This window comes from Heteronotia binoei, chromosome 19, assembly GCF_032191835.1.
Source record: "Heteronotia binoei isolate CCM8104 ecotype False Entrance Well chromosome 19, APGP_CSIRO_Hbin_v1, whole genome shotgun sequence".
Classification (NCBI taxonomy): domain Eukaryota; kingdom Metazoa; phylum Chordata; class Lepidosauria; order Squamata; family Gekkonidae; genus Heteronotia; species Heteronotia binoei.
Window position 1 is genome coordinate 34234037 of NC_083241.1, and position 260423 is coordinate 34494459.

The window sequence follows — 260423 nt, forward strand, 5'->3', positions numbered from 1 at the left end:
TCCGTGTGCAAATAATATTCATCCTAAGCCTCTCTGAGTGTTGGCTTGTTTCTGGCGAGCGCGAGTCCCTCTTAAAGAGAGAATGAAGGAGGACCTCCTTTGGACAGAAATGCTTCCTTTTTAGAACCGTGACGATGGAACGGAAGAGAGAAACCCCTGTTTAGAGGGGGGGGTGATGCAGGTGATAATTCAGGTGATGTAGGATAATTCAGCCCATCCCTTCTGAGCGCAGGTTCTACAAGATAGGGGAAGTCTCAGAGCGGCTCACAATCTCCTTTACCTTCCTCCCCCCACAACAGACGCCCTGTGAGGTGTGTGGGGCTGAGAGGACTCTCACAGCAGCTGCCCTTTCAAGGACAACCTCTGCCAGAGCTATGGCTGACCCAAGGCCATTCTAGCAGGTGCAAGTGGAGGAATGGGGAATCAAACCCGGTTCTCCCAGATAAGAGTCCGCACACTTAACCACTACACCAAACTGGCTCTCCAGAGGGGCTGCCCTGGGCAGCCGCTTATCTCTGTCCCTTAAAGAGAGGATTGGATAAAAATATAGAGAAGTCTTATCAGTGGCTATTAGCCACAGTGTATGTATATGTGTGTATGTATGTATATATATATATACACACACAGATATATTGGCCACTGTGTGACACAGAGTGTTGGACTGGAGGGGCCATTGGCCTAATCCAACATGGCTTCTCTTATGTTCTTATGTGACACAGAGTGTTGGACTGGAGGGGCCATTGGCCTGATCCAACATGGCTTCTCTTATGTTCTTATGTGACATAGAGTGTTGGACTGGATGGGCCATTGGCCTGATCCAACATGGCTTCTCTTATGTTCTTATGTGACACAGAGTGTTGGACTGGAGGGGCCATTGGCCTGATCCAACATGGCTTCTCTTATGTGTTTCACCTGTGAATTGTAATAAACTGCCATGTGGACCCTAGTTTCTGACAACAGCAACTATAATAATACAATAAGATGATATTGGATTAATATCCCATCATATACTCTCAATCTCAAAGTCTTAGAGTGGTCATAAGAACATAAGAGAAGCCATGTTAGATCAGGCCAATGGCCCATCCAGTCCAACACTTTGTGTCACACAGTGGCTAAAAAAAATTATATATATATATATACACACACATTATTATAAATTATATATATAGACACACACATATACACACTGTGGCTAATAGCCACTGATGGACCTCTGCTCCATATTTTTATCTAACCCTCTCTTGAAGGTGGCTATGCTTGTTGCTGCCACCACCTCCTGTGGCAGTGAATCTCCTTTCACAATCTCCTTTCCCTTCCTCCCCCACAACAGACACCCTGTGAGGTGGGTGGGGCTGAGAGAGCTCCCCCAGAAGCTGCCCTTTCAAAGACAACTCCTGCGAGAGCCAGGGCTTTTTTTGTAGCAGGAACTCCTTTGCATATTAGGCCACACACCCCTGATGTAGCCAATCCTCCAAGCGCTTGCAGTACGCCCTGCAGTAAGAGCCCTGTAAGCTCTTGGAGGATTGGCTACTTCAGAGGGATGTGGCCCAATATGCAAAGGAGTTCCTGCTACAAAAAGAGCCCTGGAGAGCTATGGCTAACCCAAGGCCGTTCCAGCGGCTGCAAGTGGAGAAGTTGGAAATCAAACCCAGTTCTCCTAGATAAGAGTTCCTACACTTAACCTCTACACCACACAGCAGAGCAGGAGGGAAAAAGGAAGGAGCAAGATCTGCTAGATAAGCCAACTCTTCATGCCAAATGAGCTTGATGATATTGGATTTATATCCCGCCCTCCGCTCCAAAGAGTCTCAGAGCGGCTCACAATCTCCTTTACCTTCCTCCCCCACAACAGACACCCTGTGAGGTAGATGAAGATATTGGATTTATATCCCGCCCTCCACTCCAAAGAGTCTCAGAGCAGCTCACAATCTCCTTTAGCTTCCTCCCCCACAACAGACACCCTGTGAGGTAGATGAAGATATTGGATTTATATCCCGCCCTCCACTCCGAAGAGTCTCAGAGCGGCTCACAATCTCCTTTCCCTTCCTCCCCCACAACAGACACCCTGTGAGGTAGATGAAGATATTGGATTTATATCCCGCCCTCCACTCCAAAGAGTCTCAGAGCAGCTCACAATCTCCTTTAGCTTCCTCCCCCACAACAGACACCCTGTGAGGTAGATGAAGATATTGGATTTATATCCCGCCCTCCACTCCAAAGAGTCTCAGAGCGGCTCACAATCTCCTTTCCCTTCCTCCCCCACAACAGACACCCTGTACATAGGTGAGGCTGCGAGGGCTCTCACAGAAGCTGCCCTTTCAAGGACAACTCCTGCGAGAGCTCTGGCTGACCCAAGGCCATTCCAGCAGCTGCAAGTGGAGGAGTGGAGAACCTGGTTCTCCCAGATAAGAGTCTGCACACTTAACCACTACACCAAACTGGCTCTCTTTCAGCAAGGAAGGTCAGGGGACCAGATGTCCTAAGGCAGGGGTGGCCAGTGGTAGATTTCCAATTTATTTTTTTGTCCCATGTTTTTGCCTACAACTCCCGTCAGCCCCAGCCAGCATGGCCAATGGCTGGGGCTGATGGGCGTTGTAGGCAAAAAACATCTGGAGAGCTACTGTTGGCCACCCCTGCCCCTAAGGCTTGACAGACCACAGGGGAAACCTCCCTGGGCTTCGTGGGGGTGGGCAGATGTCCAAAAGGGTCAAGAGAAGCCATCCTTTTATGGGGCAGAGATGTTACTTGTTCTGGCAATGTTGATCTGGATGTAGCTCAGGGAGGAGGACTTGGCCCTTACCTAGAAAGGGTCTTTCTAGCTAGACTCCCGCCCTGAATTCAGACCTCTGTTATCGAAAGGGTGTTTCTCAGGGGTCATTTCGTGGGAAAAGAGGTGCTGGAGCTATTTAGCACAACTCATTTGCACATGCCACACCCCCCCCCCCTGACATCACCGGAAGGTGGACTAAGCCATATCAGTTCTACCTTAAAATGCCTCTTGAATGATAATTGTCCTAAGACAACCTTACTCCCATCATACTTTTTAAATGACTTTCTCCTATGTGGCCACAGTGGCATGATGAAGATTTCCATCTGTCTGCTTGGTTCCTCCCCCCTCCCCATTTTTTGTGTGTGTGGGGGAATATTAGAAAGTTTGTCAACTCTTAAAAGTTCAGCAAAATTCTCACGGGGGATTTAAACAATGGAGCCCTGAAGCAGGTATTTTGGGGGCGGGTGGGTAAGAAAGAAAGAGCTCAATAAAATTTAGAGGTTCTGGAGCACTGCTCCTGTTGCTCTCCTGTCCAAAATGTGGCCTGGCATTTCTACTGGGGTCCAGCGACATGGCCAGGAGCTGAGGATGTTGTGTGTGGTTCTCCCTTCTCTGTTTTATCTGTTTTATTGGTACTCGGGTCTCCCTTAGACCGATAATTTATCACACTGGCAGTTACTCAGCATCACACTGATTCTCTGCCAATGCGCAGGGAAGTGATTTTAGGCCACTGGGAAGATCACCGTTGCTTTTCCAGATTGCAAGAATGCTGAGTTTGTCCTATGGGCTCAGTTCATCTGTCCCTCCAGCTTAGCTTTACAATGGGAGGAAAAGAGGTTAGAGGCTGCCGGACGGAGCGCGGGCAGGGAGTTTTGCGGCAGGACGGGATTATGTTAGGAACAGATGCAGCACCCTCGTGGCGCCAGGGTTTAATTCATTTTTTTTAAAATTACGTTTTCATTTGCAACGGAGGGGTAGCGAAGGCTGGGAGTCTGCAAACGTCTCTCCGGAGAGCGTGTTTTTATGGATGCCGGTTATTGTTTTAATCCTTCCATCTTCCCTCGAGATAAGCTCTTTGGCCCGGAAAAGTCAAATGAGGTGGCGGCGGGATTCCGGCAGCCCTTGGGCCCAGAGTCACGGAGCGGGCTTTCTCCCGCGCCCTCTGACTTAATAATTCTCCCGAATTTAACGGGGCTTGGTTGCCAAGTGGCTCTGCGCCCATGACACCTCGCGCCGGGGCCAGATCGCCTCAGGGTTATCTTTGTGCCTTCCCCCGTTCTGAACGAGGACCGGAATCAGGCATCTGCGTTCTTTTTTAAAATAACGATTGCCATGACCTGGTTTAAAATCGTTATTTTCCCACTGGCTGGGAACCTGACGTTGGAGCTCATGAAACATGAAGCCGCCTCATCTCGAATCAAATAATAGGTCCATCACAGTCAGTATTGTTTACTCAGATGGGCAGCGACTCTCTTAAGGTCTCAGGCGGAGATCTTACACTTCACCTTGTACCTGATCATTTTAACAAAAGATGTCAGGGATTGAACCCGGCGCCTTCTGCATGCCGAGCAGATGATCTCCAATTGAGTCACAGCCTCATCTCCCACCCTTCGCTCTGAATCTTGGAGTCTCAGAGCGGCTCACAATTTCCTTTACCTTCTTCATCCCCCCACATCAGACACCCTGTGAGGTGGGTGGGGCTGGAGAAGGCTCTCACAGCAGCTGCCCTTTCAAGGACAACCTCTGCCAGAGCTCTGGCTGACCCAAGGCCATTCCAGCAGGTGCAAGTGGAGGAGTGGGGAATCAAACCCGGTTCTCCCGGGTAAGAGTCCGCGCACTTAACCGCTACACCAGACTGAGACGTGGCTCCTCCCCTAATCCATGGGTTGTCGATGCAGACCAACATGGCTGCCCACCTGAATTTCCTTCTCAGGGGAACTGTGTGGGTAAAACCGAGTAGAGAAGGGATCTCATTCCACAGATGAGCTCCCAAGAGGAAGGATCGGATTAAAAAGTTGATTCCATGAATAGACAAACCCTGACTCTTTCTAAGCAAGACAGGTATTCTCCTCACCATATAGTGGGGATCACGCTTGTATGTAAGTGTGGTGTTTAAATGCAGAAGCTGAAATTTTTGCAGCAGGAAGGTGAGGGGAGTCGTCCATGCAAACCCAGTGTGTGATTAACACTTTGACTCTAGACTCTTCAGAACAGGGGTCCCCAACTTTTTGAGCCTCTGGGAACCTTTGGAAGGCTGACACAGCGTGGTGAGCATGACTTCAAAATGGCCGCCTCTGGGGGTGGAGCCAACCTCAGGAAGTGAAACCAACCTTAAAATGGCTGCCCCTGGAGGTGGAGCCTCAGAATGACAAGAAACGAGGTTCTGCAAAAACATAATAGTATTAACCCTTCAACGTTTCAGGAGGAATCTCTGACTAACAGGGTGCCTTTTAAAACCAACATGATGGAAAATATTTTCTGTCCATAAAGCTTATCAGCCACACAGTGAAGTCTACGTTAGAGATTAAGCTGTGACTCAATGGGAGATCCTCTCCTTGGCATGCAGAAGGTCCCAGGTTCAATCCCCAGCATCTCCAGTTAAAAGGGCCAGGCAGGAGGTGATGGGAAAGACCTCAACCTGAGACCATGGAGAACTGCTGCCAGTCTTGGTAGATCGTACTGACCTTGATGGACCTACGGTCTGATTCAGTAGAAGGCAGCTTCACATGAATAAAGGGGGTTTTTTGGTAGCAGGAACTCCTTTGCATATTAGGCCACACCTCCCTGATGTAGCCAATCCTCCAAGAGCTTACGGGGCTCTTAGTAAAGGGCCTACTGTAAGCTCCAGGGGGATTGGCTACATAGGGGGTGTGGCCTAATCAGGGCTTTTTTTGTAGCAGGAACTCCTATGCATATTAGGCCACGCACCCGTGATGTAGCCAGTTCTCCTGGAGCTTACAGTAAGCCCTGTAAGAAGAGCCCTGTAAGCTCTTGGAGGATTGGCTACACCAGGGGTGTGTGGCCTAATATGCAAAGGAGCCCCTGCTAGAATTCTATCTCTGGACCCTGTACTAAGAGCCCTGGAAGCTCTTGGAGGGTTGGCTCCATCAGGGGTGTGTGGCCTAATATGCAAAGGAGCCCCTGCTAGAATTCTATCTCTGGACCCTGTACTAAGAGCCCTGTAAGCTCTTGGAGGGTTGGCTCCATCAGGGGTGTGTGGCCTAATATGCAAAGGAGCCCCTGCTAGAATTCTATCTCTGGACCCTGTACTAAGAGCCCTGGAAGCTCTTGGAGGGTTGGCTCCATCAGGGGTGTGTGGCCTAATATGCAAAGGAGCCCCTGCTAGAATTCTATCTCTGGACCCTGTACTAAGAGCCCTGGAAGCTCTTGGAGGGTTGGCTCCATCAGGGGGTGTGGCCTAATATGCAAAGGAGCCCCTGCTAGAATTCTATCTCTGGACCCTGTACTAAGAACCCTGTAAGCTCTTGGAGGGTTGGCTCCATCAGGGGTGTGTGGCCTAATATGCAAAGGAGCCCCTGCTAGAATTCTATCTCTGGACCCTGTACTAAGAGCCTTGTAAGCTCTTGGAGGGTTGGCTCCATCAGGGGTGTGTGGCCTAATATGCAAAGAAGTTCCTGCTACCAAAAAAGGCCCTGCTACATGCATGTGTTCACATACTACGGTGGCATCAGGTACTGAACCAATTTTTAAAAATCTGCACAGCCAGTCAGAAGCCCTGCCGGGCAAAAACCCACCGGCTTGGTCCACTTTCTAAAAGCGCTTGGGGGGCCCTGGTTTAGAATGTCCGATTTGGGCTTTGTAAGGCAAATAATTATCATTTTGTTTTTTATGCAAGCCAAAAATGACTTTGAAAATTTGTCTTCTCTGTTCCAGCCTGTACTTTACAGTGACCCTGCATGCCTGGCTTCTCTCCTCTGGATTCAGTGCCTTGTCCGGCGAGCCACAGACAATCCTCCCACCCCGACACCGATCCGCAGCCGAGGCTGATGGGCATTTGTATGAAACTGCAGTTAATTTGTATACACACCGGGTGCCCTTACTGCACGCCCCGGGGTTGTAAAAACTTGTGTTTGCTTTTACGCGGGGAGAGCGTTATTTATTGATATACCCATCTGTTGTAAAAATTATTTTTTTTGTTGTGCGTTGTTGAACAAAAAACACGAAGCACTTGAGCTTAAATGCAAACCTTGCGTGAGACTGTGATTTAATTTAGCAGACTACAGCTAGTCCGGTTGTCTGAATAGCAGAGAATTTTTACCTTGGCACGCTTTGGTGCGCTACCTTCGGCCTTTTGGAGATACCCTTCTTTCCTTCTCTCTCCGTGCCTTTGCCCATATTATACAGGGAAAGTAGAGTCTATAGAACATGTTCCGCACTGCCCATTCTACAATGACATCTAACGTCAGTATATCACTCCAGTTCTCTTAACTATAGAAGAAGAAGACTGCAGATTTATACCAGCCCTTCTCTCTGAATCAGAGCGGCTTACAATCTCCTATATCTTCTCCCTCCACAACAGATACCCTGTGTGGTGGGTGGGGCTGAGAGGGCTCTCACAGCAGCTACCCTTTCAAGGACAACTCCTGCGATAGCTATGGCTGACCCAAGGCCATTCCAGCAACTGCAAGTGGAGGAGTGGGGAATCAAACTCGGTTCTCCCAGATAAGAGTCTGCACACTTCACCACTACACCATATCGGGAAGATCTGAACAACCTTATGAATGGAGGGTGAGTCCAGTGGCACCTTTAAGACCAACAAAGGTTTATTCAAGGGGCAAGCTGTTGTGTGCATGCACACTTCTTCAGATAAGATGAAATGGGAAATACCAGTCCTTACATAGAGGCAGGAACTCCTTTGCATATTAGGCCTCACACCCCTGATGTAGCCAAAACTCCTGGAGCTTACAGTAGGCCCCTTACTAAGAGCTCTGTAAGCTCTTGGAGGATTGGCTACATCAGGGGTGTGTGGCCCAATATACAAAGAAGTTCCTGCTACAATAAAGCCCTGCATATAGCCAGGGGTGGAATTCTAGCAGGAGCTCCTTTGCATATTAGGCCACACCCTCCTCGTAGCCAATCATCCAAGAGCTTACAAAAAAAGAGCCCTGTAAGCTCCAAGAGGATTGGCTACATCAGGGGTGTGTGGCCTAATATGCAAAGGAGCTTTTTTAGAATTCCACTCCTGACATTAGCATACAGCATAATAAAGATGTCTAAGGGACTCAAGAACCAAACAGGAATAACAAGCCTCGTTTATATGATTATCATTTTGTTTGTGTTTAATTCCCAGGGAGGAGGAACATAGTGAAGGAAATAAACATGTCCAGGGCTTTTTTTTTTTGGCAGGAAAAGCCCAGAAGAACTCATTTGCATATTAAGCCACACCCCTAACGCCACCATTGTTTCATGCAGGGCTTTTTTGTAGAAAAAGCCCTGCATGAAACAATGGTGGTTTTTCTACAAAAAAAGCCCACCAGGAACTCATTTGCATATCAGCCCACACCCTCTGATGCCAACCCAGCCAGAACTGTGTTCCAGTGTGTTCTTGCTAAAAAAAAAGCTCCGAATATAGCAAAATTGGAGCTTGATGGGGAAATGTATCCTTAATTGTGGAATGCTCACTCTCAGTTGATTATTCTCAGCATTCCTCTATTAAGGATACATCTGGATAGAGAAGCAGTTGACCTAATAATACCCTATGCCAGCAGGGCTCTTATGTTCTTAACTGTGCTTAAAACAAGCCACAGTTTCACGTCACGTCCCAACTGGACAAACTTAGATCGGCTGTTCCTCTCCGACATAACTCAGTGGGGAGTTTAATTGTGCAAAAACGGTGAAAACAACAGTCAAATAACACCCTTTTTGTCGGGACTAAACAAAACAGCAAGCTTTGGAGTCGCACAGGATTGTTCATCAGGTTGCCCATTTAGTGCAAAGAGTTCTGTGTTGCACGGAAGCTGTTTCAGAAAAATTGCTTGACAGTGGATGGGCCCAGTTGACTGCATTTGTTAGGATGCTCTCACATCCACAGGATTCCAGGGGCCCAGTGCTGAGGCCGAAAGGGGCAGAACGAGAATTTTCACAGCCGAATCTGCACTATGAGCATCTTCAAAACTCTCTTCCACGTTGGACTGAAGAGTGTGTGTGATGAATGTTCTAGTAGACAAGCTCCTGAAGAGAGAAGGAAGAGCAGGCCACGCTCACCAATCCCTCCCTCAAAGGCCAGAAGCAGTCGTCAGCACAGAGTGTTGGACTGGATGGGCCACTGGCCTGATCCAATATGGCTTCTCTTATGTTCTTATGTGACACAGAGTGTTGGACTGGAGGGGCCATTGGCCTGATCCAACATGGCTTCTCTTATGTTCTTATGTGACACAGAGTGTTGGACTGGATGGGACACTGGCCTGATCCAACATGGCTTCTCTTATGTTCTTATGTGACTCAGAGTGTTGGACTGGAGGGGCCATTGGCCTGATCCAACATGGCTTCTCTTATGTTCTTATGTGACAGAGCGTTGGACTGGAGGGGCCATTGGCCTGATCCAACATGGCGTCTCTTATGTTCTTATGTGACACAGAGCGTTGAACTGGATGGGCCATTGGCCTGATCCAACATGGCGTCTCTTATGTTCTTATGTGACACAGAGCGTTGGACTGGAGGGGCCATTGGCCTGATCCAACATGGCTTCTCTGATGTTCTTATGTGACACAGAGTGTTGGACTGGAGGGGCTATTGGCCTGATCCAACATGGCTTCTCTGATGTTCTTATGTGACACAGAGCGTTGAACTGGATGGGCCATTGGCCTGATCCAACATGGCTTCTCTGATGTTCTTATGTAGCACAGAGTGTTGGACTGGATGGGCCATTGGCTTGATTCAACATGGCTTCTCCGATGTTCTTATGTGACACAGAGTGTTGGACTGGATGGGCCATTGGCCTGATCCAACATGGCTTCTCTGATGTTCTTATGTGACACACAGCGTTGGACTGGAGGGGCCATTGGCCTGATCCAACATGGCTTCTCTGATGTTCTTATGTGGCACAGAGCGTTGGACTGGAGGGGCCATTGGCCTGATCCAACATGGCTTCTCTGATGTTCTTATGTGACACAGAGCGTTGGACTGGAGGGGCCATTGGCCTGATCCAACATGGCTTCTCTGATGTTCTTATGTGACACAGAGCGTTGGACTGGAGGGGCCATTGGCCTGATCCAACATGGCTTCTCTGATGTTCTTATGTGACACAGAGCGTTGGACTGGAGGGGCCATTGGCCTGATCCAACATGGCTTCTCTGATGTTCTTATGTGACACAGAGCATTGGACTGGAGGGGCCATTGGCCTGATCCAACATGGCTTCTCTGATGTTCTTATGTGGCACAGAGTGTTGGACTGGAGGGGCCATTGGCCTGATTCAACATGGCTTCTCCGATGTTCTTATGTGACACAGAGTGTTGGACTGGAGGGGCCATTGGCCTGATCCAACATGGCTTCTCTGATGTTCTTTTGTGACACAGAGCGTTGGACTGGAGGGGCCATTGGCCTGATCCAACATGGCTTCTCTTATGTTCTTATGTGACACAGAGCGTTGGACTGGAGGGGCCATTGGCCTGATTCAACATGGCTTCTCTGATGTTCTTATGTGACACAGAGTGTTGAACTGGATGGGCCATTGGCCTGATCCAACATGGCTTCTCTGATGTTCTTATGTGGCACAGAGTGTTGGACTGGAGGGGCCATTGGCCTGATTCAACATGGCTTCTCCGATGTTCTTATGTGACACAGAGTGTTGGACTGGAGGGGCCATTGGCCTGATCCAACATGGCTTCTCTTATGTTCTTATGTGACTCACAGTGTTGGACTGGATGGGCCATTGGCCTGATCCAACATGGCTTCTCTGATGTTCTTATGTGACACAGAGCGTTGGACTGGAGGGGCCATTGGCCTGATCCAACATGGCTTCTCTGATGTTCTTATGGATGGGCCATTGGCCTGATCCAACATGGCTTCTCTGATGTTCTTATGTGGCACAGAGTGTTGGACTGGAGGGGCCATTGGCCTGATTCAACATGGCTTCTCCGATGTTCTTATGTGACACAGAGTGTTGGACTGGAGGGGCCATTGGCCTGATCCAACATGGCTTCTCTTATGTTCTTATGTGACTCACAGTGTTGGACTGGATGGGCCATTGGCCTGATCCAACATGGCTTCTCTGATGTTCTTATGTGACACAGAGCGTTGGACTGGAGGGGCCATTGGCCTGATCCAACATGGCTTCTCTGATGTTCTTATGGATGGGCCATTGGCCTGATCCAACATGGCTTCTCTGATGTTCTTATGTGGCACAGAGTGTTGGACTGGAGGGGCCATTGGCCTGATTCAACATGGCTTCTCTGATGTTCTTATGGGACACAGAGTGTTGGACTGGATGGGCCATTGGCCTGATCCAACATGGCTTCTCTGATGTTCTTATGTGACACAGAGTGTTGAACTGGATGGGCCACTGGCCTGATCCAGCATGGCTTCTTTTATGTTCTTATGTGACACAGAGTGTTGGACTGGACGGGCTATTGGCCTGATCCAACATGGCTTCTCTTATGTTCTTATGTTCACTGAAAACACATTTTCCCTCTCTTTAGCGCTCCTCTCTGTTTCGGATATTGTAACTGGAGTGCGGAGATATGCTCCCAGCTGGCCAGCCCTGCTCCGCGGAGGACGCTGCAGGCCCAAACTGGTTGAGCAATTGGCCGTGCGCTCTGGGCTGCGCCGTGCACATCTGGGCCGTGCCCCCATGGCCCACGACGCGTGGTTGGGAAGAGGTTGCCGGAGCCATCTGCTTCGTCTCTGCCCTGGCTGCTTGCAGGATGTTATTAATAGCTCTCCAGCCCCCCTTCCCCACCCCTTAATCCTTGCCAAGATCCTGCACATCTCCAAGCCTGCAGTTGAGCTGGAGAGGTTTTTAAACTTGCGCTCTTGCACGAGATTGGGGCAGCGTTTTTCTTCCAAGTGGCGGGCTTACTGAATCTTTCCGCTTTCCAAGGCTTTTCCCAAGCCCTGCTGCGCACAAAACCTTTGCTGCAGAGCTCTCGTTCTTAAATGAAGTCGCAGTATCCAAGCTTTTTCATAGGGCTGGAATTCCTGGAGATCTGGGGGTGGAAACTGGGTTTAGTGTATCAGCAGCAGGAACACCTTTGCCTATTAGGCCACACCCACCCCGATGAAAGCCAATCTTCCTGGAGCTTACAGTAGGCCCTGTACGAAGAGCCCTGTAAGCTCTTGGAGGATTGGATACATAAGAGGGGTGTGGCCTACCAGGGAATCCTGAGGACCTTGACCTTCTGGTTCATAGTTGAAAAGCCAAGAGCGACACCATGTTTTCTCTGGCCGAAGAGACAGACTCGAATCCTGTAGCACCTTAGAAACCAGCAAGATTTTCAGGGTGTGAGTTTTCGAGAGTCGAAGCTCACTTCGTCTTATACAGATCTTTGACTCTTGAAAGATCATACCCAAAGTCTCGTTGGTCTCTAAGAACTGGATTCAAATCTAGCTCTTCCGCTGCAGACCGACACAGCTCTGAAACCGGTAGTTTTGCTAGGACTGGTAAAAAGGCTTGCTTAGACTTCGGGATCAGTTGTTTATTACCAACTGTTCTCTTTCTCTTTCCCCCCGTTCTTCCTCCAGTAAGCTTACGGAAGCCCTTTTCTTGCTTCGTACTCGGGGCTTTTTTTGTGGCAGGAACTCCTTTGCATATTAGGCCACAGCCCCTGATGTAGCCAATCCTCCAAGAGCTTCCAGGGTTCTTCTTACAGGGCCTACTGTAAACTCCAGGAGGATTGGCTACATCAGGGGGTGTGGCCTAAAATGCATAACATAAGAACATAAGAGAAGCCATGTCGGATCAGGCCAATGGGCCATCCAGTGCAACACTCTGTGTCACACAGTGGTCAAAACCCATGGGCCATCAGAAGGTCTATCAGTGGGGCCAGAATTCCAGAAACCCTCCCACTGTTGCCCCCCAAGCACCAAGAAGACAGAGCATCCCTGCCCCAGATATAAGAACATAAGAGAAAGCCATGTTGGATCAGGCCAATGGCCCATCCAGTCCAACACTCTGGGTCACACAGTGGCAACAGAAAACAAAAACCCTAGTTCCATCAGGAGGTCCACATGTGGGGCTAGAAGCCCTTCCACTTTGCCCTCCTGCTACAAAAAAAAGCCCTGCGGAGGCTCGGCCATGTACTCTCACCAAGAAAACTCCCCTCTTTTCTGGGACTGTGGCACTGATTGTTTCCCCCCCCCCCCTTCCTCCCTTTCCTTTCTCAGGCTCTTCTCTTCCTCCTCCCCCAGCAGCTCCTTCCGTCTGGATCGGTATGGCTGGAGGATGAGATTTCTCAAAGGGCACTGTGAAAATACAAAAAAAAGCACAATCCAGGTTAAACCAGCCGCTCGGCTAGCATTTAAAATTCTTCTCCCGTTCCGCTGCTTTCCTTTGATGCGTCTGCTAGAAACCCCAAGAGATTGGAAGTGAGTCAGGAATGTAGGGCTGTTGTTGTTGTTTTTGGGAGGGGGGAATACTCAAGGGGATGACCGTGCACCTGGGCTTTATCACATGTTGGATCCAATTTAGGCCAATGGAAATAGAACGCGCTCTGAGCAAGACCATTCTAGAGTCTCTGCGTGGGCCTGGGGCACATGGCTTGTGTTATGTGCTCAGAGAGGCGCATTTGCCGGTTAGAAATGGTGCAGTGCATTTCAGGACAATTTAAGGAGGAAATGGGAATTCCCAGCGGCTTTGCATCATTAGTCCGTACTTCCAGAACCCTTGGGGCTAGATTACTGTAACGTGCTTTACTTAGGGCTTGCCCTTGAAGATAGTCCAGAAAGTATATCTTGGGCTGCACAACATTTTGATTCCATAGTGGAATGTTCTTGCTTTAGACTAGCTCAGGGGTGGCCATACTTGGTTAACATAAGAGCCACACAGAATAAAGGTCAGATGTTTGAGAGAAGGAAGGAAGGAAGGAAGGAAGGAAGGAAGGAAGGAAGGAAGGAAGGAAGGAAGGAAGGAAGGAAGGAAGGAAGGAAGGAAGGAAGGAAGGAAGGAAGGAAGGAAGGAAGACTAAATAGAGGGAGGTGGAGGTGGAAAGAAAACAATTTTAACTTTATTATTAGGGTTTGTAGAATCTTTCGGGATCAAGTGCCGTGTTCTACTGGAGAAAGTTTTCCTTCCAGACGTTTCGTTCTCAGCTGCGGAGAACATCCTCAGTGGCATTGCAGCCGGAGCAGGCGCTCTGACCTTCTTCGCTGCTGTGCATTGAGTGGCTGCAACGCCACTGAGGATGTTCTCCGCAGCTGAGAACGAAACGTCTGGAAGGAAAACTTTCTCCAGTAGAACACGGCACTTGATCCCGAAAGATTCTACAAACCCTAATGATGTTACCAGCCGTGAAAACCTGAAATCTTTGATAATTTTAACTTTATAAATGCATTCTCCAAGGCACCAGCTGCCTTTGCTTAGAGAAGTGATTTAAAGAGACAAATGTCTTCTCCAACAGGACAGCAAAGGCTTTGAGAGCGACATAATATATGTGAAAGAGCCACAGTTTGGCCTTCTCTGGACTAGCTAGACATCCTGGGAGGCAAGCAGATGGCCAATCCTTTGTTCCAAAAGAACCCAACAACTGTTTTTAAGGAAATGGATCCTCCTTTGATCTACTGTGGATTCAGGTCAACCCCACCTACACGTGCTGTTTTTAAAACACACCTCGAAATGCGTTTTAATTAGCACTGTCCTCGGTGATGCTACCACCATCCCAACCGATTTGCGATACTTCCGTTCCCAACGGAGAGTTTTCCCGCTGGAGGTTTCCAGGGAGAAAAGACTGGAAAATGGTCGGAAGGGGAAGGGGTTTAAAGATAGCGGGCCACGGCAGGTGCTTCAGGATGAATGTACCTGGTGACACAGGTATCCCAAGCCACCCGAGTAAATCTACAGTCTTGAAAGGTTCTGAATATCCCGTTTCTGCACGGTCAAAACTGGAAGCCTTTCCCACACACATGTACGAGAGTCAGAAGAGGTTAACGGCAATCGCATCCTTTCAACCACATGTGCAGTGTTCATCTAGGATCTGATTGTTGCATCGTTCTGGGGCCAAGCCTGGTCTTGGGGTGGGTGCAAACAGCTTGTTGGAATCTGTCTTCCAGCAGGTCCTGCTTCTTCACATGTGTCCTGGAGATCTCCCTGAATTGCAAGTGCTCTCCAGACAACAGAGATCAGTTCCCCTGGAGAAAATGGCTGCTTTGGAGGGTGCACACCATGGAGTGATACTCTGCTGAGGTAACCTCCCCTCCCCAAGCTTTACCCCTCAAATCTCTATGTGTTTCCTGAGCTAGAGCTGGCAATCTGATGCTGGAGCGTATGGCACACGGACTTGCTTTGGCTTGTCTGGCCATGAGGAGACTGCTTCTTGGTTGGAGGGAAGCTGGAGAAGACATCCGCTGCAACCAGATCTTGTGGCAAGTGGCCCTCTGGGCTCTCTGGGGACAGTTGTCCTCTTTCAGCTTAGCCCACCTTGCAGGGCTGTTGGGAAGATAAAACAAAACAAAACAGGAAGGGAGAAAGATAAGTGGCTCAGAATACAATCAGGGTGAAAACCTATAAAAATAATCACACCTGTTTTTTTCCCCCATGGCTAGGTCGGTGCTGTCTGCCTTAAAGAGCTGTTAAATGGCCCGAGTTCGAAAGGCAAAGTCAATTCCCATCCACGCAAGAGGCTGTGAGAAACTGGCTGCTGTTCAATTTATCTCCAGCTGCCCTTAAATGCACAAGAGCTGTGCCAAGTAAAAAAAATGGCAATCCCCGGAATACAGGAGAAGGACCCACACAGCTTCTGAAAGTTAATACTAAAAAGGTAGACTCTGTGCAAGCACCAGTCGTTTCCGACTCTGGGGTGAGATTGCTTTCATGACGTTTTCACGGCAGACTTTTTACGGGGTGGTTTGCCATTGCCTTCCCCAGTCATCTACACTTTCCCCCCAGCAAGCTGGGTACTCATTTTACCAACTTCGGAAGAATGGAAGACTGAGTCAACCTCGAGCCAGCTACGTGGACCCAGCTTCCACCGAGATTGAACTCAGGTCATGAGCGGGGAGCTCAGACGCAGTACTGCAGTTTTACCACTCTGCACCATGGGGCTCTTATAAAATGTAATACTAAACACTGCTTAATGCGTATTCTATATTTTATTTATTTATATCCGATATACCTCGCCTTTCTTGCCAATGTGGCTTACATCATTCTGCTCCACTTGCGCTTCACAGCAACATTGTGAGATAAGTTTGGCTGAGAGCGTGCGATTGGCTCGAGGTCACCCAGTGACCTCTCATGGCATGAGTGGGAGGATTCGAACCTGGATCTCCCGGGTCCTATTCCAACACTCTAGCCCAGGGGTGACCAAATAGAAGAGCCATAAGACACGAACATCAGATCCTTGAGAGCCACAAGACAGGAAAGAAGGAAGAGATGGAAAGAAAACAAGTTTAAATGCACTCTCTACGCTTCCAGCTTAAAGAGAGAAATGCCTTCTCCAAGCCAGCTGACAGGGTGGTGGGGGCCTGAGGAGGCCAAATATGTGCGAAAAAGCCATGTGTGGCTTCAGAGCCACAGTCTGCCCCCCCCCCTGCTCTTGCCCCTACACCATAATGGCTCTCATTTTTTCATTTCTACCAAGAAACGTAACTTTTTAATTTCTACCAAGAAAAGAACTCAAAGTTGAACTTGTGGATCTCCTGACAAAAATCTGTAATCTTTCATTGAAATCTGCCTCCGTTCCTGAGGACTGGAAGGTAGCAAATGTCACCCCCATCTTTAAAAAGGGTTCCAGAGGAGAAATTACAGGCCAGTCAGTCTGACTTCAATACCGGGAAAGTTGGTAGAAACCATTATCAAGGACAGAATGAGTAGGCACATTGATGAACACGAGTGATTGAGGAAGATTCAGCATGGGTTCTGTAAAGGAAGATCTTGCCTCACTAACTGCCTCACAAAAAAGAGCCTTGTAAACTCTTGAAGGATTGGCTGCATCAGAGGTGTGTGGCCTAATATGCAAAGGAGCTCCTTCTAGAATTCTATCCCTGGACCCTGTACTAAGAGCCCTGTAAGCTCTTGGAGGATTGGCTCCATCAGGGGTGTGTGGCCTAATATGCAAAGGAGCCCCTGCTAGAATTCTATCCCTGGACCCTGTACTAAGAGCCCTGTAAACTCTTGAAGGATTGGCTGCATCAGAGGTGTGTGGCCTAATATGCAAAGGAGCTCCTTCTAGAATTCCACCCCAGGTCATTCCATTCCCAAAGTCAGGCAGAAGAAAGGAGGCTTCAGTGTCCAGTTGGTGGACAGTTTCCTCTGCTCCGCTGGTCCACGTTTGGCTGGAACACAATGCTCTGTTTTGTATTGTGAAAAAGATAACAGGATTATTCCTCTGCTGCTCATGCACCGTTCCATACAATGCCTAATCCCTTGGGGTTGTTTTTCTGCAGACGTTATGTAACCGTTTGATCTGAGGATAATAAAACAGATGAAGAGTGATGGAGACTATTTCACAGGCTGTCCTTGGTGATGTGTTTTTCTTGAGGAGGTGGGGTTGAAGAGATCGGCTCTTTCGTTCCCCCATTAACGGTTCCCCCAAGAAGCTGATAGAAAGAAAATGGATTCCCTTGAAATGTGTTGGAGGAGAGTTTTATGGATACCATGGACTGCCGAAAAGATAAATAAGCAAGTTCTGGGTCAAATTGAGCTCAAACTCTCCCGAGAAGCTAAAATGACTAAATTAAAGTTGCCATACTTTTGTCATGTTATGAGAAGACAAGAGTCACTGGGAAGGACAAAAATGCTAGGAAAAGGGAAAGGCTGTGGGAAAAGAGGAAGACTCAATGGGAGATGTAGCCAATCCTCCAAGAGCTTACAGGGCTCTTCTTACAGGGCCAGCTGTAAACTCTTGAGGATTGGCTACATCAGGGGTGTGTAGCCTGATATGCAAAAGAGTTCCTGCTACAAAACAAGCCCTGCATACATCAGTGACAACTTTTCTAATGTTGCAGCCTCCTGTTGGGAGCTGGACATACTGGAGTAACAGATGACAGAGACTGGTTCCCCCAGGAGGAGAAGAAGGAGAAAGAGAAGGAGAAGAAGAAGATGACGACATTGGATTTATATTCCACTCTCCACCCTGAATCTCAGAGCGGCTCACAATCTCCTTTATCTTCCTCCTCCACAACAGACACCCTGTGAGGTGGGTGGGGCTGAGAGGGCTCTTACAGCAGCAGCAGCCCTTTCAAGGACAACCTCTGCCAGGGCTATGGCTAACCCAAGGCCATTCCAGCAGGTGCAAGTGGAGGAGTGGGGAATCAAACCCGGTTCTCCCAGATAAGAGTCGGCGCACTTAACCACGACACCAGACTGGAGAACCTGGATGCTTTGGAGGAGGGACTCTCCGGCCTTGTCCCCCACTGAGGTCCTTTTCCTCCTGAGGCTCCCCTCCCCCAAATCTCCAGGAGTTTCCCAACCTGGATCCCACAACCCTATCCCCCTAGCTCCTGCAAGGTGGGGTGGGGTGGCAACCTTAGCTGCCTATTTGTCAGGGCTTTCGAGGGGGGCTGAATGCCAGACATCTTTTAAGAGGAAGGCAGGAATAGATCCGGGGCTCACTGTTTCATTTTTGGCTTTAGGTGGGGATGTTTCTGTTATTGTAAGCCCCCTTGAATCACAACAGAAGGCAGTTATTAACATTGCAATTAATCAATCAGTAAGTGAGCAGATGACAATCAACCAGGTTCTGTTCCACACTCTGATTCTCAGCCCGATGTCGGTGACCAGGGTTGCCCTCTGTGCGCACAAAGGAGCAGCGCGAGAGCTGGGTCAGAAGAATGAACCTGAACGCTCTGCGCTGCGGAGTGACAGACAAAAGAGCCTTTGCCTTGCGGGCATTGTGTCTCCTCACTGTTACACAAGCAGCCCCACACGATGGCTCCAATGGCCGCTGCACACTCCCTCTTTGCTTAGACGCCGTTGCGCTTTTGGTTGCACACGGGGAGTCCGAGAAGTCTGTCGTGGCAAAGTGAAGATCGCAGCACCGCCCAAGGACAAACCGTATTTTGTCAACCTTTTGCGAGCTTCTTCTGATAGATCGGAGACGAGGATCCCACTTTGGGGACGTGAACGCTTCTCTGTGCCCTTCTCCTGGGCTCTGGCAGCTTGAAAATTCCCCACCCCTGCTGAGAGGTTACAAAGCCAGCTCCTGTCCAAAGACATTGCAGTCAGTGTGCATTGGGGCTTGAATGTTTCTTTCCTTTTTTTTAAAAAAGCCCTTGCAAAATGTCACTGCGCATACCGAAGCGGATGATGTGTCACTCGCAATGGCAGTGTGTGCACGGAAAGCCATGTGTTGTGGACTCAGCCCAGGCGGATTGCATCCAGGCTTCCTCTTTACCACGGCCTGGGACAGCTGCCAGTCAAGATCAGACCTCCTTTAAAAGAAATAACTGCACGAACTGACTAGTTCATACAGAGCCATGGTATGATTCTCATGGGCTCTAAGCACTTTTGCCTTCATGGGCCCAGGGCTTTTTTTGTAGCAGGGGCTCCTTTGCATATTAGGCCACATACCCCTGATGGAGCCAATCCTCCAAGAGCTTCCAGGGCTCTTAGTACAGGGTCCAGAGATAGAATTCTAGCAGGGGCTCCTTTACATATTAGGCCACACACCCCTGATGGAGCCAACCCTCCAAGAGCTTACAGGGCTCTTAGTACAGGGTCCAGGGATAGAATTCTAGCAGGGGCTCCTTTGCATATTAGGCCACACACCCCTGATGGAGCCAACCCTCCAAGAGCTTACAGGGCTCTTAGTACAGGGTCCAGGGATAGAATTCTAGCAGGGGCTCCTTTGCATATTAGGCCACACACCCCTGATGGAGCCAACCCTCCAAGAGCTTACAGGGTTCTTAGTACGGGGTCCAGGGATAGAATTCTAGCAGGGGCTCCTTTGCATATTAGGCCACACACCCCTGATGGAGCCAACCCTCCAAGAGCTTACAGGGCTCTTAGTACAGGGTCCAGGGATAGAATTCTAGCAGGGGCTCCTTTGCATATTAGGCCACACACCCCTGATGGAGCCAACCCTCCAAGAGCTTACAGGGCTCTTAGTACAGGGCCCAGAGATAGAATTCTAGCAGGACCTCCTTTGCATATTAGGCCACACACCCCTGATGGAGCCAGTCCTCCAAGAGCTTACAAGTCTCTTTTTTGCAAGCTCTTGGAGAATTGCCTCCATCAGGGGTGTGTGGCCTAATATGCAAAGGAGGTCCTGCTAGAATTCCATCCCTGAATAAAACAATAAACCTTGAGAAAATGCCCCTGGATACCCTTGCGTTGGAGAGCTCCGGCTACCGTGTTTCACCTGCCTGCCCGTTCTCATCTCCATCCACTCTGTCCTTTTCTCTTTATCTCCTGTCTTCTTTGCCCCCTTTCTCCAGCGAGTCACTCGGTGACATTAACGGATGCTAAATTTAGAGCCCCAAACTCGGAAAGCCCCTTTTCAGCCCTTAGCCGTTTGAACATTTCACCGCAAAGATGTCAAGGGGTTGACTCCGCTACAGCGGGCTTTGGAAAGAAGGACGGCTCATTTAACAACAGCTGCAGCAAGACCGGCATCTCTGAAGCTGACCTCGTTAATTCAAATAACGTGGAAGGTTTTTTGCAGTGTACGGGAACAGGGGAGCTGTAGAGAAAGGCGCCTCTCTGGACCAATGGCCAGCAATGGTTCTCTCCGCAATGTAGTGCACCCTCCTAAAGAGGAAGGGTCTAGGACAGGGATGGCTAAACTTGCTTAAGAACCACACAGAATAAATGTCAGATGTTTGAGAGCTGCAAGACAGGAAGGAAGGAAGGAAGGAAGGAAGGAAGGAAGGAAGGAAGGAAGGAAGGAAGGAAGGAAGGAAGGAAATAGAGGTGAGAAGGAAGGAAGGAAGGAAGGAAGGAAGGAAGGAAGGAAGGAAGGAAGGAAGGAAGGAAGGAAGGAAATAGAGGTGAGAAGGAAGGAAGGAAATAGAGGTGAGAAGGAAGGAAGGAAGGAAAATAGAGGTGAGAAGGAAGGAAGGAAGGAAGGAAGGAAGGAAGGAAGGAAATAGAGGTGAGAAGGAAGGAAGGAAATAGAGGTGAGAAGGAAGGAAGGAAGGAAGGAAGGAAGGAAGGAAGGAAGGAAGGAAGGAAGGAAATAGAGGTGAGAGAGAGGTGGAAAGAAAGCAACTTTAACTTTGAATGCATTTTCTAAGCTGCCAGCCAACTTGGCTTGGGGAAGTGATTTAAGAGATTTAAAGAGATAAATTACTTCTCCAAACTGGCTGATGGGGTAGGGGGTGGCTTTGGGAGCCACACAATACGTGTGAAAGAGCCACATGTGGCTCCTGAGCCACAGTTTGGCCACCCCTGGTCTAAAATCCCCCAGTGGACATGAACATAGGAAATTGTCTTATATTGAATCAGACCGTTGGTCCATCAACATCTGTATTGTCTACTTAGACCAGTGGCAACTCTTTGGGAACTCAGGGTGAGGTCTTTCACGTCACCTAGTGCCCTGATCCTTTGACTGGAGATGCTGGGGGTTGAGCTTGAAATCTTCTGCATGCCAAGCAGATGCTCTTCCACTGAGCCAGGGTCTCAGGTCAAGGTCCATCCCATCATCTACTATCTAGTCCTTTTTAACTGGAGATTGAGCCTGGGACCTTCTGCATGCCACATTAACTGCCACAGGAGGTGGCGGTGGCTACAAGCATAGTCAGCTTCAAGAGGGGATTGGGTAAACATATGGAGCAAAGGTCCATCAGTACCTATTAGCCACAGTGTATTGTTGGAACTCTCTGTCTGGGGCAGTGATGCTCTGTATTCTTGGTGCTGATGGGGGGCACAGTGGGAGGGCTTCTAGTGTTCTGGCCCCACTGATGGACCTCCTGATGGCACCTGGTTTCTTTGGCCACTGTGTGACACAGAGTGTTGGACTGGATGGGCCACTGGCCTGATCCAACATGGTTTCTCTTATGTTCTTATATTCTTATGCCAAGCAGATGCTCTTCCACTGAGCCGTCCCAAGTCAAGGTCCTTTCCATCATCTACTGCTTGGTTCTTTTAACTGGAGATGCTCGGTATCAGGGCTTTTTTGTAGCAGGAACTCCTTTGCATATTAGGCCACACACCTTTGATGGAGCCAACCCTCCAAGAGCTTACAGGGCTCTTAGTACAGGGTCCAGAGATAGAATTCTAGCAGGGGCTCCTTTGCATATTAGGCCACACACCCCTCATGGAGCCAACCCTCCAAGAGCTTACAGGGCTCTTAGTACAGGGTCCAGAGATAGAATTCTAGCAGGGGCTCCTTTGCATATTAGGCCACACACCCCTGATGGAGCCAACCCTCCAAGAGCTTACAGGGCTCTTAGTACAGGGGCTACTGTAAGCTCTTGGAGGATTGGCTGCATCAGAGGTGTGTGACCTAATATGCAAAGGAGTTCCTGCTACAAAAAAAGCCCTGCTCGGGATTGAACCTGGGACCTTCTGCATACCAAACAAATGGTCTTCCACTGAGCCACGGTCACAGATCAATGTCCCTCCCATCACCCACTGCTTGGTCTTTTTAACTGGAGATGCTGGGGTTTGAACCTGGGACCTTCTGCATGCCAAACAGATGATCTTCCACTCAGCTGGAGTTTCAGGTTAAGATCTTTCCAGGTTTTTTTTCTTTTGTAGGAAAAGCCCAACAGGAACTCATTTACATATTAGGCCACACCCTGACACCAAATCAGCCGCAACTGCATTCCTGTGCGTTCCTGCTCCACGTCCATGCTTCTTGTAGTGGTGAAGTGTGCGGACTCTTATCTGGGAGAACCGGGTTTGATTCCCCACGCCTCCACTTGTAGCTGCTGTAATGGCCTTGGGTCAGCCATAGCTCTGGCAGAGGTTGTCCTTGAAAGGGCAGCTGCTGTGAAAGCCTTCTCAGCCCCACCCACCTCACAGGGTGTCTGTTGTGGGGGGAGAAGATATAGGAGATTGTAAGCTGCTCTGAGACTCTGATTCAGAGAGAAGGAAAGGAAAGGTCCCCGTTTCCGACTCTGGAGTGACGTTGCTTTCACAACGTTTTCACGGCAGACTTTTTATGGGGTGGTTTGCCATTGCCTTCCCCAGTCCTCTACACTTTCCCCCCAGCTGGGTACTCATTTGACCGACCTTGGAAGGATGGAAGGCTGAGTCAACCTGGAGCTGGCTACCTGTAAACCCAGCTTCCACTGGGGATCAAACTCAGGTCGTGAGCAGAGCTTATGACTGTAGTACTGCAGCTTTAACACTCTGCGCCACGGGGCTCTTTTCATCAGAGAGAAGGGTGGGGTATAAATCTGCAGTGTCTTCTTCTTCCTCCCCCTCCTCCCTTCAGGGTCTCCACTGTCTTTCAAAGAACCACCTCTCTCCCAATGCTATGGGCGAATATTTGTGTGTTTCATCCGGCCAGAGCGAGAGAGCTCATATTAGACTATATACGTGCTCATATATGGCACATTATAGTTCCAGACAGAATAACATGTGCTGTTTTGGTGCGTTCCCCCCCCCCCCTTCCTTCTCACGACTGGAGGTCAGATTGGCTCCTAAAATAAACCAGGGAACATCACATGGTTTCTCTGGAGCTGAGGTCTGGGAGCTAGTCGTTAACAAGAAGAGGGAGAGAAAACGAAGAAAGAGAAGGGATTGTTGGAAAAGACATCACTTAGAAATGAATAGATACTTGAACAATGAGAAAACGTTTTCCCCATTTAGGGAATGCGTGACCACCGAGCTGCTGAAAAGCCAAAGGGAGGCCGCGCTTTCTGAGTGGTTGATGGCAGGAGTGCTGTCTTACTCTAGAGTATCCCTATGTGAAACAGCCATTCGTGGAACTCGCGGTTGCCAAACTGGCTCCCGTTCCACAGTTTCTCAAGAATGGCTACTGATGAGCCCAGAATCGGTATTGTCCGCCATTAGCGGCTCTGTTCTCTGTGAATAAAACATCTGGAGTTGAGGGAGCTGTTGGAATAAAAACAAGGGACATAAACAAGAGGAATGAAAAGAACTTTACAAAAAATCGATGCCCCTGCCAGAATTCACCACCGCATCTTCCTTTCCTTCCATCAAGGGCATTTTTATCCCATCCTTTCCTAAGGAGGTCATGATACTGTATAAGCCTCTCTCTCTTTGCCATGTTATCCTCACAACACCCCTGTAAAGTTGATTAGGCAGAGAGAGAGAGAACAACTACACCAGGGGTGGCCAAACTGTGGCTCAGGAGCCACATGTGACTCTTGCACACACATTGTGTGGCTCTTGAAGCTCCCACTGCCCCATTGGCTAGTTTGGAGAAGGCATCCGTCTTTTTAAATCACTTGTCCAAGCCAGGCCAGCCAGCGACATGAAGAATGCATTTAAAGTTGCTTTCTTTCCACCTCTCTCCTTCCATCTATCTTCCTTCCTGTCTTGCGGCTCTCGAACATCTAACGCTCGTGTCTTGCAGCTCTCAAACATCTGACATTTATTCTATATGGCTCTTACATTAAGCAAGTTTGGCTGCCCCTGAACTACAGTAAGACCCTTGACAAGCTCAGTGGCCAAATGGAGGATTTGAATCTGGGTCGCCCAAGTCCTGTAACCACTACACCACACAGGTTCCCTTTGCACACGTAGGATAAGCTTTGCAGCTTTTGAATGGGATGTCCTTCCAACAAGACGGGAGTGCTGCGAGTAAGTGGAAGACCTGACCAGAAATTGGATAAGCACATGGAGCAGAGGTTCATCAGTGGCTATTAGCCACAGCGTATTGTTGGAACTCTCTGTCTGGGGTGGTGATGCTCTGTATTCTTGGTGCTTGGGGGGGCAACAGTGGGAGGGCTTCTGGAGTGATACTCGGTATTCTTGGTGCTTGGGGGGCAACAGTGGGAGGGCTTCTGGAGTGATACTCTGTATTCTTGGTGCTTGGGGGGCAACAGTGGGAGGGCTTCTGGAGTGATACTCTGTATTCTTGGTGCTTGGGGGGCAACAGTGGGAGGGCTTCTGGAGTGATACTCTGTATTCTTGGTGCTTGGGGGGCAACAGTGGAAGGGCTTCTGGAGTGATGCTCTGTATTCTTGGTGCTTGGGGGGAAACAGTGGAAGGGCTTCTGGAGTGATGCTCTGTATTCTTGGTGCTTGGGGGGCAACAGTGGAAGGGCTTCTGGAGTGATGCTCTGTATTCTTGGTGCTTGGGAGGGGCAACAGTGGGAGGGCTTCTGGAGTGATACTCTGTATTCTTGGTGCTTGGGGGGCAACAGTGGAAGGGCTTCTGGATTTCTGGCTCTGCTGGTGAATCTCCTGATGGCTCCTGGGTTTGGGCCACTGTGTGACAGATTGTTGGAATGGATGGGCCGTTGGCCTGATCCAACATGACTTCTCTTATGTTCTTAAATGTATGGTGTCACCAGTTCTGGATGTAGTTGAGTTTCCCTTGAAGGAGCACGTCTGGGATCTTCTTCTTCTTCTCCCCCCTCCTCCTCCTCCCTTTGCCATGAACTTGGTAGCCCCTTGGACTATAGGGGGCACACCTTATAGAAAGCAGAGCCAAAACCCATGTGAGCTTTGCAGGAGAGACCTGTGTACACGGATGCTGAGTTCCTTTCATCTTCTCCTCAGAGATCTTTCCTGCAAAGTCCAGGTGGAGTTTCAAAGCTGTCATGACGTTGTCCTAATAGACGCCTCTTGGAGAATCTTTCCCCCAGATCCTTCCCATGAAGGGAAATGTCATGTCAGAAGCGGCCCCTGCGTCCGATGCAGGTCTGTTCCGAGAGGGATTTTTCCTCTGATGTTTGTAGAATGATTCATGTTAAGAAGTGAGGTCGCGACTATTTTTAGTACAGAATGTTCTCTGGTTCCCCAAGGGCCATGTTGAATCGCTCACAGTAAAACAGAAAGAGCTGCTCAACAGAAAGTCACAGAGCTGGTCTCTCTTTTGGGGGCAGGGGGATGGGAAATGGCTGTCGTGGATGGGGCGGGAGTACATGGCTTCCCTTTTTTTTTTTATGATCCGTTGATCCAGCAACAGCAGACGTAGATCCCATGGATTCCTATTGCGATAGATTGATAGTTCACATGGGAACCCATGAAGCTGCCTCATGCTGAATCAGACCCCCATCAAAGACAGAATTGTCTGCTCAGATGGGGAGCGGCTCTCTGGGGTTTCAGGCAGAGGTCTTTCCTCACTGCTTGGTCCTTTTAGCTGGAGATGCCGGGGTTTGAACCTGGGACCTCAGGCCTCTAGCCAGGAAATTTTGGGTGGAAGGGCCCGGGAGCTGAAAAATTTGTTTTGGGGGGGGGGCGCAGGTGGGTGGGCTCTCACTCTCCCACTTTCTGTCCCTCTGCCACTGTCTGTCCCCCTCTCTCTTATGCTGCTGTTCTGCCGCTCCCTCATTCTGTCCCCCTGTCTTTTGGGCTAATGAACAAAGCAGGAGTCAAGTGGCACCTTTAAGACCAACCAATTTTTATTTAGAACATAAGCTTTCATGTGCTCTTAAGCACACTTCGTCAGACGAGGAATCCGGCACAGTGAGCGAATGTTCTCTCTCTCTCTTGCTCTGCCACTGTCTCCCTGTATTTCGGGCTGCCATCTCTCTCTCTCTGTCCCCCTGTCTCTCTCTCTCTTCCTCTGTCCCCGTCTTTCATGCTGGCTCTCTCTCTCTCTCTTGAGGAGCCCCACCCCCGCTGGTCCCGTTTGCACTGAGGGTTCCTCCCTCCTGACTTTTCCAGCCCCTGCTCCACCTGTGGGGTGAGGGAAGCCCTTCAAAAACACAGAACGCAAATTGCTAAGAGTCCAAGGTGCTTTCTCACTCCAGCTTCTCTGCGGGTCACCTAATGACCAGAGGCCTGTGTCTGCTCAAGTGTGACTAACACTTCCTCGCCAAATCTCTCCCTGGGCCATTTGGAGCCTCGCACACGTCCATGCTCCTCGTAGATAGATCCAAATGGGCAGCCGTGTTGGTCTGAAGCAGCTGAACAAAGCAGGAGCCAAGTGGCGCCTTTAAGACCAACCCATTTTTATTTAGAAGGTAAGCTTTCGCGTGCTCTTAAGCACACTCCATCAGACGAGGAATCCAGCACAGTGAGCAAAGCTATACATAGCTGAGCAGAGCCCTACAAAGCTGGTAGGCAGTGGCTCAGAATGCAACATGGTACATTCTGCATTCTACATTCCATGTTGCATTCTGGGCCACTGCCAACCAGCTATGTACGGCTCCGCTCAGCTATGTATGGCTTTGCTCACGGTGCCGGATTCCTCGTCTGATGAAGTGCGCTTAAGAGTACGCGAAAGCTTACGTTCTGAATAAAAATTGGTTGGTCTTAAGGGTGCCACTTGACTCCTGCTTTGTCCACACTCCTTGTTTCCCCTTTCACGCGCAGCCTTTTTGTTGCTTACCTCTCCAGCAAATGAGATAGGTGGCTGGCGGACTACTCAGCCCGGGAATATAAACAGCTCTGCTTCGGGGGAGAGCCGGTCCACAAGTCAGTCCAGGGCAAATCTGCAGAGGACACAGAGTCCACACCCACCCCTCCGCTGGGCTTTTCCACGGCGTGGGAAAGGCCAGCGGGCAGATGGCCCTGTTTGCACTGAGGGCTCCTCGAGAGGAGGCCTTGATGCAAACTCCCTCTCCTCCCCCCACCTCGGGCTCTCCTGCAGCGCTATCCCCGGGCTTTCCAACAGAAGGGCCCTGCAGGGGGGGAAAGGGGGTTTTAATAGAGGGGCCATGCCCCCCTGCCCCCCCCCTGGCTATGAGCCCCTGGGACCTTCTGCATGCCAACCAGAGGGTCTGCCACTGAGACAGAGTCTCAGGTCAAGGTCTTTCCCATCACCTCATGCTAGATTCTTTTTAACTGGAGATGTTGGGGATTGAACCTGGGACCTTCTGCATACCAAGCAGATGCGCTACCACTGAGCCAGGGTTTCAGGTCAAGGTCTGTCCCATCACCTCCTGCTAGATTCTTTTTAATTGGAGATGCCAGGGATTGAACCTGGGACTTTCTGCATGCCAAGCAGATGCGCTACCACTGAACCAGGGTTTCAGGTCAAGGTCTGTCCCATCACCTCCTGCTAGATTCTTTTTAAGTGGAGATGCCAGGGACTGAACCTGGGACCTTCTGCATGCCAAGCAGATGCTCTATCACTGAGCCAGAGTCTCAGGTCAAGGTCTGTCCCATCACCTCCTGCTAGATTCTTTTTAACTGAAGATGCTGGGGATTGAACCTGGGACCTTCTGCATGCCAAGCAGATGCTCTACCATTGAGCCATAGCCTCCCCCTAGAAAGCACTGTCTGCTAAGACTGGTAGTGGCTCTCCAGGGTCTCAGGTAGGGGGTCTTTCTAATCACCTGCTGCCTGGTCCTTCTAACTGGAGATGCCAGGGATTGAACCTGGGACCTTCTGCATGCCAAGCAGGTACTCTGCCGCTGACCCACAGCCTCTCCCCAGTAAGCATTGTCTGCTAAGACTGGTAGTGGCTCTCCAGGGGTCTCAGGTAGAGGGTCTTTCTAATCACCTGCTGCCTGGTCCTTCTAACTGGAGATGCCGGGGATTGAACCTGGGACCTTCTGCAAGTCAAGCCAAAACTCTACCACTGAGCCGACCCCTTCCTCAACATATGGTGCCATGAACAATTAGGCATCTGGGGACCCTATTTGCATCCAACTGTCAAGCACACATGAAGCTGCCTACTCCTGAATGGTCCCTCGGTCCCTCAAGGTCAGTATTGTCTACTCAGACTGGCAGCAGCTCTCCAGGGTCTCAGACTGAGGTTTTTCCCAGCACCTCCTACTTGATCCTTTCAACGGGAGATACTGGGGATCAGGGCTGGTGCTAGGGGATCTGCCGCTTGAGGCAGACCCCTGTGCCACACACATCTCCTCCCCCTGCAAGCTCCCTTCATGGAGGTCGCGGCACAATGACATCACTGGAAGCGATGACATCATGCAGGGTGGCAAGTGGGGGATGAGACAGCGACGGGCGGTGCACACGAGTGCTGCCTCTTTCCCCCTGCACTAAGCTCGTGGAAGGCTTCCAGGTGAGGTAGTGTCCTAGGCCACCGCCTATCCCGCTGACTTCCATGCACCGGCCCTGCCTGCTGGGGATTGAATCTGGGAACCTCTTCATGGGAAGCAGATGATCCACTACTGAGCTGCCCCCCTCTTCCCAATTACTAGATGGATTAGTATACCAGGAGAAGCTCCCTTTCTGCTGAGTCACAGAAACCAACCTTTGACCTTCCCACATCAGTAACTTGATCCTCATGGCGGATGGGCCCCTTTGGTGTGACTCAACATGAGCCTTTTTAAAGGTTACATGAACAGTCCTTTCCTTTCTGATGTCACTTATTCTTCTACCTCTGACGCGTTGTTCAAATAATGAAGACCACAAATGTGGGTCTTTCAACTCATGGGGAAACTTTGAACCTCTACATTCAGAGGCACCAAGCCTCTGAACGCGAAAGCCAGAAGGCAACATCAGGGGAAGGCCTCGGTCTCTCTACTCTGTTGTAGGCAGTCCAGAAGAATAGGTTGGCCTCTGTGTGAGACAGGATGCTGGACTAGATAGACCACAGGTCTGATCCAGCAGGGCTCTTCTGATGTTCTTACGAAGGCCTTGGCCTCTATGCCCTGTTGTTGGCCCTCCAGAGGAACTGGTTGGCCACTGTGTGAGACAGGAGGCTGGACTAGAGGGACCCCTAGTCTGATCCAGCAGGGCTCTTCGGATGTTCTTACGAAGGCCTTGGCCTCTATGCCCTGTTGTTGGCCCTCCAGAGGAACTGGTTGACCACTGTGTGAGACAGGAGGCTGGACTAGAGGGACCCCTGGTCTGATCCAGCAGGGCTCTTCGGATGTTCTTACGAAGGCCTTGGCCTCTATGCTCTGTTGTTGGCCCTCCAGAGGAACTGGTTGACCACTGTGTGAGACAGGATGCTGGACTAGATGGACCACTGCTCTTATCCAACAGGGCTCTTCTTTTGTTCTCAAAGAGGAAAGAGGATGGGGAGACCTCCACATTAAGTGGCAGTCTAGGTAATTGCCAGTCGTGCAAAATAACAGAGAGGTTTTGGCCTCTGCAACCACACCCACTTCTGCAAAAAACAGAACATTCAAAAAGACAGTTGAGTCCAGCAAGGTTCTTCAAACAATTTCTATCTGAAAAGAATGTTCTTTTTGAGGAGAACATTGTTGAAAGAGAGGCAAGGCTTTGACCTGCTGGGATGGTTTTTTTTAAGAAAAAGAAAGAATGTCTTTCTTTCGCTTTATATATGTGTGTGTGTGTGTGTGTGTAAGCATATTCTAAAATTTCCCAAAACTGTTCCGAGCGTGGGGTGTGTGTGTCTTGGTTGTCATGGATACCGTCCAATCAGTGCCCACATCAAAAACATTCACGCACAAGCAGTTCTGGGGAAACTTTGAGAGGTTCATACTTTGGGCTTTTTCCCGACATCACTATCAGCACCGATAAACCCATTTGGACCTTTGCGGTGCACAAGGATAGATTGGTATTTGAAAACTTTTGCGTACCAACGGATCCTGGAAGAAAGACAGGGGACACGTAGAGGGGGGGGGAAAGGGCAGTGCCGTTGAACAGTGTTCTTTTTTAGAACAGAGAGGCAGGGCAAAGGAATGCATAGAGAACTCTTGGTATTTATTCCTCCGATCGCAAGAGAACCATGAACGAGAGGGGTGTCTTAGAAGGTACAGCAACACTGCATGGTCACAGCACAACACACAAACTGACGGCCACATTCGTTACACATGGGTGGATGTACCCTTTCTCCCATTGTCAGAAACAACGACAGGTCCCACAGTGTCACGTGACCCAAGGGATCCCAGCGACCGACACTCACGTGGGGCTGATGCGCCTCCCCCTGACCCGTTTGGCTTCTGTTCCTGTCCTGCTACACGGCCTAGAGAGGGATGGCCAGGTGATGCCGTTGCTTCCAGTTCTCCTCGTCTGCAAAATGGGGAAAGCACGGTGACCTTTTCCTTTGGAACGCAGGAAGTGAAAAGATAGGGTTGCCGTTTTCTCCCTATTGCTCCATAAGTGTTGGGGGGAGGGGAAGGGAGTGAATCTCCCCCATTGCCCCTTTGACATCTTGGAAGACCACAAGAGATACGCTTGTCTTATGGACTGATGATATGTTTCAATGCAGAGGGGCAAATGGCTTCTTTTCCAAGGAACGGACTGATGGAGGGAGAACGAGCTACGGTCTGGGAGGTCCCTGGTTCGAATCATACCTTTGCCGCAATCTAGGCCTCCCTTGCAAGACCGTTGTACAGATTATTAAAAAGCACAAGAAGCACTTTGGGGTATTCAAAGGTGCATCTTGGCGGTGGCGAAAAACGCCGTCCAGCCGCAGAGGACTTACGGCAACCCCGTAGGGGTTTCAAGGCAAAAGAGGAGCAGAGGTGGTTGGCCATTACCTGCCTCTGCGTAGCAACCCTGGACTTCCTTGGTGGTCTCCCATCCAAGTATTGTCCAGGGTCAACCCTGGTTAGCTTCTGAGATCTGACAGGATTGGGTTTTATCTTAAGGATGGTTAAATGACCTTCCGTTCTGCCAGAGGAAGCCAGACAATTCATTCCGCCCGTACACAACCACGTCCTTAATCTAAGGATACCCCATGCCTCTGTCTTATTTGTAGGATCGGGTGGGGAAGACAATATCCTGTCTCTAACCTGAGATGGCCAAACACACCCCAAGTTCACACACAGGGAAGGGGACAAGAAAGACACCTTTCTATTCGGAGGCGAGAAAAGAGGCCGACATCTCTAGGAGGGAAGGAAGACTAACTCAGCGGGAGCCGGTTGGATCATTCCCATAAACCATCGCCACCCTCGTAGTCCACCCCCCCCAGTTGGCTGATGGCTCACACCCCACCCCACAATGCAACAGGTTTACGTTGGGGGGGGGGGAAGGAGTTGATCCCATGGACGAGGTCACATCAGGACACACTTCTCCGCCGATTGCTTCAGGTCATCGAACGTGGCTTGGGCCTTATCCTTCAGGGAATCTAGGTCCAGCGTTTGGATGTTGGTGAGCTGTCCGATAACAGAGTCCCTTTCTTCCTCTTCTTCGTTATCCTGCTCGATCATCTTGGCCAGCTCTTTGGGGAGTTCCACGTCGCCCCCCACCTGTTGGATCTGGTTGTCATCGGTCTCGTTCTAAAAGGAGGAGCGTCAGTGTGAGGACAAAAGAGAAGCAGGAGACAAAAGAGAAGCAGGAGTCAAGCCTTTGAGGGAGTCGAGAATGAAATTACGCTATTCATTTAGCACTGCTATCTCGTCGTTATTCGCACTGTTGTTCCCGACAGGGGCCAGTGGGTTATGTAACGTCGTAATACATGGTATGTAAAGTGCTGATTAGTTTCTGAGGTTAATGCTGTAACTGATTTTATTATGATTTTAGTTGTTTTAATCGTTTTATTATCATATATTTGATGTACTCTGCTCTGAGCCCCCATGGGGGAATGGGCGAAATAATAATAATAATATCATAGATTTGGAAGGGACCTCCAGGGTCATCTAGTCACAATGCAGGAAACTCACAATGCACAATGCAGGAAACTCACAAACACCTCCCCCAAAATTCACAAGATCTTCATTGCTGTCAGACGGCTATCTAGCCTCTGTTTCAAAACCTCCAAGGAAGGAGAGCCCACCACCTCCCGAGGAAGCCTGTTCCACTGAGGAATCGCTCTAACGGTCAGGAAGTTCTTCCTAATGTTGAGCCAGAAACTCTTCTGATTTAATTTCAACCCATTGGTTCTAGTCCTACTTTCCGGGGCCACAGAAAACAATTCCACACCTTCCTCTATATCAGGGGTGGCCAACGGTAGCTCTCCAGATGTTTTTTGCCTACAACTCCCATCAGCCCCAGCCAGCATGGCCAATGGCTGGGGGTGATGGGAGTTGAAGGCAAAAAACATCTGGAGAGCTACCGTTGGCCACCCCTGCTCTATATGACAGCCCTTCAAGTACTTGAAGATGGTGATCGTATCACCTCAGCTGCCTCCTCTCCAGGCTAAACATCCCCAGCTCCTTCATCCTTTCTTCATAGGATTTGGTCCTATAGTCATCATCATCATCAATTGTAATAGTAATAATAATAATAATAATTGGGGGGGAAGCAAGTGCTGTCCAAAACAGTTGCCAGCCTCCAGGAAGGGCCTGGAAATCTCCAAGAATTACAACGGATCTCCAGATTACAATGATCAGTTTCCCCGGAGGAAACAGGCGCTTCAAGGGATGGAATCTATGGCATTGTTGTAATCCATGGAGGCCCCTCCCCTCCCCAAATGCTGTTCTCTCCATCGTCCACCCCAGGAATCCATCTCTAGGAATTTCCCAGCCTGGAGTTGGTAACCCTACTGTCAAGAAAGGGCAGTAACTTTTCCACGGCTGTGATCACACACTGAATAATGCACTTTCAATCCACCTTCAGTGCACTTTCTCACTGGATTTTGCCAGTTCACAAAGTAAAATCCAGTTGTAAAGTGCATTGGAAGTGGATTGAAAGTGCATTCTTTAGTGTGTGTGATCACAGCCCACAATTGGTTAGAGACCCATTGAACAACAACAACAAAAAAAATCAGCTCAAACCCTGCAGGAATCTCCTAGTTTGTTTGGCTTGGTTTTTATCATTTAAATTGGGTTTCCAGTTCCCTACTTAGGGTGTTCCTATTTTAATTCATCTGTACACGGTCTTTCTCCCCCAATAAGAGCCAAAAAGTGGCGTACGTCATTATCAATTTTGCCTTCTCGACAACCCTGTGAAGTAGATTAAGCTGAGACCCGTATGACTGGCCCAAGTTCACCCAGCAAGTTTCCATGGCCGAGGAGCTGGATGTTCGAAGGAACTGGTTGGCTACTTTGTGAGACAGGATGCTGGACTAGATGGACCACTGGTCTGATCCAGCAGGGCTCTTCTGATGCTCTTATGAAGGCCTCGGCCTCTGTGCCCTGTTGTTGGCCCTCCAGAGGAACTGGTTGGCCACTGTGGGAGACAGGAGGCTGGACTAGATGGACCCCTGGTCTGATCCAGCAGGGCTCTTCTGATGCTCTTATGAAGGCCTCAGCCTCTGTGCCATGTTGTTGACCCTCCAGAGGAACTGGTTGCCTCTGTGCAAGACAGGATGCTGGACTAGGTGGCCCACTGCTCTGATCCAGCAGGGTTCTTGTGATGGTCTTATTATGTCCTCAGCCTCTCTGCCCTGTTGCTGACCCTGCAGAGGAGTTGGTTGGCCACTGTGTGAGACAGGATGCTGGACTAGATGGACCACTTGTCTAATCCAGCAGGGTTCTTTTTATGTTCATGTCCTTAAATAAATACATTTCCTTTAAAACTCCCAGCAGGTTAGTACCTAAATTCCTTGGCCCAGAGGAACCTGAACTGTGAATACATGAAGCTGTTTTGTAGTCAATCAGTCCCTTTGGTCCAACAAGGTCTGTATTGTCTACTCAGACTGGCAGCAGCTCTCCTGGGTCTTAGGCAGAGGTCTTTCCCATCACCTTCTGCTTGATTCTTTCAAACGGAGATGATGGGGATCGAACCTGGGACCCCTCTGCATGCCAAACACTGGCTCTCCCATGAAGCCACTGTGATTAGCTGCCAGCATTCTGCTCTGCACCCATTTATTCCCAAGAGCACACATCAAGAGAGCCAGTGTGGTGTAGCGGTGTACTGGTTAAGTGTGCAGACTCTTATCTGGGAGAACCGTGTTTGATTCCCCACTCCTCCATGTGCACGTGCTGGAATGGCCTTGGGTTAGCCATGGCTTTTGCAAGGGTTGTCCTTAAAAGGGCAGCTTCTAGGAGAGCTCTCTCAGCCTCACCCACCTCACAGGGTGTCAGTTGTGGGGGAGGAAGATATAGGAGATTGTAAACCGCTCTCTGATTCAGAGAGAAGGCCGGGGTATAAATCTGCAGTCTTCTTTTTCTTCAAGCAGGGTAAGTTTAGTCTAAATTTGCCAGTTCTGTTGTGGCTAGTTTCTGTGTCCACATGTGCTTTTGTATCAGCAGTCTAGTTTGATTTGGATCTTCATTTGTGATTTGCAACATTTGGATTTTTAATTTTGGGAATCGCATCAACGTCTACAAGTGCCAGAACAATGTGGAAGGGCTATAAATATTCCCTAAATAAATGCTTACCCCCACAAATGACAGATGGTAGCACTGTCTTTAAGAGAAATCTCCCCTTCTGTCGAGCAAAGCGGGGGTTTGCCTCTGCTAAGTAGGGGACCTCTGCTCTGGATGCTGATATTATCTTATTTCAAAGAAGAAAGGGACACTTCCCCCACCCCCTTACAGGGATTATAGTTTATTCGTAGGCAAATGCATTCTGATCTCATCCTCACTTGATCAATCTGTTAACGTTCATGTGACTAATCAGCTTTAAAAGCCCTGCTGGGAGAAAGGCTTATTCTAGAGAGGAAAAATCTACATTTGGTACAGTGCTTAGACCTCTTGTATTTCTTTAGCAGGGCTTTTTTTTGCATATTAAGCCACACCCTTCTTATGTAGCTAATCCTCCAAGAGCTTACAGGGCTCTTAGTACAGGGTCCAGGGATAGAATTCTAGCAGGGGCTCCTTTGCATATTAGGCCACACACCCCTGATGGAGCCAACCCTCCAAGAGCTTACAGGGCTCTTAGTATAGGGTCCAGAGATAGAATTCTAGCAGGGGCTTCTTTGCATATTAGGCCACACACCCCTGATGGAGCCAACCTTCCAAGAGCTTACAGGGCTCTTAGTACAGGGTCCAGGGATAGAATTCTAACAGGGGCTCCTTTGCATATTAGACCAAAAACCCCCGATGGAGCCAATCCTCCAAGAGTTTAATAAGGCTCTTTTTTGTAAGCTCTTGGAGGATTGGCTACATCAGGGGTGTGTGCCCTAATATGCAAAGGAGTTCCTGCTACACAAATAGCCCTGCTCTTTTGTTCACTCCTAGGGAACTCTCCCTGACTTGGATGGCCCAAGAAGAAGAGATGAGATTGGATTTAACCCCCACCCTTCACTACCTGAAAGTGCCTCAGGGCATCTTACAATCTCCCTTCCCTTCCCCTCCCCACAACAGACACCCTGTGAGGTAGGTGGAGCTGAGAGAGCTCCCCCAGAACTGCTCTTGAGCAGAACAGCTTTGCGAGAACTCATAGCTGACCCAAGGTCACATCAGCTGCATGTGAAGGAGTGGGGAATCAAACCCCGTTCTACCAGAGCCTGATTGCATCAGATCTCAGAAGCTAAACAGGGTCAGGTTCGTACTTGGATGGGAGTCCACCAAGGAAATCCAGGGTTGCTACGTAGAGGCAGGCAAACAGAAGCCACCTTGGTTCGTCTCTTGCCCTGACTTGGATGGCCCAGGCTAGCCTGATCTTGTTGGATGGCAGGAGCAAAGGAGGGTCAACCCTGCTTCGTACTTGGATAGGAGACCACCAAGGAAATCCAAGGTTACTACACAGAAGTAGGCAGTGGGAAACCTGCCTCTGAACATCTCTTCCTTTGGGTCAACCATAAGTTGGCTGTGACTTGACAGAACCATCCACCACCACGAAGGGGATGAGGAGAGGCAAGAGCCTCAGCCAATAGAAGGAAGAGAGGCTTGGCTCAGTAGCTCTGCTGTGTGATTGAGAGAGTCTGGAAAAACAAGCTCTGCCTCCCCACCCCCCTTCCTCCCAAAGGGAGAAACCTCAACCAATGAAGAAATTAGATACTTCGCTCAGTAGCTCCTGTGCAATTGAGCAAGTCACAAGCCGTTATGCAGAGGGAAGCAAGAGAGAGGGAGAAGGAAGCAGATGACAGCCAGTTGCATGGGGGCCTGATAGGAGCCCTCTAGGGGCCTGATTTGGCCCCCAGGCTGCATTTTTGACACCCCTGCTCTAATAGCTACACCGTGATGGATCTTGCTTGCTCCGTTTAGCAAAATACAGATGGACATATGTGGTATTCTCAGCCTCGAAGCCAAGTATGTGGAACGTGCTTCGCGGGACTGGAATCCAAAGCACATTTGTCAAAAGATGGCAAAGGAAGAAGGCAGTTGTGGTGGGAGTTGTGTTGTGTTGGGTGGCTCAGGGGCAAAGCATCTGCTTGGCATGCAGAAGGTCCCAGGTTCAATCCCCGGCATCTGCAGTTAAAAGGACCAGGCAGTAGGAGATGGGAAAGACCTCTGCCTGAGACCCTGGAGAGCTGCTGCCAGTCTGAGTAGACAAGACTGACCTTGATGAACCAAGGGTCTGATTTTTTTTTTGTATTAAAGGTTTTATTAGTTTTCCAGAAACATAGGGGAAAGGGTCTGATTCGGTAGAAGGCAGCTTCGTGGGTTCATGTAAAAAGATGCAGAAAGCAGTGGGACTTCGCTATGCTCCAGAACGTAAGCTGTATTGAAAAAGGAGGTTATGGTTTAGGGCTTTTTTTTGTAGTGAGAGCTCCTTTGCATATTAGGCCACATCCCCTGATGGAGCCAACCCTCCAAGAGCTTACAGGGCTCTTAGTACAGGGTCCAGGGATAGAATTCTAGCAGGGGCTCCTTTGCATATTAGGCCACACACCCCTGATGGAGCCAACCCTCCAGGAGCTTACAGGGCTCTTAGTACGGGGTCCAGAGATAGAATTCTAGCAGGGGCTCCTTTGCATATTAGGCCACACACCCCTGATGGAGCCAACCCTCCAGGAGCTTCCAGGGCTCTTAGTACAGGGTCCAGAGATAGAATTCTAGCAGGGGCTCCTTTGCATATTAGGCCACACACCCCTGATGGAGCCAATCCTCCTGGAGCTTACAGGGCTCTCAGTACAGGGTCCAGAGATAGAATTCTAGCAGGGGCTCCTTTGCATATTAGGCCACACACCCCTGATGGAGCCAATCCTCCAGGAGTTTACAGGGTTCTTAGCACAGGTCCTACTGTAAGCTCCTGGGGGATTGGCTACATCAGGGGGTGTGGCCTAATATGCAAAGCTACAAAAAAGCCCCGTCTTTATCTGTTGTATTGCATTGTTGTTTTTAGTTGCACTATACCATGGGTGTCAAAATCATTTGTTATGAGGGCTGGATCTGACATAAATGAGACCTTGTCAGACTGGGCTGGGCCGGGCCATTTGTGTGCCTATTTAAGACTAGGTAGCAGAGATATAAACTTTTTAAAGGACACAGACAAACACTATTAACGATTTTTTTTAAAACCTTAAAAATAAAACATGCTTAAAACGTTAGCACTCGTTGGTCTTAAGGGTGCTTTCTTTGTATCTCTCCCACAGGATCCAGGGAACTAGGAAGCTCTGGCTCTTTCCCTCCCTCCCCAGGGGACCAGGGAGGGAGGGAAATGGAGCCAATGGAAAAATTTTCTCAGCCAATGGAGAAAATGGAGGTATCCCTCTGTAGCTCCTGTCCTGTGCAATGGAGCAAGCCTTGCAAAGCAAGCTGTGATGCATAAATAAGTAAGAGAGAGGGAATCATCGAGTTGGAAGGGACCTCTAGGGCCATCTAGTCAGATGGCCATCTAGCGTCTATTTAAAAACCTCCAAGGAAGGAGAGCCCACCACCTCCCGAGGAAGCCTGTTCCACTGAGGAATCGCTCTAACGGTCAGGAAGTTCTTCCTAATGTTGAACTCTTTTGATTTAATTTCAACCCATTGGTTCTGGTCCTACCTCCCGGGGCCACAGAAAACAATTCTACACCATCCTCTATATGACAGCCTTTCAAGTATTTGAAGATGGTGATCATATCACCTCTCAGCTGCCTCCTCTCCAGGCTAAACATCCCCAGCTCCCTCAACCTTTCTTCGCAGGCCTTGGTCTCCAGACCCCTCACCATCTTTGTCGCCTTCCTCTGGACCTGTTCCAGCTTGTCTATATCCTTCTTAAAATGTGGTGCCCAAAACGGAACACAATACTCCAGAAGGGAGAAGGAAGCAGATGAGAGCCAGTTGCTCGGGGGCCTGATAGGAGCCCTCCGGGGGTCTGATTCAGCCCCATGGCCCTTGACACCCTTGCATTATACTGTCTTTAGTGAGGTTTTTTAAACTGCGATCCACCTTGAGTCCCTATGAAAGAGCAGATTTCAAATGAAGGAAGCATAAGCAGGGACATTCATTCTGAAGATCTTTAACAGAGCTCTTTCCGCACCTGTGCAAACACAAGTTCTATGGGAATTACGTAAATCTGTCTAATTGGCTTAGAGAAGAAGAACTGCAGATTTATACCTCGCCATTCTCCCTGAATCAGAGACTCAGAGTGGCTTACAATCTCCTATATCTTCTCCCCCCACAACAGACACCCTGTGTGGTAGGTGGGGCTGAGGGAGCTCTGACAGAAGCTGCCCTTTCAAGGACAGTTCTGCTAGAACTATGGCTGACCCAAGGCCATTCCAGCCGCTGCAAGCGGAGGAGTGGGGAATCAAACCTGGTTCTCCCAAATAAGAGTCCACATACTTAAACACTACACCAAATACCACACCAAACTACACCAAACAGGAAAGGAAAGGGGGGAAATACCCTTGGATTATCTCTTAATCAGTTTTGTATGTTTGTACCTTCCCTCTTTCATGGCGCTAAGTCTGGCATCCATGACTCTCTGTTCCCTGTGTTATCCCTTCGCAATAGGCCTAACGTCAGCCTGCTGAGTTTCAAGGCTGAGTGGGAATTCGCACCCATGATCCTTCTTTCTTAGTGCTCCCCTCTGAGAGAGCTACACGATGCTCTCTGAAAGCGGATGAGCAAAGGGGGCGTTTGCAAAATTGTTATGACCACTAGTGTGCGAGAGACAACATTGGATGCAAACTCCTCAGCAATTTGTGTGGTGACTTTGCAATGCTTCTGCAGCCTCTTGGGTCCTGTGACTTGAAAACTTCCTGCTGACAGTTGCAATAGTCCACTGTTTTAAACTTCCTGTGTTCTATGTGGCTTTTAATCCTGAGTCTCAGATGCTTGGGAGGAAGACGAACTTGTGAAGGTTTTCAAAGAAATAAGATGATGATGAAAAAGAAACTCGGTGGCATCTTAAACTAATGCGATTCTGAACTTTTGTGAAATGTTCCATATTGCTATGCTGGGAAGCTAATCCCTTGTCTTCAGCCAAGATTTCAGTTTTGCGAACAGCATGACAGATCTTGACTAGAACTTCTCTCTCTCTCTCTCTCTCCCCTTCCCTCCTTCCCCCTCTCCCTCTCCCCCTCCTTCCTCCTCTCCCTCTCTCCCCCTCCTCCCTCCTTCCCCCTTTCCCCCTCCTTCCTCCTCTCCCTCTCTCCCCCTCCTTCCCCCTCTCCCTCTCTTCCCCTCCTTCCTCCTCTCCCTCTCTCCCCCTCCTTCCCCCTCTCCCTCTCCCCCTCCTTCCTCCTCTCCCTCTCTTCCCCTTCTCCCCCTTCCCCCTCTCTCCCCCTCCTTTCTCCTCTCCCTCTCTCCCCTCCTTCCCCCTCTCCCCCTCCTTCTTCCTCTCCCTCTCTCCCCCTCCTCCCTCCTTCCCCCTCTCCTTCCTCCTTTCCCCTCTCCCTCCTTCCTCCTCCCTCTCCTCCTTTCCCCCTCTCCCCCTCCCTCTCTTTCTCTCTCTTTCTCTCTCTCTCTCTCGTTTGCATGTCTGCTTTCTCAGCATCGCCAAATGCCACATGTCTAAAGGCCGATATTTCATTTTTGCTCTGATTCTCTCCTCGCACGTTGTCAGAGATGTCAACACAACTAAGGTTGAAATGCTATGAAAGCTACACCCCCCCCCCCACCCCGTTGCTGTTTCACGTTGATAAAACATTTAAGACGTGCATACCTAGATCACAATTTCACCATATGGTGCAGTTATACTTCTTTATATAGGGAGATCTAGGGTAACAAATGGCATCTATTAACTTTTAGAGCTGTGATATCTTGGAATGAGGCACAACTGCAGAGAATAAGGTATAAGAATATAAGGAGAGCCCTGCTGGATCAGACCAGCAGTCCATCTAGTCCAGCCTCTTGTCTCGTACAGGGGGCAGCCAGTTCCTCTGGAGGGCCAACAACAGGGCACAGAGGCTGAGGCTTTACCCTGGTTTGCCTCTTGGCTCTGGGATTCAGAGGCTGACTGCCTTTGAACATGGAGGCCCTCTTCAGTCTCCACGGCTAGCAGCCACTGATAGACCTATGTTCCATGAATCTTGTCTATTCCTGTGGCCATCGCCGTATTTTTTGGCAGCACATTCCATTCCTGGATGGTTCGATCCCTATACTGCAGGAGGCTGGATTAATGAACTAAAACCAGTTGGATTTGGGAACACCCAGGTTACGTTCATCCAGGGGTGGAATTCTAGCAGGAGCTCCTTTGCATATTAGGCCACACACCCCTGATGGAGCCAACCCTCCAAGAGCTTACAGGGCTCTTAGTACAGGGTCCAGGGATAGAATTCTAGCAGGGGCTCCTTTGCATATTAGGCCACACACCCCTGATGGAGCCAACCCTCCAAGAGCTTACAGGGCTCTTAGTACAGGGTCCAGGGATAGAATTCTAGCAGGGGCTCCTTTGCATATTAGGCCACACACCCCTGATGGAGCCAACCCTCCAAGAGCTTACAGGGCTCTCAGTACAGGGTCCAGGGATAGAATTCTAGCAGGGGCTCCTTTGCATATTAGGCCACACACCCCTGATGGAGCCAACCCTCCAAGAGCTTACAGGGCTCTTAGTACAGGGTCCAGGGATAGAATTCTAGCAGGGGCTCCTTTGCATATTAGGCCACACACCCCTGATGGAGCCAACCCTCCAAGAGCTTACAGGGCTCTTAGGACAGGGTCCAGGGATAGAATTCTAGCAGGGGCTCCTTTGCATATTAGGCCACACACCCCTGATGGAGCCAACCCTCCAAGAGCTTACAGGGCTCTTAGTACAGGGTCCAGGGATAGAATTCTAGCAGGGGCTCCTTTGCATATTAGGCCACACGCCCCTGATGGAGCCAACCCTCCAGGAGCTTACAGGGCTCTTAGTACAGGGTCCAGGGATAGAATTCTAGCAGGGGCTCCTTTGCATATTAGGCCACACACCCCTGATGTAGCCAGTCCTCCAAGAGCTTACAGGGCTCTTAGTACAGGGTCCAGAGATAGAATTCTAGCAGGGGCTCCTTTGCATATTAGGCCACACACCCTGATGGAGCCAATCCTCCAAGAGCTTACAGGGCTCTTAGTACAGGGTCCAGGAATAGAATTCTAGCAGGGGCTCCTTTGCATATTAGGCCACACACCCCTGATGTAGCCAGTCCTCCAGGAGCTTACAGGGCTCTTAGTACAGGGTCCAGAGATAGAATTCTAGCAGGGGCTCCTTTGCATATTAGGCCACACACCCTGATGGAGCCAATCCTCCAAGAGCTTACAAAAGAGAGCCTTGTAAGTTCCTGGAGGATTGGCTACATCAGGGGGTATGGCCTAATATGCAGAGGAGCTCCTGCTAGAATCCCACCCCCACTTTCATCAATTCAGTTCCTTAAGGAGAGAGCTGGTCTTCAGAAGCTGGCCCAGACTAGGATGCAAAAGCCCTTCGCTAGATGGACCCTTCATGTTTCAGGGGCAGCGTATGTTTGAATATCCATTGCTTTTGCACAAAGGCTTTGCCACTGTGGTCTAGGGGACGTTGAATCCATTATGCACATAATTCTCAGGTGTTCCTGGTATAAAGAGGCTTGTGCGAACTATACAGAGCCTATATTAAGGGCAAATTCTGGGCTGCTGGAATCAGAACGTCATGCTTTCGGATGAAATCTCATGCTTTCGGATGAAAACCAGCTCATTTCCGAAGCTGTTGCCCGAGCTCTGGGCTGCCTGCTATAGCATCCGAAAGACTCATTTTACCGCTTCTCAGTTTAAAGATGTTCTGCCTTAACTTGTGTCTCGATGCCGCTTTTTATATTGAACGTATTAAGACGATTGTCTTTCCTAACGCCTATTATCGTATAGGTTTTATCTTCCGCGTTGAAGGTTTTAAACTCTTGTTTTTTCTTGGTCTGTGACTGACTGACTGACTCCATTGTTGAGAAGGGCAACAGGAGGGAGGGAGGGAGAGAAGGAGATCTTTATCTGCCCTGACCTGGGCCATCCCTGCCTGCTTCTGCCTGCCTCTGCAGAGCAACCCTGGGCTTCCTTGGTGGTCTCCCATCCAAGGACTAACCAGAACTGACCCTGCTTAGCTTCCAAAAGCTGAGGAGATCAGGCTAGCCTGGGCCATCCAGGTCAGAGCAGATGAACAGAAGTGGTTCCCCATTGCCTGCCTCTGCATAGCAACCCTGGCCAACGTGGTCTCCCATCCAAGCACTAACCATGGCCAACCCCTGCTTAGCTTCCAAAAGCTGAGGAGATCAGGCTAGCCTGGGCCATCCAGGTCAAGGCAAGAGACATACAGAGGTGGTCTGCCATTGCCTGCCTCTGCATAGCAACCCTGGGCTTCCTTGGTGGTCTCCCATCCAAGGACTAACCTGGGCCGACCCTGCTTAGCTTCCCAGATCTGATGAGATCAGGCTAGCCTGGGCCATCTGCGTCAGGGCAGAAGAAGAGAGGTGGGTTGCCATTGCCTGCCTCTGCGTACTGACCCTGCACTTCCTTCGTGGTCTTCCTCTCGAATACCAACCGCAGCTGACTCTGCTCAGCTTCCAAGATTTGATGAGATTGGGCTGGCCTGGGTCATTCCGGTGAGGGCAAGTGGTGGAAAGTGGCACCAGGTTGCAGCTGACATATGGCAAGCCCACAGGGTTTTCAAGGCAAGAGAGGAACAGGGGTGGTTTGCAGGCCCAGCGCTAGGGGTTCTGCCGCTACCGGCAGACCCCTGCACCATGTTTCCCTCCCCAAGCCCTTTTTGTATTTTTTTCAGTGCGCGCTATGCGCACGTGGCACGATGACATCACTAGTGACATCATCGTGCAGGGTGACAGATGGCGCACGAGAGTGCTACCGCGCCGCCACGGTCCCCCTGCACCGCCTGGCCCCTTTCAAGCAGAAAGTGGCCGCCGCGTTCTTTGGAGGCTTCCAAAGAAGCCTTCGAATAGCGAGGTGGCCACTTTCAGCTCGCAAGTGGCCGGGTTGCACTAAAACACTGCGCTCTTCGGAGGCTTCTAAGGAAGCCTCCAAAGAGCACGGCGGCCAAGCAGTGCCTTCCAGCTGGAGAAGGGGCAAGCGGAGTAAGGGGGCACCTGGTGTCGCCCCCAGGTGGGGTGGCACCCTAGGCAGCCACCTACTCCCACACGCCCGCCCTGGTGGTTTGCCATTGCCTCTGCATAGCAACCCTGGACTTCCTTGGTGGTCTCCCATCCAAGTACTAACAAGGGCTGACCCTGCTTAAGCTTCTGGGGTCTGATGAGATCAGGGCAGCCTGGGCCATCCGGGTCAGGGTAAGAGATGGACAGAGGTGGTTTGCCTTTGCCTGCCTCTGCAGAGCAACCCTGGACTTCCTCCGCAGTCCCCCTTCCAAGTAGTAACCTGGACTGACCCTGCTTAGCTTCAGAAATCTGATGAGAGGACCCTCGCCTGGGCCATGTAAGACTAATCCTGGCATCCAGCAAGGCTCTTTCCTCTCATTCTCTCAAGGAAGACCCACAAACCTACCTTGGGCAGCCGGTATTTGTCTCGGAAGTGGCTCCGCAGCGTCGCCCTCTCGGCTTTGCGTTGTGCAAACTGGGCGTCTCGCTCCATTCTGCAGAGAACACGGCCGGGGTGGGGGGGGGAGGAAAAATGATGATTTATTAGCGAGGCAGAGAAGGGCTGGCCCCGGGGAGGTTGGCTACGGGGGCAGAGGAAGCCGGATGGGTTCTGATGTAGGTCATCTATCTCCGCTCCACCTCCCCATGCATCACAGGGGCCGATCAGGGTGGATTCCCCAAGGAGATCATTCTTCACAGGAACGCACGAAACTGCCTTCTACTGAATCAGGTCCTTGGCCCATCCAAGTCAGTGCTGTCTCTTCAGACCGGCAGTGGCGTATGGTTAAGGGCACAGGCTCCAATCTGGGAGAACTGGGTTGGATCCCCCACTCCTCCACTTGCGCCTGCTGGGTGACCTTGGGTCAGTCACAGTTCTTGAAAGAGCCGTTCTCTCAAGAGCAGTTCTCAAAAGAGCTCTCTCAGACCCACCTACCTCACCGGGTGTCTGTTGTGGGGAGGGGAAGGGAAGGCGATTGCAAGCCAGGATCCGGACTTATCCGGGCCGTTGTTTGCAGCACCGCAGGGAGGGGTGAAGAGGGAGGGAAGCAGCCCTTTATTTAAGTGTTTTAAGGTTGCATTCCGATAGGTTTCATATGTTCCTTCTCGTCACAACTTGGCGGTATCAGCATGGGGCTGGATCCATTCTCAGGAAAGCAGCCTGCGTGCTCATTTCCTGAGTGTGGGGATCCCAATAAGGGATCTTGGCATGAGGGGCAGCTGAGGTGTCCCACCCGGGGGCATGTCCGGGGATCACCCTCACACTCCGGAGGCAGGGGAGACCACCTCTGGGCTTCCGCCCTAGTGGGATCCAAAACCTGCCACCCCAAGGCTACCAGCGGATTATCGACTGGCAGGAAGTGCAATCGATGGACAGGATCCTTACCCCGTGCTGTGCCAAGGCTTCTTACAGCCGCAACAAATAAAAGTTGTGGCCAATTTTATTCCACTTTTCTGAAAATGTGTTATTTCAACTCAGTTGTGTATATTAAATTAGAACGTATAGTCACAGAGGACTCGGTTCAGGGTGCCCTTTGGCGCTGGAGCTGCAAGCCATTCGGAGACTCCGAGCGAAGGGCGGGGTATAAATCCAATCTCCTCCTCCCCCTCCTCCTCCTCCGGGTCTCAGGCAGAGGTCTTTCTGTTGGGGTTTAGATATACGATTAGCAGAGTAACGTGGAGAGAACCATGAATAACAGCCAGGCACACGGCTTAGCTTAAGAATAAAAGTAGTTTACTTTACTAATGAGGAAAAGGTTGACTGGGATGTCTAGAAAACAAAGACGGACTCAATATCCTATCTAGCTTCTAGACTACATCTTGACTCTCTGGAGTCCTAACTTCAACTGCATGGAGATCTAAGGGCTTAACACAAAGGGCAATAAAACTGACCAAATGGTTTCCCTCAGGCCACCACCCAAATGTATGGATTAGCCTATTAGGGCTCTCCCTCAATGGTCACTATGCATATTGACACCTAGCCTTGGCGGGAAGTGCGTGCAAACATTCTCATTGGCTCTACCTGCTCACTGGCTAAACATCAGCATGCATATACAAACACTTAATTAACTCATGACAACAGGAAGTGAAACTGCATCAGAAACCCAACACTTTCCCGTCGCCTCCTCCTGATCCTTTAAACCAGAGATGCCGGGGATTGAACCTGGGACCTTCTGCGTGCCAAGCAGATGCTCTACCACTGAGCCACAGTCCCTCTCGGATCATTCGCTTGCAAAAATGGCCAGCTTCTGCCCTGAACGGGAACTATAAAGACAGTGCCATCCTAAACAGAGTTATGGCCTTCAAAGCCATTGACTTCAAATGGATTTAGGAAGGTGTAACTCCATTTAGGACTGCCCTGCTCCGGACATTGCCCTGCATGCAGTACGTGAATGATCCCTCCTTGTGCGCAATCCTTGCTGTTACCTTCTGCAGCCACACTCTATAGAGACCTTCATTCTCCACTATCTGACGTATGAGATGATATTCCTTCTGCCTGCTCTGTGAAATCCAGAACAAACCCCGCCCGGCTATTCCAAAACCACACAGGCTAATGTGCTCTGGAATGCCCACTTCTCTCACTAGAGGTGAAGAAAAGCACTACTCTTCGACCGTATTTAAACAAAAGCAACGGGGTGTTATAAGTAACTATTTCGCACGAAGATGGAGCAACATGGGTTGCCATGTTATCTATCTGTAGGCAAAGATAACCAGGAAAAACTGTATATATAACAAGATGACGGAAAAAAAGCACAATGCTCACGATTGATGCAAGCTATAGGATGAATATATTGAAAAGAAAAGAGTTAAAGAATGATGGCACTATAAACTGCGTAAACACTGCAAAAGGAACAAGTCCCGTCTCTATATAAGACAAAGTACAATGCAGACTCAACAAGGAAGCACCTGCTTAAGTGCAAACAAGAGATTAGTCCGTTCCAAGGGAACTCCCGTTCCTTGTATCGTGCTGATGTTGAGCAAGAAAATTTATTGGTCCCAGTTCTTTCTTGCTTCTAGGACTCATTTTCCAAAACATTCAAACGCTGAGCGGTAATTGACGCCAGCCTTCTCGCATGACTCAAAGTGTTTGAATGCTTCGGAAAATGAGTCCTAGGAGCACAAATGCCTGAGGAAGCACTCTGCGAAACGGAACAGTACGGCTAGCGTTCCGTCGCATAACAGCATTTTGTGTACGGGGGCCAACAAAGAATTGGGACCAATAAATTTTCTTGCTCAACATCAGCACGATAAAAGGAGCGAGAGTTCCCTTGGAACGGACTAATCTCTTGTATGCACTTTAGCAGGTGTTTCCTTGTTGAGCCTGCATTGTACTTTGTCTTATATAGAGACGGGACTTGTTCCTTTTGCAGTGTTTAAGCAATTTATAGGGACATCATTCTTTAATTCTTTTCTTTTCAATATATTCATCATGTAGCTTGTGCCAATAGTGAGCACGACGTTAATGATCTGTAGCAGTAGAAAAGAGTGAGTGTCCAGTTGTACCTTAAAGGCAAACAAAATTTGTGGCAGGGGAGGAGCTATCCAAAGCAGTGAGTAGTAATTCATTCATGCTCCTCCCCTGTCACAAATGTTGTTAGTCTTTCAGGTGCTCCTAGACTTTCGCTCCTTCCTACTGCTAGAATCCACCTGTTCTTATACCTTGAAAAGTGGAGCGATTTCATATATAAGGATGGAGGGACTTCCAATCTAGCTGCATCTGAAGAAGTGAGCCATAACTCACGAAAGCTCCTCCCCTGCCACAAATTCTGTTAGTCTTTCAGGTGCTCCTGGACTCTGGCTCTTTTCTACTAGTCCACATGAAGTAATTCTGGATACGGAACTGTTATCTCTACCTTCACTCTGACAGTGAAGCGTCAGGTGTTCTCAGGTGTTTGTTAGTGCCCTCCATTCCTTCCCTCACTAGGAATCTTATAAATCCTGTATTCCAGGGGTGGACAACGGTAGCTCTCCCGATGTTTTTTGCCTACAACTCCCATCAGCCCCAGACATTGGCCATACTGGCTGGGGCTGATGGGAGTTGTAGGCAAAAAAACATCTGGAGAGCTACCGTTGGCCACCCCTACTGTATTCTAATATCGACTTCCTTCAGGTATTTTTCTGTGCTTTTTCCCTTATCAGGCTGGGATGAATGGGCGCACTGTGGTTACTGCTCTTTTATTTGGTGGTAGTCGAAAGTGCGGTCAAATTGCAGCCGACGTGGTGACCCCATAAGGTTTTTCAAGGCAAAAGACGTTCAGAGGTGATTTGCCACTGCCTGCTTCTGCGTAGCCACCCTGGAATTCCTTGGTGGTCTCCCATCCAGGGGTGGAATTCTAGCAGGAGCTCCTTTGCCTATTAGGCCACACACCCCTGATGGAGCCAACCCTCCACGAGCTTACACGGCTCTTAGTACAGGGTCCAGGAATAGAATTCGAGCAGGGGCTCCTTTGCATATTAGGCCACACACCCCTGATGGAGCCAATCCTCCAAGAGCTTACAGGGCTCTTAGTACAGGGTCCAGGGATAGAATTCTAGCAGGGGCTCCTTTGCCTATTAGGCCACACACCCCTGATGGAGCCAACCCTCCAAGAGCTTACAGGGCTCTTAGTACAGGGTCCAGAGATAGAATTCTAGCAGGGGCTCCTTTGCATATTAGGCCACACACCCCTGATAGAGCCAATCCTCCAAGAGCTTACAAGGCTCTTTTTTTGTAAGCTCTTAGAGGATTGGCTACACCGGGAGTGTGTGGCCTAAGAGGCAAAGGAGCTCCTGCTAGAATTCTACCCCTGCTGCCATCCAAATGCTAACCAGGGTTGACCCAGTTTAACTTCCATGGTCTGATGAGATTGAGTCAGCCTGGGCCCTTCTGTTGAGGGCAATAATTAAATGCCGTCAAGTTGCAGCTGATTTATGGTGAGTCTGGAGGGTTTTCAAGGCAAGAGACGTTCAGAGGTGGCTAGCCATTGCCTGTCTCTGTGTGGCAACCCCAGACTTCCTCGGTGGTCTCCCATCCAAGCACTAACCAGGGTTGACCTTGCTTATCTTCTGAGATATAAGGGGATCAGGCTAGCCTGGGCCATCCAGGTCAAGACAAGAGGCTACCATTTCCTGCCTCTGCATAGCGACCCTGGGCTTCTTTGGTGGTCTCCTGTCCAAGTATTAGCTTTTTGACATGGGTATGAATGAAGCAAAGGCCCTTGTATTACAAAGACTGAGTGATACTTAATCTCAAAAATGTTGAAACGATGCTCCCTATGAACTACCGTAGTTTGAAAACGTGGCAGAATTATGCATCTGCCCCAGCTCTATCGAATATCACCTATGAAGAAGAAGAAGATATTGGATTTACATCCCGCCCTCCACTCCGAATCTCAGAGTCTCAGAGCGGCTCACAATCTCCTTTCCCTTCCTTCCCCACAATAGACACCCTGTGAGGTAGATGAAGATATTGGATTTATATCCCGCCCTCCACTCCGAAGAGTCTCAGAGCGGCTCACAATCTCCTTTACCTTCCTCCCCCACAACAGACACCCTGTGAGGTAGATGAAGATATTGGATTTATATCCCGCCCTCCACTCCGAAGAGTCTCAGAGCGGCTCACAATCTCCTTTACTTGCCTCCCCTACAACAGACACCCTGTGAGGTAGATGAAGATATTGGATTTATATCCCGCCCTCCACTCCGAAGAGTCTCAGAGTGGCTCACAATCTCCTTTACCTTCCTCCCCCACAACAGACACCCTGTGAGGTGGGTGGGGCTGAGAGGGCTCTCCCAGCAGCTGCCCTTTCAAGGACAACTCCTGCGAGAGCTATGGCTGACCCAAGGCCATTCCAGCAGGTGCAAGTGGAGGAGTGGGGAATCAAACCCAGTTATCCCAGATAAGAGTTCGCACACTTCACCACTACACCAAACTGGCTTTCTATGAGCAGTGTTCCCCCTAAGCTGTGGAGTCTTGTGAACAGAAATTCCATTTTGTGAGCAACTAGCATTAAAGTTGTGAGCTACTGCATAAATTAGTTTGCTGCGGGGCCATTTTTCCTGAGCTAAGACAAAAAATGTGTGAGCTGGAGCCTAAAAAACTGCGAGCTGCCTCACACTAACTCATCTTAGAGGGAACACTGCTGATGAGAGACAGAGATGGGCTTTTTCAAGCGCGCGCTTCGATGCTTTTCTTTCTGCAGTTCTATTTGGCAGATTTTCTCAGTTACCATTGCAGACGCGATATTGCTCCTATTCTGAAAAAGCGGTTGGATATCCTCCTGCGTTGTGAATTTTATCAAGAAGAAATATCACAATCTATCTTTCCGTTCCTCTCTAAATTTATACCACTGAAGCATTATATGAATTTTGAGACTGAAGTACTCCGGAAGTATCTCTTCGATTAAGACACGCAGAGATTTGTAACGTGCGCTGTAGCGAAATTCTGTGCTACGGTCATGAGAAAGCGAAAATTGTTGGAACTGTTGAGATAGATTGTTAGCGCTCTAAGATTTATGAATGTAAGATGGTTTTACGCGATGCTGTAACTTTTAGGTTGGTGTTTGACTGTAATAGATATTGACTGACTGACTAAGATTAGCTCCTGAGGTCTGATGAGATCGGGCTAGCCTGGGCCAGGCTGGTTAGGGTGTTGTGAGCTCCTGCATAAAAGAGTTTGCTGACCTAAGACAAAAATGTGTGAGCTGGAGGCTAAAAAACTGTGAGCTAGCTCACGTTAATTCAGCTTAGAAGGAACACTACCTATGAGAGATAGTGATGGGCTTTTTCAAGAATAAGAAAAAAAACATGTAAAGAAAAATAGAAAAGTAATCTTCCTAATGAAGAAGAAGAAGAAGAAGAAGAAGAAGAAGAAGAAGAAGATGATATTGGATTTATATCCCGCCTTCCACTCCGAAGAGTCTCAGAGCGGCTCACCATCTCCTTTCCCTTCCTCCCCCACAACAGACACCCTGTGAGGTAGATGAAGATATTGGATTTATATCCCGCCCTCCAGTCCGAAGAGTCTCAGAGCGGCTTACAATCTCTTTTACCTTCCTCCCCCACAACAGACACCCTGTGAGGTAGATGAAGATATTGGATTTATATCCCGCCCTCCACTCCGAAGAGTCTCAGAGCGGCTCACAATCTCCTTTACCTTCCTCCCCCACAACAGACACCCTGTGAGGTAGATGAAGATATTGGATTTATATCCCGCCCTCCACTCTGAAGAGTCTCAGAGCGGCTCACAATCTCCTTTACCTCTCCCCCTCACAACAGACACCCTGTGAGGTAGATGAAGATATTGGATTTATATCCCGCCTTCCACTCCGAAGAGTCTCAGAGCGGCTCACAATCTCCTTTCCCTTCCTCCCCCACAACAGACACCCTGTGAGGTAGATGAAGATATTGGATTTATATCCCGCCCTCCACTCCGAAGAGTCTCAGAGCGGCTCACAATCTCCTTTACCTTCCTCCCCCACAACAGACACCCTGTGAGGTAGATGAAGATATTGGATTTATATCCCGCCCTCCACTCTGAAGAGTCTCAGAGCGGCTCACAATCTCCTTTACCTCTCCCCCTCACAACAGACACCCTGTGAGGTAGATGAAGATATTGGATTTATATCCCGCCTTCCACTCCGAAGAGTCTCAGAGCGGCTCACAATCTCCTTTACCTTCCTCCCCCACAACAGACACCCTGTGAGGTAGATGAAGATATTGGATTTATATCCCGCCTTCCACTCCGAAGAGTCTCAGAGCGGCTCACAATCTCCTTTACCTTCCTCCCCCACAACAGACACCCTGTGAGGTAGATGAAGATATTGGATTTATATCCTGCCCTCCACTCCGAAGAGTCTCAGAACGGCTCACAATCTCCTTTACCTCTCCCCCCCACAACAGACACCCTGTGAGGTAGATGAAGATATTGGATTTATATCCCGCCCTCCACTCTGAAGAGTCTCAGAGCGGCTCACAATCTCCTTTCCCTTCCTCCCCCACAACAGACGCCCTGTGAGGTAGATGAAGATATTGGATTTATATCCCGCCCTCCACTCCGAAGAGTCTCAGAGCGGCTCACAATCTCCTTTCCCTTCCTCCCCCACAACAGACGCCCTGTGAGGTAGATGAAGATATTGGATTTATATCCTGCCCTCCACTCCAAAGAGTCTCAGAGCGGCTCACAATCTCCTTTCCCTTCCTCCCCCACAACAGACACCCTGTGAGGTGGGTGGGGCTGGAGAGGGCTCTCACAGCAGCTGCCCTTTCAAGGACAACCTCTGCCAGAGCTATGGCTGACCCAAGGCTATGCCAGCAGGTGCAAGTGGAGGAGTGGGGAATCAAACCCGGTTCTCCCAGATAAGAGTCCGCACACTTAACCACTACACCAAACTGGCTCTCCAGAACTGCAATCATCCTCACAAAATCTACCTTCCATAATCTGAAGCGTATAGAAAGAAGAGATCGGTGGCCTAGGGGAGGTGGAGAAAATTGATGTATTTGAAAAATCTTGGCTAGTTAACATATATGGAAGGCAATTTGCATGTAGGCAAAGGGCTGGTGTGTAAGAGCCCCGTGGTGCAGAGTGGTAAAGCTGCAGTACTGCAGTCCAAGCTCTCTGCTCATGACCTGAGTTCGATCCTGGCGGAAGCTGGGTTCAGGTAGCGGGCTCGAGGTTGACTCAGCCTTCCATCCTTCCGAGGTCAGTAAAATTACCCAGCTTGGTGGGGGGGGAAAGTGTAGATGACCGGGGAAGGCAATGGCAAACCACCCTGTAAAATGTCTGCCGTGAAAACGTTGTGAAAGCAACGTCACCCCAGAGTTGGAAACAACTGGTGCTTGCACAGGGGACTACCTTTACCTTTTAAAGGGCCGGTGAGTTGCAGCTGACATAGTGTTTTCAAGGCAAAAGACGTTTGGAGGTGGTTTGTCTTTGCCTGTCTTTGTGTAACCACCCTGGACTTCCATGGTGGTCTCCCTACCCAGGGCCAACCCAGCTTAGCTTCTGAAATCTGATGAGATCAGGATTGCCTGTACTTAGTATTGCCTTCGACCTGCCAGATCCATTCTCTGTCCTTTTTCTCACAACACAGTGTAAAAAGAATTCTCTAAGTGAAGGTCTCTAGCTTATCGATTGCTTTAAAAGCTGGCAAGAAAATCCACAGCGGACCGGTCTATCCATCACTGTCACAGCTGCAAAAACTCCATGTTGGGAAGTAGGACGATTCTGAATTTTCTTCACTAGAGCAGCTAACAGCAGGGGAAAGCTATTGCGGTTCTGCCCTTGTGGATTTCCTGCCGACCTGTAGTTTGCCTCTACATGTAACAGAAGACTGAACAGAAAGGACTTTTGGTGTGATCCAGCATGGGAACTCTTACGTTCTTTCCACAGCTGCCTTTGAAGAATTTGATTCAAACCAAGAATCATATTCTCAAGCGCCCAGTTTCATCCAAACTCTTGGATAACGGGTTTTTCTTTAAAGAATAGTTGGGATTGCTATTCAGCTTACATTCCTACCAGTGTGGTGAAAACTAATTTGTGGTTCTAGAACAGCAGTGGCCAAACTGTGGCTTGGAAGCCAGATGTGGCTCTTTCACACATATTGTGTGACTCTTCGCCAGCTGATGGCTTGGAGAATGCATGTAATGTAAAAGTTGCTTTCTTTCCACCTCTCCCTTCCTCTACCCCATCTATTTTCCTTCCCTCCTCCCTCCCTAACTCCCTCCTTGATTTGCAACTCTCAAACATCTGACATTTATTCTATGTTAAGCAAGTTTGGTCAGCCCTGTTCTAGAAACACTTAGCCAATGCTGTTCATTTGTGTGGGATTTCTTTCCATTGGCACTGTCAGTCCCTTCAGAAGGGAATTAGCAGCGCAGTTCTAAACAGAGCTGAACCCTTAAGAACATAAGAGAAGCCATGTTGGATCAGGCCAACGGCCCATCCAGTCCAACACTCTGTGTCACATAAGAACATAAGAGAAGCCATGCTGGATCAGGCCAATGGCCCATCCAATCCAGCACTCTGTGTCCCATAAGAACATAAGAGAAGCCATGCTGGATCAGGCCAATGGCCCCTCCCGTCCAACACTCTGTGTCACATAAGAACATAAGAGAAGCCATGTTGGATCAGGCCAATGGCCCCTCCAGTCCAACACTCTGTGTCACATAAGAACATAAGAGAAGCCATGCTGGATCAGGCCAATGGCCCATCCAGTCCAGCACTCTGTGTCGCATAAGAGAAGCCATGTTGGATCAGGCCAATGGCCCCTCCAGTCAAGCACTCTGTGTCCCATAAGAACATAAGAGAAGCCATGCTGGATCAGGCCAATGGCCCATCCAGTCCAGCACTCTGTGTCACATAAGAGAAGCCATGTTGGATCAGGCCAATGGCCCATCCAGTCCAACACTCTGTGTCACATAGTGGCCAAAAAAATTATATACACACACACACACACACACACACACACACACTGTGGCTAATAGCCACTGATGGACCTCTGCTCCATATTTTTATCTAAACCCCTCTTGAAGGTGGCCATGCTTGTGGCCGCCACCACCTCCTGTGGCAGTGAATTCCACATGTTAATCACCCTTTGGGTGAAGAAGTACTTCCTTTTATCCATTTTAACCTGTCTGCTCAGCAATTTCATCGAATGCCCACGAGTTCTTGTATTGTGAGAAAGGGAGAAAAGTACCTCTTTCTCTACTTTCTCCATCCCATGCATCATCTTGTAAACCTCTATCATGTCACCCCGCAGTCGACGTTTCTCCAAGCTAAAGAGTCCCAAGCGTTTCAACCTTTCTTCATAGGGAAAGTGTTCCAGCCCTTTAATCATTCTAGTTGCCCTTTTCTGGACTTTCTCCAATGCTATAATATCCTTTTTGAGGTCCGGCGACCAGAACTCACGACCAGAACCCTTCTTACGACTGTTGACTTCAGTGGGCTTCTCAGAGCATAAGAATGCCTAAGTTAGTGCTGCAAAAATGAGGTTCCATACAACAGAAACTGGGCAACTTTGTTGAGTACCGGATCCGCTTCAGGGTTTTAGTACTGACATTCAAATCCTTACGTGGTCTGGGACCGACATACCTGTGGGACCGCCTCTCCCCATAGGAGCCCTGAAGGGCGTTGCGATTGGCCAACCAACATCTTCTGGTTATCCCAGGCCTCAAGGACGTCCGTCTTGCCTCGACCAGGGCCAGGGCCTTCTCGACTCTGGCCCCAACCTGGTGGAATCAGCTCTCTGTGGAGATACGGGCCCTACCGGATTTGTTACCTTTCCGTAGGGCCTGTAAGACAGAGCTGTTCCGCCAGGCGTTTAGTTGAGGCAAGCGGGTGTCCTTTACTTTATTGCCTATACCATCGGCTATCCTCCCCCGCAGTGATCTATCACCTGAACCACTATATCCGGGCCACGGAATGATTATACCTAAATTTGCACTATGTGCCCGCCTGCCTTTGTTATATAATGGTGATATATAATGCTGCTGTTTTAATTGTATTTATTGGTTTTACTGTATGTGTTCGGTTTTATCGTATGTGATCCACCCTGAGCCCACCTGGGAAAGGGCGGAATATAAATTGACCAAATAAATAAATAAATAAATATTCTATAGGTCAAAACAAGAAGGAAACTAGAATAGTTGGTATTCCACCCATCAGCAACCAGTTTGCTTTTCTTTGCTCAAAATGTTGGATAAAGCGTTAAGATAATTTCCAACCAATTCCATAGTCTTTTGTGCCCATGAGATCATTTCTTTAAAAAATGCTACCTCCTTTTAACCTCACCTTTCCCCCCAAGGTGGACTCTAAGTGTTCTCCTTTCTCCTGCTTCATACTCACAACAACACGAAAGGTAGAACAGCCAGATCTGAGTCCAATAGCAGCTGAAAGACCAAAACAATCTCAACTGTATAAGCTTTCAAGAGTCAATGCACCCTTCATTAGCTGCTGGGGAATTTTGACTCTCAAAAGCTTGTGCCCTGGGAATCTTGTCGGTGGTACTGGATTCGAATCTTGCTCTCCTAACTGCAGACCAAAAGCTACTTGTGAGCAATGTTCCCTCTAAGCTGTATAGTCTTGTGAGCAAAAATCCTACTTTGTGAGCTACTGGCATTAACGTTGCCAGCTACTGGCATTAATGTTGCGAGCTACTGCATAAATTAGTTTGCTCTGGGGGCAATTTCCTGAGCCGAGACAAAAAGGTGTGAGCTGGAGGCTAAAAAACTGTGAGCTCACTCACACTAACTCAGCTTAGAGGGAACACCGCCTGTGAGGTAGGTTAGGCTGAGAGGCAGTTTGTGACTAACTCAAAGCCACCCAGCAAGGCAGAGTAGGGGTACAAAATTGGGTCTCCCTGATCCCAGTTGCAAAATCTAACCAGTCCACCACACTGACTTGTTAGCAATGTCCATTTGTTGATGAAACGTTACGTCAAAATTGCTTTTGCACAAAACTGTTCAGTAACCGGGTTTACCAGCTGGTCTGCAGAGAAGGGGTGGGGAGGTTTGAACCTGAAAACGCCACTTGGATAGCTAATGATAGCTAATGCTTCAGGCAACGTGTCTACATCGAGACAAAGTTCGAGACCGGTGGCACCTTGAAGACCCACAAAGTTTTATTCGGGGTATAAGCTCCCATTGCATGCACACGTCTTCAGATTGGTATTTAATTTACGTCGATTTGATTTTTCGATTTATATCCCGCCTTATCCCGCAAGCAGGCTCTGGGCAGCTTGCAACAGTAAAAACCTTGCAAAAACATTAAAGCAAACCACATCCAGACTGGACAATATCATAATTACAAAATCTGTAAAAATTACAGAATCACAGAATTAGCAAAATAGCATCCAACGTAACTTCAGCACCTAGATGGTCAGGTGCTGATTACGGTACTGGGGGAAGCGACGACTTCAGGGGACACCCGCTGGATCAATTAAAAGCCTGGCTGAAAAGCTCCGTCTTACAGGCCCTGCAGAACTCAGATAAGTCTCGCAGGGCCCGGATCTCCAGCGGGAGCTCATTCCACCAGGTGGGGGCCTGGACCGAAAAGGCCCTGGCCCTTGTTGAAGCCAGTTGGGTGTCCTTAGGACCAGGGATCACAAGAAGATGTTGTGCAGCTGACTTCAGAGCCTGGGGGGGGTGGGCTCGTATGGGGAGAGGCGGTCCTGGAGGTATCTGAAAAAATGTGCCTGTGCACAAAAGCCTAGACCCAGAATTAAACTTCATTGGTCTTAAAGAGGCCATTGGGCTCAAACTTTGTTCCGCTCCTTCAAACCGACACATACATCCGCCTTTTCTGTATCAGGATTGCTCTGAAGCAGGAGTACATCCCCTGAGATCTGTGCGGCCTTGCCAGTTAGTGGCTGGGGACACTCTAGAACCAGAGGAGACGCAGAGCCAGTTTGGTGTAGTGGTTAAGTGCGTGGACTCTTATATGGGAGAACCGGGTTTGATTCCCCACTCCTCCACTTGCACCTGCTGGAATGGCCTTGGGTTAGCCATTAGCTCTGGCAGAGGCTGTCCTTGAAAGGGCAGCTGCTGTGAGAGTCCTCTCAGCCCCACCCACCCTCACAGGGTGTCTGTTGTGGGGGAGAAGATATAGGAGACTGTAAGCCGCTCTGAGTCTCTGATTCAGGGAGAAGGGCGGGGTATAAATCTGCAGTTCTTCTTCTTCTTCTTCTTCTTCTTCTTCTTCTTCTTCTTCTTCTTCTTCTTCTTCTTCTTCTTCTTCTTCTTCCCACTTTTCTCTCCATTCCTGCTGAGAGTTTGCACTTCTTCGGTGGTAGTTAGGGCTGGCCCTGCCGCTAGGCAAACGAGGTGATCGCCTAGGGTGCTTGCCTTCTGGGGGTGACAAATTGGGTGTCCCCCCATGTGACATGGGGATGTTATCCATGCGGGGGGGGGGAGCCAGAAGTCAACCTGGCCTAGGGTGCTAGACGGTCTAGGGCCGGCCCTGGTGGCAGTTCAGTTAGATTTCACTATCTCAAACAATTCTAAGAGCAGATCTGCATTGCTTTCATTTATGCCCTGCTTTTCATTCCAGCGGGAGCTCAAAGCTGCTTACATCTTTCCCTCCTCTGTTTTATCCTCAGAACAACTTTGGGGGAGAGTGGGTAGGTTACACTTAGAGGTCATTCAGTGAGTTTCTGTGGCAGAGGGAGGATTTGAACCTGGATCTCCAAGATCCCAGTCCGACACTCTAACCATTACATCACGCTGCCTTACGGGAATGCAAGAGCAGCCGTTTGGGGAATCTGGAGTAATTACTTCTGTTCTTTCAAACTGCACAGGCTGTTTTTTTTTTAAAAGTGGGATTTTCATTCCATTCTGCAAGAGACCCCCAGTGTGTCTGGGAGCAATCAGCAAGAAAAGTGGTGGTTAATTCAAAACAGAACGCTCCCTCTAAGCTGTGGAGTCTTGTGAGCAAATACTCTACTTCGTGAGCTACTGGCATTAAAGTTGTGAGTGAGCCATTTGGCTACTGCATAAACTGATTTGCTCTAGGTCCATCCTTCCTGAGCTAAGCCAAAAATGTGTGAGCCAGAAGCTAAGAAAACCTATGAGCAAGCTCACGCTGATTCAGCTTAGAGGGAACACTGAGCAGAACTACAGGTTACTACCAATGCTCCCTCTAAGCTGCAGAGTCTTGTGAGCAAAAATTCTACTTTGTGAGCTTTTGCTGGCGTTAAAGTTGTGAGCTACTGCATAAATTATTGTGCTCAAGGGCCATTTTTCCAGAGATAAGACAAAAATCTGTGAGCTGGAGGCTAAAAACCTGTGAGCTAGCTCTCACTCACTAAGGTTAGAGGGAACACTGGTTACTACCGAAGAATTAACAAGCAAATGTGAGCAGGAATGCAGTGAGGTATTGAAAAGCGTGAGCGCAGTACTAAACAATCGGGGTATTTTCCTTCTTTTCAAAATCCGGAATTGAAAGCTATCAATCCGAACTTCCTGAGGGAAAGCCGTAGTGAGAGACAGTTATTTTTATTTATTTCCCCGAGAAAACAATCCCATCTCTCCAAGGCAAAAGCGGATTAAAAGATTAGGGGTTCATTAAAATGCTTCCCTGGCATTCCCCGCCTTCCACAACAAATGTAAAAGTATTGTGTCCGCTTCCTCTCCTCCCCCCTCCTGATTTAGAAAGCATGGCTAGACAGAATCTCTGTAAGTTAAATTTGAGTCCTGTGGCCCCTTGGAGACCAATGAGATTTTTTTGGGGGGGTGGGGGGGGGTTGAGCTCTGGAGCCAAAGCTCCCTTGATCAGATACGGAGTCGGTTCTTCAAATGGAAAGCTCAGCTTCCACTGTTTGCGTTTTGTAACCCAGATTCTTATATCTGCATTAAAAAAAATAGAATTAAAGTCTGCACCGTGCACAGAAACCGTTTGGAGGGGAGACAGTGTATGTTTTAAGCACAGACAGAGCTTAGAGCTATTTCTCATTCTTAACGTTTGCCCTGTTTCTGTGGCAGGGATAGATTATTGGATGTCCTGGTTGAATCTGTCCAGTCTCATTCGACACCTTTTGCACGTCGCTGTCTCTTAGAAGGGTTTCTGTAATGCCAGATCGGACAAAGAGCACATCTCATCCCAAAAGCTTATCCCAAAATCTTGATGGGTAGCCATGTTAGTCTGTCTGTAGCAGTAGAAATGAGCAAGAGTCCGGTAACACCTTAAAGACTTACAACATTTGTGGCAGGGTAAAAGCTTTTGTGAGTCACTGCTCATGAAATTTTGTTAGTCTTTAAGGTGCTACCGGACTCTTGCTCCTTTCTACTTCCCCAAAATTTTGTTGGTCTCTAAGGTGCCCTGAAAGGTCAGATGCTGAAGCTGAAGCTCAAATACTTTGGCTACCCAATGAGAAGGGAGCACTCACTGGAGAAGACCCTGATGTTGGAAAGACAGAAGGCAAAAGAAGACGGGGACGGCATATGAGCATATGAAACAGCCTTATACTGAATCAGACCCTCGGTCCATCAAAGTCAGTATTGTCTACTCAGACTGGCAGTGGCTCTCCAGGGTCTCAAGCTATTTGCCTGGACTCTTTTTAGTTGGAAATGCCGTGGATTGAACCTGGGACCTTTTGCTTACCAAGCAGATGCTCTACCACTTGAGCCACCATCCCTCCCCTAAAAGATGAGATGGCAAAAGATGAGATGGCTGCACAGTGTTGCTGATGTAACTAACATGAATTTGAGCAGACTTCGGAGGATGGTGGAAGACAGGAGGGCCTGGCGTGACTTGGTCCATGGGGTCGCGAAGAGTCAGGCTTGACTGTGCAACTGAACAACAACAAAGTGCTAACTGGGCTTGAATCTAGCTCTTCTAGCGCAGTCCCGATGTGGGTACCCTCCCGGGATCTGACAAAGGATTGCTTTCCCCCAAAATCTTGATTTTGGGAGCCGTGTTAGTCTGTCCTGTAGTGGTAGAACGTTCGCAAGTCACTGCTCAGTAGGTAAAGAAGTGAGGAGTGGCTCCCGAAAGCTCCTCCCCTGCCCCAAATTCTGTTAGTCTTTTAGGTGCTCCCTCTTTTCTACTTCTCCCAAATCTTGTTGGTTTCGAAGGTGCTAACTGGACTTAAACCTAGTTCTCCTAGCACAGACCAATGTGGTTCCTTGAGACTGTAATACCACAACCATCTGTTTCTTTTTGCTGGGAATGGGATATAGCTCTTTGTGGAGGCGTCAGGTAGATGGGCTTGGAAATGTCCTATCAAGCTTGTAGTTTTGGACTTGTGTTGGAGAACGAAACCGGTGCATCTAGCAGATATATCGGATATGGACTCACTCTCCTTTGTGGGACCCCCCCCCGCTAACTTGTTTGGATTCACTCTCCTTGCCAGACCTGGAACCACTTAAACATCTTCGTCTCGTTCTGTGATCCTCGCTTACGAATGCTGAGCGACAACTCGTGTCCCCTCCACAGGAATGGGGGCGACCGGACCGAACTGTGAAATCATTCCGGCTTGCTCGACTCTGTCAGGCAGGCCGTGCCTTTAAAACACCTGATTCAACAATGAGTCGAAAAGGTGTCACATTTTCATAGCCGCCTGGAGTCTGCTCAAAAAATCGCTCCTTTGGAAAGGGGGGAGTTAGAAAACCTCCATTCCTGGCTTCCTTTTCCTCAGTCTCCTAGGGTGCAAAACCATTTAAGGCTAGCTTTGTAGGGGGTTACACCCCAAAGAGTCCTAATCCATCCCCAAAGGCAACAAGGTTGACCCAAGTACTTACTTCTCTTCCACCAACTGCTTCTGATACTTTCATACTCCTTTAAATACACCTGCCTTTCAAATACACCTGATTCAACATGAATTGAAAGGTGTCACATTTTCATAGTGCCTGAAGTCTGCTCAAAAAATCGCTCCAAAAAGGAGGAGAAAACGGGGGGTGGGGGGGCCTAGAAAACCTCCATTCCCTGACTCCTTTTCCCTCAGTCTCCTAGGGCGCAAAGCCTTCTAAGGCTAGTTGGTAGCAGGCACATCCCAAAGAGTCCTAGAAAGGAAAAGAAAGGTCCCCTGTGCAAGCACAAGTCGTTTCGACTCTGGGGTGACGTTGTTTTCACAACCTTTCCACGGCAGACTTTTTACGGGGTGGTTTGCCATTGCCTTCCCCAGTCCATCTATGCTTTCCCCCCAGCAGCTGGGGACTCATTTGGCCGACCTTTGAAGGATGGAAGGCTGAGTCAACCTCGAGCCGGCTTACCTGTAAACCCAGCTTCCACCGGGGATCGAACTCAGGTCGTTAAGCAGAAGCTTAGGACTGCAGTACTGCAGCTTTAACACACTGTGCCACTGGGCTCTTAAAGAGTCCTAATCCGCCCCCAAAGGCAACAAAGTTTGATCCAAGCACTTACTTCTCTTCCACCAACTGCTTCTGATACTCTTCATACCCCTCCTTGTCATGCCGTGGGCCTCGGCCGGGGTCTTCTCGCTTTCCTCCTTCTCCTCTCCTCCGAGTCCACCCGTGAGGTTCTTCAGTTGCCCACCCACCCACCGACTTCACCATGAAAGCCATGGTTGGGATGCCTGGGTGGCGGGGAAGAGAGTTTTTGTGCCGCGGCCGGAGACCACCGAGAGGCGAAGCGGTGACAGAGAGGGCGAGGCGGCTGGTCTGGCGCTCAGCTTGCCAAACCTGGTTTTAAAGCAGCATCTTTTCCTGGAGAATGCGCCTCTTGGCTGGTTTCCCATGGATGAGCCGGCTCGGGAGGGAGAAAAATTGGGTTCTGGAGTCTGGCGGACTTCAGCACCGGCAGGCTGCGGACAGCTCCGAAGGCTCCAGCCCCTTAATTCTCCCTTCCCCTGTGACTGAATGGGGGCTCCGTTCAGCACCACGGTGTGCGGACAGCAGCCACGGTCTGGAGAAGCGCCTTCTTGTGTTCGGGCGGATCCAACCCTTAGACTGGATCCGACCCTTCCACAGTTCACAGTCGCCTACAGAGAGCCCGGGCTGGTCTAACCTCGCTTCCGAAGCGTGACAGTTTAACTCTGCCTGCTGCTCCGCCCCTCTTCTCTCCCTAGCTCCACCTCCTTTCTTTTCTTTCCCTGTTTCCCAAAGGATTAAATTGTTTACTGGAGTAGAATCACACACGCACACACACGCACACCTCTCTGTGCAGACTGGCCATTATTAATCTGCAACCTGTGCGGGGTGGGTGGGTAGAGAAGACCCTCTCTGTGGGTCCGTGTGTATACATGAAGGTTTTCCTGCACGTGTAGCTCAAAGGTTTTAATTCCTTTTCAAAACAGATGTGCTTTCTTTGCTGGAGGGAGTTCCAGCATGGAGTTTGTCACGCCGTACATGTCCTGCTTTCTGGGTTTCCTCTGCTCTCAGTAGGCTCTTTCCCAGCCCTGCTACTTTCTGCTCTTTTGGGGGAAGAATGTAGCGTCGGTTTTGGATGGCTCAGGCTAGTTCAATCCTGTTGTATCTTGGGAACTAAACAGGGTCAACCCCAGTTTGTACTTAGGTAGAAGATTGAGGGTTACCTCTGTTTTGTCTGCCCTGATCTCATTAGATCTCAGAAGCCTGATCTCATTAGATCTCAGAAGCCGGATCTCATTAGATCTCAGAAGGAGATTGTGACCGCTCTGAGACTCAGGGTGTAGAACGGATATAAATCCAATATCATCATCATCCCCATCCCCATCACCACCTTCTTCTTCTTCTTCTTCTTCTTCTCTTTCTCTTCTTCTTCTTCTTCTCTTCTTCTTCTTCTTCTTCTTCTTCTTCTTCTTCTTCTTCTTCTTCTTCTTCTTCTTCTTCTTCTTCTTCTTCTTCGACAGTGGCAAACTACCTGCGTTTTGTCTGTCCTATCGTGGGTGTCCCACACTAGCCCAATCTCATCAGATCTTGGAAGCTAAGCAGGGTCGGCCCTGGTTAGTCCTTGGATGGGAGGCCAGCAAGGAAGCCCAGGGTCGCTACGCAGAGGCAGGCAATGGCCAACCACCTCTGAACATCTCTTGCCTTGAAAGCCATGCAGGTTCACTGTTTGTTGGCTGTGACTTAATGGCTCTTTCCACCACCACCATCTAAGAGCATTAGTTTACTGTGTGGAGAGAGAATGGTGCCCATCTTCTCACCTCAAAAAAAAGGTCCCACCCAGATTGATACCAGTTTTCTGCTTTCAGGCCTTCCATCCACCATTTTTCTGTCTCATCAGGGGTGTGGGATGAGCTAAAAAAAAAGCCCTAGGGGGAATATGCAGGGAAAACTGAAACCTCAAAGGTGAAGAAATCTCCATGTGTGGAAGCACGGTCACCACCAGTGTTCCTTTATCTCTCCTTATCTTTTAGCTCTGCTATCAGATCTGCTCATCTTCAGATTCCTGTCACCCAAACCTCTCTTGCATTGTCTATCAGAAGTCTCATTCCTGTTGCTTTAAATTGTCTTGTGCCTTGTAATCCAACTTGAAGCTCAGTCGGAAAGTCGGACAGCAGATGATGTAAATTCAGGAGTCTCTCACCTTTCTGAGCATGTGAACGCCCTTGGAATTCTGATTCAGAGTGGTGGGCACAACTACAAAATGGCTGCCAGAGAAGGCGAAGCCAAACGGAAAATGGCTGCCCCAGGAGGTGGAGCCACACACACAGAGAAAGCCCAAGCATCGGGAAGAAGAGAAGCAATTTTTAAAAAAATAAAGTGGGAAAGAGGAGTGAGAGAGAATAAAGCCAGTATTCTTAGGACAGCTGCAGCTGAAACAATGTTGCTTTCATTTCCCCAGCCAGTCAGATCTCTAGACTAGTGGCCAATCAGAAGCCCTGCTGGACGGGAACGGCATACGGCCTTCCCTACCCACTTTCCGAAAACAATTTACGGGCCCCATGTTAGGGACTTTTGAAAAAAAAAAATGCCTGTACCTCTATGAGTGACACAGAGAATCCTCCCTATGTTGAAGTAACTGGAGTGACCCTTAGAACAGGTCTAAGCAATTTCACTTTCCAAAGAAAAGGACAAGGGCTTTTTTTGTAGCAGAAGCTCCTTTGCATATTAGGCCACACACCCCTGATGTAGCCAATCCCCCAAGAGCTTACAGTAGGCCCTGTAAAAAGAGCCCTGTTAGCTCCTGGAGGATTGGCTACATCATGGGGGTGTGGCCTAATATGCAAAGGAGTTCCTGCTACAAAAAAGCCCTGAAAACGACCAAGGGGAGGGAACATGGCAGAGGTTTATAAAAGTATGAATTTAAGGAGTTGAGGGGACAGAGAGAATTTTCTCTGCCTATTTTGGAATATTCAGGGACAGACGTAAAACGAGTATCTCTTTCCTTAGTGAGGGACAGTGTGTATAGCGGTTAGAGTGTCTGACTAAGATCGGGGAGACTCAGGTTTGAATCCCCACTTGCGCCATGGGAACGTGCTGGCTTGGCCCAGTCAAATGCTCTCATCCTGACCTACCTTCTAGGATCGTTGCGAAGAGAAAACAGAGGTCAGGAGAATGCCGTAAGCCACTTTGGGTCCACGTCAGGGAGCAATACAAGGGGCAAAGTACATAAAGAGCGCAGAATTAACTTGTGGAACTCTCTGCCACAAGATGTAGTGATGGAAATGAACTTCACCGAAAGACAATGCAAAATTTACAATTTATATATACCGTGAGACAATACAGCTTCTTCATATCAATAATATAAATTCATCTTATCATTTCTGACACAATGGTACGCCAATCACAGTAGCCAGACTTCCAGAACTCTGTAAAGACAATGACTCCTTAAATTCGCCTGCTGCATAGCTCCTTTCTACAGATGCATCCAACTTCATTATGAGTGGCCCAAAGTCTGCAAAAATGACTTATAAGTGTTTGGGAGCTTCCACAGAAGCGCCAAAAGAGAGAAAGAGAACTCTTCCTTTCTGGAACTTGGAGACTGTGGGCTGTTGTATATTTTGCATTGTCTTTCGGTGGCGTTCATTTCCACGACTCTTTACACTAAAACCTGTCAGAGTTCACGACTTATTCCTTCCATGTAGCCACGGCTGCCGGCTTTAAACAAGAATTAGAGCAATTTGTGTCTCGAGAAGAGGCAAGCTCAGATTGACACTGTGCTGCGGAAGCTGCCTGTGTGACTTTGGGCTAGCCTCTCCTCCCTCTTGCTCTTTATGCCTGATCTACTTCACAGGGTTGTTGTCAAGGAAAAAAATGGAGGAGGGGGAGAGCGACGTCGCAAGCTGCTTTTGGGTCCCTTTAGGGGAGAAAAGCAGAGTCTAAATGTCTCAACAAAGTGAAGGGAGGAGGAAAACCACACATTCCCCCAGCAAAGGGCTCTGAAAAATTGGTGCATCTTGAAGAGACAGCCGGCACGTCTTCCCTCCGTCGAGGCAGGGCAGCTTTCAGATCGAATCAGCAGCCCCCTCGACAATATGCTTCCTCGAATGAAACTTTAGCAGAGGCATGAACGCGATTGCACAGAAGGCAGAGCGTGGTGGCCTCGGGGCTGGATCCTGCGTGGGGTTCCTCGGAAATAAGTCTGTGTTTATAATGGGGCCTCTTTGCAGCCGAATCCTGCGTGTGTTTGTGCAGAACTGAACTCCTGTAGCATTCAGGTGAATGCTGTTTATGCGTTTATCCTGTGTGGCTCTTGCGTTAAGGAAGTTTGGAGACCCCTGCTCTATCGGTTTGTCTGGGTCCTAACTGCATTTGCTGTTTTTACAAATGTTTCCCCCCTGTGTTGTTGTTTTTTTTTTCAGGAGGGAAGGCTAAGGAAAGATGGAAGAGATGCTGAACATTCATGAGAAATCATAATCTAGGGCCAGGCTCCTGGAAGCGCAGGGAGAACATGTTTCTGCAGCAATTCACATTGATTTTCTGATTTTGTATATCTCATTCTGACTAGCAGTGAGAAATTCTAGGTTTAGTAGTGTGCAGCTTTGCTCTCTTTGGATAAGAGCACAGCAGAGGCCTCTGGTGTCTTCTCCGGGTCCACTTTATCTACAATGCATCAGAAGAGGCAGAGAGTCAGTCCCACAAAGCGGCAGACCCCCAAAGGGGCAGCTTGTTTTATCTTGTTCATTTATAATATTTTATGCCATTTTCCTGCCCCACTTATGTCCCCCAAGATGATGAACAATCAAAAGGCCATCAAACCAGCTTTAAAACGTATATATTTAGCCATATAATCATAGAGTTGGAAGGGACCAACTAGTTCAACTCCCCACACAATGCAAGACATTCACAAATACTTCCCCCCCCCATACCCAGTGACCCCTGCTCCATGACCAGAAGATGGCAAACCCCCCCCCCCCCCAAAAGGAACCTTCCAGGATCTCTGGCCAAACTTGTGTGGATAACAGACAGACAGGCAGGTAGAAAGAGAGACACACAGAGAGACACACAGAGAGAGACAGACAGATAGATAGACAGGCAGACAGATAGATAGAAAGAGAGACACAGAGAGACAGACAGACAGACAGACGATGATAGATGATAGATAGATAGAGAGACAGACAGACAGAAAGAGAGAGAGACAGAGAGAGAGAGAGAGACAGACAGACAGACAGATAGACAGGCAGACAGACAGACAGGCAGGCAGGCAGAAAGAGAGAGACACAGAGAGAGAGACAGACAGACAGATAGACAGGCAGACAGATAGAAAGAGAGAGAAAGAGAGACAGACAGACAGATGGACAGACGGACAGATGGATAGACGGACGGACGGATGGATGGATGGATAGACAGATAGATTTGCCATCAAGTTACAACTTACAGCTGACTTACAGGGACCCCATGAGGTTTTCAAGGTAAGAGACATTCCAAGTTGGTTTGCCATTGCTTGCCTCCCTGACTTCCTCAGTGGTTTCCCATCCAAAAACTGACCAGGGTTGACCTACTTAGCCTCTGAGATCTGATGAGATGAGGGCTATCCAGGTCAGTAAAAAGGTAAAGGTAGTCCCCTGTGCAAGCACCAGTCATTTCCGACTCTGGGGTGACGTTGCTTTCACAACGTTTTCACGGCAGACCTTTTTATGGGGGTGGTTTGCCATTGCCTTCCCCAGTCATCTACGCTTTCCCCCCAGCAAGCTGGGGACTCATTTGACCGACCTCGGAAGGATGGAAGGCTGAGTCAACCTTGAGCCAGCTACCTGAACCAGCTTCCTCTGGGATCAAACTCAGGTCGTGAGCAGAGGGCTCCGATTGCAGTACTGCAGCTTTACCACTCTGCGCCATGGGGCTCTGTATCCAGGTCAGTACATGCATATAAAACTAATAATAACAGCAACTAAACAAAACACATGAACAGGAAGTCAGCAAGGGAACACCAAACAAAACTGAAAATTCTTTGCTGAGTGGCAGAAGACAGTGATAGAGGGGGACTGATGAGTGTCCCTAGGGAGGGAATTCCATAATTTTAGTACCAAAAACTGAGTGGAACTCCATGCCTCTTGGCTAGATCTTCAGTTTCAGGTAAATTGATTTCCAGTATCTCTCTCTCTCTCTCTGCTTCTCTCTCTGCACTCCCCATCCGCAAAACTGCAGGTAGTATTGCTTCATGTGGGAGCTGTCTTGTGAAACTCACTGCCACAAGATTTCCAGTAGCTCTTTAAATCTCTTTAAATCATTTCTCCAAGCCAGCTGGCAGCTTGGAGAAATGCATTCCAAGTTAAAATTGCTTTCCTTCCACCTCTCCCTCCCCATCTATTTCCCTCCCTCAAACATCTGACGTTCATGTCTTGCAACTCCGAACCGTCTGGCATTTATTCTGTGTGGCTCTTATGTTAAGCAAGTTTGGCCGTTCCTGGTATACAGGGACATAAAGCACAGCATCTGTCATCTGGCAATAAAGGTAATGGCCAGTTGCTCTTGGGCTGGATAAGAGCCCTGAATGGACCGGTTTCAGCCCTTAGGCCATATGTTTAACGCCCTTGCTCAAATCACAACACAACACTGCTCCTTACTATGTGATGAACTACTTCTGCCCCCCCCCCAATCTCTCCTGAATCTATGGCCAGAGCAGAGATTTGAACCCAGCTCCTAGTCAGGTCCCCCAGCTCCTAGTCAGACACTTGAATCACAACACTGTGCTCCTTCATGCTTGCTCTCCTCCCATTAGCCATGGCACCACTAAAGGTTGCCAGCAACTTTGGGCTCTGCAGAAAGCTGGCCAGGGTTGGCGTTTCGGGGGGGAGCAGTTTTAGGAAACTGCTGTGTTCCCCGTCATTCATAAAGCCAGAAGGAGCCTTCCTCCTCCTCCCCTTTCTCTTCCCAGACACCACCTCCTAATTGGACGGTGAGGTTTGCCCTAGTTACGAGCGAAAGGAGACGGCGGAACGCTTTGCCAATTTCGCCAGGGTTCCCATTTGCAATCTGCCTTCCTAATGACTTGCGTTTGCGGCTCAAAAGGCAGCACGGCTGCTAATTAGGGCCAGGCGGAGACCCTTCTGTTGCATCCCCCAGTGGCCAAACTCTGGAGCCTTCCTGGAGTGAGCGCCGTGCACGGCCCCTGTACCAACCCTCCCCCACAGTGGTTGTTTCTACAGTGATGTGCAGAGACATTCCTATCCTCCGTAGGGCGCCTTGACCTCTCTCCCAGAGTCTCAAGGAAAACTAGTCAACTCTGGAGAGATTCCCCCATGGGGGAATTTCGGAAGGAAGCGTGTGCGCGTTTGTGCACATGTGCAAGGGTCTCTCTTGGCCCCGGGGCATTTAGGCAGCACATGTCTCCCTCATGTGCCAGTGTACATGGCTCATTCCTGCGTCTGTCTTTGCATATTTGTGTCATTTGATGTGCAGGCTCTCCTTTCTCCCATAATATCCTTGAGAGCGCATGAATATTCTGAGTCGGATGCGGGGCTGTGCGGGTTTGTTCCTGCTTTCACGGGGCAGAAGGGATTGCACCTCCTTTGGACGGCCCTGACCCCAGTGCACTCTGAAAAAATCCCTTGAGGCACATTGTTCACAAATAATGGACCAGGGACAGAGAATTCTACCGCACAGCCCAGAAAGAGAGAGACAGAGACAGGAAAAGGGAGATAGACAGAGACAGAAAAAGAGAGAGAGAGGCAGATAAAGACAGAAAGAGAGAGAGAAAGAGACACAGAGAGAGAGAGAAAGAAAAAGAGAGACAGAAATAGAGAGAGAGGAAGACAGAAAGAGAGACACACAGAGAGACAGAAACAGAAAGAGAGACACAGAGAGAGGGAGAGACAGAGACAGAAAGAGAGAGAGACAGAAAGAGAGAGAGACAGAAAGAGAGAGAGAGGAAGACAGAAAGAGAGACACAGAGAGAGAGGGAAAGAGAGTGATACAGGAAGAGAGAGAGAGGAAGACAGAAAGAGAGACACACAGGGAGAGGGAGAGGAAAACAGAAAGAGAGAAAGAGACAGGAAGAGATACACACACAGAGAGACAGAGACATAAAGAGGGAGAGACAGAGACAGAAAGAGAGAGAAACAGAAAGAGAGAGAGGAAGACAGAAAAAGAGCCACACAGAGAGAGGGAGAAACAGAGTCAGAAAGAGAGAGAGAGGGAGACAGAAAGAGACACAGAGAGAGGGAGAGAGAGAGAGAGAGAGGAAGACAGAAAGAGAGACAGAGACACACACACACACACAGAGACTGAGCATGGCACAGTGAGGCAGCTGCTGTGATTAAATGAATTCCTTCTCAAAAAGCGGAGCGGGGGCGTAAAAGCTGGTCAGAAGGATGCCCATGGCTAAGGGTGGCATCTGCCAGGGAGGAGAGATCTTTTCGTAAACAGCAAGGGTGGATTCAGGGGCAGGAGAAATGATTATGCCAAGTGGAATCGCAGAGCGGGTCTCCCAAAAAGCAGAGGCTCTTGCCAAAGCGGCTCTCTGCCCCCAATCTGAAGAATGGCCCCGGCCCGAGATTGTCTTAAAATCCTCTGCAGCTTCAGAGAGTGCACTTTTCACAATGGGGCAAACTGGTTCTCTCCGCACCTGTTGAAGCCGGCATCAAATTCCACACAGCAGACAGAGCTGTTGAACATAAAACGGTCGATATGCTAATGCTCTGTACAGTTCCGTGTTGTGGCCTCCTTTAGAACACTGTGCACAGTTCTGCTCGCTGAATCTTAAAAAAAAAAAAGACCTCACAGACTTGGAAAATGTACAGGTTGACAAGAAGAAGAAGAAGATATTGGATTTATATCCCGCCCTCCACTCAGAAGAGTCTCAGAGCGGCTCACAATCTCCTTTCCCTTCCTCCCCCACAACAGACACCCTGTGAGGTGGGTGGGGCTGGAGAGGGCTCTCACAGCAGCTGCCCTTTCAAGGACAACCTCTGCCAGAGCTATGGCTGACCCAAGGCCATTCCAGCAGCTGCAAGTGGAGGAGTGGGGAATCAAACCCAGTTCTCCCAGATAAGAGTCCGCACACTTAACCACTACACCAAACTGGTGGTTGGACCACCTTCCCTAGGTGGAAAGGCTGAAGAGGCTGGGACTTTTCAGTTTAGGAAAGAGGTGGCCAAGGAAGAAGAAGAAGATATTGGATTTATATCCCGCCTTCCACTCCGAAGAGTCTCAGAGTGGCTCACAATCTCCTTTACCTTCCTCCTCCACAACAGACCCTGTGAAGTGGGTGGGGCTGAGAGGGCTCTCACAGAAGCTTCCCTTTCAAGGACAGCTCTGCGAGAGCGATGACTAACCCAAGACCATTCCAGCAGCTGCAAGTGGAGAAGTGGGGAATCAAACCCGGTTCTCCCAGATGAGAGTCTGCATACTTCACCACTACACCAAACTGGCTCTAACCAAGAGGAACCATCACGTTCAGAAGGACTAAACCTTTGAATCCTAGAGCCAGGAGGGAACATCAGGAGAAGGCCCCAGCCTCTATGCCCTGTAGTTGGCCCTCCAGAGGAACTGGCTGGCTGCTGTGTGAGACAGGATGCTGGACTAGATGGACCCCTGGTCTGACCCAGCAGGGCTCTTCTGATGTTCTTATGAAGGCCTCAGCCTCTGTGCCCTGTTGTTGGCCCTCCAGAGGAACTGGCTGGCTGCTGTGTGAGACAGGGTGCTGGACTAGAAGGACCCCTGGTCTGACCCAGCAGGGCTCTTCTGATGTTCTTATGAAGGCCTCAGCCTCTGTGCCCTGTTGTTGGCCCTCCAGAGGAACTGGTTGTGTGAGACAAAATGCTGGACTAGATGGTCCATCAGGATGATCCAACCAGGTTCATCCTATGTTCTTGTGATTATGAAGAGGTAGACATGTAAGTTAGTTTGTCATGGCAAAATAAAACACAAATCCAGCAGTGCCATAAAATTTTGCCATGTTTCTTTCAATAAAAGCTTTTTGGAATTGCACCTTGCACATCTTTAGAGTTTTTAGAGCAGGGTTTTTAGAGCACATTCAAGACCTAAGGGAAATCAACCCCAACTGTTCCCTGGAAGGTCAGATGCTGAAGCTGAAGCTTAAACACTTTGGCCACCCAATGAGAAGGGAACACTCAATGGAGAAATGATGCTGGGAAAGACAGAAGGCAAAAGAAGAAGGGGACGGCCAAAGATGAGATGGCTGGACAGCGTCACTGATGTAACAAACGCGAATTTGAGTAGACTTCGGAGGATGGGGGAAGACAGGAAAGCCTGGCAGGACTTGGTCCATGGGGTCGCAAAGAGTCGGACTCAATTGTGCGATTGAACAACAACAAAATAGCCCAAAAATCTCGATTGCCTCCAAGGTGCTAGAGAACTCGAATCTTGCTCTTCTAGGGCAGACCAACATGGCTACTTTCTGAGACTATCTTCCAAATTTGAAGACAATTTTTAAAGTTATGGCCTGATTTCTAAGTGACCTTCTACTGAATCAGAGACTTGGTCCATCAAAGTCAGTCTTGTCTACTCAGACTGGCAGCAGCTCTCCAGGGTCTCAGGCAGGGGTCTTTCCCATCACCTCCTACCTGGCCCTTTTAACTGGAGACACTGAGGACTGAACCTGGGACTTTCTGCATGCCAAGCAGATGCTCTGCCGCTGAGCCACACCTCCTCCCTGCACCTCACTCTCCTTCTTGCACTGTTAACTAACATGGCCGGAGGAATCTGGAGGACTCGGAAGTCTGTCTATTGCGTTGTATTACTTTTTGGTTTTAGAAACCAGGCTTTTGTTTTTGGATTTTGCAAATAGAATAACAGATTAAGATTCAACGTGAAGAAAAGAGGCTGGGTATTTTTGGAGTCAAGCGCACCATTTGGAGGGGTGTGAAATTCAGTGTTGCTTTCCTTCTTTGCATATATTTCTTTTGTGTGTGTGTGCTCTTCACATTTGTAATGCCAAACCCGCCCCCCCCCCCCCCCAGTATTTCTTTTGGCTCTGAACAGGTGAACACCAGGTGCAAATCTTTACCCTTTCTTCTTCCTTCTGGGGAGCTAAGCTGTTCTGTAGCCGCGGCATATTCTTGAGGAAGTTATGACTCACGCTTAAGCTCTCGGCCCTAACCTGTAAGAAATGAAATGGAAATCCTTGTGTGACCCATTATATTAGTGGATAACACTGCCGAAAGCTGGAAATATTCTTTTTGTGTCTTTTCCAGAAGCATGAGAAACTGGCAGGCTAGGAACACGAGCGGCTTGTTTTAGTGTGCACATAGGTGGAAAACAATGGTGTGCTTTCTTTTTCAAACCTAATGGAACCCCCAAGGCCCTGTTTGTGGAAGCCTTGAGGGTAACGAAATAATGTATAAATAATGTATAAATCGATGGTGTGGTCTCGTTTGGAATACTGTGTACAATTCTGGTCACTGTACCTCAAAAAGGATATTATAGCATTGGAAAAAGTCCAGAAAAGGGCAACTAGAATGATTACAGGTTTGGAACACTTTCCCTATGAAGAAAGGTTAAAACGCTTGGGGCTCTTTAGCTTGGAGAAACGTCGACTGCGGGGTGACATGATAGAGGTTTACAAGATGATGCATGGGATGGAGAAAGTAGAGAAAGAAGTACTTTTCTCCCTTTCTCACAATACAAGAAGTTGTGGGCATTCAATGAAATTGCTGAGCAGTCAGGTTAAAACAGATAAAAGGAAGTCCTTCTTCACCCAAAGGGTGATTAACATGTGGAATTCACTGCCACAGGAGGTGGTGGCGGCTACAAGCATAGCCAGCTTCAAGAGGGGATTGGATAAAAATATGGAGCAGAGGTCCATCAGTGGCTATTAGCCCCAGCATATTATTGGAACTGTCTGGGGCAGTGATGCTCTGTATTCTTGGTGCTTGGTGGGGGGGGGCAAAGTGGAAGGGCTTCTAGCCCCACTTGTGAACCTCCTGATAGCACTTGGGGGGGGGGGGGTTGGTCACTGTGTGACACAGAGTGTTGGACAGGATGGACCATTGGCTTGATCCAACATGGCTTCTCTTACGTTCTTAATGGGGAAAAGGATGGACATATCACATTTGATTGATTTCCTCTAGCAATATAGATAAACAGTCCAAGGAGATCAGAGGGAAGGGAGAGAGAGGGAGTGAGAGCTGAAGATAAGAAACTGACATTGAAGTGTTCCAACCAGCGAAGCCGAACAGAACTAGCAGCAGGACAGGTTTGAGGGGATGTTGAAGGGAGGAGTGAGAAATACGAGCACTGAGTAAACCACAACCAGTTGTGTGTAGTGGTTAGGAGTACAGACTCTAATCTGGGAGAACTGGGTTTGATTCCCCACTCCTCCACATGCACTTGCAGATGTGAACTTGAGTCAATCACAAGTTCTTTCAGAGCTGTTCAGAGCTCTCTCAGCCCCGCCTACCTCACAGGGTGTCTGTTGTGGAGAAGGGAAGGGGAAGGAGATTGTGAGCCGTTCTGAGACTCCAAGTGAAATGTGAGGCATAAATCAATCTCCTCTTCCTCTTCTTCTTCCTCCTCCTCCTTTTATGCATCTGGAATCCATGCATACTCAGCTCTGGGATAGCAACATCTGGTCAAGATGCTCTGATGTTCTGAATATTGTTTCATTGTGTTCTGTAAAGTGCCGAGGGGATTAGATATTCCATTGTTAGACCAGTTTGGTGTAGTGGTTAAGTGTGTGGACTCTTATCTGGGAGAACGGGGTTTGATTCCCCACTTCTCCACTTGCACCTGCTAGCATGGCCTTGGGTCAGCCAGAGCTCTCTTATCTGGGAGAACCGGGTTTGATTCCCCACTCCTCCACTTGCACCTGCTGGAATGGCCTTGGGTCAGCCAGAGCTCTCTTATCTGGGAGAACCAGGTTTGATTCCCCACTCCTCCACTTGCACCTGCTGGAATGGCCTTGGGTCAGCCAGAGCTCTCTTATCTGGGAGAACCGGGTTTGATTCCCCACTCCTCCACTTGCAGCTGCAGGAATGGCCTTGGGTCAGCCATAGCTCTCATAGAGTTGTCCTTGAAAGGGCAGCTTCTGAGAGAACTCTCTCAGACCCACCTACCTCACAGGGTGTCTGTTGTGAGAGAAGAAGGTAAAGGAGATTGTGAGTCGCTCTGAGACTCTGATTCAGAGAGAAGGGTGAGGTATAAATCTATGGTCGTCGTCGTCTTCTTCTTCTTCTTCTTCTTCTTCTTCTTCTTCTTCTTCTTCTTCTTCTTCTTCTTCTTCTTCTTCTTCTTCTTCTTCTTCTTCTTCTTCTTCTTCTTCTTCTTCTTCTTCTTCTTCTTCTTCTTCTTCTTCTTCGTTTTCAACAAAATCAGATTGCCAACACCATTTCAGCCAGAGTTGGTTTGGGAAGAGGGCATGCAAGTTTTTGAGCAGAGAGATTTGGAAAGCCAACGTGGATCATGGTTTCTTTTTTCATCCTTCCTCCTCTCCACAGAGGCAAGTTCAGACGAGCCTTTTCCATCGCTTGTCTCCTTTGGAGGAGAGAAAGAGAGGTCTAGAGACTTCTGATGTTTTTGCAATGATCGGTTTATTTATAAAGTGTACAGGTGGAGCAGGTGGTACGGGGGCGCCCGCGGCAAGTGCAAAGACAGGCTGTGCTAGTCTCAAAATGGCGTTATCGCCGCTCTCTCTCAGCCCCCGAAAAATGACTGGGTTAAATTAAAAAATATATCATTTGTCTTTTAAGCACAGATGCTTCCCGCAGTATTCCTGTTTCCCGGTTAAGGGGAAAATGCTGTTCAAACAAATCACAAAGATGATCTGACTCCAAAGGGAATGAGAGAAAGAAATTTTACTTACAAAAATAAAAGCACATCTTTTGTGACCTGTTCATGGAGATACCGTAAACTTATTGTGCACAGATTGACTTCCAAAAAGGTTAACTTGCTACAGCTCCAAGCCCAAGTAAGAGAGAGAAGAGAGGTCCTGTATGAGATGAAACACAGAAGGCAATCAGGGGCCAAAAGGCTCACTCTTTAGCTCCTGGCAGAATTGCCCAATGGCAGAATTGTCTTAACCCTTTCCCTCCCAGATCCTTTTGTATGCAGAGTTACAAAATCCAAGGTGACCAATATTGGACAATATCAGAGTATTAACTTCCCAGCCCTGCTTCCCCCCCCCCCCCAAAAAAACAAACCAATTTGGGTTAAATGTAAAAAAATATTATTATTATTTTTTGGAAGCACAGAAGGTTTATGCAATATCACCAATCTTCCACATTTCTCGGTAAAGGGGAAAACGCCATTTAAACAAATTGCAAAGATGATCTGACTCCAATGGTGACGAGAGAAAGAAATTTTAACTTACAAAAATAGAAGCACATTTGATTGACACTGGTCCTGGTGTAATGAGTTACACTTGAACTAACTCTTCTCCTTCTCCTTCTCCTCCTCCTTCTCCTCCTTCTTCTTCTCCTTCTCCCCCTTCTCCTCCTCCTTCTTCTCCTCCTTCTCCTTCTTTTCCTTTTCCTCCTTTTTCTCCTCCTTCTTCTCCTTCTTCTCCTCCTCCTCCTCCTCCTTCTCCTCCTTCTCCTTCTTCTTCTCCTCCTTCTCCTTCTCCTCCTTCTCCTTCTCCTTCTCCTCCTCCTTCTCCTCCTCCCTCTTCTTCTTCCTCCTCCTCCTCCCATAGATCTAATACTGAGAAAACTTTCCAACAGATCCAAAAGTGTATATATGGTTTGCCATTTCCTGCCTCTGCAGAACCGTTCTGGTATTTCTTGGTGGTTTCCCATCCAAATAGCAACTCTGGTTAGGTCTGATGAGATCAGGGTAGCCTTAGATATCCACAGCAGGATCGTATAGGAATAGGGGGTCCTTAGAGCCATTTTTGACCTTGCAGGGGTGGCCTGAGCTGAATGGTCCCTTACTGGGGATAGGTTCTGTTCGCTCCTAGCAAGTGGGGTTGCCAACCTCCAGGTGGGGCCTGTACATCTCCCCTCGATTTCTAGACTACACGGATCAAATAAATACAAGTTGATGGGGGTGTGAACTGGAGGAGACTGACCAAGAGAGAGACCTTGGGGTCGTGGTAGATAACTCACTGAAAATGTCGAGACAATGTGTGACTGCGATAAAAAAAAGGCCTACGCCATGCTATGCTATACTGGGAATTATTAGGAAGGGAATTGAAAACAAATCAGCCAGTATCATCATGCCCCTGTATAAATCGATGATGCGGCCCCATTCGGAGTACTGTGTACAATTCTGGTCACCGCACCTCAAAAAAGATATTGTAGCTTTGGAAAAAGTCCAGAAAAGGGCAACTAGAATGATTAAAGGGTTGGAACACTTTCCCTATGAAGAAAGGTTAAAACACTTGGAGCTCTTTAGCTTGGAAAAATGTTGACTGAGGGGTGACATGATAAAGGTCTACAAGACTATGCCTGGGATAGAGAAGTACTTTTCTCCCTTTCTCACAATACAAGAACTTGTGGGCATTCAATGAAATTGCTGAGCAGTCGGGTCAGAACGGATAAAAGGAAGTACTTCTTCCAACAAAGGGGGATTAACACATGGAATTCACTGCCACAGGAGGTGGCGGCAGCTACAAGCATAGCCAGCTTCAAGAGGGGATTGGATAAGCATATGAAGCAGAAGTCCATCAGTGGTTATTAGCCGCAGCGTATTGTTAGAACTTTCTATCTGGGGCAAGTGATGCTCTGTATTCTTGGTTCTTGGGAGGGGCCACAGGGTGAGGGCTTCTGGTATCTTGGCGATATTGATGTACCTCCTGATGGCACCTGGGTTTTTTGGCCTCTGTATGACACAGAGTGTTGGACTGGATGGGCCATTGGCCTGATCCAACATGGCTTCTCTTAAGTTCTTATGTGACACAGAGTGTTGGACTGGATGGGCCATTGGCCTGATCCAACATGGCTTCTCTTATGTTCTTATGTGACACAGAGTGTTGGACTGGAGGGGCCATTGGCCTGATCTAACATGGCTTCTCTTATGTTCTTATGTGACACAGAGTGTTGGACTGGATGGGCCACTGGCCTGATCCAACATGGCTTCTCTTATGTTCTTATGTGACAGAGTGTTGGACTGGATGGGCCATTGGCCTGATCCAACATGGCTTCTCTTACGTTCTTATCAGTTCCCTCAGAGAAAAGGACTGCTTTGGAGGGTGGCCTTTATAGTATTATACCCTGCTGAGGTCCCTCTCTTCTACAAACACCACCTGTTCCAGCCTCCACCTACAAAACCTCCAGGTATTTCACCAGGTCCTCGTAGGCCACTAGTGGAGGATGGGAGGTAGGGTTGGCAGATTCAGGTTGCGACATTCCTGGGGTGGATCCTAGGGATGACAAGGACCTCAGTGGAGTACAATGCCATAGCGTCCACCCTCCAAAGCATCCATTTTCTCCAGGGGAACTGCGCTCTCCAGATCTCACCTGGAAGCTGAAACCCCTAGTTCCTAGCTTAGGGTTGCCAAGTCCAATTCAAGAAATCTCTGGGGACTTTGGGGGTGGAGCCAGGAGACACTGGGGTGGAGCTAGGAGCAAGGGTGTGACAAGCATCACTGAACCCCAACGGGAGTTTTGGCCATCGCATTTCAAGGGACAGCACACCTTTTTAAATGCCTTCCTTCCCTCCACCCTCCCCTTCTCTGATTTCACCTCAGAGGCGGAGCGGAGCGGGCGACGCCGCTGCACTGCCGCCGCCTCTTCTCTGCTTCACTGTAACTGCTCCTCCGAGATGGGCTCAGGCTGAAGGACCAAGATTTGTGGCTGGCTACGCTCCTGGCCTGCCTCCACCCTCCCCTTCTCTGATTTTACCTCAGAGGCGGCGTGGAGCAGGCGATGCCGCTGTGCTGCTGCCGCCTCTTCTCCGGTTCACCTTAGCTGTTCCTCCAAGATGGGGCGGCTCGCCACGCTCCTTGGCGCCGTTTCCCTCCCCCCTCCCCCCGCTTCCGTTTTTTTGGAGAGCGGGGGAAGAGGCTGTAAATCCTGGGGTCCCCCGCCAGGGCGGGAGGGTTGGGAAGCCTATCCTAGCTGCCCACCGGAGAATTTCCCTGAAAGTTAAATGGCTGGTCCACCCCCCAAATCAGCTACTTCCTCTACTCAGATCACATGAGTAGAGGAAGTAGATCAAGTCAAGCCTGGAGTCTCCCTAGAAGCTAAAATGACTCAATGGAAGCTATTGTACTTTGGTCACGTTATGAGAACACAAGAGTTGTCGGAAGAGACAATCGTGATGGGGAAAGCGGAAGGCAGCAGGAAAAGAGGGAGACCCAGCTAGAGATGGATGGACTCCGCAAGGGAAGCCGTGAGGGCTCTCGGTTTGCAAAACCCCAAAATGGCTATTAATGATTCATCCATTACTATATATTGTATGTTTGTGTGTGAATTTGCTGTAGGCCCTGTACGAAGAGCCCTGTAAGCTCCTGGAGGATTGGCTCCATCAGGGGTGTGTGGCCTAATATGCAAAGCAGCCCCTGCTAGAATTCTATCTCTGGACCCTGTACTAAGAGCCCTGTAAGCTCTTGGAGGATTGGCTCCATCAGGGGGTGTGGCCTAATATGCAAAGGAGCCCCTGCTAGAATTCTATCCCTGGACCCTGTACTAAGAGTCCTGCAAGCTCTTGGAGGGTTGGCTCCATCAGGGGGCTGGGGCCCAATATGCAAAGGAGTTCCTCCTACAAAAAAAGCCCTAGATGGATAGATTAGATAGGATAGATAGATGTATAAGATAGATAGATGTATAGCAGGGGTGTCGAACATGCAGTTTGGGGGCCGAATCAAGCCCCCTGGAGGGCTCCTATCAGGCCCCCGAACAACTGGCTGTCATCTGCTTCCTTCTCCCTCTCTCTTGCTTCCTTCTGCATCACAGCTTGCTTTGCCAGGCTTGCTCAATTGCACAGCAAAGCGACTGAGCCAAGCCTTTCTGCCTTTTATTGGCAGAGGCTCCTCCCCCTCCGGTCCCCTGGGGAAGGAAAGAAAGAGCCAGAGCTTCCTTTGCCCACTTCCCTGGATCCCGTGGGAGAAATACAAAGAAAGCACCTTTAAGACTAATGAGCGCTAATGTTTTAAGCATGTTTTAAGGTTTTTTAAAATATATATATATTTAATTGTGTTTGTCTGTGTTCTTTATAAAATTTATATCTCTGCTACCTAATCTTAAATAGGTACACACACGGCCCAGCCCGGCATGGCCCAGCCCCTCAAGGTCTCATTTATGTCAGATCCGGCCCTCATAACAAAGGAGTTTGACACCCCTGTTGTATAGGATAAGATAGATAGACAGACGGACAGACAGACAGACAGATAGATCAAGTCAAGCCTGGAGTCTCCCTAGAAGCTAAAATGACTGAGTGGAAGCTATTGTACTTTGGTCACATTATGAGAAGACAAAAGTTGCTGGAAAAGACAACCGTGCTAAGAAAAGTGGAAGGCAGGAAGAAAAGAGGAAGACCCAGCCAGAGATGGACGGACTCCACAGACATGGCTATTAATGATAGTAGGACATTTTGGAGAGCATGCATTCATTTCTGTATATTGTCACGTTCTCAGGGTGCAAAGCCAGTCCAAGGTCAAAGTCCAGGAAGTCAAGCAGGAGCCAAGTCACCAATGCAGAATCACAAACCAGAATCAGAAGTCAATGTCCAGAAGCCAAAAGGTCAGGGTGCCAAGGAAATCAAGCAGGTCAGGATCAGGAATCAGGAAGGAGCGTGGATACAAGCCAGAGAACAGACTTGTTGCTTCCACAAGGTTACCAGGTCCAGGGTAGGAGCTATATGGGAGTCTCAATCAGCTTGCTCCCTGGGTGGCAGTGACTCTGCTAGAACTCAGGGCTGGGAGATCTGAAGCATCGGCATGCCTCATGTCTTCGCTCTGAAAGTTCTTTCCGGAGCCTGCTTCGAACTCTTGAGATGGGAGGAGGAGAGCTTGGAGGAGATTGATCATCAACAGCTGACACTGGTGCCCGGAGAGTGATTGATGGGCCAGCTGCTGTTTGTTCAGCTGAGGAACTGGCTGGCAACTCTTCCAGGTCTGTTAACCCTTCCAGCTCCCCCTCATCAGGGCTCATGACATATATTGTATGCTTGTATGCGAATTTGCTTCTCAACCTCTGCCTTATAGACGGCCAAGTCTGATACTCTGATTCCATCCTGTTCGACACAGTGGGCCTGCCCGGTGCCCCTCTGCTGCCCATCTGCCCTCCGTTGCATGCCCTCCCCAAAGCTCGCTGCAATGAGGTTGGGCCCTACCGCCTTCAAGACAGCTTTTTTTTAAGCTGGTGCTGGAGGAGCCTTCTCTCTCCTCCTTTCCAGAACCAGGGTGCGAAGCCTCCTCCAGCGCTGGCTTCAAAAAACACAGCTGTCTTGAAGCCAGTAGGGCCCAGCCTTGTCACGGTGTGCTGGGGGAGGGGACGGGAAAGCACAGTGGAAGGGAGGGGGCTGGCAGTGGCCAGAGCAGCGGCAGTTGGGGGGGGGAGAGGCAAACTAGGCGGTTGTCTTGGGCACTGGGAGTGGGGGGAGCCCAATTCAGTGCCCCTCCCGGCGCCCTAGGCAATCACCTAGTTTGCCTAGTGGGTGAGCCGGCCCTGCCTCAGGAGGTGGTGGCAGCTACAAGCATAGACAGTTTCAAGAGGGGATTGGATAAGCATATGGAGCAGAGGTCCATTAATGGCTACTAGCCTCAGTGTATTGTTGGAACTCTCTGTCTGGGGCAAGTGATGCTCTGTATTCTTGGTGCTGAGGGGGGCAACAGTGGGAGGACTTCTAGTGTTCTGGCCCCACTGGTGGACCTCCTGATGGCATTTGGGGTTTTTTGGCTGCTGTGTGACACAGTGTGTTGGACTGGATGGGCCATTGGCCTGATCCAAGATGGCTTCTCTTTTGTTCTCATGACTGGGGCAGTGATGCTCTGGATTTTTGGTGCTTGGGGGGGGGGGCAACAGTGTGAGGGCTTCTAGTGTCTTGGCCCCACTGGTGGACCTCCTGATGGCACTTGGGGTTTTTTTGGCTGGTATGTGACACAGAGTGTTGGACTGGATGGGCCATTGGCCTGATCCAACATGGCTTCTCTTATCCAACATGGCTTCTTATGTTCTATTGCCTGCACACGAAAGCTCACATCCTGACTCCAACTGAGCCAGTTTGGTGTAGTGGTTAAGTGTGCGGACTCTTATCTGGGAGAACCGGGTTTGATTCCCCACTCCTCCACTTGCACCTGCTGGAATGGCCTTGGGTCAGCCATAGCTCTGGCAGAGGTTGTCCTTGAAAGGGCAGCTGCTGTGAGAGCCCTCTCCAGCCCCACCCACCTCATAGGTTGTCTGTTGTGGGGGAGGAAGGGAAAGGAGATTGTGAGCCGCTCTGAGACTCTTCGGAGTGGAGGGCGGGATATAAATCCAATATCGTCTTCCTCTTCTTCTTCTTCTTCTTTGTTGGTCTTGAAGGAGCCCCTGGGACTCTTAACTTTGATTCATTCATAGGGTCTCCATAAATCGGAAGCGATTCGACGGCACTTCACACGCAGCAACCACTGCCTCTTTTCTTCTGTGCACATCTTGGGTTGGGGCTTTGTCTCGCTCCGTTTCTAAGCGGAGAAGCGCCAGGGATCCGGCCCACCCGGTAGGGACTCCCAGCTTGAGACCGTTCGAAACCCTGCAATCTCCTCTTAATTGCAGACCGTGACGGGACGCAACATCATGAGCGTCTGCAACGTGACGGCTGCTTCCCCGCTGGTGACCGTCTGCACAATACAGTCAACCGCATTTGCAGAAAAGTACATTCGATGCCTCCCAGGTAATGACGGTGAATTAATCCTCGAGCCGTAAGGCTGTATCATTTCCCATCCAGGAAGGGGGGAAAAAATGTATCTCTGAGAGTCTTCTATTTGAATTGGAGCGCTTGCCTTCTTCTCAGGCTTAGCCTGGAAGTCTAAAACTTTTCTTCGGATCCGACGGCGGCTTTTTATCCCGATTAATCCATCTCGCTGCATTTCAAAGAAGCCCCTCGCAGCAGATTTGAGGTGCCGCTTGTGAAAACCAAAAGAACAGAAGGGGAAGGCTTATAGCATTGCAGATTTTGTGGCTTCTGGAGGTGGGCGCCATCTTGCTTTTAAGATCTTCCTGACATCTTCACAGCCAAGGCCACTGGTGATGATGATGTTGAAGAAGAAGACTGCAGATTTATACCCCACCCTACTCTCTGAATCAGAGTCTCAGAGTGGCTTACAATCTCCTTTATCTTCCTCCCCCACAACAAACACCCTGTGAGGTGGGTGGGGCTGAGAGAGATCTCCCAGAAGCTGCCCTTGCAAGGACAACTCCTACAAAAGCTACGGCTGACCCAAGGCCATGCCAGCAGGTGCAAGTGGAGGAGTGGGGAATCAAACCCGGTTCTCCCAGATAAGAATTCACACACTTAACCACTACACCAAACTGACAGAAGAAGAAAAAGAAGAGATATTTATCCCCCTCCCCAGGGGTCATTTTGTAGGGAAAAATGGTTCAGGAGCTCAGTAGCATATCTTATTTGAATATGCCCTGGGATCTGTGTGCAGTGGGAAGAGAACTCCCCACTGCATGCAGAAGAAGAACTGCAGATTTATACGCTGCCCTTCTCTCTGAATCAGAGTGGCTTACAATCTCCTATATCTTCTCTTCTCACAACAGACACCCTGTGAAGTGGGTGGGGCTGAGAGGGCTCTCCCAGAAGCTGCCCTTTCAAGGACAACTCCTACAAGAGCTATGGCTGACCCAAGGCCATTCCAGCAGCTGCAAGTGGAGGAATGGGAAATCAAACCCGGTTCTCCCAGTTAAGAGTCCATGCACTTAACCACTACACCAAACTGGCTCTCTTCTGCTCATGCAGACCGTGGCTGGAGGTTCAGGATTTGCGCTCCTGTAAGCTCCTGCTGAATTCAAGCCCTGCCCCTCCCTTCACTACCCAAAGGAGTCTCAGAGCGACTTACTATCTCCTTTCCCTTCCTCTCTCTCCAACAGAGTCCCTGTGAGGTAGGTGGAGCTGAGAGAGCTCTGACAGAAACTGCTCTTGAGCAGAAGAGCTCTGTGAAAACTTGTGATGGACTCAAGGTCACATCAGCAGGTGCATGTAGAGGAGTGGGGAAATCAAGCCCGGTTGTTTGAAACATTTTTTGGAACTGACACAAAAACATGAACTAGACTTGGAGATATTGTAGGGTTCCCAATCTCCTGGTGGTGGCTGGAGATCTCCTGGAATTAAGACTGTTCTCCAGATGACAGAGATCTGTTCCCCTGGAGAAAATGGCCACTTTGGAAGGCAGAGTCATTATACCCTACTGAGGTCCCTCCCGTCACCAAACAGTGTCTTTCCCAGGCTCCACCTCCCAAATTTCCAGGTATTTCTTAACCCAGAGCTGGTGACCCTAAGGCAGGGGTGTCAAATGCATGGCCTGAGGGCCAAATCAGGCCCCCGGAGAGCTCCTATCAGGCCCACAAGCAACTCACTGTCATCTGCTTCCATCTCTCTCTCTTGCTTCCTTCTGCATCACCGCTTGCTTTGCTAGGCATGCTCAATTGCATAGGAACTACAGAGCAAAGCCTCTGTTTCCTCTATTGGCTGACCAGCACATGAAGAAACTTATGTACAAAAGCTTGCGATGCCCAGCCGTTTCATGGTTTCCCCTGGGTCTTAGGCTCAAAGCATTGGCCATGAGATTTCTGTAATGAATGTCAATCAATCAAAAGTAGGTTTGCAACTTACAGGCACAGACCCGAACAGCTGAAAAGCATACTCAGGAATGCTACAGTACATTGCCTCTAGTTTTTGATGCAATAAATCAGACCGAGAAGTGTCAGTTATCAGAGACTGTTAAATAAACAAAATATTAAAGGTAAATGTAGTCCCCTGTGCAAGCACCAGTTGTTTCCGACTCCGGGGTGATGTCACATGAGACGTTTTCACGGCAGACTTTTTTACGGGGTGGTTTGCCATTGCCTTCCCCAGTCATCTCCACTTTCCCCCCAGCAAGCTGGATCCTCATTTTACCAACCTCGGAAGGATGGGAGGCTGACTGAACCTTGAGCCCGCTCCCTCAAACCAGCTTCTGCTGGGATCGAACTCAGGTTGTGAGCAGAGCTTTGACCGCGGTACTGCAGCTTTACCACTCTGCGCCACGGGGCAATATTGCAAGAGAGCTAATCTTTAAAGCATGTTTTATTTTAAGCTTTAAAAAAAAAATCTTTATTTGTGTTTGTATTCTTTATACAGTTTATATCTCTGCTACCTGGCATTACATTTTATGATTCATTTGGCCTGGCCCGGCCCGATAAGGTCTCATTTATGTGAAATCTGGCCCTCATAACAAATAAGTTCGACACTCCTTCCCAGGGGTCGTTTTGTAGAAAAATAGGTGGTGGAGCTCATTAGCATTACTAGGCTTCCCAATCCCCAGGTCCCAGCGGGGGATCCCCTGGTTTTACAGGCTTCCCCCCTCCCCCAGCCAGCTGGCCGGCGGGGGAAGCTCCACCCCCACAGCCATTATGCACCTCCAGGAACGATTCCCATAGGGAATGATGGGGAATTGATCCACGGGTGTCAGGGGCTCTGGGAAGGCTGTTTTTTGAGGTAGAGGTGCCAAATTTTCCATATAGCATCTAGTGCCTCTCCCCAAAATACCTCCCAAGTTTCAAAAGGATTGGACCAGGGGGTCCAATTCTATGAGCCCCAAAAGAAGGTGCCCCTATCCTTCATTATTTTCTATGGAAGGAAGGCATTCTAAAAGGTGTGCTGTCCCTTTAAATGTGATGGCCAGAACTCCCTTTGGAGTTCAATTATGCTTGTCACACCCTTGCTCCTGGCTCCACCCCCAATGTCTCCTGGCTCCACCCCCAAAGTCTCCTGGCTCCGCCCCCAAAGTCCCCAGATATTTCTTGAATTGGACTTGGCAACCCTAAGCATTACTCATTAGCATATGCTGTCCCCTCCACTAGTCAAAAGCAACCCAATGCAAGAAAGGAGAGCCCTGGGCGAGTGAGGCCTGCTTGGGCTGGCTAGAGATCTAGCCAGCCCAAGCAGGCCTCGCTCACCTGGGGCTCTCCTTGCCCACCCCTCCCAGTCAAAAGGCTAGCAATCCACTCACCACCCCAAACCACAGAAGAAGTGGAGAAAGGGTGGGGTGGGCTTCTCCAGGGGTAAATGAGAGCTGCTGGGGGCGTGGCAAAGCCCCTGCTGGCTGCTCTCCTAATCCAGGGAGTGTTATGCAGCCATCTACTATTCAATGGACAAGGGAGGTGGGGAGGAAGAGGGGGAACCCTCAGAAAGGTTAAGGAGCTGCCCTCCTGTGAGCTCCTATTGAATTCAAGGCCTGCCCTTCCCAAGGTATTGGGAAGAGCCTTCATTTTGAGGAGGATCAGACCAACTCCTCCTTGTTCAAGCTCCAAACTCCTATCCTTAGCCTCTCAACCTTTTCGGGCTCTTCTTCGTCTTCCCGTTACCAGAAATTGGCAGGAAAGATTGGATGCCTCTTGGTGTCATCTAATGGAAGATCGCTGCAGAGCTCTGGGGATTGTCTCATCAGGGAGCCGAAACAAGCGCATCTGATTTAGGGCGTGATGAAAATAGCATTTTAAAGACCGCCGCAGCTGCTGCGCAGGGTGATTGGGGGAGCCTGCCCAGGAATGAAGAATGAAAGACCAAATTAGGAAGGCCCGGCATTGTGGAGGGTCCTTTCGGAAGGTGGCACGGATGCTAAATAAGACAGAGATTCAATTGTTCGGCTTTAACAAATTATTTGCCCTCTCACTTTTGGGCAGAGCTTCTGGGAAATGGTTTTTGCCGTCTGCCTCGAGCCGGGGAATCTCAGTTTGGGAATGCCAGGGCCTCATCTTGGGCAGGATCTCACAGGAACCTCTAAATTTTATCATGCTCTTTCTTTCTCCGCCCCCCTCCCCATCCTCCAAAATACTTGCTTCTGGGCTCCATTGTTCAACCCCCCTGTGAGAATTTTGCTGAACTCTAAGATTTGGCCTCTAGTACCGGGGTGTCAAACATGTGGTCCGGGGGCTGAATCAGGCCCCCCGAGAGCTCCTATCAGGCTCGCAAGCAACTCACTGTCATCTGCTTCCTTCTCTCTCTCTTGCTTCCTTCTGCATCTCAGCTTTCTTTGCCAGGCTTGCTCAATCACACAGGAGCTACAGAGCAAAACCTCGATTTTCTCCATTGGTTGAGGCTCCTCCACCTCCTGGTCCCCTGAGGAGGGAGGGAAAGAGCCAGAGCTTCCTTTGCCCAGTTCCCTGGATCCCATGGGAGAGATACAAAGAAAGCACCTTTAAGACCAACGAGTCTTAATGTTTTAAGCATGTTTTAGTTTAAGGTTTTTTAAAGAAAACAAAACAAAACTTTCATTGTGTTTGACTGTGTCCTTTATAAAGTTTCTATCTCTGCTACCTAATCTTAAATTGGAACACACACGGCTGGGTCTAACATGGCCCGGTCCGACAAGATTTCATTTATGTCAGATTCAGCCCTCATAACAAATGAGTCTGATGCTCCTGCTCTAGTATATTGTAATAAAGAAAATAAATGCAGCTGACAAACAGGCAATGTCCATAAGATTAAACAAATAATGTCCATAAACAATATCAGTGCACAGTCCAAGTCCTATTCCAAAGTTATCCTGAAGTGGATCATTGAAGAATCACCAAGGAAAGAACGCTGCAGCCAAACCAAGAAGCTCGAGACCGGTTTCGGCGAAGACGCCTTCTTCAGCCTTTAGGCTCCCCCTGCAGCCATTACAATCATGAATATGTGTTGGCTATGGAAACTCCAGCCTATATTCATTCAGGTAGACATAGTGCAAACACGTTGTAGAGGGAATTGCTTCTCCCTCATTATATCATTATATTTATATCCCATTCTTCCTCACTAATGGGCTCATGGACACTATGCTAGGCAGACCCGGCACGATGGGTTCTACCGCTCCCTGTGCTGCGCCCTCCCCAAGCTCCTTTTTGGAATTTTTTTCCACGCACAAAGTGACATCATTGTGCAGGGCGGCATGGGGGAGAGAGCGACAAGTGGTGCATGAGAGTGATGCCGCACGGCCACTTTCCCCCAGCACCGCCTGGCCGCTTTCAAGGCGAAAGCGGCTGCCGCGCTCTTTGGAGGTCCCAAAGAGCGTGGAGGCCGAGCAGCAGGAGTAAGGGGGCACCCCAGGCAGGGTAGCACTCTAGGCAGCCACCTACCCTACCTACTCCCATGCGCGGGCCCCGATGCTAGGGACCCCTTCTCTAACCAAACAGGGAAATGAATGGAACAAATGCCATGTTCTCATTTGTTAACTAACGCAGGAGCCTTTTCAGTTTCTTCTCTCGGCTTCCTCTGGTGTGAAGGGTTCTGTAGCTCCCACCTCTTCTAACGTTTAGGTTTCCCTAGTGTTTCTCAGACTCTTCTTACACGTACTTGAACGTTGAAATAAACAACTGGGGTTTCTTTTCTTTATTAAAAACAAGTCTTCCATCCCAAGCTTCGCTCTTACAAATGGCAAATCCAGGCGATTTCTCTCCCAGCCTTCTCTTCCCTTCCCACCGACGAAACCTCTTTCTTTTTACCTGCGATAAAGTGGGAAAAAAAAAAAGATTTAGCCCAGATGAGGGTAGAGACAAAAAATACTTCAGAAACGCGCCAGGAGAAAGAGGGAGCAGGTGACATGGAGGGAGAAAGAGTCGGGCTTATTTTTATCCAGAAGGGGTGAAGCTACTTGTCACAGGTCCTGCGTCTTCGAACGTTTCGAGCATCATTTGCGTGGCTTTGACTGTAAATTATTTTAATCTTCATAATCCCCCCCAGAGGAAAGCTGCTTATGCGTCTCTGGGATGGGAGCAAAGAATATATAGGGGGAGGGGAGGAATGGAGCCTGGGGGTGTTGCATGGCAATCATTTTTTTTTTTTTTGGAGGGGGGAAGGTGGGGGGAATATAGGGGCAGGGGGAATAAGCCTGAAAAATCACCAGAAAAGACAGGGCGAAGAAGTCCCCCCCCTCCCAGTTTCCGGCTCCAGATTTCAGCCTCCATGGGTCATTTGCAAATGAAGAAGATGTCAGTCGTATGTACGTTGGAGAGGAATTGTTGATAGATGACTGTGCATCACGTATGGCATTGGCTGAAGGCGTTTTTTTGAAAATCCGTCAGGGCCTAAACTCTCTGTTGCGCATAATTTCCCTTCTCCCTGATGTTCCCGTTTTCTAACATGGCATCACCAAATGCAGCCCCTTCTGTCGTGTTCCCCCCTCGTCCATAAGGTCCACTGTTTTAACCCCCCCCCCCGTGCCGTGTGCGAGAGATGCTGTTTTCGGAGATGCTTCCTTCTGTGGCATGAATGCCTCGAATGGTTTTCAGTGTAGTCTAGCAGTTAGAGATGTTGGACCAGAACTGGAGAAAACCAGGTATGAGTCATTGCTCTGCCGTGCAGGGGTTTTTTTTTTGTAGCAGGAACTCCTTTGCATATCAGGCCACACCCCCTTGATGTAGCCAATCCTCCAAAAGCCTACAGTAGGCCCTGTAAGAAGGGCCCTGTGAGCTCTTGGAGGATTGGCTACATAAGAGGGGTGTGGCCTGATATGCAAAGGAGTTCCTGCTACAAAAAAGCCCTGCTGCCATGGAAGCTTGCTGGATGACTTGGGGGGGTGGGGTTGCCCGTCTTTTTGTTTCTTTCACCCTAGCCTAACTTAAAGGGTGATCGTAATAGTGGAACGAACAATGTAAGTGGCTATGGGGAGAAAAGGGGAGTATAAACCAGGAACGAATGGACTCCTGACCTGTGACACCAGCAAAGACTTTTGGCTGCTCTGCAAATGGCTTCACGGCTGCGATCACACGCGCGAAATAATGCACTTTCAATACACTTCCATTGCACTTTCCAACTGGATTTTGCCAGTTCACACAGTAAAATCCAGTTGGAAAGTGCATCCGAAGTGGATTGGAAGCGCATTATTTAGCGCATATAATCGCAGCCCATGTGCAGGACTTTTTTTGGTAGAAAAAGCCCAGCTGGAACTCGTTTGCATATTAGGCCACACCCCCTGACGCGGAGCCAGCTGGAACTGCATTTCTGTGCATTCCTGCTCAAAAGAAAAGAAAAGAAAAGAAAAGAAAAAAGAAAAGAAAAGAAAAGAAAGCTCTGTTTCTGGGAAACCTGGCAACATGAAGGATAGCCAGTTCTGGAATGAGTAATACCTGGAGATTTGGGGAATAGAATCTGGGGAGGAAGGGAGGTGTCTCAGCAGGGTATAATGCCTGAGAGCCCACCCACCTAAGCAGCCATTTTCTCCAGGGGGGGGAATTGATTTTGGTCGCCTAGACATCCATCGTAATAGCGAGAGATCTCCAGGTGCCAGCAGGGGGGTTGGCAACCCTCACAACATGTCTCTTGCCTCTTCCCTCTGCCACTTCTCTCTGTGATGACCGGCAGCTTGGGAAACCGAGAAGAGTATTTGCAAACATTCCGGTGAGAATCCCACGCTTGTGGCTCCTGAGAACATGTTTAGACATCTTTTCTTTTCAGACCTGAGACATCCCTTCCTACATGATGGTGGTAACTATGGAGACACGCAGAGAGATAAGCAGAATCTACAAGCTGTCCAATACTTCCCAAACAAAAGCGACTCGCAGGGCTTTTTCTCTAGCAGGGGCTCCTTTACATATTAGGCCACACACCCCTGATGGAGTCAACCCTCCAAGAGCTTACAGGGCTCTTAGTACAGGGTCCAGAGATAGAATTCTAGCAGGGGCTCCTTTGCATATTAGGCCACACCCCCTGATGGAGCCAATCCTCCAAGAGCTTACAGGGCTCTTAGTACAGGGTCCAGAGATAGAATTCTAGCAGGGGCTCCTTTGCATATTAGGCCACACACCCCTGATGGAGCCAACCCTCCAAGAGCTTACAGGGCTCTTAGTACAGGGTCCAGGGATAGAATTCTAGCAGGGGCTCCTTTACATATTAGGCCACACATCCTGAGGTAGCCAATCCTCCAAGAACTTACAGGGCTCTTAGTACAGGGGCTACTGTAAGCTCCAGGAGGATTGGCTACAGGAAGGGGGTATGGTTTAATATGCAAAGGAGTTCCTGCTACAAAAAAAAAAGCCTCTGCAAGTCGCTTTTGTTTGGACGAAGACCTTCACTAGGGTTACCAGCATCAAGTTGTGAAATACCTGGAGATTTGGGGGGGGTGGAGTCTGGGAAGGGGAGGGACCTCACCAGGGTTTAATTATTGCATTAAATGTTAAAAATAATAATCATCATCATTTGCCTTGGAAGCAGAGAAGCCTTCTGCAGGATGTCTCATCACCCATGTTTCCCGGTAGAGGGGAAAATGCTGTACAAACAAATGACAAAGATAGAGAGGAGATAGAGAAGGCAGAGAAAGAAGTCCTTTTCTCCCTTTCTCACAACACGAGAACCTGTGGACATTCAATGAAATTGCTGAGAAGTCAGGTTAGAACTGATAAAAGGAAGTTCTTCTTCACCCAAAGAGTGATCGACACATGGAATTCCCTGCCACAGGAAGTGGTGGCGGCTACAAGCATAGCCAGCTTCAAGAGGTGATTGGAGAAACATATGGAGCAGAGGTCCATCAGTGGCTATTAGCCACAGCTTATCGTTGGAACTCTTTGTCTGAGGCAGTGATGCTCTGTTTTCTTGGGGAGGGGCACAGTGGGAGGGCTTCTAGTGTCCTGGCCCCACTGGTGGACCTCCTGATGGCACCTGAGGTTTTTTGGCCACTGTGTGTGAGATGAAACACAGAAGGCAAGCAAGGGCCAAAGTGTCCAGAGGAACTGATCTCTGTCGCCTGGAGTTAAGTGCCTTTCCAGCGGAACCCCAGGCCCCACCTGGAGGTTGGCATCTCAAAATTGTGCCTAGACTGGGGACAGTGCCAGCAGTGCGGGGACTCCCCACTGCCCATGCAGGGGAAAATAATCCCCATGTGCAAGCAGAGTTTGCAGACCGATTTCTGGGTTCCTTGGAGGCCGAATGACAGCTCCCACCTTGCTAGAATTCTCTACCTGTTAGCACACTGAACACACCTTGATTTTTAAAAAAGCCACGTGATCTTTCCAGTGTCCCCCCCACCCCCCATATCTCTTGAATTTTAATCTCCACATTGGGGAGGACTCGAGGCCTTTCATTTCCAGCTAGGGTTGCCAGGTCCAATTCAAGAAATATCTGGGGCCTTTGGGGGTGGAGCCAGGAGACTTTGGGGGTGGAGTCAGGAGCAAGGTTGCGACAAGCATAATTGAATTCCAAAGGGAGTTCTGGCCATCACATTTAAAGGGACAGCACATAGGCTTGCCAGTCCCCAGGACCCAGCGGGGGTTCTCCTGCTTTTCCAGGCTCCTTCTGGCTCCCAGTCAGCTGACCGGCAGGGGGAAGCCCTGCCCCTACAGCCGCCATGTGCCTTTCCTCCTCCTGAGGCTTCAGACTCCGCTTGGAAAGGCTTCCTCTTGGGATGGGGTGTCTGTGTCTTTAAGGTTGAATGGGGGCAGGGGGAGCAGGCCGAAGAACATGGCTGCTCCCAGTGGCTGCGAAAACAGCCCAGACTCTCCGCTGGTTGCACAATCAGATGCTATGCTGAAAATTTGGTGCCTCCACCTTAAAAATCAGTCCCTCCAGGGCCCCAGATACCCGCGGGCCGCAGATCAATTCTCCGCTATACCTTTTGGGAATCTGTCTCTATAGGGAATAATGGAATACCCAGCAGACATTTCCCTCCCCTCCCCCGCTTTCTAATGACCCTGAAGTGGGGGGAGGGCCTCCAAACAGGGGGATCCCCTGCCCCCACCTGGGGATTGGCAACCCTATTTCTAGCACATACAGATGACGACAAATGCGCTCACACAACCTTGCGACTCACGGCCTCCACTTCGCACATCATAATTGTCGAGGTAGATTTGGAGCATCTATTTCAGGACCGCTTGTGTTGTTTTTCTGGTAAGTGCGTCTGAGAAGAACGAGCTCTGTCTTGTCTTTTTAAAATCTCAAATCTGGTTATTAGAGAGTACGGCGGTTGGGCAGAGCTGTTGGCAAAATGTTGGGGGCAAAGGTGAGGGTTTGGGTTGCCAGGCTCCTGTTGGCACCTGGAGATCTCCTGCTAGTACAGTTGATGGCCAGACGACCAGGATCAGTCCCTCCTGGAGAAAATGGCTGGTTTGGAGGGTGGACTCTATAGCATTGTATTCGTCCCTGTTCTATATTGTAACTCTGCATGCAAGAGGACCTGGGAGGGATAGGGTTAAAAGAATTCTCCTGCTCAGTATACGTGACAATTACACACACACACACACACACACCATCGTAGGTTAGATACTGAGCCTCTTCACCTTGCCTTCTGTTTCATCTTATTTAGGGCCTCTCTTCTTCCCTCTCTTACCTGGACTTGGAGCTGCAGCTAGTTAACCTTTTTGAAGCTAATTGGTTTGTGTTCAGTCAAACGTACCTCCAAGAGTGTGTCATGGAAGATGTGCTTCTATTTTTATAAGTAAAATTTCTTTCTCTTGTTCCCAGTGGAGTCAAATCACCTTTAAGAACATAAGAGAATCCATGTTGGATCAGGCCAACGGCCCATCCAGTACAACACTCTGTGTCACATAAGAGAAGCCATGTTGGATCAGGCCAACGGCGCATCCAGTACAACACTCTTTGTCATGCAGTGGCCAAAACCCAGCGGCCACCAAGAGGTCCATCAGTGGGGCCATCTTGATCTGTCTCCACAGTGATTAGACGGTTGGATGCCCTGCTCTGGGTTCGAGTTCCCTCTTGCCTGGAAACTCATTTTGTGACCTTGAGCCAGCGGCTCACTCACTTGCTCATAGGGTTGCCAATCCCCAGGTGAGGGCAGGGGATCCCCCCCGGTTTGGAGGCCCTCCCCCCACTTCAGGGTCATCAGAAAGAGGGGAGGGAAATGTCTGCTGGGCACTCCATTATTCCCTATGGAGACTTATTCCCATAGCAAATAATGGTGAATCAATCAATGGGTATCTGGGACTCTGGGGGCCTGTGTTTTGAGGTAGATGCACCAAATTCTCAGCATAACATCCAGTGCCTCTCTTCAACATATCCTCCAAGTTTCAAAAAGATTGGACCAGCAGGTCTAGTTCTGTGAGCCCCAAAAGAAGGTGCCTCTATCCATTATTTCCTATGGAGGGAAAGCATTTAAAAGGTGTGAGGTCCCTTTCAATGTGATGGCCAGAACTCCCTTGGGAGTTCTTTTTGGCTTGTCACATGCTCGCTCCTGGCTCCACCCCCAAAGTCTCCTGGCTCCACCCCCAAAGTCACCAGATATTTCTTGAACTGGACTTGGTGACCCTATTTGATCAAGCTTAACTTCGCTCAGAGGAAAGCACAATTGCAGGCACCACGCAAGATTCCTTGTTTGAGAGTGTGGGATTTAATTTTTTTTTAAATGCACCAGAAGAAACAGATTGTTGAAAAGACGTGCTCCGGCACTCTCTTTCCCAAAGAAAGCTTGCCAATTCAAACAGCTCTGAATTGCTTAAGGAAGAGCAAAATGCGTTTCTTTGAAGAACATGGAGAGAGTTTTTAGCGCGGAAGAAGCCTGCGTTCTACTAACATTGGCAAGCAAAGTCTGATCGTGCCGAGTGGAAAACAACGGGCCATATTGCAAATCCCATTAACGCACAGATGCTAAAGGGCCTTAGATGACCCGGACGAAGACAGATTCTGTGAACGCAGTCAGTTGCACGAGCCCCGTTGAATCAATCTCGCTGCAGAATCCAGCTCAGCCATACCCAAAAGTGTTGCAAGGGGAATCCGGAAGTAAAGCTTGGTGGGGTGGGAGAAAGGGACGGATGGGAGGGGAGGCAGCAAGGTATAGCCCAGTCTCACCAGATCTCAGAAGCTAAGCAGGGTTGGTGCTTGGATGGGAGACCACCAAGGACGGTTCTGCAAAGGAAGGCAATGGCCAACCACCTCTGCTTCTCCCTTGCCGTAAAAGCCCCTTGCTGGGGGAAGCTAGGCAGGGTTGGTACGGGGAAGGGAGACCACCAAGGAAGGCTTTGCAGAGGAAGGCAATGGCAAACTACCTCTGCTTCTCACTTGCCTTGAAAGGCCCTTGCTGGGGGAAGCTAAGCAGGGTTGGTACGGGGAAGGGAGACCACCAAGGAAGGCTCTGCAGAGGAAGGCAATGTTTAACCACCTCTGCTTCTCCCTTGCTGTGAAAGCCCCTTGGGGGGATCACCAGAAGTCAGGGGTGATTTGACATCGCTTGACACATGCAAGAGGGGAAGAATGTATTTTGTTTGCCCTAAACAGCCAAAGAGTGAAAGCTTTTGTGTTTTGTTTTATTTCGCATAGCACCAATCACCAGGGTTTTTTTGGGGGGTGGGGGTGGGGTTTAGCAGGAACTCCTTTGCATATTAGGCCACACCCCTCTTATGTAGCCAATCCTCCAAGAGCTTACGGGGCTCTTATTCCAGGACCTACTGTAAGCTCTTGGAGGATTGGCTACATCAGGGGTGTGCAGTCTAATATGCAAAGGAGTTCCTGCTACAGAAAAGTCCTGCCAATTGCTTTCGGTGTTATGAGTATCTATACATTTTTAATCAAATTCTTTTATGTAGACTGTTTAGTGATGAAATGTTTAGCCTAGCCTGGAGAGGAGGCGTTTGTCATTTTCAAGTACTTGAAGGGCTGTCATATAGAGGATGGTGTGGAATTGTTTTCTGTGGCCCCAGAAGGTAGGACCAGAACCAATGGGTTGCAATTAAATCAAAAGAGTTTCCAGCGCAACATTAGGAAGAACTTCCTGATAGTTAAAGCAATTCCTCAGTGGAACAGGCTTCCTCCGGAGGTGGTGGGCTCGCCTTCCTTGGAGGTTTTTCAACAGAGGCTAGATGGCCATCCGACAGCAATGGAGATCCTGTGAATTTGGGGGAAGGTGTTTGTGAGTTTCCTGCATTGTGCAGGGAGTTGGACTAGATGACCCTGGAGGTTTCTTCCAACTCTGTGATTCTATGAAATGTTGTTTTTGATGGTCATCAATGGAGGCCCCCTATTTGGTGGAAAGGTGGCAGATAAATGTTTTAAATCAATAAGAACTTAAGAGCATCAGAGGAACCCTACTGGAACAGACCAATGTTCCATCTAGTCGAGCCTCCTGTCTTACAGTGGCTAACCAGTTCCGCTGGAGGGCCAACAGCAGGGCAGAGAGGCTGAGGCCTTCATAAGAACATCAGAAGAGCCCTGCTGGATCAGACCAGTGGTCAATCTAGTCCAGCATCCTGTCTCACACAGTAGCCAAACAGTTCCTCTGGAGGGCCAACAGCAGGGCAGAGAGGCTGAGGCCTTCATAAGAACGTCAGAAGAGCCCTGCTGGATCAGACCAGTGGTCAATCTAGTCCAGCATCCTGTCTCACACAGTAGCCAAACAGTTCCTCTGGAGGGCCAACAGCAGGGCAGAGAGGCTGAGGCCTTCATAAGAACGTCAGAAGAGCCCTGCTGGATCAGACCAGTGGTCAATCTAGTCCAGCATCCTGTCTCACACAGTAGCCAAACAGTTCCTCTGGAGGGCCAACAGCAGGGCAGAGAGGCTGAGGCCTTCATAAGAACGTCAGAAGAGCCCTGCTGGATCAGACCAGTGGTCAATCTAGTCCAGCATCCTGTCTCACACAGGGGCCAACCAATTCCTCTGGAGCAAGGGTGGCCAAACGGCGGCTCGGGAGCCACACATGGCTCTTTCACACATATTGTCCGGCTCTCGAAGCCCCCACCGCCCCGTTGGCAGCCCAGAAGGCTCTTAAAGTCTCTTTAAATGGCTTCTCCAAGCCAAGCTAGCTGGTGGTTTGGAGAATGCATTTCAAGTGGCTTCCTTTCCACCTCTCTCTTCCTCCCACATCTATTTGCTTTCCTTCCTTCCAGTTCTCAAACATCTGACATACATGTAATGCAGCTTTCAAACATCTGATGTTTATTCTATGTTAAGCAAGTTCGACCACCTGCGCTCTGGAGGGTCAGCAACAGGGCATGGAGGCTGAGGCCTTCCCCTGGTGTTGCCTCCTGGCTCTGGGATGCAGAGGCTTAGTGCCTCTGAAGGTGGAGGCTCCCCTCAGTCAGCTTGGCTAGCAGCCATTGATAGGCTTATCCTCCTCTTTGAAAGCTGTTTAGTCCTGTGGCCACCACTACATCTTCTGGCAGTTTCAGAACTTTCTGTGTAAAGCAGTAGTTCCTTTTGTTCATCCTGAACCTCCTGTCCATCCGTTTTATTGGATACCCTAGAGCTCTAGTCTTTTTGGGGAGGGAGAGAAATGTCTCTTTGTCCAGTCTGGTGTAGTGGTTAACTGTGCGGACTCTTATCTGGGAGAACCGGGTTTGATTCCCCACTCCTCCACTTGCACCTGCTGGCATGGCCTTGGGTTAGCCATAGGGCAGCTTCTGGGAGAGCTCTCTCAGCCCCACCCACCTCACAGGGTGTCTGTTGTGGGGGAGGAAGATAAAGGAGATTGTAAGCCGCTGAGTCTGATTCAGAGAAGGGCGGGGTATAAATCTGCAGTCTTCTTCTCCCTCCTCCTCTCCACCCCAGGGATAATTGTATAAAGCTCTCCCATGTTTCCTTATCCATCCTGAACCTCCTGCCCACATGGCTTTAACGGCAGCTGCCACCACAGTGCAAGGAGCTTCACTGTGTAACTGAAGCTGTGGCAGCCATTTTGTGCCCAACCCCGCCTGCTGTGGCAGCCATTTTGCTGTTGCACAAGTCTAGGGTTGCCAGCTCTGGGTGGGAAAATACCTGGAGATTTGAGGGGTGGAGTCTAGGGAGGGCGGGGTTTGGGGAGGGGAGGACCTCAGCAGGGTAGAATGTCGTAGTAGAATCCACTATTTAAGCAGTGTTTTCTACAGGGGAACTGACCTTGGTCGTTTGAAGATCCGTTATACTAGTGGAAGACCTCCAGGTGCTACCTGGAGGTTGGCAGCCCTGCACCAGCCACACTGTATCAGTTTTAGAGGTAACCGTGGCCTCAAAAATATTATGAGAGGGACTGATCTATCCTACCTAATACCAGTTATTCCTCCTTTCCATAAATACACAGAGAAGCTATTGAAGCAACTTAACCAGCTGTAGGAAGGTTATATGGAACTGGATAAGAGTGAACAAAGAAAACTCAAATTCAGATACAATCGGGGATGGGGGGGTATCTCCATAAAAAGACAGTCCCCTGTGCAAGCACCAGTCATTTTTGGCTCTGAGGTAGACGTTGCTTTCACGACGTTTTCACGGCAGACTTTTTTACGGGGTGGTTTGCCATTGCCTTCCCCAGTCATCTACGCTTTCCCCCCAGCAAGCCGGGTACTTATTTTACCGACCTCAGAAGGATGAAAGGCTGAGTCAACCTGGAACTGGCTACCCGAACCAGCTTCCACTGGGATCGAACTCGGGTCGCGAGCAGAGGGTTCCGTCTGCAGAACTGCAGCTTTACTACTCTGCGCCATATAGCCATCCTAATTAACAGTCACTGATTGGCCCTGTCCTTTATGAGTTTGTTAAGTACCTTTGGAAAGCCAAGTAAAACTAGATAGATCCAGGTGGGCAGCTGTTTTGGTCTGAAGCAGTAGAACAAAGTAGGAGTCAAGTGTCACCTTTAAGACCAACAAAGTTTTATTCAGAAAGTAAGCTATCGTATGCATGCGTCCTTCTTCAGATGAGGGGATGGGGTACAGTGAGCAGAAATGCATATAGCTGGTAGGTTAAGAGTTAGGATCAAGTGGCAAAATAGTGTAATAAACGAATTGGAAGACCATTTGGTCTTGATAGCATTTGCGTAGGAAACGCAACAAAAGGTAATAAAAGTTGTCTGAATTGCTCTTGCTACAAGTTTAGGTAAAACAAAAGGACTTGCGTTTCCTAGTTAAGTTCTTGTCCACCTAATCTACTTTTTAACATGTAACATATATTATAAACATCATTCTAGTTTGCCATTAGAAAAAAAGAATACATTAAAATATAGCGAAAACGGGGTAAGTATATGTAACAAGATAAACAGCCAATATCCCTTATTTGAGTATGTCAGTACAAGAAATCGTATTCTGATGCACTATCCTAAGAGAAATACATCGGAATACTGTGCGTATATAGCTATACTCAGAGAGTGGGTTTAGAGCATATGTAATGGTCTTCCAATTTATTACACTATTTTGTCATTTGTATCACTTTACACTCTTAACTCACCAGCTATATGCATTTCTGCTCACTGTACCCCATTCCCAAGTTAAACTAGTCAGCCAATGCTAAATCCTGTGGCAGTGAGTTACACAGGTTAATCAGGCCGGGGCCAAGAGGAACTGAAGGGATTAAAGTCGTCTTTTGCATCACAGGTTCCTTGGGGCTGCTTGGGACCAATGGGAAGAAAGGGACTCTTATTGTTCACCAATGGCGGCAGAGGGAAGGAGCGTGCCTTATAACATAGGGGCAGAGAGCCACCTGGTGGCGATGGGTAGAATATCTCCTCCCCCTGGGAAAATATTGACTACAAATCATGGCTGCCAGCTCTGTGTTGGAAAATACCTGGAGATTTGGAAGGGTGGGGCCTAAGGAGAGTGGAGTTTGGGGAGGGGAAGGAGTTCCAATGGGCACAATGCCATAGAGTTCACTTTCCAAAGTGGCCATTTTTCCCCAGAAGAACTGATCTCTTGACACCTGCAGTTAAGAACGTAAGAGAAGCCGTGCTGGATAAGACCAATGGCCATCCAGTCCAACACTCTGTGTCACACAGTGGCCAAAAAAACCAGGTGCCATCAGGAAGTCCATCAGTAGGGCCAGGACACCAGAAGCTCTCACACTGTTCCCCCCCACAAGCACCAAGAATAGAGCATCACTGCCCCAGACAAAAAGTTCCAACAATATGCTGTGGCTAAGAGCCACTGATGGACCTCTGCTCCATGTTTATCCAATCCCCCCTTGAAGCTGGCTATACTTGCAGCTGCCACCACCTCCTGTGGCAGTGAATTCCATATCTTTACCTCTATTAGAGGCATGCAAGTTGAATTGGGCAGCCCCAAACAGAACATGCATGCTTAGAATGCTGGGAAAGCAAGCGGGGCCTGCTGGGTAAAATCTGGGGCGAGATCTGACTCCAAATTACACCGCAGAGGGGTGACTCTGTCATCTTTGCCCTTGCAGTTTCTCACCTCTGCTGCTACAAATTCGGGAGGAGAAAGATGACAAACGAGGAAGTAGGCGATCAGGTGTTGGTATGGAATGGTTTCTTTTATTATTACAGTTTAATCTCACGGTCGGCAGCATTACATGAGCGTCAAAGCACAAGACGGGACCGGAAAAGGCCGCTGGAGATGGGACATGCAAACACTGTCGTAAGCAACAGAACGATCCAAAAACAGTCAATCGGCGGGTGGCGTTTTACGGTTTGAAACGTGCCCTTGCTGGGTGGGTGTTCCTCCCAGACAAGATCGCTAAGGTTTTAGCGTGGTTTGATCTGTGTGTGTGTGTACGTGTGGATTTCTTCTCTTCTCTTTTTTTTTTTTAAAACCTTTTTTCATTATTACATTAAAAAATAAGATTTGTAACTTTAGTAAAACCCAGCAAACGAGCTGATTTTTTTTTTTTTTGTTTCCGGTGCAGTTGGAAAACAAAGAAAACAAAATAATAATAATAATAAAAAAATACCTGGAACAAAGTAAGACTGGGGGGTGGGGGGGAAAGAAGATACTGGATTGGTAAACGGATGGTTCCCAAAATTGCGAAAGTACCAAGAGGGGCAGGGGAAATCCCTTTCCTCTCACCTCCAAACCCTCCTTCCTTCCCTGTATTTCCCCTCCTGATAACGTTTCAACTTCACGCCTCTCCCTAATTCCTCTCTGCAGAAACGTAAGTCTGGTCCTAGGGAGAAATGAAAGTTTGAAGGAAGGATGGAGAGGGAGGGAGGGGGTCCCGATCCATGGAGAGGAATCGGCAGGGGGAAGTGTGTGGAATTCTGGCTAAGTACATGCCACTAAAATATTACTAAATCCTCCTTAGCCAAATGTATTCTTATTGGGGTGGGGGGGTGAGGAAGACCCCGGCTGGGGGCGGGGACAGTTCTGTCCTTCCTTCTCACGTGTGCATCTTCAGGTGGAAGAGATACCGGAGACAGCTCCACGCGGTGGCAAGAGGAGCCGGATTTCCCCCACCCCTGCCACGCCCATCCACCGAGGTACATTGGGGATATGCGCGAGTCCAATATGTTTAAGTACAGTCCTTTTGAGTGGCGGGGTTCCGATTCCTGATTTTAACCCCCCCCCCCAAATCGATGCGCTCGGTCCCTTTCTTGGGCCCCCCACCCTACCCCGACACACGTGCACGTGGGGTGGGGGGGGAGAGGCGGATCGCAGGAAGTGACGGAGGAGGCGTGTCTGGAGGAAGCCCCGCCTCCGGCCTCGATCTCACTGGTAAAGCTCAACGGCTTTGATATGCTCTAGCTGTTCCCGTAATTGGTGGAAGGAAGGCCGGTGGGCGGGGTCCAAGTGCCAGCACTTCTTCATCACTTCGTAGACAATCTGGGGGCAGCTGTCGGGGGCGTCCATCTTGTATCCCTTCTCCACGCGAGGAACTACGTCCTTCAGAGGCTGCCGGGGGGGGCGGGGGAGACAAGCAAAGAAAAAGTTAAAGTCGGAAGAACAGACAGGCTGGATTCAGCTGCAAAGTCCAGTGTTTCCTCTCCCAAATGGATGGTGGGTTGAGGACCCTGCTTCTCAGCTCTTTTCTGACCTTCACGGCAGCCTACCTTGCAGGGATGGTGTCAGGCAGGAGGGAAGGTGCAGGCTTCCACTGTTACTTCCCACCCCCTACATGATCTTCTCTGTGAGAGAGCCGCCTCCCCAGCTCTGCCCCTTTTTTGGGGGGGGGGGGGAGGTTTAAGAACATAAGAAGAGCCCTGCTGGATCAGACCAGAGGTCCATCTTGGTCCAACGTCCAGTAATTCCTCTGGACTCTGACCAGTTCCTCTGGAGGACCAGCAACAGGGCATAGAAGCCAAGGCCTTCCTGAGACTACAAGATATGTGCGAAAGAGCCCTGCTGGATCAGACGAGTCCCACAAAGATGGGCAGATCCTGTAGCTGCCCCAGAAACAAACACACAGGGAAACGCCGCACCGCAAAGCCCTCACTTACAATTCTCGGATAAGGCACTCGCCCGAAGGAGTAGATTTCCCAGAGAAGTATTCCAAAGCTCCACACGTCCGACTTGGTGGAAAATTTCTGCGGACGACAAACAAAGGGCCCATTGAGAGAAATGAAGGACAAGCCGCAAGAACAGAACTCAGCCATCAGCCAGTGGACGTACGTTGCATCCTTCTACTGAGTCAGACCTGCATTTACCAAGGTCAGGATTGTCTACTCAGACTGGTGCGCGGACTCTTATCTGGGAGAACCGGGTTTGATTCCCCACTCCTCCACTTGCAGCTGCTGGAACGGCCTTGGGTTAGCCGTAGCTCTCGCAGAGTTGTCCTTGAAAGGGCAGCTGCTGGGAGAGCTCTCTCAGCCCCACCTACCTCACACGGTGTCTGTTGTGGGGTGGCGGAGGGGAAGGTAAAGGAGATTGTAAGCTGCTCTGAGACTCTGTGACCCGTTTCCTACTAGCCTTATGCTGCTCTCACTCTTCTCTTCTCCGTGGGGCTTCCATCGGATTTCACACTACCTGCCCCGGGACTGCAACTCGCTCCGCCTCTTTCGCCCAGCTAACAAGATCCTCAAAACACCCGGAATTCGACGGAAGCCCCGCGGAGAAGAGGAGCGTGAGAGCGGCATAAAGCTGGCAGGAAATCGATCTGAGATTCAGAGTGGAGGGCGGGATATGGTCTAGGACCTGCCTACCTTAGGGACCGTCTCTTCCCATATGTTCCCCAGAGAGTACTGCGATCTGGCTCCCAAAATCTGCTCGTAATCCCCGGGCCTAAGGAGGCCCGGTTGAAGTCAACCAGGGACAGGGCCTTCTCAATAACAGCCCCTTGCTGGTGGAACCAGTTACCGGAAGAGGTCAGAGCCCCGCGGGATATTGGACAATTCCGCAGGGCCTGTAAGACGGTCCTCTTCCGGTTGGCCTATAACTGACCGGCACCAAACCACTAAAGTACCAAAAACTGAAGGAAGTGTATGGATTGCATGTTGTTGGACGAATGCACTGTTTTAATGTTTTTTAATGTTTTAATTTCTTAACGATGTAAATTGTTATTATATTTAAATTTGAACTTTATGTTAGAATCTTTGTATTGTGAGCCGCCCTGAGCCCGCCTTGGTGGGGTAGGGCGGGATATAAATCAATCAAATAAATAAATAAATAAAAATCCAATATCATCATCATCATCTTTATTTAAAAAAGAATTGTCCCTCCCCCTGGTTGTTTCTCTTCTAAACCGATGACCCAGGCTTTCCCCTCCTAGGGAAGCCGCTCTGACCCTTCTCTCTCTCCTTACCTTTTCTCTAAGTGCTTCCGGGGCTGTCCACTTCACCGGCAGCTTCCCGGTGTCCTGGGTGGACGAGGCCTCTTTCGTCAGCCCAAAATCACTGACTTTGGCGATGTTGTCCTCCGAGACCAGCACGTTCCTGGCCGCCAAATCCCGGTGGACGAAGTTGTTGGCTTCCAAATAGGCCATCGCTTCGCAGACGTCTCTGCGGGGGAGAGAAACAGCAATTTCAGAGGCGATGTGGGGAGCTGGGACAGAGGCGAACTCTCCTGGGTTCCCCTCAGGAGTGGTGACTTATGGTAACCCTGTAAGGCAGGCGTGTCAAACTCATTTGTTATGAGGGCCTGATCTGACATAAACGAGACCTTGTCGGGCCGGGCCAGGCCGGGACATGTGTGTACCTATTTAAGATTAAGTAGCAGGGATATAAACCTTTAAAAGGACACAGACAAACACGACTAAAAAAACCCCCAGATGCTTAAAACATTAGCACTTGTTGGTCTTAAAGGTGCTCTCTTTGTATTTCTCCTGTGGGATCCAGGGAACTGGGCAAAGGGAGCTCTGGCGCTTTCCCTCCCTCCCCAGGGAACCAGGAGGGGGAGGAGCCTCAACCAATGGAGAAAATAGAGGTTTTGCTCTGTAGCTCTGCTGTGTGATTGAGCAAACCTTGCAAAGCAAGCTGAGATGCAGAAGGAAGCAAGAGAGAGGGAGAAGGAAGCAGAAAAGAGTCAGTTGCTCAGAGGCCTGATAGGAGCCCTCCGGGGGCCTGATTTGGCCCCCGGACCGCAGGTTTAACACCCCTGCTGTAGGGCTTTCAAGGCAGGAGATGTTCAGAGGTGGTTTGCCAGTGCCTGCCTTTGCGTTGCGACCCTGGACTTTCTTAGTGGTCTCCCATCCAAGTATGAGGCAGGGTTGGCCACGCTTAGCTGCCAAGATCAAACAAGATTGGGCTAGCCTGAATGATCTGGGCCAGGGCTCGGTTCCTCTTAGGTGAAGAAAAAAAATCAGAGCCTTTATTATGTAGAAGAAGCCACCAGTATGGGGGAAATATATGCTTTATAGCAGGGGTGGCCAAAGTTGCTTAGCGTAAGAGCCTCATCGAATAAACATCAAATGTTTGAGAGCCACAAGAAGGAAGGAAGGAAGGAAGGAAGGAAGGAAGGAAGGAAGGAAGGAAGGAAGGAAGGAAGGAAGGAAGGAAGGAAGGAAGGAAGGAAGGAAGGAAGGAAGGAAGGAAGGAAGGAAGGAAGGAAGGAAGGAGGGAGGGAGGAAAATAGATGGGAAAGGGAGAGGTGGAAAGAGCTATGAGACATGAATGTCAGATGTTTGAGAGCCACAAGAAGGAAGGGAGAAAGGAAGGAAGGAAGGAAGGAAGGAAGGAAGGAAGGAAGGAAGGAAGGAAGGAAGGAAGGAAGGAAGGAAGGAAGGAAGGAAGGAAGGAAGGAAGGAAGGAAGGAAGGGAGGGAGGGAGGGAGGGAGGGAGGGAGGGAAATAAATGGGGGAGGGAGAGGTGGAATGAAAGCAACTTTAATGCATTCTCCAAGCCAGCTGATGGGGTGGGATGGGGGCTTTTAGAGCCCCACAATATGTGTGAAAGAGCCACATGTGGCTCCCAAGCCACAGTTTGCCCCCGCCCTGCTTTATAGAAGCTCAAAGGAAGGGAGGAAAGCCTGCCTGGTCTGTAACTCCTGGAGCCAGGTTAACAGAGGGCCTCCGGTGGGGTCATCAGAAGGTGGACAGATGGCAGGCAGACACCCACCTCTCTCCCTGTTCCTGGATCCAGCTTAGCCTTTTCCCCAAGGAACGTTTTGCATCAAGCTACAAGTTATCCTTCATAGTCTATTTTTTATCACCTTGGGAGTCAACTGATTGGTATAAAGGTCAAATCAACATCTAAGCAGGCCTCGGATTCAGCAGAACCTCACCGGAGCGCAGCTCCTGAACCTTTCTGAGGCTTCCCCCTCCTCCTCCCCACCTACCTTGTCCATTGAATAGTAGGTGAACTGCGTAACATCCCTGGATTAGAGAGCAGGCAGACAGCCAGCTTCCAGGGGCTTTGCCACACCCCCAGCAGCCCTCATTAACCCCTGGAGAAGCCCGCACCACCCTTTCCCCACTTCTTATGTGATTTTCGGAAGTGGGTGGCTTGCTGGCCTTTTGACGGGGGGAGGGGAGAGGTGGCACAGGAGAGTGAGGCCTGCTTGGGCTGGCTGGATTTCTAGCCAGTCCAAGCAGGCCTTGCTTGCCTGGGGCTCTCATTTCTTGCATCAGGTTGCTTTTGGCTGGGGGAAGGGCAGTGTATGCTAATGAGTTATGCTAATGAGCTCCGCCACCTATTTTTCTACAAAACAGCCCTTGCATATAAGTTTCCACAAATTTCAGCATTCACAGATTTTAAGCCTCCATCTGATCTGAAAGTGGCGCTAACCAACCTGGTAAGCAGACGGAATCACACACCCAGGTTGGGGGAGGGGAAGAGAAAGAGGCGGCAGGCAAGTTTCCAAGCCTGGGTACTTACAAGGAGAACTTTAGCAAGCAATCTGCTCCCAGCACAGACCTCCCTCGGGAGCGCAGGTAATCGACTAAGCTTCCCTGCAGATAAAATGAAAGGGAGAATTAAACGCTGTCGGCACGAGTGATTTCTCTGCACATGAGGGCGTGGCCAGGCCAGAACAGAGCTTCCAAAGGGTGCTATGACAGGCACTCAACAGGAGGTGGCGATCTCCTCTGCGTTCACACAGACACTCGCAAAGAGCGGCGGTTTGCTCCAGATTCGTTTCTGAACTGCCAGCACAAACGGTACGAAAGCGAAGCCCTTGGTTCCAAGAAACACTATTACCCTTTGCGAGCAGAGGAAGAAGGGGTTTCAATAGGGCAGTCTTTACACAACAAGCGATTAAAAGGTGGGATTTACTGTCGGAGGGTGTAGTGAACATATGAAGCTGCCTCGTACTGAATCAGACCCTCGGTCCATCAAAGTCAGTATTGTCTCCTCAGACTGGCAGCGGCTCTCCAGGGTCTCAAGCTAAGGTTTTTCACACCTATTTGCCTGGACCCTTTTTTGGAGATGCCGGGGATTGAACCTGGGACCTTCTGCTTCCCAAGCAGATGCTCTACCACCGAGCCACCGTCCCTCTCCCTGGCCACAGGAATAAACAACTCCAAAAGAGGATTCAACAGATTCATGGAGAAGAGGTCTATCGGTGGCTACTGGCCACGGTGATTAAAAGGGACCTCCACGCTCAGAAGCACTAATCTTCTGAACCTCAGAACGAGGAGGCAACATCAGGGGATGTCTTCGGCCTCTATGCCCTGTTGCTGGCCCTCCAGAGGAACTGTTGTTGGCCCTCCCAGCAGCTGCCCTTTCAAGGACAACTCCTACGAGAGCTGCGGCTGACCCAAGGCCATTCCAGCAGGTGCAAGGGGAGGAGTGGGGAAACCAACCCGGTTCTCCCAGATAAGAGTCTGCACACTTAGAGCTCTGGCTGACCCAAGGCCATTCCAGCAGCTGCAAGTGGAGGAGAGGGGAATCCAACCCAGTTCTTCCAGATAAGAGTCTGCACACTTAGAGCTCTGGCTGACCCAAGGCCATTCCAGCAGCTGCAAGTGGAGGAGAGGGGAATCCAACCCAGTTCTTCCAGATAAGAGTCTGCACACTTAGAGCTATGGCTGACCCAAGGCCATTCCAGCAGCTGCAAGTGGAGGAGAGGGGAATCCAACCCAGTTCTTCCAGATAAGAGTCTGCACACTTAGAGCTATGGCTGACCCAAGGCCATTCCAGCAGCTGCAAGTGGAGGAGAGGGGAATCCAACCCAGTTCTTCCAGATAAGAGTCTGCACACTTAGAGCTATGGCTGACCCAAGGCCATTCCAGCAGGTGCAAGTAGAGGAGTGGGGAATCAAACTCGGTTCTCCCAGATAAGAGTTTGCACACTTAGAGCTCTGGCTGACCCAAGGCCATTCCAGCAGGTGCAAGTGGAGGAGTGGGGAAACAAACCTGGTTCTCCCAGATAAGAGTCCGCGCACTTCACCACTATGGCTGACCCAAGGCCATTCCAGCAGCTGCAAATGGAGGAGTGGGGAATCCAACCCGGTTCTCCCAGATAAGAGTCCCCACACTTCACCACTACACCAAACCGGCTCTCTTTATTCAAGGCGGGAGCGAATAAAACCTTGTTGGTCTTTAAGGTGCCACTGGCCGCAAAAATCTGTTCTACTACTGCTTCAGACCAACGCAGCTGACCACTTGGATCTCTTTTATAAGCCCATTCATCGTTCCACCTTTTGCTTGGTTTTGCTTTGACAAAGACATTACGTTTTCTTGGAAGGAACAAAAAAAAGTGGGACAGAAACGTGTGTTTTTTTAAAAAAAATAAACAAACAGGAAGGGATCTGAGAACCTCCTACCTTTGCCATGTATTCTGTGACAATGTATAAGCTGCCCTTCTCTTCCACAATCACCCCCAACATCTGCACCAGATTGCTGTGTCGTAGCTGCCTGCAAAGAGATCCGCCGGACACCAACTCAAAAGAGAGTCGCCCACAGGTCACCGTGCCCCGCCCAGTCCTGAGTCTAATGCAAGATGGCTATAAAGGGCCCCTTTGGCTAATGTCGGAAGGCAAACATCATCAAGGGATCTCTGTGGGGCTATTTTTGTAGCAGGAACTCCTTTGCATATTAGGCCACACCCCCATTATGGAGCCAACCCTCCAAAAGCTTACAGGGCTCTTAGTACAGGGTCCAGGGACGGAATTGTAGCAGGGGCTCCTTTGCATATTAGGCCACACACCCCTGATGGAGCCAACCCTCCAAGAGCTTCCAGGGCTCTTAGTACAGGGTCCAGAGATAGAATTCCAGCAGGGGCTCCTTTGCATATTAGGCCACACACCCCTGATGGAGCCAACCCTCCAAGAGCTTACAGGGCTCTTAGTACAGGGTCCAGAGATAGAATTCTAGCAGGGGCTCCTTTGCATATTAGGCCACACCCCCCAGATGGAGCCAATCCTCCAAGAGCTTACAAGGTTATTTTTTGTAAGCTCTTGGGAGGATTGGCTCCATCAGGGGGTGGGGCCTAATATGCAAATGAGCTCCTGCTACTAAAGCCCCCCTGGATCTCCACAACCCACTTAGAAAGCCCTTCAATAAAAGGGAGACAAACCAGAGTTGGGAACGGGGACCCTGCGTTATTCGGCATTTAAAAGAAGCACACCAATTTCAAAAATGTAAAGGTGCAAGCACCCTGTGCAAACACTGGTTTTTTCCAACTCTGGGATGACATCACATCACAACGTTTTCACGGCCAACTTTTTACAGGGTGGTTTGCCATTTCCTTCCCCAGTCATCTACGCTTCCCACCCCCCCCCCAGCAAGCTGGGCAGTCACTCATTTTACCAACCTCGGAAGGATGGAAGGCTGAGTCAGCCTTGAGCCTGCTACCTGAACCCAGCTTCTGCTGAGATTGAATGCAGGTCATGAGCAGAGCTTGGACTACAGTACTGCAGCTTTACCACCCTGTGCCACGGGGTTCCTCATACCAAGTTAGCAGCAGCCTAAGAAAAACCCTGTGCCTTGGCCCTGTCATCCACTTTCAACCCATCCCAGCCTTCAAAGGGATGTTGAGAAGATAAAATGGAGGAGAGAAGGTTATACGCCTCTTTGGAATCCCACGAGGCATAAACGAAATAAATTACGATAGCTGAGACATTATGGTCTCCCTCAAGGAACTCTGGATAAGTTGATGGCACCTGAGTTTGCGCCACTGTGTGACACAAAGTGTTGGACTGGATAGGCCATTGGCCTGATCCAACATGGCTTCTCTGATGTTCTTATGTCTGGGGCAGTGATGCTCTTTATTCTTGGTGCTTGGGGGGCAACAGAGTTCTGGGGGGCTTCTGGAATTCTGACCTTTCTGGTGGACCTCCCGATGGCACCTGGATTTTAGCCACTGTGTGACACAGAGTGTTGGACTGGGTGGGCCACTGGCTTGATCCAACATGGCCTCTCTTATGTTCTTAGGCTCTGTATTTTTGGTGCTTGGGGGGCAACAGTGGGAGGGCTTCTGGAATTCTGGCCCCACTGGTGGACCTCCTGAGGGCACAGAGTGTTGGACAGGGTGGCAAAGGTATAGATGGCACTCCATGTCTGGGGCTGCGATGGTCCGTATTTTTGGCAAGAGAGAGAAGGCTTCTGGAGTTCCGGTCCTGCTGGTGGACCTCCTGATGACACCTGGGTTTGGGCCATTGTGTGACACAGAGGGCTGGACTGGATGGGCCACTGGCCTGATCCAACATGGCTTCTCTTATGTTCTTATGTCTAGGGCAGCAGTTCTCTGTCTTCTTGGTTTTGGGGGGGCAACCATGGGGGGAGTTCTGGCCCCAATGGTGAACCTCGTGAGGGCCCTTGAGTTTTGGCCACTGTGTGACATAGAGTGCTGAACTGGATGGGCCATCAGTCTGATCCAACCTGGCTACTCTTACATTCTTAAATTTGACAATGTGGTTCGGGATCTCTGTCAGAAAACTTTCAACAAGTTCCTCACAATATCTTAGCGGGGAATCCAGAGCAGGTCACCCAACTGAAAACCCTGCTCAGGTTTCTACTGCTGCTTTCCTGACGCCTTCCCCATATCTTCAATGCACCCTTCTCCCCCTATTCAGCCCCGCACTTACGTCATTACTGAAGCTTCTGCCAGAAAGGCCTGCGCCGTCGCATCGTTTTTAATACACTTCACGGCCACCTTGTTCCCATGGTAATCGCCGAGCATCACATCTACAAAGGACCACAGAACGATCAATATGATGAAGCCAGTGTGGTGGAGTGGACAGAGCCTGGAGAGGAGGCAGCTGAGAGGTGATATGATCACCATCTTCAAGTACTTGAAGGGCTGTCCTCTAGAGGATGGTGTGGAATTGTTTTCTGTGGCCCCGGAAGGTAGGACCAGAACCAATGGGTTGAAATTAAATCAAAAGAGTTTCCAGCTCAACATCAGGAAGAACTTCCTGACCGTTAGAGCGATTCCTCAGTGGAACAGGCTTCCTCAGGGGGTAGTGGGCTTCTTTTATGTTTGGTGTAGTGGTTAAGTGCATGGATTCTTATCTGGGAGAACCGGGTTTGATTCTTCACTCCTCCACTAGCAGCTGCTGGAATGGCCTTGGGTCAGCCATAGCTCTCGTAGGAGCTGTCCTTGAAAGGGCAGCTTCTGGGAGAGCTCTCTCAGCCCCACCCACCTCATGGGGAGGGTCTGTTGTGGGGGAAGGAGATAAAGGAGATTGTAAACTGCTCTGAGACTCTGATTCAGAGAGAAGGGCGGGGTACAAATCTGCGGTCGTCGCCGTCTTCTTCCTTGGAAGTTTTTAAACAGAGGCTAGATGGCCATTTGACAACAATGAAGATCCTGTGAATTTAGGAGGAGGTATTTGTGAGTTTCCTGAATTGTGTAGGGGTTTGGAGGTCCCTTCCAACTCTCTGATTCTATGGTTCTATGACTAGGGTCTGGGAGACGCCGGTCCGAGTCCCAGCTGTGTCTTCCAACTGGCCTCATGGCCTTGGGACAGTTATGTGCAACCCAAATAGGGCCGTTCGGGAGGATAAAACAGGAGGGAGAAATAAAAACGCCCTCAGTGTGCAGGTCAAGGCACGCACAAACATCTCTCCTGCTTGTTCTGGACACTGGGGTGTTTCACAACCAAGGGAGGAAGTCGGCCAGTTTGTGCAGTCCAGAACAGTTTCCAGCCAGAAGCTTTGGGTCTATTCAGGTTTTACTGTCGCTCAAGGTCCAGGGGAACGTGCCTGCGCAGGCCTCGGTTGCAAAACACTCGGTAAATGTCAGCGCAACGCACATCTATGTTCAGTCGCCTCAGGCTGCGTCTGTCTCTAGACCTGAGCAAAGCTCTCCCACCTCCTCCAGTACTTCTTCCCACCTGGCCAGAACACTGTGGCTCATTGGCAGAGCCTCTGCTAGGCGTGCAGAAGGTCCCATGTTCAACCCTGGTATCGCCAGTTCAAAGAACCAGGTAGCATAGAAACGCAGAGCTGGAAGGAGCCTCTGGGGTGTCATGCAGTTCAATCCCCTCTGCAAAGCAGGAAATTTACAGCTACCTTCTCCCCACCACCACTCCCCCCTGCCCCTGTAACCCCTACTCTATGCTCTTTAGCTTGGAGAAACGTCGACTGAGGGGTGACATGATAGAGGTTTACAAGATTATGCATGGGGTAGAGAAGGTAGAGAAAGGAGGACTTTTCTCCTTTTCTCACAATAAGAGAACTCGTGGATATTCAATGGAATTGCTGAGCAGTCGGGTTAAAACTGATAAAAGGAAGTCCTTCTTCACCCAAAGGGTGATGAACACATGGAATTCACAGCCACAGGAGGTGGTGGGGGCTACAAGCATAGCCAGCTTCAAGAGGGGACTGGATAAAGATATGGAGCAGAGGTCCATCAGTGGCTATTAGCCACAGGGTACAGATGGAACTCTCTGTCTGGGACAAGTGATGGTCTGTATTCTTGGTGCTTGGGAGGGGCAACAGTGGGAGGGCTTCTAGTGTCCTGGCCCCACTGATGGACCTCCTGATGGCGCCTGGGTTTTTTGGCCCCTGTGTGACACAGAGTGTTGGACTGGATGGGCCATTGGCCTGATCCAACATGGCTTCTCTTATGTTCTTATTGAGTGTTAAGGAGAATTCCTTCCTGATCCCGAAGTGGCAACAGGCATATAAGAAAGAGCGATGACCATTGACTCCTCCCTCCCTCTCACGATCTGCCTAAATTCACAGGTTCAGCATCGCTGTGAGGTGGCCATTTAGCCTTTGCTTCAAAACCTCGAAAGAAGGAGAGCCCACCATGGAAGCCTGTTTGACTGAGGAACCGCTCTTTCAGGAAGTTCTTCCTAACGTTGAGCCGGAAACGCCTTGGATTTCATTTCAATCCGTCGGTTCTGATGGGAAAGACCTCCAACCGGAGACCCTGGAGTGCTGCTGCCGGTCTGAGTGGGCAATACTGACCTCGATGGACCAAGGATCTGATGCGGTATGAGGCAGTTTCAGGTGCTCCCCCCTCAAAAAAACCTCAGTCTCCCTCATCCCAACCATTTCATGCCACTTATTGAAAATCCAGAGCGGCCCCCCTGCCCTTCCCAGCCCTCCAGTGACTGGAGTTTTATCTTCCCCCTAAAGTCCATTTTGTTCCATTCTCATGGACTCCTTATCAGTTCCTTTGGTTTGCGCCATTCCACACCCCCCCCTTCCACGTAATCATTGAATTGAGAATGATGATCAAATCATGTCCCTCCATTATCAAATTTGGGGAAGATAAATTTCCTACTTTGGACAAGCTGTGAGTTATTTTTTTTTTTTTAATTTCCCTCTCCGGGTTCATGTCTGGGTTGCCCTCCCCGAGCCAGTAATTATTTCTTTTATCTACATCCGAAGCCCGGTTTTATGTTTTTCCTCCACCGTCTGGGTAGGTTCACAAGTTGACAAGTCTGCTGCTCGGTTCGGGAAGGGAGAGCCAGTTCACAGCCTCTTTCCAAAGTTATTCTCCTTCTCCGTGCTCCCCCATACCGCCCATATACGGCTCTCCTGAGTTCTACGCTTCCTGCTCAAAGACAAAAGGGATACAGGCCACCACGAAGAGACCAACTTGCCTCCAAATTCTCCTTTGCCGATGGCCTTCAGTAGTTTCAAGTCCTTCATGTTGAGGGCCCATCCACCTGGAAGGGGAAGGAGGAAGAAGAAGAAGAAGAAGATATTGGATTTATATCCCGCCCTCCACTCTGAAGAGTCTCAGAGCGGCTCACAATCTCCTTTACCTTCCTCGCCCACAACAGACACCCTGTGAGGTAGATGAAGATTTTGGATTTATATCCCGCCCTCCACTCTGAAGAGTCTCAGAGCGGCTCACAATCTCCTTTTCCTTCCTCCCCCACAACAGACTCCCTGTGAGGTAGATGAAGATATTGGATTTATATCCCGCCCTCCACTCTGAAGAGTCTCAGAGCGGCTCACAATCTCCTTTACCTTCCTCCCCCACAACAGACACCCTGTGAGGTGGGTGGGGCTGAAGAGGGCTCTCACAGCAGCTGCCCTTTCAAGGACGACCTCTGCCAGAGCTATGGCTGACCCAAGGCCATTCCAGCAGGTGCAAGTGGAGGAGTGGGGAATCAAACCCGGTTCTCCCAGATAAGAGTCCGCACACTTCACCACTACACCAAACCGGAAGGGAAATGGATGAGACGACAAGCTGTGCTGGCAAGTGTGAGCACCCCTACCCCCCCCCCTCTGAAAAAATGAACACACCCCCAATTTTTCATGCAGTGCTCACTGGGCAAGTGTGAGCACATCACACAGTTGGTAGCTTGGAGGACGCATTTAAAAGTTTGAGAGCCAGTTTGGTGTAGTAATTAAGTGCGCAGGCTCTTATCTGGGAGAACCGGGTTTGATTCCCCACTCCTCCGCTTGCAGCTGCAGGAGTTGTCCTTGAAAGGGCAGCTTCTGGGAGAGCTCTCTCAGCCCCACCCACTGCACAGGGTGTCTGTTAAAGGAGATTGTGAGCTGCTCTGAGACTCTGAGATTCAGAGTGGAGGGTGGGATTTAAATCCAATATCATCATCTTCAAAATGAAGGAGGAAGAGGAGATTGGATTTATACCCTGCCCTTCACTACCCAAAGGAGCCTCAGAGCAACTTATAATCTCCTTTCGCTTCAGCTCCCCACAGCAGACACCCTGTGAAGTAGGTGGAGCTGAGAGAGCTCTGATGGAAACTGCTCGAGAGGAACAGCTCTGTGAGAACTTGTGACTAACTCAAGGTTACATCCACAGGAGCATGTGGAGCAGCGGGGAATCAAATCCAGTTCTCCCAGATAACCACTACGCCAAAGCAGACCACCAGTTCTCCGTGTGCTATTTACTGGATGACTATAAGCGCACCACAAAACACGAGCACACTCCAAACATATGACCACACAGCTAATTCCTCATGTAGTGTTTGCTGGGAGAGTGGGAGCACACCACAAATACATCAAACACACCCCTGCAGCGCTTACTACGCAAAATACCAGCCGGCCACCAATTCCTACTAGGAGCATGCAAGCATCCTTCAAAACATGTACACACTCCAAAATACGAGCACACCCCAAAATACGAGCATCCCACCAGTCGCTCCTGCAGTACTTCCTGGCAGAATGCAAACGAACCTCCAAGCACAAGCATGCTCCAAAATGTGAGTGCACCACCAATCCCTCATGCGAGTATTTACTGGCTGAGTGCAAGCACACCACCAATATGATGAGTGCACTCCAAAATACACTACTCCGGCATGCAGCACTTGCAAGGAGAGTGTGAGCACACTTCAAAATACCCCAAAACACAAGCACGTTGCCACTCCCAGATCCAGTACTTACTGCGCGAGAACTCATCTTGGGCAGCCACCGTGCCCTCCATGACTTTGGGCTTGATGAGGCGCGTGCACAGCCCGTCAGCGTCCGTGGTGTAGTGCTGCCAAGGAAGGAGAGGGCATACTTAGGAATTAAAGGTTTTAACAGGAAGCTGGGGTGACAGTGAGGCATAGCGGTTGGACCAGGAGAGGGGGGCCAGGGTTCGAAGCCTTTCCTTAGCAAGAAGGTGACCATAGGACTGTTCTGAGGAGGGGGGGGGAATTCTAGCAGGAGCTCCTTTGCATATTAGGCCACACACCCCTGGTGCAGCCAACCCTCCAAGAGCTTACAGGGCTCTTAGTACAGGGTCCAGAGACAGAATTCTAGCAGGGGCTCCTTTGCATATTAGGCCACACACCCCTGATGGAGCCAACCCTCCAAGAGCTGACAGGGTCCAGGGATAGAATTCTAGCAGGGGCTCCTTTGCATATTAGGCCACACACCCCTGATGGAGCCAACCCTCCAAGAGCTGACAGGGCTCTTAGTACAGGGTCCAGAGACAGAATTCTAGCAGGGGCTCCTTTGCATATTAGGCCACACCCCCTGATGGAGCCAACCCTCCAAGAGCTTACAGGGCTCTTAGTACAAGGTCCAGGGATAGAATTCTAGCAGGGGCTCCTTTGCATATTAGGCCACACACCCCTGATGGAGCCAACCCTCCAAGAGCTGAGAGGGCTCTTAGTACAGGGTCCAGAGATAGAATTCCAGCAGGGGCTCCTTTGCATATTAGGCCACACCCCCTGATGGAGCCAACCCTCCAAGAGCTTACAGGGCTCTTAGTACAAGGTCCAGGGATAGAATTCTAGCAGGGGCTCCTTTGCATATTAGGCCACACACCCCTGATGGAGCCAACCCTCCAAGAGCTGACAGGGCTCTTAGTACAGGGTCCAGAGACAGAATTCTAGCAGGGGCTCCTTTGCATATTAGGCCACACCCCCTGATGGAGCCAACCCTCCAAGAGCTTCCAGGGCTCTTAGTACAAGGTCCAGGGATAGAATTCTAGCAGGGGCTCCTTTGCATATTAGGCCACACACCCCTGATGGAGCCAACCCTCCAAGAGCTGAGAGGGCTCTTAGTACAGGGTCCAGAGATAGAATTCCAGCAGGGGCTCCTTTGCATATTAGGCCACACCCCCTGATGGAGCCAACCCTCCAAGAGCTTACAGGGCTCTTAGTACAAGGTCCAGGGATAGAATTCTAGCAGGGGCTCCTTTGCATATTAGGCCACACACCCCTGATGCAGCCAATCCTCCAAGAGCTTACAGGGCTCTTAGTACAGGGTCCAGAGATAGAATTCTAGCAGGGGCACCTTTCCATATTAGGCCACACACCCCTGATGGAGCCAACCCTCCAAGAGCTTACAAAAAAGAGCCTTTTCCTGGAGGAATGGCTACATCAGGGGTGTGTGGCCTGATATGCAAAGGAGCTCCTGCTAGAATGCCATCCCTGGTTGTGAGATAAACTAGAGCAGGGTTTCCCAACTTTTCTTTCCCATGGTTCGGTTATTTTTACACTTCTCCTTCGTGGCCCACTAAAACTCGGGGGTGGAGCTAGGAGACTTTGGGGGTAGAGCCAGGAATTATGTCATTTCCTGTGGTGTCACTTCCAGGTCAAGGGCCAAGTGATGTCACTTCCAGAACACTGAGCCAAAACTCCACCTTTTCTTGTGATGTCACTTCCAGGGCACTCCCCCAAACCCGCCTCTTCTTCTGAAGTAACTTCGTTTTTAGAAAAAAATCTCTGAAACTCATGCTGAGCCAAAATGGGGGTGGAAAGTGGGTGGTCTGCAACTTTTTCATACATTCCCAGGGACCTCTTTCCACCCTCACAACTGCATGCACCTGTTTGTGTGTTGTTGTCCAGCTCACAAGCACTCCTAATGCCCATGTTCAATTGCCTGCACCACCTACACACCCCTTCCTCAACAGCACTGGCCAGTGTATGCAGTTGGGAGTGCTGTTGCCACTGCCATCAGGAATGCCAGCACTGTGTACCATCCACACTGGGCCCTGGCAGTTGCTCTACCTCAATATATGCTGACACATTTAGTAGGCCCTTCCTTCAGCTGCTACTACTGGAACCCTGCCTCAAGCTACAATCAAGCTTGCTTGGTTTCAAGAAAATCTTTTGACAGCTATTTTTCATACTTTTCCTTGACGGAAACACTGGGAAACTGCTGTGAAAGGCAGCAGAGAATTGTACTGCAATTAATGAATTAATTTCAAATTATATAAAGTTCATACAAGCTTTTCTGCAGTTATCCCAAAAGATATTTATGAGGGGCTTGCAGCTTTTTACTGGCTGTGTTTCCCATGCCTTTAAAAGCAACCTGTTGTGCAGATATTTAGCCAGTGAACTTCTTTTATCCTTTTTAATATCTACAAGAGGAGCTTAATTTTGGAAGGAAGGAAGGAAGGAAGGAAGGAAGGAAGGAAGGAAGGAAGGAAGGAAGGAAGGAAGGAAGGAAGGAAGGAAGGAAGGAAGGAAGGAAGGAAGGAAGGAAGGAAGGCTCTGTTAGTGGCTCTCCAGGGTCCCTGGCAGAGGTCTTTCCCATCTCTCACTGCCAATTTCTTTTAACTGGAGGTGCTGGGGATCAAACTTGGGACCTTTTGCATGCCAAGCAGAGGCTTTCCCACTAAGCCACAGCCATCTGGAGATCAGATACTGAATCAGACCGTCAGTTTACCACGGGCACTATCATCTACTCAGGCTGGCAATGGCTCTCTGGGGTTTCAGGCGGAGGTCTTTCACATGGGCTCCTCCTGATCCTTTTAACTGGAGATGCCGGGGACTGAACCTGGAACCTTCTGCACACAAAGATGCTCTATCACTGAGCCACAGACCTGCTGCCTCCTGGGAGCGCCTTGACCCTTTAACAAACATAGCATCATATGTCACCAGCCTTCTAATTGCAAGATTATGTTTAGAACCACCCTGCATCAGGATTAGCAGCAGTAAAGCTGTCGCCCACTAGGGGGAGATGTGAGGTCGAGAACGGCTCCTGCAGCTTTTCTGCAGCCCCAGAGAAGAAACCCGCACATGTTCTGTTTGGTTCACCTCGGTTGGGTCCAACTGCCGTGCCTCCCTCTGCCATGACCGGAGGCAGGTGGCAGCTCGCACCAGCCCATTCTTCCTCAGCCCGAGCCGCTGTTAGGAGCATTTGTGCCCATGCCCTTCCTTCCTCTCCCCCGCTCCGCCGCCATGTGCTACGCATACAGCATACACCCCTGAAACAGGGCCCCGTACCTGCTCCACAAAGCAAGCGCTTTCAAAATCACTCAGAGCTGGCTTCCTGTCTGTGCGTGGGGGTGAGAGGCAGGAAGCTTTCGGCATGTCTGAGCCCCACAGACTGTGACTGCGTGAAACACAGCAGGAGTTGGCTGAGCTGGCAGAGAGCTGGCTAAAACAACATCCAATCAGTCTGAGTCCCACAAGCCTGTGGCATTGTACCAAGGAAGGGCTTTGGACCAGAGAACAGCTTTTTCGTCTAGAAGAAGAGCAGGTTTTTATACTCTGCTCTTCTCTACCTCAAGGGATCTCAAAGCGGCTTGCAATCACCTTTCGCTTCCTCTCCCTGTAACAGGTACCTCCTGAGGGAGGTGGGGCTGAGAGAATACGGAGAGAACTGTGACTGGCCCAAGGCCACCCAGCAGGCTTCATGTGGTTGTTGTGGGGAATTAAATCTGGTTCTCGGAGCCGTTTGCACCCCTGCTTTCTGCTCTTCACCAACCACCACAAACTGCCTAAAAGCTCCTGGAAAGTTCGTGACGGGTCTTCAGTTTGCAAACATCGCTTCACGAACCATGAACCGTACAAAATTCGTGACAAACTTTCGTTCGTGAGCCGGTTCGTGACCATCCCTGTGTACCACACTGTTGCGGAAAGAGATGGCTACAGAAGGGACAGAAGTTCACACAATGTTACCGGTGGGTGGGGGGGAGGACAGTAAAGAGGCTACTTCTCTCTCTCTCTCTCTCTCTCGTCACATCAGAATTCAGGAGGTTGAGGGACAGAAAATTCAGGACAGATTTCTGCATCCAGTGATAAATTTTCTTAGAATCATAGAATCCTAGAGTTGGAAGGGATCTCCAGGGTCATCTAGTCCAACCCCCTGCACAATGTAGGAAACTCACAAACACCTTCCCCTAAATTCACAGGATCTTCATTGCTGTCAGATGGCCATCTAGCCTCTGTTTAAAAACCTCCAAGGAAGGAGAGCCCACCGCCTCCCGAGGAAGCCTGTTCCACTGAGGAATCGTTCTAACGGTCAGGAAGTTCTTCCTAATGTTGAGCTGGAAACTCTTTTGATTTAATTTCAACCCGTTGGTTCTGGTCCTACCTTCCGGGGCCACAGAAAACAATTCCACACCATCCTTTATAGGACAGGCCTTCAAGTCCTTGAAGATGGTGATCACCTCTCAGCCGCCTCCTCTCCAGGCTAAACATGCCCAGCTCCTTCAACCTTTCCTCATAGGACTTGGTCTCCAGACCCCTCACCATCTTTGTCGCCCTCCTCTGGACCCCTTCCAGCTTGTCTAGGTCCTTCTTAAAATGTGGTGCCCAAAACTGAACACAATACTCCAGGTGAGGTCTTACCAGAGCAGAGTAAAGCAATAAAATCACATCACGTGATCTGGACACTATACTTCTGTTGATCTCGTGGAACTCCCTGCCACAGGATAGGATAACGGCTTCTAGTTTGACAGATGTGCACAAAATCGTGGCCCACCAACGGCTAGGAGCCATGAGAGTGGGTTCAGAGGTAGGAATGCTAAATTGGTGTGTGTGTGTGTGGGGGGGGGGGAGACAGTGAAAAGAAACTTTGACTTCCGTGTCCTGGTTGTTGTAGGTCTTTGGGGGCATGTAGTTGGCCACTGTGTGGAGCAGGATGCTGGAGCTGAAGGGCCATGGGTCAGATCCACTATGGCTGCTCATGTTTAGAAGCCAGACTCGGTCTGCTTGGCATCTGAGATTTCATTCAGACAGGGAGGAAAGAAGGAAGGGGGAAATTCTCAACCAAGGGCCGCCTGCAGCCCCAAGAGGGATTCTACTGAATTTTGCAACCCAAAATACTGACTTCAAAAATTTCCTCTTTCAATCTTGTTTCTCCCTTGCATGAGTCTTGATTTCCCCACTGCTTTCCATTTTCTCGCACTGGGTTTGTCTGGTTGAATTTACGCATTTTGGGGGGGGAGGGGGAAAGGAAAGAAAAGGTCCCCTCTGCAAGCACCAGTCGTTTCTGACTCTGGGGTGACGTTGCTTTCACAACCTTTTCACAGCAGACTTTTTACGGGGTGGTTTGCCATTGCCTTCTCCAGTCATCTACATTTCCCCCCCAGCAAGCTGGGTACTCATTTGACCAACCTCAGAAGGATGGAAGGCTGAGTCAACCTCGAGCCAGCTACCTGAAACCAGCTTCCACCGGGATCGAACTCAGGTCGTAAGCAGAGCTTAGGACTGCAGTACCGCAGCTATAACACTGTGTTATTTACTTCAACTATTTACTTATTTACTATTTATTCATTTATTTAAAACAGTTCTTAGCTGCCTTTCAACTGTACAGGAACTCAAGCGCTTACAACCAGTGTTCCCTCTAAGCTGAGTTAGCGTGAGCTAGCTCACAGATTTTTAGCCTACGGCTCACACATTTCTGTCTTAGCTCAGGAAGGATGACCCCAGAGCACACTAATGGATGCAGCAGCTCACAGCTTCAATGCCAGTAACTCACCAAGCAGAATTTTTCCTCACAAGACTCTGCAACTTAGAGGGAACACTATATATAATAATAAAAAAACCACAACTAAATACATGAAAAATACTAGCTAAAATCTATAACTCGCAATTGCCAGCAGATAGAAGAAAATAGATCTTTCTCCCCCAGCGGGGACTCAAGACAGCCTTCGATGGTTCTCCTTTCCTCCGTTTTATCCTCACAACGGCCCTGTGAGGTAGGTTAGACTGAGAGTACATGGCCAGCCCCCAAGGTTGCCCAACAAGCGTTCACAGCAAAGCGGGGATTTGAACCTGGATCTCCCAAATCCAAGTGTGATGCTCCTACCTCTACATCTCACAATTGCATTGGAGGAAAAAACAAAAGGGGGAATATCAGCGCTGGAAATGCATGAAGGCAATGGCGGACCAACATTTTTAGGGTCCTGAAGCTTGAACTGTTATGGGGGCCTCTTCTCCACCAGCAACGATAGGGCAACATCCAACAAGGTCTAAAGAGCCTTGCTGCTCTTGCAAGAATCTCGAGGCCCAACAACGGAGAACAGGGTGGTGGGGTGGAGCCCTTGAAAATGGGCCATACAATGAGCCCCTTTCCACCAGCAATGAGGTCTAGATAAGAAAGACTGCAGATTTATACCCCGCCCTTCTCTCTGAATCAGAGTCTCAGAGCAGCTGACAATCTTCTTTATCTTCCTCCCCCACAACAGACATCCTGTGAGTTGGGTGGGGCTGAGAGAGCTCTCCCAGAAGCTGCCCTTTCAAGGACAACTCTTGCGAGAGTTATGGCTGTTTTCTTCTTCAACGGGGTTGTTTCATGACAGATCACTGCAAGTTTTTTAAAAATTCAACCACTACATCTCAGATTTCGATTAAAATTGCTGTACTGGGTCATCTCACACGTCAAAGTCACGTCAATTTCTTAAGCTATGGGGATAAAACTTAGGGAAACGCATATATGCATGATGCATCATATCTAGCAAAGACCACAACTCAGGGTTCAGGCGCTGCAAGACACCAAGAAAGTTTTGAAATCTGACCAATTAACAGGGACATTTTGAGGCCATATGAAATGGGGATTAGAGCATATTCTAAGATCAATATTAAGTACTTCATATGAATATATGAACATATGAAGCTGTCTTATGCTGAATCAGACCCTCGGTCCATCAAAGTCAGTATTGTCTACTCAGACTGGCAGCAGCTCTCCAGGGTCCCAAGCTGAGGTTTTTCACGCCTACTTGCCTGGACCCTTTTGAGTTGGAGATGCTGGGGATTGAACCTGGGACCTTCTGCTTAACAAGCAGATGCTCTACCCCTGAGCCACCGTCCCTCCCCTTTTAACTTCAACCCATTGGCTTATGCGTCTGTCACTAAAATAGCCTTATTTTAATAACAAACACTTAAAAAAAACTCCATCGTTGTTGAAAAATTCACTAATAATAATAATAATAATAGTAACAATAATAGTAACAACAACAACAACAACAACAATAATAATAATACGTTGTTTCAGGGTCCCTCCTGGATTAGGGGCCCTGAAATTTAACCTTCATTAGTTTCCTAGTAGATCTACCCCCTGGGTGAAGGATCATGACGACGGCGTAGAGAAACCTAACAAGGGCCTATCCAGACACTCCAAGAGCCCCCGGGGCTATGTGACTTGGAAGAGGTGTCTGCAGACCAGCAGGTGTGCAGCTCACCGAGAGAATCGATAAGGAGGGGAAAGAGCAAACAAAGAAACAGCTGGGAGATCTGGAAGGAAGCTTTTTTTCCCTGTATACAAATGCAGGCTTGGGTTGTCAGGGAAGAAGCTTAATTAGACAGCATTTGAGCAGCAGAACGGAGGCATGCAGGGAACAGGGCTATGGCTGAGTGGCAAAGTGCGTGCTTTGGAGAGATAAGATCCTGAGTCCAGTTCCCGGCATCTCCGCTCAGAAAGGCCTCAGAGTGAGGAAAAAGCCTTCGCCAGAGATCCAAAAGAAGTAAAAAAATATACTGTTGCAGGGGTGGCCAAACTGTGGCTTGGGAGCCATGTGTGTTTCATCCTGGACCATACTAGAGCCTCACATCTGCCTTCTAGCTATCAGCTGACAGCATCACTCAAGGTTCTGTCTCAGTTTTATCCCCACAACAAAGAAAAAACGTGAGAGAAGACGCACAAGAGTATTTGGAAGCAGAACAGAGATTCAAACCCAGGTCTCTCCACTCTGAGTCCAATCCGCTAACCAGGGGTGGAATTCTAGCAGGAGCTCCTTTGCATATTAGGCCACACCCTCCTAATGTAGCCAATCCTCCAAGAGCTTACAAAAAAAGAGCCTTGTAAGCTCTTGGAGGGTTGGCTCCATCAGGGGTGTGTGGCCTAATATGCAAAGGAGCCCCTGCTAGAATTCTATCTCTGGATCCTGTGCTAAGAGCCCTATAAGCTCTTGGAGGGTTGGCTCCATCAGGGGTGTGTGGCCTAATATGCAAAGGAGCTCCTGCTAGAATTCTATCCCTGGACCCTGTACTAAGAGCCCTGTAAGCTCTTGGAGGATTGGCTCCATCAGGGGTGTGTGGCCTAATATGCAAAGGAGCTCCTGCTAGAATTCTATCCCTGGACCCTGTACTAAGAGCCCTGTAAGCTCTTGGAGGATTGGCTCCATCAGGGGTGTGTGGCCTAATATGCAAAGGAGCCCCTGCTAGAATTCTATTCCTGGACCCTGTACTAAGAGCCCTGTAAGCTCTTGGAGGGTTGGCTCCATCAGGGGTGTGTGGCCTAATATGCAAAGGAGCCCCTGCTAGAATTCTATTCCTGGACCCTGTACTAAGAGCCCTGTAAGCTCTTGGAGGATTGGCTACATCAGGGGTGTGTGGCCTAATATGCAAAGGAGCCCCTGATAGAATTCTATCTCTGGATCCTGTACTAAGAGCCCTGTAAGCTCTTGGAGGGTTGTCTCCATCAGGGGTGTGTGGCCTAATATGCAAAGGAGCCCCTGCTAGAATTCTATCCCTGGACCCTGTACTAAGAGCCCTGTAAGCTCTTGGAGGGTTGGCTCCATCAGGGGTGTGTGGCCTAATATGCAAAGGAGCCCCTGCTAGAATTCCACCCCTGCCCCTAACCATTATGACATGCCGGATACCACCACTTGTCCCTCGAAGGGTATCCCAGGGAGGACGCTGCTTCGCCTCACCTCCACCAGCTGCATGAGGTTCTCGAAATACACCTCCTCGTCGATGCTGAGCTTGCTCGATGAGTACATGATGCGGTAGTGCTCCACCTTCCCATCGCAACTGACGCAGAGGGTGTAGTCGCCCGGGTAGTTGGTGCTCTCGCGCACCAGGAAGAGGCCCGTCTCGGGGGGATACAGCAGCCGTTCGGCCTGCTCGCGGGTGATCTTCCCGTGGAACCAGCTGTCCAAAAGAGAGGCCGAATTGCATGAGAAGAAAAGAACAGAGACAAAGAGTTGGGCTACTACATTTTGGCCCTGCAAGGTAGGCCTGTGTGGCCAACCCTGAATACTGGGGGAAACCGAAGTTCGGGAGGTTGTCCCAGCAAGCTCAGTTCTTTATTTATACCAGGGGTGTCAAACTCATTTGTTATGAGGGCCAGATCTGACATAAATGAACCCTTGTCGGGCTGGGCATGTGTGTCACAAAATGTAATGCCAGCAAGCGAAGATACAAACTTTATAAAGGACACAGAGGTGCTTTTTCTTTTTTTTTTAAAGGTGCTTGTATCTCTCCAGTGGGATTGAGGGGACTGGGCAAAGGAAACTCTGGCTCCTTCCATCTTTCTTTCCCCAGGGGACCAGGAGGGGGAGGAGCCTCAGCCAACAGAAGGAAGAGAGGCTTGGCTCAATAGTTCTGCTGTGTGACTGAGAAAGCCTGGCAAAGCAAGCTCTCCCTCTCCTCTCTTCCTCCCTAAGGGAGGAGCCTCAGCCAACGGAGAAAGTAGAGGCTTTGCTCTGTAGCTCTTGTATGATTCAGCAAGCCTGGCAAAGCAAGCTGTGATGCAGAAGGAAGCAAGAGAGAGGGAGAACAAAGTAGATTTGCTCCGGGACCTGATGGGAGCCCTTCGGGGGCCTCATCCGGCCCCTGAGCTGCATGTTTGACACAACTGAATGATAACCTGCTCCCCACCCCCCGTGGTAGAGAACCAAAGTCATTTATCACATCGTTCTTTCCCTCCTGTATTTTATCCTCACAAGAACCCTACCTTGCAGAGAGAACGACTGTTCCAACGTCACCCACAGCAGAGTGGGAATTCAGACTTGGTCCTCATAGATCCTAATCTGACACTCTTAACGGAGGGGTCCCCAATCTTTCTGAGCCTGCGGGCACCTTTTGAATTCTGACACCACGTGGTCAGTGCAGCCACAAAATGGCTGCTGCAAAAGGCGGAGCCAGACATAAAACAAGTGTTGCGGCTCGCTTTCAGTCACACAGTGAAGATCTCTGAGGAGAGGCCCAAGGTGCTATGCTGAAAACTAGGCATCTCTATCTCAAAAAGAGACAGACAAGAGCCCTGTGGCGCAGCTGCAGTACTGCAGTCCTAAACTCTGCTCACGACCTGAGTTCGATCCCTGGCGGAAGCTGGTTTTTCAGGTAGCCGGCTGGAGGTTGACTCAGCCTTCCATCCTTCCGAGGTCGGTAAAATGAGTCCCCAGCTTGCTGGGGGGAATATGTAGATGACTGGGGAAGGCAATGGCAAACCACCCCGTAAAAAGTCTGCAGTGAAAACGTGAAAGCAACGTCACCCCGGAATCAGAAACGACTGGTGCTTGCACAGGGGACTACCTTTACCTTTTTATCTTAAAAAAAAAAACAACAGCCCCTCCAGAGCCCCAGATTTTAAGAAAAAAATTGCACTGCCAATCAGATCTCCAATGTCCAATCAGAATCTTTGTTGGGCAAAAGCCTCACCTGGCACCGCCTATTTTTGAAAAAAGCACTGGCAGGCACCCACGGGCACAACGTTGGGGGCACTGCCCTAACCACTCCACCAGCCTGGCACCGCCTATTTTTGAAAAAAGCACTGGCAGGCACCCACGGGCACAACGTTGGGGGCACTGCCCTAACCACTCCACCAGCCTTGCCCGCTAACCCTTCCCTCCAAGCCCAGAGTTCATTCAACCCACCCACATCATATCGGAGTCGGCCATGATGCCACCAGCCGGCTTCCCATCCCATTCATACTCACGGCATGAGGCTGAGCTTGATGCCGGCTTTCACCCCTTCCCGCTTCTGCACGTAGTTCGCTGGAATGATCCCTTCACGGCCCACCTTGTTTTTCGCTTTGTACCAATTGGGATCCTGGCAGGGGAAAAGCAGACGTCAGCGGCTTCCAGTGAGCGGCAAACGCTCTCGGCTAAAAGCACCAGCCGGAAGAGGAGAATTTTTAAAAATTTAAAATATTTATTAGCTGCCTCTTTTTTGGTCATCATGTCAGCTTCCTTACAATGGCCGCTTTAGTTACCAAGGCAACAGGCGTGCAGAGGTGGTTTGCCGTTGCCTGCCTCTGCAGAGCAACCCTGGACTTCCTCGGTGGTCTCCCATCCAAGGATTAACCAGGGGTGAGCCTGCTTAGCTTCTGAGATCTGATGAGATCGGGCTAACCAGGGTTACCCATGTCAGGGCAGACGGAGAGAGAGAGAAAGTCTTTGGGGAGAGAGAGAAAAATTCTCCTTAGTCAACTCTCTCAACCCAATCATTAAAAACCATTTCATACATTTACAGTTAGAATCATAGAATCATGGAAGGGACCTCCAGGGTCATCTAGCCCAGCCCCCTGCACTAAGTCCCAGACTCTTTGGCTTTTCCTCGTAGGGAATGCGCGCCAACTCCCTCGCCATCTTGGTCACCCTTCTCTGTACTTTTCCCGCCTCTGCAATGTCCTTTTGGAGATAACGGTGACCAGAACTGTACACAGTGTTCCAAACGAGGCCGCACCATAGATTGTATCTGCCTTGAATTTGTCTGCTGATAGACAAATACATAGAGGCAGGGGTCGTTTTGTAGAAAAATAGGTGGTGGAGCTCATCCAGGGATTGTTATACAGCTGCACCTACTATTCAATGGACAAGGAGGGGGAATTCTCAGAAGGAGGAGGAGGAGGAACTCTCAGAAAGGTTCAGGAGCTGCGGTCCTGTGAGCTCCTGCTGAATCTGAAGCCTGCATAGAGGATAGGTTTATCAGCAGCCATGAAGGGTGAACGAAATCTCCATCTTAAAAGGCAGTGTACCTCACAGTACCTTTCAAAGGGGGCATGAAAAAGGCTATGGGAGTCCTACCCCCCGGAGGGACTTCAGGAGAGATTTGATTGGTCAAATGCTGGCCTATCTGGATCTTTGGGATGATTTGGCCAGACACTTTTTCTCTAGTCTCAGAGCTATAATTTGGATTCCTAAACCTGATGATGCTCTCCTTGGGGTTTGCCCCAGTGACTTACTTTTGAAAGAGGTTTAAATAATAGCTCAGAGTAATTAAAAACAGATCGTTTCCCTGTCCCTTTTCAGGCCGCTAGGGAGAGTCAACAGAAGCGGAAAGGCAGACCAGAGAACCCCTAAATCAGGGGTGTCAAACTCCTTTGTTATGAGGGCTGGATATGACCTAAATGAGACTTTGTCGAGCTGGGCCATGTGTGTACCTATTTAAGATTAGGTAGTAGAGATAGAAACATTTTAAAGGATGCAGACAAACACGATTAAAGATTTCTTTTAAAAAAAACTTAATATAAAACATGCTTAAAACATTAGTACCTAGTCTTAAAGGTGCTTTCTTTGTATCTCTCCCATGGGATCCAGGGAACTGGGCAAAGGAAGCTCTGGCTCTTTCCCTCCCTCCCCAGGGGACCAGGAGGGGGAGGAGCCTCAGCCAATAGAAGAAAGAGAGGCTTGGCTCAGTAGCTCTGCTGGGTGATTGAGAGCCTGGCAAAGCAAGCTCTGCTTTCCCCCTTCCTTCCCAAGGCAGGAGCCTCAACCAATGGAGAAAACAGAGGTTTTGCTCTGTAGCTCCTGTGCGATTGAGCAAGCCTTGCAAAGCAAGCTGAGATGCAGAAGGAAGCAAGAGAGAGGGAGAAGGAAGCAGACAAGAGCCAGTTGCTCAGGGGCCTGAATTGGCTCCCAGGCCGCATGTTTGACACCCTTGCCCTAAATACTGCCAATACCAGTGGGCATTCTCAAACATCATCTTGTGGAAGACCTTCTTTTAGAACCCTCTATTTCAATACTTCAATCTTCTTAGGAAAAAGGGAATCATATCTCTACTCCATCCTGGCCTGGCGTCTCCAGAAAGCTGCCCAAACCAGGAGAATTCTGCCTTTCTCCCCACTTGCTTGAGCCTGTGGGCATCCTGGAAAGGTGGGCAAAAACCTTGCCTGGCTCTGCCCACTTTCTAAAAACACTAGGCGATTGCCAGGAAAGGCACTGGCAGCTGCCATGGTGACCACAAGCATCCTGTGGGGCACTCTTGCCCTAGTGCAGGGGTGTTGAACTCTTTTGTTAGGAGGGCCGGATCTGACATAAATGAGACCTTGTTGGGCTGGGCCGTGTCGGGTTGGGCCAGGCCATGAGTGCACCTATTTAAGATTAGGGAGCAGAGATATAAACTTCATAAAGGAAAATAAAATATATATTTTAAAAAAAACTTAGAACATGTTTAAAACGTTAGCATTCATTGGTCTTAAAGGTGCTTTCTTTGCATCTCTCCCCTGGGATCCAGGGAACTGGGCGAAGGAAGCTCTGGCTCTTTCCTTGCTTCTTTTCCCAGGGGACCAGGATGGAGAGAAGTCTCAGCCAATGGAAGGAAGAGAGGCTTGGCTCAGTAGCTTTGCTGCGTGACTGAGAGAGCTTGGCAAAGCAAGCTCTCCCTCCCCCACTTCTTCCCCAAGGGAGGAGCCTCAGCCAATGGAGAAAATAGAGGTTTTGCGCTGTAGCTCCTGTGCAACTGAGCAAGCCTGGCAAAGCACGTTGCGATGCAGAAGAAAGCAAGAGAGAGGCAGAAGGAAGCAGATGACAGCCAGTTGCTTGGGGGCCTGATAGGGGCCCTCTAGGGGCCTGAAACGCCCCCGAGCCGCAGGTTTGACACCCTTGCCCTAGAAAAAACAACAGGAGGAAGGAGGCCCTCAAAGAGGGTGGCTCTGGATCGGAAGCGATTCCACAAGGTTTGCTCAGAGCTAACTTGACGGATGCACCCTCCCCTTGCCTTCCACCCCCCTCCAGAACTGGAGATGAGAACGGTCCATGAGGGACCGGTTACCTTGGTGACAGAGATGATGGTGAGGACGTCTCCTTTGCTGAACGGAAGGTCTTGATCGGCGGTGCCGTGGAAGTTGTACTTGGCAATACATTCTGTACCAGATGGCCAGACGGCCTGGTGGGGGAGAAAGGGGGAGGGGGGGGGGAGAAACACAGTTTTGGCTGAACTGTTATGTATCCGTCAGGCAATACTGTAGGTACGGGAAGGGAGCACAGAAGGTAGAGGAAGCAGAATAGGATAGCTTGCTTGGATCCAGGGCTTTTTTTTGTAGGAGCTCCTTTGCATATTAGGCCGCACCCATCCCTGATGTAGCCAATCCTCTTGGAGCTTATAGTAGGCCCTGTAAGCTCTTGGAGGATTGGCTACATCAGGGGTGTGTGGTCTAATATGCAAAGGAGTTCCTGCTACAAAAAAAGCCCTGCTCGGGTCTCTCGAGGTGGGAAGACTAACGCGGCCAGCATGTCCCCTGGCGGCTAGCGGGAACTTTGTGAGCTAAGACCTGGTTTTGAATTTTTCCTGTGTTTGTGCGAAGGTGATGCAGACACGGCCCAGACCCGTGTCTGCAGTGGCTCTCCAGAATCTCAGGATCATGCTCAAAGTGAGTGAGATGCTCAAACTGGAGACGCCAAGAATTGAACCTGGCAACATGTTGCGTTCACAGCATTTCCCGCCTTAAGATAGAAGACGACAATATTGGAGTTATACCCCACCCTTTACTCTGACTCTCAGAGTGGCTTACAATCTCCTTTACCTTCCTTCCGCACAACAGACACCCTGTGAGGTAGGTGGGCCTGAGAGAGCTCTCCCAGAACCTATCCTTTCAAGGATAGCTCCTGCAAGAGCTCTGGCTGACCCAAGGCCATTCCAGCAGCTGTAATTGGAGGAGTGGGGAATCAAACCCAGATCTCCCAGATAAGAGTCCGCACACTTCACCACTACACCAAACCGGCTCTCACCAAACTGGCAAGGACTGCATTTGATAGCAGGTGGGTCTCCCTTCCATATTCACTGTCCCCATGCAAAAGGCAGAGCTCTAGCTTTTCAGGGGCCCGCTCTATCCCACAATCCCCTCTAGCCTTTGGTCCTTACCTGCATTCCTGACATTTTCTCAGGGGGTTCCGGGGACTGGATCTCACAAGAAGGACACGTCACTTGGTACCATGAGACCTAGGGCGAGAAAGGGAGATGGCAAGATCAACATCCCGTTTCCTGCGGCGTTCACACAAGCCTTTGGGCATGCAAGGGCATTGTCTCTCCAAAGATCATGAGCAAGGAAGCAAATCAAAGCATTAAAAAAACAACCACCACCTTTCTCTTTGCAGCTTTACAATCCAGCATGGTCCTGAGTTAAACAGACCCGTTTCTTTCCATAACCACTCACAGAATGTATTGGTGTGTGGGTGTGTATTAAACCCGAGATTTAGAGGTAAGAGAAAAGAAGTAGTAAATTGCACTGTGCAGATGGTTTTGCTTTATTTATATCTGCTGTAGTCCCCCTTTCTCACTGGGACTCAAGGAGAAATACACAGAACACGTCAGTACAACTGAGAGGCGGGACCAGTGTTCCCTCGAAGCTTAGTGTGAGCTAGCTCAGTTTTTCAGCCTCCAGCTCACACGTTTTTGTCTTCGCTCACGAAAAATACCCCCCGAGGAAACTGATTTATGCAGGAGCTCACAAACTTGAATGCCAGTAGCTCACAGAGTAGAATTCTTGCTCACAAAGACTCCACAGCTTAGAGGAATATTGGATGGGACGTTCAAGAAACAGCAAGTTGTAGCAGTTATATCCAGGGCTTTTATTGTAGCAGAAGCTCCTCTGCATATTAGGCCACACATCCCTGATGTAGCCAATCCTCCAAGAGCTTGCAGGGCTCAGTACAGGGCCTACTGTAAGCTCCAGGAGGACTGCCTACATCAGGGGTGTGTGGCCTAATATGCAAAGGAGTTCCTGGTTATATTCTATCTAGCCCGAGACTTGTTCCTCAGCTCTCTGAGGTTTCAGGTAGAGAAAGGCCTTTCTTCAGCTCTTCTGCCTGGGGAAGCCTCGTATCTGGATGCGCTGAGGATCGAACCTGCGACTTTCTGCGTGCCACTCAGGACTCTTTTTCTAGCAGGAGCTCCTCTGCATATTAGGCCACGGCCTCCTGATGTAGCCAATCCTCCAAGAGCTTAGAGGGCTCTTAGTACAGGGCCTACTGTAAGCTTCAGGAGGATTGGCTATATCCGGGGGGCGTGGCCTAATATGCAGAGGAGCTCCTGCTAGAAAAAGAGCCCTGGCCACTCCCCCTGAGACAACAACCTTTAGCTGCACAGCAAACAAACTCGCACCCGGTTGTTGTCCTTGCTCTTTTCCCTTCTGCCCCTGCCACCCAGCAGGCAAACAGACCACCCGCGCAGTGCCCCCTCCCCAAGCCACAATGTCTCCCCTTTGGAGGGAAAAAAATCCTTTTCAGCGCTCCTCTTTTGTGCAAAACCCTCGGCGGCATGCTTCTGAACCTCTCCCCCGACATCTGCTTAATTTTACAGCATCCGGAGGAACGGATGGATGGCCGTCTTTGGGAAGCGCCGTGACTCCATTAGAGGTTCATTGATTAGGACGGAAAGCTTTCAAAGAACGATTGTTATCGGAGGCCGGCCGCGCTGGGCAGCTGCGTCTCGGAAAGAGCCGGGCTGGGCTCTTGAAAAAAGAAGAAGCAGCGACGGCTGCATCAAGGCCAGGGTCCAACACAACAGGGAAAATATCTCCCTGTGAAGCGCCAAGCTGCATTTACGGGAAGGACGCAAACTGTGTTAGAGATGCTCCCACTGGAGAGCTGTCCCACAGCGTGTCGAACGTGCCTAACTCCACCCCCGCCCTTCTTCCTATTAAAGAAGGTTCTATCCAAGGGTCTTCCGGCCCAGATCCACCAGGAACAAGTCTTCTACTGCAGAACTTCAACTCGGCCAGAATGGTGGAGTGGTTAGAGCTGGGGTAGCCAAACGGTGGCTCTGGAGCCACGTGTGACTCTTTCACACATATTGTGTGGCTCTCAAAGCCCCCACCGCCCCATCGGCTGGCTTGGAAAAGGCATTTCTCTCTTTAAACCACTTCTCAGAGCCATCCAGTTGGTGGCTTGGAGAAGGCATTTAAAGTTAAAGTTGTTTTCTTTCCATCTCTCCCTCCCTCCCTCCTCCTATCGATTTGCCTTCCTTCCTTCCAATTTGGTGTACTGGTTAAGTGTTTGGACTCTTATCAGGGAGAACCGGGTTGGATTCCCCACTCCTTCACTTGCACCTGCTGGAATGGCCTTGGGTCAGCCACGGTTCTCACAGAGCTGTCCTTGAAAGAGGAGCTGCTGTGAGAGCCCTCTCAACGCCACCTACCTCGCAGGGTGTCTGTTGTGGGGGAGGGGTAAAGGAAATTGTGAATGCTCTGAGATTCTGAGTATAGGGCGGGAGATAAATCCAGTACCACCACCTCCTCCTCCTCCTTTCCTTGCTGCTCTCAAACATCTGACATTAATGTCTTGCGACTCTCAAAATCTGACATCTATTCTATGTGGCTCTTAAGGTAGGCAAGTTTGGCCGGCCCACCGCTGGGTTAGAGTGTGGGCTGGAACCTGAGAAATCCAGATCTGAACCCCCGCTCATCCCCCGGAAGCTCTCCGGGTGACTCTGGGCCAGTCTATCGGCCCGATCTTTCTATCAGCCATGTGGCCAGAAGGACGAGTGCCATTTTGCATTCTCTACCAGGAAGCTGGATTCTAGGTGGGGCCAGGGAATGCATCCTCTGAAAGAAAATGACCCAGCCCTACTGCTGAAATGATAAGAGGTCTGGATGTAATTGGTGCCTGGGCAGGATCCCTCTAGGGAATCCTTGGCTGCTTCCCCATGGAAGAAAGGCAATAAAATAAATAAATCATGAGAAGTTAATAGTCCCTTTCTCCATGCAGACATTCGCAGAAAGGCTGCCGTCTGTAATGCGAAAAAGCAAGCCTAGAGAAAGACTGATGTATTCATCTCTAGCAGGGTAGCGTGCTTAAAACTCAGTATCGGTTACACCAGAATTTCTCTTTTTTAAAGAAAAACACACACACAGGGGTTTTTTGAGCAGAAATGCACAGGAACGCAGTTCTGGCTGGCTTCATGTCGGGGGGTGGGGTGGCCTAATGTGCAAATTAGTTCTTGTGGGGCCTTTTCTACAAAAAAAAACACCCCATGTGGAAGAATGGTGACATCAGGGGTGTGGCCTAATATGCAAATGAGTTCCCGCTGGGCTTTTTCTACAAAAAAGCCTTAAACATACATACCTGCATGCATACATATATACATGCATACAAGGAGCCATGTTGGATCAGGCCAATGGCCCATCCAGTCCAAAAAAACCCACAAGTGTCATGTGTGTGTGTGTGTGTGTGTGTGTGTGTGTAGACATAAGAACTTCTAAACTCAAGTTCACTTTCTGGGACTTTCCTCTTTCAAAGGGAAGAGGAGGGCAACCAAGATGATTTGGGGGGCTGGAGTCCCTTCCCTAGGAGGAGAGGCTGAAGAGTTTGGAGCTTTTCATTTTGAAAAGAGATAACTAAGGGGGGGGGATGTTAGAGAGGGTTATACCATTATGTGTGGGTGGGGAGAGCAAAGAGAAATTTTTCTCCTTCTCCCAAAAGACTAGAATTCAGGGGCATCCAATGAAGCTGATGGTGACAGAGGGGAACCTCCACATTGAGGGGCACTAAGCCTCTGAATCCCAGAGCCAGGAGGCAACACCAAGGGAAGGCCTTGGCCTCTGTGCCCTGTTGTTGGCCCTCCAAAAGAACTGGTTGGCCACTGTGTGAGCAGGAGGCTGGACTAGATGGACCACTGGTCTGACCCAGCAGGGCTCTTCTAATGTTCTTGTGAAGGCCTTGGCCTCTCTGCTTGGTTATTGGCCTTCCAGAAGAACTGGCTGGCCACTGTGTGAGACAGGATGCCGGACTAGATGGACCACTGGTCTGATCCAGCAGGGCTCTTCTGATGTTCTTGTGAAGGCCTTGGCCTCTCTGCCTGGTTATTGGCCTTCCAGAAGAACTGGTTGGCCACTGCGTGAGACAGGATGCTGGACTAGATGGACCACTGGTCTGACCCAGCAGGGCTCTTCTAATGTTCTTGTGAAGGCCTTGGCCTCTCTGCCTGGTTATTGGCCTTCCAGAAGAACTGGCTGGCCACTGTGTGAGACAGGATGCCGGACTAGATGGACCACTGGTCTGACCCAGCAGGGCTCTTCTGATGTTCTTGTGAAGGCCTTGGCCTCTCTGCCTGGTTATTGGCCTTCCAGAAGAACTGGTTGGCCACTGCGTGAGACAGGATGCTGGACTAGATGGACCACTGGTCTGACCCAGCAGGGTTCTTCTGATGTTCTTGTGAAGGCCTGGGCCTCTCTGCCTGGTTATTGGCCTTCCAGAAGAACTGGTTGGTCACTGTGTGAGACAGGATACCGGACTAGATGGACCACTGGTCTGACCCAGCAGGGCTCTTCTGATGTTCTTATACCACTGTCCACTCCCCCAAAATAACACACAAGAATCACACTTCCGTTCACACAGGTTTCAACTTGATATTTTGAAATTTACTAAACCTGTTTATGAAATCTACTGCATTCCACAGAAGCAGCCTGCATTTTGTGGTTGTTTTGCACATTATCTTATCGACTTTCCATTTATTTTATTTACTTTCCATTTATATCCCGCCCATTCCAAGCGGACTCAGGGCGGCTAACAATCATATAAAAACCAACATCTCAGTTTCAAATATAAAACAATAAGACAGTCAATTATAACTTAAAACAATTTAAAACAAAGCATTGGTGCTATACAGAGTATACAATTTATCTGTTGGTGGTCCTTCTGGTGGAGTTGCCCGGTAGCATAAAAGCGGCAGCCTTCTCCCCTAGTTGTTATGGACCTGTTTAAAATATTCAGTTTTACAAGCTCTGCGGAACTGGGAGAGATCCCGCAGAGCTCTTATGGCCTCAGGGAGCTCATTCCACAGCACTGGTGCTGCCACGGAGAAGGCCCTGGCTCGTGTAACGCCTCCCTTGGTCCGGAGATGGATAATAGATTTTTAGTTCCTGAATTCAGTGCTCTCTGGGAAACATATGGAGAGAGGTGGTCCCTTAGATAGACAGGTCCTCGGCCATATAGGGCTTTAAAGGTCAATACCAGCACTTTGAAACGGACTCGGAACACAATAGGCAGCCAGTGCAGCTCTTTCACCACTGGTTGAATGCGCTCCCATCTCGGGAGTCCCATTAACAACCGTGCTGCAGCATTCTGCACTAGTCAAGGGCAGCCCCATGTAGAGGGCATTACAGTAGTCTATCCTCGAGGTGACCGTAACGTGGATCACCACTGCTAAGTCGCAGTGCTCCAGAAAAGGGGCCAACTGTTGTAGACGCAGCAGATGGAAAAAGGCAGACATGACAGTGGTTGCTACCTGGGCCTCCGTAGACGAGGAGGACTCCAGGAGCACTCCCAGGGTCTTGAACTTCGGGGCCGAAATTAGTGGCCCCCCATCAAAAGCAGGTAAGGGGATCTCCCTTCCTGGGCCACGGCAGTTCAGGTATAGAACCTCCGTCTTCGTCGGATCTAAAGAAAAGTTTTCAGCCTCAAGACTCGAGTCTGCAGTGTCTCTGAAATATGATTTCAGAGTGATTTCATTTCATGTCGCATTAGGGAGAGACCAAACGGACCCTGCGATCCCGACTCCCCAAGCCTCTTCTGCTGCTCTGCAATCTTGTCCTCGTGATGTGCCCAAGAGAGAGAGAGATCTTACCTGTACTAGGGTCCCCACTCACATGAAGAAGAAGAAATTGGATTTATACCCCGCCCTTTACTCTGAATCTCAGAGCAGTCACAATCTCCTTTACCTCCCCTCCCCACAACAGACACCCTGTGAGGTGGGTGGGGCTGAGAGAGCTCTCCCAGAAGCTACCCTTTCAAGGACAACTCCTTCCAGATCTATGGCTGACCTAAGGCCATTCCAGCAGCTGCAAGTGGAGGAGTGGGGAATCAAACCCCGTTCTCCCAGATAAGAGTCCATGCACTAAACCACTACACCAAACTGGCTCTCTGGCTCTTTTGAGAGCAACCAGGACAAATTAAAAACGACCAAAGCACTTCCACTGAACTGGGTAAGCAGACTTCAATTTTTGCCCCCAAGAACCCCGAACATCTGAAAATGGTAAGTGCCATCTGCTCTAAATTTGGATTTGCTGCACCAAACAGATGGCAGGACTAGATGATCCCTATAACACTTGGACTCTGGAGGCACAATCCACTCATGCCACTGGTTCATAACAAGTAGACAAAGGAACCTGTTTTTTGGGGGGAGGGTCCCCCTGCTTTGCCCTGACCTGGATGGCCCAGGCTAGCCTGATCTCATCAGAGCTCGGAAGCTAAGCGGGGTCAGCCCTGGCTTGTATTTGGAAGGGTGACCTCCAAGGAATACCAGGGCTGGGTGGCAGAGGCAGGCAATGGCAAACCACCTCTGAAACATCTCTTGCCTTAAAAACAAATCTAGCTCACCACCTAGTGGTGCATAACGCTAAAGGAGCTAGAACTGCTGCCTGCCAGACAGTCTTAGGCTCTCCTGGCTATATTACACACATGACCTGATGATGATGATGATGATGAAGATGATTCTGGGATCAAGTTCCCTTTCTGTCCATGCAAGCGGGAGAAAGGGAAACAGGGGAAGCTGGAGACGGGCATCAAGTGAGCTCTACTGGGACCCTCTACAGGCTGGCGTTGGGCCATGATGCAAGCGGATCATTCCAGTTCGACAGCTCCCCAGGTTTGGGGGGGGGGGCAGAGGAAGGAAGAGAAGCAATTAAAATAAACCATGCACCGACCTGTCCAAGCAAAAACAAGCACAGGATACGCATTCTGCAAATTGTGGCCACCCCGCGCAGAGCCATCCTTCCGTTGGGTCTCTCTCTCTCCCCCCGCCCCTCCATCTCGCCCTCTCCGCACCTGAACTAATTCAAACCGAAGGGGCTCTTCAAAAATTAATGAGTCGCTCCATCATTTTCCCCTGGCTGAGCAGTTGCTGTGCCATCACCGCGGAAAGAAATAAATCAACGCAAGGTCCTTTCCCCTCTTCTTTCCTGCCCCCATTCTATTTTTAGTTCACTCCCTCCAGCTGTGACACCTAAACCTTTCTCTCTGCCTCGTACCTGCTCCGTGCCTTCAAACTCTAGCGCCTTCCCGATTCACAAAACCTCATGCCCTGATACATTACGATTCTTTTGCTCTCGTTTAACCAGGTGGGGATGGTTCAAAAGGCTCGTTGGTATGACCAGGGGTCGTTTCGAAGAAAAATAGGTGGTGGAGCTCATCAGCATAACTCATTCGCATATGCCACCACCACCAGCCAAAAACAACCCAATGCAAGAAAGGAGAGCCCTGGGCAAGTGAGGCTTGCTTGGGCTGGCTAGAGATCCAGCCAGCCCAAGCAGGCCTCGCTTACCTGGGGCTCTCCTTGGCTAGCCACTCCACAATCAAAAGGCTAGCAAGCCACCCACTGTCCAAAATCGCATAAGAAGTGGAGAAAGGGTGGCGTGGGCTTCTCCAGGGGTTAATGAGGGCTGCTGGGGGTGTGGCAAAGCCCCTGGTGGCTGGCTGGCTGCCCGTTCTCCTAATCCAGGGATTGTTATGGAGCTGCACTTACTATTCAATGGACAAGGTAGGGGGGAAGAAGGAGAAGGAACCCTCAGAAAGGTTCAGGAGCTGCACCTCTGTGAGCTCCTGCTGAATTCACGGCCTGGGTATTACAAAGGCCTCCCACACTGCTTTACACACTCTTTGTGGCTTTCTTGGTTCTCTATCGCCCAGGTAGAGACAGTGGAAAGTGACCTTCCCCAGAACAATGGTGAGTCAGCTGCTCAAATCAGAAGCGCACAGGTGTGTCTGCACCAGAAAACCATGTCCACCAAGGCAACAATTTCCTGTATCCCTTTTGAATCGAAAGCTGTTTATGTACGCTTGGTGCCAAACTATAGGTTACCAACCTACGAAGGGATCTCAGTGTTACTACTAGGCAATGAAAAGGCCGCTGAGTAGAACAATAGTTCCCAATTTGATTAAACATACATATTCAATTCAGTTCTCAAATTCTTCAATTTGTATAAAGCATTTATACAATACATAGACAAAACTCAGCCAATTTCAGACACAAAAACAAATTTCCACTGGTATAATCCTTCTCTCATAATCTCCTCTGCCCTGTGTTGGCCCTCCAGAGGAACTGGTTGGCCACTGTATGAGACAAGATGCTGGACTAGATGGACCACTGGCCTGATCCAGCAGGGCTCTTCTGATATTCTAATGAAGACCTTGGGCTCTACGCCCTGCTGCTATACCTCCAGAGGAACTGGCTGGCCACTGTGTGAGGTAGGATGCTGGACTAGATGGACCACTGGTCTGATCCAGCAGAGCTTTTCTGATGCTCTTATGAAGACCTCAACCTCTTTGCCCTGTTTCTGACCCTCCAGAGGAACCGGCTGGCCACTGGGTGAGGCAGGATGCTGACTAGATGGACCACTGGTCTGATCCAGCAGCGCTCTTCTGATGTTCTTATGAAGACCTCAGCCTCTCTGCCCTGTTGCTAGACCCCCAGAGGAACTGGTGGACCACTGCGTGAGGCAGGATGCTAAATTAGATGGACCACTGGTCTGATCCAGCAGGGCTCTCATTTTAGAGGTAAACACAGCAGTTTAAAAAGTGCCACGAGGGTCTGATCCTGCTCGAGCCCGCACTACCACGCAATCCTGTCCCCCGCCATCGCCACGTCTTTCTAAGTGCCAAAACATCCCCTGCCACAAATACGACGGGACTGGCTTCAAAGCCCCCAGCGTTTTCACCAAGGTTCTGAACCGAACCAGGAAATTCGACCACCCAAGGCTCCTTCCACTTCCTCCTCCCTCCATTCCCTCATTTCTCCCCCTCCAGCCCCATCCTCACAATCCTCCACCTTGGCTTTCCTACTTTTCTCTCCCAGAAGCCCGCTCTTCTCTGTTGCACGCTTGACCTCTCCTGGCAGCCTCGGAGAATCGTGCCTGTTTAGCAGGCCAACCCCCTCCCCCACCTCTCTCCCCCATCCCTTTGCCAGCCTATATTTAGCATCCCCAGCTTTTGGTCCTCGGAGCTCAGCCCCCAAAGCTCCGCATCTGCTATTAATGGAGCTGGCACTGGAAGAAGCATCTGTCTTCGACAGGTGGATGGCACCGAGACCGCTAGGGTGTGCCCAGGAGACAGGCCTCCTTGCAAGCACGCAGACGGAGGGAGAGGAGCGATGCCGAGAAGGGTCTGCCGTGGCTTGTCACGTGACCATCGAAGCAGGACTTTTTAAAGTCGGCAGCCTGCGCATCGGGACTCCTTGTGGAAAAAATTCCATGAATTATGTTTTGTATATGAACTTTATTACATAGTAATTTCTCACTATGACGATTGAGTTGTGTATGTTGTTACGGCTTGTCACCCAGTTGACAGATGGGGTGGAGACACTGCCCATCTGCTCCAACCACAATGCCCGTTGCGTCCGCAGGGGGTTGAAGAGGACCTTACAGGCCATCCGTGGGCATGAGAGGAAAGGGTTAAACGGGCAGACGATTGTGGAAAGGGCTGTTTAAGTCACAGCCGACTTATGGTGAAAGAGACAAAAAGAGGAGGCTTGATATTGCCTGCTTTTGCCGAGTGGCCCTAGACCGGGGGCGGGGGTGGCCAAACTGTGGCTCTTTCACACATATTGTGTGGCTCTCAAAGCTGGCTTGGAGAAGGCATTTGTCTCTTTAAATCACTTATCCAAGCCAAGACAGCCAGTGGCTTGGGGAATGCATTTAAAGTTGCTTTCCTCCCATCTCTCTCTCCCTCCCATCTATTTTCCTTCCTTCCTTCCTTCCAGTTTGGTGTAGTGGTTAAGTGAGAGGATCCTTATCTGGGAGAGTTGGGTTTGATTCCCCACTCTTCTACTTCCACCTGCTGGAATGGCCTTGGGTCAGCCGTAGCTCTGGCAGAGGTTGTCCTTGAAAGGGCAGCTGCTGTGGGAGCCCTCTCAGCTCCACCCACCTTACAGGGTGTCTGTTGTGGGGGAGGAAGATGAAGGAGATTGTGAGCCGCTCTGACTCTGATATTCGGAGTGGAGGGCGGGATATAAATCCAATATCATTATCATCATCATCATCTTCTCCTCCTCCTCTTCCTATCTTCCCTTCCCTCCCTCCAGCATCTGACATTCATGTCTTGTGCCTCTCAGATATCTGACATTTATTCCATGTGGTTCTTACGCTAAGCAAGTTTGCCCACCCCAGCCCTAGACTTCCTCGGTGGTCTCCCCTTCAAATTCTAACAGGGGCCAACACTGCTTAGCTTCTGGGATCAAATGAGACCAGGCTAGCCCGGGAAATCCATGTCAGGTCAGAGCCGAGTTCAAATCCCCACTACCTTGGAGACCTTGGGCAGGTCTCTCCCTCTCAATCGAACGTATCTCACAGAGTCCTTGCGGGGATAACACCAGAGAAAAAACCATGCACGCCATCCTGAAATCATACGCAAATGTATGCAAATTCAATGGGCCAATCAGAATTCACACAAATTAATAAGTGTTCTTTAATTGGAGGGAGGGACAGCCTGCTACTTTGATAACCTATTAAATGGGCTTCTTATCCAAGTCTTCAGACCAGACCTCACAATTTTATGCGTTCGGTGCTCCAAGAATAACCCCGGAAGACACTTCAGGTTGGCTCACATGACCCTCCCCCCCCACACCTCACATTGTCAGCTAATTAATTAATTACTTCCCCATTTGTGATCGCACAGGTCTTGTGCTGTATCCAAACTGGGAAAGGTGGTGTTTTTGCTTGCCTTGCAAACCCAGGTCACAAACTGGAAATAAATGTATGGGACAGAGAAAGTAAAGAAAGAGGTACTTTTCTCCCAGAACTTGTGGGCACCCAATGAAATTAACAGACTGGAGGCTTAGAACAGATCAAAGGAAGCCTTTCTTCACCCAAAGAGGAATGAACATGCTGCAGGAAGTGGTGGAGGCTTCAAGAACAGACAGCTTCATCAGGGGATTGTTATTATTGCTGTTATTATTTATTAGACTTGTTGGCTCACCCCATCCTTGTCCAAACCAGGCTCTGGGCGATTGGATAAAGATAGGGAGCAGAGGCCCATGAGTGGCTATTAGCCACGCGGTATAGATGGAACACCAAGTCCTGTGGCGCAGAGCAGCAAGCTGCAGTACTGCAGTCCAAGATCTGTTCGGTCCAAGCTCTGAGTTCGATCACGGGGGAAGCTGGGTCCAGGTAGTTGGCTCAAGGCTGACTCAGCCTTTTATCCTTCTGAGACTGGTCATACGAGTACCCAGCTTGCTGGGGGTAAAGCGTAGATGACTGGGGAAGGCAATGGCAAACCACCCTGTAAAAAGTCTACCATGAAAACGTGATGTTGGGGAGGGACAGTGGCTCAGTGGTAGATCATCTGCTTGGTAAGCAGAAGGTCCCAGGTTCAATCCCTGGCATCTCCAACTATAAAGGGTTCGGGCAAGTAGGTGTGAAAAACCTCAGCTTGAGACCCTGGAGAGCCGCTGCCAGTCTGAGTAGACAATACTGATTTTGATGGACCGAGGGTCTGATTCAGAATAAGGCAGCTTCATATGTTCATATGTGACATCACGCCATGGGTCGGAAACAACTCGGTGCTTGCACAGGGGACTACCTTTACCTTTATAGATGGAACATTCTGTCTGGGGCAGTGATGCTCTGTATTCTTGGTGCGTGAACGGCAACAATGGGAGGACTTCTGGAGTTCTGGCCCCAGTGGTGGACCTCCTAAAGGCACCTGGGTTTTGGCCACTGTGTGACACAGATTGTTGGATTGAGTAGGCCAGGGGTGGTCAACGGTAGCTCTCCAGATGTTTTTTGCCTACATCTCCCATCAGCCCCAGTCAGCATGGCCAATGGCTGGGGCTGATGGGAGTTGTAGGCAAAAAACATCTGGGGAGCTACTGTTGGCCACCCCTGGAATAGGCCATTGACTTGTTCCAACATGGCTTCTCTTATGCTCTTACATTCTTAAAACGACTGTTTAAAATCAGGCTTGCCGGTTCTGATGGATCAGCAAATTATGGTTAGCCTCAAATCAGGAAATTAGTAATTGGATTGTAGTGTATGAGGGAAAGCAGCTATGAAGGGGGGGGGGGAGGGAAATGAGACAATTCCCCAGGCTCATCTGCAAAATACCAGACCATGGTTTGATGTTAGGCTTGAAGCAAGCCCATATCCGGCAAACTTCTCTTGATTGGACAGAACGTGGTGCATTTGGGTAATTCCCCAGCAGACTGCAAAAAGTTCTTCCTGGGAGAATTCTTTTCAGAACAGCACAGCCGAGCATGACAAACACTGTCAAACATCCCCCAAAATGCAAAAACCCAGTTGGAATTTTCCTACCACTGAGAACCGTCCAGGCCGAGCATGCAAAGTAAACACAGCCTGATGAACAGGGCAGTTCTCAAACAGACCATCCCAGTCTCCCATGGGAAGCATAAAAGTCCCCTGTGAGGGAGAAGCAAACCGGGGAGAGCGCAGAAGAACAGAGAGAGAGAGAGATTCCATTTTAGTAAGCCGGCGAGGGGTTTTGACAAACCCACAAGCCGAGATACGGGCCCTGCTGCGTGGGTCTCAGAACAATCCTGCTTTTGTTCATGTTGACTTGACCCCTCCGGATGTATGAGATCACTGGCAAAAGGCATCAAACGCGGGCCTTCTTGTTCCACTGGATCCCCTCTTGGAGGGGTTGCAGGGAGGGGAGGCGTAGGTGGACAGGGCGAATTAGGGATGGCGAGCAAGCAGCCGGAGTTTGAGAGGTGGCGCAGAGCCCCGCTGGATCTCTCCCAATGACAATTTCTAACTCAGCTCTGACCCAAAGTTCTCAAGTTAGAAGGATGTGGCGGTAGTGTGAATTCAGGCTGCAAAAGCAACCGATCTATCTAGCACATTTCAGTCGTCCCGGGTGGCAAACATGTCTCTCTCTTCTCCATCTTACCCCCACAACCAACCTGCGAGGTAGGCGAGGATAAGGGTGACTGATCCAGGGTCACGCAAAGAGCTTCACGGCAGAGAAGGGGATTTCAGATCTGGGGGTTTCCAGATCCGAAGCTGACACTCTACCCACAACACCATGCTGATTCAACCAGTATGGAGCAGCAGTTATAGTGCTGGATGAGTCTTGTGTTCAGTTTTGGGCACCACATTTTAAGAAGGATATAGATAAGCTGGAACGGGTCCAGAGGAGGGTGACGAAGATGGTGAGGGGTCTGGAGACTAAGTCCAATGAGGAAAGGTTGAAGGTGCTGCGGATGTCTAGCCTGGAGAGGAGGCGGCTGAGAGGTGAGAGGGTCACCATCTTCAAGTGCTTGAAGGGCTGTCCTTTAGAGGATGGGGTGGAATTGTTTTCTGTGGCCCCGGAAGGTAGGACCAGAACCAACGGGTTGAAATTAAATCAAAAGAGTTTCCGGCTCAACATTAGGAAGAACTTCCTGACCGTTAGAGCGATTCCTCAGTGGAACAGGCTTCCTCGGGAGGTGGTGGGCTCTCCTTCCTTGGAAGTTTTTAAACAGAAGCTAGATGGCCATTTGACAGCAATGAAGATCCTGTGAATTTAGGGGGAGGTGTTTGTGAGTTTCCCGCATTGCGCAGGGGGTTGGACTAGATGACCCTAGAGGTACCTTCCAACTCTACGATTCTATGAGGATCTGGGAGACCCAGGTTCGAATCCCTGCTCTGCCGTGGAAGCTTGCCAGGTGACCTTGGGCCAGTCACGAGCTCTCCGCCCAAACCTACCTCTCAGGATCGTTGCGAGCATGAAAACGGAGGAGAGGGCAACGGTGTCAGTCACTTTGGGTCCCCGTTGGGGGGAAAGGTAAATGAAGTAAATAAAATAATAAAAGGACAACAGAACAACCTTTTTCCAGCGGGTGAGGCTGGAAGACGGAGGGAGGCTTATAGGAAAAGAAGGGAGTGGAAATAAAAATAGTGGAGGCGGGTAACAGACGGGGAAGGGCAGAGGAAAGGTTTGGACCAGCAGAAAAGAGGCCACCGAAGACCTGATCACCGGGCACACTGTTCTCCCTACAACCCCCTCAGTATCAACATTGTACTACTGAGGGGTCGTTTTGTAGAAAAACAGGTGGTGGAGCCTATTAGCATCTCATTAGCATATGCCACCCCCCCCCCCCACACCAGCCAAAAGCAACTCAATGCAAGAAAGGGGAACCCTGGGCGAGCGTGGCCTGCTTGGGCTGGCTAGACACCCAGTCAGCCCAAGCAGGCCTCACTCACCTGGGGCTCTCCTGGGCTGCCCCCCTCCCCAGCCAAAAGGCCAGCAAGCCACCTGCTGCCCAAAATCACATAAGAAGTGGAGAAAGGGTGGCACGGGCTTCTCCAGGGGTCAATGAGGGCTGCTGGGGGCGTGGCAAAGCCCCTGGTGGCTGGCTGGCTGCCCGCTCTCCCAATCCAGGGATTGTTATGCAGCTACACCTACTATTCAGCGGACAAAGTAGGTGGGGAGGAGGAGGGGGAACAGAAAGGTTCAGGAGCTGCGCTCCGGTGAGCTCCTGCTGAATTCAAGGCCTGGTACTACTTTCAGTTTGGAGTTGAACATGCGCTCTATTCCCAGGCAAGGAACGGTTCTTCCACACAGGTACTCCTGAGACGTTTTGATTGCAGGCACCAAAAGACGGAAAGCAGCGTCTTCTGCAAGCAAAACATGTGTTCTATGACTGAGCCGCACCCCCTCCCTGTCGTGATTCAGCAGCAGTGTGTATGTATGTGTAGCCCCCCCCCCCCGGAAGGAAGCTGTCAATTTTTTATTCAGCTGATGAAACTGGTACCACATGCAAACCCGTCTTCATCGTAGCCCGGGGACTCATTGTGCAATGCAGCCATTAACATGCACAACGATCCGTACGGGAATTACCAGCAGGCGGTGGGAGGAGAAAGCCAGCGCCATAAAGCTACAGCATGGAGTGTGCAGGAAAACACTCTCCCAAAAAAGCTAACAGCTCGGAGTCAGAGAGCGCACAGCGGAAAGACAGGGCCATCCCATTAGCCAGAGACAGAAGGGACAAAACAGCTGCAAGGGAAAGCCTGCACTAAAAGAGAAGAAGCCAAATCATTGCAAGCAGAAAGCTGACAGGGGAACAGGGAAGCGCCAGGATCGGTGTTTCATTTGTATGGTGGCTCTGACTGCAGGATTCACTGGGAGATATAAGAACGTCAGACCAGTGGTCTACCTAGTCCTGCATCCTGTCTCATACAGTGGCCAACCAGTCCCTCTGGAGGGCCAACAACAGGGCACAGAGGCTGAGGCCTTCATAAGAACCTCAGAAGAGCCCTGCTGAATCAGACCAGTGGTCCATCTAGTCCAGCCTCCTGTCTCATACAGTGGCCAACCAGTCCCTCTGGAGGGCCAACAACAGGGCAGAGAGGCTGAGGCCTTCATAAGAACCTCAGAAGAGCCCTGCTGAATCAGACCAGTGGTCCATCTAGTCCAGCCTCCTGTCTCACACAGTGGCCAACCAGTCCCTCTGGAGGGCCAACAACGGGGCAGAGAGGCTGAGTCCTTCATAAGAACATCAGAAGAGCCCTGCTGGATCAGACCAGTGGTCTACCTAGTCCAGCATCCGGTCTCACACAGTGGCCGACCAGTTTCTCTAGCAGTCTAACAACAGCACATAGAGGCCAGGGCGTTCTCATCATGTTGCCTCCTGGCACTGGGATCCACAGGTTGACTGCCTCTGAACATAGAGGTTCTGTTTAGTCACCGTGGCTAGCAGCCGCTAATAGACCTCACCTCCACGATACCTTAGAACCTGGAGCTTTAAAAAAAAAAAAACAGGTTACTCACCTGTAATTGATGATCTTCGAGTGGTCATCTGTGCAGTCACACACATGGGTTTTCCCGTCAGGACGAACCCTACCTCGGAGATTTTAAAAGCTAGCCTAGGCGTTATTTTTGGCGCGCACTCCCTTCCGTCCTGGGGAGCAGGCATCCACTGCGCATGCCTGGAACGGGAGGGAGGCGCCCCACCCAGCCAGTTTCTTTCCCCGCCGCCGATATAGTAGATGAGCGGTTGCAGAGTACCAGTGGCCAGCAGCGGGGATGGTTGGGCGGGCGTGTGTGACTGCACAGATGACCACTCGAAGATCATCAATTACAGGTGAGTAACCTGTTTATCTTCTTCGTGGTCTCTGTGCAGTCCCACACATGGGTGACTGATAAGCTGAACTGCACGGTGGTGGGTGCTGGCACTAGAGTAGGAGAGAAAAATTAATGCAATGTTAGTGCAAATCAGTCAAGCAAGTATTGGACTCCAAGGTAAGTTGGTACTTACCGGATCCAGATCGTATCTTAGTCGAAGATAGAGCGGAGTACTGCCTGTCCAAAGGAGGCATCTTGCCTAGCACGAACGTCCAGAGCGTAGTGCATAGCAAAGGTCGAGGTGGAAGACCAGGCGGCGGCAGCGCAGACGTCTTCCATGGAGACCCCTCTGGCTAAGGCAGATGATGTTGACAAAGCTCTTGTAGAGTGAGCTCGTAGTGTAGTTGGAACCGGCTGCTTTGCTAGTCTGTAACACAGCTTTATAGCAGCAACCAACCATTTCGAAAGTCTCTGAGGAGATATCTTTTGTCCTTTATTGTGCCGTCCATAGGCCACAAAGAGTCTGGAGTCCTTCCTGAATGATGCTGTTCTATCTACGTAATAGGCGAGTGCCCGTCTAACATCTAGGCAGTGTAGGGCTTCTTGGCCCTTATCCGTAGGACGTTGAAAGAAAGCGGGTAGAGTTGTGACCCTGTGGAGGTGAAACGTGGATACTACCTTAGGCAAGAAGGTAGGATCTGGTCGTAACACTACCCTATCGTGATGAAAAATGGTGTAAGGCGTGTCTGCTCTAAACGCACAAATATCGCTGGCTCTTTTAGCGGAGGTAAGTGCGACTAGCAGCGCCGTTTTCCACGAGAGGAGATGCAAAGGGATTGAAGCCATGGGTTCAAAAGGTGGTTTCATTAGCTGGCTTAATACTAGAGATAAACTCCAACTGGGGTACAGTTGTCGTGATGGTGGATGCAGGTGTAAAATTCCTTTCAAGAAGGATTTCGCAGCGGGGTGTGAGAATACAGACCGTCCTTGTATGTGAGGGTGAAAAGCTGAGATTGCTGCCAGGTGCACCTTTAAAGACGAATGAGTTAGCCCCTTTTCAGATAATGACAATGTATAGGCCAAGATTTGAGGCATAGAGGCAGACAAAGGTTTAAAGTTATGCTTGGTTGCGTAGATGGAAAATCTTTTCCATTTCATGGAATATGACTTTCTCGTTGATGGTTTTCGTGCATTTAATAGGACGTTTCTCACTCCCTCAGGGAATTCTGAGAAAGTATCCTCCAAGCTGTCAAGCGGAGTCTGTCCGGGTCGTGATGAAGAACCCTGCCGTTCTGTTGCGAGAGGAGATTCTTGGCCCGGGGGAAGTGATGGTAAGTATTGTCCGATAGGAAAAGGAGCGTTGTGAACCATGGTTGGCGAGGCCACCACGGTGTGATTAGAATACAATTTGTATTGTCCAGTTGAATTTTCTGTATTGATCGTGTTATCAGTGGAAACGGTGGGAAGAGGAAATGTAATGGACCTGTCCATCTCTGAATGAAGGCATCCCCTGCAGATTGTGGTGAGGGCGGACCTCTCATAAAAAAGAGAGCACATTGTGCATTGTCTGGTGCAGCAAACACATCTATTGATGGTGTTCCGAATTTCTGGAACACTGGTAGAAGGTATTGCCTGTGGAGTGACCACTCGTGGTCGTTGATGAGGTACCTGCTCAATGTGTCCGCTTGTGTGTTCTGGGCACCGGGGAGATGTACTGCAGTGAGATGGATCTGATGCGCGATACTCCAGTGCCAGAGGTGCATTGCTCGCTTGCAAAGACGGGTAGATGCAGTCCCTCCTTGCCTGTTTATATAGAACACAGTCGCCACGTTGTCGGACGCTATTTGAACGTGACGGCCGTGAAGAGTTGGCAGGAATGATTTCAGAGCTCTGTGGACGGCTAAGAGCTCCAGGCAGTTGATATGGAGCGACTGTTCGTATGGCGTCCATTGCCCCTGGACTGAGAGGGTGTTTAGATGGGCTCCCCAGCCCCACCTTGATGCATCTGTTGTGACTACCGCTGACGGGCTTGGTCTTAAGAATGGCATGCCTGTCAGCAAATGATTTCGAACTGTCCACCATCCCAGAGAGGGAAGGATGTTGTTTGGGACAGTTAGGAGGGTTTGTTGAGATTGGCGTTGGGGACGATATGCACGAACAAACCAGATTTGTAGGGGCCTCATACGGAGTCTTGCATGTGGTAGAACCGCCGTTGTCGCTGCCATGAGTCCTAACATGCGTTGAATGGTGAAAGCTGTCTGTTTTGGCTGTTGCATGATTTCTGTGGCTAGAGTGTGAATAGAGGCTATTCTGTCTGTTGGGAGGTACGCCCTGTGGTCCGTGGTGCAGAGGCGAGCCCCTATGAATTGAATGTCCTGTGAGGGGATTAAATTCGATTTTTGCTGGTTGACTTGGAGACCCAGGTCTGCTAAGAGTGCAAGGGTTATAGCAATGTCTTTTTCCAGTTGTGGCCTTGAAGGCCCCACAAGGAGCCAATCGTCTATGTATGGGTAAGTTGCAATTCCGCGCTGTCTGAGGTATGCAGCGACCACCGCCATACACTTTGTAAAAGTCCTGGGTGCTGTGGAGAGTCCGAACGGAAGCGCTCGAAACTGATAATGTCTGTTTCCCACGGCAAATCTCAGGAACTTTCTGTGGCCTTGATGGATTGTTAGGTGAAAATAGGCATCCTGTAAGTCTACCAGCGCCATCCAAGCATTTTGAGGGATTAGGGGCAAGATGGATTGGAGGGTGACCATCCTGAATTTTCTGTGGTGGATGAACTTGTTGAGAGCCCTGAGGTCCAAAATCGGGCGCTGACCTCCATCCCTCTTGGGGACTAGAAAGTACCGGGAGTAGAAGCCTGTCCGATGGTACTGATCTGGGACAGGTTCTATGGCCGCCTTGGCCATAAGAGTGATGATCTCTTCTTGGAGGGGAGGGGATGGAGGGGTTGTAACAAAGTGGTGTCTTGCAGGGGGAGAATGAAACTCTATTGAATAACCTCTTAAAATGATATTCAGGACCCATTTGTCTGTGGTAATTAACTTCCAGTTCTCGTAGAACGGTAGGAGTCTGGAAGTGTTGTGAGGTGGCAGAGGTGGAGAGTCAAAGAGACTGCTTGGATGCAGTTGCAGTCTTTTTAGGTTGTTGTGGTCTTTGCTGCCGCTGGTTGAAAGGCTGCTTAGACGGTGGAGCCTTACGCTTCCAGTATTCCGATTGTCGAGGGGACCTGGAGCGTTTGAATGGCATTGGCTTCCATGGTCTGGCTTTGTAGCCCTGCTGTTGCTGTTGGGTCACACCAAGTCTTTTTGCCCGTTTGCGGCTGTCGTCGACTGTGGTGAGTATGTCGTCTGTCGTGGCATTAAAAAGGCCTTGGCCGTCGAAAGGGAGATCTTCGATTTTGAATTTAATGTCGGGTTGTAGGGAAGAGGAGCGAAGCCAGGCGTGCCTTCTCAAGGCAATGGAGGCAGCCATCGCCTTGGAGGTGCATCCCACGGAGTGACGAATGGTATTTATCTGTTGTTTGGAGACTCTATTGAGCTCCTGTAATAATGTGCATGCCTGTTTTTGAGCAGGTTCTGGTAGAGCCGAGACAAGCGTGCCCAGTTGGGAGGAGAGATTGTGGGAGTAAGCAGCAAAATATGCCAAATAATTGTTGATTTTGGCGTTTGCTGTGGAGATGGAATACATCTTCCTTCCCAGTGTGTCCAATTTCCTGCCCTCCTTCTCCGGGGGTACAGGATGACGAGTCTGCTTCGATTTGGAGGAAGAGTGGACTATCATCGAGTTCGGAGCCGGGTGACTGAAAAGAAACTTCGACTCCGTAGCTTGGATCTTGTATAGGGATTCGATGCGCTTTGACGTGGGAGGAATAGATGCCGGCTTGTCCCAGGCTTCTTTAATGGCATCTAGATGCACCGGAAGCATTGGCAGAAAGGAACCGGCAGGTAGGTCCGAATGGACTAAATCGTGAACTACATCCGTGACCTTGGGCGCGTCCGATGTCAGCTTTACATTAAGAGCAGAAGCCATGTTTGCAACCAAGTCCAGATATGTTTTGGCTCCGTCGGATGGTGACAAATCTGCAGGCTTTGCAATATCTGAAGCTGGGGATCCAGGAGAGGACATTGATTGCATCGAGTCCGATGACGCGTCGGATTCGACATCGGAGTTGTCAGGTTCGGGTGCTTGCGGGTCCGGTCTGGTTGGACTCGCGTTCTTAGGTTTAGAGGTCGAAGTGGAAGGAGTCGGAGATGGCTGTTTCGTTGGCTGCTTACTCCGTTGGACGGGAGTTGCTTCCTTGGATTGGTTCCTGTGGTGATCTGCACGGTACCGAGCGTGGTGGTAACCGCAGCATTGATGGGAATCCATTGATGGAGACCTCGAGGTGTAGTAGCGTCTTCTCGGGGACATGGATGGAGACCGAGATCTCGGGTTGTAGCGATAGCGGTCCCTCCCCCTGCTAGGGGATCTCTCCGGGAAACGTGTATGATGGTACCGATGTCTCTCGATGCTCGGAGATCTGGCTGGGAATCGGTGAGTATCAAAGTAGCGATGAGCATCGTGTCTATATTGGATGGGATTCGACATATCGCGGAACGATCTGGGGTTGATGTGTTGTTGAGTCCACTGCAGCGGGTCTCGGATCTTCTCCAGCGAAGGGTCTGGTATGGATCCTTGCAAAGAAGGGGATCGGGACGGAACCGGGATAACTTCCTCCGTCTGCTGATGCGGTGAGTCCGTAAGCGGAGTGGCCGCTTCCTGGGTATCGGATCCGGGTGTGGACGGGTCACAACGTATGTCAGACTCGTGTTGTTCCGAAGGTTTGTTCGGAGCGGTAGGTTTTTTCGAGTCCTTCGGGTCGGTAGATTTTTTCGATTCTTTCGGGTCGGTAGGTTTTCTCGAATCCTTCGGGCCCTTCGGCTCGGAGTGCTTGTGTTTCTTGGTGTGCTTCCCAGTTTTCAATTTAATAGGCGCGACCGTTTGTTGTGACGTCTTCGCGCCGTCGCCGGTTTTCGCGGCATCGCCGGGCTTATGCTTGCTGGGAACAGTGGCCACTGAAGCTGCCGACCTTGCGCCGTCCCCTTGGGGAGACAGAAGGGGAGGCGACTTACTTGTAGTAGAGGATTGCGACATTTCAGGGTGAAGCACAGACTCCATAAGATGACTTCTCAGTCTAGCGGCCCTGTTTTTCCGCGCCTGTTTGCCGAATTGACGGCAATGCGCACAGGCGTCTACTTTATGGGCTTCTCCCAGGCAAAATAAACAAAGTGAATGTCCGTCCGATGTAGGGATTTTTGCCCTACAACGCGAACACCTTTTGAAGGTTATTCTACTATCCCTTCCTTCCATACGCCCGGGGGGGGAGGGGGGGTAGGGGAAGGGAGGTCTGAGGTAAAAGCAGGAAAGATATTTTTTTCTTTTTTTTTTTTTTTTTTGAAGAGTAATGAAGAGTATAAGAATATAAAGAGGAAAATGGAATAAAAGAGAGGAAACGACGAAGAAGCGAAGGCTAGGATCTGAGGTAAAAGAGGAGCGCAACGAGGTAAGACTATCCCGGGCGACGGTTGGAAAGAAACTGGCTGGGTGGGGCGCCTCCCTCCCGTTCCAGGCATGCGCAGTGGATGCCTGCTCCCCAGGACGGAAGGGAGTGCGCGCCAAAAATAACGCCTAGGCTAGCTTTTAAAATCTCCGAGGTAGGGTTCGTCCTGACGGGAAAACCCATGTGTGGGACTGCACAGAGACCACGAAGAAGATCCACAAGTTTCTAGCTCTCAAGATATTGGAAGAAACAGAGGCCAATCTTGCAAGAGAGCTTGGAACTCAGACAGGCCTCCTCCCACAATGTTTGCACCCCAAAATATGCCTACAGGGGAGGGGCTGGGGCTCAGGTGTAGAGCCTCTGTTTGGCATACAGAAGGTCCCAGGTTCAATCCTCAACATCTCCCGTTAAAAAGGACCAGGCAGAAAGTGATGGGGAAGACCTCTGCCTGAGACCCCCTGGAGAGCAGCTGCCAGTCCTAGTAGACAATACTGACCCTGATGGATCAAGGTCTTATTCAATAGCAAGCAGTCTCATGTGTACATTCCTCCCACACACTCCGGCAGGTCCTGTTACAGATTGCCCTGTTCGCTTCCCCAGAGCTGGGTAAAGTTGTTCAAGGGTGACAAGACACCCAGCCTTCTTTTTCCACCCCACACTTTCAATTTTTGGAAGTTAATACGGAGAAAGTGAACCTAGCTGATGTCTCCATTCATCCATGGTGCATGAACTCAGCTGATCGGTTGTGGGGGCCTTGAAAGCGGGGCCTATGGAGTGTCTGAAGGCAGAATTAAGAGCCAGTGGGAGACCAGGGAGAAGCCATGGTTTAGTGGAACAGCATCTGCTTGGCATGCAGAAGGTCCCTGGTTCAATCCCCGACATCGCCAGATAAAAGGACTAGGCAGGTGATGTGGAAAGACCTCTGCCTGTGACCCTGGCTCAGTGGCACAGCATCTGCTCAGCATGCAGAAGGTCCCCAGGTTCAATCCCGGGCATCACCAGATAAAAGGACTAGAATCATAGAATCACAGAGTTGGAAGGGACCTCCAGGGTCATCTAGTCCAGGGGTTCCCAACCCCCAGGCCATGGACCGGTACAGGTCCGTGGCCTGTTAGCAACTGGGCTGAGTTGTATAATTATTTCATTGTATATTACAATGTAAGAAAAAGAAGACCATAGATTTATACTCCGCCCTTCTCTCTGAATCAGAGTCTCAGAGAGGCTCACAATCTCCTTTACCTTCCTCCCCCACAACAGACACCCTATGAGGTAGGTGGGGCTGAGAGACCTCTCACAGAAGCTGCTCTCTGAAGGACAGCTCTGCAAGAGCTGTGGTTAACCAAGGTCATTCCAGCAGCTGCAAATGGAGGAGTGGGGAATCAAACCCAGTTCTCCCAGATTCACATACTTAACCACTACACCAAACTAAAAGAAATAAAGTGCACAATTGAATCATCCCAAATCCATCACCCCCCTCCCCCCACCCAGTCCATGGAAAAAATTTCTTCTACAAAACTGGTCCCTGGTGCCAAAAAGGTTAGGAACTGCTGATCTAGTCCAAGCCCCTGCACAACGCAGGAAACTCACAAATACCTCCCCCTAAATTCACAGGATCCTCATTGCTGTCAGATGGCCATCTAGCCTCTGTTTAAAAACCTTCAAGGAAGGAGAGCCCACCACCTCCCGAGGAAGCCTGTTCCACTGAGGAATCGCTCTAACGGTCAGGAAAGACCTCTGCCTGAGACCCTGGCTCAGCGGCAGAGCATCTGCTCGGCATGCAGAAGGTCCCTGGTTCCATCCCCGCCATCTCCAGCTGGAAAAGGATCAGATATTCAGCAGCACAAAAGATTTCAGCTTGAGATCCCCGAGAGCTGCTGCCGGTCAGAGCAGACAACGCTGCCCTTGATATGCCAAGGACCTGACCCAGCTGAAGGCAGCTTCGTGTGTTTGTGAGGACAGAAATCTGCTAGCTAGAGAGGAACTCTAGACTCAAGAGGAAGCAAAGCGAGCTTGCTCACAACTCCCACGCTCTTTGTGACGCTCTGACCACCGCCTTCATTACATCACCAACTGCATGGCTGAGCTATTCCCCTTTACTAAGAGAGCTCATATCAACAGGGATTCTCTAATGCCAGATCTACACCGTTGATAGTTTAGTCGGACATCCTACTGATCCCGACATCTGATTGACCCCCACATAGGACATCTGATGCTTAAGTGCTTCCATGGTGGGGGGGAGGGGTTTGCAGGCAATATGTTAGGAGTTACTAGGAAAAAGACTGAGAACAAAATGGCCAATGTTGTAATGCTCCTGCATAGATCTCTGGTGAAGCCTCATTTTGAAGACTGTGTACAATTATAGAAAAAAAAAAAATAGGAGTCCAGTAGCAGATAAGAGAAGCCATGTTGGATCAGGCCAGTGGCCCATCCAGTCCAACACTCTGTGTCACACAGTGGCCAAAAAACCCAGGTGCCGTTAGGAGGTCCATCAGTGGGGCCAGGACACTAGAAGCCCTCCCACTGTTGCCCCTCCCAAGCACCAAAATACAGAGCATCACTTGCCCCAGACAGAGAGTTCCATCTATACCCTGTGGCTAATAGCCACTGATGGACCTCTGCTCCAGATGTTTATCCAAACCCCTAATGAAACTGGCTATGCTTATAGCCGCCGCCACCTCCTGTGACAGTGAATTCCATGTGTTAATCGCCCTTTGGGTGAAGAAGTACTCCCTTTTATCCTAACCTGACTGCTCAGCAATTTCATTGAGTGCCCACAAGTTCTCGTATTGTGAGAAAAGGAGAAAAGTCCTTCTTTCTCTACCTTCTCTATCCCACACATAATCTTGTAAACCTCTATCATGTCACCCCCTCAGTCGACGTTTCTCCAAGCGTTTCTTCATCCCCTCAAGAAGCTGGCTATGCTTATAGCCGCCGCCACCTCCTGTGACAGTGAATTCCATGTGTTAATCGCCCTTTGGGTGAAGAAGTACTTCCTTTTATCCTAACCCAACTGCTCAGCAATTTCACGGAGTGCCCACGAGTTCTTTATTGTGAGAAAGGGAGAAAAGTCCTTCTTTCTCTACCTTCTCTATCCCACACATAATCTTGTAAACCTCTATCATGTCACCCCCTCAGTCGACGTTTCTCCAAGCTAAAGAGCCCCAAGCATTTTAACCTTTCTTCATTAGGCACCTTAAAGACTAACACGTCTTCAGATACAACAGCTAGAATGGGAGTCCATCTGTCCTATATATTAGGAAGTGGAGTGAATTCAGATGCCAAATTTTTAATTTATTTTATGTTTGTTAATTTCTATTCCGCCCGATCCCGTGCGAGCAGGCTCAGGGTGGATCACAGGTTTAAACAGGTAACAACGAACAGTAGACAATTAACAAATTTAAGCAGTTAAAACAATTAATATTACTCCACGGAGCTGGAACTGATGATACTTCAGTAGGCCTGACAGAAGATAAAATCCTGCAGCAACGGAGGCCAGACTCGATGTACTAGGAGCGTCTGCTGTCTCACTCAAAGGCTTGGTGGAACAGCTCCATTTTGCAGACCCTACAAAAAGGTAGTAGGTCAGGTAAGGCCCTGATCTCCAACAGAAGCATGTTTCGCCAGGTTGGGGCCAGAGCAGAAAAGGCCCTGGCCCTAATCGAGGCAAGACGGACGTCCTTCGGGCTGGGGACAACCAGCAGATGGTGATTAGCTGAACGTAAAGTCCATTGAGGCAAATACAGGGAAACGACATTAGCAAGCAAAAGACAAGAGGTGCGGCATGCAGAGAGATAAGAAAAAGGTAAAGGTAGTCCCCTGTGCAAGCACCGAGTTGTTACCGACTCATGGGATGATGTCACATCACAGGGGTGGACAAACTTGCTTCGCATAAGAGCCACATAGAATAAACGTCCGATGCTTGAGAGCCACAAGACATGAATGTCAGATGTTTGAGAGCCGCAAGATGAAGGCAGGCAGGCAAGCAGATAGATGGGGGAGAGAGAGGTGGAAAGAAAGCAACTCTAACTTTAAATGCATTCTCCAAGCTTCCAGCTGGCTTGGCGAAGTGATTTAAACAGAGAAATGCTTTCGGCTGATGGGGCGGTGGGGGCCTTGAGAGCCACATAATATGTGTGAAAGAGCCTCATGAGCCAGAGTTTGGGCACCCCTATCATACCACAACATTTTCTTGGCAGACTTTTTAATGGGGTGCTTTGCCATTGCCTTCCCCAGTCCCCTACACTTTCCCTCTACACTCATATTACTGACCTCGGAAGGATGGAAGCCTGAGTCAACCGTGAGCCTGAGAGGTAAGTCAACCTGAACCCAGAGAGGTAAGTAGGCGTGGAGAAATCAGGAAATCTCGGTCTCAGTTCAGTCAAGGTAGATGCACTGTCTTGATCTTTGTTATCAGCTGCGATTCAGGACAGACAGACTCTCATTCTATCTATATCTGAAAAAGTGAGCAGTGACTCCTTATAGCTCCTGCCCTGCCACCAATTTTGTTAGTCTTTAAGGTGCTCCTGAACTTACTCTTTTCGACTGCTACAAAACATGGGTTACCTATCTTGATCTTTGTACAGTAAAGGACACGGCAGAGCGGAAAAAGTACAGAGGAGGGAAAAGTACATTTGAAAAGTCTGGGACTTTTCAGTTTAGACAAGAGACTACTCGGGAGGAGAAGACAAAGGTTTTGACAATTATGCATGGGGTTTTCATTTCTATTTTCCCACTTTGTATTTTTAGTAGTTGGTTGTATGATAGTTGTTTTTCCTTAACTGTTTTGGCCGTTAACTTTATCACTTCAGCCGGCACTGAAAACTGCAGAAGAATTGAATTATAAATATGATTGGTTTCAAATGCAACAAATAAAAAGCTTGATGGAGAATGATATCAAAGCTGAAGGAATAAGGAAAGAGCAAACAGAAATGGAAAGAGTTCTGCTTGGAGATAATGAGAAATTAATTTCAAAAGTGTACAAATTACTTTTACAATGGACTACAGAAGATGAAGTAGTGAAATCTCAAATGATAAAATGGGCAATTAATGTAAATAAAGAAATAAAGGTGGAATCTTGGGAATATCTGTGGAAAAACTCTATGAAACTCGCAACATGTCATAGTATAAAAGAGAACTGTTTTAAGATGATGTATAGATGGTATATGACTCCAAAAAAATTAGCAAAGATGAACAATAAGATGCCAGATAGGTGCTGGAAATGTAAGAAGCATGAAGGTTCTTTCTACCATATGTGGTGGACTTGTGAAAGAGCTAAAATGTTTTGGCAGATGATTCAACAAGAGATATCTAAGATCCTGGGATATGAATTTAACAAAGAAGCAGAGACTTTTCTGCTGGGATTACAAATGGAAAAATTTACAAAAGAAGATAGAACTTTAATATGGTACTTGCTCTCAGCTGCTAGGACATTGTATGCGCAGTTGTGGAAGCAAGAAAAAATACCAGAAAAATGGGATTGGACTATAAAAGTTATGTCATGGAGTGAAATGGACAAATTAACAAGAAAACTAAGAGACTGCGATTTAGAACTTTTTAATCAGGAGTGGAAGAAATTCAGAAGATATGTAGAAAAAGAGTGGAAAATAAAAGGACATTGGACAATTTTTGATGATTAAGACATTTAAGACAAGAATATAACTTTTGAAGGGGGGATCTTTTTCTTTATCAATTTTTATTTTTTCTTGATAGTTAAAGGTACCTTTAATATCTGTTTTTTTTCAAAAAAAAATAACACTGGCAGGGGTCAAGTATTGGGGGGAGGGGTGGGAGAAAAGTAAGATGTGGGGTAGAATGATGTTTTTTTTTATCTTAAGCTTTTTATAAGTTGTAGATATAGTTCTACTACCATATGTTACTAATAAAATTGTTTATGCGACAATTATGCATGGGATGGAGAGAAGCGACAGAGAACTTGCTCTCCCTCTCCCAAAAGACTAGAACTCAGCTCTCCCAGAAGCTACCCTTTCAAGGACAACCTCTGCCAGAGCTATGGCTGACCCAAGGCCATTCCAGCAGGTGCAAGCGGAGGAGTGGGGAATCAAACCCGCTTCTCCCAAATAAGAGAGCTATGGCTGACCCAAGGCCATTCCAGCAGCTGCAAGTGGAGGAGTGGGGGAATCAAACCCGGTTCTCCCAGATAAGAGTCCGTGCACTTAACCACTACACCAAACTGGCTCTGAACACCTCTTGCCTTCAAAACTTTATGGGGTGTGGGGGGGGGGGGTGTCACCATAAGTCAGCTGCAATTCGGGGCGCTTTACTCTGCGACAGTAACCTAAATCAGCCAGCAAGCTTTCAAGCTCTCCAGAATTCTTCTGTGAATTCTGGTGAGATGTTTTAAAAAGAGAAAGAGAAGATATTTCAGGCCCCGATCTTATCTGCATCCTGTAAAGAACAGCAGATTTGAATCGTGGAGCTGGTATTAAGTTGTGCGCTTGGTTTTCCGGAATGAAGTAGGCCGCCAACAATAAGATATGATTATTTTAAAAAAAGAATTAGTAGATCTTTCAACTCAAACAGACCCTTTACAAGGCTGAATTCAGAGGGGAAACATAGTTGTCTTATTAACAATGGCGGAGATTAATTTTAGAGAATGCCTTAAGACAGAAATCAGGAAATAAGGTTGAAAATGAAAAAAATTATATTTCCCTTATCTTTTCTCCTTGCTGATGTTCTCTTGTCAGGGTACTCCACCCTTTTTGGCCTGCAGGTGCTTTTGGCATTCTGACACAAAATGGCTGCCACAAGAGACGGAGCCAACCACAAGATTCCACAGAAAGAGGTTATGCATAACTCTCATAGCCACTCTTCAACACTCCAGGATGAAGCTCTGTTTAACAGGATATCTTTTAATCTGCACAGCCAATCAGGAGACCCACAGGGCAAAAGCTTTACCCGGGCCTGCCCACTTTCTAATAATACCTGGCGGGTGTGTGCCAGCATCAGGGAAGATACTGGCACACACACCAGTAAAGTATTTCTATCTCCAGATAAACTGGCTAAAATGCATAAAAACATGTCAAACGAGCATTGGAAATATGAACAGTACGAAGGGACGTTTTATTACTTGTGGCGGAGCTGTAACAAAGCTAAGAAACGTTGGGTACAAAGATACTCATTAATACAGAAAAAATTTAAAATATACAAATGAAGGCAGAAGCCTTTCTTTTTGGATTGATCGATAAACCGCTCGAAAACAGTCACGGAACTTTGTTTCTTTATAGGATTACAACAGCAAAGTTGCTTTCTGCACTGAATTCGAAATCTACGAAAATACAGACAGTAGAATTACGACGGTTAAAAGATCTCAGAATAAGTGGAAATGGCCAAACGTGCTTCTTTGATTGAGGAAAAGACAATGTCTACTTCTATTGCTGGCTGGAAACCTCTTACTGACTTTCTGCAGGCAAACAAAAAAAAATTGATAATTTGCAGATTTGATGAGTTTCTGTAACTAACAGAAAAGAATGTCAAACGAATAATGATGTATTGTTGTAATGGTTCTATTAGAGTAAGTGGTTATGTCTAAATTTTTATATTTTGTAATAAGTGGTTGTATGGGCTTTGTTGAGAAAATTTGGAAGTTTTAAAGATATATTCCTTCAATTTTTTTTTTATTTTTTTCTGATCCCCCCCCCCCATCTTGTCTTATTTTTCTTACATATGAAAATTTTCAATGAAAATAAATTTTTTTAAAATCTCATTGTTGCTCAAGCATGGGACTGCGTTTCAAGGCAAAAACCAACAGGCAAAGCCATTCCAAATCCCAAAACCTCTATGCTGGGCAATAGCTACTACCAGCAAAGTCACAACAAAAGAAAACTCGTCTCGGCAGCCTGGTTCGATTTTCAGTTTCAGTTTATATCCCGCCCTTCCCACCGAAGCGGCTCAGGGCGGCTTACAACATATAAAATCTAACGAAGTTTGGTTTTTAAAATACATCAGCTTGCAACAATTTAAAACAATAAAATAGTAAAACCTATAGAACAAATGATCTGCCAAAGTGCTACACTAAAACCTCCCATAAAGTTTCCAATGTCAGTTAGTTATAGGACAGCCGGAAGAGGGCTGTCTTACAGGCCCTGCGGAACTGCCCAAGGTCCCGCAGGGCCCTCACCTCTTCCGGCAGCTGGTTCCACCAGCAAGGAGCCGTTACCGAAAGGGCCCTGTCCCTGGTGGATTTCCGATGGGCCTCCTTTGGCCCGGGGATTACAAGTAGATTTTGAGAGCTCGATCTCAGTACTCTCTGAGGAACATGTGGGGAGAGATGGAAAGCGATCGATCGTTCAACCCAGATTACATAATCCACGATCCGGCAACACCCCACCGTAAGAGCCCGCATCATTTGTTCTGCCTGCTTTCCAGCCGAAGACCTCCTGTTACCCTCCCGGGGACCAGATTCAACCTGACGGGTTTCCAGAAAGCCTTTTATAATTAGCGCTACCGCTTGGCAACTGAGAGGGGTAAACCATTTAAGAGCTAAGGAATCAATTGGATTTTAAAGGCCCACTATTATGCGAAGCCTCGTTTGAGATTATCACCTGCTCTGGCCTAAAGGTTTATTAAAAATAAAAAGGTGGATTTGGAAGGGGGGAGGTAGAGCAGAACCGCCACCCTCTGGCTTGTTCAGGCTCCATCTGCCGCATCAACCCGTTCACCATCCCCTCTCCCAGCATGTGAACAAAGACGGAAGCCAGGAGGGCAGGGAAAGGAAAAAGCAGCTTTTATTCCTTTAGAACCCCAAGTGTTTTGCTCCACAGAGCAAAACAGCTCGACCGAGCCTCTATGGTTTGTGGGGCTAAAAATACCGGGGAAAGAGGAACAGAGATAAGGTGGTGTCATGCGGTAAAGGAGGTAGTGGAACCAAAGGGAGGAGGAGAAAGACATGTGTGCTCTGGGCAGAGATGCACAGCTGGATATCGGGTGGCTTTAAAAATAAGCTGCCCGCCGCTGCTCCGCGAGTCAATTTCTGCAACTTAAAATCGTACCACCAGGCACTCTGCAACCGAAGCACCATTTTCATGCTTATCTATTTCCCAGCATTCATTCCACTGCCGGCAGAGGTTACAGAAACCGGAAATGGCTCCAAGCTCTGGTTCCCCATGAACTCACTCTACGTGCAGCCTCCTTCCAAACCGTTTGACAACCTGCAAGGAGGAATAAAAAAATAAAAAAAATAAGAGCCCCATGGGGCAGAGTGGTAAAGCTGCAGTACGGCAGTCCGAACTCTCTGCTCATGACCTGAGTTCGATTCCGGCGGAAGCTGGGTTCAGGTAGCTGGCTCAGCCTTCCATCCGTCCGAGGTCGGTAAAATGAGTCCCCAGCTTGCTGAGGGGAAAGTGTAGGTGACTGGGGAAGGCAATGGCAAAACACCCTGTAAAAAAGTCTGCCGTGACAACTTCGTGATGTGAGGTCACCCCAGAGTCGGAAACGACTGGTGCTTGCACAGGGGACTACCTTTTTTTTTTAAAAGAAGGAAAAATGGTTTCGTTCAAAGGCTTCCGGGAACCTGAAGACAGCTCTGGAGATGGGGCTCTAGTCTCACCAGGAGTGGAATTCTAGCAGGAGGCTTTTTTGCATATTAGGCCACACCCCCAATGTAGCCAGTCCTCCAAGAGCTTACAAAAAAGAGCTTCGTAAGCTCTTGGAGGATTGGCTACATCAGGGGTGTGTGGCCTAATATGCAAAGGCGTTCCTTGCTACAAAAAAAGCCCTGCTTAAAATATTAGCACTCGGTCTTCTTAAAGGTGCTTTTTTGTATCTACCCTGTTTGATCCAAGGCTCTGGCTCTTTCCTTCTTCCCCAGGGGCCTGGGAGGGGAAGGAGCCTCAGCCAAAAGAAGGAAGAGAGGCTTGGCTCAGTAGCTCTGCTATGCAATTGAGCAAAGCAAGCTCTTTCTCCCTCCCCCTTCCTCCCCAAGAGAGGAGCCTCAGCCAATGGAGAAAATAGAAGCTTTGCTCTGTAGCTCCCATGCAATTGACCAAGCCTGGCAAAGCAAGCCGTGATGCAGAAGGAAGCGAGAGGGAGAAGGAAGCAGACGACAGCCAGTTGCTCAGGGGACCTGATAGGAGGAGGAGAAGAAGATATTGGATTTATATCCCGCCCTCCACTCCGAAGAGTCTCAGAGCGGCTCACAATCTCCTTTCCCTTCCTCCCCCACAACAGACACCCTGTGAGGTAGATGAAGATATTGGATTTATATCCTGCCCTCCACTCCGAAGAGTCTCAGAGCGGCTCACAATCTCCTTTCCCTTCCTCCCCCACAACAGACACCCTGTGAGGTAGATGATGATATTGGATTTATATCCCGCCCTCCACTCCAAAGAGTCTCAGAGCGGCTCACAATCTCCTTTACCTTCCTCCCCCACAACAGACACCCTGTGAGGTAGATGATGATATTGGATTTATATCCCGCCCTCCACTCCGAAGAGTCTCAGAGCGGCTCACAATCTCCTTTCCCTTCCTCCCCCACAACAGACACCCTGTGAGGTAGATGATGATATTGGATTTATATCCCGCCCTCCACTCCGAAGAGTCTCAGAGCGGCTCACAATCTCCTTTACCTTCCCCCCCACAACAGACACCCTGTGAGGTAGATGAAGATATTGGATTTATATCCCGCCCTCCACTCCCAAGAGTCTCAGAGCAGCTCACAATCTCCTTTACCTTCCCCCCCACAACAGACACCCTGTGAGGTAGATGAAGATATTGGATTTATATCCCGCCCTCCACTCCCAAGAGTCTCAGAGCGGCTCACAATCTCCTTTACCTTCCTCCCCCACAACAGACACCCTGTGAGGTGGGTGGGGCTGGAGAGGGCTCTCCCAGCAGCTGCCCTTTCAAGGACAACCTCTGCCAGAGCTATGACTGACCCAAGGCCATGCTAGAAGGTGCAAGTGGAGAAGCCCTCCAAGGGCCTGATTCAGCCCCCGAGCTGTATGTTTGACACCCTTGCCCTACAGGGTTGTCACAAGTCGATCGCGACTTGACAGCCCTTTCCACTACCCGCCTTTAAGGTGCCACAAGACTCCCATGAGAAGATGGCAATGCCTCCAGTTTGCAGGGGTAGAATAAAGTAACCATAGCATGTGGTTTGCAGCAACAGCAACAACAACAACAGAAACCTTGAAATGGCATTTGCATTTGACAGTATTCAAGCAGAGGAGAGCAAGCAGGGGTCCAGCAAGCAAGCCCTGGGCATTTTCCAGGCTCCTAGCATCAACACATAGATCGGTGTGTTCTCTCTGAGCTGTGCCATTCATGCCTGCGTCAGGGGTCGAAGTCCCGCCCTGTGGGAAAGCAAGAGGGATCATTGGGAGTGGTGGCCGCCAAGCAAACTTTTACGGTCCCTTTCATCACAGGACCCCACTGCGATGGAGCCCCCACTCGAATGTGCAGGGAAAGCCTGGCCTCAGAAGTAGCCAACCCACATGGCAAGATAACGCGGCCAGCCGGCTGCACAGCGACACCCCCTCGGAACGCAACAACACCCTTTTGAATGTGGTTAGCGAGATGGAACAAAAAGAATCCAGGAAATGCAAAACACCAACAAGAAAAAAGCGCTCTCAAAGCTGCATCAGAAGTCGAACTCATACAGAACAAAGGCCTTGTTTCTCTCGTCTGTGTGTGTGTGTGTGTGTGTGTGTGTGTGTGTGTTTTGTTATAGAGATTACAGTTCAGGTTTTGAACAAATGGAATGCACCTTTCAGAAAAAAACGCAAAGGGGGGGGTAGGTTTTCACTCCCCAAAAGACCATTTTTTTAAAAGTTGCTCAGAAATCTTTTACCAATGCCGGTGTTGGGTTCCCCAATCACTAACAGATGGAGTCGCCAGGTCTTCCCCTGGACACCAGCATGGGATGGGATGGAGGGTAAAGTTGCCAGAACCAGGTTGGGGAACTCTTGGGGATTTTGGGATGAAGCCTGGGGGGAAGACAGGGGCCTCAATGGGGTACAGTGCCACCGAATCCACCCCTCCAAAGCATCAACTTCCTCCAGAGGAACTGATCGCTGCAGACCTCGAAGTTGTAATTCCAGGGGATCTCCAGGTCCCACCTGGAGGTTGACATCCCTAGTTAGGAGAAAGGTTCAGAAACCGGTTTTAAAACTGGTTTTCCAATATGGACTTCAAGGCACCCTTACCTATGGTCGGCGGTGGGGCACTGCAACATGGAATGTCGGTGAAAGGAATGATGGGGGAAATTTGGGGGGCAGAAGGAAGGAAGCACAGAACATCATGGCTCCTCAGTTGTAGTTTCCTGGGGCCTTTTTTCCCCTGGACTAAGACAAAACGAGGCTAAAAAACGGTGAGCTAGCTCACACTAACTCAGCTTCAAGGGAACATTGCTCCTGACCCAGTATCCAGTTTCCAACAGGGGACAGTTAAAACTCCAGAGGGACCCTCACCGTCAGGGCTCGTAGACAAGTCTTTACCAACCACCTGCTCCCTGGCACCTGACTATTGGAGGCATCGTGCCCCTGAACGAGGAACAGCCAGGGACAAGAAAAGGGGGGAAGGTAGCTTCCTTCTAAATGAGTCTAAGCCAGGGGCCACCTTGTAGCACGGAGTTCCACAGCCTACACTGAACTATTTTTAGACACAACTGTACAGATCTAAAAGGCTTGGCTGCTTCCAGATACACTGCACAAGATTTGAGCTTGGGGGACTTGTTCTACGTCACTCCCCCCCTCTACCAGAAGTGAGGATGTAACTAATTCAACCAGGACAGAGCCTTTTCAGTCTTGGCACCTCGTTTTTTGACACGTCCTACTCCGTTGCTCGATATACAATGAAATTTGTTTGACCTCTATTTCTTCAATATTACCAAAAGGTTCCAAAAGTTCCAATTAAGAGATTGTTAGTAAATTTCTTCCTGATGAGAACAAGGAGACTACTAAGAAAACAGCGACATTTTGCACTCAAGCGATAAAACTGCGCTCCATTTATGTTTCTCAAGGAATTGTGGGAACCCGATTTGCTTAACTGTCCTATTAGAGCTGTAAAACTGCATTTAATTTTAGATGGTTCTAATCATTTCATGGTTTTATTATTGTCTCCTGAGCGATTGTTGTAGCATCTATATATACCGGCTGTGGACCGTTAATAAAATCTGATCTGACACCACCCTAAAACCTTCCATTTGTGTCAAATTTAGATTATTTTCTGCCGGCTTCTGGCAGACTTTAATGCTTTTTTTTTTTTTTTTTTTTAGCTCTGTGATGCCATTTTTCTCTTTTTAAAAATTCTGCTGTTTATTGCTTATGGGGAAATTGCCTTGGACACAAACAGAACCAGTGGTGTATTACTCAGTTTATCCAGTGCAGAAGTGAAAGACGCTATTCTTAGCAGACTTTTCGGGCCCTGACCTTTGACTCTCCCCCTTCTTTGCGGGGAAGCAGTTCGGACACAACTCATCCTCCCCTCCCCCTCCATCTGAGGACAATCAACCAGAAACGTACAAGCAGAAGAATGTAGATCGTCACACGCTGCACAGTTCACTTACGGAATTCCCTGCTACAGGATGTGCGACAGTCACTCCAAGGGGGGATTCTACCGATTTACAGAGGTCAGGACGATGAATTGCTATGGAAAACTAAATGGAACTTCCATGGCTCAGAGGTAGTCTATCTGAAGGGCAGTTGCAACAGTGGGGAGGGTCAACTGCACCGTCATACTCTGTGGGCTCCTAGGATGCAACTGGTTGACCACTCCTGGAAACAGTGTGCTGGGTTGGACGGTCAGACACAGCAGGGCTCTTCTTGTTTTAGAAACTTCACTGCTCCTGAACATGGAAGCTCCATTTAATTGTGCTTAAACTGGACTGTGGTTTTTAAATCTTGGTATTTATGGTTTCTGATGTATTTTATTTTACGTGCTTTATCACCGCCGCAAGCTGCCTTCAACCCTATCAGGAAGAAAGGCCGCTAGTAAGATGTTTTAAATAAATAAGTTATTACAGCTAGTTCTGCAAAGCCAGTTAGATGCAGGAGGGTGTTTTCTTTTAAAGTCTTCTGGGGATCTTAGTAGATCATGTTACTTCCCGGAAAGCCTAGGTGCTCTCAAGGGACCTGCGCTGCCGCTAAAAAGATAAACAGAAGAAAACACTCTAGCTGGCACGAAGGAAATGCTTAGGATCATAGAGTTGGAGGAGACCTCCAGGATCATCTAATCCAGGGGTGGCCAAACTGCGGCTCAGGAGCCACATGTGGCTCTTTCACATATATTGTGTGGCTCTTGGAGCCCCCATTGACCCATCGGCCAATTTGGAGAAAGCATGTACAATCTCTTTAAATCACTTCTCTAAGCCAAGCCAGCTGGCAGCTTGGAGAATGCATTTAAAGTTAAAACTGCTTTCTTTCTACCTCTCCCTCCCTCTTCCCTCCCCGCATCTATTTTCCTTCCTTCCAGTTTGGTGTAGTGGTTAAGTGCGCAGACTCTTATCTGGGAGAACCGGGTGTGATTCCCCACTCCTCCACTTGCACCTGCTGGAATGGCCTTGGGTCAGCCAGAGCTCTCGTAGGAGTTGTCCTTGAAAGGGCAGCTGCTGTGAGAGCCCTCTCAGCCCCACCTACCTCACAGGGTGTCTGTTGTGAGAGGAGAAGATATAGGAGATTGTAAGCCGCTCTGAGTCTCTGATTCAGGGATATAGATCTGCGGTCTTCTTCTTCTAGAGTTCTCTCAGCCCCTACCTCACAGGGTGTCTGTTGTGAGGGGAGAAGATATAGGAGATTGTAAGCCGCTCTGAGTCTCTGATTCAGGGATACAGATCTGTGGTCTTCTTCTAGAGTTCTCTCAGCTCCTACCTCACAGGGTGTCTGTTGTGGGGGGAGAAGATGTAGGAGATTGTAAGTCGCTCTAAGTCTCTGATTCAGGGAAAAGGGCGGGGTATAAATCTGCAATTCTTCTTCTTCCTTCCGGCTCTCAAACACGTGACATTCGTGTCTTGCGGCTCTCAAATATCTGACATTTATTCAATGTGGCTCTTATGTTAAGCAAGCTTGGCCACCCCTGATCTAGTCCAACCCCCTGCACCACACAGGAAACTCTCCCATCCTCTAGCATTCAGGCATCTCCCATCCTGTTGGACATCATGCCCTCAGCCAAAGAGCACGGACGTTGCTCTCCTATGTGTCATTTTGTGCGCGTGAAAGCACCGCTAGCGCTAAGACATCTAAAGAAAACAATTCTTTCTTTCCTCACTTCCCACACCTGTCCTAACGATACGCCCTGACTTGGATGGCCCAGGTTGGCCCGATCTCACGAGATCTGGAAAGCTAAGCAAAGTCGGCCCTGGTTAGTACTCAGCTGGGAGATCACCAAGGAAGTCCAGAGTTGCTATGCAGAGGCCAACCGCCTCCGTTCGTCTCTTGCCTTGAAAACCCTGCAAGGGGTCGCTGTAAGCCGGCTAAGTCTCGACGGCACTTTCCACCACAGAGGTGTGCTCGATGCCATAAGAGAGCAAAGACGGAGGAAGGTCTCTTTCGAAAGGCGTTCTTGCACTCCCACGCAACAACAGGGCGTGCTCCCCGGCCACAAAACCGGGTGTCTTGCTCCCGCTAGGTTGTTTTGCTGGGTAATGCACAACAGCGGCCCGGAGATGTTATCAGCGGCTTTTCAAGACTCTGTTCGACATTTCATTTAACAAAAAAACAGACAAACAAAACTTTGCAGATTTCGCTATCCACCCACCGCTGCTGAGTTTGCAAGCTTGGCCTATTAGCAAGCCAGTCTGAGGAGGAAAGGAGAGGTCCCCTGTGCAAGCACCAGTCGTTTCCGACTCTGGGGTGACGTCGCTTTCACGACGTTTTCACGGCAGACTTTTACGGGGTGGTTTGCCATTGCCTTCCCCAGTCATCTACACTTTCCCCCCCAGCAAGCTGGGGACTCATTTTCCCAACCTCGGAAGGATGGAAGGCTGAGTCAACCTTGGGCCGGCTACCTGAACCAGCTTTCGCTGGGATAGAACTCAGGTCGTGAGCAGAGAGTTCAGATCACAGTACTGCAGAACTGCCCCATGGCGCAGAGTGGTAAAGCAGCAGTACTGCGATCTGAACTCTCTCGACCTGAGTTCGATCCCAGTGGAAGCTGGTTCAAGTAGCCGGCCCAAGGTTGACTCAGCCTTCCATCCTTCCGAGGTCAGTAAAATGAGTCCCCAGCTTGCCGGGGGGGAAAGTGTAGATGACTGGGGAAGGCAACGGCAAACCACCATGTAAAAAGTCTGCCGTGAAAACGTCGTGAAAGCAACGTCACCCAAGAGTCTGAAATGACTGGTGCTTGCACAGGGGACCTTTCCTTTTCCTGGGGAGGAAACCCGTTCCAAAGGGCAGAGACACGGAGAGCCCCACATCTCCACCAGCCCCACTCTTGACAGCTACTTCCAGGAAAGGGTAAGGAAAGGAAAGCTGTACGGGAATGAGGATTTTCGCTTCCTGGACTTGCCAGGGAAGGACGTTATTAATCTCCCAGCTGTAATAGCATAAGCCACTCGCAGCCTGTTCGGGATTAGGATTCAAACCCTATGAAAGAACAGATTATTCCACATCTGGCTCCGCTGGAAGTCTTCGGTTTCCCTGCCGGGCCTCTGGAAGGGACCCAGGATGGTGGAGATGAGTCAAGAGGAGACCACGTAACCAGGGAAGCAGTTGTAGTGGTTAATCTGTCTTCTGATGAACAGGTGGCTTTTTCCAATTGACATTTTAGGGGGAAGGGAGAAGATATTGGATTTATATTCCGCCCTCCACTCCAAATCTCAGAGCGACTCACAATCTCCTTTCCCTTCCTCCCCCACAAAAGACACCCTGTGAGGTGGGTGGGGCTGAGAGGGCTCTCGCAGCAGCTGCCCTTTCAAGGATAACTCTGTGAGAAGCTATGGCTGACCCAAGGCCATTCCAGCAGGTGCAAGTGGAGCAGTGGGGAATCAAACCTGGTTCTCCCAGATAAGGGCCTGAGCACTTAAAACTACACCAGACTGGTGGTAACAGCCCTTTCAAATGAGCGTCCAGAAAGTCCACCAGTGAGCAAGTGGACCCAATTGTGGCATGGATTAGGAAACACATGTGGTGCATGGTGGTGTTGGACTGGGGAGACCCAGGTTCAAATCCTGCTATGGCCAAGAAGCCGGTGGGTGGTGGTGGGGGAGTGTAAGGTTCTGAAAGATTTAATACAGATCCAAAATGGTCTCTGGCAACAGCAGTCGGTTTATTGCAGCAACTGCTCTCAAAACAAGAGAGACAGGGAAAAGCAACTTTTATCAAGCTGCCTCTCCGTTACGGATTATTTAAACAAATGAAATGCTAATCTTCCTCCCAAGGAATTGGGGAAGCTGGCTTTCTAGACAGCCACCGCTGTGACGGAAACTGTCGTGTCTGTACCTGCCAAACCACATTTGGGGGTGGTGGAAAATGATGTTGAGTCGCAGCAGACTTATGGTGACCCTGTAGAGCAGGGGTGGCCAACGGTAGCTCTCCAGATGTTTTTTGCCTACATCTCTCATCAGCCCCAGCCAGCATGGCCAATGGCTGGGGCTGATGGAAGTTGTAGGCAAAAAAACATCTGGAGAGCTACCGTTGGCCACCCCTTGTGTAGGGCTTTCAAGGCAAGAGTCGTTCGCGGCTGGTTTGCCACTGCCTTCCTCTGCGTCACGACCCTGGTATTCCATGGAGGTCTCCCATCCAATACTCCCTCTAAGCTGTGGAGTCTGGTGAGCAAAACTTCTACTTTGTGAGCTAGGGCATAAATTAGTTTGCTCGGGGGCCATTTGTCATAAGGACATAAGAGAAGCCATGTTGGATCAGGCCAATGGCCCATCCAACACTCTGTGTCACATAAGAATATAAAAGAAGCCATGTTGGATCAGGCCACTGGCCCATCCAGTCCCACACTCTGTGTCACATAAGAACATAAGAGAAGCAATGTTGGATCAGGCCAATGGACCCTCCAGTCCAGCATCCCGTTTCACAGTGACCAACCAGTTCCTCTGGAGAGCCAACAACAGGGCACTGAGGCTGAGGCCTTCCTAAGAACATCAGAAGAGCCCTGCTGAATCAGACCGGTGGTCCATCTAGTCCAGCCTCCTGTCTCACACAGTGGCCAACCAGTTCCTCTGGAGAGCCAACAACAGGGCACAGAGGCCGAGGCCTTCCTAAGAACATCAGGAGAGCCCTGCTAGATCAGACCAGGGGTCCATCAAATCCAGCATCCTGTCTCACACAGCAGCCAATCAGTTCTTTGGAGGGCCAACAACAGGACATAGAGGCTGAGGCCTTTCCTTAATATTAAGAACATCAGAAGAGCCCTGCTGGATCAGACCAGTGGTCCATCAAGTCCAGCATCCTGTCTCACACAGCAGACAAGCAGTTCCTCTGCAGCGCAGAGAGGCCAAGGCCTTCCCCAGATGTTGCTTCCTGGCTCTGGGATTCAGAGGGTTAGCCCCTCTGAATTTGGAGGTTCCTTTCAGTCACCACGGCTAGTAACCACTGACAGACTTATCCTCCATGAAACTACCTATCCCCAGCATCAGAAATCAGTAACTCGAGAATCTCACCATTGTTGAAAACCTCAGAACTGTGGTTTCTAGTCCTCATGGAAGTCAAGAGCAACTTAAAGGTACATGGGTGCCACCAGGCAAAACACGAAGAGCTAACAGGGAATGCAATAGGATTTTCGAGACCGGATCCATCAGGGTTTTGTTAGACACAGCAGACACGGAAAGGTGTTTTCAAAATGTGTGCCAACAGGCATGTACCCTGAGCATGGAACCATGACTCTGGAATGCCTTCCCTGCGGTCATTTGCCTGGCAAATTTTCAGCGCCACGTTTAGTTCTCTTGCCCTTTCTCGGCGCTTATTTACTGCTCTGTGTCTGGTTGGGATTGTGGTATTATTTTATTTGGAAAATGTGCACGCTGTCTCTCCAGAACCGCTTCGGCCCGCTGGCCACTGGAATGACAAAACCAAACCAATGAACAGTAAACCACTGGTTTCTGAGAGACAGCCTGCTGTAGTGGTTAGAGCAAGGGTGTTAAATTTGCAGCCCTGGGGCTGAATCAGGGCCCCCGAGCAACTGACTCGTCTGCTTCCTTCTCCCTCTCTCTTGCTTCCTTCTGCATCTCAACTTGCTTTGCAAGGCTCGCTCAATTGCACAGGAGCTACTGAGCAAAACCTCGATTTTCTCCACTGGCTGAGGCTCCTTTCTCTCCTGGTCCTCTCGGGAGGGAGGGAAAGAGCCAGAGCTTCCTTTGCCCAGTTCCCTGGATCTCATGGGAGAAATACAAAGAAAGCACCTTTCAAACAAACGAGTGCTAATGTTTTAAGCATTTTTTATTTTAATTAGTAGCCCCTAGGGGCAGAGTGTTAAAGCTGCAGTACTGCAGTTCTAAGCTCTGCTCACGATCTGAATTTGATCCCCGGTGGAAGCTGGGTTTTCAGGTAGACAGCTTGAGGTTGACTCAGCCTTCCATCATTCCGAGGTCAGTAAAATGAGTCCCCAGCTTGCTGGGGGGAAAGCGTAGATGACTGGGGAAGGCAATAGCAAACCACCCCGTAAAAAGTCTGCCGTGAAAACGTTGTGAAAGCAACGTCACCCCAGAGTCGGAAACCACTGGTGCTTGCACAGGGGACCTTTCCTTTTCTATTTTAATTAAAAAAAATAAAAATCTTCAATCGTGTTTGTCTGTATCTTTTAAAAAGTTTATCTCTCTGCTACCTAATCTTAAATAGGTACACACATGGCCTGGCCTGGCCCAACATGATCTCATTTATGTCAGATCTGGCCCTCATAACAAATAAGTTCCGCACTCCTGGGTTAGAGGGCTGCACTAGGATCGAAGAGACCCAGATTCGAATCCCCACTTTGCCCTGGAAGTTTACTGGGTGACCTTGGGCCGATCACACACCAGCTCAACCTTACCTACCTCACAGTGTTGTTGTGAAGATGAAATGGAAGGGGGGGAGAGGTATAAGCCACTTTGGGTCCCCCAAATGGGGAGAGAGGTTGGATATAAATGAAGTCAAAGAACAAAATTAACGTATTTTTCGGTTACCCTGGCTCACTCTCTCACAGCCTAACTCACAGGGCCGTTGTTGTGAAAGAAGAAAATGAGAGCCAGTGTGGTGCAGTGGGTAGAGTTGGGGACGAGGACGCTGGGTGCTCTGGGTTCAAATCCCAACTTCTACCATGGAAGCTCGCTGGATGAGCTTGGGGTCGTTTCAAAGCCTCAGCCTGGTCTACCTCACAGGGTTGTTTGTAAAATGGAGAAGCGGAGAACGATTTGCTAAAAACGGCTTTGAGTCCGTGCAGAGAATAGGGGAATACAAATCAATGCGTGGAAAGGTAACTGTGACTGTTGCACTAAGCTCTTCGGAGGAAAGTCGGGTAAAACTGGAGCGTCAAGATTATGAAAAACAGCCCACCAAATGAAGCTGCCAAGGCCGTGCCAAAACAAGGGGCCACAGGAGGCACCAAACCTTTGAAACAATCTGCTCAGTCCCTCCAGAGAGACAGTTTGGTGTAGTGGTTAAGTGTGTGGGAGAACCGGGTTTGATTCCCCACTCCTCCACCTGCACCTGCTGGAATGCCCTTGGGTCAGCCATAGCTCTGGTGGGAGTTGTCCTTGAAAGGGCAGCTTCCGGGGGAGCTCTCTCAGCCCCACCAATCTCACAGGGTGTCTATTCAGGGTGGGGGAAGGTAAAGGAGATTGTGAGCTGTTCTGAAACTCTGAGAGTCATAGTATAGGGCAGGATATAAATCCAATACCTTCTTAGGTGCAAGGACTCTTATCTGGGAGAACCGGGTTTGATTCCCCACTCCTCCACTTGCACCTGCTGGAATGGCCTTGGGTCAACCATAGTTCCCTCAGAGGTTGTCCTTGAAAGGGCAGCTGCTGTGAGAGCCCTCTCAGGGTGTCTGTTGTGGGGGGGAGGGAGAAGATATAGGAGATTGTAAGCCACTCTGAGTCTCTGATTCGGAGAGAAAGACGGGGTATAAATCTGCAATTCTTCTTCTTCTGTGTCCTGCCTTCAGTTAACAGGTCTCCAAACAGAGGATCGGTCAGTTTCCGCTTCGACCGCTCGATGGGCGTTGGAACTTTGCAGCGTTAATCTCCAACCCGATCAGCTGAGTCAGCCAGCCCGACACGCCTTTTCTCACAGCTCGGCTCGGTTTGGAAACCAGTTTCAAGAGGCGAGGGGGCCTCCTGGGGAACTGCCCCAGATCCCTCCTGCTCCACAAGCCTCCGTCAGCAGTTTCACTTCACTGAGTAAGGGGTGGGGGGGAAGGAAGGCAGCCTGCAGAGGGCCTCTCATTACTCATGAGTAAGCCCATGGCCCCCAAACCACTTTCTCCAGCTGCTGTCGGCTCGGGTTGCTGGCGTGAAGACAAGGGCTTGAATACTTGCCCTGCCACAAAACCCTGGCTGGGTGACCCGGGGCCAGTCACTTCATGCCCTCCGCTTGGCCTACCTCACAGGGTTGTTGTGAGGATATAACGGAGAAGAACAGAATGGCGTGAGCCATGCTGGGCCCCCATTTAGGGAGAAAAGTGAGGTATAAAGGAAGAAAAATAAAGCAATGAGCCAGTTTGGTGTAGTGGTTAAGTGCGGGGATTCTTATCGGGGAGAACCGGGTTTGATTCCCCACTCCTCCACTTGCACCTGCTGGAATGGCCTTGGGTCAGCCATAGCTCTGGCAGAGGTTGTCCTTGAAAGGGCAGCTTCTGGGAGAGCCCTCTCAGCCCCAACCACCTCACAGGGTGTCTGTTGCAGGGGGAGAAGATCTAGGAGATTGTAAGCCGCTCTGAGTCTCTGATTCAGAGAGAAGGGCGGGGTATAAATCTGCAATTCTTCTTCTTCAATGTCATACTTGAAGTGGCAGAGAGGATCTCGCAAGCTATGGCTCCTATCATTGGGTACAATTGATTAGATTGATCCTATCATTGATAGATGCTCTGTATTCTTGGTGCGTGGGGGGGCACAGTGGGAGGGCTTCTAGTGTCTTGGCCCCACTGGTGGACCTTCTGATGGCACCTGGGTTTTTTTGGCCACTGTGTGACACAGAGTGTGGGACTAGATGGGCCACTGGCCTGATCCAACATGGCTTCTCCTAAGGAAATTTGTCATTCTATCATTGGCTAAAATTGATTAGATTATTTTAACAACAGAAGAGCCCTGCTGGGTCGGAGCAGTGGTCCATCCAGTCCAGCATTCTGTCTCACACAGGGCCAAGCACTTCTTCTGGAGAGCCAACAACAGGGCAGAGAGTCCAAGGTCATCCTTAGAACATAAGAAAAGCCCTGCTGGATCAGAACAGTGATCCATCTCATCCTGTCTCAAACGGTGGCCAACCAATTGCTCTGGAGAGTCAACAAAAGGGCATAGAGGTCGAGACATTCCTAAGAACATAAGAAGAGCCCTGCTGGATCAGAGCAGTGGTCCATCTAGTGCAGCATATTGTCTCACACAATGGCCAACCAGTTCCTCTGGAGGGACAACAACAGGGCACGGAGGCCGAGGCCTTCATAGGAACATCAGAAGAGCCCTGCTGGATCAGTCCAGTGGTCCATTTAGTCCAGCATCCTGTCTCACACAGTAGCCAACCAGTTCCTCTGGAGGCCCAGCAACAGGGCATGTAGGCTGAGGCCTTCATGGGAACATCAGAAAGCCCTGCTGGATTAGACCAGTGGTCCATTTAGTCCAGCCAATGGCCAACCAGTTCCATCTCATCCTGTCTCAAACGGTGGCCAACCAATTGCTCTGGAGAGTCAACAAAAGGGCATAGAGGTCGAGACATTCCTAAGGACATAAGAAGAGCCCTGCTGGATCAGAGCAGTGGTCCATCTAGTGCAGCATATTGTCTCACACAATGGGCAACCAGTTCCTCTGGAGGGAAAACAACAGGGCATAGAGGCTGAGGCCTTCATAAGAATGTAAGAAGAGCCCTGCTGGATCTGACCAGTGGTCCATCCAGTCCAGCATCCTGCCTCACACAGGGGCCAACCTAGTTCCTCTTCAGGGACAACAGCAGGACAGAGAGGCCAAGGCGATCTGAAGAGAAACCAGGGTATGAGAGGCTGAGGCCTTCCTAAAAACAGAAGAGCTCTGCTGAATGAGACCAATAGTTCATCTAGTCACAGAGATGCCAACCAGTTCCTCTGGAGGGTCAACAACAGCGCATAGAGGCCGAGGCCTTCCCTGATGTTGCCTCCTGGCTCTGGGATCCAGAGGCTTAGTGCCTCTGACTGTGGAGGTTCCCCTCAGTCACTATGGCTAGTAGCCACCGACAGACTTCTTCAATAAGACTATGCTAAGTGGTCCGCTAATTGACTTCCCAGTGTGTATTTTAATGGTAGAGGGGGGTGGTCAGGGCTCTGGGTCTCTTTGGAGAACGGATTTATTTGTGAATTTAATGGAGCTCAAGGCAGCTGATGATATTTAAAAAATTAAATAAAAATGAGAATTTAAAACCACAATATAAGACCGCCATGATGTCCTAATGAAAACTTTCTTCAGCTGCCTCTTAAAAGATTGAAAGTGAGGGATTGTTGTGAAAACCTCTTTGGGGAGGTTGTCCCATAGTCATGGCGCAGCCACCGAAAAGGCCCTCTCTCGTATACCCACGAGTTTCTTTGGTTGATGCGGAAAAGAATAAGGAGCAACTTAAAGACTAACCAAATTTGTGGCAGGGGAGAAGCTTTCGTGAGTCATGGCTCGCTTCTTCAGATACAGTTAGAATGTCACTCCAACTGAAGTGACACTCAGGAAAACCTCTCTCTGTGATCTTCAATCTTCTCCTACCTTGAAGCCCTTGGAAGGGATGACGAGAGGCAAAACAAAGAGTGAGTGGAGCACCAGAACTGGCTATTTGATGGGTGGAAACCCACAATCCAAACAGGGCTCGGCTGGGTTAGTCAGCAATACAGAGCGCATTTGGCCTCTGAAAGTTCATTTTTAAAGTTGCTTTCTCCATGGTTTTTTTTTTTTTAAGTAGTCACTCTTCCTTCCTTCCCCAGGGCCTATTTTTAGGTCAGGAGCCGCTCGACAACATGGGGGGGAAAAGGAAGGGACCGCAGACAGAGCCAAAAAGCCAAGGATTGCCTGCATTTCCGTGCCAGAACCAACAAAAGAGTGGAGAAAGGCACACGGACGCACAAAAACAAACACAAGCAATGCTTCCGAGCTGCCACGTCCTAAACAAGGGATATTCCACAGCAGTGACGTTTTGAAGAGGGAGTCACTTCTAAACTGAAAGGGAGCTTTCACACACACTAAACAACACACTTCTCAATGCACTTTTGCAAGATTTTACTGTGTGAAATGGCAAAATCCCCTTGCAAACGGTTACTGAAATTGACTGAAACTGCATTAATTCAGCATGTGTGAAAGCACCCTTATTCTTTTTGGGGAATCCTTTTTGAAAAGTCATTTTATATTCCTTTATTCTTCTCCTATGTCAAATGTGAGAATCTCACACCAGCAATGATCAAGTTTATATATATATATATATTTTTCTCATTAATAAATATACAGCACGACTGAGCAACAGACCATGTTTCAGGACTGCCAGCAGCACGGGGTAGTGGTTAGAATGTCAAGCTACAATTTGGGAGATCCAGGTTCGAATCCATGGAAGGTTGCTAGTTGACCTCGGGTCAGTCCCATGCTCTCAGACCAACCCACCTTGCAGGGCTGTTGTGAAGATAAAATGGAGGTAAACAATGTAAGCAACTTTGGGCCCCCAAAGAGGAGAAAGGCCAGGCAAGGTTTACAAGATTATGCTTGGGGTAGAGAAGGTAGAGAAAGAAGTCCTTTTCTTCCTTTCTCACAATACAAGAACCCCGGGGCACTCCATGAAATTGCTGAGTAGTCAGGTTAGAACAGATAAAAGGAAGTATTTCTTCATCCCAAGGGTGATACATGGAATTCACTGCTACAGGAGGTGGTGGCAGCTACAAGCATAGCCAGCTTCAAGAGGGGACTGGACAAGCATATGGAGCAGAGGTCCATCAGTGGCTATTAGCCACAGGGCATTGATGGAACTCTCAGTCTGGGGCAAGTGATGCTCTGGATTCTTGGTGCTTGGGGGGGGGGCAACAGTGGGAGAGCTTCTAGTGTCCCAGCCCCACTGGTGGAACTCCTGATGGCACCTGGTTTTGGGCCACTTTGTGACACAGAGCGTTAGAATGGATGAGTCATTGGCCTGATCCAGCATGGCTTCTTTTATGTTCTTATATCTGGGGCTCTGATGCTCTGTATTATCAGTGCTTGAGGGGGGGCAACAGTGGGAGGGCTTCCGGAGTTCTAGCCCACTGGTGGACCTCCTGATGGCACCTGGGTTTTGGCCACTGTGTGTCACAGAGTGTGGGACTGAATGAGCCACTGGCCTGATCCAACATGGCATCTCTTAAGTTCTTATATGGAGCGGAGTTTCATTAGTGGCTATTAGCCACTGTGTATTGTTGGAACTCTCTGTCTGGGGCAAGTGATGCTCTGTATTCTTGGTGCTTGGTGGGGGGGTGCAACAGTGGGAGGGATTCTAGTGTCCTGACCCCACTGGTGGACCTAATGGTACCTGGGTTTTTTGGCCACTGTGTGACACAGAGCGTTGGACTGGATGGGCCAATGGCCTGATCCAACACGGCTTCTCTTATGCTCTTATGTTCTCAAGGAACTTTGTCATCAAGCTTCCCAGACTTCTCCCAGCTCAGCCTGTTCTTCCTCCTCCCTCCTGAACCCGTGAGCCAAGATTCTCTATGTCCGTTTTTGGCACTCGCTGAACCAGAAGTTATGAATGAAATTTTAAAAAAGGAAGTGGAATATTGAGCAACACGAGGGTGGCATCGATTAACTCCCCTTCTAAGCACTTTCCCCCAACACAGACAAATTGTGTTCACACCTCTGCCCAATTTGCATGTGTGCCGTAACCTCTGTCCTGAAACCTGGGACGGGTGCCAGCTGCAGGTTGGCGAGAGATTCACGCTGGCTCAACGTCAAATGAGACCCATGCCATCTCCCAGCGTGGCACATGGCTTTTGGGAAACGACTTTCTCCTGTGGACAGGCCTATCTGGTGAGATCCCTCCCCCAAAGCTTCTGGCAACCAAAAATAAAATTTATCTGAAGACGAAGACCATAGATTTATACCCCGCCTTTCTCTCTGAATCAGAGTCTCAGAGTGGCTTACAATCTCCCTTCTCTTCTTCCCCCACAACAGACACCCTGCGAGGTAGGTGGGGCTGGAGAGGGCTCTCACAGCAGCTGCCCTTTCAAGCACAACCTCTGCCAGAGCTATGGCTGACCCAAGGCCATTCCAGCAGGTGCAAGTGGAGGAGTGAGGAATCAAACCCCGTTCTCCCAGATAAGAGTCTGCACTCTTAACCACTACATCAAGCGATGTGCTGTTTCATCAAATACAAAAATGTGCAATAAAAAGAAACCAGAATTCTGAGTTCAAAGCAGAGGGTGAGGATCCAGGTCATTCATACCCTGGTCTTCACACCAAGGAGTAAACATATGGAATTTCCTTCTCTTAGGATCTTCCTGGCTTCAGTTTCCTTTTTAAAAAGAATTTAAAAGCCTTCGTGTTTCTTCCTCCAAAAAGCTGTGTTACGCAAAAGACGCATTTATTTAATTCATTTGTACCCCATTATTCTTCCAGTTTGGTGTCGTGGTTAAGTGTGCGGGCTCTTATCTGGGAGAACCGAGTTTGATTCCCCACTCCTCCACTTGCAGCTGCTGGAATGGTCTTGGGTCAGCCATAGCTCTGGTAGGACTTGTTCTTGAAATGGCAGCTTCTGTCAGAGCTCTCTCAGCCTCACCTACCTCACAGGGTGTCTGTTTGGGGGGGTGGAAGGTAAAGGAGACTGTGACTGCTCTGAGTCTTTGAGATTCAGAGTATAGGGCGGGATACAAATCCAATATCATCTTCTTCCCAAAGGGGACCCAAAGCGGCTTGACGTCATTCTCCACTCCTCACCACAACCCTGTGAGGTAGGCCAGGCTGAGTGTGTGTGGCTGGCCTGAGGTCGCCCAGCGAGCTTCCTTGGCACGAGTGGGGATTCGAACCCAGGTCTCCCAAATACCAGTCCCGCACCCTTAACCTCTACACAACCCTGTCTGTCTGATTTATTTAATTGCACGCACACTGTTTGCTACACAAGGTCTCGGAGGCAGTCTGCAGTGACGTTTAAGCAAAGAAACAAGAACAGGGGAAGTTAAGCGGGAAAGTAATAGAGCCGGCAACTGTGCAATTGCCTAGCAAGGACAGAATTTCCCCAACTGAATTCCCCAGCAAACCATTTTGTCAAACAAACATACAGAAGGCAACAGCCCTTATCTAGTTCCTGAAAGCTGATTAAATGGAGAAAGTGGCAAGCGAAATCACCCTGGGCGGGGAGTTCCGTGGCTTATTTATGTAGAATATTTCTACGCCGCCTACACAAGCAGGCGCACTGCCATTCGGGCAGGGCGCTAAAGGTCACACTCAGCACCAGAAATTGACCGACAACTACAACAGCTAAAGGTCACACTCAGCACCAGAAATTGACCGACAACTACAACAGCAGTTATATACTCTGGCTGCTGCATTTCGGACCACTGAACAATCTCCGAGAGCTGACCCGCAAAGAGTGTGCTGTAGGAGTCAAACCGAGAGGCGTGAGAAAAGGGCTACAGCTCCTGTCACCCAGAAGAGGATGAAGGGGAGGCACTAAACAACATGGGTCCAGGAGGATCCCCAAGCTGTGGACCTGCCACATTGGGGGCCGTGATTTCTCACAAACAGAAATCACTGTCTGCAACTCTTAACCATTCTTCTCTTCCCCAGTCCACAGATCGTCCCTGAACACTCCAGAGTTCCTTCACTCTCAGCTGGCCCGTCACTGAATCCAAGCATCTGGCTTAGGAATCTCCCAGGAATTAAAGTAAAAGGAAAGGTGGCACACCTGAGAATCATCAGCCCAGGCCTCATTTTGGGCAGCTCACAGGAGCAGCGCTCCAGAACCTCTAAATCAGGGGTGGCCAAACTTCCTTAATACAAGAGCCACACTGAATACGTGTCAGATGTTTGAGAGCAACAAGACATGAACATCAGATGTTTGAGAACGGCGAGAAGGAAGGAAGGTAAGCAGGCAAATAGGAGGGGAGGAAGGAGGGATGGAGAGGTGAAAGAAAACAACTTTAACTATATTCTCCAAGCTGCTGGCTGGCTTGGCTTAAACAGACAAGTGGCTTTTCCAAGCCAGCTGATAGGGCAGCGGGGGCTTTGAGAGTCACACAATATGTGTGAAAGAGCCACAGTTTGGCCACCCCTGCTCTAAATTTTATTGTGTTCTTTCTTTCTCTCTCTCTCTCCTCCCCCACTCTCCCTGAAAAAAAAAAACAAACTTGCTCCTGGGCTCCTTGGTTCAAACCCCCTGTGAGAATTTTGCTAAACTGTAAGATCTGACAAACTTTCTAATATTTCCCCTCACCAAAAAATAGGGAAAATAATCCAAACGATCAAGCAGAGAGATGGAAATCTTCCTCATGCCACTGGGGGTCACATAGGAGAAAGTAATTGAAAAGGTATGATGGGAGTAAGGTCTTATTATATTTATAATTCAAGAAGCATTTGAAGGTAGATGCTGAGCTGATATAATATAGTACACCTTTCAGCAATGTCAGGGGTGTGTGGCATATGCAAACTGGTGGTGCCAATGAGCTTCGGCACCCCTTTTTCTATAAAATGACCCCTGCATAAGCCTAATGCCGACCCAAATAGTTTCCTGTGAACGCTAAGAGCTCAGGAGACAGGCTTGAACCCGGAAGTGACCTACAGGAATAACTCCCATGGGTGGAGTCAACGTTCCTCGAGGCAATCTTCCAGAACCCGTCTGACAGAGAGCGGCAGAATCGAAACAATGCAGGGCACGACGCACTTTGTTCCCAACTGCTACGGGAGTTCTCTGGGTGACCCTGGGCTGATCCCTCCTCTCCGAGTCTCTCTGTCTCAGCCTCACCTACCTCACAGGGTTGTTGTGAGGATACAATGGGCGAGGAGCGAAACAACGCTGCAACCGGCTTTGACTCTTGACTGGGAAGCAAAGCAGGGTAGAAGCATAAGAACATAAGAGAAGCCATGTTGGATCAGGCCAATGGTCCCTCCAGTCCAACACTCTCTGTCACATAAGAACATAAGAGAAGCCATGTTGGATCAGGCCAGTGGCCCCTCCAGTCCAACACTCTGTGTCACATAAGAACATAAGAGAAGCCATGTTGGATCAGGCCAATGGTCCCTCCAGTCCAACACTCTGTGTCACATAAGAACATAAGAGAAGCCCTGTTGGATCAGGCCAGTGGCCCATCCAGTCCAACACTCTGTGTCACATAAGAACATAAGAGAAGCCACGCTGGATCAGGCCAATGGCCCCTCCAGTCCAACACTCTGTGTCACATAAGGACATAAGAGAAGCCATGTTGGATCAGGCCAGTGGCCCATCCAGTCCAACACTCTGTGTCACACAGGGGACAAAAAACCCAGGTGCCATCAGGAGGTCCACCAGTGGGGCCAGGATACTAGAAGCCCTCCCAAGCACCCAGAGTACAGAACAGCACTGCCCCAGATGGAGAGTTCCAACAATACACTGTCGCTAATAGCCACTGATGGAACTTCTGCTCCATATGTTTATGGAGCTGTCTATGTTGGCAGCTGTCACCACCTCCTGTGGCAGTGAATGCCATGTGTTAATCACCCTTTGGGTGAAGAAGTACAAGTGAAGAAGTCCAACAATCAATCGGTGGAGGATCTCGGGATCAAGAAGGGGGTCATCTGATGTTGCCGTCTCCAGGTTGGGAAACGTCTGGAGAATTTGGGGGTGGAGGCTGAGGAGGGCGGGGTTTGGGGACCTCAGGAAGATTCCACCTTCCATAGCAGTCGTTTTCTGCAGAGGAACTGACCTCTGTTGCCTGGAGATCCGTTGGAATAGTGGGAGATCTCCAGTCACTACCTGAAGGTTGGCTACCCTAGTGTTATCAGTAGCACCCATTAAAATCTCTTCGATGACATCCCAGCAGTAAAATCCTTCTTAACCAACCGGACCAATCCCAAATTAAATGGAAGGCAGCAACCAAGAGTGTGACTCAAACCATGTGCTAATTCCAAGGAAATACTGAATGTCACAGCATAAGAACATAAGAGAAGCCATGTTGCATCAGGCCAATGACCTATCCCGGGGTGGCCAACGGTAGCTCTCCAGATGTTTTTTTGCCTACAACTCCCATCAGCCCCAGCCAGCATGGCCAATGGCTGAGGCTGATGGGAGTTGTAGGCAAAAAACATCTGGAGAGTTACCGTTGGCCGCCCCTGACCTAGCCAGTCCAATCTTCTAGAATCTGTCTGACAGAGAGCAGCAGAATCAAAACAATGCAGGGCACCACGCCCTTCATTCCACACTGTTATGGAAGCTCTCTGGGTGACCTTGGGTCGATCACTCCTTTCTCTCAGCAGCAAGGCGTGAGTCTCGGGGGGGGGGGTGTTCACCATGCAGATGCTTTTGAATTGTGGTGCTGGAGAAGACTCCTGAGAGTTCCTTGGACGGCAAGGAGATCAAATCGGTCAATCCTAAGGAAATTCAACCCTGACTGTTCCCTGGAAGGGCAGATGCTGAAGCGGAAGCGCAAATAGAAGAAGAAGAAGAAGAAGAAGAAGAAGAAGAAGAAGAAGAAGAAGAAGAAGAAGAAGAAGAAGAAGAAGAAGAAGAAGAAGAAGAAGAAGAAGAAGAAGAAGAAGAAGAAGAAGATGATGATGATGATATTGGATTTATATCCCGCCCTCCACTTCGAAGAGTCTCAGAGCGGCTCACAATCTCCTTTACCTTCCTCCCCCACAACAGACACCCTGTGAGGTGGGTGGGACTGGAGAGGGCTCTCACAGCAGCTGCCCTTTCAAGGACAACCTCTGCCAGAGCTATGGCTGACCCAAGGCCATGCCAGCAGGTGCAAGTGGAGGAGTGGGGAATCAAACCCGGTTCTCCCAGATAAGAGTCTGCACACTTAACCACTGCACCAAACTGGCTCTCCTTTGGCCACCCAGTGAGAAGGGAGCCACTCACTGGAGAAGATCCTGATGCTGGGAAAGACTGAAGGTAAAAGAAGAAGCAGACGGCAAAGGAGATGGTTAGACAGTGTTATCCATGCAATCAATGTGAATTTGAGCGAATGCAGGAGGACGGCGGAAGACAGAAGGGCCTGGTGTGATGTGGTCCGTGAGGTTGCAAAGAGTCGGACTCGACTGTGCGACTGAACAATAAAAAGAGTTTCCAAAAAAGCCAAACCTAGAAAGCACCAAGCAATGAGAAACACTAGCAAATCGCTACCAGCTTTGTGCAGGAGGTGGGGCAAATCCAGGTTGCGAAAGGAAAAGGCAAGGAAACGACAGAACCTGGCAAAGTAACAAAAATAAAATAAACAGCAGGGAAGCTTTAGCAGCAGCCTTGCCAGTCGGAAAGGTCCATGGCTTCTGAGGGGAGGGACGGTGGCTCAGTGGTAGAGCATCTGCTTGCGAAGCAGAAGGTCCCAGGTTCAATCCCCGGCATCTCCAACTAAAAAAGGGTCCAGGCATGAAAAACCTCAGCTTGAGACCCTGGAGAGTTGCTGCCAGTCTGAGTAGACAATACTGAGGGTCTTATTCAGTATAAGGCAGCTTCATATGTTCATATGTTTTGAAGCGTCAGGATTTCTGAAAAATAAATAACCCTTACATCAGGGGTAGCCAAACTGTGGCTTGGGAGACACGTGGCTCTTTCACACACATAGTGTGGCTCGCAAAGCCCCCACCAGCCTGTCAGCCAGCTTGGAGAAGGCATTTCTCTCTACAAATCCCTTCTCCAAGCCAAGCCAGCCAGTGAGCTGCCTGAAGAATGCACTTAAAGTTAAAGTTGCTTTCTTTCCACCTCTCCCTCCCTCCCTCAAACATCTGACGTTCATGTCTTGCAGCTGTCAAACATCTGACATTTATTATAGAATCACAGAGCTGGAAGGGGCCATAAAGACCATCTAGGCTAGGGAACGTTGGCTCTCCAGATGTTTTTTGCCTACAACTCCCATCAGCCTCAGCATGGGAGTTGTAGGCAAAAAACATCTGGAGAGCCAACGTTCCCTACCCCTGGATCTAGTCCAACCCCCTGCTCCACGCAGGATCAGCCTAAAGCATCTCCGACCAATAATCATCCAGCCGCGTTTTGAAGACTGCCAATGAAGGGGAGCTCACCACCTTCCTAAGCAGCTGGTTCCACCTCTGAAGTACTCTGACTGGAAAAAAATTTTTTCCTGATATCCAGCCGGTACCTTTCTATGTGGCTTTTATGTTAAACAAGTCGGTCCTGTGAATGAATCACAGTCTAGCCCCAAAACTAGTGAATGAATGAAAGAGAAAATGAACGGATGAATAAATGAATCACCGTCTATGAATGAGGATGAAAACGGGCGACAATCCCAAAATAACCTACGCCAACTAAATCTGGAATGCCTCCCCCCTGTCCTCATGGCTTATATAGGGGAGAGGGGTACAACTTAGACAGCGCAACAGAGGGATAAGAACCGGAAGGAGCTAATCAAAGTAGACAATCGGGGCTTTGAGCACAGTTGAGCCCCGGTATCTGTTCAGTGTCAAGAGAGACCACTCGCTGGAACAGATGATACAATAAAGCCAGGAGTATGTGTGGAGGGCACATTTCTTCCCCTACTGAGTCCATCGCAACCAGCCTCCATGCCCGAATTTAGGTTAGAGAACCATCCAAGCAGGGCCTATTAGGCCACACACCCCTGATGCAGCCAACCCTCCAAGAGCTTACAGGGCTCTTAGTACAGGGTCCAGGGGTGGAATTCTAGCAGGGGCTCCTTTGCATATTAGGCCACACACCCCTGATGGAGCCAACCCTCCAAGAGCTTACAGGGCTCTTAAGTACAGGGTCCAGGGGTGGAATTCTAGCAGGGGCTCCTTTGCATATTAGGTCACACACCCCTGATGGAGCCAATCCTCCAAGAGCTTACAGGGCTCTTAGTACAGGGTCCAGGGACAGAATTCTAGCAGGGGCTCCTTTGCATATTAGGCCACACCCCCTGATGGAGCCAATCCTCCAAGAGCTTACAGGGCTCTCAGTACAGGGTCCAGAGATAGAATTCTAGCAGGGGCTCCTTTGCATATTAGGCCACACCCTCCTGATGGAGCCAACCCTCCAAGAGCTTCTGGGGCTCTTCGTACAGGGCCTACTGTAAGCTCCAGGAGGACTGGCTACTTCAGAAGGGAGTGGCCTAATATATAAAGGAGTTCCTGCTACAAAAAAACCCCCAAGCCCTTAATGCAAGTAAGAGTAAACAGAAAAGCAGCCCTTCTGGCTCAGACCAAAGGGCCACGTCGTCCAACACCTCGTTTGACACAGCAGCTAACGAGATGCTCCAAGTTGGCCTACCAACCCCTTCCAGCACTGGAACTCAGAGGTACACCCTGCCTTTGAAGACGGATGTTCCAATTCGCTGTCGTGGCCTGCATGTATGGACAGAGCCATCCGCCGTGCCTGTCTTATCCCCGTTTCAAGCCAAGTCAACGTTCAGCCATCCCTGAAGCTGGCGGCAGCGAATTCCTTGAGTCGATTGCTAAAGCCAGCCGCCGTACATCTCTGGACTCAGTTACTCTCGGGAGTGAAGAAGCCCTTCCTTCCCCTCGTCCGAAACTGACCACCCCATAATCGCTCCTGTCTTATGGTAAAGCGGGTGCCCTCCCCACGGCAATCGCAGAAGTGGTTGAACTAGCTCATCTGCAAACACAGCAGGGGTTTGGAGACACCCCAGGCATGCCTCTCCCCCCCTCCACAAATTAACTCAACCAACAAATAAAATGAAAAAGATCGAGTGCGCTTGAGAGGGCAAAGGATGCTATATGCAGCTGAAAGTCAGTTCAGTGATGGGGACCAGCAGGGCTTTTTCTTGTAGCAGGAACTCCTTTGCATATTAGGCCACACACCCCTGATGGAGCCAACCCTCCAAGAGCTTACAGGGCTCTTAGTACAGGGTCCAGGGGTGGAATTCTAGCAGGGGCTCCTTTGCATGTTAGGCCACACACCCCTGATGGTGCCAACCCTCAAAGAGCTTACAGGGCTCTTAGTACCGGGTCCAGAGATAGAATTCTAGCAGGGGCTCCTTTGCATATTAGGCCATACACCCCTGATGGAGCCAATCCTCCAAGAGCTTACAGGGCTCTTAGTACAGGGTCCAGGGATAGAATTCTAGCAGGGGCTCCTTTGCATATTAGGCCACACACCCCTGATGGAGCCAGTCCTCCAAGAGCTTACAGGGCTCTTAGTACAGGGTCCAGAGATAGAATTCTAGCAGGGGCTCCTTTGCATATTAGGCCACACACCCCTGATGGAGCCAGTCCTCCAAGAGCTTACAGGGCTCTTAGTACAGGGTCCAGGGATAGAATTCTAGCAGGGGCTCCTTTGCATATTAGGCCACACACCCCTGATGGAGCCAATCCTCCAAGAGCTTACAGGGCTCTTAGTACAGGGCCTACTATAAGCTCCTGGAGGATTGGCTGCATCAGGGAGGTGTGGCCTAATATGCAAAGGAGTTCCTGCTACAAAAAAAAAAGCCCTGGGGATCAGAGAGATGGCATTCCTGACAGAAAGCTGGAGGGAAGGATCGAAAGAAGGGGAAGTTGCAAAACCTATCCCCCTCCGCCAATCTCTATGATTCAATACACACACACACACCCGGCTTGTCCATAGCTAATGATACATTGCATCCTGCACGGCGGGTCAGTAATATCATGCAATCAATGGCGGCTCTTTGCAGGCACGCGTAGCCTCCATGTCCGCTCAGCTCTCTTTCCCTCTTCCTCCCCACAATGACCTGTCAGGACGGACATGACCTTGTTCTCCTCCACAAAGGAGAGTGGTCACCGGAGAGAAGCCCAGCTTGCCGATCCACCTTCCCCATCCTGCGTCCCACACCGCCGGCACACGCACACCAGCCTCCGCTCCCCCCCCCCCCATTCAAAGCCTGAAAACCGTCAGAGACTGGCCAGATCGATCTCCAAAACGAGAGCCCCCTGTGGGCACCGCAAGCCCCCTCTCGCAAGCAAGGGACCAACCTAGGGGAAGCCCCCTTTATCACTTCCCCGAATCGGATCCCCACAAGAGGCAGAAAACCCCGGCTGGTAATTCCAGCAAAAGCTTTGGCTTCCGCGCCGTGCCGAGACTGCAGCGTGGGGCCGAGCCAACGACCCATCAGCGAGCTTGAATTATAGATGAATCTTCCAAAGGGGATAAAAGAAGCGGACTGGAAGAGAAAGGAAGGAAGGACTTACAATCCCTGAGCAAAAGCTGAGCAGCATCTTGCGTTATGTAACCGCCGGAGCGACGCATGGTCGCCGTCAGGCCCCCGACAGAAGCCCCCCCTTCCTCATAGCCCCTCGTCCAGGGGAGAGAGCCAAAGACGCCGGGATGATGGAACTGTAAGGCGCTCGATTCGTCCAGCTCACGGAGAGCCCCTGAAAGAGAATGGCACGCTGTGATTCCCAGAGGGGTTTGCCAGGTCTACGGTTCTGCTGCGGGTACCGGCTCCGAAGGCTTGTGGCACGGGCGTCTCTCGATGGTTTCCCCGCCTCTCCTTCTGACAGGGCGCCTCTTCTGGGTTTCAGCCAATGCTTCATGACTTGTTCCGTGTGAGGCAGCGGGTTGGAGGGGGAGGGAGTCGTCCTCCCCTGCCCCGCACGCTTTCTACATTTTAGAAAAACACAGACTGGTCCGGCATCAGTCAAAACTTGCTGACCCGCTTTAGGATTAGAGAGGCAAACAGGGATGCACAATGCACTGGCAGAAAGAAGGGAAATGGGTTCTGACCCGGGGGGAAATGAGACGATAGACACAGACAGACAGGGAGGTAGGTAGATAGGTGGGTGGGTAGGTAGACAAGTTTAAAAATCTGAGAAAATGGGCAGCGTTGGGAGAGGGGGGAAAACCCACTCACTTTTGGCTCCGATTACAATTTGTAAAATTCAACAAGGATTTCTACTTTTGTACACTGCATTTTTTGCATCGTTGGGCTCTTTTTCTAGCAGAAACTCCTTTGCATAGTAGGCCGCACCCCCTGATGTAGCCAATCCTCCTGGAGCTTACAGTAGCCCCTGTACTCAGAGCCCTGTCAGCTCTTGGAGGATTGGCTATATCAGGGGTGTGTGGCCTAATATGCAAAGCAGATCCTGCTACAAAAAAAGCCCTGCTCACATCAACCCTGTGAGGCAGGCCGGGCTCAGAGATAGCAACTGGCCCAACACCGCCCAGTAAGGTTTATAATCCAGAAGCGTTGAGAATCGGGGTCTCAGCAGTCTTTGTCCAGTACTCTCAGCATTACACCAGCCTGACTCAAATTATACTTCAAAGCAGAGGAGGGGTCAAAAGCCAGACAGAAGAACGCTAGAAGCTTTTTGCAGGAAAGTCCTGTGCACACATACCAGCCTGCAAACCCATGAGATCTAGACATTTGACCAGGCACTCAACAAATCCACATGACTTCAGATCAGGGACAGAGGTGGCGTGGCTAAGTACGGCCTGTTGTTGCCCCGCCAGAGGAACTGGTTGGCCACTGGGTGAGGCAGGAGGCCTGGCTAGATGGACCACTGGTCTGATCCAGCAGGGCTCTTCTGATGTTCTTAGGAAGGCTTCAGCCTCCATGCTCTGTTGTTGGCTCTCCAGAGCAGGGGTCCTCAAACTACGGCCCGCGGGCCAGATGCGGCCCGCTGAGGACGTTTATGCGGCCCGCCGGGTTATGGCAAAATCAGACCAGAAGTGACGTTCGACCCAAACTCGCACACTTCCGGCACTGGGCTGAGGCGGCGGAGACAAGAGTGTGAGGTGATACCGAGGTGAGGTGAGTTCCCAGGCCGGGGTGTGTGGTGTGGGGAAGAGAGAGAGATGCAGAAGACGGAGAAATGACGGCCCACGGCCTTGTACAGTAACGGCAGTCCGGCCCTCCAACAGTCTGAGGGACAGTGAACTGGCCCCCTATTTAAAAAGTTTGAGGACCCCTGCTCCAGAGGAACTGGCTGGCCACTGTGTGAGACAGGATGCTGGACTAGATGGATCACTAGTCTGATCCAGCAGGCTCTTCTGATGTTCAAGACAATTCTGCTTATCAAATCACCACAGAAATTGACACCAAACAATGTTTGGTTTTACAGAATCCAAGTTTCTAACCCTTAAGGGTGAGCAACACACTTGAAAGCAACTGACTAGCATTTGGGACAATCTCAGGAGCCAAAATACGACTCAGCAAGTGTTCCAGGAGTTCACTGTCTTTATGTAAAACACCGGAATCACACATTCACAAAAAAACCCTTGGCGTGGCTCACAAAACAAAAATTAAAATGTGGGATATTTTGAAGGTCATTCGTTTATAGGTATTTCACACAAAATTTTAAAAAATTAACAGCATATACCCAGTAGCATAAAGAGCAGTATCATATCAGAAGTAACAAGGAAATAGGAAAAGGAAAGGTCCCCCGTGCAAGCACCCGTCGTTTCCGACTCTGGGGTGACGTTGCTTTCACAACGTTTTCATGGCAGACTTTTTACAGGGTGGTTTACCATTGCCTTCCCCAGTCTTTTACACTCCCCCCCCCCCTGCAAGCTGGGGACTCATTTGACCGACCTCGGAAGGATGGATGGCTGAGTCAACCTTGGGCCGGCTACCTGAACCAGCTTTCGCTGGGATAGAACTCAGGTCGTGAGCAGAGAGTTCAGATCACAGTACTGCAATACTGCTGCTTTACCACTCTGCACCATGGGGCCAACAAGGAAATAACCTTAGCATTAAAAACATGGGATGCACCACTGCACAGGGTGGGGGAAGAGGCAGAAAGACATACCATTCCTTCCCCTTTTCTATGCTCTGGTCTGGTGTATTGTTTGTTCTGGTACAGATCTGCAAACAAAGCAAACTAGAAAATGGCAGGGAGTTTTTGCATTTGCTCTGCTAACTTGCATTCCAAAGGGAGAAATCAACCATTGGGGGGGGCGGGGGGACTGTGGGTTGCCAGGGAAGCGCAAACCGCGGTTTGCCAATTTCAGAGGTCATGGCAAATGATGAGCTTTCGTGAGCAAGTGAGCAAGCCTTGCAACAAGTGTTGTTAGTCTTTAAGGTGCTCCCGGACTGTTGCTCTTTTCTGCTGCTAGGATATGAGTCCACATGTCTTTATATCTTGGAGTGATTTCAGACAGAGGGAATTCCCGTTCTAGCTGTATCTGAAGAAGTGAGCAGTGGCTCAGGAAACCTCATACCCTGCCACAAATTTTGTTAGTCTTTAAGGCAGGGGTGTCAAACCCCTGAGGGCTCCTATCAGGCCCTCCGAGCAACTGGCTGTCATCTGCTTCCTTCTCCCTCTCTCTTGCTTCCTTCTGCATATCAGCTTGCTTTGCAAGGCTTGCTCAATTGCACAGGAGCTACAGAGCAAAGCCTCTATTTTCTCCATTGGCTGAGGCTCCTCCCTTGGCAAGGAAGGGGAGGAGGGATAGCTTGCTTTGCCAGGCTCTCTCAATCGCACAGCAGAGCTACTGAGCCAAGTCTCTCTTCCGTCTATTGGCTGAGGCTCCTCCCCCTCCTCATCCCCCCGGGGAAGGAAGGAAACAGCCAGAGCTTCCTTTGCCCAGTTCCCTGGATCCCATGGGAGAGCTACAAAGAAAATACCTTTAAGATCGATGAGTGCTAATGTTTTAAGCATGTTTTCAGGGTTTTTTTTTTTCTTAAATTGTTAATTGCATTTGTTTGTGTCCTTTATAAAGTTTCTATCTCTGCTACCTAATCTTAAATAGTATACACATGGCCTGCCCTGGAAAGGTCTCATTTATGTCAGATTCGGCCTTCATAACAAGTGAGTTCGACACCCATTTTAAGGTGCTACCAGACACCTGCTCTTTTCTGTCGCTACAGACTTCAACATGGCTACCCATCCTGATCTATGGCAAATGATGGTGCCCCCCCCCCAAACACTTGGAATGGGCTATCTGGTGGGGGGGGCATTGCACAAGGGCGCAGGAGGGTGGGGAATGTAACGATGAGTACCAGGATCCCTCCGCCCTTGCTTGCACATCCACAAATCCACAATTTTTCTGTGACCTCTGAAACAAAGCTGTAGCAACAGAGCCCAGCGGTTTCAGTATCCGAAGCAACATCAAGGTGGTTTTTTTTTAAAGGTGTGTGTGGGGGGGTACTTTTCAGGGGTACACCTTTAGTCACCGCACCTCAAAAAGGATATTATAGCATTGGAAGAAGGGCAGAAAAGGGCAACTAGAATGATTAAAGGTTTGGAACACTTTCCCTATGAAGAAAGGTTAAAACGCTTAGGGCTCTTTAGCTTGGAGAAACGTCGACTGCGGGGTGACATGAGAGAGGTTTACAAGGTTATGCATGGGATGGAGAAAGTAGAGAAAGAAGTACTTTTTCCCCCTTTCTCACAATACAAGTACTCGTGGGCATTCAATGAAATCGCTGAGCAGTCGGGTTAAAATGGATAAAAGGAAGTCCTTCACCCAAAGTGTGATTAACATGTGGAACCCACTGCCACAGGAGGTGGTGGCTGCTACAAGCATAGCCAGCTTTAAGAGGGGATTGGATAAAAATATGGAGCAGAGGTCCATCAGTGTGTGTGTGTATGTGTGTGTGTGTGTATGATCCAACATGGCCTAATCCAACATGGCTTCTCTTATGTGACACAGTGTTGGACTGAAGGGGCCATTGGCCTGATCCAACATGGTTTCTCTTATGTTCTTATGTGACACAGAGTGTTGGACTGGATGGGCCACTGGCCTGATCCAACATGGCTTCTCTTATGTTCTTATGTGACACAGAGTGTTGGACTGGAGGGGCCATCGGCCCGATCCAACATGGCTTCTTTTATATTCTTATGTGACAAAGAGTGTTGGATGGGCCATTGGCCTGATCCAACATGGCTTCTCTTATGTGACTCAGAGTGTTGGGCTGGAGGGGCCACTGGCCTGATCCAACATGGCTTCTCTTATGTGTCACAGAATGTTGGACTGGATGGGCCATTGGCCTGATCCAACATGGCTTCTCTTATGTTCTTATGAGTCACAGAGTGTTGGACTGGATGGGCCATTGGCCTGATCCAACATGGCTTCTCTTATGTTCTTATGTGTCACAGAGTGTTGGACTGGAGGGGCCATTGACCTGATCCAACATGGCTTCTCTTATGTGACTCAGAGTGTTGGGCTGGAGGGGCCACTGGCCTGATCCAATATGGCTTCTCTTATGTTCTTATGTGTCACAGAATGTTGGACTGGATGGGCCATTGGCCTGATCCAACATGGCTTCTCTTATGTTCTTATGTGACACAGAGTGTTGGACGGGAGGGGCCACTGGCCTGATCCAACATGGCTTCTCTTATGTTCTTATGTGTCACAGAATGTTGGACTGGATGGGCCATTGGCCTGATCCAACATGGCTTCTCTTATGTTCTTATGTGACACAGAGTGTTGGACGGGAGGGGCCACTGGCCTGATCCAACATGGCTTCTCTTATGTTCTTATGTGTCACAGAATGTTGGACTGGATGGGCCATTGGCCTGATCCAACATGGCTTCTCTTATGTGACACAGAGTGTTGGACGGGAGGGGCCACTGGCCTGATCCAACATGGCTTCTCTTATGTTCTTAGTGTGCTAGAGAGCCTGCAGTTAATTTCAAGTCGATGCACTAGTTCTGATCGTTGTCTGCTGGAGTCCGGAGTGATATGATCCGAGCGCAGCAGAGCATCTTTCTGTGGACCTTGTGTCTCCGAGCCCTTTGGAAATTAAATTTGGACTCTGCCTAATTGGCAGGTAATTCAATTTTTTGTAAACAGACTCCGAGAAATTCCATCCAAGGACAGGAGTGGCAAAACGGCGAGGAGGCGCTGGACGCTGGCACATAAGGACGCATCTTTCACATTCAAGAAGGGGGCCCGGCTTGAACTATAGTGCTACAAGGGTCTAATCTGTAAACCAAAGGCTGCCACCTCTAATCCTGCTGCACGCCAAACTGGCAGCAACGTCCCTACACCAATCAAACGAGCAGACATGGAACTGTACTTTACTAACCCGCTAAACACAGTCTGGTGGGTGTGGAAACAAAACGGGCTGGCACAAAATGGCTGCCGCAGGAGGTGGAGCCAGCCACAAAACGATTACCACGGCTTAACCTCGACACCAGAGTGTGGATCCTTGTGCTGTGGTGATAACTTTAAAGAAAAAAAAATCTGCATAGTCAATCAAATTTCTAAATGTCAATCCAAAACCTTGCTGGACACAAGCCCTACCTGGCCCCACCCACATCCTAAAAACACCTCGGGGTTGCCCCCTGCCCCTCTCTGACTCAAGTATACCAGGAGCCCTTCGTGTCTCTCTTTAACGCTTCATTTATTTTCTTTTTCACTTTCACACTTCCTTGCAGCAAAACGCAGCACCTACGCAGCCAACTGGCTCTTGGGCGTTCAGAATGGAAGGTTCAAAATCGCAAAGACCGACGACGACGATTGCACCGTGAATATCCTTAAAATCGTTGATTTTGCAATTTGTGATTAAAAAAAAAAAAAAAAGAGGCGTGGATTTCTTTACCCTCTTCCGAACTATTAAAACACCACTACTAGTGGGGAGGGGGGAATTCCTGAATGGCTGATCTCAAAACGCTTCTTTTTTTAGCAGAAATCACTTCCTTCCTCAAAAGAGATCTAGACAGGTCACTCAATGAATCAGCCTCCACTGCAAGCACCATGTAGATTACAGCCCTAAAGATGCTCGGCTGAAGGAGCGAACGCCCACCTCTCCAGATCTTCTCCACTGGCTCACATTGAATCAGCGTGTTATGTGTGGCAACTTCTCACTTTTTTGTGCAGTCACAGAGAGCTCCCTTGTGACCGTCTGTGCAGGGTTTCTCAAAATGCACAAATAACTATCTCGCTAGCAGCCATCTCAGACTTCAGACCTTGCAGCCATGCTACAGTGGACTTTGGAAACAAAAGCAGAAATATTTTGATTACAACACCGCTAGCCCTTGCTAGGACTGTAATTGCTTCAAAATGGGGAGATAAAAGCTCGCCTTCTTTATCACCCTGGCAAAATAAGGTGTGGGGATGTTTTGTCCATTGCAAAATTACTAGTTGTCATGTCATGCCAAACTTGCAAAATTATCAGGAAAAAGTTTACAGCAGTATGGTTTCCAGTAGTATCGTATTTGACACAGCAAAATGTGGTTCCTATTTAAAGCTCTTCCCTTTACTTTCTTATCTATTTTAATAGGGGAAGAATGGTGGCTCAGTGGTAGAGCCTTTGCTTGGTAAGCAGAAGGTCCCAGGTTCAATCCCCGACATCTCCAACTAAAAAGGGTCCAGGCAAGTAGGTGTGAAAAACCACAGCTTGAGACCCTGGAGAGCCGCTGCTGGTCTGAGTAGACAATACTGACTTTGATGGACCCAAGAGGGTCTGATTTCAGTAGAAAGCAGCTTCATATGTTCATACCCTTTGGGAGGGATGATGGCTCAGTGGTAGAGCATCTGTTTGGTAAGCAGAAGGTCCCAGGTTCAATCCCCGGCACCTCCAACTAAAAAGGGTCCAGGCAAACAGGCTTGAAAAACCTCAGCTTGAGCCCCTGGAGAGCTGCTGCCAGTCTGAGTAGACAATACTGACTTTGATGGACCAAGGGTCTGATTCAGTAGAAGGCAGCTTCATATGTTCATATGTTAAGGCTTATTATTGGAACTTGCTATTTTTCTAATACATGTCATTCCTTATTTGCATCTTCTCTGTAACAAATATGTCTTTGTCTTTGTTTTAATTAGTTGTCCTATTGGTTTGGTGTATGTTAGAAATAAAGATTATTACAAAAATTAAAAAAAAAAAAGACCCGGCAACCAGTTGAGCTCTTTGGAGGCAGCACGGTATAGTGGTTAGATTAGAATCTGGAAGACCTTAGTTTGAATCCCCACTCTGCCACTGATGTTCGCTGGGTGACCTTGGGCCAGTCTCTGTCCCCCTCAACCTGACCTACCTTGCAGGATGGTTGTGCGGATAAAAAGGGAGGAGAGGTGAAAGATGTTGTAAGCCGCTTGGGGTCATCATGAGGAAGAACAGCAGGGAAGGAGAAATTTTTTAAATTATTATAGCCGGGGCCTTTTTTGTAGCAGGAGCTCCTTTGCAGATTAGGCCACACACCCCTGATGGAGCCAATCCTCCAAGAGCTTACAGGGCTCTTAGTACAGGGTCCAGGAATAGAATTCTAGCAGGGGCTCCTTTGCATATTAGGCCACACACCCCTGATGGAGCCAATCCCCCAAGAGCTTACAGGGCTCTTAGTACAGGGCCCAGGAATAGAATTCTAGCAGAGCTCCTTTGCATATTAGGCCACACACCACTGATGGAGCCAACCCTCCAAGAGCTTACAGGGCTCTTCTTACAGGGTCCAGGAATAGAATTCTAGCAGGGGCTCCTTTGCATGTTAGGCCACACCCCTCTGATGTAGCCAATCCTCCAAGAGCTTACAGGGCTCTTAGTACAGGGTCCAGGAATAGAATTCTAGCAGGGGCTCCTTTGCATATTAGGCCCCACCCCCTGATGGAGCCAACCCTCCAAGAGCTTACAGGGCTCTTAGTACAGGGTCCAGAGATAGAATTCTAGCAGGGGCTCCTTTGCATATTAGGCCACACACCCCTGATGCAGCCAACCCTCCAAGAGCTTACAGGGCTCTTAGTACAAGGCCCACCGTAAGCTCCAGGAGGACTGGCAACATCAGGGGTATGTGGCCTAATATGCAAAGGAGTTCCTGCTACAAAAAAAGCCCTGGTTATCGCTAAAATGTTTAGGGGGAAAAAATCAAAAATCTGATTTCGTTTTTTAAAACAAAACTTCAATCGTGGATTTTTATCTGCTTTTGACATTAGCCTGTTTCTTAGATCTTCACTCCACAGGCAAAGTCTCAGCTTTCTTTCAAAGCATACAGAAAAGGGCATCTATCCATCCATCCATCCATCCATCCATCCATCCATCCACCCACCCATGGCTTTTTTGAGCAGGAACGCAGTTCCGGCTGGCTTGGCATCAAGGGGTGTGGCCTAAGATGCAAATGAATTCCTACTGGGCTTTTTCTTTTTTCTTTGTTAGTCTTAAAGGTGCTACTGGACTCCGACTTTGTTCTATTGCTTCAGACCAACACGGCTGCCCGCCTGGATCTGACCTTTTTAAACTGGAGGTGCCAAGGACTGAACCTGGGATCTTCTGCAAACCAAGCAGGTGTTCTATCACTGAGCCAGGGGGACAAGTCAAGGTCTTTCCCATCACTGACTCCCTGATCCTTTTGCCTGGAGATGCCGGAGACTGAACCCTTGCCCAGAGTGGTAAGCAGCAGGACTGCCGTCCAAGCTCTGCTCACGCCCTGAGTTCGATTCCAGCGGAAGCTGGGTTCAGGCAGCCGGCTCATGGTTGACTCAATCTTCCGTCCTTCCGAAGTTGGTAAAATGAGTCCCCAACTCGCTGGGAGTTATGGGTAGATGACTGGGGAAGGCAATGGCAAAACACCCCCTAGCAAAAAAGTCTGCCAAGAAAATGTCGGGATGCGATGTCACCCCAGAAGTGGGTAACGACTCGGTGTTTGCACCTTTACCCGTCTGCGTGTCAACCAAAGGCTTTACCGCTGACTCATCCGAGGAACACAACTAGGTGTCCCTTTTTAGAATACGCCCCACAAATTTGGCTTTGACTTAGAAACCGTCTTTTTTTAATAAAAAAAAATTCTCCCCCCCCCCTTCTCCCCTCTACATCCCGACAAGTTCAAGAGGCTAGGAAGAGGCGACGGGTCTTGTCTCATTTTGTGCCAACCCCCAGCAGAAGCTGCAAAAGAGAACCCTGCTTCTGCAGAGATTTTGAAAAACGTCACAGAAAACTCAGGAAGAGCTGGCTCCTCCCTCCCTCCCCCCCCCCCCACACACAACCATACATGAGATGTCTGCAAAGAAGCCAAAAGCACTGTGCTCACTCGCGCGCGCTCGTTCGGCCCTGCAAAACCGGCGGCAGAGGTTTTTCCCCCAAATCCTTTGCAACGCTCAGAAAACTCAGGGAAGGGATGCTCGCTCCTCAGCCAAAGGACCTGGGGAGATCCAACTCAACCAGCCCGATTCCCAGCGGGCCGAACGATGCTCTGCCAAGACTGGCCCACGCTCCCCTGCTGCGTCTGATCAGCAACTCACCTAAACGCAACAAAGCTCTTCCAGCGAACAAACGTCCCCAATTTGCAAGGCAAGGTGTGGCTCTCTGCCGGGCTTTATGCCAGGGCTTCGTATTCCCCAGAGGTCTGATTTAGTCGACTGCCCGTGCCATTCGAGCCTATCGTTAAGCGTGCAATGCTCTGTCACGTGCTCTCCAGCAGGAAATACACCTGTGACAGAGAGCCTGTCAGTGCACGGAAGACGGAACTGTCAAGAGTCACTCTGTCTTGCTCCTCTTGTCATGTGTATTCAATTGTACAATGCTATGCTGTGCTTCAATGCTATGCTGCGACGGCCATGCCTTTGATATAACTGTAACTTGTTGCTTATCTGGAGGGAGGATGGCATGTCTGGGAATCGGCTACTTGCTAGGTAACCAAAGTCAAAGAGGTGGAGGAGATGAGAACCATGAACTGATAGTGGGCACCTGCGGTGATGAGAGCTTAGCAAAAACCCCGTGCAAAACCCCCGCTTTTGCTTGGCGCGCTTTAGTTTGAATTATAACGGTCAGGGCAAAGGTTTATAAGCTGGGGGAACTGACAGAGAGGTCACTCATCCCTGCATGGGGCCATTCACTGGCCTGCTGGACTTGCAAGGGGGGTGATTGGGATTAGAGATCATAGAGATTCCACAGTGCTGCCTCACATCCTCATAGAATCAAAGAATCATAGACTTGGAAGGGACCTCCAGGGTCATCTAGTCCATCTGGAGGGAAGATGGCATGTCTGAGAATCGGCTAGTTGCTAGGTAACCAAGATCAAAGAGTCGGAGCAGATGAAAACCATGAACTGATAGTGGGCACCTGCAGTGAAGAGAGCTTAGCAAAAACCCCGTGCAAAACTCCCGCTTTTGCTTGGTGCGCTTTGGCTTGAATTGTAACGGTCAGGGCGAAGGATTATAAGTTGGGGGAACTGAAAGAGAGGTCAGTTCCAACAACGCGTGTGTATGCCCATGAAGCTGAAATAAAGATCTGGAACTTCAATTGTCCTTTCCTTGACTCTGGGCCTGACAGGAACCAGCTAAGGAGGTAGTTTTGCTTTTGCAAATTGAAGAGGCAGAATGTGTTCATTCACCCCTGCATGGGGCCATTCACTGAGGAACCGCTCTAACGGTCAGGAAGTTCCTCCTAATGCTGAACCAGAAACTCTTTAGATTTCATTTCAACCCATAAATTCTGGTCTGACCTTCTGGAGCCACAGAAAACAATTCCACACCATGGCGTGAAAACAATTCCTCCATGGTGGCACTATGGCAGCTGTCAGACTTATGGGGTCAGTGACAAATGGGGAGGGGGGGCAAAGACAGCAGAAACAGGAGGGAGGGGAAAGAGGGGAGAGACAGGAGGGAGCATAAGGAAGAAGAAGGCAACAAAGAGATTGGATTTATATCCCACCCTCCCCTTTGAGTCTCAGATTCTCAGAGCAGCTTACAATCTCCTTTACTTTCCTCCTCCATAACAAACACCCTGTGAGGTAGGTGGGGTTGAGAGAGCTCTCCTAGAAGCTGCCCTTTCAAGGACAGCTCTGCAAGAGCTATGGCTGACCCAAGGCCATTCCAGCAGCTGCAAATGGAGGAGTGGGAGATCAAACCGGGTTCTCCCAGATAAGAGTCTACGCACTTAAACACTACACAAAACTGGCTCTCGCTGCAAAATGGTGTCCACTGACTTAGGGTTGCCAAGTTCAATTCAAGAAATATCTGGAGACTATGGGGGAGGAGTTAGGGGATGCTGGGGGTGGAGCCAGGAGCAAGGTTGCGAAAAGCATAATTGAACTCCAAAGGGAGCTCTGGCCATCATTTTGAAAGGGATCACACACCTTTTAAATGCCTTCCTTCCATTGGAAATAATGAAGGATAGGGGCACCTTCTTTTTGGGGCTCGTAGAATTGGACCCCCAAGTCCAATCCTTTTGAAACTTGGGGGGTGTTTTGAGGAGAGACACTGGATGCTATGCTGAAAATTTGGTGCGCCTACCTCAAAAAAACAGCCCCCCCACAGAGCCCCAGATAACCGCGAAACAATTTTCCATTATACCCTTTGGGAATCGGTCTCCAAAGGAAATCATGGCGCGCCCAGCAGACATTTCCCTCTCCCGCACCCCCCTCCCCCGCTTCTGATGACCCAACCAGGGGATCCCCTGCACCCACCTGGGGACTGGCAGCCCTACACTGGGCTCTTTTCTGGCACCAGTGGCAGGAAAGAACGTGTCACACTGCCACAGTAGCCACGACACCATGTTTCTGCAGCTACCTCAGCAACTCCGACTCGCGGCATCACGGCGATGCGCTCAACGTGCCTATGAAAAGCATGAGGAAACGCCGGGTGGAAAACGCCTACACATTACGAGGTGTGAGGAGAATAGAACACATTACTCAGCCTCTGAAAACAACGTCTGCCCTGGTTACTCGTGTGCAAACTCAAGAGGAGGAAAAAACGACACCCCACAGAGGACCTTTTAAGCGCCGTGTCCTTTAAAGACCTGTGTTTTATCTCCCCTTCAAAACGCTTACAAAGAAGGGAACCCCAGCACGGGAGAGCAAAATAGAGCAAAGAAGAAAACGTTAACCCTTCCCTCTCCCTCCCCGACCCCGCAGGGCCCCGATGCAAATTGCGGCAGCAGAAGACGGCAATTTGTATTCTACAGAAAGACTGGAGATTTCTGACCTCTGCTTGTCTCCTAGCCCTACCTCATAGGGTTGTTGTGAGAAGACAACAGAAGAAGGAAGAACCGCACATGCAGTCCTAAACTCTGGGGGGGGAGCGAGATGACCCATCTCCCAGCACAGCACTGTCAATACAATGCCCTGAACCTCGAAACCTTTTCTTCATCTTGGTATGCCAAACTTTAGTCGACTTTGCTGTCTTAGACACTCTCCCCCTCTTGCATTCTTTTCCAGTTCTTCAATCGTAGCCTTGCTGTGCTGTTTTATTACTTTTTAAAATTTATTTCACTTTATTTGCTTCCTGCCTTCCTCACTGAGGCCCACACAAATGTGGCCCACACCATTGCCCTCCTCTTCGTTTTTTATTCTCACAACAATCCTGTCAGGTAGGTTGGGCTCCCAAGGGCAGAATGCAGATTTAGTAGAAACCGCTGTTGACTGGATTGAATCCACTTTGCAGCTGCTGGAATGGCCTTGGGTCAGCCATAGCTCTCCATAGGAGTTGTCCTTGAAAGGGCAGCTTCTGGGAGAGCTCTCTCAGCCCTACCCACCTCACAGGGTGTCTGTTGTGGGGGAGGAAAATATAGGAGACTGTAAGCCGCTCTGAGACTCCGACTGAGAGAGAAGGGTGGGGTATAAATCTACAACCTTCTATTTTGTGATCTGTTCTGCCTCAGTAAGAAGGCCGAGCAACGAAGACACAATAATAAATAATTTATTTAAGACATATGTTTACATTATTTATTCTCTGTCTTTCTTATTGGGCCTCAGGCCAGTGGGGTGTAGTGTTCAAGAATGTTGGGCTAGGATCTGAGACCTGGGTTCGAATCCCCATTTGTGCTTGCTGGGTGACCTTGGGCCAGTCACACTCTTTCAGCCTATCCTACCTCATGAGGGGGTTGGGAGGATAAAATGGAGGAAGGGCAAGGAATTAAATAGGATTTTCCACAGAATGAGACAATAAAACTGACAAGATGGGTCATTCAATAAACCACGCAATGGGATTAGGGTTAGAGAACCGACCGCAAGTCCTAAAAACAGAACTGAAGCAAAGCCTTAAGGTGTTAACACAATGCATTAAATGATGGAAATTACACAGAAGGATCCGACATATGGCAAACTATACACCGGGGTGGCCAAAGTATGGCTCGGGAGCCACATGTGGCTCTTTCACACATATTGTGTGGCTCCTGAAGTCCCCACCATTGGCTGGATAGAAGGCATTTTTCACCAAGCCAAGCATGGCAGCTTGGAGAATGCATTTTAAGTTAAAGTTGATTTCTTTCTACCTCTCTCTCCCCATCTATTTTCCTTCCTTCCTTCCTTCCTTCCTTCCTTCCTTCCGGCTCTCAAACATCCAACATTTATTCTATGTGGCTCTTAAGTTAAGCAAGTTTGACCACCCCTGCTATACCCAGCCGTACAGACCAGTTCCTAATAATTTGTCCCAATCACTTTGTGAATCCTTTTGTACAGTGCTATTGTATTACCCTGCACGGAAAAGTCCTATTGAATAATTCAGTTTTGCATAGTTTGAGGAAAGCTGGGTGAGGGGGAGTCTTCCTAACCTCCTAGAGCAGGCTGTTCCACGAGGCGGGGGCCACAACAAAAAAGGCACTGACAGAAGATGTGGCTTGGTTGAAGGACGCTATCATGGTGGACCATACAAGCTCAAGCACAGAAAATAAAACCCAGAGAAACCAAAATTTAAAACCACAACTTAGGACAGCAGCAAAAACCACAGTGGCCGCATTACCCGCCTGCTCATGTCATTTTGCTGCTGCCCAAGAAGAAGAGTTGGATTTATACCGCTCCCTTCACACAGAGTCTCAGAGCAGCTTACAATCTCTTTCCCTTTCTCTCCAGACAAAAGACAACCGGTGAGGTAAGGCGGGGGCTGCGAGAGCTCTGAGAGAGAATTGTGACCGACACAAGATCACCCTTGCTGGCTGCATGTGGAGGAGCGGGAATCAAACCCGGTTCTCCAGTTGTGTTGCTCTTAACAGCTACACCAAACTGGCTGAAGTTATTTGCAGCAGGCAGGGAAGGAAATGGGAAATTATAAGGCTATCCTACACTAGACCACATTCAAGTTAACGCCATCGTATGCTTTGGCAAAGGTAGCGGTGGGGAATTACTTCACCCTGGGACAGATTCTTACCTCCGAAAGGGGCACACATTAAGCCCGGTAACATAGATGTTAACCTAAGCCTCAGTTACGCACACCAGGCTAAACAATTACCAGTATTCTGCCTCTTGCTAGGAATGTGGTACAATTCACGCTGGCTGCTGGCCATGTAAACAGAACACCAAAAATGAGGTTCCCCCCAAACTCAAAAAGACACTGTCCGCCAACGGGATACAAAAACCAAACACACAGCAGTGGAGACCTGTTTAAACCTTAACTCAGCCACTGCCTTAATGCACACAAGGCCGATTAAATGGGCTACCGGCGACAGGCTTTGTGAAGCCTTTGATAACCTCACGAGCCAGTGATTCACCGCACATCGAATGGGCCACCGGTGATATGCATTGAGCCTTTTGATAAACTCACCAGTCAGTCACCGTGCATTGAATGGGTCACCCGCGACACGCTATATTAAGCCTCTGATAACCTCACAAGTCAACCAGCATACACGGCAACAGCAAAAGCAAAGGAAAGAGCATTACAGAATCAGGTGCAATTAAATCCAGGGGAGGGAGAGAAAGGGAACTACAGGAAGCTAGATGCAGTCACAAATATTGTTCTAGATCTGCCACGCAGACCCTAAAAAAGCCGCTTTGTCCAAGATGGTATCTCAGAGTACAGCAAACAAGCTGTCTGAAAAGAAACTGTACTGCCATATCGAACAGGGCAACTTAAATGCACACAAAGAGCAGAACTAAATTCCGCTAGACGGTGCAAGCATTGCTAGTTGTGTCCTTCCTGTATCCCAGGTTTCTGCAAATCTATAGCAGCACACCAAGAAAGCAGAGAGGCTGACTCAACAGGTAGTGCCGTTGCTTGAGACAGGGCCACAATTCAGCTGCCATAAAGCCATTTCTAAAGTCAGCCATGGAAGATTCGATCTCGAGGCTGACCCACGGAGAGGGAAGCCAGTGGGCTTAGACGTGGACCAGATAGACAGAACCGCCCATAAGCAATCAATGTATTCTCAGTTTTCCCTTCATGAAATCTTGTGGCCACTGAATTCCTCCAATCAGGACTGTCTTTTCACACTGGCAGCTGAACTCCACCTCCACTCCTTCAGGGCCTTCTCTGTGCTTGCCCCTTCCCCACTGGAACAACCTTTCCAGAACATGTGAAGATGGCTGCTTTGGCTATCGTTGTTTCAGAAGACACAAACAAAGCTTTTTTTGTGTCAGTGGTTAGAGTTTCAAAAGAAGCTCAGCTTTGCTATCAATGCCTTCTGTGGACTTCTGTCTGATTTGTGCATTTTGCTTTCAATAAACATCATTGTGTCCAGACGGAGGAAAGCAGAACAGAAATATTTGCTGTGTTTCTTTATTCAAATTGAGCCACGATTCCACAGTGTCTGTCTAGACGTTTTCTTACCCTGCTCTTCCTCTACCCCATTCTCCCCTCCTGTTGTTTGTCTTCACGATGGTCCTAAAAGATAGGTAGGGATGACAGAGGGTGACTGGTCAAAAATCACCCAGGGAGTGCAGAATTTGAACTCAGGCCTGCCACACTCTAGTGAGAGATATAAACTTTCCTGAAATTCTGAAGCCGCCATTGGAACTCAGGTCTGCCACATCTCAGTGAGAGATGTAAACTTTCCTGAAATTCTGAAGCTGCAATTTGAGGGGGGGGATTCTTTCACACACACAAAAAAAAAAAATAGAACTGGGGATGGGTTTTTTTGAAATATATTCATTATTTATGCTTTATCAATGCTACACTTTTCTGTTTTAACAACATACAATTTGTCACTGATAGCACAGCAAGCAGATCATACAATTGGTGATATTTATATAATTTAGAAATATAAACACTTCCAGTTTCTAAAAGCAAAACTGCAAATACAGCCAACACCAAAGAGAGAGACAACTGCAAACCACGGCAGCTTATGCTACTTTTAGCAGACTCGTCTTAAATTTTTTGCAAATTTAGTGGCAGGAAAAAAGAAAACCCAAATTTGGTAGCAAACAAAAGAAAGGGTGTTATTTGGACAGAAACAGCTTCATTCGGCTAGATCACAGATAGCTGCATATTTGATTATCCAGCTCATTGAAGAATTTGGTGGTTATGTATTCTCATTCAAACACACTGTGGACTGAATCAGTCACATGTAAACAGGAAAGTATAAGCTTGAAAATATGTTGCATACGTCCACAGTATACACAGAATTGTCATTTCCTAATGCTGTATATCTTTCATAAAAATCTTCACACTGTAGAATCTGGAAGATCCACGTTTGAATTCCCACAGTGCTATAGAAGCTTGCCTGGTGACCTTGCTGCAATCATTTACTCTCAGCCTAACCTACCTCGCAGGGTGGTTGTGAGGATAAGGCAGAGCAGGCGAGAACGTTATAAGCCATTTGGGGTCCCCCTGGGGCAGAAAGACAGGGTATAAATAAATCGATAATAAATGGATAAAACTCTGAGTGTGTAAAAGTTTGTCTTGAAAAACATTTCGCTCACAGCAAAAGCAGAAAATATTTCACGGGGTGTTTTTTTCCCCCAGCACTACCCCGAATTTTTAATTGTTAGATAAACTGAAAAAGACCTCAGAAAATTTTTTTAACGTCCAGATCAAGGGCGGCCAAACTTGCTTAACATAAGAGCGTTAAATGTGCGGACTCTTATCTGGGAGAACCGGGTTTGATTCTTTCTTGGAGGTTTTTAAACAGAGGCTAGATGGCCATCTGACAGCAATGAAGATCCTGTGAATTTAGGGAGAGGTATTTGTGAGTTTCCTCCATTGTGCAGGGGGTTGGACTAGATGACCCTGGAAGTCCCTTCCAACTCTATGATCCCCCACTCCTCTACTTGCACCTGCTGGAATGGCCTTGGGTTAGCCATAGCTCTTGTCCTTGAAAGGGCAGCTGCTGTGAGAGCCCTCTCAGCCCCACCCACCTCATAGAGTGTCTGTTGTGGGGGGGGGGAGATATAGGAGATTGCGAGCCTCTCTGATTCAGAGAGAAGGGCAGAGCATAAATCTGCAGTCTTCTTCTTCTTCTAGATGGGGGAGAGGTGGAGAAAAAGCAACTAACTTTAAATGCCTTCTCCAAGCTGTCGGCTGGCTTGGCGAAGTGACTGAAAGAGAGAAATCCCTTCTCCAGTCCAGCCTATGGGTGGTGAGGATTTGGACAGCCACACAGCATGTGTGAAAGAGCCACGTGTGTGGCACCTGAGCCACAGTTTGGCCACCCCTGGTCTAGATCTTCACCTGCTCCCTAAAATTCCATAAAAACACACAGTGCCTTACAAATGACCCTATATAGATGAACCTGAAACAAACCTGGAAATTATACTTGTGTACAGAAGAATTGTCATTTCAGGGTAATAACTTTGGGACGGCCTCCAAGAGTGACTGTATAATGGAATCCCTTGTTAGCCTAAAAGAGATCCACAGAGGCCTGTAATTTCACCTGCAAATCATACCCTTAAAACAACACGGGTAGGGGCTGGCCCACTGCCAGGTTACCTGGAGGAGGGGGAAAAAAAATCCACACACAGTTGATATATGTGGATGCAACCCATTACAAAAAAAGTGAACTGTGAATCCCCAAAGGCATGATCACTCAAAAAGACTCAAAACCTCATCCAGCCATTTCCTGTTAACCGGTTGACTACCACGGTTGCGTTTAAGCATTCAACAAAAGTCCGGATGAACGCTGCCCCTATTTATGCATCTCCTGTTAAGGAGAAGGGGGAAGAAAGATAACTAAGAAAGAACAAGACAGCAACTTATAAAATTAGGAAAGTTCTCCTTTTCTCGTGAGCCACGCCAGAAAAGTGGTTTGAGGGTCATACTGAGACTGGCACAAGAGGGACGGTGGCTCAGTGGTAGAGCATCTGCTTGGTAAGCAGAAGGTCCCAGGTTCAATCCCCGGCATCTCCAGCTAAAAAGGGGCCACGCAGGTAGGCATGAAAAACCTCAGCTTGAGACCCTAGAGAGCTGCTGCCAGTCTGAGTAGACAAGACTTTGATGAATCGAGGGTCTGATTCAGTAGAAGGCAGCTTTGTATGTTCATATATGTTCATAAGATCCAGGCTGGCACGAGGGATAGAGCACCAGCCTAGGATCCTGGGTTCGAGTCCCTGCTACTGCCGTGGAACCCTGCTGGGTGACCTTGGGACTGTCACAGGCTCTCAGCCTGGCCTACCTCTTATTGTGAGGGAGGGGGAGAGTGAAGTTTTAAACCCCTTTAAGCCCCAACGGGGGAGAAAAGCAAGATATAAATAAATAAATGCAAACGCAGACTTCGGAGAGCCACATTTCAATCCCTCTTCTCCTCACTGACCTCACAGGGCTGTTGCAAGGTTAAAAACTGGAGAAAGGAGGGGATTCTTTCTTAAAACAAAGAAGATCAAAAGGGGAAGTCCCCTTCCTCTGAAAATGGCTTGTGGTCTGTACAAAGGTGTCAGTAGTTATCACAGGTGGTCAGTAAGGGAATCTTAGATGCAGGCCCCTCCACCGCAGGACTGGGGAGTAAGCAACGCCCCCCCCCCCAACACAATAGCTCGCCCCCTTAGCAACGGCCTCGTGGCGCAGATTGGTAAAGCAGCAGTACTGCAGTGCTGTGATCTGAACTCTCTGCTCATGACCTGAGTTCAATCCCGGCGGAAGCTGGTTCAGGTAGCCGGCCCAAGGTTGACTCAGCCTTCCCTCCTTCCGAGGTCAGTCAAATGAGTCCCCAGCTTGCTGGGGGGAAAGTGTAAAAGACTGGGGAAGGCAATGGCAAACCACCCCGTAAAAAGGCTACCTGAACCAGCTGTCACTGGGATAGAACTCAGGTCGTGAGCAGAGAAAAGTCTGCCTTGAAAACGTTGTGAAAGCAACATCACCCCAGAGTCGAAAACGACTGGTGCTTGCACAGGGGACCACCTTTCCCTTTTTTTTTAAACGGAGAAGGGACGTGAGGGGATAAAATATCTAAAGAAATTAAATAGATATAGGTGCAAAGAAGCCAACTCTCTTCCTGACCCCTAGGGCATTCGGTGGTGGAACCCGCTGCTGTGTCGCAGCCGACTTGAGGAAGCTCTGTAGGGCTCTCAAAGCAAGAGACATTGAGAGATAGTTTGCGATTGCCTGCCTCTGCGTAACGACCCTGGGCTTCCTTAGTGGTCTCTCCACGGGCAACCCTGCTTAGCTTTATCTGGCAAGATCAAGCCAGCATTGGCCATGCAGGTCACACCACACAAGCAGAGGTGGTTTGCGATTGCCTGCCTCTGCGTAACTACCCTGGACATCCTTACTGGTCTCCCATCCCTCACCACGGTTAACCCTGCTTAGTTTTATCTGGGAGGAGGCCAGCCTGGATCGTTCAAGTCCAGGACACACAAACAGAGGCGATCTGCCATTAGCCTGCCTCTGCAGAGCAACCTTCGACTTCGTTGGCGGTCTCCCATCCAAATATTAGCCCGGGCTAACCCTGGTTAGCTTCAATATCTGGCAATATCTGGCCGTCCCAGGACATTCTAGCCAGGGTATCTTCCTTCCCGAATGACCAATGCAGTTCCCATTATTGTCCACCCCCAGCAGAACTAACTAGCAAAGACGTTTTCAGTTCCCGATTTGCCCTTCTGGACTGGCATTCGGAAACAAAGATTCAGTTTCCTTCCCCGGCCAAAAGCAACGTATATCCATGAAAAGAGCTACTTTCTCCATTCAGCAGGGAACAGCTGTTTCCCCGGAGAGCGTCTCTGAGCCCCGATTCAGACCGAGAGTTCACACAGCCGCAAAAACAAGCGATGGTTTTAATCAGCCGGCCGGCCGGCTTGAACATGAGCGGTGCTCGCTCTAAGTGCCTCATCTTTGACCTTTTCCTTAAACCTTTCATCCCATCAAACGGCTACCCACCATTTCCTGTCTGCCACCTTGCCCTCCACCCCAAATCAGAGGGGGCACACACCAACAGCAACTGCTCTGACAGCCGAAGGTGATCACACAGAACCCGTCCTTGTCTGTCCAGCGGTCAGTTTTGCTTTGGGGAGGGACGGTGGCTCAGTGGTAGAGCATCTGCTTTGTAAGCAAGAGGTCTCAGGTTCGATCCCCGGCATCTCCAACTAAAAAGGGTCCAGGCAAATAGGCGTGAAAAACCTCAGCTTGAGACCCTGGAGAGCCTCTGCCAGTCTGGGTAGACAATACTGAGGGTCTCATTCAGAATAAGGCATATGTTTGGGGAGGGATGGTGGCTCAGTGGTAAGAGCATCTGCTGGGTAAGCAGAAGGTCCCAGGTTCAATCCCCGGTCTCTCCAACTAAATAGGCATGAAAAACCTCAGCTTGAGACCCCGGAGAGCCGCTGCCAGTCTGTGTAGACAATACTGATTTTGAAGGACTGAGGGTCTGATTCAGTAGAAGGCATACCTTCAACATGACTCACTGCTGGTGGCGAAGGGAAGAAAAGGCAAGATCCTGACCCGGAGACATCACTAGCTGCGTTGTATATCCCGCTGTATTGTGAATCTGAAATTCTACGGCCGCCCACCACAGTCCATGTGGTTTCTTTTCCACCCTGTCATTCTGAGACGAAGAACGGTCAAACGGCCTTTTGAGGGAGGGGCAAACAACCTCCCCCCAAGCGCATGGGTTGGAGTGGGTGCACACTATGCAAGTGACAAATATTATGCGCTCATTGTGGGTGGAAACCAGAGGTCTCAGTTTCACACACACACCCCATTCAGGTCTATGCTTATGTCCTGTAAAGAAAGCCCACGAATGCAACCCGAGTTATCCGGAACTGCTTAGAAGGAAGAGACGTCGCACGGATCCGTAAAATGACGATAAAGCCCCCCCTCCCTCCCCCCCCCGACGACGTTCCCACAACTCAACCCACAAGGAGAGCCTGATCCCCGTTTGCACACCCCGGAAAAGAAGGCAAACCCCACACTCCTAAATCCCAATTTGACATTCTGGCTGGCCCGCCCATCTCTGGCATACATGGGCAAGGGACTCCTAATATACGGCTCTTTTTGCATTTGAGCACACAGTTGCACCAACCCAAGGAAATCACAAAACCGCTTTGGACACCACCCACCCCACCCCCCACCCCCAAAAAAAGACGACAAAGCGAGAAACCCACTTTCTCTCTCCGGCAAAGAAATCCATCCATGCCGTTTAAGCGCCGTCTGACACGGAAGAAAGGGACGAGGAAAGGAAGAGACGGGCCTAGTCGGAGAAGGAGGGAACTCCAGGCTTTCAGAGGCCAGCCCCAATGCAAAACCAAAACAGCCCGCTTTCTTCCTGGAGGGGGAAGAAGATGACCTAAGGCAGGGGAAGGTCTGTGCCCCCACCCCACCCCCAGGGAAGCCCTCCCCCCCCACTGCATTGGATGGCTGAAAGGGACCCTCTCCTCCCCCCCGGGACTAGGCACTTGGGTACGTTTCCTCGCCCTCTACCCCAAGGGTTTGCAAAAGTCGAGGTGCAGTAATAAAGGTGGGGGGGGGTGTTGTCCTCTTGGATCCTGGCATTGTGCATGGAAGGCGCGGAGGGAGGGAAGCGTTAGGTCTCGCTCGCCACTCACCTCTGCCTCCGCTTCCCAAGCCGGGGGGTGGCTGAGCGGGTGGGTGGGCTTCTTCCTCGGAGAGCCGGCTTCTCAGAGGCGGGGGTCTTCAGTGTAATCCATGCATGGGAAGGGGAGGACGAGGCTGCAAGGAGAGATCCCCGGGGATAGGGTGGGGTGCTTGGGGGGGGGGGGGTGCAGGAGAGGGGCGATCGGGGGAGGGCGGGAGAGGGAGAGAAGGGGGAGGGGAGGGGCGGGGCCGAGGAAACAATGTCGCCTCGCGGCCGCCCGCCGACGTTCCAATTTCGAACGTTGCCGGTTTTCCCTTTGGAACGTCGGCGCCGCGAACGTTCCAAGCGCGCCCCTGCGCGCCGGGCGGGGAATCTCGACGCGGGTGGGTGGATGGGGGGGGGGGGGGTAGGGTCTCTCTGGGCGATCCTTGGCGCTGCTGGGGCGGCTCCTCTCTCACCAGCCTCGCCGCTCCCTCTTGCAAGCCTCCGCCACCGCCAGAAGCTCGCAAGGGCCTGGTGGCTCGAAGGGAAGCGGAGCCCGGACCAGTCCGCCTGCAGCAGCGCGCCTGCGCCGCCCTGCCTTTCTTGGGGCTTTTTTTTTTTCTCCTTCCCCTCCGCCCTCCCTCCCCTTTCCATTCCCGCCTCGGAGTCCTGCGCTCGGACTGAGAGGCGACGGCGCCACCTGCCGGCCCTCGCCTGTATTGGCGGGCAGGGAGACGCCGGAGGTGGAGGAGGGCCGCCGCCGCTCCAATGCTCGGCGGATGAGTCCTAGCTCAAAATAGAACTGGACTGCTTAGCACAGAGGTATCAAACTCATTTGTTATGAGGACCGAATCTGACATAAATGAGACCTTGTCGGGCCAGGCCATGTCAGGTTGGGCCGTGTTTCTACCTATTTAAGGCTAGGTAGCAGAGATAGAAACTTTATAAAGGAGCAAACACAATTTTATACACACACACACACCCCTTAAAATAAAACATGCTTAAGACATTAGCACTCATTGGTGCTTTCTTTGTATCTCTCCCATGGAATCCAGGGAGCTGGGCAAAGGAAGCTCTGGCTGTTTCCTTCCTTCCCCAGGGGGCCAGGAGGGGGAGGAGCCTCAGCCAATAGAAGGAAGAGAAGCTTGGCTCAGTAGCTCTGCTGTGCGATTGAGAGAGCCTGGCAAAACAAGCTCTTCCTCTCCCCTTCCTTCCCAAGAGAGGAGCCTTAGCCAATGGAGAAAATAGAGGCTTTGCTCTGAAGCTCCTGTGCAATTGAGCAAGCCTGGCAAAGCAAGCTGTGATGCAGAAGGAAGCAAGAGAGAGGGAGAAGGAAGCAGATGACAGCCAGTTACTTGTGGTCCTGATAGGAGCCCTCTGAGGGCCTGATTTGGCCCCTGGGCTACATGTTCGACAGCCCTGGTTTAGTAGGGGTTACCATCTCCCACTGCGAGAGCTGGCTTCCACAGTCTCAGTTTATTACTGACAAAACAGAATCTCAGTTTATTACTCTCAAAACAATGAAGAAGATACATCCAGGTGTGCAGCCACGTTGGTCTGAAGCAAAAGAACAGGTAGTGTCTAGTATTGGCACCTTTAAGACCAGCAACGTTTTATTCCCTCGAATAAAACGTTGTTGGTCTCAGGGGTCATTTTGCAGAGAAAGAAGTGCCAGAGCTCATTAGCACAACTCATTTGCATATGCCACGCACCCCCTGACATCACCGGAAGGTGGACTAAAGTCTATCCGTTCAGTATCTCCCTTAAAATGCTTCTTGAGTTATAATTGTCATAATAAAGCCTTACTCCCATCATACTTTTAAAATCCCTTTCTCCTATGTGGCCACAGTGGCATGAGGAAGAATTCCATCTGTCTGCTTTCTATGTTTTGGTTATTTTCCCATTTTTTTGGGGGGGGGGGATTAGAAAGTTTGTCAGAACTTAGAACTCTCTGCTCACAACTTGAGTTTGATCCCGGCGGAAGCTGATTTCAGGTAACCGGCTCAAGGTTGACTCAGCCTTCCATCCTTCCGAGGTCGATAAAATGAGTACCCAGCTTGCTGGGGGGGAAGTGTAGATGACCGGGGAAGGCAATGACAAACCACCCCGTGAAAAAGTCTGCCATTAAAATGTTGTGAAAGCAACGTCACCCCAGGGTCAGAAACGATTGATGTTTGCACAGGGGATTACCTTTATTGGAGACCTGTGGCACAGTGGTAAGCTGCAGTCCTGCAGTCCTAAGCTCTGCTCATGACCTGAGTTTGATCCTGGTGGAAGCTGGGTTCAGGTAGCTGGCTCGAGGTTGACTCAGCCTTCCATCCTTCCGAGGTCGGTCAAAGGAGTACCGTGAAAACATCATGATGCGACGTCACCCCAGAGTCCGAAACGAATGGTGCTTGCACAGGGGATTATCTTTTTTCTTTTTTTAAAAAAGAGCACAATAAAATTTAGAAGTTCAAGAACTTCACTTCTGTGAGCTCCTGCCCACAATAAGACCTGAGTAATCTCATATCTGCCACTGGACTCCAACAATGAAGAAGGATACCTTTACACATCAGTCTCCTATTTTGACATATTTATTGGTACACTCCCCACCCCCCCAAATCAAGCCCAAACAAACGGTTACCGGGTGACTGTCTAACCTAGCTTGTTATTGCTGTTTGGATTTTGCATATGTCAAAACATCACCATTAAGTTCTATGTTAATTTGCTGTTCACCCCTGTAGAGGCATCGGTCTCTATATATGAACTCTTATCTTCCACTTCGATGTATCTGAGGAAGTGCATGCACACACAAAAGCTTCATACCTTGAATAGAATATTGTTGGTCTTAAAGGGGCCACTGGACTCTGATTTTGTTCTACTGCTTCAACATGGCTGCCCTCCTGACTTCCAGACAATAAATATCAGTTTCCCCGGGGGAAAGGGCTGCTTTGGTGGGGTTGCCAGCTCCAGGCTGGGAAATACCTGGAGATTTTGGGGGGTGGAGGCTGAGGAGGGGAGAAATATTGATAGTGGTCCCTGCCCCCCCCCCCCAATGTCTTTCCTTATCAAAAACTGTGCAGAGGGACTTTAGACCAGAGAAGGAGAGGAAAGTGCCCAGCAGCCTTCCCAAGGGAGAGAGAAAAAAAGAAAACCTTTGAAGTTGTTGGTGGAAACACTCTGAAAAACCATATTTCCAAGCGTTTGTGGTGGTTGTTTGCTGCCTGTGTGGGCGTAGGGGTTGGGATAATCTCAAAAGCATATCGGTACTGGGGTGGGGGGAGAACACCTCGCTGAGAAACTGTGGGAAGTTTTGCATATGGAAATACTGCCTTAGCCCACAACAGAAGGGAATAAACAGCTTTCAAAAAGGACTACTAGTTAGATTTATGGAGCAGAGGTCTATCAGCTAGCCATGGTGACTGAGGGGAACCTCCATATGTGGCTGGCCACTATGTGAGACCGAATGCTGGCCTAGATGGACCACTGGTCTGATCCAGCAGGGCTCTTCTGATGTTCTTATGAAGGCCTCGGCCTCCATGCCCTGTTGTCAGACCTCCAGAGGAACTCACTGGCCCCTGTGTGAGACAGGAAGTTGGACTGCTGGTCTGATCCAGCAGGGCTCTTCTGATGTTCTTATGAAGGCCTCAGTCTCCATGCCCTGTTGTTAAACCTCCAGAGGAACTGGTTGGCCACTGTGTGAGACAGGATGCTGGCCTAGATGGACCACTGGTCTGATCCAGCAGAGCTCTTCTGATGTTCTTATGAAGGCCTCGGCCTCCATGCCCTGTTGTCAGCCCTCCAGAGGAACTGGTTGGCCAGTGTGTGAGATAAGAGGCTGGACTAGAAGGACCACTGCTCTGATCTAGCAGGGCTCTTCTGATATTCTTATGAAGGCCTCAGTCTCCATGCCCTGTTGTTAGACCTCCAGAGGAACTGATTGGCCACTGTGTGAGACAGGATGCTGGACTTGATGGACCACTGGTCTCATCCATCAGGGCTCTTCTGATGTTCTTATGTCCCAGTGGGAAGACAGGAAGAGAGGAAGAAAAAATAGTTTGAAGAAAGGAAGAAAAACACACACACGATGGGGAGGGAGAGAAAAGAGGAAAACATGTGACTTGTTCAGAGATCAGAGATTGAGAAGAGGATCTTATCTACTAGGCTGCAAGAGGATTCTCTTTTTCTTTCCAAGCTAACAACATAAGAGAAGCCATGTTTGATCAGGCCAGTGGCCCATCCAGTCCAACACTCTGTGTCACACAGTGGCCAAAAAACCTAGGCACCATCAGGAGGTCCACCAGTGGGGCCAGGGCACTAGAAGCCCTCCCACTGTTGTCCCCTGCCCATTACGAAGAATACAAAGCATCACTTGCCCCAGACAAAGAGTTCCATCTATCCCTTGTGGCTAAGAGCCACTGATGGACCTCTGCTCAGGCCTGTAGCTACAAGGGGCCCGGGAGGGGCCTGGCCCATCCTTTCAACCCCCCTTCAAACTATATGGCCCCTCCATTGGAGGCCCCTCAATCTGTCCTCTTTGCTGACCGCCACTCTGAACAAGTCGTAGCCTTGCTGCAGGTCTTTGCATTTTCCCCCTCCCCTTCCCTAACACACCTAGCAGAGCGGGGGAGGGGGGAGAGGGGATCAAGAGGTCTCTGTTTCTCTGCGAGATGGTCACATAAGAAGGGGGTTGTAAAGTACTGGGGTCGGCGCAGTAAGAGACCAGAGTCGGAGAGTGATTTCAGCAAGCTTTACTTTAGGAACACACACAGACTGAGCTCTATTCAAACCTCCCGCTCCTTTATACAATTCTTGCCCCCTTCTGATTGGACCTTAACTATGTACATGGATTGGCTATTTACAGAGGCCTAAGGGCCTATCAGGGTACAGTATGAGCCTAGATGTTGATTGGCTACTTATGTTTCAATCCTTCCCCTGATTGGGCACGCTTAGGCCTTCTCTGGAACCCTGGTGTGGAGTACAAGCTTGGCTTGTTCAGCTTCCCTCCAAAAGTAACAGTTCCCTCCAAAAGTAACAGTTCTCCATTTGAACCTAGGACACAACAGGGGTCGAGGGAGCAGAGCTGCTGTGACCGCCCAGGCACAAAGAGGGGTTAACTTGTGGGGCTTAAGGCAGTATGCAGTGCCGAGAGCCTTGGGCTGCCCCAAACTGGATGGCCCCTCGGCCCCCACAAACACCAAATCCCGCTGTGGGCCCCACCAAACATGCAATCCTGGCTACGGCCCTGCCTCTGCTCCAGATGTTTCTCCAGTCCCCTCTTGCAGCTGTCTATGCTTGTAGCCGCCACCGTTTCCTGTGGCATTGAATTCCATGTGAATTCCAGATGGTGTTAACCTTTCGATGTTTTTTTCTTTTCTTTTTAAATCATGGGAAAGGGAGGGAAACAGATCTGCAAATTCTGCTTTCGAACCAGCTTCCCTGTGCAATTTTGCAACCCATTAAAATGACCAAATATCTCCCCCCCTACACACAACATTCTTCTTGCACGCATACAGTCGATCTCAGGGAGGCGGCTTTTAGAGGAAGAAGGAAAGGCAAACGATAAATATTTTCATCGATACGTCGAACGATCGCACCGGCACCGAAAGGGCAGGCAGGAAATGGAGGGATTAGTTGCAGAACCCTCTGGTGACCCACAAAATCCAAACGGGACAGAAAATGCCTTAGCGACTTATCTCGACTTAGATGTCAGACTTTGAATGGGTCAGAAGTCTGCATTTGTGAAGGGCTGTTAAGTCTCTTCGAACTCCTGGTGACCCCGTGAATTAATGTCCTCCAAAATGACCTATCGTTAGTACCCTTGCTCAGGTCTTGCAAAGAAAAGGCCATCGCTTCCTGGACCGAGTACGTCCATCTCCTGTTATGTCTTCCCAGGGACGGAATTCTAGCAGGAGCTCCTTTGCATATTAGGCCACACCCCCTGATGTAGCCTGTGGCGGAACCGGCCCGATTCTGCCTTCAGACCTGGTCCCGTCAACTCCCTATTGAGTCGCCAACTCCTGGAGGGAGCTATTTCTCCTCCGTCCACTTGGGCTCGCTGCCACCACCTGCTCAGTCTAGGGGTTCAGATTGAGAGGAACAGGACTCCCAATCCCCCTCTCCAGCTATGAGGCCAGGCCTCAAGGTCCTCTGCCACCCTGTACTTGGGTATCACAGAGACCACAGCACTTCTTCGGGGAACCCCTGGAGGATTGGCACCTTATCCAACTGCATGCCTTCCCCCTTTCCCGGGGCCCCCTTCATAAGGCAGCATGGTCTAAGCAGTTGGGGATCTATGTGGTACACAGTTTGACTGCCAGCATTCAAAACAGTAAAAATATTTAATTAAAAGAGAAAAACAAAAGAAAAGAAAAACAAAACAAAAACAGTTACATGTAAAAGTTGAGCACAGCACAGCATGACAAATAAAAGGGTGGATTTAAATGCATCCTACTGTCCCTGGTCTAACTTGCCCTGCCTTGTGGATGACTTACTCCGTCTGACTGCCTGGGGTCCTCCTCCTCTTGAGTAGGCCTCTCCCCCAGTCAGGAGCCCACAGACTCACAACCTCTCTCCTTGGAGGGCCAGCTGCAGACTGCCTTTCCCCGCCTAATTCAAATAAAAAAACAAAACAAAAGAACTTCCTGCCCCTCTAGGAGGCTTTCCCCCTAGAGTTGCTGGTTTAACTCTGGAAGGGAGTGGGGATGGAGGGAGGCTAGGCCAAAGCCTGCTTTAGTAGTTTAATGTTCCCTTCCAATGAAGCACCAACATTAACTAAGATGGCATTCCTCCACATAGCCTATCCTCCAAGAGCTTACAAGGCTCTTTTTTTGTAAGTTCTTGGAGGATTGATTACATCAGGGGGTGGGACCTAATATGCAAAGGAGCTCCTGCTAGAATTCCACCCCGTGTCTTCCTCTTTGCCTGCTGCCTTTTGCTTTTCCTAGCATTATTGTCCTTTCCAAGGCATTCTTCTCAGGATGTGACCAAAGCACAATAGCCTTTTTAGCTTCTAGGGGAGACTTCAGGCTTGATTTGATCTAGAACCCGCTGGTTTGTCTTTTGGGAGGTTCACAGAATCCATAAAACTCTCCTCCAACACCACGTTTCAAATGAATCCGCTTTAAAAGTCTGTACCTCAAGAGCCTCAAATGTTACGTATGGAGGGTAAAGATTCCAGGTCATGCCTGAAGTTCTACGAACTAATTTTGGTGAGTTAGGATCCATCAAAGCGGGACCTGAAACCATGGTTTGAAGCTGGTTGGTTGACCTTGGTTGCTCTTAACCAGGGGTGGCCAAACTGTGGCTCAGAGCCACATGTGGCTCTTTCACATAAGAACATAAGAGAAGCCATGTTGGATCAGGGCAATGGCCCATCAACACTCTGTGTCACACAGTAGCCAAAAAAACCCAAGTGCCATTGGGAGGTCCACCAGTGGGGCCAGGACACTAGAAGCCCTCCCACTGTTGCCCCCAAGCACCCAGAATACAGAGCATCACGTGCCCCAGACAGAGAGTTCTAAGATAAGCTGTGGCTAATAGCCACTGATGGACCTCTGATGGACATATTGTGTGGCTCCCAAAGCCCCCACCACTCCATCAGCTGGCTTGGAGAAAGCATTTCTCTCTTTAAATCATGTCACTAAGACTGGTGGCTTGGATAATACATTAAAAGTTAAAGTTGCTTTCTTTCCACCTCTACCTTCCTCCCCATCTATTTGCTTTCCTTCCTTCCTTGCAGGTCTCATACATCTGATGTCTATTCTATGTGGCTCTTATGTTAAGCAAGTTTGGCTACCCCTGCTCTTAACTACGGTGTCCTCTTGTAACATACAGGTGTGGACATTCTAGCTGTCTCTCTCTCGATTCCCACATACTTCAAAGCTTCAGAGACAGAGAGATTGCAGGGAAGTTAGCATTTTTCTAGGTTAGTCAAGATTGGTCCTGGTTTCAGAAACTAACAATAGTTAAAATAAACCATGGTTTCTGCGTTCCGTCTGAACTAGTTGGATCCTCATGGCGGTCATAGAAACTGGTGGCTTCACAGCAGTGCGATTTGGGCACAATTTCTTGCTATTAGGGCCTTTTAACACTTATCAAGGTGTCAAAAATGCACACCGTGGAAACAGCTTTGAGACCATACTTCTGGGAACTTCCTAGTGGTTTCACTGTAAGTTGTGGGTTCCTTTGCTACAGGTGTTGACTTCTTGGTAGAAACGACTTCGGCTGCGAAACTGAAACTGCTCTTTCCGGATTCCTATTCTTATGCTTTTTAAAGGCTGGTGCAAACGTAGGAATGCTTTTCCGAGGAGTAAGCTTTTCTAGGGTTTTTAACTGCCTGGTTGTGGAAGAGGGAGAGAGAATATTCATTTGGGCAATACTCCAAATGCACTGGGACGACATTGGGAGAGGGAGGGCAGAGGTGATGCAACACCGCCGCCTACAGTTCACTGTGGAAATGACACCATTTGTCTTGCTTCACAGAAGCACGAATGGGAAAGTGAAATTTCTGTGGCTGTAACCAAACTGGGTAACAGGCGGGAGCAGGGTTGTGTTTTTTTTTTTTGAAGCAGGAACTCTTTTGCATATTAGGCCACACCTCCCTGATGTAGCCAATCCTCCTGGAGTTTACAGTAGGCCCTGTACGAAGAACCCTGGAAGCTTTTGGAGGATTGGCTACATCAGGGGTGTATGGCCTAATAGGCAAAGGAGTTCCTGCTACAAAAAAAAAAAAAGCCCTGGGTGGGAGATTCACCAACAGTCTCTTGATGTTCTTGTTGAGAATCAGTTTGGTGTAGTGGTTAAGTGTGCGGACTCTTATCTGGGAGAACCGGGTTTGATTCCCCACTCAGCTGCTGGAATGGCCTTGGGTCAGCCAGAGCTCTGGCAGAGGTGTCCTTGAAAGGGCAGCTGCTGTGAGAGCCCTCTCAGCCCCACCCACCTCACAGGGTGTCTGTTGTGGGGGGAGAAGATAAAGGAGGAGAAGAAGAAGATATTGGATTTATATCCCGCCCTCCACTCTGAATCTCAGAGTCTCAGAGCGGCTCACAATCTCCTTTATCTCCCTCCCCTACAATCATCATCATCATCATTTTATTTATATCCTGCCCTCCCCGCCGAAGCAGGCTCAGGGCGGCTACAGACACCCTGTGAGGTGGGTGGGGCTGAGAGGGGTCTCACTGCAGCTGCCCTTTCAAGGACAACCTCTGCCAGAGCTATGGCTGACCCAAGGCCATCCCAGCAGGTGCAAGTGACGAAGTGGGGAATCGAACCCAGTTCTCCCAGATAAGAGTCCGCAGACTTAACCACTACCCCAAAAGGAGATTGGAAGCCACTCTGAGTCTCTGATTCAGAGAGAAAGGCGGGGTATAAATCAGCAGTTCTTCTTCTTGGAGGCTGAGACTGGAGCAGAAGAGTGGTGGGGGATTGCTGTCTTCCTTCCTGCCGTATTATTTATTTTATTTATTCGGATTTACGCTCGATCAGACCAGTGGTCCATCCAGTCCAGCTTCCTGTCTCACACAGTGGGCAACCTCTGAAAGCGGAGGTTCCTCAGCCACCACGGCTAGAAGCCATGATAGACTTATCCTCTACAAATCTCTCTAACCCCTGTTGAAAGTTGTTTCTTCCCGTGGCCATCGCTACATCCTCTGGCAACAAATTGCACATTTTGATCCCTGTTGTGTCAAGTAGTCTTTCCTTTTATCCATCCTGAACCTCCAGCCCGTCAGCTTCACCGGATGCCCTCGAGTTCTAGTCTTTGGGAAGAGGGAGAAAAATTTCTCTTTATCAGCTTTCTCCATCCCAGGCATAATCTTATAAACCTCTCCCATGTCGCTCCTTGGTCACCTCTTTCCTAAACTGAAAAGTCTCAGACTCTTCGGCCTTCCCTCCTAGGGAAGGTGCTCCATCCACCTCATCATCTTGGTTGCCCTCCTCTGCATTTTCCCAGCTCTGCAATTTCAAAGTAGAAGAAGAAGTAATCTTGGAGTCTCAGGGTGGCTTACAATCTCCTCCCCTTCCTCTCCCCACAACCCTGTGAGGTAGGTAGGGCTGAGAGAACTCTCTCAGGACTGCTCTTGAGAGAACAGCAGTGAGAGAGTTACGACTGACCCAAGGTCACTCCAGCAGCTGCAAGTGGAGGAGTGGAGAATCAAAACTGGTTCTCCCAGATAAGAGTCTGTACGCTTAGCCACTACACCAGACTGGCTCTTCTCCCCATCATTGACCCAAACTGTATCTTTAAGCACGTAAAATACCACACGACAGCTAACAGCCATGCAGAATAACATCCTTTAAAACCAAATATAAACAACCATAAAACCAGTACAAAATCCTAACAATGTCAGTATCCCAAACTGGTGTCGGGAAACGCTGTCAGGTCACAGCTGGCTTACGGCAACCAGCGTTCCCTCTAAGCGGAGTTAGCGTGAGCCAGCTCACAGGTTTTTAGCCTCCAGTTCACACCTTTTTGCCTTAGCTCAGGAAAAATGGCCCCGGAGCAAACTAATTGATGCAGCAGCTCACAACTTTCATCCCAGTAGCTCACAGAGCAGAATTTTTGCTCACAAGACTCCACGGCTCAGGGGAAATATTGACAGTGACCCCGCAGGGTTTTCAAGGCAAGAGTTATTCAGAGGTGGTTTCCTGTTTCCTGCCTCTGCAGAGCAACCCTGGACTTCCTGGGTGGTCTCTTCTCCAAATACTAGACAGGGGTGACTCTGCTTGGCTTCTGAGACCTTCTGAGATTAGGTTAGCCTGGGTCACCCTGCTTAAAAGTCGGAAGCCCCAAAAGTCTGAAAATGAAAAAGCCACCAGAGCTGAACAGAGATTGGCTGACAGAAACACAATCAGGGGAAAGTGTGTAAAAAAAATTTTTTCCCCACTAAAAATCACATTGTTTTCTCCCCTCCTTTAGGGGAAGAGATACACAGTCCCGATAATTTTTCCTTGAGGTAGAAACAAGATGCTAGCGGCGGGTGGTCTTGAACTGACAACCGGGGGTGGGGGGGTGGGGGTTACAGAACCGCTGTCCAGGTGCTGAAATGAGCAGCCCCCACTCCCCAGGTATTTCCCCGTTTTTAAAATTCTGACCGCCTTCTCCCAGGGCAGGTTTTATCTGGCTTGGATGTGCATCAAAAGATGTTTGCTTTTCCCGTTTGTCTCGGAGACTTCTGTGCCGCTGATCCAGAAATCAGCTTCGAGTGGCTTATGCCGCAAAATAGTACCATAAAAAAAACGTGGTGGTGGAATGTGCCATAAAGTCACAGCTGATCTATGGAGACCCTGTGGGCAGTGCTCCCTCCCTTCCGACAACTTTTGGTAATACCTGACCCCAGAGACATCCATCCGGCCCTACGAGGACCAGGGCCTTTTTAGCCCTGGCCCCTGCCTGGTGGAATGAGCTTCCCCTGGAGATCCGGGCCCAGTGGGATCTGCTTCAATTCCGCAGGGCCTGTAAAACAGAGCTCTTTTGTCAGGCTTTCAGCTGAGGCAGTGGGCATCACTTGTTACCGGCCTCCCCCCCCTCATTCCATCCCAGCGCTACAAGAACTGCCGGACCTGGTCAATAGATCACGTCTGTGAGGCAGAATCTGCCATCTTAGTCTTTGTAATCTTAGATTTTATATTTTTTTAAATTGGTCTTTTACTATTTTTACTGCTGACTGTTTTTATGATGTCACCCACCCTGAGCCTGTTCTACGGGAAGGGCGGGCTAAAAATCGAATAAATTAAAGAAAGAAATCTGACGTTCATGTTTTGCGGCTCTCAAACATCGGACGTTTATTCTGTGCGGCTCTCACATTAAGCAAGTTTGGCCAGCCCTGGTAATTATACATCAAAACCTGACTTGGGTAGGCCAGGCAAGCTCATTCTCGTCAGATCTTGGAAGCGAAGCAGGGTTGACTCTGGTAAGTACTTGGATGGGGGATTACGATGGAATACCAGCGGTAGGAGGCAGGGGCAGGCTTTATTCAGTCACCTCCCTGAATATCCTCCAGGCCCCCAGTAGGGGTCAGTCACCAGAGGTCGCCGTGACTTCCACGTGCAAGTGCACTCACACATGCATTTATAAATACAAAAAAATTAAAAATTAGTCAGGGTTTTTTTTTTTTAAGCACAAAAACAACCAGAAAGTAAGTGAAAGAAATACCCATAAAACACAACTCATGCTAGAGCCAGCCCATAATATAATTTAGAAGATTATTTTTTTTAAAAAAAAACTTGTTAGTTAAAAGTCTGGGGAAATGAATACTTTTCAGCCTGGCACCTAAAAGATGGCACAATAGGCACCCGGTGAACCTTAAAATGGGAGAACGTTCTGAAGGTGAGGGGCCACCACTGAGAAGACCCTGTCTTTAATCACCACCAGCCTCGCCTCTGGAGGCAGGGGGCCAGAGGTTGGAGTTGGGAGGCAGTCCTTAACCGATAGCATTTCAAGGACTCTACTTCAGAGCTCTCGCATGAATTCCAAATAGGGTTACCAGCTCTGAGTAGGAAAAAAACCCTAGAGATTTTTTGGGGAAGGGTGGAGCTTGGGAGAGCAGGGTTTGGGGAGGGGAGGGGCCTCAGCTGGGCAGAATGTCATCCAGTCCACCCTCCAGAGCAGCCGTTATCTCCAGGCGAACTGATCTCCTTTGCCTGGAGATCCATTGGAATAGTGGGGGATCTCCAGGCCCCAATTGGAGGCTGTGTAAGTCAAAAAAGCCGCACAGAAATAGGAACTAGAGAAAAAAGACAAGCCTCCATGCAAAAATGCCTCTTCTAAATATGAAAAAACATTTCTATACAAGATTTTCAATAAAGAAGTAATGGAAACTTCAAATATTCTCAGAGTCTTTACTGGTAACACAAATCACCAGCAGATAAGGGCACAGTTCTTTTGCCCAAAAAGACATCAATTTAAGCATAGAAACAGTCCATCTTCCATTAAGAGGCAATTGACATGATTATAATCCACTGTGTGCAATAGATGTTTCAAAATGTAAAACAGCGGCAAAAAGCAGCTGTAATACCCAGTGACATGTAAAACCGGTCTGTTCTCCTGTTTCGGTACTTAAATTGATGTACTTTGGGGCAAAAGAACATTTTTGCACGGAGGCTTGTCCTTTTTCTCTAGTTCCCACCTGGAGGCTGGCAACCCTAACAGGAAAGCTAGAGGTGCCAAAACTCATCTTTCCAATGCACCCCTCCTTGCCAGCACTTTTGCGGCTACGGTACACCTGGGAAGGAAGATGATCTGGAAAAACCAGCTTTGATGCCCCTCCCCCCCCCCCGACTTTTGCACACACAGACTGTTATCTCCGTATCTTCTCAGCTTCCTTTCCCAGCCTCGGGACCAAACCCACCCTTCGTTCTGTCTCCTCCGTTCGCTAGCATTGTCTTCTAAGTTCCTCCATTAATCCAAAAAAGGGCCATGAAACAGGACAGGAAGGGTCAGACGCTCAAGAATTGTGACTTATTGTGAAATGTAAATACCCAGAGGTCCTATGGAAGGGGGCGTTGAACTTAGAATCATAGAGTTGGAAGGGACCTCTAGGGTCATCTAGTCCAACCCCCTGCACAATGCAGGAAACTCACAAATACCTCCCCCAAAATTCACAGGATCTTCATTGCTGTCAGATGGCCATCTAGCCTCTGTTTAAAAACTGCCAAGGAAGGAGAGCCCACCACCTCCCGAGGAAGCCTGTCCCACTGAGGAACCGCTCTAAAGGTCAGGAAATTGTGCAGATGAGTTGTGCTAATGAGCTCCAGCACCTCCTTTTCTTTGAAATGATTCCTGCTGGTAGAGTTCCCACTCTTCTCTCTTGCGCTTGGGCTTCTTCAGTGTGTTTGGCTCCGCCTCATAGAATCATAGAGTTGGAAAGGACCTCCAGGGTCATCTAGTCCAATCCCCTGCACAATGCAGGAAACTCACAAATACCTCCCCATAAATTTACAGGATCTTCATTGCTGTCAGATGGCCATCTAGCTTCTGTTTAAAAACCTCCAAGGAAGGAGAGCCCACCACCTCCTGAGAAAGCCTGTTCCACTGAGGAACCGCTCTAAAGGTCAGGAAATTGTGCAGATGAGTTGTGCTAATGAGCTCCAGCACCTCCTTTTCTTTGAAATGACCCCTGCTGGTAGAGTTCCCACGCTTCTCTCTTGCGCTTGGGCTTCTTCAGTGTGTTTGGCTCCGCCTCATAGAATCATAGAGTTGGAAAGGACCTCCAGGGTCATCTAGTCTAATCCCCTGCACAATGCAGGAAACTCGCAAACACCTCCCCCTAAATTCACAGGATCTTCATTGCTGTCAGATGGCCATCTAGCTTCTGTTTAAAAACCTCCAAGGAAGGAGAGCCCACCACCTCCTGAGAAAGCCTGTTCCACTGAGGAACCGCTCTAACAGTCAGGAAGTTCTTCCTAATGTTGAGCTGGAAACTCTTTTGATTTAAGTTCAACCCGCTGGTTCTGGTCCTACCTTCTGGGGGCACAGAAAACAATTCCACACCATCCTCTCTAGGACAGCCCTTCAAATACATGAAGATGGTGATCCTATCACCTCTCAGCTACCTCCTCTGCTCAAACCTGTGTTTGTTACATCAGTAACGCTGTCCAGCCATCTCATCTTTTGCCGTCCCCTTCTTCTTTTGCCTTCTGTCTTTCCCAGCATCAGGGTCTTCTCCAGGGAGTTCTCCCTTCTCATTGGGTGACCAAAGTATTTGAGCTTCAGTTTCAGCATCTGACCTTCCAGGGAACAGTCAGGGTTGATTTCCCTTAGAACTGACTGATTGGATCTTCTTGCAGTCCAAGGGACTCTCAAGAGTCTTCTCCAACACCACAACTCGAAAGCATCTATTCTTCTGCGCTCGGCCTTCCTTAGGGTCCAGCTCTCACAAGGAGTTGGTACAATCCCCCAAAACAGGACATTCCACAATCAAGGCATTATGATTTTAGAAATCTGGAACCACCAGAAAGAACTGGAGCAGAACATAAGTAGTTATTTACTTTCCTTGATCCTTTTAACTGGAGATGCTGGGGATTGAACCTGCAAGCCTTCTGCATGCTAAGCTGGGGCTGTACCCCCCTGAGCCACAGCTCTGCCTTATAATCCATGAACACATGAAGAGGCCTTATGGAATTTGACCCTCTGCCCATCAAGGTCAGCATTGCCTACTCAGACTGGCAGCGGCTCTCCAAGGTCTCAAGGCAGAGGGTCTTTTGCGTCACCTACTGCCTGATACTTTTAGCTGGAGATGCCGGGGATTGAACCTGAGACCTTCTGCTTGCCAGCCAGATGCTCTGCCACTGAGCCACAACCTCTTCCGCTTGACATGCGCTCAAGGCAGACACCAGTGCTGGTCTGCTGCTCTCACAAGATGTCTGGCCTTGCGTAGACTAGAACATCCTCCTCATAATCCCATTCGTTAGGACCAACCCAGCGACACATAAGAATGCACAAGCTTTTGGATTCTTCAGATATTTTCATCAGAGCTGATGTTAAAAGAGGGAGACGAGAAGATTTGTGGGGGAGCGGGGTTTGATGCTATTGAGTTTAATTGTTTTACTGTGTTATGCATTTATGACCCATAGCGACCTGAAACCTCGTTCTTCTTTGCCTTTCAGCAAAGCCACAATACGTTCAACGTCTTCTTAACACCATGACCTGTGAAAATGTGGTTGAAACATATACTTTCTCCTTTTTAAATTTTGTAATATCCCCTGACATCCCCATTGTAATATCCCCTGACATCACACCCCCTGACATCACCATTGAAGAGTACTGGGGAACTCAAAAGCTCCCACCATGTTATAGGTCCTTGGGCTGGTCCTAATAAAAGGGAATGGTCAGGGGTAGAATTCTAGCTGGAGCTCTTTTGCATTTAGGCCACGCCCCCCCTGATGTAGCCAATCCTCTAAGAGCTTACAAGGCTCTTTTTTGTAAGGTCTTGGAGGATTGGCTCCATCAGGGGTGTGTGGCCTAATATGCAAAGGAGCTCCTGCTAAAATTCCACCCCTGAGAATGGTGTTGGCTCTGGGGTTTTTTTCTTTTGGGACAGAAAGACTGTAAACAACTTGTCTGCATAGCTTGCAACTGAACAGTAGGTGGCAGCACATCTCCAATTTGGCAGGTTTTAGGACTCCAGCCCCAGGAATTCTTCCAATACTCCAAAGGCAACATCCTACTTTATGTAATGGCAAATTAAAACTGGAAAAGTGCTTCATAGCAAGAGCTAATAGATTGCATTGGATTGGAGTGTCAGACTCTAATCTGGGCGAGCCAGGTTTGAATCTCCACTCTGCCATGGAATCCTAGAGGGTAATATTGGGCCGTATTCTTATCCTGGCCTACTTCAGGGGGACGTTGTGAGGATAAAATGGAGAAGAGGGGAATGATGTGATCTGCTTTGGGCCCCCCTTGGGGAGAAATGAAGTCAACAGACGGACGGACAGACAGATGATAGATAGATAGATAGATGATAGATAGACAGATAGATAGATAGATAGATAGATAGATAGATAGATAGATAGATAGATAGATGATAGATAGATAGATAGATAGATAGATAGATAGATAGATAGATAGATAGATAGATAGATAGATAGATAGATAGATAGATAGATAGATAGATAGATAGATGATGAATGGACGGACAGGCATTCAGCCTCCAGGTGGTGGCGGGAGAACTCCCTCTATTACAACTGATCTCCAAGTGACAGAGGTCATTTCCCCTGGAGAAAACGGTCACTTTGGAAGGCAGATTCTATGGCGCTAGACCTCATTGAGATCCATCTCCTCTCCAAACCCTGCATTCCTCAAGCTCCACCTCCCCCCCGATCCCCAGGTATTTTCCATCCCAGAACTGGCAACCCGAAAATTCCCACCTTTCTCACCAATGAGAACCCAAAGTGGCTTTTATCCTCACGACAACTCCATGAGGTAGGTTAGGCTGAGAGTCTGGGATTGTCCGAAGGTTGCCCAGCAAAATTCCAGGGCATGTGAGGATTCAAACCTGGGTCTCCCAGGCCTGGGCTCAGTGGGAGGGAGGGTGGCTCAGTGGTAGAGCATTTGCTTGGTAAGCAGAAGGTCCCAGGTTCAATCCCTGGCATCTTCAACTAAAAAAGGTCCAGGCAAATAGGTGTGAAAAACCTCAGCTTGAGACCCTGGAGAGCCGCTGCCAGTCTGAGTAGACAATACTGACTTTGATGGACCGAGAGTCTGATTCAGTATAAGGCAGCTTCATGTGTTCAGGTGCTTTAACCACTATACCACCCTGGTTCTTCTAGGGAGAGAGGTCCCACCCCCTGACATCACCATTGTTTCAAGTGGAGCTTTTGTGTAGAAAAAAACCCAGCAGGAGCTCATTTGCATATTAGGCCACACCCCCTGGTGCCAAGCCAGTCGGAGCTGCATTCCTGTGCGTTCCTGCTCAAAAAAAAGCTCCGAGCGGAATAATGCATCACAGACACGTGTGTTTAAACTCGAAGAAAAAGTTTACTTCAGACTTTGGGAAAGGGTTACATGGAAATAATAGCTCACTCCTCTTTCTAGTTCTGATTAACTCCATCTTGTTTCTTTGTTCCCTCTGACCCTAAGACAGGCTCATATCTAGGATATTTTCCGGAGGGGGCACTGGGGGGTGCTAATTTAATTAGCAAAGCATAAACAATAGGAGCAAGAAGCTGGGGGACCAAGTAGGGTTGCCAAGTCCTTTGCAGCCTCTGGCGGGGGTCTCAAAGCGCGCACGGGGCACAATGACGCTTCCCGGAAGTGATGTCATCGCTGCGGTAGCCACTCTAGGAATTTCTGGGGAAAACTCTATGGTTTTCTTGGATGCTTTAGCCATTTGGGAGGGGAAAACTCTATGGCCAGCACGATGACATCACTTCTGGGTACTGTCGTTGCGCCGGCAACGTCGGGGGAGCTTCCCCCTACCGGCCCAATGTGGGCCAGTGGGTTGGGAACCTCTCAGGCGGGGGAACCCCTGCGCAGACCGGGGGCTTGGACCAGGAGAGGGTACGTTTGGCAGATTTGGCAGGAAGGGCTGCATCAGGGCTTAGTTCTCATGGCCCCCTTAGAGGACCCTGGAAGGCCAGTTTGGTGTAGTGATGAAGTGCGCAGACTCTTATCTTGGAGAACCGGGTTTGATTCCCCACTCCTCCACTTGCAGCTGCTGGAATGGCCTTGGGTCAGCCATAACTCTGGCAGAGCTGTCCTTGAAAGGGCAGCTTCTGGGAGAGCTCTCTCAGCCCCACCCACCTCACAGGGTGTCTGTTGTGGGGGAAGAAGACATGGGAGATTGTAAGCCACCTTGAGTCTCTGATTCAGGGAGAAGGGTGGGGTATAAATCTGCAATTCTTCTTCTTCTTCCAACTCTAAAGGCGCTTTCAAACACACTAAATAATGTACTTTCGATTTACCTTCAGTGTACTTCGCAACTGATTTTTACTGTGTGAGATGGCAAAACCAGGGCTTTTTTGTAGCAGGAGCTCCTTTGCCTATTAGGCCACACACCCCTGATGTAGCCAATCCTCCTGGAGCTTACAGTAGGCCCTGTACTAAGAAGCTCTTGGAGGATTGGCTACATCAGGGGTGTGCCTCATATGCAAAGAAGGTCCCACTACAAAAAAAAGCCCTGGGTAAAACCCATTGCAAAGGGTCGCTGAAGTGGATTGAAACTGCATTTATTTAGCACGTGTGGAAGCCTCCTATGATTCCACAGGTGCTTTCACAAGTGCTAAATAATGCACCTTCAACCCACTACCGCAACTGTCTCGCAAAGTGGATCGAAAGTGCATTATTTAATGTGCGCGAAAACACCCCCGTGTTATTCTAAGTGCCTGCAGGAATCGACATGCCACAAAAGGTCCATTTTGCTTTGCAGTTCACTCGGCGGGCCTCTTCGGGGAGCGCTTGGTCACTTGGAAGTGCTCGCATCTCTTCAGCTTCAGGGAGAGCCCGTAGCGAGGCGTCATGTCCAACGTGACCCGGTCCTGGATCGTAAACTGGAGCTCCTGTAGCAGAGTGGTCAAGAAGAGGAAGACCTCCCACCGAGCGATCGTCTCCCCGACGCATCTCCTCTTGCCCAAACCAAAGACCAAGACCTTCTCGCACTCGTCCTTGTTGACTTCCTTCCCGTTGTCAGAAAGGAAACGTTCTGGTTTAAAGATGGAAGGATCCTTCCAAAGGTCTCTGGAAAACAAGAATGTTTTGACTTCCTTGTTTCTTCAAAGATATTTGTTTCAAAGCCTGGCAATTCTTTGACTATATTTACTTATTACAGTTCAAACTCTATTATATGTATCGATGCATTCATTTTGTTATCTGTCTCCAGGGGCGGAATGCTAGCAGGAGCTCCTTTGCATATTAGGCCACTCCCCCTTGATGTAGCCAATCCTCCAAGAGCTTACAAAAAAGAGCCTTGTAAGCTCTTGAAGGATTGGCTACATCAGGGGCGAGTGGCCTAATATGCAAAGGAGCTCCTGCTAGAATTCCACCTGTCTGTCTCAAAGGATGAGGGCGGATAACACATCAAAAACCAAATTCTCCCAAGTTCTAAAACTCATATCACTTAACCATGCTTAATAATTATCATATGGCGAGTGTAGTGTAGCCAGGAGATCCTAAGATTGTCTGGCAGGCTGAAGTTCAACTCTTTTAGCGTTATGTACCACTAGGTGGTGACCTAGACTTGTTTTTTGGGCTGAGAGAGCTCTGAATGAACTGTGACTGACCCACGGTCACCCAACTGGCTTCAGGTGGAGGAGTGGGGAATCCAACCCGGTTCTCCAGGTTAGAGTCTGTCACTCTTAACCACTACACCTAATTGCCTTTTACCAGGGGTGGTCAAACTTGCTTATGTATGAGCCATATGGAATAAACATCAGAGGTTTGAGAGCAACAAGGAGGGAGGGAGGGAGGGGGGAGGGAGGAAAGCACAGTTTGGCCACTCCTGTCTTATACTGAATCAAATCTTTGGTCCATCACCTTCCGTATTCCCTATTCAGATGGGCAGCAGCTGTCCAGGGTCTCAGGCCGAGGTCTTACCCATCACCTACTGCCTGGTCTTTTTCAGCTGGGGATGCTGAGGATTGAACCTGGGACCTGCTAATGAGCCACAGCAACTCCCCAATGAAGCTGCCTTAGTTCTGACCTTTGGTCCACCAAGGTCTTGTCTACTCTGACTGGCAGGCAGCTCTCCAAGGTCTCAGGCAGATGTCTTTCTCATCCCCTTCTGCCTGGTTCTTCTAGCTGGACTGAACCTGGGACTTTCTGCATGCCGCTTAATTTATTTTCTCCATTTATACCCCAAGAGGGGCTCAAAATCTCTTACAACAGGGGTGGCCAAACTGTGGCTCGGGAGCCACATGTGGCTCTTTCACACACGTTATGTGGCTCTTGAAGCCTCCACTGCCCTGTTGTCCAGCTTGGAGAAGGCATTTCTCTCTTTAAATCACTTCTTCAAGCCAAGCCAACCAGCAGCTTGTAGAATGTATTTTAAGTTGCTTTCTTTCCATCTCTCCCTCCCCCCCAATCTATTTTCCTTCCTTCCCTCCTTCCCTATCTTGAGGCTCTCAAACATCTGATATTTATTCTATGCGGTTCTTTTGTTGAGCAAGTTTGGCCACCCCTGTCTTACGACGTTCTCCTCCATTTTAACCTTACAACAACCCTGTGAGGTAGGTCAGGCCGAGAGTGTGTGCACTGGCCCAAGATCACCCAGCAGGCTTCCATGTCAGAAATGAGGATTCGAACTCGGGTCTCCCCAATTCTCTTCTGACACTCTAACCACTAATCTCTAGACCCTAATCCCCAACCAAAATATGAAAAAGCCATTGAGTTTCTGGGAAATGCTCAGATTTTGCTGTTTCTAATCCATCGTGAGTCTCTGCAAGAAAAATGAGCTATAAACAAAGACAAACAAATGAAATTAAATCGGAAAGGGGTGCTACACCGTTCAAGACACTACAGCGCAGATAGATATGATTCTGGGAGCCTTGCCAACGGTGCTTCCAGAATTTTGCCAGTAGAAGGTTTTGGTGATACTCACTTATCGTGGTTGACTTGCCACTGGTTGACAAAGACGCACATATCCTTGGGGATGTAGTAGCCATTCAAGACGGTGTCTCTGGTTGTGCTGGAAACAGAAAGCAGATTCTGGAAACAGAAAAGCCCATGTCATGGCTCATGGCCAACCGCTAGGTGAATTGTGGATTAAGAGTCTTAGTTTTGAACTAGAACCAGGGAGGCCTGAGTTCAAATCCTTAAATAAAATGGAAGAAGGGGAATCCGTGGACTTTGCTCCAGGCTTCTAAGAGGAAGGACAAGATACAAATATAAGCCAAGAACCTCTCATGCCTCAGTAAAGTGTTGGAAATACTAGAAGCAGAAAGAGACGGAGTAGGAAATGAGGAAGGGATAGAGATAAGGGATAGGTAAGATATAGGGGCAGGTACCATGGCTTCTTGACTTGGATGGCCCAGGCTAGCCCAATTTTGTCAGATCTCAGAAGCTAAGCAAAGTCAGCCTTAGTTAGTACTTGATGGGAGACCACTGAGGAAGTCCAGGGTTGCTACGCAGAGGCAGGAAAGGGCAAACCTTGGTGCTTCTCCATGGTGGGAGGGCTTCTGGAGTTCTAGCTCCACTGGTGGACCTCCTGGTGTCACCTGAATTTTGGCCACTGTGTGACAGAGAGTGGTGGACTGGATGGGCCATTGGCCTGATCCAACACAGCCTTTCTTGTGTCTGGGGCAGGGATGCTCTGTCTTCTTGGTGCTTGGGGTGCAAGGGTGGAAGGGCTTCTGGAGTTCTGGTCCCATTGCTGGACCTCCTGATGGCACCTGGGTTTTGGCCACTGTATGACACAAAGCATTGGACTGGATGGGCCATTGGCCTGATCCAACACAGCTTCTCTTATATTCTAAACCACCTCTGTTCATCTCTTGCCTTGAAAACGCTAGCATATGTTAGCTGTGGCTTGGCAGCTTTTTCCACCATGGCTGTACTGAATTTAGAGGGGATGTGTAAGTCACAAAGAGAAGCAAGCCTGTCTTCTGGATTCCCAGATACCTCTGTGGCTCAGGAGCCATATGTGGCTCTTTCACACATACTACGTGGCTCTCAAAGCTCCCATTGTCCCATTGGCTGGCTTGGAAGAAGGTACTTGTCTCTTAAAATAATTTCTTTAAGCCAAGACAGCCAGTGGCTTGAAAAATGCATTTAAAGTTTCCTTCCTTCCTTGTGGCTTTCAAACACCTGACATTCATGTCTTGTGGCTCTCAAACCTCTGATGTTTATTCTGTGTAGCTCTTATGTTAAGCAAGTTTGGCCACCCCTGCTTTAGAAGAAGAAGACAGAAGACAGCAGATTTATACCCTGCCCTTCTCTCTGAATCAGAGTCTCAGAGCGGCTCACCTCCTTTATCTCCACCCCCCACAACAGACACCCTATGAGGTAGGTGGGGCTGAGAGAGCTCTCCCAGAAGGTGCCCTTTCAAGGACAACTACAAGAGGTATGGCTGACCCAAGGCCATTCCTGCAGGTGCAAGTGGAGGAGTGGGGAATCAAACCTGGTTGTCCCAGACCAGAGTCCGTGCACTTAACCACTACACCAAACTGGCTGTCTTAGGTCTGGGGCAGTGATGCCCTGTCTTCTTCAGAATGTTTATCTGCAGAATTTCTAACCATAAAATTATAATCTGAGATTCTCAAAATGGACAAGCTTCAGCAAGAGATCCATAGATGTCAGGAAGACATATAGCCTTGGAGATCAGATGCTGCCTGTTACAAACCTGAAAGCTGGCCGGTACGCTGCGGTGTCTCCCAAATGCTCGTGGGGGGGGGGGGGGCTTACCAGTGAGGGATTGTGAAAGGTAGGAAGGAGGAATGTCTGAACATTTCTTGGATAAAGGCTTCTGTATAAGGCAGAAGGGGACGATCTGACAGTCTTGGCTTCCTCTCTCTGCCAATGGTTTCATCTGCAGGTTAGAGAAGAACATAAGAGAAGCCATGTTGGATCAGGCCAATGGCCCATCCAGTCCAACACTCCGTGTCACATAAGAACATAAGAGAAGCCATGTTGGATCAGGCCAGTGGCCCATCCAGTCCAACACTCTGTGTCACATAAGAACATAAGAGAAGCCATGTTGGATCAGGCCAATAGCCCATCCAGTCCAACACTCTGTGTCACATAAGAGAAGCCCTGTTGGATCAGGCCAGTGGCCCATCCAGTCCAACACTCTGTGTCACATAAGAACATTAGAGAAGCCATGTTGGATCAGGCCAGTGGCCCATCCAGTCCAACACTCTGTGTCACATAAGAACATAAGAGAAGCCATGTTGGATCAGGCCAATAGCCCATCCAGTCCAACACTCTGCGTCACATAAGAACATAAGAGAAGCCATGTTGGATCAGGCCAGTGGCCCCTCCAGTCCAACACTGTGAGTCACATAAGAACATAAGAGAAGCCATGTTGGATCAGGCCAATGGCCCCTCCAGTCCAACACTGTGAGTCACATAAGAACATAAGAGAAGCCCTGTTGGATCAGGCCAGTAGCCCATCCAGTCCAACACTCTGTGTCACATAAGAACATAAGAGAAGCCATGTTGGATCAGGCCAATGGCCCCTCCAGTCCAACACTGTGAGTCACATAAGAACATAAGAGAAGCCATGTTGGATCAGGCCAATGGCCCCTCCAGTCCAACACTGTGAGTCACATAAGAACATAAGAGAAGCCATGTTGGATCAGGCCAATGGCCCATCCAGTCCAACACTCTGTGTCACATAAGAACATAAGAGAAGCCATGTTGGATCAGGCCAGTGGCCCATCCAGTCCAACACTCTGTGTCACACAGTGGCCAATATATATATATATATATATATACACACACTGTGGCTAATAGCCACTGATGGACCTCTGCTCCATATTTTTATCTAAACCCCTCTTGAAGGTGGCCATGCTTGTGGCCGCCACCACCTCCTGTGGCAGTGAATTCCACATGTTAATCACCCTTTGGGTGAAGAAGTACTTCCTTTTATCCATTTTAACCTGTCTGCTCAGCAATTTCATTGAATGCCCATGAGTTCTTGTATTGTGAGAAAGGGAGAAAAGTACCTCTTTCTCTACTTTCTCCATCCCATGCATTATCTTGTAAACCTCTATCATGTCACCCCGCAGTCGACGTTTCTCCAAGCTAAAGAGTCCCAAGCGTTTCAACCTTTCTTCATAGGGAAAGTGTTCCAGCCCTTTAATTATTCTAGTTGCCCTTTTCTGGACTTTCTCCAATGCTATAATATCCTTTTTGAGGTGTGGCAACCAGAACTGCACACAGTACTCCAAATGAGACCGCACCATCGATTTATACAGGGGCATTATGATACTGGCTGATTTGTTTTCAATTCCCTTCCTAATAATTCCCAGCATGGCGTTGGCCTTTTTTATTGCAGTCGCACACTGTATTGACATTTTCAGTGAGTTATCTACCACGACCCCAATATCTTTCTCTTGGTCAGTCTCTGCCAGTTCACACCCCATCAACTTGTATTTGTAGCGAGAGAGAGAGGGAGAGACTTGTAATTGGAACCACCACTTCTGAGAAAGAAATCTAAATGTTTGCCAAATTCTGGGTTTACCTATTTCTCCCTGAATCTTCTTCTGGATTTCGGGATAAACGACAAGATACGCGAGAGACCAGGTTAAGGCTGTGGTCACTGTGTCGAAACCTAGAGAAATGCCAAAAAGATAAATGCTAAGGCTTGCAAAATACTTTCTGCACAAACCTAGAAAGCTGCCTTGAACAAAATCAGACATTTGATCTATCTATAGCGTGGCCAGGTCCAATTCAAGAAATATTTGGGGACTTTGGAGGTGGAGCCAGAAGACATTGCAATGGAGCCAGGAGCATGGTGGCGACAAGCACAGTTGAAGTCCAAAGGGGGTTCTGGCTATCACATTTAAAAGGCCTGCACAACAAATGCCTTCCCTCCATTGGAAATAATGAAGGATAGGGGCTCCGTCTTTGAGGGCTCACAGAATTGGACCCTCTGGTCCAATCTTTTTGAAACTTGGAGTGTGTTTTGAGGAGAGGCACCAGATGCTGTGCTGAAACTTTGGTTTCTCTACCTCAAAAAAACACCCCCAATGCCCCAGATAACCCATTAATCAAGTCTCCATTATGCCCTATGGGAATCAGTCCCCATAGGGAGTAATGGAGTGCCCAGTAGACGTTTCCCTCCCCCCCACGCTTTCTGATGGCCCAGAAGCGGGGGGGAAGGCCTCCAAACCAGGAGATCCCCTGCCCCTACCTGGGGATTGGCAACCCTATCCATTGAGCCCAGAGAGGTCTTGTCTGGGTGGCTCTCCAAAGTCTTTCCCCCACCATTTGCTACTTGAGAGCCTCAAACTAGAGATGGCAGGATATGAATGTTGTCTGGATAGACTCCAGGATGTATTTGTAAAAGCCTCACAGCATACCTGAAAGATCTTAATAGGGGCAGACAGCAAGTGAAAACGTGTCTGTCTCTGTTGTCGCGAAACAATTTTGGGGGGAATTCCTTACCTGCGACTTCTTTTCCAATTTTGTTCGAGGCACTGCTCCAGCTCTGAACTTTGGGAACATACTTACCAGCACCAAAAATGTCATTAACGAGGTTCACTATTTTCCCAGTGGGGAGCTGAATCTTTGTATTTCTGTCCTTTTCTTGACTGAGATCAATGAGGGAGTCCGTGATGTCTCGGATGTTGTCCTGAAAAGACAGCGGCAGTTTGCATGACCTGTCAGCTTGGGGAAGGCTGAGCTGTAAATTGTGTTAAAAAAAAAAAAAAAGCACTCACCTCACAGTCACTCCACTTGATTGTGATATCTGGATGAAAGCTAGGGTTGCCAAGTCCAATTCAAGAAATATCTGGGGACTTCGGGGGCGGAGCCAGGAGACATTGGGGGTGGAGCCACGAGCAAGGGTGTGACAAGCATAATTGAATTCCAAGGGGAGTTCTGGCCATCACATTGAAAGGGACTGCACACCTTTTAAAATGCCTTCCTTCCATAGGAAATAATGAAGGATAGGGGCACCTTCTTTTGGGGCTCATAGAATTGGACCCCCTGGTCCAATCTTTTTGAAACTTTGCAGTTATTTTGGGGAGAGGCACTAGATGCTATACTGAAAATTTGGTGCTTCTACCTCAAAAAACAGCCCCCCCCCCCGAGCTCCCGATACCTGCAGATCAATTCCCCATCATTCCTATGGGAATCGTTCATGGAGGTGCATGGTGGCTGTAGGGGCAGGGCTTCCCCAGCTGGCCAGCTGGCTGGGGGAGGGAGGAAACCTGTAAAACCGGGGGATCTCCCGCTGGGACCTGGGGATTGGGAAGCCTAAGAAAGCTCAAAGCTGGGGCAGGGGGTCCCTAACGTGGCAGTGGCACCCTCATGGGCACCATGGAGACCACCAAAATCTTTCCTGCCACCTGATCTGCCATACATATATATATGCCTAATATATATTAGAAAGAGGAAGGGTCAGGGGAAGCCTCTGCCCAGTAAGCCTTCTGATTGATCACTGGAGGTTCAATTAGTTGGGCAGAATTTTAAAAGGCATTGCTTTGGCAGTAGTTGCCACCACAGCACAAAGATCTTCACCATGTGACTTCAGGTAAGCTGTGGCAGCCATTTTGTGGCTGGCTCTGGCTCCTGGGGCAGCCATTTTCTGGCTGGCACTGGCTCCTGAGGCAGCCATTTTGTGGCTGCACCCACCATGCTATGTCAGAATTCCAAAGATGCCCACAAGCTCAAAATGACTGAGGACCCTCAGAACAGAAGAAGAGTTGGTTTTTATACCCCACTTTCCTCTACTTGAAAGCGTCTTAAAGTCACCTTTCCCTTCCTCTCCCCACAACAGGCACCTTGTGAGCAGTACTCCGTGGCTGCGCCTGCCCTCTGGAACACCTTCCCTGAGGAGACCAGGGCCCTGCGGGGTTAGCCACAATTCCGCAGGGCCTGTAAGACATCTGTTTAGGCAGGCTTTTAATAACTAACTGGAGGTGCTCCTAACATCTACAGGGGTGTGCAGTACTCACCATCCCACAGCATTAACATAAATTATTTTGAACAAGACAGAATGCCATCTGAAACTGAAACTGTATTTAAAACGGCTTTTAATATTTTAATAATATTTTATTGTAATCATTTAAATCTGTTATCAAATTGTTAACTGCTCTTAGCCGCCCTGAGCCCGGCAGGGGAGGGCGGGATATAAATGCAATAAGATAAATAAATAAAAATAAGTACTCCCTCTAAGCTGTGGAGTCTTGGGAGCAAAAATTCTACTTCATGAGCTACTGACATTAAATTTGTGAGCGAGCGATTTGGCTACTGCATAAATTAGTTTGCTCCGGGGCCATCCTTCCTGAGCTAAGAGAAAAATGTGTGAATTGGAGGCTAGCTCACACTAACTCAGCTTAGAGGGAACACTGCTTGTGAGGTATGTGAGGCTGAGGGAGCTCTGAGAAAACTGGGACTGCCCAAGGTCACCCAGCTGACTTCATGTGGAGGAGTGGGGAATCAACCCCAGTTCTCCAGATAAGAGTTCACCGCTCTTCACCATCACACCAAGCTGGCTCTCTTCGTGGCCTGTGGCGGTTACAGATTTGTTTTATAATACATCGCGGAGGCTGCTGAGCCCATACCGAACAGCAAATCAGAAATGCACCATTCACCTGCGGAACTCCCTGCCACAAGGTGAAGATTGATGGCTGCTGGCTTAGAAACCTTTAAAAATGGACTAGACAAATCCATAGAGAAGTCCATCAGATTTTAGCCACAATGGCCAAACAGAGCCTCCAAGTCACAAGGCAGAATGACATCAGTTTGTATGCCTCCCGAGATGCCTAGTCAGCCACTGTGAGAAAAAGGAAGTTGATCTAGACCAAGGGTGGCCAAAGTGTGTCTCAGGAGCCACATGTGGCTCTTTCATACATATTGTGTGGCCTTTAATGCCCTCTGCCCTGTTGGCCGGCTTGGAGAAGACAACTGTCTTTTTAAATCACTTTGCCAAGGGAAGCTAGCTGATGGCTTGGAGAATGTATTTAAAGTTAAAGTTGCTTTCTTTCTACCTCTCTCCCCTTCCTCCATATATTTTCCTTCTTTCCTTCCTTCCTTGAACAGAAAAGCAAGCTTGTCTTCCGGATTCCTAGATAGCTCTACCTTGGATTTAGATAAGGGTTGGCCAAACTCTGGCTCAGGAGCCATACGTGGCTCTTTCACACATACTGTGTGGCTCCCACTGTCCCATCGGCTGGCTTGGAAGAAGGTATTGGTCTCTTAAAATCATTTCTTTAAGCCAAGACAGCCAGCAGCTTGTAAAATGCATTTAAAGTTCCCTTCCTCCCTCCTGTCCTGCCTGCCCACCTTGTGGCTCTCAAATATCTGATGTTTATGTCTTGTGGCTATCAGACATCTAACATTTATTCTATCCGGCTCTTACATTAAGCAAGTTTGGCCACCCCTGGTCTAGACAGAGTCAGATCCTGCAGGACTTTGTTTCTCTGCTTTTTTGCTTTTGAAAGCCTGGGGCTCCTTTCAGGCATGCCCAATCAATCCCCAATTCCTTAGTGGTGCTGCAAAGGAGTGTCAGGTCACAGCCAGCACACAGCAACCCCTAGTGGAGTTCTCGAGGCAAGAGACAAACAGAGGAGGCTTGCCGTTGCCTGCCTCTGCGTAGCGACCCTAAAATCCTTTGGTGGGGTCTCCCATCTGACTACTAACCAGGGCCGACACTGCTTAGCTTCCGAGATTTGATGAGATTGGGCTAGTCAGGGCCATCCAAGTCAGGGCAGGCAGAGATGCATTGCCATTGCCTGCCTCTGCATAGCAACCCTGGACTTCCTCAATGTCAGGTGTCCCACCCAAATACTAACCAGGGCTGACCCCACTTAGCTTCCAAGAACTGACAAGATCAGGCTAGCCTGGGCCATCCAGGTCAGAGCCAAAGACATACAAATGTGGTTCGCTGTTGCCTGACTCTTGGTAGCAACTGTGGATTTCCTTGGTGGTCTCCCATCCAGGTACGAACCAGGGCTGACCCTGCTTAGCTTCTGAGAGCTGAACAGATTGGACTAGCCTGGGCCATTCAGCTCAGGGCAATAATGATACCCCCATCAAGTCATAGCTGACTTATGGCAGCCCCATAGGGTTTTCAAGGCAAGATACTCGTAGGCGAAGTTTGCTATCGCCTACCTCTGCTTAGCAACCTCAGACATCGTTGGTGCTCTCTCATCCAAGTACTAACCAGGGCCAACCTTGTTTAGCTTCCAAGATCTGATAAGATCAAGTTAGCCAGGGCCAGCCAGGTCAGAGCAGATGAACAGAGGTGGTGTGCCTCTGCCTGCCTCTGCGTAGCAACCATGGACTTCCTTGGTGGGCTCCCATCCAAGTACTAACCAGAACTGACCCTGCTTAGCTTCCAAGATCTGATGAGATCAGACTAGCCAGAGCCATCCAGGTCAGGGCAGATGAACAGAGGTGGTGTGCCTCTGCCTGCCTCTGCGTAGCAACCCTGGACTTCCTTGGTGGTCTCCCATCCAAGTACTAACCAGAACTGACCCTGCTTAGCTTCCAAGATCTGATGAGATCAGACTAGCCAGAGCCATCCAGGTCAGGGCAGATGAATAGAGGTGGTGTGCCTCTGCCTGCCTCTGCATAGCAACCCTGGACTTCCTTGGCGATCTCTCATCCAAATACTAATCTTATGGGATTAATCTAGCCTGGGCTATCCTGGTCAAGGCCACAGCTCCTTACCTTACTGAAACTCTCATAATGGTCTTTGACGATATTCTGCAGGAAATCGGTGAACCGTCGATTGAATGCCTTGAACTTCTTCATGCTCTTTCCGGGGAGGAACTGAAGCAAGGGGAAGAAATCGACAAGATTCCCAGAGGAGGCGACTTCCACAAACTCTTCGCTTTCGTTCACGATGCTGAGAAGCTGCTGGTCGTCGTGGCTGTAGCGCTTGCCGAAGCACATGGCGGTAACCACGTTGGCCACGGAGACCACAAGGTACCGAGAGGGGTCTAATCCCTGCTGTTCCTGCATCACCTGCTGCAGTGTTGTGACCAAGCGTTCTGCCTCTTCGGAGACATGTTCTTCCAGCAGGCTGGAGGACAAAGAACCCGAGCTGGAAGCGGAAGCAAAATTCCGTAAGGCGCTCTGGACCAGCTTCCTGCGGGCCCCCCACACCACCCCAGAATCCGTGCTAAAGGTCATACTCTGGCCATCTGTAATATGCCGCAAGGTGTACAGGTCAGGGCGGCCCATGAAGTCTCCCCCTTGCTTCACCAAGGCTTGCTTGATGGTCTCCAGCCCACTCAGCACCAACACGGGCCTCGTGCCGATACGGATCTTCATCACATCCCCGTATTTCTCGCTCATCTGAGTCAGGCTCAGGTGGGGGTTCTTCCCCATCTCCAGAACGCTGCCGATCAACGGGTAGCCCGCAGGCCCGGGGAGTTCCCTGAGTCCTCGGGGTATCCGCTTCCCGGAGGATTTGACGGTCATTAAGATGAAGCAGAAAACAACAGCGGCAAGGAGGAATTCTGTGGCTGATAGAAGCCCTAGGCTCAGGCTTGCCAAGAACAGCATGGTGACCTTCAATATCAGGGCCCAAGAGTCCTACTTAAAATAGACACAGAAAAAGAGGTTCCGCGCAGGTCAGTACTGACACACGAACAATGCCCTTTGCTCTTCCATCAACCCACACGAAGCTATCGTCTACTGAGTCTATTGAGGTCTCTCCAGTCTACTCCGACTGACAGTGGTTCCCCAGGGACTCTCTGGGGTTTTTAAAATTTTAGATGCCAGAGACTGGATCTGGGATTTTCCCCAGATAGTCTACCATTGAGCCACTGCCCCTTCCCTCTGAATCAAACCTTTGGTCCATCGAAGTCAATATTGTCTACTTGGACTGTCAGCAGTTCTCCCAAGGTCTCAGATCTTTCCCATTACCTACAATCTGAACCTATGACTGGAGAAGGCACAGATTGAAGCTGGGACTTTCTGCATGCAAGGCATACGCTCTGTGACTAAGCCATTGCCCATTCCCCAATGAGTTGGAGCTAAAGGTCCACTCGTGAGAGGACTCTTTTGGAGCCAACCGAGTGCAGATAGGGTTCCATGTGTACTACAGCAGTGTACCAGTAGGTGCCCCCATCTTCCATTGGTTTCAATGGAGGGGAAAGGTGCTTCAAGGAATCACGGTCCCTTTAAATGCCTTTTCCAAAATGTGAATGAACTAGAGAGACATTTAAAGGGCTTGCAGTCTCTTTAAAAACCTTATCCAATGGGCAATTAACGCAGAAGGTGTTTAAAGGGACTGCAATCTCTTTGGGAAAGGAAAAGGAAAGGTCCCCCATGCAAGCACCAGTCGTTTCCGACTCTGGGGTGACGCTGCTTTCACAACGTTTTCACGGCAGATCTTTTTATAGGGTGGTTTGCCATTGCCTTCCCCGGTCATTGTACTTTCTCCCCAGTGAGCTGGGTACTCATTTTACCGACCTCGGAAGGATGGAAGGATGAGTCAACCTTGAGCTGGCTACCTGAACCCAGCTTCAGCTGGAATCGAACTCAGGGCGTGAGCAGAGGGCTCCTACTGTAGTACTGCAGCTTTACCACTCTATGCCACGGGGCTCTTATAAACACTCTTTAAATCTCTTTAAACACCCTTTAACTTTAACTATTGTATGGTCCCAAAAAATCCCAAATATTTTTGGGATTTGAGGGACTTGGCCATTTCAGATAGCAACCCCCCCTGTCAAATCTATATCTGGCTGAAAGAATAGCTGGAAAACACTGATAAGGTATTTTTTTCCCTGACTCAAATATAACTGAATGCACACCTCTAATCATAGCTTATAGAATCACAGAGTTGGGGAAGATACCTCCAGGGTCATCTAGTCCAACCCCCTGCACAATGCAGGAAACTCACAAATACCTCCCCCTAAATTCACAGGATCTTCATTGCTATCAGATGGCCATCTAGCCTCTGCTTAAAAACCTCCAAGGAAGGAGAGCCCACCACCTCCTGAGGAAGCCTGTTCCACTGAGGAACCGCTCTAACCGTCAGGAAGTTCTTCCTAAAGTTGAGCTGGAAACTCCTTTGATTTAATTTCAATCCATTAGTTCTGGTCCTACCTTCCGGGGCCACAGAAAACAATTCCACACTATCCTCAATATGACAGCCTTTCGAGTACCTGAAGATGGTGATCATATCACCTTTCAGTTGTCTCCTCTCCAAGCTAAACATGCCCAGCTCCTTCAACCTTTCCTCATAGGACTTGGTCTCCAGACCCCTCACCATCTTCATCGCCCTCCTCTGGAACTGTTCCAGCTTGTCTATATCCGTCTTAAAATGTGGTGCCGCAAACTGAACACAAGACTCCAGGTGAGGTCTTACCAAAGCAGAGTAAAGCGATGCCATCACTTCATGTGATAGTATCCTGACCCCAAATGAATAAATACCTGTACGTCACGGTTTGAACGTGCCTCCCTCTTCTGCAACAAATCTGGATCTCTGTCTTTGGCTGGTGGGCTAGATGTGCCTTCCCAGAAGGCTCAAGAGATCACTTTATAGGTTGCAGCTGGAGGAACGAACCCCTTCCCTTCCTGCGGTCAAAGCTCCCTCATTGCAGCTGAGTCCAAACTGATAAAGCAGGGAGCACGGGAGCGCCTCCAATGACAACAGTAGAAATGCTGGAACTTTGGCAAAATGAGGCCCAAGCGAGGTGGCTGCTCATCAGGTACTTCCCAGATTGCCACATTCCTGGAAGCCAGCAGGACAGTCAGCATTTAAAACACACCATTACACAGTATTAAGGCTGACAACGAAGGCATTGAAACGGTTCAGGTTTTCTGTTCCTTGGCTTAATCATCAACCCAAGGGAGACTGCAAGCCAGAACTCAGAAGGAGATTGAGACTGGGAAGGGCACCTGTGGAAGAGCTAGGAAAGATCCTTAAGCGTACGGATGTGTCAGTGGCGATGAAGATAAAACTAATTCATAAACATCAGAAGAGCCCTGCTGGGTCAGACCAGTGATCCATCTAGTCCAGCATCCTGTTTCACATAGGAGCCAACCAGTTCCTCTGGAGGGCACAGAGGCCAAGGTCTTCATAAGAACATCAGAAGAGCCCTGCTGGGTCAGACCAGTGGTCCATCTAATCCAGCATTTGTCTCACACAATGGCCAACCAGTTCCTCTGAAGGGTCAGCAACAGGACAGAGAGGCTGAGGCCTTCATTAGAACATCAGAAGAGCCCTGCTGGATCAGACCAGTGATCCATCTAGTTCAGCATCCTGTCTCACACAGGGGTCAACCAGTTTCTCTGGAGGGCCAGCAACAAGGCAGAGAGACCAAGGTCTTCACTCGTGGTTGCCTCCTGGCTCTGGAATTCAGAGGTTTCGTGCCTCTGAATGTGGAGGTTTCCATCAGTCACCATGGCTAATAACCACTGATAGACACGAATCTCTCCAATCCCTTTGAAAGCTGTTTATTCCTGTGGCCATCACTACATCCTCCGGCAGCGAATTCCACAGTTAACTTCATAGTATTCCCATTCACATCAAAAAACATCAACAACCTCAGATGTGCAGATGACACCACTTTTAATGGCAGAAAGTGAGGAGGACCTAAAGAACCTCTTGTTGAGGGTGAAAGAGGAGAGCACAAAAGTAGGCTTGAAACTCAACATCAAAAAAAACCTAAGATCATGGCATCTGGCCCCATCACAGCTTGGCAAATAGAAGGGGAAGACATGGAAGTAGTGACAGACTTCACATTTCTGGGATCCAAGTTCACTGCAGATGGTGACTGAAGCCATGAAATTAAAAGACGTTTGCTCCTTGGGAGGACAGCTATGGCGAACCTGGGCAGTATAATAAAAAGTAGAGACATCACCCTGCCAACAAAAGTCCGTATAGTCAAAGCAATGGTCTTCCCAGTAGTAATGTATGGCTGTGAGAGCTGGACCATAAGGAAGGCCAAGCGCAGAAGAATAGATGCTTTTGAGATGTGGTGCCGGAGAAGAATCTTGAGAGCCCCTTGGACTGCAAGAAGATCAAATCAGTCAGTCCTAAGGGAAATCAAACCTGACTGTTCCCTGGAAGGTCAGATGCTGAAGCTGAAACTCAAATACTTTGGCCACCAAATGAGAAGGGAGCACTCACTGGAGAAGATGCTGATGCTGGGAAAGACAGAAGGCAAAGGAAGAAGGGGATGGCAAAAGATGAGATGGCTGAACAGCGTTACTAATGTAACAAACACAGATTTGAGCAGACTTCAGAGGATGGTAGAAGACAGGAGGGCCTGGCGTGACTTTGCCCATGCGGTTGCAAAGAGTCAGCCTCGACTGTGTGACTGAACAACAACAACAAATTCCATTCACTGCTTTATGGAGGTGAAAGCTGGACAATGGAGAATGTTTCAGAGTGCTGCTCTGTAGTGGAACAGCTAGATTCGAGTTCAGTAGTACACTGAATATAAGAACATAAGAGAAGCCATGTTGGATCAGGCCAATGGCCCATCCTGTCCAGCACTCTGTGTCACATAAGGACATAAGAGAAGCCATGTTGGATCAGGCCAATGGCCCATCCTGTCCAACACTCTGTGTCACATAAGGACATAAGAGAAGCCATGTTGGATCAGACCAATGGCCCATCCAGTCCAACACTCTGTGTCACATAAGAACATAAGAGAAGCCATGTTGGATCAGGCCAATGGCCCATCCTGTCCAGCACTCTGTGTCATATAAGGACATAAGAGAAGCCATGTTGGATCAGGCCAATGGCCCATCCAGTCCAACACTCTGTGTCACATAAGAACATAAGAGAAGCCATGTTTGATCAGGCCAATGGCCCATCCAGTCCAACACTCTGTGTCACATAAGGACATAAGAGAAGCCATGTTGGATCAGGCCAATGGCCCATCCAGTTCAACACTCTGTGTCACATAAGAACATCAGAGAAGCCATGTTGGATCAGGCCAATGGCCCATCCAGTCCAACACTCTGTGTCACATAAGGACATAAGAGAAGCCATGTTGGATCAGGCCAATGGCCCATCCTGTCCAACATTCTTGTGTCACACAGTGGCCAAAAAACCCAGGTGCCATCAGGAGGTCCATCAGTGAGGCCAGGACACCAGACGCCCTCCCACTGTTGCCCCCCAAGCACCAAGAAGACAGAGCATCACTGCCCCAGACAGAGAGTTCCACAATACACTGTGGCTAATTGGAGACCAACAGGATTTGGGGGGGAGGAGGTGAGCTTTTGAGAGTTAAAGCCCCCTTTGCCAGAAATGAGCTCATGTGTGAGGGAGGCAAAAGCTCAGATCCCGAAAATTTTGTTTATCTCTGAGGTACTACTGATCACGAGTCTCATTGTTCTATGGCAGACCAACGTGGCTACCCCCTGAGACAATCTCCCTGGACAATGAAGAAAGCTGACAGGGAGAAAGTTGATTTGTTTGAAGCGCGATGTTGGAGGAGAGTTTTATGGATGCCATGGAGCATCAAAAGAGAAATCAGTGGGTTCTGGATCAAAACAAGCCTGAATTTCTCCCTTTCATTCATTTGTACCTTGCCTTTCTTTGCAATGGGAACCCAACGCTGTTTATGCCTCCTCTATTTTTATCTCACAACAACCCTGTGAGGTACCTCAGGCGGAAGGAGCGTGACTGGTCACCCAGCAAGCTCCCATGGCATGAGCAGGGATTTGAACCTGGGTCTCAAGAGCAGTTTCTGTCAGAGCTCTCTCAGCCCCCACCTACCTCACAGGGTGCCTGTTGTGATGAGGGGAAAGGAAAGGAGATTGTAAGCCACTCTGAGACTCCTTCCGGTAGTGAAGGGTGGAGTATAAATCCAATCTCTTCTTCTCTTGATTTGGAAAAACCTGGAGATTTCGGGGGTGGAGCTGGAAGGGTGGGGTTTGAGGAGGGATATAATACCATAGAGTCCACCCTCCAGGGCAGCCATTTTCTCGGGGGTGGGGAGCTGATCTCAGTCATCTGGAAATCAATGGTAATTGGTGGAGATCTCCAGATGCCACCTGGGGGCTGGCAACCCTCAGGCCACTGGGTTGTTGTTTTGGTTTGTTTTTATTCCAGCGGGATATCAAACCCAGAGGGCCTGATCTGTAAGACTTCTGCCCTCTGAGTGCAGAGGTCAGCCTTGGGTTAAAGATTGCCCAGGTTTGCGTGAGAAGCCCTTTGGCTGGATTTCAGTGTCCCTTCGAGCCAAACAGGGGGGGAGAGAACAGAGATCATGCAATGAAAAGAAAGCTCAAAGCTGCAGAGGGTGGGCTTTGAAGAAGAAAAGGGCTGCGGCTCAGTGGGAGAGCCTCTGCTTTGCATGCAACAGGCCCCAGGTTCAATCCCTGGCTTCCCCATCTTTAAAAAGGGACCCCAAGTAGCAGGAGTTGGAAAGAATTGGGGGAACCACTTCTGGTCAGAGTGGATAAGACTGGGGTATTGGTCCAGTGTTGATTTTTGTTATAGAGGAGCTTCACGAGCAACATAATCTTGTGTAAGGGAGCTTCATACATACAGGGATTGGAAGCTTCTGAAAAGCCAGTTTGGTGTAGTGGTTAGTGTGCGGACTCTTATCTGGGAGAACCGGGTTTGATTCCCCACTCCTCCACTTGCAGCTGCTGGAATGGCCTTGGGTGAGTCATAGCTGTGACAGAGGTTGTCCTTGAAAAGGGAGCTGCTGTGAGAGTCCTCTCCAGCCCCACCCACCTCACAGGGTGTCTGTTGTGGGGGAGGAAGATAAAGGAGATTGTGAGTTGCTCTGAGATTCGGAGTGGAGGGCAGGATATAAATCCAATATCATCATAAGGAAGCCTCATACATGCATGAATTTTGGACTTCTGAACAGGGAGCTTCATATGTGCAGGGATTTGGAGCTTCTGAAAAAGAAGGGATCTTATACAAGGAAGCTTCATACATGCAGGAATTTGAGACTCCTGAAAATCTAGTGTAAGGAAGCTTCATACATGGAGGGATATGGAGCCTCTGAAAAGGAAGGGATCTTAAATAAGGAAGCTTCATACATGCAGGGCTTTGGAGATTCTGAAAAGGAGGAAATTTTATATAATGAAGCTTCATACATGCAGGAATTTGGGACATCTGAACAGGACGGAATCTAGTGTAAGGAAGCTTCATACATGCAGGAATTTGGAGCTTCTGAAAAGGAAGGAATTTTATAGAAGGAAGCTTCATACATGCAGGAATTTGGGACTTCTGAACAGGACACGATCTAGTGTAAGGAAGCTTCATACATGCACGGATTTGGAATTTCTGAAAAGGAAGGAATTTTATAGAAGGAAGCTTCATACATGCAGGAATTTGGGACTTCTGAACAGGGCAGAATCTGGTGTAAGGGAACTTCATACATGCAGGGATTTGGAGCTTCTGAGAAGGAAGGGATCTTTCGTGAGGAAGCTTCATACATGCAGGAATTTGGGACTTCTGAACAGGACAGAATCTTTTGTAAGGGAGCTTCATATGTGCAGGAATTTAGGATCTTTGAAAAGGAAGCAATCCAAAAAGTTTGCAAAGGAGTTCTATTTTGTTTTATTATGTCTTGTATATAGTTAAAAGTTTTTAAACTTTAAAAAAATCAGCACACAAACGTTCCAAGCACAGGTTAACCATTTACCCAGTTTTGCTTGCAAAAGCCATGGTTGGCATGTCGTCATCCACTTGCCTCTGAGCAGGTACGAAATGCAGAGCTTCCAGTTTTGTTAACTCCACCTTGTCTACACATGTCCTTAAGAGTGTAAGAGTGGTCTTCAGCGTGTGAGTAGGATTAGAGTAGGGTTGCCAAGGCAACCAGCAGGGGATGAGAGGGAACACTAGTACAAAGAAGAAGGCCTAAGCCACGTTGCCGGTGTCACACAGGAAGTGATATCATCATGCCAGCGACTTCCAGGCGACGCGCTGGTATTTGGTCAAAAACTCTATGGTAAAACTGGATTCTACCATAGAATTTTTGCCCAAGGACCAGAGTGTCATCCAGAAGTCATTGGCGTGATGATGTCACTTCCTGTGTGACCTTCTGCATGCGTTTCGAGGGCCCGTCTTTTCTTTTTAAAAACAACAAAGCAGTGTGCTCTTCCCCTGTCCTTCTTGATACCTCTCTATTACATTTTTATCCTCACCTGTGATTTGCCCTCACAGCAACCCTGCAAAGTGGGTTCGGCTGAGAGAGAATTATTGGCCGAGAGTCACCCAGGGAAAACCAGACAGGATGGGCATGTTTGGATCTTCCAGCTATCTTTTAAACTTATTTGTGAGCATGCAGTTTCACAGGGCCATTTCGGGTCAGCAAAAAGGGCTGGTGGAACATAAGCCCCCGTCTCTGGATATCAATTAGGCTCCAGCAGATCCAAGTTTAATGAACACAGAACTTGCAGCCTATATCTGCTTTAGCCTTGAGCAGCCATTCGAACCTGGATCTCTCCAGTCCTACTGCCGCTCGAAGCACAGTGCCGTTCTGCCTCTCAGAGGCACACCCTCAGGAACTCCTGTAGCAGGAACTCCTTTGCATAGTAGGCCACTGCCACAGGAGGCGACGGCGGCTATAAGCATAGCCAGCTTCAAGAGGGGATTGGATAAAAATATGGAGCAGAGGCCCATCAGTGGCTATTAGCCACAGTGTGTGTGTGTGTGTATTGGCCACTGTGTGACACAGAGTGTTGGACTGGAGGGGCCATTGGCCTGATCCAACATGGCTTCTCTTATGTTCTTCTGTTACACAGAGTGTTGGACTGGAGGGGCCATTGGCCTGATCCCACATGGCTTCTCTTATGTTCTTCTGTGACACAGAGTGTTGGACTGGAGGGGCCATTGGCCTGATCCAACATGGCTTCTCTTATGTTCTTATGTGACACAGAGTGTTGGACTGGAGGGGCCACTAGCCTGATCCAACACGGCTTCTCTTATGTTCTTACGTGACACAGAGTGTTGGACTGGATGGGCCACTGGCCTGATCCAACACGGCTTCTCTTATGTTCTTATGTGACACAGAGTGTTTTACTGGATGGGCCATTGGCCTGATCCAACATGGCTTCTCTTATGTTCTTATGTGATACAGAGTGTTGGACTGGATGGGCCATTGGCCTGATCCAACATGGCTTCTCTTATGTTCTTATGCCACACACCCCTGATGGAGCCAATCCTCCGAGAGCTTACAGGGCTCTTCTTACAGGGCCTACTGTAAGCTCTTGAAGGATTGAGTATGTCATAGGGGTGTGGCCTAATATGCAAAGGCGTTCCTGCTACAAAAAAAGCCCTGCATACACTGAAATTGCATCCCCTCTGGCTGAAAGGGACCTAGTTAGGTGGAAGAGGAAAGCAGGAACGATGGATCCTTTTAAGAGAACAAGAATGCATTGCGCAGTCCGGAGCATGCAGGGGTATATATCTGTCCCAATGTCCTTTCCTCTCCATAACTAGACTTTGCAATTCACTCGGCGGGCCTCTTGGGGGAGCGCTTGGTCACTTGGTAGTGTTTGCATCTCTCCAGCTTCATGACCAGCCCGTAGCGAGGTGTCATGTCCACTTTGACCCCAGCTTCGACCGAGAACTGGAGCTCCTGGAGCAGAGTAGTCACAAAGAGGAAGACTTCCGAGCGGCCGATGGTCTCTCCGGCGCATCTCCTCTTGCCCAAACCAAATACCAGCACCTTCTCGCACTCGTCTCTGTCGAGCGCCTTCCCATTGGCGGTAAGGAAACGCTCCGGCGTGAAGGTGGAAGGATCCTGCCAAAGGTCCCTGGAGAACAAGAGCATTTTTACACACTTGCTTCTTCAAGGACATCTGTTTCGAAGTGTAGCAATCCTTCGACTATACTTGCCTTCCCTTTTATCCGTCCTATTTTATGTATCGATGCATTCATTTCGTTATCTCTATCTAATGATCTGGGCAGACAATATTTCAAAAACGAAATCTGCACAAATGCATACCACCTAATTGAACACATGAAGCTGCCTTCTATTGAATCAGACCCTCGGTCCATCAAATTCAGTATTGTCTACTCAGACTAGCAGCCGCTGTCCAGGGTCTCAGACGGAGACCCTTTCCCATCACCTGTGACCTGGACCTTTTAGCTGGAGATGCCAGGGATTGAACCTGGGACCTTTTGCATGCCAAGCAGATGCTCTACCACTGAGCCACAGAATTTCCTCAAAGGAATCCACCTTCTCCTTCACCTATCCAGGTCAGTATTGTCTGCTCAAACTGGCAGCAGCTCTCCAGGGTCTCTGGCAAAAGTCTTTCCCATCCCCTCCTAGCTGACCCTTTTGAACTGGAGATGCTGGGGATCAAACCGGCGACCCTTCTGCGTGCCAATTAATTCATTTACTTCAACTTTAGCCCAGTGGGGACCTCAAAGGAAGAAGAAGAAGATGATATTGGATTTATATCCCGCCCTCCACTCCGAAGAGTCTCAGAGCGGCTCACAATCTCCTTTACCTTCCTCCCCCACAACAGACACCCTGTGAGGTAGATGAAGATATTGGATTTATATCCCGCCCTCCACTCCGAAGAGTCTCAGAGCGGCTCACAATCTCCTTTCCCTTCCTTCCCCACAACAGACACCCTGTGAGGTGGGTGGGGCTGAGAGGGCTCTCACAGCAGCTGCCCTTTCAAGGACAACCTCTGCCAGAGCTATGGCTGGCCCAAGGCCATTCCAGCAGCTGCAAGTGGAGGAGCAGGGAATCAAACCCGGTTCTCCCAGATAAGAGACTGCATACTTAGAGCTCTGGCTGACCCAAGGCCATTCCAGCAGGTGCAAGTGGAGGAGTGGGGAATCAAACCCGGTTCTCCCAGATAAGAGTCCGCACACTTAACCACTACACCAAACTGGGGGCTTACAATCTCCTCCCCATTTTATCCTCACAAAAACAACCCTGTGAGGTAGGTTAGACTGTGACTGGCCCAAGATCACCTAGCAGGCTTCCACTGCAGATTGGGACTCGAACCTGGTTCTCCTGATTTGAGAACCTGGTTCTCCTCTGACATTCTGACCACTAATTTCTAGCCCCTAGTTCCCAACCAACTTTTGAAAAAGCCATTGAGTTTCTGGGAAGTGCTCAGATTTTGCCATTTGTAATCCATCCTGAGTCTTTGCAAGAAAGGTAAGCTATAAACAAAGTCAAATGAACGGAATACAATTGGGAAGGATGCTACATGGTTAAAGATATTAAGGTGCAAGCCAGTGTTCCCTCTAGGCTGAGTTAGCGTGAGCTAGCTCACAGATTTTTAGGCTCCAGCTCGCACATTTTTCTCTTAGCTCAGGAAGGATGATCCCCAGAGCGCACTGATTTATGCAGCAGCTGACAAACTTTAATGCCAGTAGCTCACAAAGTAGAATTTTTGCTCACAAGATTCTGCAGCTTAGAGGGAACGTTGGTGCAGACAGATGTGATTCTGGGATCGTTGTGAATGGTGCTCTCAGGACTTTGTCAGTAGACTGCTTTTGGAGATACTCACTTATCGTAGTTGACTTGCCACTGGTTGACAAAGACGCACATATCCTTGGGGATGTAGTAGCCATTCAAGGCGGTGTCTCTGGTTGTGCTGGAAACAGAAAGCAGATTCACTCGTTTTAAAAACCTGTGTCATTGCTATTCGCCAACGGTTATGTGGATTGCAGTTTAATAGTCTTAGTGCTGGACTAGACCCAGGAAGACCTGGGTTCAAATCCCTAGATACAGTGGGTCACCATAAGTTCCACCATGGGGCTCCTTTGGCTCCACCCCCAAAGTCCCCAGATATTTTCTGAGTTGGACTTAGCTCTTTTGCCTCGAGTTTGACAGCCCTTTTCTGCACCCCCACGGCTGTATTGGATAAGTAAGTCACAAAGAGAAGGAAGCCTGTCTCCCTGGCTCCTAAGTAGCCCGACCTTGACTTTAGAGAGTTCTTCAGAACCTCTTCCTGTAACACTTCCAACCAGAAGAGCTAGAATCTTGGATGGTTCTTAAAAAGCTGAGAATCTCAAAACAGACAAGCTTCGGTACCCTATTCCACAGATGGGACTTACCAGTGGGGGATTGTGAAAGGCAAGAAGGAGGAATGTCTGTACACTTCATGAATAAAGGCTTCTGTATAAGGCAGAAGGGGCCGATCTGACAGTCTTGGCTTCCTCTCTCTGCCAATGGTTTCATCTGCAGGTTAGAAAAGAGAGAGAAAGAGACTGGAACCAGGGCCCTTTTTTTTTTAGCAGGAACACACAGGAATGCAGAGAGCCAGTTTGGCGTAGTGGTTAAGTGCGCGGATTTGATTCTCCACTCCTCCACTTGCACCTGCTGAAATGGCCTTGGGTCAGCCATAACTCTGGCAGGAGTTGTCCTTGAAAGGGCAGATTCTCGGAGAGCTCTCTCAGCCCCACCTACCTCACAGGGCGTCTGTTGTGGGGGAGAAAAGTAAAGGAGATTGTAAGCCACTCTCTGGGTATAAATAGAGGGGTATAAATCCAATATCTTCTTCTTCCTCCAGCTGGCTTGGCATCAGAGGGTGTGGCCTAATATGCAAATGAGTTCCCGCTGGACTTTTTCTACAAAAAAAGAGCCCTGACTGGATCCACCGGCTTCTCAGAAAGAGATCTAGATGCTTTCCCAAATTTTGTATTTACCTATTTCTTCCTGAATCTTCTTCTGAATTTCGGGATAAACCACAAGGTATGCAAGAGACCAGGATAAGGCTGTGGTCACTGTGTCGAAACCTGGAGAAATACCAAAAGGGTAGATGCTAAGGTTTGTGAAATACTTCCCGCACAATCCTACACAGTTGCCTTGTGCGGAATCTGACTTTTGGTCTGTCCAGCTCAGAAGATTTTCACCCCACCAACACTTGCTACCTGAGATCCTCAAACGAGAGATGGCAGGATTTGAACGATGTACCCATAAAAGCATCATGACATCACGGGTGTCGAACTCATTTGTTACGAGGGCTGGAACTGACATAAATGGGATGTTGTCGGGCCAGACTACGTGTATCATAAAACGTAATGCCAGATAGTGGAGATGTAAGCTTTATAAAGGTATGGAGCAACACAAAGATATTCTTTCTTACTAAAATACAAACATGCCCAAAACTCTTGTGATGTTTTGTTTAAAATGGAAAAACGGGGGAATAGTGGGACTCGGCAATGCAATTTTAAAAATAAAACATCAAGAAAAGCACAAGGATCGCAGCAGAAAGTAAAAATATAAACCAAAACTATAAAATGCTCTGGGCATAAGAAACCATGAAATGGCTGGGCATTGCAAGTTTCTTCCTCTGACCCCAGGTCTACTCAGATTGGCAATGGCTCTTCAGTGTAATATCCCCCTTTGGCTGTGGGTTCCCAGGTTAGAGTACTCACTAGGCACCAGTTCTAAGCTCTATTCAGCAGAGAGATGCTGGCTCAAAGCATCAACCCTTTATTTGCAAGGTCACACAACTCCAGCAAGGAACAGCTTCTAACTGGCCATAGAAACACTGAAACGTGAAACTGAGCTCCACTCCATTAAAATAAGTTGCAGCACGGACAAAGCTGCAAGAAAAACACAAAATGGATTTTCCATTAAGGTCTCTGTGTCCTTAATGGAAACCTTAAAGTCTCTGAGACTTTAATGGAAAGTCCACTCCACGTTTTCTTTGCTGCTTAGCAAGCCCAGAATTGAGTCCTGCTTCAGCCTGCAAAGACAAGGAAGAAGGACCTCGGAACTTTGACAGCCTCGGAGCTTCAAAGGGTAAGGACGGGAGGGGGAGAAAAGAGACCCACAGGCCTGATTAAAGCCCTGGGCAGGCTGGTGCTGGCCAGTGGGAGGGACATTGACAACCCTGGCACACATGATCTTAATAGGGATAGACAGCAAATGAAAACACGTCTATCTGCGTTGTTGCTGAGCAGTTTTGGGGAGAGTCCTTATCTGCACCTTTCCCCCCAGATGTTGTTCTAGACTCTCCCAAGAGCTCTTGGATTACCCAAGCCTGACTTTGGAAATCTCTTTACCTGCTCCGAAAATATCACTAACGAGGTTCATTATTTTTCCAGTGGGGATCTGAATCTTCATATTTTTGTCCTTTTCTTGGCTGAGGTCAATGAGGGAGTCTGTGATGTCCCGGATATTGTCCTGAAAAGACAGAGCCAGTTTACACGCAACAACCCTGGACCTCCCTTGTCGTCTCCCATCCACACACTAACCAGAGTTGACCCTGCTTAGAAGAAGATATTGAATTTATATCCTGCCCTACACTCTAAATCTGAGTCTCAGAGAGGTCACAATCTCCTTTACCTTCCCCCGCCCCACAACAGACACCCTGTGAGGGAGGTGGGGCTGAGAGAGCTCTTGCAGCAGTTGCCCTTTCAAGGACAACTCCTACGAGAGCTATGGCTGACCCAAGGCCATTCCAGCAGGTGCAAGTGGAGGAGTGGGGAATCAAACCCGGTTCTCCCAGATAAGAGTCTGCACACTTAGAGCGATGGCTGACCCAAGGCCATTCCAGCAGCTGCAAGTGGAGGAGTGGGGAATCAAACCCGGTTCTCCCAGATAAGAATCTGCACACTTAATCACTACACAAAACTGGCTTTCCCAAGAGCTAATGAGATGGGGCTAGCCTGGTCCATTCAGGCCAGAGCAGATGAACAGAGGTGGCTGACCATTGCCTACCTCTGAGTAGTGAATCTGGGCTTCCCTGGTGGTCTCCTATCCAAATACTAACCAGGGCAGACCCTGCTTAACATCTGAGATCTGATATTGTCCTGATGACATTAAACTAGCATGGACTATCAAAGTCAGGGCCCCATTTTCTTACCTTACTGAAACTCTCATAATGTTCTTTAACAATCGTGTCCAGGAAAACATCGAACTGTTGACTGAATTCCTTGAACTTCTTCATGTTGTTCCTCGGGAGAAGTCGAAGCAAGGGAATGAAATCGACGAGGTTCCCCGAGGAGCCGACTTCCACAAAATCTTCATTGCCGTTCAGAATGCTGAGCAGTTCCGGGTCGTCGTAGCTGTAGCTCTTCCCGAAGCATATGGTGGAAATCACATTGGCCACAGAGACCACGAGGTACTGAAAGGGGTCAAGTCTCCGCTCTTCCTGCATCACCTGTTGCAGTTTCATGACCAGGCGTTCTGCCTCTTTGGAGACGTGTTCTTCCAGCAGACTGGAAGACAACGAACCAGGGCTGGGAGCAGAAGCAAAATTCCGCAAGGCATTCTGGACCAGCTTCCTGCGGGCCCCCCACACCGCCCCAGAATCCGTGCTAAAGGTCATACTCTGGCCATCTGTAATATGCCGCAAGGTATACAGGTCAGGGCGGCCCATGAAGTCTCCTCCTTGCTTCACCAAGGCTTGCTTGATGGTCTCCAGCCCACTCAGCACCAACACGGGCCTCGTGCCGATACGGATCTTCATCACATCCCCGTATTTCTCGCTCATCCGAGTCAGGCTCAGGTGGGGGTTCTTCCCCATCTCCAGAACGCTGCCGATCAACGGGTAGCCCGCAGGCCCGGGGAGTTCCCTGAGTCCTCGCGGTATCCGCTTCCAGGAGGATTTGATGGCCGTGAAGATGAAGCAGAAAACAACAGCGGCAAGGAGGAATTCTGTGGCCGATAGAAGGCCCAGGCTTGACAAGAACAGCATGGTGGCCTTCAATATCGGGGCCTGAGTGTCCTACTTAAAATAGACACACGCACACAAAAAAGGTTCCATTGAATATGTTTAGCAAACATGCAGTTCGATACTGACCCTAGGGCTGCTGATCCCCAGCTGGGTTTGAAGACCAAGAGAGAGGTCACTCAGAGATATATACACAAATGACCACAAGGTTACGGTAACTAAAATTACTATAAATTATAACGTGCTATAATTAATTCTAAAGGCAGGGGTGGAATTCTAGCAGGGGCTCCTTTGCATATTAGGCCACACGCCCCTGATGGAGCCAGTCCTCCAAGAGCTTACCAAAAAGAGCCTTGTAAGTGCCAGTAGGATTGGCTACATCAGGGGTGTGTGGCCTAATATGCAAAGGAGCTCCCGCTAGAATTCCACCCCTGTCTAAAGGTAAAGCCAGTTTTGTGTAGTGGTTAAGTGTGCGGACTCTTATCTGGGAGAACTGGGTTTGATTCCCCACTCCTCCACTTGCACCTGCTAGCATGGCCTTGGGTCAACCATAGCTCTGGCAGAGGTTGTCCTTGAACGGGCAGCTGCTGGGAGAGCCCTCTCCAGCCCCACCCCCCTCACAGGGTGTCTGTTGTGGGGGAGGAAGGTAAAGGAGATTGTGAGCCGCTCTGAGACTCTTTGGAGTGGAGGGCGGGATATAAATCCAATATCTTCTTCTAAAGGCAAGAACTGCTGTTGGCAGTAAATAATATTACAGTTTCACCAATGCATACAGTATGAAAAAAGAATTCAGAAGTGGTAGAGACTTTAGCGTCCTTTTTGAATGTGTTTTAAGAATTCATCTGAATGACTGTGACAGTTTTGGGATGCTGAAGAGGTGTTGAGGATGAGTTCATTGAAGCTTTTCATATGGAAACACAGACCGTGGAGTATCCCTTGCTGGAAGAATATTCAAAGGAGCACCAAGTCGACTTCCTGTCCACTGGGTCTCTACAACGCATGAATTTTTTCATACTGTATGCTTTGGTGAAACTGTCATATTATCTATTGTCAGTAGCAATTATTGCCTTTACCTTTACAATTAATAGTAGCGCATTATAATTTATAGTAACTTTGGTCACTATAACCTTGTGGTTGTTTGTGCATAAAAATCCCCAGGTGGGGGCAGGGGATCTCCCGGTTTGAAGCCCCTCCCTCCGCTTCAGGGTCATCAGAAAGTGGGGGGGAGGGAAATGTCCGCTTGGTGCTCCATTATACCCTATGGAGACCAATTCCCATACAGTACAATGGAGAATTGATCCATGAGTATCTGGGCTGTTTTTTGAGGTAGAGGCACACATTTTCAGCATGGCATCCCGTGCCTCTCTTCAAAACACCCCCTCCCCAAGTTTCAAAAAGATTGAACCAAGAGGTCCAATTCTATGTACCCCAAAGAGGGTGCCTGCATCTTCCATTATTTCCAAATGGAGGGAAGGCATTTCAAAGGTGTGTGGTCCCTTGAAATGTGATGGTCAGAACTCCCTTTGGAGTTCAATCGTGCTTATCACACCCTTGCTCCTGGCTCCACCCTCCGCCCCCAAAGTCTCCTGACTCCACCCCCCAAAGTCTCCTGGCTCCACCCCCAAAGTCCCCAGATATTTCTTGATTCAGACCTGGCAACTCTAACTGACACATGAGCAATACTTATTTGCATGGGTATCAAAGCAAGAGTTAATATCCATGAAGCTGCCTTCTACTCGGTCCTACTTGGTCTACCATGGTTGATTTGATCTATTCTGACCATCAAGAGCTCTCCAGGGTCTCAGACAGAGATCTTTCACATTAAGTCAATAACTACCGGTACCTATGTCAATAAATACCTGTGTGTCCCAGATGAAGGAAGAACGGTAAACTGAAGGCTGGAGGCCACTGTGGTCTGAAGGAACTTGCCTCCTTTTCCGCACGAAGTCTGGATTTTTGTCTTCAGCTGAATAAGATCTGCTTTCTCGGAAGGCTCAAAAGGCTGGTTTACTGGCTGCAGCCAGAGGAATGTTCCGCCTCCCCTTCTGTGGCCAAAGTTTCCATTTTGCAGCCAAGTCCCAGCTGATAAAGCGTCAAGACCTGGAGCCACTCCAAAGGCAACATTGGAAACGCAGGCAAAATGATCTTCTGGACCAACCCCTGCTGCGATGTGTCCTCATTCCCCAAACTAAATGGGAAGGTCAGCATTTTAAACATAGGGTTGCCACGTCCAATTCAAGAAATATCTGGGGACCTTGGGGGTGGAGCCAGGAGAATTTGGGGGCAGAGCCAGGACCAAGGTTGTGACAAGAAGAAGACTGCAGATTTATACCCCGCACTTCTCTCTGAATCAGAGACTCAGAGCGGCTTACAATCTCCTATATCTTCTCCCCCCACAACAGACACCCTGTGAGGTGGGTGGGACTGAGAAGGCTCTCACAGCAGCTGCCCTTTCAAGGACAACTCCTGCGTAAGCTGTGGCTGACCTAAGGCCATTCCAGCAGCTGCAAGTGGAGGAGTAGGGAATCAAACCCGGTTCTCCCAGATGATGATGAAGAAGAAGACTGCAGATTTATATCCCGCCCTTCTCTCTGAATCAGAGACTCAGAGTGGCTTACCATCTCCTATATCTTCTCCCCCCACAACAGACACCCTGTGAGGTGGATGGGGCTGAGAGAGCTCTCCCAGAAGCTGCCCTTTCATGGACAGCTCTGTGAGAGCTCTGGCTGACCCAAGGCCATTCCAGCAGCTGCAAGTGGAGGAGTGGGGAATCAAACCCGGTTCTCCCAGATAAGAGTCCGCACACTTAACCACTACACCAGACTCAGAGAACCTGCCTGTGGATTTGAGACTTGCAGTAAGGCTGAGATTGGGAAACCCGGCTGGATCCAACCCAAGGAGAGGAAAGATTCACATATGAACAGGAGTCCACAGGTCCCTCGTCCAGCTGTTGCCACACAACTGAAATTGCATGCGAAGCTCGACGATGCCTTGGAGAGAAAGGATTTTATGCCAGCCTCCCTTTTTATCTATGGCCAATGTATTGACACTTCGCAGCTAGCCAAGCCAGACAGAAGCCAGCTTTGATATCTGTCTTTGTCCCAAGCACAGGTTAACCATTTGCCCAGGTTCGCGTGTGAAGCAGAAGTTGGCCTCTTTATCACTCATGTCCAAACAGGGAGAAGGGATGAGGTCAAGAGAGAGGCTGAGAGAGGCTTGCCAAGTCCAATTCAAGAAATATCTGGGGACTTTGGGGTTGGGGTCAGGAGACTTTGGGGGTGGAGCCAGGAGCAAGGTTGTGACAAGCGTAATGGAATTCCAAGGAGCGTTCTGGCCATCGCATTTAAAGGGACTGCACACCTTTTAACTGCCTTCCCTCTGTTGGAAATAATGGATGGGGCACGTTCTTTTGTGGCTCACAGAATTGGACCCCCTGGTCCAATCTTGTTGAAACTTGGGGGGTATTTTGGGGAGAGGCACTGAATACTCTGCTGGAAATTTGGTGCCTCTACCTCAAAAAACAGCCCCCCCCCTCCACAAGCTCCAGATACTCACAGATCAAGTCTCCATTATACCCTATAGGAATCGGTCGCCATAGGGAATAATGGAGTGCCCAGCGGACATTTCCCTCCCCCACCCCACTTCCTGATGAGCCTGACGTGAAGGGAGGGCCTCCAAACCAAGGGATCCCCTGCCCTCACCTGGGGATTGTCAACCCTACTAGCAAAGCATACCAGTTTCCCCACCCACAAAACCACCTCCCGCTCTTGGGCCTTGTTCTACTCTGCCCTCCCTTGCTATATGTTGACCTTATGAATACAGCTTCCCACTCAGCCTGATGGGCCAGTAGGGTTTCCAGTCCCCAGGTGGGCAGGGAAATACAAAGCAATGAGCTTTCTTGAAAACCAGCCTCCAAATAAACCAATTTATTTTATTTTATTTTATTTACTTTCAATATATATCCCGCCCATTCCAAACGGACTCGGGGCGGCTAACAATCGCACTAAAACCGACATCTCAATTTCAGATATAAAACAATAGGACAGACAATTATAATTTAAAACAAAGTACTGGTGCTATACAGAATATACAATTCTGTAACAAGGTCATACTGATGCCCTCGTTTCACATTAGTGCTATTCAATGCTGTAACAGTTTGGCATTCTTACCCAATGTATGAACATGATGTGAGAAGCGCGAAGAAGCTAATGTGAAACAAGGGCATCAGTACAACCTTGTTGCTTTCATGGACTACTGACTGCACATATTAAGAAATATTGAACAGTCTCGTTATGAATTCACCTGGATTTTCCTGTATGAATTTGGCATTAATTTGCTGAAGAAATGTTGGACTGGTTTCCGGTGAATACGTTCCTTGCTTTGCATAGAGGACTGACTGAGTGGTCTACTTTGAACTAATATATAGATGGTCATTAATTGTTTACTCAGTTTGTTTGTTTTGTTTATTTGGAGGCTGGTTTTCACGGAAGCTCATTGCTTTGCATTCCCCTGCCTATTTTTGCCGTGATTCTCTGTGTTGGTTGCACAATCCCCAGATGGGGGCAGGGGATTCCCTGTTTGGAGGCCCTCCCCCTGCCTCAGGGTCATCAGAAAGCTGGGGGAGGAGAGGGAAATGTCTGCTGGGCATTCCATTATTCCCTATGGAGACCGATTCCCATCAGGAATAGTGCAGAATTGATCCCTAGGGCTCGGGGGGGGGCTGTTTTTTTAGTTAGAGGCATCAAATTTTCAGCATAACATCCAGTGTCTCTCCTCAAAACACCCTCCAAGTTTCAAAAGGATTGGACCGCAGGGTCCAGTTCTATGAGTTCCCAAAGAAGTTGTCCCTATCCTTCATTATTTCCAATGGAGGAAAGGCATTTAAAAGGTGTGCGGTCCCTTTAGATGTGATGGCCAGAGCTCCCTCTGGAGTTCAATTATGCGTATCACACCCTTGCTCATGGCTCCACCCCAAAGTCCCCAGATAGTTCTTGAATTGGACTTGGCAACCCTATGGGCCAGTGAGATGCTGGAACGAACTAACTCAAGGACTTATCAGTGGGGGACTGTAAAAGGCGCAAAGGAGGAATGCCTGAAGACCTCCAAAATGAAGGCTTCCCAAGCCAAGGCAGCAGAGGCTGATTGGAGAGCCTCTCGCTGCCAATAGTTCAGTCTGCAGGGCAGAGAGGAGGAGGAATGACTGGGAATCCAGCCTTCCCAAAAGCTGGGGAGGGGAGGGACCCAGCCGCCTGCCCAGTAGCCTACATCCAGGCTAAGGAGGAGACTTCAACTCATGTGGCTCTCCTTCCTATGAGAGCCAGTTTGGTGTAGTGATTAAGTGTGCAGACTCTTATCTGGGAGAACAGGGTTTGATTCCCCACTCCTCCACTTGCACCTGCTGGAATGGCCTTGGGTCAGCCATAGCTCTTGCAGGAGTTGTCCTTAAAAGGGCAGCTTCTGGGAGAGCTCTCTCAGCCCCACAGGATGATAGTTGTGGGGGAGGAAGATCAAGGAGACTGTGAGCTGCTCTGAGATTCAAAGTGGAGAGCGGGATATAAATCCAAAGTATGTCTTAATTTATGTGTCCACACCATCCATGCTGCCTTAAATTAATTCTGAGCTAACGGCTTAACTGTTTTAATCTCTTTAACTGTTTTAACTGTTCGATTGTTTGTTTGATTGTTGCTTTTAATTGTTTTACCATGTTGGAATCTGCCCTGAGCCCACTATGGGAAAGGGTGGACTATAAATTGAAAGAAAGAAAGAAAGAAAGAAAGAAAGAAAGAAAGAAAGAAAGAAAGAAAGAAAGAAAGAAAGAAAGAAAGAAAGAAAGAAAGAAAGAAGGAAGGAAGGAA

At 49.2% G+C, this 260423-nt stretch overlaps 5 protein-coding genes and 1 non-coding gene across 7 annotated transcripts in view; 2 read left to right on the plus strand and 4 right to left on the minus strand.

Moving 5' to 3' along the window:
• ULK3 (unc-51 like kinase 3) overlaps window positions 1–6976 on the plus strand; it is a 46766-nt gene extending 39790 nt beyond the window's left edge. The window contains exon 16 of the mRNA XM_060260394.1: window positions 6665–6976. Within this exon, the coding sequence (XP_060116377.1) occupies window positions 6665–6681 (17 nt within the window). The 3' untranslated portion in view covers window positions 6682–6976. The remainder of the gene's footprint in view (window positions 1–6664) is intronic.
• Window positions 6977–31538: 24562 nt separating this feature from the next.
• On the minus strand, window positions 31539–62025 carry CPLX3 (complexin 3). The gene is made up of 3 exons (XM_060260398.1): window positions 61864–62025; window positions 44437–44524; window positions 31539–32065 (listed from the first exon to the last, which is right to left on the minus strand). Exons 1-3 carry the CDS (start codon window positions 62022–62024, stop codon window positions 31841–31843), a joined length of 474 nt encoding a protein of 157 aa, XP_060116381.1. The 5' UTR covers window position 62025; the 3' UTR covers window positions 31539–31840.
• Window positions 62026–99969: 37944 nt separating this feature from the next.
• On the minus strand, window positions 99970–209092 carry CSK (C-terminal Src kinase). Of its 2 annotated transcripts, none has more exons than XM_060260397.1 (13): window positions 208984–209092; window positions 129666–129743; window positions 128577–128690; window positions 125521–125633; window positions 123512–123731; window positions 114580–114673; window positions 112824–112889; window positions 109851–109950; window positions 107589–107679; window positions 105701–105774; window positions 103192–103387; window positions 101891–101977; window positions 99970–101345 (listed from the first exon to the last, which is right to left on the minus strand). In XM_060260397.1, the coding sequence occupies exons 2-13, from the start codon at window positions 129678–129680 to the stop codon at window positions 101163–101165; spliced, it is 1353 nt and encodes a 450-aa protein (XP_060116380.1). In that variant the 5' UTR covers window positions 129681–129743; window positions 208984–209092; the 3' UTR covers window positions 99970–101162. The 2 variants fall into 2 exon arrangements, with proteins under 2 accessions (XP_060116380.1, XP_060116379.1); XM_060260396.1 differs by lacking the exon at window positions 208984–209092 and adding an exon at window positions 186688–186749.
• TRNAR-GCG (transfer RNA arginine (anticodon GCG)) lies at window positions 182856–182922 on the plus strand. The gene has a single exon. It is a non-coding gene; the product is annotated as a tRNA-Arg (tRNA).
• A 17301-nt stretch (window positions 209093–226393) lies between the features above and the next one.
• On the minus strand, window positions 226394–241586 carry LOC132587575 (cytochrome P450 1A5-like). Its single transcript, XM_060259875.1, has 7 exons — window positions 241426–241586; window positions 238711–239580; window positions 234544–234664; window positions 233552–233641; window positions 231772–231895; window positions 229970–230056; window positions 226394–228111 (listed from the first exon to the last, which is right to left on the minus strand). Exons 2-7 carry the CDS (start codon window positions 239548–239550, stop codon window positions 227805–227807), a joined length of 1569 nt encoding a protein of 522 aa, XP_060115858.1. The 5' UTR covers window positions 239551–239580; window positions 241426–241586; the 3' UTR covers window positions 226394–227804.
• Window positions 241587–248348: 6762 nt separating this feature from the next.
• LOC132587576 (cytochrome P450 1A5-like) lies at window positions 248349–254602 on the minus strand. The gene is made up of 6 exons (XM_060259876.1): window positions 253759–254602; window positions 252956–253076; window positions 251591–251680; window positions 251000–251123; window positions 250450–250536; window positions 248349–248730 (listed from the first exon to the last, which is right to left on the minus strand). The coding sequence occupies exons 1-6, from the start codon at window positions 254590–254592 to the stop codon at window positions 248424–248426; spliced, it is 1563 nt and encodes a 520-aa protein (XP_060115859.1). The 5' UTR covers window positions 254593–254602; the 3' UTR covers window positions 248349–248423.
• Window positions 254603–260423: the final 5821 nt, after the last annotated feature.

What these genes read in the sequence shown, in the direction of transcription:
- CPLX3 (XM_060260398.1), bottom strand. Translation starts at nt 62,024, where the DNA reads ATGGCTTTCATGGTGAAGTCGGTGGGTGGGTGGGCAACTGAAGAACCT. An exon ending in AAGCAGTTGGTGGAAGAGAA is followed by an intron (nt 44,525 to 61,863) that starts GTAAGTGCTTGG and finishes TGTTCTCTGCAG; the next exon opens with AATGGAGCGAGACGCCCAGT. An exon ending in ACAAATACCGGCTGCCCAAG is followed by an intron (nt 32,066 to 44,436) that starts GTAGGTTTGTGG and finishes TCCTCCTTTTAG; the next exon opens with AACGAGACCGATGACAACCA.
- CSK (XM_060260396.1), bottom strand. Translation starts at nt 186,714, where the DNA reads ATGCTGCTCAGCTTTTGCTCAGGGATT. An exon ending in TCAGCTTTTGCTCAGGGATT is followed by an intron (nt 129,744 to 186,687) that starts GTAAGTCCTTCC and finishes TTCTCGCCCTAG; the next exon opens with GTCTCATGGTACCAAGTGAC. An exon ending in GCAGAAGCTTCAGTAATGAC is followed by an intron (nt 107,680 to 109,850) that starts GTAAGTGCGGGG and finishes ATCTCTTTGCAG; the next exon opens with GCAGCTACGACACAGCAATC.
- LOC132587575 (XM_060259875.1), bottom strand. Translation starts at nt 239,550, where the DNA reads ATGCTGTTCTTGGCAAGCCTGAGCCTAGGGCTTCTATCAGCCACAGAA. An exon ending in TAATGACATTTTTGGTGCTG is followed by an intron (nt 233,642 to 234,543) that starts GTAAGTATGTTC and finishes GCATTTCTCTAG; the next exon opens with GTTTCGACACAGTGACCACA. An exon ending in CCTTTCACAATCCCTCACTG is followed by an intron (nt 230,057 to 231,771) that starts GTAAGCCCCCCC and finishes TTCTGTTTCCAG; the next exon opens with CACAACCAGAGACACCGTCT.
- LOC132587576 (XM_060259876.1), bottom strand. Translation starts at nt 254,592, where the DNA reads ATGCTGTTCTTGTCAAGCCTGGGCCTTCTATCGGCCACAGAATTCCTC. An exon ending in TAGTGATATTTTCGGAGCAG is followed by an intron (nt 251,681 to 252,955) that starts GTAAAGAGATTT and finishes GTATTTCTCCAG; the next exon opens with GTTTCGACACAGTGACCACA. An exon ending in GAAGATTCAGGAAGAAATAG is followed by an intron (nt 251,124 to 251,590) that starts GTAAATACAAAA and finishes TCTAACCTGCAG; the next exon opens with ATGAAACCATTGGCAGAGAG.